Source organism: Salmo salar, chromosome ssa05, assembly GCF_905237065.1.
Source record: "Salmo salar chromosome ssa05, Ssal_v3.1, whole genome shotgun sequence".
Classification (NCBI taxonomy): domain Eukaryota; kingdom Metazoa; phylum Chordata; class Actinopteri; order Salmoniformes; family Salmonidae; genus Salmo; species Salmo salar.
The window spans coordinates 39,718,818-40,007,175 of record NC_059446.1 but is presented as its reverse complement, the minus strand read 5'-3'; the positions used below and the strand labels follow the sequence as shown (position 1 = coordinate 40,007,175).

Sequence of the window (288,358 nt, the reverse complement as noted above, 5' to 3'; positions counted from 1 at the left end):
TAGCCACATAGCCATTTTCCGACCAACCACATGCATCACAAATAACCAAAAAACAGCTAAATGCAGCACTAACCTTTGACAATCTTCATCAGATGACACACCTAGGACATCATGTTACACAATACATGCTTTCTTTTGTTCGATAAAGTTCATATTTATATATAAAAACAGCATTTTACATCGGTGCGTAACGTTGACTAACTATTTTCCCTCAAATGCATCCGATGAAACAGCGCTACACTTTACTAAATTACTATTCGAAAACATTTTTAAAATGTAATATTGTCATTCTAAGATTTATAGATGAATATCTCTTGAAAGCACCTGTAATGCCAGATTTAAAAATAGCTTTACTGGGTAATCACACTTTGCGATAAAAGGGGATGCGATACTCAGAACAATAGGCTAGTAATAGCAATAGGCTAGCCATCTTGGAACAATCGCATATCAAATCTAGTCTTGTATACTATTGTCAATAATCCCTTACCTTTGATTATCTTCATCCTTAGGCACTTCCAGGAATCCCAGGTCCACAACAAATGTATTTTCGTTCGAAAAAGTTAATCCTTTATGTTCCATTAGCTTGTTGTTGTTAGCGCGTTCTGAAGGCTGCACCAAAAGTTCCGACGTGCGCGGGGCTACTCTTTCAACAAAATTCATTTTTTTCTTATTTAGGTTCGTTTAAACATGTCAAACGTTGTATAACATAAATTTTAGGGCCTTTTTCAACCATAGCTCCAATAAGATTCAAGGGGGACGATTGCATTGTCTTTATAAACGTTTCGAAAGGGGAGGGTAACCAGGGGGGCCGGCGTCATAATGGTGATGGCCCTCTCCGTGTGACCACGTTCCACAGCGTGTCATTCTGTCAGTTTTCACAGTAGGAGACTCAAATCACTTTGTAAAGACTGGGGACATCTAGTGGAAGCAATAGGAAGTGCTCAATGAACCATAGCTCACGGTGTGATTAATAGGCAACGTGATGAAGTTGAGTTTGCAATTCAGAATTCCACTTCCTGTTTCGATCTGTCTCGGGGTTTTGACTGCCATATGAGTTCTGTTATACTCACAGACACCATTCAAACAGTTTTAGAAACTTTAGGGTGTTTTCTATCCACAAGTATTAATTATATGCATATCCTAGCTTCTGTAGGCCGTTTTAAATGGGCACCATTTTTCCCCAATTTTTTTTCAAAATGCGCTTTGGCGCCCCCTATCCTAGGCGACCGTCAAGAGGTTAAATACATTAACTTGTACAACTGACTAGCTATCTCCCTTTCTCAAAAGTGACTTGAAATGAGCATTTAAAACCTGTATTTTTTGTGTGTCCCCCAATGTCAAAGTCGCTTCTACGCCCCTGCCTTTAAGGCATCTTGTTAGAGTCAGTGAAGGGCCAGGGGAGAGAACAAGAGGGAGAGGCAGCGCGGCGGAAAGAGTGACATTCAAAACAGGCTGGCGTTGTATTATGTGTGGGCTCTCATTGTACTTTATTACATTGACTTTCAGATGAATACACTGCCGTGGCCAATTAAACAAACCTCAAAGGTTAACACATTTACTGAAAATAGACACCATCTTAACTCAACCCCACGTTTATTTATTTTTATTTAACTTGGCGAGTCAGTGAATAATAAATTCTTATTTACAATGACAGCCTATACCAGCTAAACTGAGACAACGCTGGGCCAATTGTGCGCCGCTCTATGGGACTCACAATCACAGCCGGTTGTGATACAGTCTGGATTCGAACCAGGTTGTCTATAGTGATGCCCCTAGCACTGAGATGCAGTGTCTTAGACCACTGCACCACTTGGAAGCCTGTCACATACCTTGGTTGTCATGGAACATTCACATGCTGTCGGGCTTCCCACCTCTCATAATTTCCTTTCTGTACAAACAGAGGGGTTTCACATTATAATACATTGCACCAAATCCCCATCTCATATGATTGGCTTCTCTATACAGACCATGAGACTTATCTTGTATTGGTATGTGCTAGCATGCTGATCCTTCACAGTGAGAGAATGCCCAGCCATCACATGTTCACACTAATGGCTCACGACAGATTAAGATTAGCCTCACCTCCAGCCAAGCACATTAGTAATGGAATGTAAGCGCATTTAACAAGGCTTATTACAGCACACAGTACAGGCACAACTCTCGCTCATTTTAAACCCAAGGACCTTCATTATATAAGATAGAAACTAAATCAGGTGTGTTTAATAGACTTCCACGCGTTCTAGGTTAATAGTCACTCACCCAGTTCTACCCTGGCTGCATGGTATTGTTAATTAAGTCATCATATTGGGTCATCAGGTTTAGAGGGTGGATATCTAGATAGTAATACTATTTACATATTATATATTCATACTGTACAGCAACTGCACAACAAAAATGAACTCATCAAGACAATGTTTTCATGGCTTAACCTTAAAACCTCTTGAGGCTACAATCCCGCTAATGGGATTGGTTGGACAACAACCAGTGAGATAGCACGGTGCAATATTCAAAACAAAATAATCTCAAAATTAAAATTCAAGTATTATACGGCATTTTAAAGATACTCAACTCGTTAATCCAATCACATTGTCTTATTTCAAAAAGGCTTTACGGTGAAAGAAAAACATTAGATTATTTTAGCATAGCACCTCAGCAAAGAAAAAAAAAGCAATTTTCCAAGCACGATAGCCATCACAAAACCAGATATACAGCTAAAATTAAGCACTAACCTTTGACAATCTTCATCAGATGACACTCCTAGGACATCATGTTAGACAATACATGCATTTTTTGTTCGATCAAGTACATATTTATATCCAAAAACCCAATTTTTACATTGGCTCGTGGCGTTCAGAAAATGTTTTCTCCTCATAACTTCCGGTGAATAGGCACATTTAATTTACGGAAGAACTCATAAACGTTGAAAAGTTTTATAACAATTATTTAAAGAATTAGAGATAATCTACTCCTTTATGCAACCACTTTGTCAGATTTCAAAATAACGTTACAGAAAAAGCACATTGTTCAATATTTTGAGTACAGAACTTAGCCTTCAATGCTAAGCTATACAGTTAGCCTACAACCACGGCGTCGACAAATCTCTAACAATATGTTCGAAATATTTACTTACCTTTGCTGATCTTCGGCGGAATGCACTCGGATGGGCACCCACTTCCACAAGAAATGTTCATTTGTTCTGCAAAGTCCATCATTTATGTCCAAATACGTCCGTTTTGTTGACCCATCCAGAACACTTTACAATGCCATGTGGCGTGGACGCAAATCCATAGACGAAATGTTCAAGTTCCATTACCATTTCTAGAAACACGTCAAACGATGTTTACAATCAATCCTTTAGGGTATTTTTTAACGTAAAATTGCGATAATTTTACAACCAGGCAAAAGCTATTCATCCCAGAGGAAAAACAAAAAGACGATGACGTCACGTGTACGCGCATCATAAGACACCTCTCCTCAGACTGGCCAATGATTGACTGAGCCAAAATGATCTGCCCGGTAACAGATGACGGTTGAAACCTGTTCATAAAGATTGTTGACAGCCAATGGAAGAGTTAGGAGGTGTAACGTAAATTCTATGTCACTGTAGTTTTCCAAGGGATTCTAAACAAAAACTACATTTCTAAATTCTCCCACTTCCTGATACAATTTTTCTCAGGTTTTTTTGCCCGCCATATGAGTTCTGTTATACTCACAGACACCATTCAAACAGTTTTAGAAACTTCAGAGTGTTTTCTATTCAAATCTACTAATAATATGCATATTCAATTTTCTGGGCCAGAGTAGTAACCTGTTTAAATTGGGTACGTTTTTCATCCGGCCGTGAAAATACTGCCCCCTAGCCCCTAGAGGTTATTAAGTGCAGAGATATTGTTGTTTCAGCTATATTTATTCTCAAGGTACTTTATTGAAAAATATTTCATTCTGCTTTTGAGATCAAAGTAAGTGTCTTAAAATGACTAAAGGTCTCTCGTAGATTATTGCTGTACAGGCAATTTATTTGTGAGAAGAAATGTCATGGTAGCAGAAATGAACAGGTTTAAAAACTATTTTACACCATTTTAAAGACAAGACTCTCCTTTATCTAACCACACTGTCCGATTTCAAAAAGGCTTTACAACAAAAGCAAAACATTAGATTATGTCAGCAGAGTACCCAGCCAGAAATAATCAGACACCCATTTTTCAAGCTAGCATATAATGTCACATAAACCCAAACCACAGCTAAATGCAGCACTAACCTTTGATGATCTTCATCAGATGACAACCCTAGGACATTATGTTATACAATGCATGCATGTTTTGTTCAATCAAGTTCATATTTATATCAAAAAACAGCTTTTTACATTAGCATGTGATGTTCAGAACTAGCAAACTTCCGGGGAATTTACTAACAATTTACTAAATTACTCACGATAAACGTTCACAAAAAGCATAACAATTATTTTAAGAATTATAGATACAGAACTCCTCTATGCACTCGATATGTCCGATTTTAAATAGCTTTTTGGTGAAAGCACATTTTGCAATATTCTAAGTACATAGCCCAGCCATCACGGGCTAGCTATTTAGACACCCAGCAAGTTTAGCCTTCACCAAAATCAGATTTACTATAACAAAAATGTTATTACCTTTGCTGTTCTTCGTCAGAATGCACTCCCAGGACTTCTACTTCAATAACAAATGTTGGTTTGGTCCCAAATAATCCATCGTTATATCCAAACAGCGGTGTTTTGTTCGTGCGTTCTAGACACTATCCGAAATGGTAAATCAGGGTTACGAGCATGGCGCATTTCGTGACAAAAAATGTCTAAATATTCCATTACCGTACTTCGAAGCATGTCAACCGCTGTTTAAAATCAATTTTTATGCAATTTATCTCGTAAAAAAGCGATAATATTCCGACCGGGAATCTGCGTTTCAGTAAATAGAGGAAAGAAAAGAAAGACGGGGGCGACCAGTGCACACACCTAAGTCCACTGTCCCCTGATCGGCCACTTGACAAAGGCGATAATGTGTTTCAGCCTGAGGCTGGAATGACGACATTCAGCTTTTTCCCGGGCTCTGAGAGCCTATGGGAGCCGTGGGAAGTGTCACGTTACCGCAGAGATCCTTTGTTTTGGAAAGAGATGTCAAAGAAAGCCAATAAATGGTCAGACAGGCCACTTCCTGTAAAGGAATCTCTCAGGTTTTTGCCTGCCATATGAGTTCTGTTATACTCACAGACACCATTCAAACAGTTTTAGAAACTTTAGGGTGTTTTCTATCCATATCTAATAAGTATATGCATATTCTAGTTACTGGGTAGGAGTAGTAACCAATTAAATCGGGTACGTTTTTTATCCGGCGGTGTAAATACTGCCCCCTAGCCCTAAGAGGTTAAAATTAGGGACAGACGTAAATGAATCACTAATCAGATGAAATAAATAATGTCAAAGCAACAAAATAACTAGGGCTTTACAATGATGGTGAAACTTGTAAAAATCTTGGGATTAAGTAAGAGTGGGACACTAATCCGGACGCTTATAAGAAATCCCACTTTGCCGTCAGAGGAACCGTCAAACATTTACGTCATTTAGCAGACGCTCTTATCCAGAGCGACTTACAGTAGTGAATGCATACATTTCATACATTGTTTTTTTTTTTTTTCTGTGCTGGCCCCCCCGTAGGAATCGAACCCACAACCCTGGTGTTGCAAACACCATGCTCTACCAACTGAGCTACAGGGAAGGCATCAATACAAGACTAAGACTGAATCCTACTACACCAGCTCTGATGCTCGTTGGATGTGGCAGGGCTTGCAAACTATTACAGACTACAAAGGGAAACCCAGCTGCTAGCTGCCTAGTGATGCGAGCCTATCAGATGAGCTAAATGCCTTTGATGCTCGCTTCGAGGCAAGCAACACTGAAGCATACATGAGAGCACCAGCTGTTCCGGATGACTGTGTGATCACGCTCTCCGTAGCCGATGTGAGCAAGACCTTTTAACAGGTCGACATTCACAAGGCCGCGGGGCCAGACGGATTACCAGAACGTGTAGTCAAAGCATGCGTGGACCAACTGGCAAGTGACTTCACTGACACACCCGCCCCGTAGCACTCACGTCGGTAGCCATGAAGTGCTTTTTTATTTTCTTTATTTTCTTTAACCTTTATTTAACTAGGCAAATCAGTTAAGAACAAATTCTTATTTACAATGATGGCCTACCAAAAGGCAAAAGGCCTCCTGGTGGCTGGGATTAAAAATAGAAATAAATCAAATAAAAAATATAGGACAAAACACACATTATGGCGAGAGACACCACAACACTACATAAAGAGAGTCCTAAGACAACAACATAGCAATAAAGGCAGCAACACATGACAACACATGACAATACAGCATGGTAGAAGCACAACATGACAACAACATGGTAGCAACACAACATGGTACCATCACAACATGGTAGCAGCACAAAACATAGCACAAACATTATTGGGCACAGACAACTGTAAGAGTGTCCATGACTGAAGAGATGGAGATAAGAGATGGAGATAAAACTGTCCAGTTTGAGTGTTTGTTGCAACTCGTTCCCGTCGCTAGCTGCAGCGAACTGAAAAGATGAGCAACCCAAGGATGTGTGTGCTTTGGGGACATTTAACAGAATGTGACTGGCAGAACAGGTGTTGTATGTGGAGGATGAGGGCTGCAGTAGATATCTCAGATAGGGGGAGTGAGGCCTAAAAGGGTTTCATAAATAAGCATCAACCAGTTCGTCTTGTGACGGGTATACAGAGATGACCAGTTTACAGAAGAGTAAAAAGTGCAGTGATGTGTCCTATAAGGAGCATTGGTGGCAAATCTGATGGCTGAATGGTAAAGAACATCTAGCCGCTCGAGAGCACCCTTACCTGCCGATATAAAAATTATGTCTCCGTAATCTAGCATGGGTAGGATTGTCATCTGAATCAGGGTTAGTTTGGCAGCTGGGGTGAAAGAGGAGCGATTACGATAGAGGAAACAAAGTCTAGATTTAACTTTAGCCTGCAGCATTGATATGTGCTGAGAGAAGGACAGTGTACCGCCTAGCCATACTCCCAAGTATTTGAATGAGGTGACTACCTCAAGCTCTAAACCCTCAGAAGTAGTAATCACACCTGTGGGGAGAGGGACATTCTTCTTACCAAACCACATTACCTTTGTTTTGGAGGTGTTCAGAACAAGGTTAAGGGTAGAGAAAGCTTGTTGGACACTAAGAAATCATTGTTGTAGAGAGTTTAACACAAAATCCGGGGAGGGGCCAGCTGAGTATAAGACTGTATCATCTGCATATAAATAGGTGAGAGAACTTCCTACTGCCTGAGCTATGTTGTTGATGTAAGTTGAGAAGAGTGTGGGGCCTAGGATCAAGCCTTGGCGTACTCCCTTGGTGACAGGCAATGGCTGAGACAGCAGATGTTCTGAATTTATACACTGCACTCTTTGAGAGAGGTAGTTAGCAAACTAGGCCAAAGACCCCTCAGAGACACAAATACTCCTTAGCCAGCCCACAAGAATGGAATGGTCTACCGTGTCAAAAGCTCAAGTCAATAAAAATAGCAGCACATTGCTTAGAATCAAGGGCAATGGTGACATCATTGAGGACATTTAAGGTTGCAGTGACACATACATAACCTGAGCGGAAACCAGATTGCATACCAGAGAGAATACTATAGACATCAAGAAAGCCAGTCAGTTGATTATTAATATTTCCCAACACTTTTGATAAACAGGGCAAAATAGAAATAGGCCTATAACAGTTAGGATCAGCTTGATCTCCCCCTTTAAATAAAGGCAGAACTGTGGCTGCCTTCTAAGCAATGGGAACCTCCCCAGAAAGGAGAGACAGTTTAAAAAGGTTGAAGGCTTGGTGATAATAGAGGCAGCAACCTTAAAGAAGAAAGGGTCTAAACCATCTGACCCAGATGTTTTTTTGGGGTCAAGTTTCAGGAGCTCCTTTAGCACCTCGGACTCAGTAACCGCCTGCAGGGAGAAACTTTGTAGCGGGACTGGGGAAAAGAGGGAGAAGTGTTCGGGCTAGTCGCATTAGAAGTGGTGGGAAATAAGGAAATGTTGGAAGGGCAAGGCTGAGTCAAATAGGAATCATGACTTAATGAAATGGTGATTAAAGAGCTCAGCCATGTGCTTCTTGTCAGTAACAACCACATCATCAACATGAATGGACGTGGGCAACTGTGAGGAGGAGGGTTTATTCTCCAGGTCTTTAACCATTTTCCAGAACTTCTTGGGCTTAGACCCACAGAGAGAGAACTGCTCCTTAAAGTAACTAACTTTGGCCTTCTGGATAGCCTGAGTGCACTTATTTCTCATTTGCCTGAACGAAAGCCAGTCAGCCTGAGTATGCGTGTGCCGAGCCTTTCGCCAAATGCAATTCTTGAGGTGAAGTAACTCTGCAAGATCCCTGTCAAACAAGGGGCTGAACCTGTTTTTAATTCTCATTTTCTTTATGGGGGCGTGTTTGTTAACAATACCACTGAAAATATAAAAAAATAAGGTCTGTAAAATAGTGATCACCAAGGTCATTACAGAAAACACCAGACTGATACCTATCAGGATTATTTGTGAGGATAACATTGAGGAGAGTAGCCTTTTCTGGGTGTTTGGAGTCATACCGTGTGGGATTGGTAATAAACTGAGAAAGATTTAGGGAGTCCCATTGCTTTAGGACTTGGTCAGGTGGTTTACGCATGTCCCAGTTCAGGTCACCTAGCAGGACAAATTCAGTCTTTTTGTAAGGGGCCAGGAGAGAGCTTAGGGCAGGTAGGTTACAGGCCGGTGCTAATGGAGGACAATAGCACCCAGCAACAGTCAACAAAGAACTATTTGAAAGTTTAATGCTTAAAACCAGTAAATAAAATGGTTTGGGGACAGACTTGGTAGAGACATCCGAGCACTGAAGGTGATCCTTGGTAAAGATTGCCACTCCTCACTTTCAATTGATCTATTTTAGGTAATAAGCTTCTAGTGTTAACGTGCAAAAAATCCAGGCTTTATGAGAGCAGAAATCAGTGAAGCAGATATCAGAGCACAAGTCAGAATTGATGCTTGTACAGTAGATGGGCCAGGGTGTACATACTTTGAAAGGCTGGTCATGGCTCACATCAACACCATCATCCCGGAAACCCTAGACCCACTCCAATTCGCATACCGTCCCAACAGATCCATAGATGATGCAATCTCAATCGCACTCCACACTGCCTTTTCCCACCTGGACAAAAGGAACATGTGAGAATGCTGTTAATTGACTGCAGCTCAGCATTCCAACACCATAGTGCCCACAAAGCTATTCACTAAGCTAAGGATCCTGGGACTAAACACCTACCTCTGCAACTTGAAAATTGTCAAAGACCCCAGTCACCTACGTCAGAGACTGTTCTCTCTGCTACCGCACGGCAAGCGATACCGGAGCGCCAAGTCTAGGACCAAAAGGCTCCTTAACTGCTTCTACTCCCAAGCCATAAGACTGCTGAACAATAAATCAAATGCCCACCCGGACTATTTACATTGACACCCACCCCTGTTGATACTCGCTGTTCATTATCTATGCGTAATCACTTAACCCCTACCTACTTGTACAAATTACCTTGACTAACCTGTACCCCCACACATTGACTCGGTACCGGTACCCCCTGTATATAGCCTCGTTATTGTTATTTTATTGTGTTACTTTTATCATTTTTTTACTTTAGTTTTTTGGTAAATATTTTCTTAACTCCATCTTGAACTGCATTGTTGGTTAAGGGCTTGTAAGTAAGCATTTCACGGTAAGGTCTACACCTGTTGTATTCGGCGCATGTGACAAATAAAGTTTGATTTGATTTGATCTGCCACGCTGATCCTCAACACGGGGGGCCCTCAGGGATGCCTGCTTAGTCCCCTCCAATACTCCCTGTTCACCCATGACTGTGTGGCCAAGCACGACTCCAAAACCATCATTAAGTTAGTCTGATGACACAACGGTGGTAGGGATGATCACCGACAACAATGAGACAGCCTATAGGGAGGTCAGAGACCTGGCTGTGTGGTGCTAGGACAACAACCTCTCCCTCAATCTGAGCAAGACAAAAGATCTGATCGTGGACTACAGGAAAAGGTTATTATTTAATTTTTTACTTTAGTTTATTTAAATCTATTTCTTGAACTGCATTGTTGATTAAGAGCTTGTACTGTAAGTTAGCGTTTCGCGGTAAGGTCTACACCTGTGCATGTGACAAATACAATTTAATTTTATTTTATTTGATATGAACATGTTCTTAGAAATGACACAGGGCTGTCATAGGGACATGTCAAAATGCAGAATCTTTGCACTTTTGCTCTTTTTTTGCACAGATTTATTGAATTCTTCATGTGGTCCATACTACATGGCGCTTCATTTAATATAACAGGCATTTAAAAGTCAATATTGGTGTACAATGTCTACTTAAAATACCAAAAGGCACTCATTTAGTGGAACGACATCCATACGAAGCTATTCTTGTTCATTTTTTACCATTTTAATTGAAAACAATCACAGTAAGGTATAAAATTGTTACCCAGAAATGATTTGATATTGAGATCAAAACGGCTGCAATTAAAATATAACCTCAGCAAAAAAAGAAACGTCCCTTTTTCAGGACCCTGTCTTTCAAAGATAATTCGTAAAAATCCAAATAACTTCACAGATCTTCATTGTAAAGGGTTTAAACACTGTTTCCCATGGTTGTTCAATGAACCATAAACAATTAATGAACATGCACCTGTGGAACGGTCGTTAAGACACTAACAGCTTACAGACGGTTGGCAATTAAGGTCACAGTTATGAAAACTTAGGACACTAAAGAGGCCTTTCTACTGACTCTGAAAAACACCAAAAGGAAGATTCCCAGGGTCCCTGCTCATCTGCGTGAATGTGCCTTAGACATGCTGCAAGGAGGCATGAGAACTGCAGATGTGGCCAGGGCAATAAATTGCAATGTCCGCACTGTGAGACGCCTAAGACAGAGCTACAGGGAGACAGGACAGACAGCTGATCGTCCTCGCAGTGGCAGACCACATGTAACAACACCTGCAAAGGATCGGTACATCTGAACAACACACCTGCGGGACAGGTACAGGATGGCAACAACAACTGCCCGAGTTACACCAGGAACGCACAATCCCTCCATCAGTGCTCAGACTGTCCGCAATAGGCTGAGAGAGGCTGGACTGAGGGCTTGTAGGCCTGTTGTAAGGCAGGTCCTCATCAGACATCACCGGCAGCAACGTCGCCTATTGGCACAAACCCACTGTCGCTGGACCAGACAGGACTGGCAAAAAGTGCTCTTCACTAACAAGTCGCGGTTTTGCCTCACCAGGGGTGATGGTACCTGTACTCTGGAGCGGGATCGATTTGGAGGTGGAGGGTCCGTCATGGTCTGGGGCGGTGTGTTACAGCATCATCAGACTGAGCTTGTTGTCATTTCAGGCAATGTCAACGCTTTGCATTACAGGGAAGACATCCTCCTCCCTCATGTGGTACCCTTCCTGCAGGCTCATCCTGACATGACCCTCCAGCATGACAATGCCACCAGCCATTCTGCTCGTTCTGTGCGTGATTTCCTGCAAGACAGGAATATCAGTGTTCTAACCATGGCCAGCGAAGAGCCCGGATCTCAATCCCATTGAGCATGTCTGGGACCTGCTGGATCGGAGGGCTAGGGCCATTCCCCTCAGAAATGTCCGGGAACTTGCAGGTGCCTTCGTGGAAGAATGGGGTAACATCTCACAACAAGAACTGGCAAATCTGGTGCAGTCCATGAGGAGGAGATGCACTGCAGTACTTAATACACCTGGTAGCCACACCAGATACTGACTGTTACTTTTGATTTTAACCCCCCCTCCCCTCCCCTTTGTTCAGGGACACACATTATTCAATTTATGTTAGCCACATGTCTGCAGAACTTGTTTAGTTTATGTCTCAGTTGTTGAATCTTGTTATGTTCATACAAATATTTACACGTTAAGTTTGCTGAAAATAAACGCTGTTGACAGTGAGAGGACGTTTCTTTTTTTTGCTGAGTTTGTATATATATTTTAAGTGTGTAGAGTGCAGTCACTCCTTGTGCATAAACTGATTTTGAAGCAAGGAAACCGTCATTCATGTGACAAACAGGAAAGTCCTTTTTGTATAATGTTAGTGATTTGCATTCACGTACTGCTTTTCTCTAACTCAAATTAGCTTTATATTGTATAGACTAACTCCATTCTCAGAAATTGCATTGATGTGCTCATTTAGAGGGCCCATGCACATTTCCACTGACACACTACATCTAACCAGGGACTTTCCCTAACTACCAATACCATTTGGATTGCAAATTCACTGGACAAAAAGGCAGCTTTTCAAAGTACGATACTTCCTCAACCAGATAAGATGCCTGTTACTCAGAGTCAGTCGACTGGTCAGTTTGCTAGAAATGGAGCGACTTAACATCTCCACTTTCAACTCCTCCACCTCTAATGCCTCCTTCCTCAGTCCTCCACTCTTCTCTTGGGACCGTGAAAATCTAGCCCCTAGCATCTTCATGTCTCTGTGCTTCCTAATAGGCTTTCCCGGGAACATCGCAGTGATATTCATCCTTCACCGAAACCAAGATCTATCCAGTTTGAGCCGGAGACTGATGTTGAACTTGGCTATATCTGACTTGCTCTGCCTCATCTCCCTACCTATATGGATCCACAGCTTTCTCTACAACTGGGTGCTGGGCCGGGTTGCTTGTAAGTTCTTTACCTACCTGGTCTACAGTAGCATCTACAACAGCCTGCTGACTGTCAGTCTACTGAGCATCCAGCGCTACCTGCAGGTCTTCTATCCACAGACTTGGGGCAGTCTAGGAGTGACAAAGGAGAGGGGGATTCAGGCTGTCTTGTGGGGGGTAGCAGGGGCTCTGGCTATCCCTAATGCGATGGTGTTTCGCGATTTGATGCAGGATGAGAGTGGACGGGTGCAGTGCTATTTTGGTTTCAAATCAGATGCTGAGCAGGTGGCCGTGTTGCTCCTGGGAACTCTAGTGGGATTTGTAGTTCCATTCTCAATCACTGCCACTGCGTATTTCTGCCTCCATAGGAGGGTGAACCAAACAGCTTTCTCCAGAAGACCCAGGATGACCAAGCTAGTGAGCAGAATTGTTGTGACTTTCCTTGTCCTATGGACTCCTCTCCACGTCATTATCCTGCTGGGAGTGGCGGCCATCATGGCCAACGATAAGACTCTACTAGAGTTTTGTGATGCCAGTTTGAACTTTGTTGGAGCTCTGACCTTTGTCAACAGCTGTGTGGATCCATTCCTGTATGCCTTCGCCTCAAGAAACACCAGACAGCCAGAGACCAGTCACAATCCAGTGTGACTCACTAGTCACCACTGATCCCAAGGCACAATCTTGTAATTTCTCAGCCACTCATTGATCATTTTAACAGTGTAATTATTGTTTTACTTACTGTGACAGTCTTCAGTTCAAAAGCATGATTATTTGAGTTTTTGTATTTGAAATACATATTTTCTGTGTATTTGAGTATTGGATGGAAAACATTAATAGGTTGCTTCGTTATCCAAGATTATCCAGATCATTTAAGATATACATCTTGTCATCTGTGGTTTCACATGACGAATACAGTACATTCAAACAGCCAAGGCAAATTCTTACTGAAACAAAACATTTAACCAAGATGTTTCCATAACTACCAACTCAGACTCATTTGGATAGCAAATTCACTGGACAGAAAAACAGCTATTCAGAGTATTGTGCTTCCTGTTTCAGATGAAAACTGTACTTCTTCTGACAGCCTGTTACTCCAGCCATACGACCGGTCAGTCAGTCTCACCGCTAGAAATGGAGAAACTTAACTCCTCCACCTCTAATGCCTCCTTCCTCAGTCCTCCAGATTTCTCCTGTGACAGCGGATATATAGCCCCTAGCGTAGTCTTGACTTTCTGCTTCCTAATCGGCATTCCCGGGAACATCGCAGTGATGGTCAACCTTCACCAAAACCAAGATCTATCCAGTTTGAGCCAGATGTTGAACCTGGCTGTTTCTGATATACTATGCCTCATCACCCTACCTATATAGATCCACAGCTTTCTCTTCAACTGGGTGTTGGGCCGGGTTGCTTGTAAGTTCCTTGCCTATCTAGTCTACTGTAGTATCTACACCAGCTTGCAGACTGTCACACTACTGAGTATCCAGCCCTACCTCCAGGTCCTGTATCTACAGACTTGGGACCGGCTGGGAAGGGCAAAAGAGAGGGAGCTGGTGGCTGTCTTAAGGGGGGTAGCCAGTGTCCTGTCTATCCCTAAAGGAGTGGTGGTGAGGGATTTGAAGCACGATGAAAGTGAACAGGTCCAGTGTCAGTATGTTTTCACATCAGATGCTCAGAAAGTGGCGGTGCTGCTTCTAGAGAATGTCCAGGGATTTGTGGTTCCCTTCACTATCATGGCTACAGCCTACAGTTGAAGTCGGAAGTTTACATACACTTAGGTTGGAGTCATTAAAACTCGTTTTTCAACCAGTCCACAAATGTCTTGTTAACAGACTATAGTTTTGGCAAGTCGGTTAGGACATCTACTGAGTGCATGACACAAGTAATTTAACCAACAATTGTTTACAGACAGATTATTTCACTTAAAATTCAATGTATCACAATTCCAGTGGATCAGAAGTTCACATACACTAAGTTGACTGTGCCTTCAAACAGTTTGGAAAATTCCAGAAAATTATGTCATGGCTTTTGAAGCTTCTGATAGGCTAATTGACATCATTTGAGTCAATTGGAGGTGTACCTGTGGACGTATTTCAAGGCCTACCTTCAAAATCAGTGCCTCTTTGCTTGAAATCATTGGAATATCAAAAGAAATCAGCCAAGACCTCAGAAAAAAAATTGTAGATCTCCACAAGTCTGCTTCATGCGTGGGAGTAATTTCCAAATGCCTGAAGGTACCACGTTCATGTGTACAAACAATAGTAGGCAAGTATAAACACCATGGGTCCACGCAGCCGTCATACCGCTCAGGAAGGAGACGCGTTCTGTCTCCTAGAGATGAACATACTTTGGTGTGAAAAGTGCAAATCAATCCCAGAACAACAGCAAAGGACCTTGTGAAGATGCTGGAGGAAACAGGTACAAAGTATCTATATCCACAGTTAAACGAGTCCTTTATCGACATGACCTTAAAGGCCGCTCAGCAATGAAGAAGCCACTGCTCCAAAACTGCCATAAAAAAGCCAGACTTTGGTTTGCAACTGCACATGGGGACAAAGATTGTACTTTTTGGAGAAATATCCTCTGGTCTGATGAAACAAAAATAGAACTGTTTGGCCATAATGACCATCGTTATGTTGGTGGAAAAAGGGGGAGGCTTGCATGCCGAAGATCACCATCCCAGCCGTGAAGCACGGGGGTGGCAGCATCATGTTGTAAGGTTGCTTTGCTGCAGGAGGGACTGGTGCACTTCACAAAATAGATGGCGTCATGAGGAGGACAATTATGTGGATATATTGAAGCAACATCTCAAGACGTCAGTCAGGAAGTTAAAGCTTGGTCGCAAATGGGTCTTCCAAATGGACAATGACCCAAAGCATACTTCCAAAATGGTGGCAAAATGATCAAGATTTTGCAGTGGCCATCACAAAGCCCTGACCTCAATCCCATAGAACATTTATGGGCAGAACTGAAAAAGCTTGTGTGAGCAAGGAGGTCTCCAAACCTGACTCAGTTACACCAGCTCTGTCAGGTGGAATGGGCCAAAATTCACCCAAATTATTGTGGGAAGCTTGTGGAAGGCTACCCGAAACGTTTGACCCAAGTGAAACAATTTAAAGGCAATGCTACCAAATACTAATTGATTATATGTAAACTTCTGACCCACTTGGAATGTGATGAAAGAAATACAAGTTGAAATAAATCATTCTCTCTACTATTATTCTGACATTTCACATTCTTAACATAAAGTGGTGAACCTAACTGACCTAAGACAGGGAATTTTTACTAGAATTAAATGTCAGGAATTGTGAAAAACTGAGTTTAAATGTATTTGGCTAAGGTGTATGTAAACTTCCGACTTCAACTGTATATCCGCCTCCACTGAAAAGTGAACAAAACAGCTTTCTTCAGGAGCCCCAGGATGACCAGATTAGTGACCAGCATCATTGTGATCTTCTTCATACTATGGACTCCTGTCAATGGCATCAATGTGCTGGAAGTGGCAGCTATATTGGCGAAAGATAAGGCTCTGATAAAGTTTTGTAAGGTCAGTTTCAGCATTGTTGGAGCTCTGATCAACAGCTGTGTGAATCCATTCCTCCATGCCTTCGCCTCCAGAAACACCAGACAGCCAGAGAACAATGTGACTCCGGAGTGACACAGTAGTCTCTCATCCACTGTAGATTTCCAGCCACTGTCTTATATGTACTAATAAAACATACTCCTTGATTTTAGATTGTTTTATACTTACTGTCACATCCTATACTGTGAAAAGGGTCATTTGCCATATTAGAATGGTCAGGGCGTGGCAGGGGGCTTGTTTTGTGTGTTTTGGGGTTTGTTTGTTTCCAGGGGAATGTGTTCTAGTTTTCATTTTCTATGTTTCATTTTCCAGGTTTGGCCGAGTATGGTTTCCAATCAGAGGCAGGTGTCTTTCGTTGTCTCTGATTGGAAGCCATACTTAGGCAGCCTGTGGGTGGTTGTTTGTGGGTGGTTGTTTTTCGTATAGTCGTTGTCCTTACAGAACTGTTGTTTGGCGTTTGTTTATTTTGTTTAAGTGTTCTTTCATAATAAAAGAAGATGAGCACTCACCACGCTGCGCCTTGGTCCAATCCTTTCGACGCATGTGACAGAACCACCCACCACTGAAGGACCAAGCAGCATGGAAGGGAGCAACAGGAGAAGTACTTGGAGTTGTGGATGTGGGAGGAGATATTAGATGGGAAAGGACCCTGGAGGCAGGCAGGGGAGTTATGCCGACCGAAGGAGGAACTTGAGGCAGCAAAGGCAGAGCGGCGTTACTATGAGGCACTGTATAAGCCAAGAGGCAAGTGCGAGATGTAGCCCCCAAATTTTTTTGGGGGGGGGCACACGGGGAGTTGGGTAGAGTCAGGGTGGAGTCCTGAGCCAACTCCCCGTGGGGAGCGGATGACGAGGAAAGCACCGAGCTATGTGGAAATGCGCACCGTATCGCCCATATGCACGCATAGTCCGGTGCGGTCAGTACGTGCTCCTCAGCGTTGCCGTGCGAGAGTTGGCCGGCAGCCAGGGAGAAGTACGCCGGCACAACGTATCTGGTCTCCAGTGCGTCTCTTCGGCCCAGCTTACCCTGCGCCTGCTCTACACACGGCAGCCCTTATTCTCCAGCACAGCTCAGTTCGCCCTGTGCCAGCGCTCCGCCCGTGCCGGGCTACAGTGACCATTCAGCCAGGACGGGGTGTGCCAGCCCTGAGCTCCAGACCTCCGGTGCGCCTCCACGGCACAGTGTGCCCCGTGCCTGCTCTGCGCACCCAGTCTCCTGTAAGTCTCCCCAGTCTGGGGAGACCGGTCCCAGCTCCACGCAGGAGGCCTCCAGTGATGCTCCTCAGCCCGGAGCTGCCAGAGGCGCTCCTCAGCCCGGAGCCTCCAGTGACGCTCCTCAGCCTGGGGCCTCCAGCGACGCCTCTCAGCCCGGGGCCTCCAGCGACCCCGCTCAGCCCGGGGCCTCCAGCAACACCGATCAGCCCGGGGCCTCCAACGACGGTCTGCAGTCCAGAGCCTCCAGCGGGGGTCGGCAGCGCAGAATAGGGTCTACGCCCGGAGCCAGAGCCACCTCCATGGCTGATTGGAAGCCATACTTAGGCAGCCTGTTTTCCTTTGGGTTTTGTGGGTGGTTGTTTTTCGTATAGTTGTTGTCCTTACGGAACTGTTTGGCGTTTGTTTATTTTGTTTAAGTGTTCTCTCATAATAAAAGAAGATGAGCACTCACCACGCTGCGCCTTGGTCCAATCCTTTCGACGCATGTGACACTTACAGTGTACATACCTCATTGATATTAGCATTTCTTACCTGATAATCAAACAATTATGGATCTATTAATCCATTGTTTTTGTAAATATTCAAACCATTTTTCAAATGAAGATGCAAAGTTTAACTCTGACTTTATCAAACTACGTGATCTGGATTTTACTAGGCAAGTCAGTTAAGAACAAATTCTTATTTTCAATGACATCCTAAGAACAGTGGGTAACTGCCTTGTTCAGGGGTAGAATAACAGATTTTTACCTTGTCAGCTCAGGGATTCAATCTTGCGACCTTCCGGTTACTAGTCCAATGCTCTAACCACTAGGCTACCTGTCGGCCCAGATGCCAAGTGGGTCAGTGTTTATCTGATTGTACTTGCAAGTGTTTGCCTGCTGTCTTTCTTTATAGCCATGCTATCTCACAAACTACAGGGGTTTTAGTCTGGACCAGCATGTGAGCAATGAGATAAAATGAGAATGTATGACTCTGTATGAGTTAATTGATTGTGTTTGTATATATTTCAGGTATACAGTACATCAGTGTTCTTTCTGTGAATAGATGCAACATTTCATAAACACCCCTCTCTATTCGTTATTATTCTGTCTATGATATTGATAATCAATCATTACAGAAAATCTTTGAAAATCTTGGTATTTTAGCCCATATTTATTGTTACTCGTGCATGGAATCGAGTAGGTAGATGTCTTTCCTAGCCAGAAGTCCCTCACCTATAAAGAGAGAGCTGCTCTGGACAATGAAGGTCATCCCTGATCCCACGAACATGGCCAGGTAGCCCGTAGGCCAAATTGCACGGCAAGTCTACAGGGAGAAGAGTTAGAACAAGATTGTGATTAGGTGTCTTTCTGTCTGTCTGTCTGTCTTGTCTGTCTGAAAATCTTGCCAGTGGAGTTCATATTTAGTATCAAGATTTTGCAATCTATCTCCAGCGGGCACCCACCTGTGTTGATGACCTTCTAGATGACATTTGCCTCTTGACCTTGATCAGCTTGAACAGGAGCACCAAGCAGGAACAGAGCAGGGCCAGGGAGCAGGCCAGGAGGACCAGCCCCACTGCCAGGTCTGACAGCTGCGCATTAGCAAACAGATGCCTTCCTGTTGGGAAACAGACACAATGTTTTCGCTATACAGTTATTATTCTGCAATGAAACTGAACTCTAAATAACCCGAATCTAAAAGACAATCGAAATATCTGCAAAATAAATAACAATGAAAATAAACCGTAAATATATTTGAGTTATTAGTGTAATGTCAAAAATGTTTGATTAACTTAGGTATAGGCGTTCCGTCAACGGGACAGTTGTAAATCATGCAGCACCTTGTGTCACAATCACAGATTTTACAGAAACAACAAATGTCGGTACATATAAGTGTCTTATATCAGCTGCAAACTTAAATTCTTGTTAATATAACTGCACTGTCCAATTGACAGTAGCTATTACCGCGAAAAAATGCCATGCTATTGTTTGAGGAGCGCTCCTAACAACAAAACACCTTTTCACCGCGATAGGTTTGATAAATTCACCTCTGAAGGTGAAATGTGTACATACAATCTGAATTCTTGCTCTGATTTATTATCCAAAGGGTCCCAGAGATAACATGAAGTGTCGTTTTGTTAAATAAAATCCTTTTTCATATCCTTAAAAGGTCCATATAGCATGCACGATCGATTTTGTATTTCCACTCGTTCAATTTGCAAAGAAAGGAATCTGTGAAAATCTAACCCTAAACTTTGTTTCAACCAGTCAAATCACGTTTGTATGTATTCCTCAGAGATCCTAAAACATAACCAGACTTCACTATATCATTAGGGGTGTAGTATATTCTATAGGACACCAAATTTGGTCAGAGAGCGACGCCTTCATGGCACGCTGATGACACGGACGGTCTTCACCTGATCGATTCTAACTTTGTGTCATGCCCTGACCTTAGAGAGACGTTTTATTTGCTCTAGTTTGGTTAGGTCAGGGTGTGATGTGGGGTGAGCAATCTAGTTTTTGTATTTCTTTGTGTTTGGCCGAGTATGGTTCCTAATCAAAGGCAGCTGTCTATCGTTGTCTCTGATTGGGAATCATACTTAGGCAGCTCTTTTTCCCTCCTTCAGTTGTGGGATCTTGTTTTTGTACAGCTCAGTGAAAGCCAGCAGAATGTGATGGTCGTTTTCAATTTGTTTGTTATTTTGTTTAGTTTTAATAGTCTAAATAAAATGTAATCATGAGCACTTACCACGCTGCAACTTGGTCTCCTCTCTACGACGGTCGTCACACTTTGTCAAATAAGCACCAATCGGGGTCAAACAAAGCTAGCTAGATAGCCAAAGAGCTGGGCTTTACGGGAGTATCTGGAAACCCTGTATCCGTCGCAAAATGTAGCTGCTAATCTTTTGCAACAGCATGCCTTTTCCTTTTGGACAAAAATTATAAGAATATTCAGAGTTATGAAGTTATGAAAACTGCTTGTTTTGCAAATGTTGAACTTATAATACGGCTACTAATACTGGAAAAGCTAAATCAAAGTCCAAGTATACAGATTTGACGATATTCTTGCAGAAAAATGTCATATGAATGCACGATTTGCCCAAATGTACCTGGGTGACTTCACACTAAATGTCATATAGTTCGCACACACCTCAAGTTATTCCTCTGAAACTTTGCACATACACTGCTGCCATCTTTTGGACACCATCGGAATTACAACCAGAGTGATGGCTAGAAGTGGGACCTTTCTGTTGCATTTCAAAGATGGTGGTAGAAAGAAAATGTTGTTTTTTTTCTTTGTATTTTCTTCTACCAGATCTATTGTGTTATATTTTCCTACATTCAATTCACATTTCCACAAACTTCAAAGTGTTTCCTTTCAAATGGTACCATTGTTGAGACCATGACGTGGTTAGACAGATGATCTGGGGGTGACAATGATGACAGCGATGACAGTGGGGAGGCGACAGTGTTGAGACAGTGATGGTGTTGACAGAGGTCAGTACCGTAACTAGATTGGTGTGGCACCAGTGTTTCACCAGGCTCCTGTTCCTCATGCTCTCATCTCCCATGCTATCCAACTGACGGAGAGAGGGGAGAGAATGGATGTTTATGACAGGTATTCATTAGGTATTTGTATTGCTGGTGACCACAATGTGGGCCAAGTGGGTCATCAGCCCTGTAGCCACCTCCATCGGCAGCAGCACCAGCACAGACAGACAGTTGAAACAGTAGTGGATGGTAGCCCCAGCAAACACCCTGAACACAGAGACATAGCCTAGTTGTTTGTTGTATGTTTGATCTCTTTTAATCCATCTAATCCCTTGTTATGGGTACTTGTACTGATTCCTTTTGTTAAGCTACCCTTTTGGTTAATTTTAATGTTGGAATGTGTAATCTATCCTTATACTGTATATTCCTTGTTATGCAATGTACTTATGTGACTGAGTTATGTGTGTAATGAAAGTGTCCATTTCACCCTAAATAGACAATAAAGTGTTTTGAACTTTGAGCTCTGAGCATAAAGGTAATTGTCATGACATGGGCACAGGTAATGCCATCTGTATAGTGCTTAATGTGAAAAGGTTAGTGATATGGGTTCAGTGACTTGAGAAAATGTCATTGCTGCTGTTTATAGGCTTATATATGATTAGATGATGTTATACATTAAGTATGACAGCATATAGACTAAATAGCAGAGTAGTACAGTATTCCTCTCCCCTCCTCCTTCCTCTCCACTCTCCCCCCCTCTCCTCCACTTTCCCCTCCTTCCCTCCATCCCCTCTCCTCTGCTCTCCCCTTCCCTCGTACAGTTTGAACTCATTCCTCTCCCCCGCCTGCATCATGGCTACGATGGTGTTGGTGACTGACATCCTGATGTTGGACCTCATGATGATAGGAACAGTAGACCGCACCTCCAAGCACTGTGAGAAAGGAAACACATGCTTGCTCGCATGTACACACACACACACACACACACACACACACACACACACACACACACACACACACACACACACACACACACACACACACACACACACACACACACACACACACACACACACACACACACACAGAGAGAGAGAGAGACACACATACACAGACACACACAAACAATAATGACTTACTCCTCAAAGTTCCATGATTATGGTAACGCATGGTCTTCAATATTATCAAACCTGACCCTTCATATTTCAAAGTGGTTTCATACTTTTAATGCAGAAAAATTGATGGCAATTTGCAAGTGAGTGGAGGCATCTCAGGTTTTTAACTGAAGAGCTGGTTTTATTTTTGCTGGGCCCTCCCAAGATAACGACAAACTGATTCGTATGTAGCTGACCCTTTGAGCACACACACACACACACACACACACACACACACACACACACACACACACACACACACATACACACATACACACATACACACTCACAGCTCCTACAGCTCCCACAGACTGCTGGGCGGTAATAGGGTTATTCCATGAAATGAGTGCCTTTTGCATCCCTTTGATATTTTATGTAGAAATTGTGCACGAATATTGCATTAAACCAAGCTTACATTCCCCCTCTCACAAGTGGATTCATGATTTAAGAGGAAATCGTCAACCCTGTTACTTTACTTGTCACTTAGGCCTACTATTGTCATTTTTTTTATTTAACCTATTGAGATGGGAAATCATGCTTGAGATGTTGAACATGTGCTCTTCATGACCGAATGTTACAATTTGGTGAAACAAACGTGTTTTTTTTCTACCAGGTTACGCTACTCAAAAGGCACCCAGTTGGTAGAATGACCCAGTAATTGCCCATAATTCCCCTCTCGTGTCCTCTCTGAGATTAGCTGCTGAGACAGAGACAGTCCTGGCATACTGATATGCCATGCCCACTGGTCACATACACACAGTGAATGAGAGGTGTCTGTGGATAACCCCTATTAGCAGCAGACAGTTCATACGCCTGAGACTCACTGTTATAAAGTGGTGTTGGAGGGCCAGTAGGAGTCACCCTTTCCTCTGCTCTAAAAAAAACCACCCCAGTGCCCCAGGGCAGTGATTGGGGACATTGCCCTGTGTAGGGTGCCGTCTTTCAGATGAGATGATAAACAGGTGTCCCGACTCTCTGTGGTCACTAAAGATTAAAAAATATGTGTTATTATTTATTTAACCTTTATTTAACTAGGCAAGAACAAATTCGTATTTACAATGATGGCCTACCCCGGTGTCCAGGCTAAATTCCCAATCTGGCCCTCATACCATCACGGTCACCAATTCTCCCCAGCTTGCAATTGGCTCATTCATCCCCCCTCCTCTCCCCTGTAACTCTTCCCCAGGTCATTGGTGTAAATGAGAATGTGAACTCAATCAACTTACCTGGTAAAATAAATAAAATAATAATAATAATAACTAATCACTGACAATGAGAGAGGAGAATAGGTCAACCACTTTGTTTCAAATTCAAAAGCATACTGTTGTCGCTTGTCCCTTTGATGCTATTCAGTCAATTGTTCAGATTTACAAGCCATGTTTTCACTCTCATTCAGACACCAAGAAGAAGAGAACCACTCACACACACAATGATGGAGGTGGATGTGGAGGAGCTCTGAACCGGTACTGTGACCAGTATCTGCACCACCAGCCCGGCTAATGGGTTAGGCAGCACCATATTGTCCTTGAAGATGTCCCCTCGCTATCTTACCTTCAGTAACACACATACAGGACATATTACCCCAGGTCAATAGACAGAGTTTCCACCTAGTTCAGAGTACTTACAGCATTTGACTTACAGTACAGTATCCAAAAAGTCATAAATCAGTTTGTCATTACCTTGGGAATATCAGGTTCTATCTGTGCAAAGCATAGTTATGAGATATTGAGCATCAACGTTTTCACATCCCAGATCTCAGAACTGTTTTGTAGTGAATTCATATTTCGTAACCGATTAAGGTCATCGCCTTAAAAAGTACCTAAAGTGTATATCCGTATATCCGTATTTTTTAGAGGGTGTGCAATCACAGATACAGTTGAACCTTATGGCTCTGAAATGTCAATCTGGGTTCAACCATAAGGTTCTATCTGACACTTCTGAATTGTGCATTTTTAAGAAAACCTTAGCTTTTTCAATACTGGTCCCCATTAAAGTCCCGTAGATCACTTCACCATTCCCTTTTTGCTTAAAAATATCTACGACACAAGATTCCGACTTAACTGAATTTGTTAAATGAAAATTGCATTTGTTTTGATTAAATGTATACATTTATTGTGGTGTTGAAATTGTAGTTTTTGATATTGTAAACTGTAGTTTGTATTTATTTTTTATTGGAATGTTCGTAGATAGTCAGAACACATACAAACTACTGTTACCACTGAAGAATGATGTGACAAAATCATTTAGTTTAAGATTTCTGACAGTGTTGTTTTTTTCTTGAGTGTCATTATTGTTGGCTAGACTAGCCTAGACCATACTTGGAAGGAAATGGCAAAGATGTGTTCTGATTAGCCCATCTGTATTTGTTCAGGCTTGTGATTGGATTGCAGATTAAAATGGGTTTGGGGCCAGCTTTTCCCAAATTCGGTCCTCGGGATCCCAAGGGGTGCACGTTTCGGTTTTTGCCCAAACACTACACAGCTGACTGAAATTATCAAAGCTTGATGATTAGTTTATTATTTTAATCAGCTGTGTAGTGCTAGGGAAAAAAACTAAATGTGCACCCCTTGGAGTCCCTAGGACCGAGTTGGGGAAACCCTGGTTTATACCGATTGAGCTTTGAAAAAAAATAACTTAAAATGTACTTTAAAATCTAACTTCGCAGACATATGAAGAATCATATAAAGACCAATTATATGTAACTAACTTATTTTTGACAAATTTAAGATAGAACCTTAGAGTCCCAAGGTCTCGTTGCTCTAATAGTATATATCAGTTTAGTTACGTCTAGTTTATACTATGTTTATATTATGTGTGGTATTATACAACAACATTAGTCAAAGTCAAATACTGTAGGCAACAGGTTTCAACTGGTTTCCTCCTCATAGTTATCAAAATGGACGAGTCAGTTCATCTGACTAGACACGTCCAGAGAGGACAGACAGTGTAACCCATCCACTAGTTATGGTGGGACAGAGAATCAGTCATTACCTAATGAATAACTCATTAATAACCCCCTGGAGGGACAGCTGAGTGTAATCTACTCACCGCCAGCCAGCTGGAACACTGAACTCAGTGTCTCTAAAGAACAGACGAGGAGGAGAAGGATGAGGAGGAGAGGGATCTTGGACAAGTTGATGAAGAGTTCTCTCATTCTGCTAGGAATAAGCTCTATGTCCGGTCCTATAGTGGTGGCTGATCAAAACAAGCAGAGAGTAACACTACAGAGTCAGAGAACAAAAGAAAAAGAAAGAAAAAGATAGAAAGAACACATTATTATAATGAACAAACCAAAATGTGACGTAGTTAATAAATGATTTCATTTTCACCAGATAAGGAACTATCTAGGACATCAGAAGGCTCTCCCTCACATTCAATCTACTACATGTTCCCTTGTACGAGAGTACTACATGTTCTCTTGTTGGACCTAAATATAGTATCATCGCATGCAGGGTGAAAATGTATCATAAAATTCTGTACCTTCCTCTTTGGGGGGCTCTTCCCCTCCCTGGGTTTGGGGGAGGAGGTAGGAGAGGGAGTGTCGTCCTTCTGGTGCCCCTCGCTGCTGCTGTTGAGGTCCAGAACGGACCAAAGGAATGACTACCTGTCCTCCTTCCGGAGGTATTTGGGATGCAGAGAGGGGGGAGTGTCATGGGTCCGTACCCCTTATATTTCACTCAATTCAAACAATTATGTCTGAATTCGATGTTCAAGCCAAAGCCAAAGTTGTATTTATTTACAGAGTACCTTGAATCCACCGGGCAAACTTTTTGATATGACAAAAAATCACTGCTGGAATTGGTTAACGTTGTAGTTTCATAAAGAACCAAAAAGGTCCACACGCTATAATACCATATGAGTTCTAAGTTAATTGTGAGGTGCATATGCCAATGTTAATCTCTAGCATCAAGATAAAAAAAATGACCACCAACTTTAATTCCAGACATTAAACTGCAGTACTGGCCACCTATCAGACAGTCATGGAACAGGGACAAACACTGGCCTTTACATAACCCTATCTGCTTTCACTGTGTGCATCCTTTCACCAGCTAGCAAGAGAGACAGACGTGATGGCGGCTAATTAAATGTGAACAAAGGCCGGCTGCGTTTTATTAATTGACTGCTGTCCTTGATGTAAGGGGTCAAAAGTCCTCTGCTCCCTGGCAGCACTGGAGATACACTTGTTTTGTAGACATCATGCCTGTGTCACGGTTGTTGTCGGTGAAGGAGGACCAATACGCAGCAGGTACGTGTATGCTCATCTTGAGAATTTATTAACTTCAAAAAATGAACGTACAAAATCACAAAACAAAAAGAACGAACGAACAACTACAAACAGTCTGGCTAGCATAGGCTCAACACAGAACAATCACCCACCCAACCCAAACACAAACACACCCTAATATATGGGACTCTCAATCAAAGGCAGATAGACAACACCTGCCTTCAACTGAGAGTCCCAACCCCAATTAACCAAACATAGACATACACTCACTAGACTCCACATAGAACTACCTAGACATAAACCAAAACCCGGAAATACTAAACCAAACACCCTTTTAACAAACACACCACCCCGAACCACATAAAACAAATACCCTCTGCCACGCCCTGACCAAACTACAAAACAATTAACTTTATATACTGGCCAGGATGTGACAGTACCCCCCCCTTAAAGGTGCTACCCCGGAAGCACCTTAACAAAAAAAAATAACCCCAAACAATACCCAAAAGAAAAATTCCCCCTTACTAAAGGGAGGGAAGGGAGGGTGGCTGCCGTCAACGACGGCACTGTGCTACACCCCCCCCTCCCCAACCCACCTATTTTTTGGAGGTGGCTCCGGCTCAGGCCGTTCCAGGCTGTCTGGGCAGTCTGGCAGCTCGGGACAGTCTGGGCAGTCTGGCAGCTCGGGACAGTCTGGGCAGTCTGGCAGCTCGGGACAGTCTGGGCAGTCTGGCAGCTCGGGACAGTCTGGGCAGTCTGGCAGCTCGGGACAGTCTGGGCAGTCTGGCAGCTCGGGACAGTCTGGGCAGTCTGGGCAGTCTGGCAACTCGGGACAGTCTGGGCAGTCTGGCAACTCGGGACAGTCTGGCAACTCGGGACCGTCTGGGCAGTCTGGCCACTCCGGCAGTTCAGGGCAGTCTGGCCACTCCGGCAGTTCAGGGCAGTCTGGCCACTCCGGCAGTTCAGGGCAGTCTGGCCACTCCGGCAGTTCAGCGCAGTCTGGCCACTCCGGCAGTTCAGCGCAGTCTGGCCACTCCGGCAGTTCAGCGCAGTCTGGCCACTCCGGCAGTTCAGCGCAGTCTGGCCACTCCGGCAGTTCAGCGCAGTCTGGCCACTCCGGTAGTTCAGCGCAGTCTGGCCACTCCGGCAGTTCAGCGCAGTCTGACCACTCCGGCGACTGTTGACTGACGGGCAGCTCCGACGACTGTTGACTGACGGGCAGCTCCGACGACTGTTGACTGACGGGCAGCTCCGACGACTGTTGACTGACGGGCAGCTCCGACGACTGTTGACTGACGGGCAGCTCCGACGACTGTTGACTGACGGGCAGCTCCGACGACTGTTGACTGACGGGCAGCTCCGACGACTGTTGACTGGCGGGCAGCTCCGACGACTGTTGACTGGCGGGCAGCTCCGACGACTGTTGACTGGCGGGCAGCTCCGACGACTGTTGACTGGCGGGCAGCTCTGATGATGACTGTTGACTGGCGGGCAGCTCTGATGATGACTGTTGACTGGCGAGGCTGGGTTTACGCACTTGCAGTTTAGTGCGGGGAGCGGGAACAGGACGAGTCGGACTGGGTGGACGCACTTCCGGGTCCGCACGAGAGACAGGAGCTGGAAACCCAGGGCTATGGAGGCGCACAGCCGGTCTAGATCTTACCTCCTGCACAACCCGCCTTGGCTGGATGGAACTAGTAGCCCTGTACGAGCGGGGTGCTCGTACAGGGCAGACTGGGCTGTGCAGGGGCCTGATGGTAGCCGTGCGTAGAGCGGGAGTTGGGTAGCCTGGTCCTCGGAGGCGTACCGGCGACCAGATGCGCTGCGCAGGCATCCTCCTACCAGGCTGTATGCCTGCTCTAGCACGGCACCTGCGAGGGGCTGGAATAACGCGCACCGGACTGTGCGTGCGTATGGGTGAGATAGTGCGCTCCTCAGCGAAACATAGCGCTCTCCACCCCATACGCTCCTCCATATAACCACGGGTAGCTGGCTTCCTGCTCTTCTTACGCCTAGCCAAACTACCCGTGTGCCCCCCCAAAACATTTTCTTGGGGGTGCCTCTCGTGCTTCTCCTTCAGCGCGTACTTGGCCTCGTACCACCGCCTCTCTGCCTTGGCTGCCTCAATTTCCCACTGCGGGCGTCGATAATCCCAGCCTGGTGCCAAGGTCCGGCCCCGTCCAGAACTTCCTCCCAGGTCCATTTCTCCCGCCAGTCCAACTCGAATTCCCTCTGCTCCTTCTTCTGCTGCTTGGTCCTTGAGTGGTGGGTGATTCTGTCACAAGTATCTTCGTCTTCTGACGATAATGCGAAATCGTCATCGGTGAAGGAGGACCAATACGCAGCAGGTACGTGTATGCTCATCTTGAGAATTTATTAACTTAAAAAAATGAACGTACAAAATCACAAAACAAAAAGAACGAACGAACAACTACAAACAGTCTGGCTAGCATAGGCTCAACACAGAACAATCACCCACCCAACCCAAACACAAACACACCCTAATATATGGGACTCTCAATCAAAGGCAGATAGACAACACCTGCCTTCAACTGAGAGTCCCAACCCCAATTAACCAAACATAGACATACACTCACTAGACTCCACATAGAACTACCTAGACATAAACCAAAACCCGGAAATACTAAACCAAACACCCTTTTAACAAACACACCACCCCGAACCACATAAAACAAATACCCTCTGCCACGCCCTGACCAAACTACAAAACAATTAACTTTATATGCTGGCCAGGACGTGACAGCCTGTCAGTCAGATGAAGATAACATCAATGTCCTCAGAAATATCACTGTCCTCAGTTTCCCACTCTAAACTCCTGCAGGAACAAAAAAAATAAAAATCCTGTACTAATGGTTGTCAAACAGTCTATCGCCTTTCTTCAAAGGTGTCTCGTTCTCTCTGTAGGTGAATGCTTTTTTTCATGTCTAAGCTGATGCTTTAGAGGGTTTTCAGACTGGGGACACCTGCGAAGGCCACTAATGCGTTCTTAAAAGCCTAGTAATTGTTTTAGTGATGGTAGCACTCTGATGTTCTGTGTCGTCTTTCTGGTTGGAATGTGCAAAATCGAGCTGTTATCTGAGTGTGGTAATTTGTTCCAACAGAGCTGAAAGTAAGAGTAGGCTAATACTGTATATAGATCTACAGATGTAACTGAGTGTAACGCTGAAATACTTCATGTGTTTATGTGTGTTGTGTGTGTGTGTTGTGTGTATGTGTTCTGGTTGATGTCTTTTCAGAGAGATTGGTCAAAATTGTATGATGGATTGATTGCTTATCAGGTGGGATAATTCCTGTGTCCAGTCGTTACATAGATATTTCGGAATATGAATGAATCCGGGTGTGATGTGCATTTTTTTCTAGAAGAGTGCAAAGCAATGTTTATTTAGGTTGGGGTTGAGTTTCAGTTTTTCCATGGATAAAAAAGACAGTCTTCTTTGGTTTAACTGAGAACTTGTAAGCAAGCCTCCTGTGTGTAAAGACACACAGATTTTATCTCTTCGATATTATTCTAAAGACCCGTGCAAACACCTAAGTCTTGTTTCTGCTAGACGGTTACTCCGCTTTATTTTGTATCATGTATTCATGTACACTGTATTTGTTTGAGTGCTAGTTTGTGACTAATAAATCTATTAGTTGATTGGAGTAAATGCATTCCTTGTTTAAAGAGCAACTATTTCACTGACTATGTGTTCATAATTGAATATTTGTCAATTCTAAATTGTTGACTTATTTATACTGCACATAGCATATTCTTGGGTTCCACCTTGACATCCCTGATCGACTTGACTCAATACATTTATGCTAGAACATTGGATTGCCAGCATTTGTACCTAGCGTCTTAATAATTGCTTAATTAACTGTGCAAGAGAGACACGTGTTCATTATAGTCATACTGAGTCAGTGATGCAATGATTCGCTATCTTGCTAGATCCTCCTGAGACTCACAGGGCCTGTTGCACTTTTTCACATGATAATGGAGTCAGATTGATGAATCCAGTTTTTCATGATTTAACACAATTCTTCCTGAACTGTATGTGTACCTCTATGAGAAATATATATATATAGGTTTTCTTGAAGCACAGAAAAAGCCCTTGAGCCAAATATGAATCATCAATCATTAAGCAACTGTCACCAACTTCATGTTGGATGACATGTTAATGTAGCCTTATTTATGAATGGATGCAGTGCATCGTCATTTAAAATCTGTGCCAAGCATGTCATGTAGGATGAAGGTTAGATAGCTTCAAAATGCAGGGGTTACATGCGTGGTCAGTAATCTGATGACCGTTATCCTCAGTATATAGACTTACTTTAGGGTTTATCATAATATGATACTATCATATCACCACATCAATCTTACCTTATTTTGTCCCTTAGCTTTACTGTTCCTTTGATGAAGTGTACACAAAGAAGATACTCTATATAAGGAAAACTTGATACCAGACATATTATTTAACAACTGACTGAGTTTAAAGTTTGAAAAGGGACACCGCATTTCTTATTGATTAACAGCTCACGTCATTTGGGCTCACATTGTTAACGAAAAACAACATTTGAGAACATTAATATCACATAAACATAAACCCATAAACACATAAACTGACATATTCAGGATAGTAGTTTCTATTAAATTGACCCATCTAAGTTTCTATCATGGTTAGGCTGAGGTGTTTGTTCAAAGGGTCATTATTTCATTTAGCCTCTCTGAGTGTAGAGTAGAAACTGAGTGAGATGAAGGTGTTTGTATTTGATTAACAACTCATGTTATTTGCTTCTTAAAAGCAGCAGGGGAAATATGACATCTAGTGGTTAGAAAACTGGAATAGTATTCTCCAGTACTGCTTGTCCTCAGTGTAATTCAAGGTCATGTTTTCTCCACATTATGAATATAGGAGGCACAATGCCCATCATGTATTTCTCACAACAGTATTGTTGACCAGAGAAGACTGAGCTTTAATCAGAAATGGAATAGGTAGGCCTACTGAAGATGCTCTGAACACCCACGCACACGGTGTCCCACACAAACAGTGAGTGAGTGAGTGAGCGAATGAGCGAGTGAGTGAGTGAGTGAGTGAGAGCGAGCGAGCGAGCGAGAAAACACTCAGGACTTTCCGTAAGTCTCCTTGGGTAAAAGCCTTGAGACAGAGAGTAGTCGAAAGTTAATTATTGCTCTTTGCACAGGACTTTCGTATCAGCGATATTTTCACCCAGATCTGTTGAACCCAGACAAATAATGCCTGACAAACAAGAGAGCAATGTTCGCATTCCTCCTCAGGGATGGACCACCTGGGAAGATGCAGGAATAGATACAGTATTTGTAATTCTTCAACTGGTGTTGAAAAGGGATTAACATGGCAGGTAATAGCAGGTGAGGCGTCACTACAGACCTGGGTTCGATCCCAGGCTGTGTCACAACTGGGTGTTCCATCCGGCTGCGCACAATAGGCCCTGCGTCATCCGGGTTAGGGGAGGGTTTGGCCGGGGTGCTTTACTTGGCTCATCGCGCTGTAGCAACTCCTTGTGGCGGGCCGAGCGCCTGCAGGCTGACTTTGGTCGTCAGTGTTTCCTCCGACACATTGGTGCAGCTGGCTTCTGGGTTAAGTGGGCAGGTGTTAAGAAGCGTGGTTTGGCAGGTCATGTTTCGTAGGACGCATGACTTGACCTTTTCCTCTCCTGAGCCCGTTGTGGAGATGCAGCAATGAGACAAGATTGCAACTGGATATCATGATATGGGGAGAAAAAAAAAATATATATATATATATACTTCTCAAAAAAATAAAGGGAACACTTAAATAACACAATGTAACTCCAAGTCAATCACACTTCTGTGAAATCAAACTGTCCACTTATGAAGCAACACTGATTGACAATAAATTTCACATGCTGTTGTGCAAATGGAATAAACAACAGGTGGAAGTTATAGGCAATTAGCAAGACACCCCCAATAAAGGAGTGGTTCTGCAGGTGGTGACCACAGACCACTTCTCAGTTCCTATGCTTCCTGGCTGATGTTTTGGTCACTTTTGAATGCTGGCGGTGCTTTCACTCTAGTGGTAGCATGAGACGGAGTCTAAAACCCACACAAGTGGCTCAGGTAGTGCAGCTCATCCAGGATGGCACATCAATGCGAGCTGTGGCAAGAAGGTTTGCTGTGTCTGTCAGCGTAGTGTCCAGAGCATGGAGGCGCTACCAGGAGACAGGCCAGTACATCAGGAGACGTGGAGGAGGCCGAAGGAGGGCAACAACCCAGCAGCAGGACCGCTACCTCCGCCTTTGTGCAAGGAGGAGCAGGAGAAGCACTGCCAGAGCCCTGCAAAATGACCTCCAGCAGGCCACAAATGTGCATGTGTCTGCTCAAACGGTCAGAAACAGACTCCATGAGGGTGGTATGAGGGCCCGACATCCACAGGTGGAGGTTGTGCTTACAGCCCAACACCGTGCAGGACGTTTGGCATTTGCCAGAGAACACCAAGGTTGGCATATTCGCCACTGGCGCCCTGTGCTCTTCACAGATGAAAGCAGGTTTACACTGAGCACATGTGACAGACGTGACAGAGTCTGGAGATGCCGTGGAGAACGTTCTGCTGCCTGCAACATCCTCCAGCATGACCGGTTTGGTGGTGGGTCAGTCATGGTGTGGGGTGGCATTTCTTTGGGGGGCCGCACAGCCCTCCATGTGCTCGCCAGAGGTAGCCTGACTGCCATTAGGTACCGAGATGAGATCCTCAGACACCTTGTGAGACCATATGCTGGTGCGGTTGGACTTGGGTTCCTCCTAATGCAAGACAATGCTAGACCTCATGTGGCTGGAGTGTGTCAGCAAGAGGAAGGCATTGATGCTATGGACTGGCCCGCACCTGAATCCAATTGAGCACATCTGGGACATCATGTCTCGCTCCATCCACCAACGCCACGTTGCACCACAGACTGTCCAGGAGTTGGCGGATGCTTTAGTCCAGGTCTGGGAGGAGATCCCTCAGGAGACCATCCGCCACCTCATCAGGAGCATGCCCAGGCGTTGTAGGGAGGTCATACAGGCACGTGGAGGCCACACACACTACTGAGCCTCATTTTGACTTGTTTTAAGGACATTACATCAAAGTTGGATCAGCCTATAGTGTGGTTTTCCACTTTAATTTTGAGTGACTCCAAATCCAGACCTCCATGGGTTGATAAATTGGATTTCCATTGATTATTTTTGTGTGATTTTGTTGTCAGCACATTCAACTATGTAAAGAAAAATGTATTTAATAAGATTATTTCATTCATTCAGATCTAGAATGTGTTATTTTAGTGTTCCCTTTATTTTTTTGAGCAGTGTATATTCTGTACCACAAACACATTGATGAATTACACTTTCCCCTTTTGAACTTTCCCTCCCTCCTCATAAACCATGATGTTGACTACCACATATTCTCCCTCAGAAATGTCCATGTCCCAGTTCCTACTGTAAAATCACATCAACATTTGAACGGTACATGTTCTCAGCATTTTGACAAATTCTAAGGGAAAATGTAGAGATGGGTCCACTCAACAGCACTGCTTTATTGTGAAGAATGCACATTCAGTTTGGTATGTACAGATAACTCACAGTACAATGATACAGCATCATCACGTGCCCATTTCTTGTATTCCTCTTGTTGTCATTGTGTGTGTGTGTGTGTGTGTGTGTGTGTGTGTGTGTGTGTGTGTGTGTGTGTGTGTGTGTGTGTGTGTGTGTGTGTGTGTGTGTGTGTGCGTGTGCGTGTGCGTGTGCGTGTGTAGGCAGATCGCTCAAGATTGACTTGAAAATTGGACATCTGTCCATGAGCACTATGCCACATGTTATCTCCCAGTGGTAGAAACACATTTTACATTTTTTGTTTTAACCCTATCCCAAACCCTAACCCTTAACTTAACCATTCAGAATTAATGTCTAACGTTAATATTTTAGCCCTATCCAAAACGTTAACCCTTACCTTAAATTTGATGTTTGGAGAAACTGAATGATGCTGAACAGGAGTCAACACATGGTGTCAAAAACACTTCGAAATTTGACGTTTGGCGCAACGTCTAAATGTTAAGCTTGGAGAAACATGGATAAACGTCTGAATTTGAAGTCAAATTGGTAAAATCATGAGATCTTGTTGGTGTGTGCGTGTGTGTTTCTCGCTAACTGATCACATGACTTTCCACCAACTCAGTTTATCAATTCAGTGTTTGCATTTAAACAAACGTATAAGTGTGTGTAGGTATGTGACTGTGTGTGTGTATGTGAGTCTATGTGTGTGTACAGTATGTGTTCATGTTTAATGAGCAGATGGAAGGTTCATGGCCTTGTTTCCCTTAGGGACCCCAGCCGTCATCACTTCAGCTCCTCTGTGGAGGACGAGGGCGTCTCAGAACCTTCTGGGCCCTCCTGAAAGGTGCAAACACAGTTTGTGACATCACATTGAAAAGCAATTTACACACACAAAATGAACTGTGTATTAGCTACTATTAATTCTGATAATCCCATTAGTGGAAATAAGGAGTCCAAAGCACGCACACATGCCCACGCACAAACACACACACACACCTTGACTTTGTCCAGGTCCGGCCCACCGGGAAGGGATTTCTGTGATGAAAGCTGTGAGGAGAAATTTGGAATGGAGAGATTAGGCTAGAGATGAGTCACAGGAAGAAGTACAGAATGATGAAAAAGTGAATAGAGGTCATGTAAGGCAGAGCGAGGTGGCTGCTCACCCTCTTGGTGTGCTGGATCTCATCGGTGGATTTGGACCTGCTCTTCATATGTTTCTGGGGGGAGGTGGTGGTGGGGCACTAGACACAAAACACAGAGAGATGGTGTCAATCACAGTTACACCAGACAGCATACCCTAGGGGCAATGGTTCTTCGGGAATGTGGATTTGGATGGTATGTTCAAATCCTGGATGGTTTGTGCTTGTACTGCTGTTTTGTCACCACTAGCTAAGATGCTACAGATGGGACTCACTTCATTGATTTTCTGATCCATGGTTGGGCTGTCTTTACTGAGGTTCACAGTTATGACAAAGCTGGAGTTGAGGTTGCAGCTGTACACAAATGATCACACTCTTTTTGTCAATCTGAGGAGGATAAGAGAAGAGTAGCTCATTAGTTCATAGTTCATGCAGTGATCGTCAAAGTCCAGCTGGTGGCGACACTGACCATGGGAGAGCATTACTCCTTTGCACTTTATTTATTTGGATCTGATTGCTTGTTAGGTTGACAAGTGATTGGCCCCATTGTAGTATAAAAAACTATATACCAAAATTATTTTATGAAAAATTAGATTTGTCCCTACTGCTTTTAGCCAATACAAATGCATTGAATAAAATATTCACTACATGGAACAACAGATAATCCCCCTCAAAAACTCTAAAGGAAGCTTGTTCTGAAGTGTCTGTCCTATATCTGAGAGATATAAGAAAGATGAGGAAACGTTTGCTATTTTTTTCTATGTATTTAACCCCTTATTTTTGGCACTAAACAGTCTCCATTACATGAATGGAAGTACATACAGTACTTCCATTCATTTTTCTCAACTGGTACCGCAGAACCTTCAGACGAGTCTTGTGAGGCCTGTGGGCGTCCAAGAGAAACCCACATGTACGTGTTCGTGAGAGTCACACCTTTCCACAGAGGGGTCATATTAGTGTGTAGCTCAAACTGTTCGGACACTACAGACATAAAATGGCAAATCGGCTGTACCTACTTCAGACGAGTCCCAAGGGTCATAGAGCAAAACGGAGAACACCATCGTTTTCGTGAGAGTCTCAACTTTCCTTAGAGGGGTCATAATAGCCATACCGTTCAGACACTACAGACGATTTTATGAGATAATCGATTTTCGGGATGTGTCATGGTCTGACAAACACCGCTCTAGCTCTGTCACCTTTCACCTCAGATGCAGAAGTGCGACATGCAGTGGATTGAGATGCATCCAATGCGTCTAGCTTCAACTCTATGGGAATTTTTGTATTATGCTAATTAGACATCGACTCTAGGTTGTTTAATAGACCCTGAGATTTAAAAGTAATCCAGAACACTGAATATAAATGTCCTCCAAAAGAGGAACAATGTATATTAACAGCATACATCATATTGTATGTACAGTACATGCAATCTCTGCCACACCAGGACTGAGTGTTCTGTGGTAGTCTGTCAGTCTCTCTGAGGGAAATGACCTAGATGTGGTTGATTTGAGGCCTGGCTGACTGGACTCTCCCTCTCCTCTCCTCCTTATCCCTCCATTCCAGGGCCTATCTCTCTATGAGGGAATAATTTGTTCCCTGTGTTATAGAAGTGCTATTATAAACAAGGGCCTGTAGAATAAGAGTCTGTAGACTGGAGTGTCTCATGTGTGAGTTGCCCCAGTGGAACACCCTGTGGCTCAGAGAAAACACTTCCCATCGATTAGTCCACATGACTGACTCAACAACAGCCAAGGTGACACATCCGAATAGGACGCTTGTGTTTATTGTGTTTATTACCCTCACACAAAATCATGGACACATATACACACACACACATATATGGCAGGCCACATACACACATATCATAACTCACATAAGCACGGACAAACACACAGCAAGAGGAATGTCTCCTTACACAGACTTCTGCAATGGTAGGAAAAATCACGCTGGCTGCAACTCTCTTTTTCTCTCCTTTCACTATCCTTGTTTCATCCCTCCATCATAATGATTTAGAGACGGGAAGAAAGGGTAGCTCTCACAGAATAGGGTTAAAAAGCGGTAGAAATTTGGATGAATAATGCCTGGGTGAGTTATGATGTGAACTGGTGTGTTATGTAATGTATTAGTCTCCCAGTAACAGACCAACCCCTAATTTGGCTGGGTGACCGAGTTTTGCAGGCTTAAAATGTAGGGTCTTCATATGTAATTAACTTTCTCACTGAGAGTAGAACGTGATGAGCAAGACAGGGAGAGAAATCCAGAGAGAGAGAGAGAGAGAGAGACAGAAAGAGAGAATGCATTCATAGATCCGAAGACTGTTCCCTCAATCTGGAACGGCTGTACAGTATGTCACCACCTGCTGTTCTAACTGATGACATCATTAACATGCTGCTAACTATTTAACACAGAGATGATGTCACAGACACTGAGCAGATACCTTTAGTGCAGTGAGCTGACCTAATCCCAAAACGATTGTAATAATCATATGGTCTTTTCAAACTCATTAGTCGACCACACATCCTTCCAATAGCAACACTGGGCACCCATCCTCCATCAGTAAGCACCTGTCAGAGGCACATAATCACTTGAGATCATTTTTGCCCAAGCCAACCTCCTATGGGGTGCCATTTGCTTACAGTGTTAGAGTGGCCAGAAAGCCCCACAGTTCTGTCTCCAACTGTCACTCATGTGGTTCCAAACCCCTATTAAGTTTTCCCCCCATTAAATGGACAACACATACCCTATAAACAGGCAGAAACTTGGAGGGCAAAGTAAAGCCTAGCCACCTAACTAGCATATGTGCTAGTGACAATTATATCAGAGATGAGAGGTAGGAAACACATACACCAGTGGCGGTCAATGGCGTTTAATATTTATTTTTTATGAGCATGGCCTTATTTCTATTACAACATATTGGATGACTGTCATTTATAGTCCATTCACCCAGCTCAACGTAACATCGATAGGTTTAGGCTACTACATGATACTACAATTTTCCCAATACTCATCATGAGGTTGCTACAACCTAGCCTATGAATGAAACTTTACAATGTAGGTGCTCAGGTCTACAACATTTTTTTTGTAGTCAATGTGACAGACAGTGACACATTCAATACACTCTTGCCTGCATCGAGCTGATCTAGGTTCTAATCATTATTCCAACAGTTGCAAACGAGAGTTTATATTGGACACATTCAGATATGTTTATCCCCATTTTGTTCCTTTTGCTTCCGTTTAAAACACATTTTTCAACAGAATCGGCGGAATGAATATCACACGCAAACACAGTTCACTTTATTAGCAGCCACATACAAACAGCATGATCACTTTGCTTGTTGTATAATTCCTTCTCGCATCTACGAGCTCTTTTCCTCTCACCTTTTCCCTTTGCTTGTGGTCTTAAGCGCACAACACGTCAGCTGTCTGTGACCAGGCAAAAAAAATATACATATTTGCAGTGGTGTAAAGTACTAAAGTTAAAATACTTGACAGTACTACTTAAGTAGTTTTTTTGGGTATCTGTACTTTACTTATATTTTTGACAACTTTTACTTTTACCTAACTACATTGCTAAAGAAAATGATGTACTTTTTACTCCATACATTTTCCCTAACACCCAAAAGTACTCGTTAAATGTTGAATGGTTACCATGACAGGAAAAGTGTCTAATTCACACCGGACTCACTAAACATGCTTCATTTGTAAATTATGTTTGAATGTTGGAGCGTGCCCCTGGCTATCCGTACATTTATAAAACAAGAATATGGTGAAATGATTTATACTTTTACATTTGATACTTAAGTATATTTCAGCAATTACATTTACTTTTGATACTTAAGTATATTTAATACCAAATACTTTTAGACTTTTACTCAAGTACTATTTTACTGGGTGACTTTTACTTGAGTAATTTTCTATTAATTAAGGTATCTTTACTTTTACTCAAGTATGACAATTGGGTACTTTTTCCACCGCTGCATATTTGGTGACGAGGATGGCTATTATGGATGACCGCGTTGGATTTGTTTGCCACGAATTCAGCGGAGTGTCTGGCGTGCAGCGCTGGACATGTGAGACTCGAGTGAGCGGTGGAAGAAACTGAATGATTGATTCCCTGGATACGTGTAGGACAAATTAATGACTCTGTGAAGGAAGAGAGAATCGTAAAAGATGGCTTTGGCAACAATATGCTCACTGCCACCATTTGATCCTAAAAATCAGAAACATTTCTTTGCCGCTAATAAAATAACTGATGCCGCTATACACAAATCCATACTCATAAACGTTGCCGGTGCACAAACATACAGTTTGATGAGAAACCTGTTGAGCCCAGATACAACAGGAGACAAGTAATTTATAAATATGGTCGATCTATTAAAAGATCACTTCAACCCCAAACCCAGTGAAATAGTGCAACGATTCAAGTTTGATTCAGGCATGAGAAAACCTACCGAATCGATGCGGAAATATATGGCTGAGTTGAGAAAACTAGCACTGGACCGTAACTATGGGAATACATAATCGCAAATGCTACACGATCAGCTGGTGTGTGGGATTAATGATGACATGATACAAATACGCGTGTTATCAGAGCAATCTCACGTTTGAGAATGCACTCAAACTGGCCCAGGACATGGAGTCCACGAATATAAATGCACTGGATTTGCTGGGAAGGGGCGCGACTGCGTGCCATACAGTAAAAGAGAGCAGCTCTGAGCGCGCTGAGTTTCAAAGAAGGGAATGCCTCGGGGTAGCAGCCAATAGAGATTGTTATCGTTGCAAAGGCAAACACGCAGCGTTTGACTGTAAATGAAAACATGAAAAGTGTTACGCATGTGAAATAATAGGACACATTGGGAGGGAGGACCGCAATAAAAAAAAGCAACGGGCTACAGAAAAGAAAACAGACAGAAGAAAATCGAATACCTCGCGATGCTCTAATTACGGCTCAAATCAACTAACAGAAAGTGAAAGTGGGTGTCAGACGCAGAGCAAGCGTTCTCAGTGTACAGTGTCTGGAGGCGAATACAGTATGAAAAAGTTAAAGCCTTTCATTGTGGAAATGGGAATAAATGGATTTAAGGTACTGTTTGAAATAGACACATGATGTAGCATCACATTGATGAACAGGTCCCAATTAAATGAGAAGTGGAAAAAAGGTTAAGTGCCTAAACTGAGAGACACCCCCATTAAACTCAAAACGTACACAGGGGAGGAAATCACTGTGATTGGAGTTGCTGATGTTCAAGTGGAATATCAAGGGAAAAATTAAAGTCTGCCTCTCTTAGTAGTGGAAGATACTGGCCCCAGCTTACTAGGCAGAGGGTGGTTGGAGGAAATAAATTGAACTGGGCTGAAATCACACATCTCCACAGAGACATTGACACTGCAGCAGTTGCTACTCCCAGATTCTATAGGCCAAGATCAGTTCCATATGACATGAAGCCTAAAGTGGATGTGGAAATTGACAGACTTAGCTGAGGATATAATTATTCCTGCCAAGTTCTCTGATTGGGCAGCACCAGTTGTTCCCATACTCAAACCAGATGGTTCAATCAGATTATGCGGTGACTACAAGATGACTGTAAATAGAGTTTCGTTACTGGAGCAGTACCCCATACCCAAAGTGGAGGATTTTCTTTCAACGTTAACCGGAGGCAGTGGCAGATTTAGGTATAGGCGACATGGGTATAGGTATAGGCGACATGGGTATAGGTATAGGCGACATGGGCCAGGGGCGGCACGGGGCGCCTCCACAAAAAAAAATCTGAATTGTGACATTTGCGCGATTGGTTTTCTATTGCTGATTTGCACGTCACGTCAATGATATCATGTCACCGTGTGGGACTGTGGGTCAATTAACCTTGTCGGAGTGGGCGCCCTGATTCTAGTTTGTGAGCAAGGCATGCTACTACCTGGGAAGGTCTCCCACTCAGAAGTATGAGATGGGGAGGGGGGCGGGGTTAGGTTGGCGTCAGGTCTCCCCACTGGAAGCCCGAGGTAGGGGGTGCGGGGGAATCTATCAAATAGCGCACCGTTACTTTGTACAGTACTAATGCAATTAGTTAAATCAGTCACACTACGAAATACTACCAAATAAACCATAATGCATTTATAATACTGTGAACATATAGTTTCACAGACAATATTGCTGTATTTTATTCTGGTTTGTGCGAAATCGTTAAGAATAATATAAAACCAGTCTGCACACCACCAAGGTGAATTGGTTTAGTCTTGACTCTTGGTTGACAGTGTTGGGGGATGGGTAATGTATTGGTGCTCGAGTGCCAAATCAACACAAATTTGTTTCTATTTATCTTTGTTACTTCTTTTTAATATTTATGAGACTTATTTTTTGTATATATTTGTATATTTATATAGTTTTAAATGTTCTAATTATTTATTTGTGTTGTTCCAAATGTCTGAATAAAAATGAACGGTTTTTTGTTTGGGGGGGGGCTGACGAAGGGGTTCGCCCAGGGAGCCATACAAGCTAAAACCGCCACTGACCGGAGGGCAACAGTTCACCTGGGTCACAAAGTGGATGCCAAGTGGTTACACACTGTCAAAGCTAAAGTGAGGGCTGCTGTGGAAGCTCCAGCTCTGACAAGCATTACAGAGCTGAACTAGTACAATCGCTTCCTCCGTAACCTCTCTACTCTCTTAGCTCCACTGCATCAACTGTTAAGGAAGGATGTGGCCTGGAAATAGTCAGAAAGACAGGAAGGAGCTTTTGCAAAAAGGAGCTGTTTTGTCAAAGGAGTTACTGCAATCAGCAGAAGTGCTGGTGCACTACTTAGCAGACAGAGACCTCATCTTATCGTGTAATCGTATGGTGTGGGGGCGGTTCTATCACACCGGATGGAGTATGGGCAGAGAAACCAATCGGGTTCATGTCAAGAACATTGTCGCCAGCAGAAAAAAGTACTACCAGCTGGAAAGGAAGGACTGGCTGTCATATTCAGAATACATAGATTCCACAAGTGTTTATACTGGAAAACATTCACTATTGTGACCGACCATAAGCCTCTGATCTCTCTGTTCCATGAACAAAAGCCAGTACCACAAACGGTCTCTCCAAGAGTTCAACATTGGTCTGTGTGACTCAGGGCCTACGAGTACAGAATAATCTACAAGCCAGGTAGATACCATAGGAATGCTGATGCACTGAGTAGGCTGCCCGTTCCAGAAATCATCGCTCAGGAAGGAGAAAATGACCAAGTCTTGATGATCGATATGTTGGATGATGCACCGGTGAACACAGCACAAATCAGACAAAGGATGTGACGCTATCACAAGTGCATGAATTTATCCTTGAAGGATGGCTTACTACACTCGCTGCTTGGCCTTGAGTGTTCGAGATGGGTACATTCTGTGGGGTTCAAGAGTAGTTATCCCAACACAAGGGCGGGGTATACTACTGAAGTTATTTCACCAGTCGCATTCAGGTACGTCGAGAATAGAGGTCGACCGATTAATCGGAATGGCCGATTAATTAGGGCCGATTTCAAGTTTTTATAACAATCGTTAATCGGTATTTTTGGCCACCGATTTGCCAATTATTATATATATATTTTTTAACCTTTATTTAACTAGGCAAGTCAGTTAAAGAACACATTCTTATTTTCATTGACGGCCTAGGAACGGTGGGTTAACTGCCTTGTTCAGGGGCAGAACGACAGATTTTTACCTTGTCAGCTTGGGGATGCAACCTTACGTTAACTAGCCCAACGCTCTCACCACCTGCTTTACGTTGCCAAGGTAAGTTGCTAGCTAGCATTAAACGTATGTTATAAAAAAAACAATCAATCAATCAATCATAAACACTAGTGAACTACACATGGTTGATAATATTACTAGTTTATCTAGCCTGTCCTGCTTTGCATATAATCGATGTGGTGCGCATTCGCGAAAAAGGACTGTCTTTGCTCCGACGTGTACCTAACCATAAACATCAATGTCTTTCTTAAAATCAATACACAAGTATATATTTTTAAACCTGCATATTTAGTTAATATTGCCTGCTAACATGAATTTCTTTTAACTAGGGAAAATGTGTCACTTCTCTTGCAAACAGAGTCAGGGTATATGCAGCAGTTTGGGCCGCCTGGCTTGTTGCGAACTGTGAAGACTTTTTCTTCCTAACAAAGACAGCAGACTTCGCCAAACGGGGATGATTTAACAAAAGCGCATTTGCAAAAAAAAGCACAATCGTTGCACGACTGTACCTAACCATAAACATCAATGCCTTTCTTAAAATCAATACACAGAAGTATATATTTTTAAACCTGCATATTTAGATAAAATAAATCCAGGTTAGCAGGCAATATTAACCAGGTGAAATTGTGTCAGTTCTCTTGCGTTCGTTGCACGCAGAATCAGGGTATACAGAATCTGGCTCGTTGCGAACTAATTTGCCAGAATTTTACAGAACTATTAAATAACATTGTAGGTTGTGCGATGTAACAGGAATATTTAGACTTATGGATGCCACCCATTAGATAAAATACGGAACAGTTCCGTATGTCACTGAAAGAATAATGTTTTCGAGATGATAGTTTCCGGATTTGACCATATTAATGACCTAAGGTTTATTATATTATAGTTAAGTCTATGATTTGATATTTGATAGAGCAGTCTGACTGAGCGGTGGTAGGCAGCAGCAGGCTCGTAATAGTCAAAGGTATATGGTTTAGAGAGAAATAGTCGACACGTCATAATTCCTGTAATAACTTGCGGCTGAACTTGAAAGGGGTTCCTTCGTTATTTTACCGTTCATGTCTTCCATAGAGAATGTCTTGATCTACTTCAAATAAGGTCTGTGTTTTGTGCTTAAACCGCCTCGGCGTTGTGATACCTGTGTAAATCTCACTAGGTAACGTTTGTCAACATATTTTCATAAATCCACTCTACAAAAAAAATTATCTTCGCTTATATTGATCAGAGTTATATCCTATGGATATCTACACAGTTATAAAATTGGCAAGGTGGAGTAAGCCTAAACCAAACACAGACATAGACACATGATGTAGCATCACATTGATGAACAGGTCCCAATTAAATGAGAAGTGGAAAAAAGGTTAAGTGCCTAAACTGAGAGACACCCCCATTAAACTCAAAACGTACACAGGGGAGGAAATCACTGTGATTGGAGTTGCTGATGTTCAAGTGGATTAACAAGGGAAAAATTAAAGTCTGCCTCTCTTAGTAGTGGAAGATACTGGCCCCAGCTTACTAGGGAGAGGGTGGTTGGAGGAAATAAATTGAACTGGGCTGACGTTTGTCAGGTAATGTTTGTCAACATATTTTCATAAATCTACTCTACAAAATTTTTTATCTTCGCTTATATTGATCAGAGTTATATCCTATGGATATCTACACAGTTATAAAATTGGCAAGGTGGTGTAAGCCTAAACCAAACACAGACCTTATTTTAAGTTAATCTAAAAATATCCTATGGAATAAATGAAGGAACCGCTTTTCAGATTTTGCTAGGTGTCATGGGAATTATGACTCGCACTTTGGTAGTCAATTCTTACCATGCCCATTATTAAAATAGGATTTCCTGCATATAGAAATTACAGTTTTTGTTTTCAGCATTCATCACTGGTAACTTAAACTCTATTTTCATTATTCAAACAGTTGAGAGTATTTGTCTCCTAAGCAGACTCTTCAGTATCGTTGTCACTTCAGAGCTGTGTGTGTGTGTGTGTGTGTGTGTGATATATACATATTTTTAAAAAATCATAACAATAATCGGCTGATTAATCGGTATCGGTATCGGCGTTGAAAAATCATAATCGGTCGACCTCTAGTCGAGAATGAAAGGCCTAGCGAGGTCATACATCTGGTGGCCAAAGATGGACCAGGATATGTTAAATGAGGTTAGCCTGTGTGCAGATTGTTAGAGTAACAGGACGTCACCCCCTACCGCGCCATTACATCCATGAGAATGGGGGGGGGATGAGGGGATGAGGAAGATTCAAGGGGACGGCATTGAAACAAAAGTGTCAATATTCTTGTTTAGCTACAGGATCACTACTCAAGCTACAACTGGGTTGTCACCTGCAGAAATGCTGATATCAAGGAGGTTAAAGTCAACCTTGGATCTCATCAAGACAGACCTGATAGTGAAAATACAACAAAAGCAATGGAATCAAAAACAGAATCATGACAACAGAGCCAAACTCAGAACTTTCTCACCTGGAGATGATGTCTACACAATAAACTATGGATTTAGTCTCAAATGGATTCCAGCTACAATTGAGGATTGCTCATGATCAGTGTCATATACTGTGATCATTGGAATTGGACAGACTGAGGAGACACATGGATCAGATCTGAGCTCGAATTCCAGTTTGATCCGTGGACTTGGATCAATGCTTAAACAAGCAGGACAGGACATTGGAATGTTCGCCAGAGTTGCAGTTGGACAAACTACCTGAGACCAACAAGGCTCAAATTCCTGAGACCACCAGTCCGCGACGACCACCTGTAAAGTCTCCACAAAAGGACTTTGTTTCACCATCAGGTGGTGAAGTGCTGGTGGCACCAGCTACACTGCTTTGAGACGCTCTATTAGAGAGAGATGTCCGCCAGACTATTTCAGATCCTAAGGGAGATTATCTTCGTAGATGTCCCGAAAAAAGAGAAAAAAATGGCGTGATTATGAAAAAATCATAAATGTTTAGTTGGCAGCTTAGCTCAGAAAGGAATTAAGTTGGGTTATTAAATCAAATCCAAGTTTATTTGTCACATGCGCCGAATACAACAGCTGTAGACCTTACAGTGAAATGCTTACTTACAGGCTCTAACCAATAGTGCAAAAAAGGTATTAGGTGAACAATAGGTAAGTAAAGAAATTAAACAACAGTAAAAAGACAGGCTATATAGAGTAGCGAGGCTATAAAAGTAGCGAGGCTACATACAGACACCGGTTAGTCAGGCTGATTGAGGTAGTATGTACATGTAGATATGGTTAACGTGACTATGCATATATGATGAACAGAGAGTAGCAGTAGCGTAAAAGAGGGTGGGTGGTGGGTGGCGGGACACAATGCAGATAGCCCGGTTAGCCAATGTGCGGGAGCGCTGGTTGGTCGGCCCAATTGAGATAGTATGTACATGAATGTATAGTTAAAGTGACTATGCATATATGATAAACAGAGAGTAGCAGCAGCATATTAGCCTTAAAGGGGGAATCTACAGTAGTGACCTGGTATATTTATGTTAAGTATTATGTTTACCAAGATGGCAGTATTGACTCAAAACAGGGTTTGCTTTCCGCTCTCCGTAGCCTGTTAAATGTCTGCCATATAACCATGCTCGGAAAAGCCTCAGGTATTTTAAGCCTGGTACATTCCGGTAATGTTATTCTAAGTTACAATTAAATACTAAAACGTACTTACATGTCCGGTGTCATCAATCTAAGAAGCATCCAAAGATACTACACTAACATAGCATCCCTCTCTGTTTGAGCTGGGTGTTTGAGTAGGCTAAACTAGCTAGCTGCATTCCCTAGCTAAGTAAGCAAAAGTAAAAATACAACAAAATCTCTCTCTCGCTCTCTCTCTCCTCTTTCATTTTTTAATACATATTTTTTTCCTAAACTGTTCAACTATTGTCTTTCTCTTTCAGTGGACTACTCACCACATTTAATGCGCTAGCTAGCTGTAGCGTATGCTTTCAGTACTATATTCATTCTCTGATCCTTTGTTTGGGTGGACAACATGTCAGTTAATGCTGCAAGTGCTCTGATAGGTTGGAGGACATCCTCCGGAAATTGTCATTATTACTGTGTAAGTCTATGAAAGGGGGGGGAGAAACATGAGCCTCCTAGGTTTTGTATTGAAGTCTGTACCCAGAGGACGGAAACTACCTATGTACTCAGAGGATGACGGAAACTATCTGTCCTCTGCCTACAACATGGTGCTACCATACAGAGTGCTGTTGAGGCTACTGTAGACCTTCATTGCAAAACAATGTGTTTTAATCAATTATTTGGTGATCTGAACATATCTAGCATAGTTTTATCAAAAAGGATACATTTTTTAGTGTTTCACTATTTTAATGAACTTCACTAAGGCAGATGGTCCTCCCCTTCCTCCTCTGATGAGCCTCCACTGTCATACGTACACACAAAATAGATGAAGCCAAGAAAGATACAGGTGAACATGAGATGACAAGAATAGAATAATCACACAACGTCACACTGAATAACACACCGATTCCAAAGACGTGTCCTATACAGTACACAATCACTGGCCATCAGCTTTACCACACTCAGCCATATCCACTGTCTCTACCCTCTCCTAATCCTGAAACAGGTGCCAGTGCTGCCTCACTCTCCCTGGCATTGTCACAGCTCAGCCAAGCACATCTCATCTCATCTGAGCCTGAATCAGTTCCTTACATCATGCTTCCCCACCATCTTGCTCATTTCAGGTTTACCATACTGAACATATCCTCTTTGCCCTTCACTGGCTAAGCACACTCCCTGCTGCTGTGTTGACCCTATAGTGATTCACTGACCAAGGATTTTACAAGCACTTGTTATCTAATGGATGGGTCTAGTTTTACACAACCCATGCATTCAAATGCATAGCCTAATGCCTGCTGGCACAATGAGTATCTCAGCACAGATTAACAAAGGATCGAGTTCGGAAGATATAGAACAAATGTGCCACACAATGCAAACTTAGTGATATTCTACCCCCATACATATAGGCAGGGATAATGTACCTTAAGAGCTTGAATTTGGATCACATTTTAACCACCGTTGGTATTGTTTTCAAATGACTAAACCTCTCACATGCACACACAGTAAGCTTACCTTTTCACCTGCCTCGTTCTATGGCGCTACCTGGATATTACATATATGTGGGTCTGTTTGAGGAGATAAGACAATTTGGTCTAGAACCTCAATAGCTCACAGCATTAAATACAGCTAAGCGTTTCATCCCAAAGAGTGAGAGGTAGAGAGAAATGGACAGAGTGAGAATGAAAATGAGAGGTAGAAAGAGAGAGGAGGGTACATGTAGACCTCAGAACACATGCAGAAATCAAAAGAAAATTACAGATTATTGCAAAACCGAGGGACAAAAGGATACACACCTTTCTCCTTATTTCTCCTTCCCTTATTCTCTCTCTCTCTCTCTCTCTCTCTCTCTCTCACTCAGTGGAAATGTGCTGGTAGGGAGATAGTGCTCCTCATTTCACTGGTGTACTGCTGCCTCTGACAGTGCACACCCCTCTCAGCCCATTCATTGTTCCACTGACGTGCCAGGCATGCATGGACGCACACACACCACACCACACCACACCACACCATAAATAACACTTTATTACTGAAATAGTTTTTCAAGCATTTTTGCAAACATACATGATTGATAACAAAGGACTACATTTTGTGTGCAGTCGAAGCATGACAGTCCTTTAGTACCAGGAATGTCAGAGTTTATTGTTTACCGATCCTTTATTTATATTACACACACACACACACACACACACCAGACTACCCACTGCATCATTTAATCAATCAGTCTGGGTAGTTTGGCATTGACATTCCTTTCACTGTATATAAATACTTGCAAAACTATTTCAGTAGAGTGTAAAGGTGTTATGATGCAGGTGGTTTGCAGCTTACCAGCCATAGACTGCCTCGCAATTTAATGTCAGCTTGCCGGAGTAGTCTAGTGAAAGATTCTATCATAATAATTTCATCTCTGATTCACAGACACGCAATCCCCAATACCTGCCTCCATCCGAGAGAAGCATCTTTAAAGAGGGAGCACCTTCCAGCAGCAAGTTTATGGAGGTGAAGGACGGTCAGAGTCAATCAGAGCGCAGCCCCAGTGACATGTTCATTTCGGATGACAACACTGCTATTAATCTCAGAGACCATTAACTAAAATCTTGCGTAACAGCATCAGATGCTCGATTACCGTTTATGTTACGTAGTCTGTCCACAAGAACTTACTCTGCGGTGGAAGTGAGAGAGTAAACAGTCAGCTACAGAGGTAAATTAGATCAATACCACATAATTTATTCATGCACTGTACAATGCATGAGAGCATTATAGGTTAATACTGAAGTTTGACCCTGAGTAGCACTCTGATAACACAGTGAGAAAAGGATTGGCCGTCACAGGAGACCTGGCATTCAAAGTGCAAACACAGCAAAGAAACAAAAATGTGCTCATAAGTATTAAATGCCAATGAATCAATTAAATTAAATATCAAACTTTCACAAGAGAGAAAAGTTCTCAAAATGCAAAATACCAAACACCTTCATTAAATATCAAATCACACACTAGAGAAAATGTACTAAAAGTACTATTAGTTCAACTTAAATATTGTGATAAGTAAAATACCCCAAAATATGAAAGACTCTTTTGAAAGTAATTCCTTCATCGAAAAACAAAACAGTGTTTTTTTTAATCAGACTTCAAGGGAGGAATTGGAAGCTAGAATAGATCCTTCATATCATGACATATTGTACCTTTGACATTGAGGATTAAAACAAACAATAGAGTTAATGCAGTTTCGTAGCAGAGACAGTGATAACACATTGGACACTGACCTTATTCAGACAATCATAAGCAAAAGTGCTTGACTAGGTCTCTTAATAGTTGTGGACTTCCTGTGCACAACTTATAATCTTTGATAAACAATCTTTAAACAGGATGAATTGCTACATGTGTCAACATCCCTTGACCAAACCTGACCTCAGCATGTTCACACACACACACACACACACACACACACACACACACACACACACACACACACACACACACACACACACACACACACACACACACACACACACACACACACACACACACACACACACACACACACACACACACAGTAAAATGGGTCCTATACACACACTCACACTTACACCAGGTACAAAAAGTAAAAGTGACACTTATAAAAACATTCTCTCTCAGACACTTGTTTATTTTGAACCTATGTGTTTGGAACCTGATGAGTCTGTTACACACTCTCCTGACTCTGCTGCCCCAACAGGGGTGGGAGTGGAGGAGGTGGTGGGTTGGTTATGTGACTCCTCTTTAATGTCTGTGGGGGCTCCATCCCCCTGTCCCAATGCAACCTCTCCATCCTCCCCCTGTTGTGTCTCCTGGTCCTGGGTAGGGGGTTTCAAGAGGAACTGGGGCAGCTCTAGGTGTTCCTTGGTCAGCAGGCCTCTCTGGTCATCCACCCGACAGGCCTGAGCTCTGGACAACAGCTCTATCATCGCTGACAGAGAGACACAGGGATGGGAAAAGTGGAGAAAGGAAGAATAGAGAAATATAAACAGTTTGTCTCAAATTAGGGCTAAGGTGAGACTAAAAGGTTATTGTTACAGCTATTAGGAAGTCTGCAGGGTTTAGTCCTAGAGAGGCGCAGTAAATAAGCCATGACCCAATTGTTCTGACTCGTACCATCCATCTCTTGGTTCTTCCTGACCCTGGGCTTGGGGTTGGCTGCCTGAGGGGACACACGGACCTCTGGGCCTACTGGAGATGTAGCTTGATCCTGGAAATGGTTCAGAAGAACAGACAAATACTTCACATGCTAAGCTCTGGACACATGAGTAGGGCCAGAACTTTTTCCTTACCATGCGAACTGGCCATCACTATGCAGGACTCACCTGTGTGACTGGAGTTGAGCCACTGCTAACTGTAAAGACAACACAACAACAATAGTCAGTTATAGGCAGGCTACTGTACATGTTATGGAGTTTGACATAAGGCAAAACCCTGACATCAGTCACTTAAAAGGCGCTTTTTCCAGAAGAAGCTAGAATAAACCCCCCCTTCCCCAGTCCCTTTCTCCTCAGTATCTCCTAGTCTCTCTTTCTCATGAGTAATGAGTAGGCCTCAGCGAGTGACCACATATCCAAAGTGAAGGCAGTTCTGGTCCCAGAGCAGTAGAGAGAGGAGGTGAGTGAACTCACAGTGACACAGCACTCAACAAGCCAAATGTACTCAGACATCTAAGAGAGAGAGAGAGAGAGAGCGAGAGAGAGGAAAGAGAGAGAGAGAGAGAGAGAAAGAAAGAAAGAAAGAAAGAAAGAAAGAAAGAAAGAAAGAAAGAAAGAAAGAAAGAAAGAAAGAAAGAAAGAAAGAAAGAAAGAAAGAAAGAAAGAAAGAAAGAAAGAAAGAAAGAAAGAAAGAAAGAAAGAAAGAAAAAAGAAATAGTGTACGGGCAGGCGGAATAGAAAGAGCCAGAGAAGGAATTGATGCCAGTGTCTTCTCCATTACAAAAACAGAGAAGGAAATAAAACACTGTACATAGCTGATAATATAACTGAGTTTAAATGGACTGGAAAACAAGTGAGGTTACACAACCCCAGCACTACAATGCCCTGAATCCTGTCCATTATTATTTGCATCATGGGACAAAGAACTAGTTAACATGTGTGGGCTAATCAGTATGTATTCACCTTTGACCTTGTAGAGCTGTAGCGTCTTATTGGCCAGTTTGAACACATTGGTGCTCATGCTCAGTGGCACATCACTCCCACTCTGCAAAACAGGACATATGATCACACACAGACACTTTCTCTCACACACACACTTTCTCAGTAATAAACTGGTCCTGAACATCTCTAAAACTAAGAGCATTGCATTTGGTAGAAATCATTCCTTAAGTGCTAGACCTCAGATGAATTTGGTAAGGAATGTTGTGGCTGTTGAACAAGTTGAGAAAACTACATTACTTGGCGTTACCTTAGATTGTAAACTGCCATGGTCAAAACATATAGATTCAATGGTTGTAAAGATGGGGAGAGGTCTAGCCGTAATAAAGAGATGCTCTGCTTTTTTGACACCACACTCCAAAAAGCAAGTTCTGCAGGCTCTAGTTTTGTCTAATCTTGATTATTGTTCAGTCTTGTGGTCCAGTGCTGCAAGGAAAGACCTAGTTAAGCTGCAGCTGGCCCAGAACAGAGCAGCACGTTTTGCTCTTAATTGTAATCAGAGGGCTGATATAAATACTATGCATGCCAGTCTCTCTTGGCTAAGAGTTGAGGAGAGACTGACTGAATCACTTCTTGTTTTTATAAGAAACATTGTGTTGAAAATCCCAAATTGTTTGCATTGTCAACTTACACACAGATCTGACACACACACTTATCCCACCAGACATGCCACCAGGGGTCTTTTCACAGACCCCAAATCCAGAACAAATTCAAGAAAGCATACAGTATTATATAGAGCCCTTATTGCATGGAACTTCCTTCCATCTCATATTGCTCAAATAAACAGCCAACTTGGTTTAAAAAAACAGATAAAGCAACACCTCGCGCCACAACGCCTCTCCCCTATTTGACCTAGATAGTTTGTGTGTATGCTACGTGTGCCTATTGTAGGCTAAGTGTGCCTTTTTTTTAAATGTATGTAGTTCTGTCCTTGAGCTGTTCTTGTCTATTGATGTTCTGTATTATGTCATTCTGTATTATGTTTCATGTTTTGTGTGGACCCCAGGAAGAGTAGCTGCTGCTTTTAGCAACAGCCAATGGGGATCCTAATAAAATACCAAATACCAATACATATTCACTCAAGACATTCTATAACACACACACACGCACACACACACACAGTCCTCACCATGGTGACCATGGCCTCGTGTGTTCTGAGTTGGTGTTTCTGTAGTACCATAGAAAGGGCATCCAGCAGAGTCTTACTGGACTTCACCATGATGTTGAATGTCTTACCAGTGAAAACCACCTCCAACCTGAAACACACACACACAGCAATATACAATACATATTCAGAAACAGTACACAAATCAAATAAAATGTTATTGGTGGCATACATACATTTAGCAGAAGTTATTGCAGATGTAGCAAAATGCTTGTGTTCCTAGCTCCAGCAGGCAGTAATATCTAACAATTCACAACAATGCACACAGATCTAAAATAAAAATAATGGAATTAACAAATACATAACTGTCACGTCCTGACCAGTATAAGGGTTATTTGTTATTGTAGTTTGGTCAGGACGTGGCAGAGGGTATTTTGTTTATGTGGTTTGGGGTGGTGTTTTATGTAGTAGGGTGTTTGATTTATTATTTCCGGGTTTTTGGGGTTATGTTCTAGGTTTGTATTTCTATGTGGTCTCTAGTCTTTTGTATTTCTTTGTCTAGTTTATTGGGGTTGGACTCTCAATTGGAGGCAGGTGTTTTCTAGTTGCCTCTGATTGAGAGTCCTATATATGGGTATGTGTTTGGTTAAGTGTTTGTGGGAGATTGTTTCTTGTTTTGCTGAGTGTGCCTGACAAGACTGTTTTGTTGTTCGTGAGTTCTTCATTTTGTTATTTTGGTGTTCTCTTGCTTTAAAATAAATACAAGATGAGCATCCACATTCCTGCTGCGTTTTGGTCCTCCATTCCCGCCGACAACCGTTACGATAACTATTAGGATGAGCAATGTTGGAATCCAGAGTATAAAAAGATTTACGGTACCATTCAAAAGTTTGGACACACCTACTCATTCTAGGGTTTTTCTTTATTTTTACTATTTTCTACATTGTAGAATAATAGTGAAGACATCAAAACTATGAAATATCACATATGGAATCATGTAGTAACCAAAAAAGTGTTAAACAAATCAAAACATATTTTAGATTTGAGATTCTTCAAAGTAGCCAACCTTTGCCTTGATGACAGCTTTGCACACTTGGCATTTTCTCAACCAGCTTCACCTGGAATGCTTTTCCAACAGTCTTGAAGGAGTTCCCACATATGCTGAGCACTTGTTGGCTGCTTTCCTTCACTCTGCGCTCCAACTCATCTCAATTGGATTGAGGTCGGTTGATTGTGGAGGCATTGACTGACCTTCTTGTCTTAAAGTAATGATGGACTGTGTTTCTCTTTGCTTATTTGAGCTGTTCTTGCCATAATATGGACTTTGTCTTTTGCCAAATCTTCTGTATACCACCCCTACCTTGTCACAACACAACTGATTGGCTCAAACGCATAAAGACATTTAAATTGTGTTTTTTCATTGGATAAAAGCAGAGACACAGAGCTACAAAATTGTATATCATACACTGCATTTGAGGAACAATGGGAAAGTAATTCTGCTTTAAATCAAAATGCATTTTTTGTCAGAAATCCCTTGTGGAACATGTGAAGTTGCATGTGCCTTAATAACAAACTTTTATGCAATCTGTAAATTTGAATAAAATTGTTAAATTAGGAGCCCAGTTTGTTTTGCCACAGAAAAAGTTAGCAACCTTCCCGCTAGCCATGATTGGCTGAGATAATGAGTGGGCAGGACATGCCGAGAAATGAGTTTGAATTGGTCTGCCATAAAGCATGCTTCTGTCTATTTGAGCTGGTCAGTATGTGTAGGTAATCCTGTCTAACGCTGCATTTAAAAAAATGTATCCCGTAGTAGAACTGCATAAGTGTTGCTCTCCACTTTCTGGAGGACCGAGTTTTGATATCAGTGGAATTAGAGTATGATAGCTAAGGTGATGGAGAAAACACGTCTCTGGATTACATCTTAAAACTAAGGGCAACCATGGCATCCGTGACAGGGAGAGGTGTCCATCCATGATGTATACGGGTAAAGATAGTCTATCTAGCTACATTTTCAGATATTACGCTTTCGAATTTTGGCAGAAAGTCATTTTCATTTCAAGTAAAGTCTACTGTTAGCTAGCTAATGTTAGCTGGCTAGCTAGCTAGCTAGCTAATGTTAGTTTGCTGGCTCACTAGCTAATGTTACATGTATGGTCTTATTATTCGTATCTCAGAGCCATTTGCTTTACTAGTTATAGCCTAATGTTAGCTAGCTAACATTGAATCTGGTTGGTTAGCTCCCTGCAGATTCATGCAGGGTAGTAACAGCATGAGTTGTGATTGTGGTTCATTGTTTAGCAAGCTAGCTAGATACATGTCTTAACAAAAGACTCCACTATGGACTATTAACCATTTCAATAGAATGTTACTGTGACGACTGTTGATAGACATAGCTGGTAAATTAGCTCTGGCTATATGCTCCGATTTCAGAGCACAGTTAAGATAGTCTAGCTAGCTACATTTTCAGATATTACACGTTTCTAATTTTGACAGGAAGTTGTTTTCATTTCGAGTTAAAGTGTACTGTTAGATAGTTAGCTAACATTAGCTGGCTGGCTCGCTAGCTAACGTTACGTGTATGATCGTATTATTTGTATCTCAGAGACACTTGCTTTGCTAGTTATAGCCTAATGTTAGCAAGCTAACATTGAACCTGGTTGGTTAGCTACCTGCAGATTCATGCAGGGTAGTAACGTCATGAGTTGGGATTTTGGTTAATTGTTTACCTAGCTAGCTAGCTAGCTAGCTACATGTCTTAACAGAAGACTCCATTATGCAAGTAACCATTTCAATAGAATGTCACTGTGACAACAGTGGATAGACATAGCTGGTAAATTTGCTCTGGCTATCCGCTCGTCTGAGTGTGCCAGAGAGCAGAATAACTGATGAATTTATGAATGCTCAACACCCATTGAATATGTCAGTAAAGGTTGGCAAAAAAGCATCAACTGTTACTAGAAGCCCAGTTGCAGTCACCAACGCTCTGGATAACATAAAAACAGTCTAACCAGCTCTGCTAGGGCGAGTAAAATGGTCAGTGAGCAGTCCTCTCATTTGTGTCTGAAAGAAGCTAGCAAGCTAGCCAACATTAGCCTGGGTGCTTGGGTGCTTGATCATTGTTGTTAGGACAGAGCGCTAAGAACAACCATTAAAGAGACGGGTGGGGCTAAAGCCCTTTTTGGGTTAGGTGGGGCGCTAGTGACCCACCTCGCCAACATCCGGTGAAATTGCAGAGCGCGAAATTCAAAATACAAAAATTATAATATTAAACATTCATGAAAATACAAGTGTCATACATCGTTTAATAGCTTAACTTCTTGTTAATCCAGCCGCTTTGTCAGATTTCAAAAAGGCTTTACGGCAAAAGCATACCAAGCGATGATCTGAGGACAGCGCCACGCATACAAAATCATTAAAAACATTTTCCAAACCAGCAGAGGTGTCACAAAAGTCAGAAATAGCGATAAAATAAATCACTTACCTTTGAAGATCTTCCTCTGTTTGCAATCCCAATGGTCCCAGCTACACAACAAATGGTCGTTTTGTTCGATAAAGTCCTTCTTTATATCCCAAAAAAGTCAGTTTAGTTGGCGCGTTTGATTCAGTAATCCACCCGTTCTAGTCGTTCACTAATATGTAAATAAACAATACAATTTAAGACGGAGAATAGTATGTTCAATACCGGAGATAAATAACGAAGTGCGCGCCCTCATCCACGCGCGCCATAAGACTACAGTCCAAATGAAACTACAAATTCTAGCTCATTTTTCAAAAAACAAGCCTGAAACCCTTTCTAAAGACTGTTGACATCTAGTGGAAGCCATATGAACTGCAATCTGGGTGGATTTCCTTTGAATTTCCCATAGACAAGCATTTTCAATGGGTGGTGACCTCAACAACAAAAAACATTCTGGATGGATTCTACTCGGGTTTTCGCCTGCCATATCAGTTCTGTTGTGCTCACAGACATTATTTTAACCGTTTTAGAAACTTCAGAGTGTTTTCTATCCAATACTACCAATTACATGCATATCCTAGCTTCTGGGCCTGAGTAACAGGCAGTTTACTTAGTGCATGTCAGTCATCCGAACTTCCGAATACTGCCCCCTAGCCCTCTACAGGATCGGTGTGTCCCCCGCGGGATGGTTGAGCTAACGTAGGTTAATGTGATTAGCATGAGGTTGTAAGTAACAAGAACATTTCCCAGGACATAGACATATCAGATATTGGCAGAAAGCTTAAATTCTTGTTAATCTAACTGCATTGTCCAATTTACAGTAGCTATTACAGTGAAAGAATACCATGCTATTGTTTGAGGAGAGTGCACAGTTATGAAAATGTATTAATAAACCAATTAGGCACATTTGGGCAGTCTTGATACAACATTTTGAACAGAAATCTAATGGTTAGTTGGATCAGTCTAAAACTTTGCACATACAGTGCTGCCAACTAGTGACCAAAATCTAAATTGTGCCTTGGCTGGAATAATACATTATGGCCTTCCTCTTGCATTTCAAAGATGATGGTACAAAAAATACAAAAAAACGCATGTTTTTTTCTTTGTATTGTCTTTTACCAGATCTAATGTGTTATATTCTCCTACATTAATTTAGCATTTCCACAAACTTTAAAGTTCTTCCTTTCAAATGGTATCAAGAATATGCATCTCCTTGCTTCAGGTCCTGAGCTACAGGCAGTTAGATTTGGGTATGTCATTTAAGTGAAAATTGAACAAAAGGGGCAGATCCTTAATAGGTTCATGAAACATACACCACATTTTTTCTTCCCGGAGAGTTCTTTATTAATCCTGTCTGCACGCTGTACTGAGAACCCATCTGGCTTTATGGATGGGGACAGTATATCCTGAGAGAGCCATGATTCCATGAAACAGAGTATGTTACAGTCCCTGATGTCTCTCTGGAAGGAGATCCTCGCCCTGAGCTCATCTATTTTATTGTCCAAGGACAAAATATTAGCGAGTAATATACTCAGGAGAGGTGGATGGTGTGCACACCTCCTGAGTCAGACTTGAAGTTCACTCCGAATACTTCCACTCCACAAGGGGCGTCTTGGAGCAGCCTCTGGGATAAGTTCAATTGCCTTGTACAAACAAAGGACCCCAATTCGGGAAAGTTGTATTTCTTGTCAGAATGCTACCAACTCTCTGATATCCTAAAGTTATTTCCGGCTGTATGTAATAACACAAAACATTTTCTGGGCTATAGAAATACTGCAAAGTTGCTTAGGAGCTAGAAGCAGAGCACCATCTTACTTATTCATCACACACACACACACACACTAACACATAAACCCACAAATACATTGATGGTGAGTGAGACAGGAAGAGGCACTGACTTACGCAAACGTCACCCTCAGCTCCAGGGAGACCTGCTGGTCCCTCAGTACTGAACAGTCCTGCTCCAGAGATAGTGGCTGCTGTAGGGAGAGCATATACACAAACAATAGATACCGTCACTATAGAATAGAATAGAATAGAACTTCAATAACAAAAAACTCTCGCCCCAGAGCTCAGTCCCTGAAAAGGGGTGATAAAGTGAGACTTGAGCTGAGGGTGCGGGCCTGGGCTCACCCTGTCCTTGCTGTGGAGGTAGATGAGGATGTCTTTGAGGGGGAAACCTCTCTTCTCACAGAGGCCTGAAAGCATTTCCCTTAGGGGGAGGCCGGGCCGTGTAGGTGCGAGGGAGGCACTGCCGTCAGGCAGGTAGACACAGCAGTAACCTCCCTGCACACTACCACCACCTCCATCACCCTGCCCCTGGTCTGAGGGACGGGGACTGGAGCGACCATTCTGGATCAGAGAGGGAGGGAGAGAGGGTAGAGAGAGTAGGAGTGGGGGAAAGCGAAAGAGGGAGAGAGGGAAGAAGAGAGAGATGGGAGCAGGAGGAGAGAGGAGAGGAAGAAAGGGAGGGAATGAATACACTTAATCATTCAAGTCTATATTTTTCTACATATGGTATGTCACCCTAATCTCCTCCCACAGCCCAGATGACAGAGTCAAGCCCAGTATGATGCATTTATCAGTGTTATCAGAAAGCACAGGATTTATTTTTATTGCTACGAAGCCGATACACATCTTTACATTTCTGTGTCACCAGAGGATTTTAGCTCCACGGATAAATTATTAGACTGTATTAGTGATTAAAATACTTGGATGGCTCACAACTTCCTCCTACTCAATCAAAATAAGACTGAGGCACTTATTGTTGGAGCCAAAACACAGAGGGAGAATCTGGCCTCTGAGATACCCAAAGTATCTGATGATAAGCTGTATACCACACTTACTACTGTACCTAGAGAGTTTTCATCTGTATGTTTCGTAGCTGTCTACATACCACCACAGACCGATGCTGGCACTAAGACCACAGTCAATGAGCTGTATTCCGCCATAAGCAAACAGGAAAAACGCTCATCCAGAGGCTGCGCTCCTAGTGGCCAATGACTTTAATGCAGGGAAACTTTATTCAGTGTTACCAAATTTCTATCAGCATGTTAAATGTGCAACTAAAGGGGAAAAAACTCTAAACCACCTTAACTCCACACACATAGATGTGTACAAAGCTCTTCCTCACAATCCATTTGGCAAATCTGACCATAATTTTATCCTCCTGATTCCTGCTTACAAGCTAAAATTAAAGCAGGAAGCAGAAGTCTATTAATTTCCACCCTTTCTTCCTCTCCTCTCTCCTCCTGCTCCCATCTCTCTCTTCTTCCCTCTCTCCCTTTTTTGCTTTCCCCCCCTCCCACTCTCTCTACCTTCTCTCTCTCCCTCCCTCTCTGATCCAGAACGGTCGCTCCAGTCCCCGTCCCTCAGACCAGGGGCAGGGTGATGGAGGTGGTGGTAGTGTGGAGGGGGATTACTGCTGTGTCTACCTGCCTGACGGCAGTGCCTCCCTGGCTCCTACACGGCCCGGGCTCCGCCATGAAGTGCTTTGAAAGGCTGCTCATGGCTCACATCAACACCATTATTCCAGAAACCCTAGGCCCACTCCAATTTGCATGCCGCGCTAACAGATCCACACATGATGCAATCTCTATTGAACTCCACACTGCCCTATCTCGCATGGACAAAATAAATACCTATGTGAGAATGCTATTCATTGAATACAGCTCAGCGTTCAACACCATAGTGCCCTCAAACTCATCAATAAGCTAAGGACCCTGGGACTAAACACCTCCCTCTGCAACTGGATCCTGGACTTCCTGACAGGCAGCCCCCAGGTGGTAAGGGGAGGTAACAACAAATCCGCCACACTCAGTGTTCTCCTGTACTCCCTGTTCACTCATGACTGCGCGGCCAGGCACGACTCCAACACCACCATTAAGTTTGCCAATGACACAACAGTGGTAGGCCTGATTACCGACAATGACGAGACAGCCTATAGGAAGGAGGTCTGAGACCTGGCGGTGTGTGGCCAGGACAACAACTGCTCCCTCAACGTGATCAAGACAAAGGAAGTGATTGTGGACTACAGGAAGAGGAGGACCGAGCACGCCCACATTCTCATCGATGGGGCTGTTGTCGAGCAGGTTGAGAGCTTCAAGTTCCTTGGTGTCCACATCACCAACAAACTAACATGGTCCAAACACACCATGGCAGTCATGAAGAGGGCATTACAAAACCTATTCCCCCTCAGGAGACATGTGCCATTGGTCCTCAGATCCTCAAAAGGTTCTACAGCTGCACCATCGAGAGCATCCTGACTGGTTGCATCACTAAGTGGTATGGCAACTGCTCAGCCTCTGACCGCAAGGCACAATAGAAGGTAGTGCATACAGCCCAGTACATCACTGGGGCCAAGCTTCCTTCCATCCAAGACCTCTATACCAGGCGGTGTCAGAGGAAGGCCCTAAAAAGTGTCAAATACTCCAGCCACCCTAGTCATAGACTGTTCTCTCTGCTACCGCATGGCAAGCGGTACCGGAGCGCCAAGTCTAGGTCCAAGAGGCTTCTAAACAGCTTCTACCCCCAAGCCATAAGAGTCCTGAACATCTAATCAAATGGCTACCCAGACTATTTGCATTGCCCCCCCCCCTTTTACGCCCGCTGCTACTCTCTGTTATTATCTATGCATAGTCACTTTAATAACTCTACGTACATATACATATTATCTCAATTACCTTGACTAACTGGTGCCCCCTCACATTGACTCTGTACCGGTACCCCCTGTGTACCCCCTGTATATAGTCTCGCTATTGTTATTTTACTGCTGCTCTTTAACCTGTTAGGGCTAGGGGGCAGTATTGACACGGCCGGATGAAAAACGTACCGATTTCATCTGGTTACTACTCCTGCCCAGTAACTAGAATATGCATATCATTATTGGCTTTGGATAGAAAACACCCTAAAGTTTCTAAACCTGTTTGAATGGTGTCTGTGAGTATAACAGAACTCATGTGGCAGGCAAAAACCTGAGAAGATTCCAAACAGGAAGCGCCCTCTCTGACAAGTTGTTGTTCATCTTGGCTCTTTTTATTGAAGACTGAGGATCTTTGCCGTAACGTGACACTTCCTACGGTTCCCATAGGCTCTCAGAACCCGGGAAAAAGCTGAATGATATCGAGGCAGCCTCTGGCTGAAACACATTATCGCGTTTGGATAGTGGCTGGTCAGAGTACTCTGAGACTCACGCTCGTGCACGAGGGCACGAGATGTATTTATTTTCTCTCTCTTTGTACGTGTACAGGCTTTCCCGGTCGGAATATTATCGCTTTTTTACGAAAAAAATGGCATAAAAATGTATTTTAAACAGCGCTTGACATGCTTCGAAGTACGGTAATGGAATATTTAGACATTTTTTGTCCGGATCAGCCAGAGTGGCCTGACTGCCCGGATCAGCCAGAGTGGCGAGGTCCATGTCCCGCACCTGAGCCACCTCCAGGATAGGTGGGTTGGGGAGGGAGGGTGTAGCACAGTGCCGTCGTTGACGGCAGCCACCCTCCCTTCCCTCCCTTATTGTTTAGGGGGTATTGTTTATTGGTTTTGTTGGGGTATTGGGGATTTTTTTGTGTTTTCTTTTTTTAAGGTGCATTCCGGGGCCTGCACCTTGGGGGGGGGGGGGGGGTACTGTTACGTCCTGACCAGCAGAGGGAGCAATTGTATTAGTTTTGGTCAGGACGTTGCAGAGTTGTTTGTGTTACGTGTGAGTTGGATGTTGGACTCCCAATTGAAGGCAGGTATGTTGAGTTGCCTTTGATTGGGAGTCCTATATAGTAGTGTGTGTTTTTCCTTGTGGTAGTGGGTAATTGTTTCTGTTTCTGTTTAGTGTGTTTCACCTGACAGGACTGTTTGGCTGTCAGTTTTCTTGTTATTGGGGATTTTTTTGTGTTTTCTTTTTTTAAGGTGCATTCCGGGGCCTGCACCTTGGGGGGGGGGGTACTGTTACGTCCTGACCAGCAGAGGGAGCAAGTCGCCAGAGCTGCCCGCCAGTCAGGAAACGCCAGAGCTGCCCGCCAGTCAGGAGTCGCCAGAGCTGCCCGCCAGTCAGGAGTCGCCAGAGCTGCCCGCCAGTCAGGAGTCGCCAGAGCTGCCCGCCAGTCAGGAGCTGCCAGAGCTGCCCGCTAGTCAGGAGCTGCCAGAGCGGCCCGTCTGCCCGGAGATGCCAGAGTGGCCCGACTGCCCGGATCAGCCAGAGTGGCCCGACTGCCCGGATCAGCCAGAGTGGCCCGACTGCCCGGGTCTGCCAGAGTGGCCCGACTGCCCGGGTCTGCCAGAGTGGCCCGTCTGCCCGGGTCTGCCAGAGTGGCCCGTCTGCCCGGGTCTGCCAGAGTGGCCCGTCTGCCCGGGTCTGCCAGAGTGGCCCGTCTGCCCGGGTCTGCCAGAGTGGCCCGCCTGCCCGGGTCTGCCAGATTGGCCCGCCTGCCCGGGTCTGCCAGATTGTCCCGCCTGCCCGGGTCTGCCAGAGTGGCCCGTCTGCCCGGATCTGCCAGAGTGGCCCGTCTGCTCGGATCTGCCAGGGTTCCCCACCTGCCCTCCGGTCCAGCCCGAGTGGCCCGCCTGTCCTCCGGTCCAGCCCGAGTGGCCCGCCTGTCCTCCGGCCCAGCCCGAGTGGCCCGCCTGTCCTCCGGCCCAGCCAGAGTGGTCCGTCTGCCAGGGTCAGCCCGAGTGGCCCGTCTGCCCGGCGCAGCTATCGGCGCCACCGAAGTGGGCGACGCCGAAGGTGGAGCGAGGTCCATGTCCCGCACCTGAGCCACCTCCAGGATAGGTGGGTTGGGGAGGGAGGGTGTAGCACAGTGCCGTCGTTGACGGCAGCCACCCTCCCTTCCCTCCCTTATTGTTTAGGGGGTATTGTTTATTGGTTTTGTTGGGGTATTGGGGATTTTTTTGTGTTTTCTTTTTTTAAGGTGCATTCCGGGGCCTGCACCTTGGGGGGGGGGGTACTGTTACGTCCTGACCAGCAGAGGGAGCAATTGTATTAGTTTTGGTCAGGACGTGGCAGAGTTGTTTGTGTTACGTGTGAGTTGGATGTTGGACTCCCAATTGAAGGCAGGTAAGTTGAGTTGCCTTTGATTGGGAGTCCTATATAGTAGTGTGTGTTTTTCCTTGTGGTGGTGGGTAATTGTTTCTGTTTCTGTTTAGTGTGTTTCACCTGACAGGACTGTTTGGCTGTCAGTTTTCTTGTTTTGTAAATTGTATAGTGTTCGTTCTTTATTAAATGCTGATGAACACTAACTCTGCTCCATTTTGGTCCACTTCCTCAGACAGCCCTTACACTATGTTGATATTTTATATATGAATGCTTCCGCTCAGTGTTTGAGATCAATTGACACCATTTACCATGGCGCTTTGAGATATATTTAAATTGCAAAAGCCTTACACACCACTGCACTTTGTATACCAGGGTTGGCTGGCCTTCTCTAGTCACTCATAGGCTCAGTCACTGGTATACCTTTATTTACAAACCCATTTTGGGTTTACTACCATTTTATTTGGTCATTTTTATTGTTCAGAAATGTGGTGGGTGCTCTCTTTGTTTGCAGGACTATATCCTGCTAACTGTTCCAAATGTCCGAACTGAATTTGGTAAAAGGGCTTTTATGTACTCTACGCCATCGTCTTGGAACGCCTTACAAAAATACTTTTAAAATGGAAGAACTTGTCCTGATTGGTGTTTTTAAATCACTGATGAAGGATTTTGAGACTGATTCCCTGACCTGTCAATGTTTTTAATTTGCTGTTTTATGATTTTGTTATACTCTTGTGAATTCTATGGTTTTTACTAGATTACTTGTAGTTTTTCATGTTGTCTGTAATTGTGTAATGACTTGGTGCTGCCTATCATGGCCTGGACGCTCTTGAAAAATAGATTTCAAATCTCAAGGAGCCCTTCCTGGTTAAATAAAGGTTAAAGAATTTTTGTTTTGTTTTATAGTAAGCATTTCACTGTTGTACACCTGTAGAGAGACTCATCCATTATTTTATTACAAGCAGGATTGACTACTGTAATGCTCTCCTGTCTGGTCTACCCAACAAAGCCATTGGTCAACTGCATAACATACAGAATGCTGCAACAAGGCTACTGACCAAGACCAGACAGAGAGCACACATTACACCGGTTTTAAGGTCTCTGTCCTGGCTGCCTGATTGGTCTTTAAATCAATGCATGATTGTGCACTCCAATACATGTCATAAATGCTTTTAAGTTATGCGCCCAGTAGATCCCTCAGGTCCTCTGGCACTGGCCTTTTAACTATCCCAAAGCCTAGGACCAAGAGGCATGGCGAGGCAGCCTTTAGTTTTTATGCCGCCAGCCTCTGGATTAGCCTGCCAGAGAATCTGAGGGGGGACAAAACTGTGGACATATTTATAATACATTTTAAAACACACCTTTTTAGCTTAGCTTTCGATAGGGTGCTTTTTAGTTGTTCAGTTTTTATTGTTATTCTTTTGTTTTTTATCCAATTATGTTTATTCTGTAGTAAATATTTCAGTTTTTATTTTCATTGTTTTCTTTTAGTTTTTTTCTGTAAAGCACATTGCGTTGCACTTTACCTCTATCTGCCTGTAGAAGGAGCCCAACTCCACACTGCTGTTGGACATCTGAGACTCCGTACGAGACACATTCACCTTGAGGTACGACACCTCTACTGAGAAAGGAGGGGAGGAGAGAGAAAGGGAGGGAGAAAGGATGAGGGAGAAACAGACAAGTGTGTGGAGTGGTAACAATTTACCAGAGAATACCATGGGAAGAGAAGAGATATTATAGATGAGCGGAAGCCTACCTCCCCATGATCCCCTCTTCTCCCGTTGCTTGTCCTTCTTCTGCTGAACACAGGTTACAAGCTATTACTCATACCCATGCAATGGATTACATCAGAGAAACTGGATATAATGACGAGATGCTTTTGTCTCCACCCTAACAATGGGATTCATTTTCCACAGAGCGGAACGGCGGGCTGTCAAGCTCCTGCCTATTCCTCTCTTTGGATTGTTGGATACATCTCGTTATTTGAATACTTTTTGGAATATTCGATGAGGGGTGTTGAATTTAACCACCTGTATTCAATGGAGAATGAGATGCTATGCTAGCCTCATGAATATGTATAGACCGTCTCAAATTTCAACAGGGACAAGTGTTTTTTCTCAAATTTGCTGGGATGTCATGTGCATCACACTTATATCAGTACACTCATAACAACCTAAGCATTGTGAAACTTCTATTAGATCAAATAAGCCTCACGTATCAAAATACAGTAGCAATTCATTTTTATCTTGCCTAAATTCGACAATCTCTCATTGCCCCCAATGCCAGAATGATTAACTTGCTTAATAATGAATGATCTGCTTAATGTGGACAGATTTTGGGGTGGAGTAAACCCTGTCGCTTTGCCTTCCTCTCTGATTACACACATCCAAATAGAATCATTTCAACATTCTTCAACAATGATCAAAACATTGCTTCCATAGTTATTGTTAAAACACATCCATCCATCCCACCTTCTTGCTGTCGTTGAGGGAGGGGCTGGCAGTGGCCATGTTCTCCCATGATCCTGTGCTGGTGGGCTCAGGGGGGATTCTGGGTAGTGGCGTGCCCTCCACGCTGGCCAGGGTACATTTCTGGTAGAGAGGGGAGCGGACGAAACGCCTGTAGCTGTCCATCTTCATCAGCTTAAAGATCTGACACAGGGGAGGGACGGGGACAAACAGACACAGACATGTAGACACACCAGTTCAGGTCATGGCACTGCATACACCACACTTTTACACTTTTGTTGCTAATAAGTTTGAGTTGCTCTACTTTCTTGCTTTAAAGATACAGTTTACCACTGCTCTTTCACTGTATATGTCCATTAATATGTTATTAATATATAATATGCGCAAATACAAGCATTTCTGCATCTCTCCGGACGAAACAGGCCATCTACATTCCATGGTTGTAATCAAACCACAATATCCGGAATTCGTAGTGATTTCAGGATGTAGTACTACCCCGGGTGAGGTGGATTCAGTTGAGAATTGCGAATAACTATTTCTTTTTCTTTTTGTGTCAACAACAACTGTAAAGTTTAGTCATGGTGCAGTGCTCAGTACCTGGATGTGCAAACTACAAGAAAGCACAGGCTGCTGGGGTAACATTTCAATGGTTACCTAACAGAGATATTCCTCAGAGCCAACAGTGCCTGGCGGCAATAAAGAATGCTGCCTATGATGTGAATACTCCCGTGGAGAAATATCCAAAAGTCTGTGGTTGTAGCCAGCACTTTCAGCCAGAGGATTTCGAAACGGACCTGAAGTCTCAACTTATGGGGTTGCCAGGTTGTCGAAAGTTGAAAAGTTATGTTATTCCAAGGATTTTCCCCTTCATTTCAAAGAAGAAAACATCCGATCAGCGAACATCAGCGCAGAAAATAAGCAGAGGTAACGTAGCTAACTTAGTTAACTAGCTAGCAAACTATATTTGTTTATCTAAACCAACATCGAGTTTGTTAGCTTTCATAATACGCTGGCTAGACATTCCAAAGCAAATCAATGTTATTAGCCAGGTGCTATCTTTTTGTCATTTAGCAGATGCTCTTATCCAGAGCAACTAGAGTTAAGTGTTTTTCTCAAGGGCACATTGACAGATTTTTCACCTAGTCAGTTCAGGGATTCATACCAGCAACCTGTCAGTTACTGGCACAACCTCTTAACTGCTAGGCTACCTGCCGCCCTAATGTGACTGGCCTATGTGTTCTATTTACATAGTCCGATACCATCAACATCTGCAGCCCCATCAACATAAAGCTCAGCACCAGGAACTAGTGTAAGTCACCTTTGATAAATATTTCCATGACAAGATGAGCAAATAAATATACAGGAGCTAGCCATAAACTTGGTCCGTGTCTTGTTGTCATAGTTGGTATGTTTATAAGTAGGCTACAAATTCTTCTGTAGTTTTTTCTCTGTAATCTGAAGGCTTAGTTGATTGCTTATGCAAAGCTTGAAGTCTAAACTGGAGAAAAGCAATTGGATATCACGAAATTTGGGAGAAAAAGGGTGTAAAATACAACAACAACAGAAATTCACACCCTTATAGTCAGTTTGTGTTGTGTTTGTTGGCATGGGGGAGAGGGGCTGTTAGTATCCTATTCACTATTATTGGCAGTGCTTGTCTACTCAACAGCACAACTGAAGGTGCTCACACACAACAGTACATGACTAGACTGTGTACAAGTCAAGCCACCCCTCAAACCTTTCACACCTTTGCTAACAGACAATTTCAATGTCTCATTAATGAGTGTAACAAAACGCGTACCAGTCTACCATACCCTTTTTTGTTTACAGATGAACATGGTTTATTGTAAGATTACACATCCTCATGATCTGTCTTCATGTCTTACACATCCTCATGATCAGTCTTCAAATCTTTCCAGAAGACTTGCAGTACAACCAAATCTTCTGCAAGAGGTTGAAGCAGTCAGTGGTGAAGAAAGTGTACTAGCCCAGAACCTACTACTTCAGCGAGAAGCTTGTCCACCTAGCTGTGGAGCGCAGAAAGGACAAGACAGTGGTCTACAAGTAGCCAGAGTCACAGCTCCCCAAACCCAACATCCCTGCCAACATCGCCTAAGCCTGCTAAACAAGCTGGAATTGCCCAGCATAAGACGATGTTCACCAGCTGAAGAACATTCAGGACCCTGCCTGGAACATTCAGCCAACACAGCATCCATATTCAGTTAAACAGATTTTTCAATATCAAATAGAATACCTGGTATTCTCACAACTGCATTGTGGTATAAATATTGCTGGAATTTGATCAAATGTTTTATATAATATTTTTTTAAAGTGTACTGACAAGTGACTAAATAATTCCAGCTGCATCAGAAACCAAAACTTCTGGAACAATTTATAGTGACATTCATGAAATGTATTTGGAAGTAACTAGCTACAATCTTACTACTAAAACAAATTATGCAGGGAGTTGGTGTATCATTTCAACTTTCATTTGTTGGCAAGTAAACATATTTCAATAAAACAGTAAATTAGTCTATTGCTCTGGAGACCGAGGTGAGTTTACACAACAGTATGCAGGAACAGTTATGGCAATGTATGACATACAGTTGAAGTCGGAAGTTTATAAACATCTTAGCCAAATACATTTAAACTCAGTTTTTCACAATTCCTGACAATTAATCGAGTAAAAAATCCATGTATTAGGTCAGTTAGGATCACCATTTTATTTTAAGAATGTGAAATGTCAGAATAATAGTAGAGAGAATGATTTATTTCAGCTTTTATGTCTTTCATCACTTTCCCAGTGGGTCAGAAGTTTGCAAACACTCAATTAGTATTTGGTAGCATTTTCTTTAAATTGTTTCACTTGGGTCAAACGTTTTGGGTAGTGTTGGGTTCACCTTGGGGTCATGATAGGGGCTGTACCAAATGTTTGATGTATTAGTGTATTATAATAATTGATTACGCTTATGGTGTATTAATAGAAGGGGAGGGGTTATAAAACCCCTCCCTCCTTACATTTATAGAGTCCTAGACTACAGATTAACAATTTATATATTCATTATAAGGTTTAATATTGTTCCACAGTCTTTTCTAGTCTCTGCCTCTTATAAAGAAACGGTCTGAGAGATGTGTGACTGAGAAAGAACCCTGCAGGGGAGTGAAAGAGATAAGAGACTAGTCAGACATTCCACTATAAATCAACTTGGGGAGTGGACATTTACTGCTGAGCCTTTAGATAAAACTGAAACTCTTGTTTGTATAGCTGTGTAGGCATGGGCTTGGTCTCATGAGTAGACGGTAATGACATAGGCAGTGACATCACTAAGGCTGGACTTCGGGCTTAATAAAATAACTTGGACCCTTTACTATTTTGCAGAACTTACTCGGAAACATGCGTGCCATGTTCCTGTTGTCAACTTCTGTCTGCAATTGCATTAATACATGAATGATTGATTTACTTAAAGATATTGTCTGAATGCTAATTTCACCAATGAGCCAATGATTGACGAGGAACAAGGAACGAACCCCAACAGTAGCCTTCCACAAGCTTCCCACAATAAGTTGGGTGAATTTTGGCCCATTCCTCCTGACAGAGTTGGTGTAACTGAGGCAGGTTTTTCAGTTCTGCCCACAAATTTTCAATGGGATTGAGGTCAGGGCTTTGTGATGGCCACTCCAATACTGTGACTTTGTTGTCCTTAAGCCATTTTGCCACAACTTTGGAAGTATGCTTGGGGTCATTGTTCATTTGGAAGACCCATTTGCGACCAAGCTTTAACTTCCTGACTGATGTCATGAGATGTTGCTTCAATATATCCACATAATGTTCCTCCCACATGATGCCTTCTATTTTGTGAAGTTCACCAGTCCCTCCTGCAGCAAAGCACCCCCACAACATGGATGGTGTTCTTCGGCTTGCAAGCCTCCCCCTTTTTCATCCAAACAAAACAATGGTCATTATGGCCAAACAGTTCTATTTTTTTTCATCAGACCAGATGACATGTCTCCAAAAATACGATCTTTGTCCCCATGTGCAGTTGCAAACAATAGTCTGGCTTTTAATGGCGGTTTTGGAGCAGTGGCTTCTTCCTTGATGAACGGCAATTGACTCAAATTATGTCAATTAGCCTATCAGAAGCTTCTAAAGCCATGACATATTTTGGGGGAATTTTCCAACCTGTTTAAAGGCACAGTCAACTTAGTGTATGTAAACTTCTGACCCACTGGAATTGTGATACAGTGAATTATAAGTGAAATAATCTGTCTGTAAAGAATTGTTGGAAAAATGACTTGCGTCATGCACAAAGTAGGTGTCCTAACCGACTTGCCAAAACTATAGTTTGTTAACAAGACATTTGTGGAGTGGTTGAAAAACGAGTTTTAATGACTCTAACCTAAGTGTATGTAAACTTCCAACTTCAACTGTATATACAGTAGAATAGAAATATACTACTAACTCCTAAAATAAATACTACAGTTCTACAAAGTCAATACTTAAGATAAGTGTAGTGTTTTGAGTCCCTTTGATACAAGGGGAGATTGTTGTCATGGGACCTTTCACATATCCTCTTGAGAGGTTTCAACATACTCTCCATCGTGTCAGGGATAAATTGCTCGAATGGCCCCAATAATACACGCAGACAAGGGGATTCGGTTTCCTGTGTCTAGCTTCTCCCCACATATAACAAACTCCAAAAATAATCTGCAGGCCTCCAAGCGGTATTGTCTGTAAGAGAATGACAAAAATGCTATTCAATTTTCATGAGCAATTATTGTGTACTGTCTGTATTCCTACTGTAGCAGCAGGGTGCAGAATATTACACATCTCACAGACACACATTAGCTAGCTTCAACACACAGGTATAGTTACTCAAAGACTATTAGCAATATGAGTCATGAAGCCAAAGTAATTCCTTTACTCTTCGTCATCATCGAAACATTTCTCTAGTTTTGCTCCTATTGACATACACTGAGCTAGCTATAACGATAGGCTACAGTACATTTTGGGTTTAGCAAAAAAATATAGCTAGCTGAACTTAGTGGTACTAGCATGCCCCGTTATGGCCAAATCGATCATGTAATTGTACAGTACTGTACTAAAAAACACTGTCTTGTGTAAAAATATAGCTTATATTGCTAGCTATCTACCAACAGCAAAACCAAAAATGTCTCCAGCAACCCTCAATCCCGTGAACCTGTAGAAACTAGTACCGCCCCCATTTTGAAAAGCTCGCCTTCGAGGGTGGGAGCGCAGTTGGACAAGGAAGTAGATCTCCTGTCAGGCTGTATGGTTACAAAGCCAGGGAAAATCAGTCAACCTAGATATCCTGCAATGTTGTGGCGGATAGGACCATTGTTGAGACCAATGGCTCTATTGAACAAGGACAACAATATCTACTCACTGCTAGCATGATCATGCAATCGGCGAAACACAAAGGCCACAATAATTGCTATCTGATGTCTGATCGAATAACTTCATTATTAGATCAGACAGCAGGCTCAATCAACCGATGACATCAATAGTTGAACTCTCCCGGCGCAAAAGTTCCAAAATACTGCTATGATGTATGGTTTGAAACACCTCTCATCACTCATAAATATGTAGGGAGAATGGAAAAACACCCCCAATAGTGTCTAGAAATGAAGTTTCCCTTTATAACAGGAATTGGGCAATTCCAGACCTCATGGGCCTGATTGGTGTCACACTTTTGCCCCAGCCCCAACTACAGTGCCTTGCAAAAGTATTCATCGCCCATGGTGTTTTTCCTATTTTGTTGCATTACAACCTGTAATTTAAATTGATTTTAATTTGGATTTCATGTAATAGACATACACAAAATAGTCCAAATTGGTGAAGTGAAATGAAAAAAATTACTTGTTTAAAAAAAAAAAAAATGTATATACGGAAAAGTGGTACGTGCATATGTATTCACCCCCTTTGCTATGAAGCCACTAAATAAGATCTAGTGCAACCAATTACCTTCAGAAGTCACATAATTAGTTAAAAAAAGTCTACCTGTGTGTAATCTAAGTGTCACATGATCTGTCACATGATCTCAGTATATATACACCTGTTCTAAAAGGCCCCAGAGTCTGCAACACTACTAAGCAAGGGGCACCACCAAGCAAGCGGCAACATGAAGACCAAGGAGCTCTCCAAACAGGTCAGAGACAAAGTTGTGGAAAAGTACAGATCAGGGTTGGGTTATAAAAAAATAACCGAAACTTTGAACATCCCACGAAGCACCATTTCATCTATTATTGAAAAATGGAAAGATTATAGCACCACAACAAACCTGCCAAGAGATGGCAGCCCACCAAAACTCACGGACCAGGCAAGGTGGGCATTAATCAGAGAGGCAACAAAGAGACCAAAGATAACCCTGAAGGAGCTGCAAAGCTCCACAGCGGAGGTTGGAGTATCTGTCCATAGGACCACTTTAAGCCGTACATTCCACAGAGCTGGGCTTTACGGAAGAGTGGCCAGAGAAAACGCAATGCTTAAAGAAAAAATTAAGCAAACACGTTTGGTGTTTGCCAAAAGGCATATGGGAGAAGGGACTCTGGTCAAATGAGACTAAAATGTAGCTTTTTGGACATCAAGGAAAACGCTATGTCTGGCGCAAACCCAACACCTCTCATCATCCCGAGAACAGTGAAGCATGGTGGTGGCAGTATCATGCTGTGGAGATGGTTTTCATCGGCAGGGACTGGGAAACTGGTCAGAACTGAAGGAATGATGGATGGTGATATATACAGGGAAATTCTTGAGGCAAACCTGTTTCAGACTTCCAGAGATTTAATACTGGGACGGAGGTTCATCTTCCAGCAGGACAATGACCCTAAGCATACTGCTAAAGCAACACTTGAGTGGTTTAAGGGGAAACATTTAAATGTCTTGGAATGGGCTAATCAAAGCCCAGACCTCAATCCAATTGAGAATCTGTGGTATGACTTAAAAATTGCTGTACACCAGCGGAACCCATCCAACTTGAAAGAGCTGGAGCAGTTTTGCCTTGAAGAATGGGCAAAAATCCCAGTGGCTAGATGTGCCAAGTTTATAGAGACATACCCCAAGAGACTTGCAGGTGTATTTGCTGCTTAAGGTATTGACTTTGGGGGGTGAATAGTTATGCACACTCAAGTTTTCAGTTTTTTTGTCTTATTTCTTGTTTGTTTCACGGACTGGAGTTGCCCATCCCTGCTTTAAATGTATCTCCATCAAACAGAGAACTGAATTCCAAGTGTTAATTTAAATTTAATTTGAAATTCCAATAAAATTCTTGAATTCACTCGTAAATTGGAGAATTATGTTGAACTAAATTCAAATTGAAAAAATCTTCAAGTTTTGGAATTGAAATTGAATGAGACTGTTTGGACTTTTTGAATTGGAATTGTAAAAACATGTAATATTTGGAATTTAATTGAATTAGAATTCAGTATTTTTACATTTCCAAGTTAATTAAATTAATGCACATAGTATAACAAATTGACTGTAGGTGTCACGTTTACCCCACTCCCCCTCTCTGGCGCTCGACATCACCATTTGTCTCATGATTACGCACACCTGCCACCATCGATAAACGCACCAGCACCCAATTATACTCAACCGGACTCCATCACCTTCCTGATTACCTCCTTTATATCTGTCACTCCCGTTGGTTCTTTCCTTAGGCGTATTGACTCTGTTTCTGTTTCATGTCTGTACGCTTTTCGTGTTTCTTGTTTTGTACTATGTTCCCATGCCTCAGCCGGCTCGTCATGGTTCCAGTGCCTCAGCCAGCTCATCAGGCTCCCGCGCCTCAGCCGGCTCTACAGGTTCCTATGCCTCAGCCGACTCTACAGGTTCCCGTGCCTCAGCAGAAGCGACGGGCCGCTCCTGGTCCTCAGGACCGTCCCTCTGGTTGGCGTCGTCCGGCGGCTGGAGCCACGCGTCAGGGAGGGGATACTGTCACGTTTACACCCGCTCCCCCTCACCAGCACCCGACGTTGCCACCTGCACCCCATGACACTCACCTGGACTCCATCTCTGTCCATGCCCGTACGCTTTTCGTGTTTCTTGTTTTGTACTATGTTCTTATTATTACATTTGCACTCCCTGTACTTGCTTCCCGACTCCCAGCATACACGTTACAGTAGGATTTGTTTTAATAATGTCAACCTGTATTTCCATATTTTCAGTATAGCTAGGCTGTCTGAACAGTGACATGAACAGCCTGAAAGCCTAAGCGAATTGAATTTGAATTTGTGTAATTGTTAGGCATAATATTGAATTCAAAATGGAATTCTTGGAGTTTACCTAACATGGAAATTCAGAGGAATTGAATTATCTTTGAATTCAATGACTGACCTGGAATATTAATTGAATTAAATGGAATTTACAGGGAGAGGTATTATAAGGTACAGTAGCCTTGTGTAGCTGGTCTGTGTGAGATGTGTGTGTATGCGGCCGCCAAGTGACAGTAGAGCAGACCTGTGCCTGGGCCTTGTCGAACATTTCAACTTTAGGTTTCTGCAGGTCCTTCTCCTCCACGCGAGCTGTGTCATCGATGTTCACAGAGTAGGGAGCATGGTCAGACAGGTACGTCTGGAAGATGGAGCGAGCCTCCTCAGCAAACTACAGGACCAAAATCAAACACAGTCATCAGGCCACCTGTAACCTCAGCTCCATCAACCTACCTTAACTCCACACACTCATTCATCCCATGTAGTTAGATGTTGTCCCATAGCACATACATAATAGTCAACATGGAAAATTAATACCACAAATACAGTCAAACACATACAGTGAGTGAAAAAGGTATTTGATCCCCTGCTGATTTTGTACGTTTGCCCAGTGACAAAGAAATTATCAGTCTATAATTTTAATGGTAGGTTTATTTGAACAGTGAGAGACAGAATAACAACAAAAAATCCAGAAAAACGCATGTCAAAAATGTTATAAAATGATTTGCATTTTAATGAGTGAAATAAGTATTTGACCCCTCTGCAAAACATGACTTAGTATTTGGAGGCAAAACACTTCTTGGCAATCACAGAGTGGCTCACTGTGGCTCAGTTGGTAGAGCATGGTGTTTGCAAAGCCAAGGTTGTGAGTTCGATTCCCACAGGGTGCCAGCACAAAAAAAAAATGCCTGGAAATGTATGCATTCACTACTGTAAGTCGCTCTGGATAAGAGTGTCTGCTAAATTACTTAAATGTCAGAGGTTTCTTGTAGTTGGCCACCAGGTTTGCACACATCTCAGGAGGGATTTTGTCCCACTCCTCTTTGCAGATCTTCTCCAAGTCATTAAGTTTTTGAGGCTGACGTTTGGCAACTCCAACCTTCAGCTCCCTCCACAGATTTTCTATGGGATTAAGGTCTGGAGACTGGCTAGGCCACTCCAGGACCTTAATATGTTTCTTCTTGAGCCACTCCTTTGTTGCCTTGGCCGTGTGTTTTGGGTCATTGTCATGCTGGACCCATTTTCAATGCCCTGACAGGGAAGGAGGTTCTCACCCAAGATTTGACGGTACATGGCCCCGTCCATCGTCCCTTTGATGCGGTGAAGTTGTCCTGTCCCCTTAGCAGAAGAACACCTCCAAAACATAATGTTTCCACCTCCATGTTTGACGGTGGGGATGGTGTTCTTGGGGTCATAGACAGCATTCCTCCTCCTCCAAACACGGTGAGTTGAGTTGATGCCAAAGAGATCCATTTTGGTCTCATCTGACCACAACACCTTCACCCAGTTGTCCTTTCACCCAGTTGTCATTCAGATGTTCATTGGCAAACTTCAGACGGGCATGTATATGTGCTTTCTTGAGCAGGGGGACCTTGCGGGCGCTGCAGGATTTCAGTCCTTCACGGCATAGTGTTACCAATTGTTTTCTTGGTGACTATGGTCCCAGCTGCCTTGAGATCATTGACAAGATCCTCCAGTGTAGTTCTGGGCTGATTCCTCACCGTTCTCATGATCATTGCAACTCCACGAGGTGAGATCTTGCATGGAGCCCCAGGCCGACGGAGATTGACAGTTCTTTTGTGTTTCTTCCATTTGCGAATAAACGCACCAACTGTTGTCACCTTCTCACCAAGCTGCTTGGCGATGGTCTTGTAGCCCATTCCAGCCTTGTGTAAGTCTACAATCTTGTCCCTGACATTCTTGGAGAGCTCTTTGGTCTTGGCCATGGTGGAGAGTTTGGAATCTGATTGACTGATTGCTTCTGTGGACAGGTGTCTTTTATACAGGTAACAAGCTGAGATTAGGAGCACTCCCTTTAAGAGTGTGCTCCTAATCTCAGCTCGTTACCTGTATAAAAGACACCTGGGAGCCAGAAATCTTTCTGATTGAGAGGGGGTCAAATACTTATTTCCTTCATTAAAATGCAAATCAATTTATAACATTTTTGACATGTGTTTTTCTTGTTGTTATTCTGTGTCTCACTGTTCAAATAAACTTACCATTAAAATTATAGACTGATAATTTCTTTGTCAGTGGGCAAACGTACAAAATCAGCAGGGGATCAAATACTTTTTTTCCCTCACCGTAGCTAGGATTCATTAAAGAGATGACAGAGAAATCCCACCATACCTCTTTCATCCTACTGGGAGGAATCTTCCGAAACTTCTCACAGGCCTGATAGAACAGGATGTTCTCCGCACTCACCTCTGACCTCAGGAAGGCCTTGCATGGCACAAGAAAGAGCATACCTGATAAACAGATCCCCTACAATACAGCTCCCATCAGATCTGATCAGCAGAGTGTGTGTGTGTGTGTGTGTGTGTGTGTGTGTGTGTGTGTGTGTGTGTGTGTGTGTGTGTGTGTGTGTGTGTGTGTGTGTGTGTATGTGTGTGTGTGTGTGTGTTTACGTATGCATCTATGGCTCACTGTGAAGTAGCGTATTCCCGTGGGATCTTCCAGCAGCTTCTCAAAGCACACGGCCCAGCTGACGACACCACTGGCCTGGGCATCTCCCCCCTGGACCCCTGGTAGACTTGTACGACTGCCCCCACAGCCACGACCAGACATGTTCAACTCTGATAAATCACACACACGTTAACTATTAACACCCCATGTACCCCAATTACACTAAAGCCTCAGAGTATCAGACTAGCGTTACTGCTCACAGACATGTTCAGCTCTGAGAAATAGCCTTCAGACAGACACACACGTGCGAGTGAGTGAGCGAGCGAGTGAACACACACACACACACACACACCATCAATTACTTACCTCCATCTGACACTGCCTGGCTCTGCAGAGACAAGTAAGGGGAATGTCTCAGTTAGGTACAATATAACATGATGCATACCATACAGATCACAGTTATACAGACATTCAAATACATTCAAATCTAAAGTCAGAAACAAACATTAGTGGAGACCAACTTTATGGAACAGGAATACAAACCAACTTTACCGATCAGAATACCATACAAAACATGAAAAATCATACAATCACCCAACCAGATCTCTCAGGCAATGAGTGAATGAAGGATGGCTTCAAAAACACGACACAGCATCAGGAAGTGGAGAGTAAAGAGAACAGCTCCATGGCTTTGTTGTTCTGATAGTTCCCCTCTATGGTAAAGCACTCAAGCAGGCAAGGCCCAAACTCACACAGGAAGAGGGTGTCACTCTACTGCTCTCGTTCTCTCTCTCATTCAGCTTTCAGGACAGAGAATGTTGTTTTTTCAGCTCTAGTTAATCTTAGCCTTCACCTCTGTTGTGCGAGTAATAATATGCAAACACAAAGACAGGCAGACACACACACATTTTCTTGTTTTTAGAGCACACATTAGACAGACCCAAGGAAAGCCTGTGGCCTCACACATACAGTGCATGCTAACAGTGCATGCCAACATATGCGTGTATTCATTTGAGCATTGGGGACTCCACTCACACAACAGGAGACACCTTGGGAATCCAGTCACCATGACAACCATGGGGAGGAGGGGCAGAACTTTTACTCCATCCGTGGTTCATTCCTCGTATCCACACTGACTCACTTTAAAGCTTTCTCAACATCCTCCTCTGAAGATAAGAGGCACATCACCCAACACACACTGTAATATGACTCAATGCACCACATACAAGATGGGACATCAACACATGATGCTACAGACTAGTGACAGGATGTAGCAACTTACCAAGGGATGGTGGAGGGGATCTGTAGGCCCATACTGAGAACATCTGCATACTAACATTCAAACCTCACCGGCCACATTGTGTACACGAGCGTTGCAAAATAAATTTGCACATACATTTTATTCACATGTCTCGTAACGTTGCACCTCACTGAATTCAACCCAAATCTACAGAGAAACCGATAACTCACCATGTGACCAACACCAGGAACACGCAGAGTCTTCGTATTCTTTGACATGGCCGAAGCACCGGTGGGAATGCGAAACGATGCTGACACACTGGGGGGTCACAGCAAAGTGATCCGCCCTGCACTGACACACACACTTGGGTCCTCCTCATTTAGGACTTCCTGTCTGAAAGGGAAGTGTCGCTGTGGCAACAGGCCACAAAAGGGGAAGTGTGGTTACAGTGATCACACTGCTCTTGTGTTACCTCCAGAGAAACTCTCTGATGTGGATAGTTGGGTGGTGTGTTTCTACCCTACTGTACTTCTTGCACGGACTAGGCAGTGCAGGCTGTAAGGTTTATGAGGATGAAAACACACACCTGTACTGAGCAAATAAGGCTACTGTACTTGAGATATAGTAGCACCAACCACAAGAGCTGTGGTTCGGCTTCCCATCCCATCAGAGATAGGGCTGGTGAAAACACTGTAGGCCTATGTATGATTTGAAATGTTTCATAGGCTACTCAAGTTAGACAAACATTTCTGAAATTAATTAATTCATTTCTGAAAATGTTGTTTTTTGTTTTTTTAACATTAATTTGAGTTGGTGGGCAGGTATGGTTGTAGGTGCTCAGTTTCCCAAACGTATTCTGAGCGGCCCCCTTCGCCAGGCGGGAGAAGCATTGGCAGAGCCCGCTGAAAGCCCCCATTCTCTGGGAAAAAAGCTTTTGGGATGGATTTAAATGTTGTTTTTACATAGTGCTAGAGGAGAGAGAAGAGAAGAGTTTGATAACAAAGCAGCAGTTTAAAGTGAACGCTAAGCTACTCCTTGAAGAGTTAGCGAATTTTGAAGATACAAAATGCATTTGAAGACATGCGATTTGGAAATGCAAGCATAACAATAAACTGTATAATTGAAACTTAGGCCTATATCTACAATTACATTTTGGCGATTTTAAAACTGTTTGTATCCCCAAATTCTTTCACTATTGGGAAAAGTGGCAATTCAAATCAAATCACATTATATTTGTCACATGCACCAAACACAACAATGCTTACTTATAGTGAGGGAAAAAAGTATTTGATCCCCTGCTGATTTTGTACGTTTGCCCACTGACAAAGAAATGATCAGTCTATAATTTTAATGGTAGGTTTATTTGAACAGTGAGAGACAGAATAACAACAAAAAAATCCAGAAGAATGCATGTCAAAAATATTATAAATTGATTTGCATTTTAATGAGGGAAATAAATATTTGACCCCCTCTCAATCAGAAAGATTTCTGTCTCCCAGGTGTCTTTTATACAGGTAACGAGCTGAGGTGGTATACTCTTCAATGCTATTGGATGAATCCTGGAACATATTCCAGTCTGCGCAAGCAAAACAGTCCTGTAGCGTTGCATTTGCGTCATCTGAGCACTTCCATATTGAGCGAGTCACTGGAACTTCCTGCTTTAGTTTTTGCTTGTAAGCAGGAATCAGGAGGATAGAATTATGGTCAGATTTGCCAAATGGAGGGCGAGGGAGAGCTTTGTATGCATCTCTGTGTGTGGAGTAAAGGTGGTCAAGAATTTTGTTTTCCTTTGGTTGCACATGTGACATGCTGGTAGAAATTAGGCAAAACTGATTTAAGTTTGCCTGCATTAATGTCCCCGGCCACTAGGTGCGCCACTTCTAGATGAGCATTTTCTTGCTTGCTTATGGCAAAACCCAGCCAGCTCTATTTTATCCTTGTTGTCGTTCAGCCACGACTCAGTGAAACATAAGATATTACAGTTTTTATGTCCCGTTGGTAGGATAGTCTTGATCGTAGATCATCCAGTTTATTTTCCAATGATTGCACGTTGGCCAATAGTACGAATGGTAGTGGCGGTTTACCCACTCACTGACAAATTCTCACAAGGCACCCCGACCATGCTGCCCCCTTTTTCTCTGTCTTTTCTTCACACGAATGACAGGGATTCTGGCCTGGTCTCGGGAAAGCAGTATATCCTTCGCGTCGGACTCATTAAATAAAGAATATTCGTCCAGTTTTAGATGAGTAATTTCTGTTCTGATGCCCAGAAGCTCTTTCCGGTCATAAGAGAAGGTAGCAGCAACATTATGTACAAAATAAGTTACAAACAATGCGAAAAAACTAACAAAATAGCACAGTTGGTTCGTAGCCTGTAAAACGACAGCCATCCCCTAGGGCGACATTATTAGGTCCTATTGCATGCTCAAAGCAAAGGATATAGACATGGTCATTTGTGCCAGTTTGTCTTTTTACTTACCAAACCAAAGTTTACAGAACAAATACAATTTTTTCAATGAGGCAGTATTTTGCCCTTATACGGTATCAAACACCAGTGCCGTAATCTCTCAGGCCAGTGAATTCCATCAGCAGAGGAGAGCAGAGCAGAGAGGCTGTCACAGGATATCTGCCTCAGACGACCTTTCCTCAGTAGCGGTGCATGGGTAAAATAAACATTTAAAAGCCATATTAAAACCTATGTGTTGTGATAATTGCATTGTTTCCTCTATAACCTGTTAGCTCATACTGTATTCCTTGCAATCAAATGTTATTGGTCACATACGCATGGTTAGCAGATGTTAATGGGAGTGTAGCGAAATGCTTGTGCTTCTAGTTCCGACAATCCAGTAATATCTAACAAGTAATCTAACAATTCCCTAACAACTACCTACTACACACAAATTTAAAGGGGTGAATGAGAATATGTACATATAAGTATATGGATGAGTGATGGTCAAGCGGCATAGGCAAGGTGCAGTAGATGGTATAAAATACAGTATATACATGTGATATGAGTAATCTAAGATATGTAAACATGATTAAAGTGGCATTATTTAAAGTGCAGTGATAAGTTTATTAAAGTGTCCAGTGATTGGGTCTCAATGTAGGCAGCAGCCTCTCTGAGTTAGTGATTGCAGTTTAGCAGTCTGATGGCCTTGAGATGTTTTTCAATCTCTCGGTCCCAGCTTTGATAAACCTGTACTGACCTCGCCTTCTGGATGATAGCGGGGTGAACAGGCAGTGGCTCGGGTGGTTGTTGTCCTTGATGATCTTTTTGGCCTTCCTGTGACATCGGGTGCTGTAGGTGTCATGGAGGGCAGGTAGTTTTCCCCCAGTGATGCGTTGTGCAGACCGCAACACCCTCTGGAGAGCCTTGTAATTGAGGGTGGTGCAGTTGCCGTACCAGGCTGTGATACAGCCCGACAGGATGCTCTCGATTGTGCATCTGTAAAGGTTTGTCAGGGTTTTGGGTGACAAGCCAAATTTCTTCAGCCTCCTGAGGTTGAAGAGGAGCTGTTGCGCCTTTTTCACCACACTGTCTGTGTGGGTGGACCACGACGGTGGCACTGTATTATCCTCAACGCGGGCAAAGGTGTTTAGTTTGTCTGGAAGCGTGACGTCAGTGTCCGTGACGTGGCTGTTTTTGTAGTCCGTGATTTCCTCTAGACCCTGCCACATACGTCTCGTGTCTGAGCCGTTGAATTGCGACTCCACCTTGTCACTGTACTGGCATTTTGTTTGTTTGATTTCCATGGTTAAATGCAGTGGATCGCATTTTGCGCGAATGTCGCCATCCATCCACGGTTTATGGTTAGGGTAGGTTTTAATAGTCACAGTGGGTACAACATCTCCAATGCACTTCTTCACTGAGTTAGCGTATAGGTCAATGTTGTTCTCTGAGGCTGACCTGAACATATTCCAGTCCGCGTGATCAAAACAATCTTGAAGCGTGGCTTCCGATTGGTCAGACCAGCATTGAATGGTTCTAGTCACTGGTACATCCTGTTTGAGTTTTTGCCTATAAGACGGAACGAGCAAGATGGTGTCGTGGTCGGATGTGCCGAAGGGAGGGCGGGGGAGGGCTTTTTATGCATCGCGGAAGTTAGAGTAGCAGTGGCCGAGAGTATTAGCCCTGCGTGTCATGCAATCAATATGCTGATAGAATTTAGGTAGCCAAACCTGCTTTGATAAAATCCCCAGCTAAATAAATGCAGCCTCCAGATATATAGTTTCCAGTTTACATAGAGTCCAGTGAAGTTTCTTGAGGGCCATCTTGGTGTTCGCTTGAGGGGGAATGTACACAGCTGTGACTATAACTGACGAGAATTCTCTTGGTAGGTAAAATGGCCGGCATTTGATTGTAAGGAATTCTAGGTCGGGTGAGAAGAAGGACTTGAGTTCCTGAATGTTGTTATGATTACACTGTGAGTTATTAATCATAAAGAATACACCTCCGCCGCTCCTCTTCCAGGAGAGGTGTTTATCTCTGTCGGTGCGATGCATGGAAAAGTCCGGTGGCTGATGGGATTCCGACAACATATCCCGAGAGAGCCACGTTTCCGTGAAACAGAGACTGTTACAATCTCTGATGTCTCTCTGGAAGGCAACCCTTGCTCGAATTTCGTCTACCTTGTTGTCAAGAGACTGGACATTGGCGAGTAGTAAACTCGGGAGTGGTGAGCAATGTGCACGTCTACGAAGCCTGACCAGAAGGCCGCTCTGTCTGCCAATTCTGCTACGCCGTTGTTTTGGGTCGGCTACTAGGATTAGATCCATTGTCCTGGGTGGAGGTCCGAACAGAGGATCCGCTTCGGGAAAGTTGTATTCCTGGTAGTAATGTTGGTAAGTTGATGTTGCCCTTACATCCAATAGTTATTCCTGGCTGTATGTAATAAGACTTAAGATTTCCTGGGGTAACAATGTAAGAAATAATACATAAAAAAACAAAATACTGTTTAGTTTCCTAAGAACGTGAGGCGAGGCGAGGCGACCATCTCTGTCGGCGCCATTGAGGGCCTAAGGCCAAGACAACATGAAGACACAGTAATAAATTCAACCACACCTTTGTTTCATCACAAAGCTAGAGAGCAACCTCTGTCTAGTGAAGTCCACAAAGCATATTGCATGTAACTGTCACGACTTCCGCCAAAGTCGGCTCCTCTCCTTGTTCAGGCGGCATTCGGCGGTCGACGTCACCGGCTTTCTAGCCATCGCCACTCCATTTTCATGTATCCATTTGTTTTGTCTTGTTCCCTGCACACCTGGTTTTCATTCCCCAATTAATCTACATGTATTTATTCCTCTGTTCCCCATCATGTCTTTGTGAAAGATTGTTTGTGTTATGTGTTATTTGTTGACGCGCCAGACTGGTTTGTTTTTTCCGTGGTATTTCACGAAGATGTTTATTGTTAAACATAATGCTTGTGACTGTTTTGCGCCTTTTGCACTTTTGCCTCAATAAAGTGTGCGCCTGTTCACAAATCTCTGCTCTCCTGCACCTGACTTCGCTACCAGTATACACACACTTGACAGTAACAAACAGTTACATGACCTACAGCATGGTCAAGCAAGGTAATGTTTCCGACATTTTCGGACTACTAGACAACTATTGATTTAGAACACTGGAGAGTTACCGCAAGTTGCAAAGAACGTAAGCTAAATATGATGTGGCTGTTCATGTTTCTGATCTCTCTGTGTGTGTGTGTGTGTGTGTGTGTGTGTGTGTGTGTGTGTGTGTGTGTGTGTGTGTGTGTGTGTGTGTGTGTGTGTGTGTGTGTGTGTGTGTGCGTGTGCATATGTGCGTTCGTGCAAGTAGAAAAAACATGTTGACACCCGACTTGTATAGAAATGCCAACGCCATCCTTCTCGCTTTCATGTTTATGAAACTGTCTATGACTCTGGACTACAGTACACACTTAAATTTTTTGTTGACCTAGGCTACCTGGCTAAAATGCTTGCTCACTAGCCTAACTTCCTTTAGGTAGTTAACATTAGCCTTCTACATCTGGCTACATATTGAACTGCCATACTCTTACGTCAGGGGCACAATGTATGAATGTATGGTTGGATCAGAATCACCATTATAATTATTGTCCAAATACGGAGAATTAATTAAAACCACAAGTCCAAATCCCTATCTCTATCCATGGCTAATTTAGGAAAGGGACAATTTTAGCTAGCTAGCTAGCTAGTCACTGGATGACAACAACACGACGAGATGCAACAATTCAAGTTGTTTCTGTCAATGATGTATTTATCTTAATGCGATGTGATAGGAGTGAAGCCAAATCCAAACTGACTTCCCTTGAAACTTTATTTTTGTGTGCCAGGACCATTCACAGTTGAGCTGACTCAGTTTAGCTCAATGCTGATTGGGTATTATTTTATACTTTTTTTCAATAAGGGAGGCCAAATGCTTCTCTGGCTTCCCTTGCATTAAATGTTATGGGCAGCAACAATGTCATACTCCTTATGACCAGACAGCATCAGATAGATGGCCTACACATACAGAGACAGAGGGAAACTGTTTCACTAGCTCACACGCTTTCTCCAGTGAGATACATTCAGCCTCTTGCGAATTCAAGGAAAATTATGAAAACACAGAGAGATTAAAAAAAAATGTATTTTGTATGTTTTTCTTTTTTCTAGGTAAATGTTTTGGGGAAGCCTGACTTCCCTTGGCATCCATGAATACACTCCACTGCTTTTCCTTCTCATGCACAGAGACTAATAGGAATTGATTTGTTTGAGCTCTCTGAGAGGAGGAAATTACAGTTTATCCTCATTTAGGCATCAATGACTGGAAAAAACTGCAAGCTAATTGGCAAGAGAGGAAGAAAGTAGTTAAAGAAGCCCGAGAGAGAGGAAAAAAAAGTGTGGTACTTTGTCAGTGTATCTGTTTGATCAACAGCACTCTCTGGTGGCCATAGAGGAAGTGAATCTGAAGACCTCAAGAGAACAGACCTTTATGGCTTCAGAGCAAGACTGGCATGTATGTAGTGGGGAAAGATTAACTTCATATCCCATGATGCAGTGTACTGTACTTTTGTACTGCTCCTCATGTTTTAAATGTGCTGACTGTGGAAAAAGGTCTCTTGATACTTTGGAAGTCAACACAGAATTTGCAAGGGTCAGCTATAATGTCTGCAATTCATTCTGATAACAGGTGCATGTGCACAAATATGTTTGAGGTTGATATGATGCCAAAATATTAAATATTCTAGCCAAGTCCAGGTTTGACCATTTGATCACTGGCATTTTGTTCTGACCAACTCAGTGGCCTTGTTGTTTGAGTGTCCACCCTGAGATTGGAAGGTTGGGAGTTTGATTCCCTGCTGAGTCATACCAAAGATGGGACCCAATGCGGCTCTGCTTGGCACACAGCATTGAGGAGATTGGGGGTAAGGCTCTGTGATAGATTACATTTACATTTACATTTAAGTCATTTAGCAGACGCTCTTATCCAGAGCGACTTACAAAATGGTGCATTCACCTTATGATATCCAGTGGAACAACCACTTTACAATAGTGCATCTAAATCTTTTAAGGGGGGGGGTAGAAGGATTACTTTATCCTATCCTAGGTATTCCTTAAAGAGGTGGGGTTTCAGGTGTCTCCGGAAGGTGGTGATTGACTCCGCTGTCCTGGCGTCGTGAGGGAGCTTGTTCCACCATTGGGGTGCCAGAGAAGCGAACAGTTTTGACTGGGCTGAGTGGGAACTGTGCTTCCTCAGAGGTAGAGGGGCCAGCAGGCCAGTGGTGGATGAACGCAGTGCCCTTGTTTGGGTGTAGGGCCTGATCAGAGCCTGAAGGTATGGAGGTGCCGTTCCCTTCACAGCTCCGTAGGCAATCACCATGGTCTTGTAGCGGATGCGAGCTTCAACTGGAAGCCAGTGGAGAGAGCGGAGGAGCGGGGTGACGTGAGAGAACTTGGGAAGGTTGAACACCAGACGGGCTGCGGCGTTCTGGATGAGTTGTAGGGGTTTAATGGCACAGGCAGGGAGCCCAGCCAACAGCGAGTTGCAGTAATCCAGACGGGAGATGACAAGAGCCTGGATTAGGACCTGCGCCGCTTCCTGTGTGAGGCAGGGTCGTACTCTGCGAATGTTGTAGAGCATGAACCTACAGGATCGGGTCACCGCCTTGATGTTAGTGGAGAACGACAGGGTGTTGTCCAGGATCACGCCAAGGTTCTTAGCACTCTGGGAGGAGGACATAAGGGAGTTGTCAACCGTGATGGCGAGATCATGGAACGGGCAGTCCTTCCCCGGGAGGAAGAGCAGCTCCGTCTTGCCGAGGTTCAGCTTGAGCTGGTGATCCGTCATCCACACTGATATGTCTGACAGACATGCAGAGATGCGATTCGCCGCCTGGTTATCAGAAGGGGGAAATGAGAAGATTAATTGTGTGTCGTCTGCATAGCAATGATAGGAGAGACCATGTGAGGATATGACAGAGCCAAGTGACTTGGTGTATAGCGAGAATAGGAGAGGGCCTAGAACAGAGCCCTGGGGGACACCAGTGGTGAGAGCGCATGGTGCGGAGACAGATTCTCGCCACGCCACCTGGTAGGAGCGACCTGTCAGGTAGGACGCAATCCAAGCGTGGGCCGCGCCGGAGATGCCCAACTCGGAGAGGGTGGAGAGGAGGATCTGATGGTTCACAGTATCAAAGGCAGCAGATAGGTCTAGAAGGATGAGAGCGGAGGAGAGAGAGTTAGCTTTAGCAGTGCGGAGAGCCTCCGTGACACAGAGAAGAGCAGTCTCAGTTGAATGCCCAGTCTTGAAACCTGACTGATTAGGATCAAGAAGGTCATTCTGAGAGAGATAGCAGGAGAGCTGGCCAAGGATGGCACGTTCAAGAGTTTTGGAGAGAAAAGAAAGAAGGGATACTGGTCTGTAGTTGTTGACATCGGAGGGATCGAGTGTAGGTTTTTTCAGAAGGGGTGCAACTCTCGCTCTCTTGAAGACGGAAGGGACGTAGCCAGCGGTCAAGGATGAGTTGATGAGCGAGGTGAGGAAGGGGAGAAGGTCTCCGGAAATGGTCTGGAGAAGAGAGGAGGGGATAGGGTCAAGTGGGCAGGTTGTTGGGCGGCCGGCCGTCACAAGACGCGAGATTTCATCTGGAGAGAGAGGGGAGAAAGAGGTCAAAGCACAGGGTAGGGCAGTGTGAGCAGGACCAGCGGTGTCGTTTGACTTAGCAAACGAGGATCGGATATCGTCAACCTTCTTTTCAAAATGGTTGACGAAGTCATCCGCAGAGAGGGAGGAGGGGGGGAGGGGGAGGAGGATTCAGGAGGGAGGAGAAGGTAGCAAAGAGCTTCCTAGGGTTAGAGGCAGATGCTTGGAATTTAGAGTGGTAGAAAGTGGCTTTAGCAGCAGAGACAGAAGAGGAGAATGTAGAGAGGAGTGAGTGAAAGGATGCCAGGTCCGCAGGGAGGCGAGTTTTCCTCCATTTCCGCTCGGCTGCCCGGAGCCTTGTTCTGTGAGCTCGTAGTGAGTCGTCGAGCCACGGAGCAGGAGGGGAGGACCGAGCCGGCCTGGAGGATAGGGGACAGAGAAAATCAAAGGATGCAGAAAGGGAAGAGAGGAGGGTTGAGGAGGCAGAATCAGGAGATAGGTTGGAGAAGGTTTGAGCAGAGGGAAGAGATGATAGGATGGAAGAGGAGAGAGTAGCGGGAGAGAGAGAGCGAAGGTTGGGACGGCGCAATACCATCCGAGTAGGGGCAGAGTGAGAAGTGTTGGATGAGAGCAAGAGGGAAAAGGATACAAGGTAGTGGTCGGAGATTTGGAGGGGAGTTGCAATGAGATTAGTGGAAGAACAGCATCTAGTAAAGATGAGATCAAGCGTATTGCCTGCCTTGTGAGTAGGGGGGGAAGGTGAGAGGGTGAGGTCAAAAGAGGAGAGGAGTGGAAAGAAGGAGGCAGAGAGGAATGAGTCAAAGGTAGACGTGGGGAGGTTAAAGTCACCCAGAACTGTGAGAGGTGAGCCATCCTCAGGAAAGGAACTTATCAAGGCGTCAAGCTCATTGATGAACTCTCCAAGGGAACCTGGAGGGCGATAAATGATAAGGATGTTAAGCTTGAAAGGGCTGGTAACTGTGACAGCATGGAATTCAAATGAGGAGATAGACAGATGAGTCAGGGGAGAAAGAGAGAATGTCCACTTGGGAGAGATGAGGATTCCAGTGCCACCACCCCGCTGGCTCGATGCTCTAGGGGTATGCGAGAACACGTGGGCAGACGAAGAGAGAGCAGTAGGAGTAGCAGTGTTATCTGTGGTAATCCATGTTTCCGTCAGCGCCAGGAAGTCTAGGGACTGGAGGGTAGCATAGGCTGAGATGAACTCAGCCTTGTTGGCTGCAGACCGGCAGTTCCAGAGGCTGCCGGAGACCTGGAACTCCACGTGGGTCGTGCGCGCTGGGACCACCAGGTTAGAGTGGCAGCGGCCACGCGGTGTGAAGCGTTTGTATGGCCTGTGCAGAGAGGAGAGAACAGGGATAGACAGACACATAGTTGACAAGCTACAGAAGTGTTGTTTCTTGTATTATTGTCTCCTGTGTCTTTAGAGAACTGTTTCACTTTGATATCCTTTTTCTTCTGTCCTGATTTTCTCTTTCTTTTCTTCTGTTAACTAGATATTCTTTGTTGTTCTTCGTTAGCTAGCTAGCTTCTTCCAAAAGAGTCCCTAGCAACTGCTTAGCAACTGGTAAACAATTCAGCTTGCTAAGATAACTACAATTTTATGAAAAATTGTTATTTTTCAAAAGCCTATCTTCTTTGTTTGTTGCTTGTTTTTTCTCCTATTCAGTCTTGCAGTTTTCTTTTGCTTTTTTCCGATGTACTTCACTCTAAAAACCATGTAAATTTCAATATTTGTAGGAGCTCATTTTTCAGCTGCTGCTGCTCAAATTGGAGTTCCGGAAGATTAGCGTCCAGGGGGTCCATCAAGCTGCCTCATGCTACAGAAACAGGAGATAGGCTCCTGTTCCTATGAGCCGTTCCAGCTTGCACACTCCAAGGCTCGTGCAAGGTTAATGACTAATTACTTACTAATTGTGTTCTGAATCCTGTTAAATAGTCCAATAGCACCAAGGACAGTCTTAGTGCACCAATCCAACAACAAACTCCAGGCACCAAGTAGGGCGCAAACACAGTCTTGTGTTACTTGCGTATTGTTTGTGTTATTGTCTAGGAACTGTGGGTGATGAGGTGATTTGCATTGATATCAGTCACATTGTAGATGACCTTCTCCAGAAACAAAGGTAATTCTGTATGTTAGGCAAAGTAAAGACGGTCACTCACTCCTCGCCAGTGGAACTCAGTGCATGACCAGAGAGACTCAGCACAAGAGGTAAAATACTTTATTCAATTCAATACTGTAATGTATTTAATTATACTATCAAAAGGTTAAACAAATGTTATTCAATTCTTTGAGTAAAGTTTTCTAGGTTTTTGACATTATTGAGAATGCCCTGAAGTAAATATTGTTTTTAGGTTTAATTTACATTTGAACCCGTTTCTATTTTGATTAACTTTTTCGATTAATAGAAACTGAATGACGTCTCCTGTCTGTCAGATGGTACCTATGAAAACGATGACAGGGACAGGCCTCTATTCACTCGCTTGCCTTCTCATGATAAGTAAGGAACAATCCTATTACCATTTTTAAAAATCAAGTTGTTTGTTATTACCTTGTGAATATTATGGATTCTTCTTCCTCCCCCTATCAAATGCTCTATGTATACCTCTCTCTCTTTCCCTTTATCCTGGTTCTCAATCTTCCATCCCTCTTTCCCTCCTCACCCTCCACACTCCCTCTCCCTTTCCCTCTATCCGCCTCACTATTCTCTCTCTATCTCTCTTACCTTGCTCTCTCTCTCACTGAAGGTAGTGTCCGTTCTACCTGTGTTCCTTTGGAGTGTCTGAGGTGTGACATAATCCCCTCACCTGAAGTGTCTGGGAATCACAAAGCAGATGAGGGTAAAGCCTTCACTTTACATATTACCCTGTTATCTTTCAAATCAGACCATTATAGTATTCTAGCTTAGTGCTCCTGTGTTAACTTGATCTTTCTTGAAACTCCGACAAAGTCTAACTATGGCTGCTCTGAAAATATAATTTTTTTGTGAAAATTTTCAGCCATCTGTGAACACCTGTGCTCTAACACCACCCAATGTCTCAATACCACTGGTCAGTATTAATTTCATATCAGTCAGTATACTCACTACCTCCAATACATAGTTGAGTTCTCCATTTTGATATGGTGGTTGTATAAATGTTAATTAAATATGAATGTATACAGTAGCAGTCAAAAGTTTGGACACACCTACTCATTCAAGGGTTTTTCTTTATTTTTACTATTTTCTGCATTGTAGAATAATAGTGTAGACCTCAGAACTATGAAATAACACACATGGAATCATGTAGTAACCAAAAAAGTATTAAACAAATGAAAATATATTATATATTTCAGATTCTTCAAAGTAGCCACCCTTTTTGCCTTGATGACAGCTTTGTACACTCTTGGCATTCTCTCAACCAGCTTCATGAGGAATGCTTTTCCAACAGTCTTGAAGGAGTTCCCACATATGCTGAGCACTTGTTGGCTGCTTTTCCTTCACTCTGCAGTCCAACTCATCCCAAACCATCTAAATTGGGTTGAGGTCAGGTGATTGTGGAGGCCAGGTCATCTGATGCAACACTCCATCAATCTCCTTCTTGGTTACAGCCTGGAGGTGTGTTGGGTCATTGTCCTGTTGAAAAATAAATCATAGTCTCTCTAAGCGCAAACCAGATGGGATGGTGTATCGCTGCAGAATGCTGTTAAGTGTGTCTTGAATTCTAAATAAATCACAGACAGTGTCAACAGCAAAGCACCCCCACACCATCACACCTCCTCCATGCTTCACGGTGAGAACCACACAGGTGGAGATCATCCGTTCATCTACTCTGCATCTCACAAAGACACGGAGGTTGGAACCAAAAATCTCAAATTTGGACAGATTTCCACCGGTCTAATGTCCATTGCTCGTGTTTATTGGTGTCTTTTAGTAGTGGTTTCTTTGCATCAATTCGACCATGAAAGCCTGATTCCCGCAGTCTCTTCTGAACAGTTGATGTTGAGATGTGTCTGTTACTTGAACTCTATGAAGCATTTATTTGGTCTGCAATTTCTGAGGCTGGTAACTCTAATGAACATATCCTCTGAAGCAGAGGTAACTCTGGGTTTTCCTTTCTTGTGGCGGTCCTCATGAGAACCAATTTCATCATAACACTTGATGGCTTTTGCGACTGCACTTGAAGAAACTTTCAAAGTTCTTGAAATTTTCAACATTGACTGACATTCATGTCTTAAATGAATGATGGACTGTTATTTCACTTTGCTTATTTGAGCTGTTCTTGCCATAATATGGACTTGGACTTTTACCAAATAGGGCTATCTTCTGTATACCACCCCTACCTTGTCACAACACAACTGATTGGCTCAAACGCATTAAGAAGGAAAGAAATTCCACAAATTAACTTTTAACCTCTCTAGGGAAGGTGGGACGAAATCGTCCCACCTACGTAACAGCCAGTGGAATCCTGTGGCGCGTTATTCAAATACCTTAGAAATGCTATTACTTCAATTTCTCAAACATATGACTATTTTACACCATTTTAAAGACAAGACTCTCGTTAATCTAAACACACTGTCCGATTTCAAAAAGACTTTACAACGAAAGCAAAACATTAGATTATGTCAGGAGAGTACCCAGCCAGAAATAATCAGACACCCATTTTTCAAGCTAGCATATAGTGTCACATAAACCCAAACCACAGCTAAATGCAGCACTAACCTTTGATGATCTTCATCAGATGACACACCTAGGACATTATGTTATACAATACATGCATGTTTTGTTCAATCAAGTTCATATTTATATCAAAAACCAGCTTTTTACATTAGCATGTGACGTTCAGAACTAGCATACCCCCCGCAAACTTCCGGTGAATTTACTAAATTACTCACGATAAACGTTCACAAAAAACATAACAATTATTTTAAGAATTATAGATACAGAACTCCTCTATGCACTCACTATGTCCGATTTTAAAATAGCTTTTCGGGGAAAGCACATTTTGCAATATTCTAAGTAGATAGCCCGGCATCAGAGGGCTAGCTATTTAGACACCCACCAAGTTTAGCCCTCACCAAAGTCAGATTTACTATAAGAAAAATGTTATTACCTTTGCTGTTCTTCGTCAGAATGCACTCCCAGGACTTCTACTTCAATAACAAATGTTGGTTTGGTTCAAAATAATCCATAGTTATGTTCAAATATCCTCTGTTTTGTTCGTGCGTTCAAGACACTATCCGAAGTGTAAAGAAGGGTGACGCGCACGACGCGTTTCGTGACAAAAAAATTCTAAATATTCCATTACCGTACTTCGAAGCATGTCAACCGCTGTTTAAAATCAATTTTTATGCCATTTTTCTCGTAAAAAAGCGATAATATTCCGACCGGGAATCTGTGTTTTAGTACAAAGAGAGAGAAAATAAAAGAGAATGTCAAGAGCGTGCAAAGCTGTCATCAAGGCAAAGGGTGGCTACTTTAAAGAATCTGATATATAAAATATATTTTGATTTATTTAAAACTTTTTTGGTTACTACATGATTCCATATGTGTTATTTCATAGTTCTGATGTCTTCACTATTATTCTACAATGTAGGAAATAGTCAAAATAAAGATTAACCCTGGAATGAGTAGGTGTGTCTAAACTTTTGACTGGTACTGTATATATCTGTCTCTCTCTCTCTGACAAAATGTCTCTGAGATAACCAGAGACAGGGACTCTGTGCTGTCCTAATTTGTTTCTCTCTGATATTCTCTCCTTCCTATTTCAGATGTAGAGAATTGCATAAAAGGTATTGTAAAGAAAGTGACCTAGTGGAATGTGACAACCAAAAAAATCACAAAACTCTGGCCCCTATCTATGACATACAATATATGTATTTTGTACAACTCTTTTTAACCCCTCTTTAACCACTCTTCGACTCAACAGATTTTGAAGTGTTTCTGAACACCAGTTATGGGTTTGAAGTGGAGGAGGGTGATGACCTCACAATGGAGTGTGCCCACGACCTACCGGTGAGAGATCATGACCTGCTGGTGTTTGTCTGGCTGAAGGATGGGCTTCCCCTGAAGGGCGAGAACAATAGCACGGTCACCTTGGAGAGGATAGGAATAGATACCCCTGCTGAGGGGAAATACACCTGCACCATCCAGAGTCCCTGTGGCAACTTCACCTCAGATCCAGAAGAACTTGAATTTAAAGGTAGACACACTCGCCAGTCATATTTGGGACTTGAAAAGTCTGTTTCGACTCATAATCAAATCAAATCAAATTTTATAGTCACATGCGCCAAATACATCAGGTGTAGACCTTACAGTGAAATGCTTACTTATGAGCCCCTAACCAACAGTGCAGTTTAAAAAAATACAGATAAGAATAAGCGATAAAAGTAACAAGTAATTAAAGAGCAGCAGTAAAAAAATAACAATATATACAGGGGGGTGCCGGTACAGAGTCAATGTGCGGGGGCACTGGTTAGTTGAGGTAGTATGTACATGTAGGTAGAGTTAATTAAAGTGACTATGCATAGAGAGTGGCAGTGGTGTGGAGGGCGGGGGGGGGGGCAATGCAAGTAGTCTGGGTAGCCATTTGATTAGATGTTCAGGAGTCTTATGGCTTGGGGGTAGAAGCTGTTTAGAAGCCTCTTGGACCTAGACTTGGCACTCCGGTACCGCTTGCCGTGTGGTAGCAGAGAGAACAGTCTATGACTAGGGTGCCTAGAGTCTTTGACAATTTGTAGGGCCTTCCTCTGACACCGCCTGGTATAGAGGTTCTGGATGGCAGGAAGCTTGGCCCCAGTGATGTACTGGGCCATTTGCAGTACCCTCTGTAGTGCCTTGCGGTCGGAGGCCAAGCAGTTGCTATACCACGCAGTGGTGCAACCAGTCAGGATGCTCTCGATGGTGCCGCTGTAGAACCTTTTGAAGATCTGAGGACCCATGTCAAATCTTTTCAGTCTCCTGAGGGGAAATAGGTTTTGTCGTGCCCTCTTCACGACTGTCATGGTGTGCTTGGACCATGTTAGTTTGTTGGTGATGTGGACACCAAGGAACTTGAAGCTCTCAACCTGCTCCGCTGCAGCCCCATCATTGAGAATGGGGGTATGCTCGGTCCTCTTTTTCCTGTAGTCCACAATCTTCTCCTTTGTCTTGATCACGTTGAGGAAGAGGTTGTTGTCCTGGCATCACACGGCCACCTCCTCCCTATAGACTGTGTCATTGTTGTTGTGATCAAGCCTACCACTGTTGTGTCATCAGCAAATTTAATGATGGTGTTGGAGTCGTGCCTGGCCGTGCAGTCATGAGTGAACAGGGAGTACAGGAGGGGGCTGAGCACGCACCCCTGAGGGGGCCCTGTGTTGAGGATCAGCGTGGCGGATGTGTTATTACCTACCCTTACCACCTGGGGGCGGCCCGTCAGGATGTCCAGAATCCAGTTGCAGAGGGAGGTGTTTCGTCCCAGGGTCCTTAGCTTATTGATGAGCTTTGAGAGCACTATGGTGTTGAATGCTGAGCTGTAGTCAACAAATAGTATTCTCAAATAGGTGTTCCTTTTGTCCAGGTGGGAAAGGTCAGTGTGGAGTGCAATAGAGACTACATCATCTGTGGATCTGTTAGGGCGGCATGCAAATTGGAGTGGGTCTGGGGTTTCTAGGATGATGGTGTTGATGTGAGCCATGACCAGCCTTTCAAAGCACTTCATGGCTACAGACGTGAGTGCTACGGGTTGGTAGTCATTTAGGCAGGTTACATTCGTGTTCTTGGGCACAGGCACTATGGTGGTCTGCTTAAAACATGTTGGTATTACAGACTCGGACAGGGAGAGGTTGAAAATGTCAGTGAAGACACTTGCTAGTTGGACAGCGCATGCTCGCAGTGCTCGTCCTGGTAATCCGTCTGACCCTGCGGCTTTGTGAATGTTGACCTGTCTAAAGGTCTTACTCACATCAGCTGCGGAGAGGGTGATCACACAGTCTTCCGGTACAGCTGGTGCTCTCATGCATTTTTCAGTGTTATTTGCCTCGAAGCGAGCATAGAAGTAGTTCAGCTCGTCCGGTTGGCTTGTGTCACTGGGCAGCTCTCGGCTGTGCTTCCCTTTGTAGTCTGTAATGGCTTGCAGGCCCTGCCACATCCGACGAGTGACAGAGCCAGTGTAGTACGACTCGATCTTTGTCCTATATTGATGCTTTGCCTGTTTTATGGTTCATCGGAGGGCATAGCGGGATTTCTTATAAGCTTCCAGGTTAGAGTCCCGGTCCTTGAAAGCGGCAGCTCTAGGCTTTAGCTCAGTGTGGATGTTGCCTGTAATCCATGGCTTCTCGTTGGGGTATGTACGTACGGTCACTGTGGGGACAACGCCATCAGTGAACTTATTGATGAAGCCAATGACAGATGTGGTGTACTCCTCAATGCCATTGGAGGAATCCCGGAACATATTCCAGTCTGTGCTAGCAAAACAGATCATAACTGGATCAGTCGATGTCAAGGTATTTATTTTTAGTTACTATTCACAAAATGAGCCTGGTGTGAAAGGGACAAAAAAAATGACATGTTCAATAGAATTCCTGAATTGCAATAACACCCTGTGTTAATTCCTCTGTCTCCCACTGGGCTGTCGCTCTGTCGCTCTGTCTGTCCCTCTGTGCTGTCCCTCTGTCTGTCAGACCTGACAGCGGTGATCATTGTGATCTGTGGTGTGTCTGCGGTGGTGCTGGTCCTGGCCCTGGGCATGGGCATCAAGCTCATGCTGCAGAAGGACTTTGGTGAGTGATTCACAACAAGAGAAACAATGAATAAAACAACCGTAAATGTGTAACTTTGCATGTGACGAAAGCTCTTTCGCTCTCTCTCCATCGCTGTCTCTCTCTATATATATATATATTTATCTTTTGTCTCTCTACAGCGAAGACCAAGACCAGGATGCAGCAGAATACTCAGAACCTACAGAACACCGCCAACACAACAGAGTAGGGTTTCCTTTTTTCCAAAAACCTACCCATTTTCTTCCTGAGAAAATTGCAAGCTTTTCCCGGGCATCCATGTATTCCCGTTAAAACAGGAAAGGCTTTTTAAAAGAATATAATGTGAGCAAAAAAAATCTGATTCACTGTAAATGGAGAAACATACACACGTGTCTAACTGTTTCTTGCTCTATTTGTTGCAATTTAAAGGTCCAGTGCAGACGTTTTTATCTCAATATCAAATCATTTCTGGGTAACAATTAAGTACCTTACTGTGATTACTTTAAATTAAAATGGTAAAAAGATTTTAAAAAAATGTGCTTCTTACCAAAGAGCATTTTGCTAGGACTGTCTGGGACTGGCCTGAGTGGTGAGGGGAAACTGAACATGTTCTGTTATTGGCAGAGAGGTTTGGAACTCTCTTTCTTATTGGTCTATTAACTAATTTACCGCCTCCAAAACTTTCAAAACTTTTCACAAATTCACAGTATTATTCCAAACTCTAGGAAATCACGTTTTTCACTGCACTAGGCCTTAAATCAACATAAAGTTCCCTCAAAATCACCACACTATTTCGTTGATGTTGCCTAGTTTTAATGTAGGTCTATGAAGCACTGTTGGCCAACTGATAAAATATTGTTACAGCCTAGTGAAAATTACGGTCATAACCATGTCATAATATGTCATAACAGCTGACATAACTTGTCGTTACCTGTTATAATATGGTCATAACACTGTCGTGACACTTATATTTCGGCCTGTTGTGACATATATTGCGTTATTTTATGGCTGGTTATTATGACACCTAGATAAGAGTGTCAAAACCCACAAAACCGACCACACAAGGCAAAACATTCCATTACACCATAGCCTACATGTCTACAATATGTTTATGTTATATTTCTTTGTTGAAATTGACCATATTAAATGAGCATTGTAATGGAGCACACGTTGATGTCAGACATACACCTACCTCAATGCTCTCTTGCTGATGACTGGGATGAATGCAGGAGCAGATTTCAGGAACAGGACAAGACACCCTGTTTTTGACTGATGAAATAAGGGCCTATCTGTCTTGTATTTGATATTTGATATTTGTTAGCATTCCCATTAGCCGCTGCAAAAGCATCAGCTACTCTTCTTGGGATCCACATGAAACATGACATAATACATAGTATTATTACATTATTAGTCAAGGACTGAACTACATACATATAAAATGTAACACATAGCCTACATTCCAGTACATACACACAATATCTAGGACTAATACATACTACAGTGCAAATTACAATTCAATATATGTAAAATGTCTGTGTCTCTTCACAGTCCCCTTTGTGCAGTAAGGTGATCTATTAATCTGGTTCTATTGTGAGCTTGAGCTATATGATTAAGATGGTCATAATGCTTCTTGACAGTGTCATAAAGTGTATTTTGTTAGTCCATGTAAAGTGACTCAGGGAGGTCATAAGGCTTCATGACAGTGAGTATAAAGTGTATTTTCTTTAAGTTATTTAAAATATGATAAAAAAGACATGACTGTAAAGAATTCATTACAACGACAACAACAAACAACGAACAAACTTTTTTTTAAAAAGGAAACATCTTGGCAGGGAAAAAACGAATAAATGTACGTTTTAACACCCTTATGTAGGTGTCATAACCAGCCATAAAATAACGCAATATATGTCACAATATATGTCACAACAGCTGTAAATATATGGGTCATGACAGTGTTATGATCAGTGTTATGACAGGTTATGACAAGTTATGTCAGCCGTTATGACATATTATGACATGGTTATGACCGAGTCATGACGTGTTATGACACTGGGTGTCAAGTGTTACCAAAATTACATTAGTCTTAGTCTACCTTTGACTGAAAGATGTCAGCCAGCTTTTTGGTCCTTTTCTCTCTCCTTACACCTGGCTATCAGAGGAATTTGTGACATTTGGGCTGTTTGCACTTTATGATACCTTTGGCACAACATATCCAATTCACAGCGAAACAAACAAATAAGCAAATAGTAGCGGAGATTCAGAACCGTTGATCACAAACAACATGGAACAAATGTTGCAAATGTCCATTTCCTTGAGCACTTGTGTGGACACAATGTAGGGTTGTCAGCTGTTTTGTTAACAGTGAGTAGCCACAATTGATATTTCCAGCCTCTGCCAGTGCAGCTTGGTCGGGAAATCTCATAACACCAGTTACAGGTATTAAACACTACACAACAGAAGTATTTGGCTACTGACCTGGCCAAGAGAAACATACATACCCATTCAGTTTTCACTTGTTTATGCATCTGTATCTGTGCATGTAGTAGACTTTACTTTGAGTCAGAAAACAAAAGTTAAGTCCTCAAACAAACCTGGATATTTCTGTCTGTCTCATTCCAGACTTTCAAAGTACTTTAAAAAAGGAATAACAATGTTTATTTTCTTGTAAATATATTAAATTCCAGCCTAGATTATTTTCACCCGCCACAACTATTTCTAATATGTGTGTTTGTTCCATCACTTGTGAGAAATTGCATTCCATTTAATAAACAAGTAAAGAATTGAAAATATGGCTATCAGAGTTTTCTAACTAAGTGTGTATATGTGTCTGTGTGTCTGTGCGTGTGTGTGTGCGTGTGTGCGTGTGTGTAAGAGGTCTGGCCAGGCCAGGGCGGCTCTATTGTGTAACCAGGCGACGGGCTCTTAGCAACCAGATTAGCCACTCCTACTGCACAGCGTCTCCATTCAGTGGAGTAAAAGCACCAAGAAATGCTGTAATCCTCTCTCGGGCCTATTCCATGTAATCCTACTGCCTGCATATAGGGACACTGTGTGTGCTCTCTTTATTTATATGGGTTTTGGTGTGAGTGTGAATACTGTATGTGTTTGTGCGCGGGAAGAGAGAACAGTGGGTATGTGTTTGCAGTACCATATGGTAGTCAGGCTTAATTTTGTGTGTGTGTGTGTGTGTGTGTGTGTGTGTGTGTGTGTGTGTGTGTGTGTGTGTGTGTGTGTGTGTGTGTGTGTGTGTGTGTGTGTGTGTGTGTGTGTGTGTGTGTGTGCGTGTGCGTGTGCGTGTGCGTGTGTGCGTGTGCGTGCGTGCGTGCGTGGTGGAGTGTCAGTAAGTCTGTTTCTTCAGTTTCCTCACTAGCAGGTGGCTCAGAGATAATCCAAGTAAAGCTCCAAGTGGGGATGGAGGGATGGAGGGAGGGAGGGAGAGGGGGTTGAGGGTGACTGTGGACAGAAGACGAGGGCTAATTCCGGTCTCCTAATCCTAGTCCCAAACCCCCCTCCCCCTCTTTGACTTTTCTTCTTCGCCTACCCAACAGTGCTGAGCAAGCTAATGTAGGGAGACAACTCGCCGACCGTCACACACACACTTAGTCATACACACAGGGTTTTTAAAGAGGAAGAGGCAAAAGCAGGTGCCTTGTTTTCACCCTAACTAACAGGTGACCTATCCTGGATAGCAGTTAGCGTACCTGTTGGGTTTAGCAGAGAATGTAGCTGCAGCCTATCGGCTACACCACACAACACACACCATCATGGGAGAAGCTACAAAGGTACGTGGCCTAATATGGAGGCTTCTATGGCTCGTCGTTTGTGTGACCGATGGGAAATAATTGGAGTGTTCTCTTGATATGAGTGAGCTCCACAAGAGTGTTAGCAAATTATTTTGTAATGAATGTTTTATCTCATCTGTATATATAACTCAACAAATTGGGTTCTGGTTGGTAAAAATGTTCACTGGTTGAATAAGTGGAACAGGCCTTAACTGAACATTTCATTGTATATGTAATGTTACAAGTAAAAGTGCTCATTGTCAGGAAAGAGTCTCTTACTAGTAATGTTGGTAAATGTTCTTTGTGTGTGGTTGTCCTTGTTGGGTGTGTTTTATGTGTGTGTGTTTGTGGTATTCTTTTCAGTAGTCAGAGAGTGTGTTTGTGCAACAAGCATTAATCTGATTATATCAGTCAGTAGGCTATTACATTAATGGGGCCGAAATAAACGCTACTGCTTTTCTAAATGAAGTGGCAGATTAAAGCTTACACAGGAGAGATAGGGAAAGAGAGGAAGAGAGAGAGAGAGAGAGACATTGTGAGAGCGAGCAAGAGGGATAGATAGAAAGGGAGGGCGAGAAAAGGAGTCGTCGTGCTGTAAGTCAACTGTTTCAAAGAGACGAGGCTTTGACAACATGCCCTCATTTCTTAGGTCAGGGGCTTACTGAGGTTCTAAACATACAGTGTGTGTCATAACAAGGTGTTTATTGTACTGAACCCTACTGGGGGGAAAAAATGCAATTTGGTTTCTGTAGATTGTCTCATAAACCTCACAGCATGTCATTAAGTGAATGGAAATGATCTGAATGGGAATGTTGCCAGTCATTCCCGAGTGGCGCAGTGGTCTAAGGCATTGCATCTCAGTGCAAGAGGCGTCACTACAGTCCCTGGTTTGATTCCAGGGTGTGTCACATCTGGCCGTGATTGGGGGTCCCATAGGGCGGCGCACAATTGGCCCAGCGTCGTCCAGGTTTGGCCAGGGTAGGCCATCATTGTAAATAAGAATTTGTTCTTAACTGACTTGCCTAGTTAAACAAAGGTTAAATCATTTAAAAATCCCTCCATCCGTGTACTTCCTGTTTTCTCCCTCTGATGATTATGTAAATGATGTGGGGCATGCTCTACTTGTGGCCAACAGAAAGGGAGCTACTAGGGCCTACTCATGCAATCAGAATATACAAAACCTGAAGTTATTTTGTCATCAGCTACAAATCGGATGGATGGATGAATGGATGCATGCATACATTTCATTCAACACCTTGAAATTGATATGATCACATTATAATAAATTGTACATTTTCCATAGTCAAGTGTGTTGGGATTGTTATGTTATGGTAAATGAACTATAGTGTCAAGCAGTAATAAAATTAACAGAATTTTACTCAATTGTACTATTTTCTTCCTCAGGGCTTGCTCTCGGTCCTTCAGAAGTTGAAAGGGACCACAGAGAGTGTGGAGCTGAGGATAGTTCTACTGGGTCTGGATAATGCAGGCAAGACCACCCTACTGAAGAGCCTCGCCTCAGAAGACATCAACACTATCACACCCACACAGGTCAGAGGCCATCACACACAGACATACACACAGACATACACACAGACATACAATGCACACACACACACACACACACACACACACACACACACACACACACACACACACACACACACACACACACACACACACACACACACACACACACACACACACACACACACACACACACAACTATGTCTTACTATACTTGTGAGGACTTTCTGGGGACCAACAGTTGATTCCCATTCCAAATCCTATTTTCCCTAAACCTAAACTTAACCCCTAACCCTAAACCTAACCTTAACCCTAATTCTAAACCTAACCCCTAAGCCTAAAATAGCATTTTTACAGGTGAGGACCAGCAAAACTTTTCTTGTGAGGACTTCTGGTACTCACAAGTATAGTAAATTCAAAAGGCACTCGCACATCTGAGCAATCTTTTTGCAGGTGCATTGGCAACAGTTGAACAAGATGAAGGAAAAAGGAAACTGTACACTGCTCTTGATAGTATCACTGATATTTAATAAGCTTACGTATCGGCCTCACGGCCTTCGTCAGAGCTAGTAAAATGCGTACACACACCGATACACACTCTCTCTCTCCCCCCACTCTCTCTCCCTCTCTCTCTCGCTCTCTCTTGCTCTCCCAGCATGTAAGACACCATCACATTCACACATATACACAGCTATAGCATTACACCACACTTGCACTTGTCTTTTCCTACCACCACTGATTTTGCTGATAGCAGCTTTACTGAGAAGAAATGCACTTACCATGACTGTGATATTTGGTTGTCTCACCTAGCTATCTTAAGGTAAATATACTGCCTGTAAGTCGCTCTGGATAAAAGTGTCTGCTAAATTACTCAAATGTGATGTAAATGTACTATCACATCACCCTGAACAAAACATCACATCACCCTGACACAGACAAAAGAGAATGACTCCAATGTTGCCGTAGCCTCTGGGACCAGGGTTAGAAATAAGGTAAAGGAAAGGTGAAAGAGCAGGGTGGACTTCAGTGAGAAAGCAGGACGGTAAGGATTGGCTCAGCAGGTAGCATGCAGGTAGCATGAGGCTGAGGCCTGTCTCTACTAAGGGATCATGTTGTTACACAACCTCTCACTGCTGAGCCAGATAGAGGCAGTGTTATGAAAAAGGCTGCGGCCCATGTCAGGACAACACTTCCTCTTAGACATGAAAAGCACAACCCTGGTTGAGCAAAGTTGTTGTTGTCCTTTGTTCACGGGTCTATGTTTAACTGTCTGGTTACTTGAGATCACAGTGATGAATGGTGGGCTTGACTTGACTTTATTTAATCATTTTAGCTGCTAGCTGGGTAGAGGTCCTCAACAACAGCTCTCTAATGAAATGCCCTGTCATACAGTACTAACCCATGGTTTGTGTTTGATACAAGGGCTTTAACATTAAGAGTGTGGCCTCACATGGCATGAAGCTGAACGTATGGGATATCGGAGGACAGAGGAAGATCCGTCCCTTCTGGAAAAAATACCTTGAAAACACAGACTTACTGGTGAGCACCTAACAGGGTCATTCAGATCTACTGCATTCTGTCTCATGATCCTCATGTTGTGATCAATGGTAGCTCATTAAGGTAAGGAGAACAACTATGCCCAACAATCCCATGATATGAATGCTGTGGGTCTAGAGGATTGCACGTAGTAAATATGTAATGGCTATGGCGAAATGATACTTTTGATCACTATGTGTATCCTGGATCTTTTAGATGTTGATAGTTAATTATTTTCGACTTCCAGATCTATGTCATAGACAGCGCAGACAAGAAGCGGTTTGAGGAGACGGGACTGGTAAGCATGGCACACCTCATAGCTGTAATAGCTGTCTGTAATAGCTATCTAGCTGATGTGATTACATTCACAGCCTTATCTCATTGATTACAGCCCCATCTCATTGTCTGATTATGTCTCTTTACATAATTGTCACTGATCTGTATCTGTGCGTTGAGTTGTCTTTCTTGCTCTCTCTCCTGCTCTCTCTCTCTTGCTCCCTCTCTCTCTCTCTCTCTCTCTCTCTCTTAGGAGCTGGAAGAGCTGATCGATGAGGAGAACTTAAAGGGTGTGCCAGTGCTCATCTTTGCCAATAAGCAGGACCTGGCCACAGCCTCACCCGCCAGTGAGATCGCTGAGGGACTCAACCTGCACACGTACCGGGACCGCCAGTGGCAGATCCAGGCCTGCTCAGCAGTATCCGGGGAGGGAGTACAGGTCAGTACTGTTAAAGTGGAATTAGACCAAACGATTGACTGGTTGAGGTGCATAATAGTTAGAATCAGGAAATCAATATATTCTTCCTGAAGGTTTGTGTAGCACTAATCAGAATGACCGAAAACACCTGAACATGTACCAAAATGTCCCTGCTGATGAGATTTGAATTTAACCATATTTTCCTCCTCACTCTGCTCTGTTTTCGATCACCACAGGATGGCATGAACTGGATTTGCAACAACATTGTAAATAAGAAGAAATAAACTACCAGCCCTACTGTATCAATCCTCATTTTCACCAGAGAGAAACATACCCAAATATTGTATTTTTACACTGTCTGGTTATTTTATTACTGCAATGTGTGTGTGTGAGATATTATTTTAAATGGGGCTCCAATGAAAGAAGAATATTTGCCCTAGAATTTTAAGGAATGTTTTTTTTATATATTTACAAATATGCCCTATGTGAATATGCTGTAATAAAATGATCAAATCTACTTAAATTAGCATTATGTCCATATCCTGTAATTTCTGTTTTACCACGTCTGGAAGCTTCAAGTGAAGCTCTCCAAGTGGAGAGTCTCTGTGTTTTCTTATTTATAACATTACACAATGAGAGAATTGACATAAAGATGTAATCATTTTGTTTGAGTCAGTCAGTTCGGTAAACACCAGAGTAGCGTATGTGTAAAGTATGTGTGTGATGTACAAGTATTTGTGTTTTGAGATTGAGATTTTTTACATTAAAAGCGTTAGTCATATTTGCTTCTCAGTCTATTTGGTTTCAAACCCTTGGTCAAGTGGTACAGTATAAGCATCAAAATCATATTCAATCACTCCTGCGCATGGAACACCTCAGAGTTTTTAAAGGCCCAGTGCAGTCAAAAACATGATTTGCCTATGTCTAATATATACAGTTGAAGTCGGAAGTTTACATACATCTTAGCCAAATACATTTAAACTCAGTTTTTCACAATTCCTGACATTTAATCCTAGTAAAAATTCCCTGTCTTAGGTCAGTTAGGATCAACACTTTATTTTAAGAATGTGAAATGTCAGAATAATAGTTGAGAGAATGATTTATTTCAGCTTTTATTTCTTTCATTACATTCCCAGAGGGTCAGAAGTTTACATACACTAAATTAGCATTTGGTAGCATTGCCTTTAAATTGTTTCACTTGGGTCAAACGTTTCCAGTTGCGTTCCACAAGCTTCTCACAATAAGTTGGGTAGATTGTGGCCCATTCCTCCTGACAGAGCTGGTGTAACTGAGTCAGGTTTGTAGGCCTCCTTGCTCACACACTCTTTTTCAGTTCTGCCCACAAATTTTCTATAGGAATTGAGGTCAGGGCTTTGTGATGGCCACTCCAATACCTCGACTTTGTTGTCCTTAAGCCATTTTGCCACAACTTTGGAAGTATGCTTGGGGTCATTGTCCATTTGGAAGACTAATTTACGACCAAGCTTTAACTTCCTGACTGTTGTCTTGAGATGTTGCTTCAATATATCAACATAATTTTCCGACCTCATGATGCCATCTATTTTGTGAAGTGCACCAGTCCCTTCTGCAGCAAAGCACCCCCACAACATGATGCTGCCACCCCCGTGCTTTACGGTTGGGATGGTGTTCTTCGGCTTGCAAGCCTCCCCCTTTTTCCTCCAAACATAACAATGGTCATTATTGCCAAACAGTTTTATTTTTGTTTCATCAAACCAGAGGACATTTCTCCAAAAAGTACGATCTTTGTCCCCATGTGCAGTTGCAAATTGTAGTCTGGCTTTTTTATGGCAGTTTTGGAGCAGTGGCTTCTTCCTTGCTGAGCGGCCTTTCAGGTTCTGTCGATATAGGACTCGTTTTACTGTGGATACAGATACTTTTTTAGCTGTTTCCTCCAGCATCCTCACAAGGTCCTTTGCTGTTGTTCTGGAATTGATTTGCCCTTTTCGCACCTATGTACATTTATCTCTAAGAGACAGAACACGTCTCCTTCCTGAGCGGTATGATGGCTGCGTGGTCCCATGGTGTTTATACTTGCGTACTATTGTTTGTACAGATGAACGTGGTACCTTCAGGCACTTGAAAATTGCTCCCAAGGATGACCCAGACTTGTGGAGGTCTACAATTTTTTTTCTGAGGTCTTGGCTGATTTCTTTTGATTTTCCCATGATGTCAAGCAAAGAGGCACTAAGTTTGAATGTAGGCCTTGAAATACATCCACAGGTACACCTCCAATTGACTCAAATGATGTCAATTAGCCTATCAGACACTTCTAAAGCCATGACATAATTTTCTGGAATTTTCTAAGCTGTTTAAAGGCACAGTCAACTTCGTGTATGTAAACTTCTGATCCACTGGCATTGTGATACAGTGAATTACAAGTGAAATAATCCGTCTGTAAATAATTGTTGGAAAAATTACTTGTATCATGCACAAAGTAGATGTCCTAACCGACTTGCCAAACCTATTATTTGTTAACAAGAAATTTGTGGAGTGGTTGAAAAACGAGTTTTAATGACTCCAACCTAAGTGTATGTAAACTTCCGACTTCAACTGTATTTCCACACTATGAGGTTGGAATAATACTGTGAAATTGATAAAATTATCATAATGCCATTTTAATGTAACAGCTGCATGAAAATACCACCTGAAATATCAGCTTGTTTTGGTGGGATGTAGTTTTGGCCTGCCTGGTGACATCGACATCGCCATTTTAATTGAAATCAATCAAAGTACGGTATTTAGTTGTTCCCCTTAATTTATTTGATATTGAGATAAAACGGCTGCATCGGCCCTTTAAAGAAAGATATTTTGAAGGCAGGAAAGCCCATCCACTGCCTCCTGATATAGGGGTTCAGTATATGGATGGAGATTGTCACACACCCCTCTCGCGGAGGTACTTGGCCATGTCACACACCTTCTTGTTGACTATCCCGCCATGCACCCCTCGTTTTCCCATCACAAACACCAGAGCCTTGGTCGTCAGGGCAACCGTGAGAGCCAAACTCTCGCTGCCTTTGGTCCGGATGTCAATGAATAGGATCTCTGTCTCAGGACCTGTCATATGGTCTCGTATCACTGCCATCTTCCGACCTCCAACGCTGACCCCCTCCTGCAGGAGACTTCCTCTGTCTTTGCCCACCAGAGCCTCCACTTCTGGTGGGCAGATGGCAGCCAGAACACCTCCAGGCTTGGAGGCCCACACGGCCTTGTTGTCGTACAGGCCAACGATGGCTACGTCCTCCACAAACTTCTCCTTCAGAGTGGCTTTGATATAGTCCCTCCACTCTGCCATCTTTGTTCAATCAAGCAGCAGACAGATGGGTTGTTTGTTGACAGTTGTTTTGACTGTTCAGCTGTATCTGGCTTGACAGTGTTGACAGTTCAAAGCAAAGCTTGATTGCTAGCAAAATGTCTAATTCTGTGTTACCATAGCAATGGAATCTTTTGATAAAGGAATTTCCATAGCAACTTGTATGCAGATCAAAGCCTACAGCTAATGAAAGATGCTGTGGCTGACTAATATCTATTTTTGCAACAACATCATCCTTGGCCACATGGTGCTGAAGCCAACCTGTGTGGCCAACAGATGGCAGTATTGGAGAGGATGAAAATAAAGTCATGCTTCTGTGATTTGAACCATTGATATGCAGGGAGAGACTTTGGTTGTGACACATAATCAGAAGCTGAACCATCACAAGATTAGCCTCTTAAATCATGTGTGAAGCCTGGCAAGCCTTCATGGTGATGACTCCGTAGGAGATGCAAAAATACCTCATCACCTGTTCCCTACCCTACACAGTCCTCTAGTCTAAGCTTCATCCCACATCAATTTATTGAACAGTCCATTCTACTATGTGAAAGTGGGTTTTACTTAATTTGAAGGGAGATGGGTAGAACTATATTTCCAGTCTGCCTTCTCCAAATTGTGGTGATTGTGTTGTGTACAGAAGAGAGACAGGTTTTGATTTGAACGTTTCGGCCTACTGTTGGTGACTCGGCATGATTATTTTCCCCAATATGTGTTCGAATGGTGGATGATGTCAAGCCTCTTAGCAAGGAATGGTTGTCATGATAACCTTCCCTGTTGGCCCCTTCACTTCATCCATGTCCTTCTTTCTCAACATGCTGAAGCCAAGACTGTCTAACTGTTAAGATGTTTGAAGCCACAGATGCATGTAGAATAACAAACACTCTCCCAACTGAGCTGCCACCAACGCGAAGGAGGCAAAACTTTAACTTTGCGGGAGTATTGAAACACATCATAATGAGATGTTTTGAAACATTACATGGTGTGTTGTAACACCACTTAATCAAGTGTTGTGCAACACCTTGCCAGGGACTGGGAGCACTACCGGAAAGGTTGAAAACATTATTTTAGTGTTTCGAGTTCTGTTTACGGCAGAATTAGATACCTTCACTTTTGGAGTCGTTTCCTCTTTCTAAAGCTTCTTAACACTATAATGGTGTTTCAAATCCTGTCCAGTGCAGAATTAGATCACTTCTTCAGGAGTATTTTCATATTTAACACTGATTTATGTATCTGATCACTTGCCAGTTTAACCCGTTTTGGCAGGCATTGTTGAGTACAGTGCTCAATCCACCATCAGAGATGTTATAGCCAGCACTGCAGGATACTGTATTTGCCTCTACCATTAAAAGCTGGATATGTAGGAATGGGTCATCTCATCATTGAACGTCATTTTGCCTGATTGTTTTGATATCCATTCAACATGATCCATTACACCTCATAATAACCCACTGGGCACATGACGTCATTTCAACGTGGATAATTGGGTAATATTTGGTTGAGACGTTGATCAATGAGATTACAACTTAAATTCACCAAGTCAAAAAGAGTTTATTTTCCATGTAGATTCCATGCCACAATACATTGACAAATGACATAGAAAAATTGTTGATTCAACAAGTGTGTGCCCAGTGGGAAGCTGCTTAATACTAATATATAATAAAAGTATACTTTTCTTTTTTTAAACAACATTGTGTAAAAGTCTAAAAATGTGAATTACCCACAATCCTCTAAAAAACAGAGCCACGTGGCAAAATAGGAAGTGCAAGAAGCTTAAAACCAGACTTCCAATGAGTTCAAGCACAACATTTTCTCAATCTTTGGTTATCCTTATTAAAGATACTTACATTTTGAGCAACATATTATGTCAGATTTCATCTGAATTGTTTGGGTAAAATGAAATGAGCAAATCATTGAAACGGCTTGCATTCATTTTTATTAAGTATATTTTGGTTGTTTATTTTTTGGGTCAATTTCAATTCACCCCAGAATAATTATTTTAGAATGTGGCTGTGTGGTTGAGTGTGTAAAATTACAATTAAATTCCAATGAAATGTAGCATCTTACTGCCCACTTCCGCCTGTCCCACTTTAACTTCCTCTCTGTCTCCTCCTGTTTCTAATCCGTCTTAATAAAGCATTGAAAAAAATCAAGGTGTAATTCCACTCCAAAAGAATATTCTCCATAGGCCCTTACCATCAATCAATATTTAAGCTATAAATCATTTGCATTTCTTAACCATTTGATTGTGAGAATGTTTTTTGTGTTTTGATGTTGCCTTTTACATGCACTGAAACCCCAAAAGGTATTCACACAAGACTCTCTTTAAAAACCCATCATTGAGATTGAAGCACCACTTTTTCAGAGTACTTCTATTCTGTTTTAAAACACTTTCTGTGTATCATAATAATTATATTGGGTTAACATTCAAACACCCTCCAAACGCCTGGTCTCTGGTTAAGTGCACTACTGTTCATGGATTCATTACAAAATCATGGTTTTCTTTGTCTTTCTATTTTGTCAGTGCAACAAACCGAACAATCAGCCATGACAGCAGTCCCCTACCTCACTTCCAGCGATCCTCTGCCACCTGCCATGACCTCTAACCCCGTCTTGACCCCGGCCTCTGGTTGGAGGAGGAGCACATGCAGGTGAACACCATCCTGATCGTCATCATCTTCTGCGTGGTCCGCTTCCTGCTCCTGGTAGCCTTTTTCTACACTTTCTGCTTCAGCTGCGGCCTGGAGCCGTCCCCGAAGGACTCCCGGCCTGCACACGGCTGCAGTCTGGATCGCAAGGACGCCACCTTCCGCGGCAGCTCCATCCGACTGCCAGTCTGTTGGGAACGTGGTCTGAAGGGCATGAGAGAACTAGAGAGGCATGCAGACAGGAGAGGAAGGCAACAAGTCCTCTCTGGACAATGATGCTTGCTATTATTTTCAGACTTTGTATGATGTTTTCATGCTTCTATATTAATTTCTCGTGTTATGCCACCCAGCATGCAACAGTGTTCAGGAAGTATGGAAGGCGTGTCAAGGAGGAGCAGTAGGATGTTACACTACATAACTTTTGAGTGCATGCGCACAGTACTCCCTAACGTGAATAAATGAATATACAGTATATACCATACGCATTGTATTGCCCTTTTCTGGAAATCTGTCAGTCATGTGTTGTGTGTTCTGTATGTCACCATTTCATGAATAATATAATGCAGAACAAATGTACTGCTTATGTATATTGACTTGTCTGTTCTGTGCGTTCCATTTCCATGTATTATGAAACAGTTTCCACTAAAGCACAAACACACACACACACACACACACACACACACACACACACACACACACACACACACACACACACACACACACACACACACACACACACACACACACACACACACACACACACACAGATGCACACACATACTCAGTGTATGTTTTGACCTTTAGTGACTTGCCTCTAAGTGGTCTCTATTGTAACCCAAATGCAAATGCAGTATATGTGCGCGGGTCAATGAAAATAAGCTCCATTAGACTTGCTCTAGCTATGCTGTCACCTTGTTTTATTTCCACAGTGGTGACATGTTGTTCTGTTCTGTTGTGCAGTAGGCTATGCGTGAGAAAGGCTAACACAGCGGAGTGAACTCACGCAGTGCAGCTAACAGTCACAGGCAGAATACATGTAGTATGTGTTACAAAGTAACTATATGTGCTCTATTCAATATGTAGGAATCATATACATTCTCTTTTATGTCAGGTAAACAGGATATTATTAAACATATATGACTAACCTTTATACAGATAAAACATTTCTGGCGTTATCACAAATTAGCCTGGACTACTTTAATCGCACATACTGTAGATTGCCATAACATGGACACATTGGACAAATAAGGCACAACAGCTCTCTGCAACAAAACAATGTCCATGGTTAAATGTTACCCGAGCCTTCAGCGTTTTGTAACAAATGAAACAACTATATAAAAGCATCATTTTTTTCAAGAAAGTTATAGTATAACTATCATTATTTATACACAGCCACAGCTTGAGCCTTCGCCGTAAGTGGCCTATATCGCCATGGTGACTAAGGGTTCACGACACGGAGCACATGGCGCTCTTCTCTGAGCAGTGGGAGTCAATGGAGCCGTCTGGAGATGCCATGATGGAATTATGCACGTCAAACTCTGGAGAGTCTAGCTCAATGTGACTGTCCTGTAGACCGTTGTTATGGTGGAGGGCATCCTTATAGTGAGACTGGGAGAGAGGGGGGAGAGGGAGAAAAGAGAGAGGTAGAAAAAGAGGGGCAAGAGAAAGGAGGACAGAACGAAAGAGGGGAGTGAGAGGGGAGAGGGCAGAAATAAAGGAATAGGTGGAAAAAGCGGAGAGAGAGGGAGAGAAAATGTGTCAGAGTAAAATCTGAACTCTATCCTTCAGTCTAAGTGAACTCCATAGGTAACAATCCAGCAGTGTGAGTCTCACCCTTCTCACCTTGCTGACAGACATCTCCTCAGCACGGCATTCCTCCAGAGACTCCACCAGGGAGTGATGGCCCGAGATATCCATCTTGATACGGTGGGAACGTATGGACTTCACATCATCCTCATCCTCCCTTGCCACCGACGGGAACACCTGGATCAAGGAGAGAGGGATAGAGCCATGACACCAGGGATAGATCGATGATATGAAAACAAAGATTCTCACGATTTAGCAAGGTATTTGATGTAACAGTTAAGCTACGCCATGTGCAGTCCAGGCACAAAGCTAATTTCATAAGATTTTGATATGGGCTGGGAGTGGAAATATTATTATATTGACTATCTGCTAAGAGCAGTTGTGATGTTTCATTTGATTTCTTCACAACATAAATGTTCCCATTTAAAATCAAATGAAGTCATATGTGCTCTCAGGGCAGCCAATCACAATATATTTCCTTATCTCTTTCCTTAGAGCAGAGTTATTGACAGAAAGCACCAGACCATAGATACAGTAGGCTACATTTACCAGTCTGTCTTGGTCTCCGCTGGTTTCAGGGGCTGAGATAGTAGCCTTACTGATGGCCTTGCTGATGGTCTGGGTCTCAAACTGGGGACAGGCAGCCTGGGCATTCCCATCCTTATCCCTCTTTCCCTTCAGCCAGTATGTCTCTATCTCTACATTACCCTGGGAGGGAGGTTTCAGTTAAGATTTCAATTAAGAAAGAGGACGACAAATCACACAAATACAGGCACAGCTCATATACACACAGGATGCATTAGCAAGCATACAGACACACAGGCAGATACAGACGCACAGGCAGACACACACACACACACACACACACACACACACACACACACACACACACACACACACACACCCACACGCTGTGTGAGTAAGTGATAAGAGTTCGGTTTAATGGACAGCTGTGATGTTGATCATTAAAGTTGCAGGGAACAGAGAGCCTTTGTTGAGGAAGTGAGTCACTGCTGCCTCCTGATAATCAGCTGTCTGGCTCACAAACCTTTAGCAGTCATTTACTTTAGCATTTCCTTTGGACTCAAAGACAGACCCAGTGATGACATTTAGACCCCCCACCACCAAGCTATGGTTTGCGAATACCAGTATAGGGTAATGTTGATTGTTTAAAATAGTTTACACAGAAATTATAAGACAGTTGGTCTCTCGTTCTCAGGTTCTCCCAGAATGCTTTAAAAACAGCTTGGAGCAACAGCAGGGAGAAGGATGTTACACAAACATCTGATTACAGAACAACTGTTTCCTTGGGCGAAAATTAGAATGTTTTGATTACATCGATTGGGAAATAATAGCATACATTTCAGTAATTATGGTCTTAGCCCTCCAGCTGTGTTGTAAGTGGGAGGGCCATGACATAGAAATATAGTCACTCTAATTATATGCGTCATATAATGACTTCGATTCTTGAATGGGAAAACTGAGAGTCCGTGTTGGCTTCAAATTTCAAATGACCTCACACTGCGGACATGAATACCAGTTGGTCGCTAATAGTTACAGGGGTCGGTAAGGTTGCCATTGTGACATTGGTGACCCCTGACCTTGATGGTGATAGTGCCTCTCCTTTCAAAGATGAAGTGACTTCCCTTCAGGTGCTCATAGGTAGCGCTGCTGAGCTGGATGTGCATCTCCTGAACGGGACAGAGAGACAGAGCGAGCGAGAGAGAGAGAGAGAGAGAGAGAGAGAGAGAGAAGAGTCAGATCAGTCATATCATGATCAGTCATATCAGTCATAGAACACCTGGATCAATAGAAGATGTTACAAATTCATCTTCATTTATCTTCTCCTCTCCCACTCCTTTTCTTTGACTGTCTTGTGTTCTCTCTCTCTCTCTCTCTCTCTCTCTCTCTCTCTCTCTCTCTCTCTCTCTCTCTCTCTCTCTCTCTCTCTCTCTCTCTCTCTCTCTCTCTCTCTCTCTCTCTCTCTCTCTCTCTCTCTCCTCTCTCTCTTCTTTCTTTCTTACCTTGCCGTTGCTCTCCATGGCTGATGCGGTGTGGACTGTGTCGCCATGAAGACCGTAGCGTGGCATCTTATGGCCCACCACCCCGGCCACCACCATGCCAGAGTGGATCCCTGCAACGCATACCTTCTGTTACTGACCCAACTAAACACACATCTGCTTCACCAACATGTGTATACGCAGAGCACACAGCCACTGAGATTCAGGATGAGAGTGGTTCCCCATTGCGTCTCCACTCACCCACTCTGATCTGTATGTTGTTGCCATTGGAGGGGTCTTTGAGGTGGTCTATGGAGCGCACCATGTCCAGGGCCATGTCGCAGATGTTGTGGGCGTGGTATTTAGTCTTCTCTGGAGCCCCCGCCACCACCATGTATGCATCACCTATGGTCTCAACCTAGGAGGAGAGAATAGGGATAACATATTACACACACACGCCAAGGGATCAGTCGTCACACACACACACACACACACACACACACACACACACACACACACACACACACACACACACACACACACACACACACACACACACACACACCTTGAAGACACGGTGCTTCTCGCTGAGTGTGTCGAAGAGTGTGTACATGGTGTTGAGCATGGAGACCACCTGCATGGGTGTGATGTGGCTGCAGATACGGGTGAAGCCCACCACATCACTGAACAGGATGGTCACGTCTGGAAACACCTGCAGGTGAGACGGAGACAGGGAGACAGGTGAGACAGGGAGACAGGGAGACAGGTGGGACAGGTTGGACAGGTGGGCCAGGGAGACAGGTAGACAGGCGGGACACACACACACCACCCCACCCTTGGCCATGCTAACAGTCCGTCCTGACCTCACAGGTGTTGACGGCAGGCTCTCCCTTGCGTAGTCTCTTGGCCACGGGTTTAGGGATCATCCTGTAGAGCAGATCATCTGTCTTCTTCATCTCATAGTCTAGCATCTTCATACTCTCCTCCAGTTTACTGGACTTCTTCTGTTCCTGCACTCACCACAGAGCGGCGATAGAGAGGCGTCACAGCACTGAGTCAACCTGACCATAGACATATGTCGTATCCAAAATAGCAACCTATTCCCTTTATAGTGCACTCTGGTTAAAGGTAGTGCACAATATAGGTAATAGGATATTATTAGGGATGCTTCAGTACAAATTAGTAACTACAGTACAAACAGTATCATATGATACATACCTGTATGAGAGCTCTCTTGAGTTCCTCTGACTGCTGGGTTCCTGCCAGTACCAGGTCTCTACTGGAGTCATGCATACTCAGGTCGTTGATATAGAGACCGGTTTTAAACATGGCGCTCAGACTCTCCATCCTGTAGAAACACACACAAGCACACACATAATGCTATTCAACAGAACAGAACAAACCACCAATGAGTGTGTGTGTGTGTGTGTGTGTGTGTGTGTGTGTGTGTGTGTGTGTGTGTGTGTGTGTGTGTGTGCGTGCGTGCGTGCGTGTGTGTCTTACACAGGGGTTCCCAGAAAGATGATGGACTCCCACTCAGGCATGTATCTCATCTGTCCCTTCAGTTTCAGACAGCGACTGCCATCACCCCAGCTCTCCATAGCATTAGCACTGTTGCCATCTGAGAGGGGAGAAGAACAGCGTCAAACCCACACACACACGCACGCACACAATCATGCGCACACACACACACACACACACACACACACACACACACACACACACACACACACACACACACACACACACACACACACACACACACACACACACAGGGGTCAGGTCAGTGTTGGTGTGAGGGTTCTAAAGCAGTGTTTCTCAATACTGGTGCCGGGGACCCAAAGGGGTGCACATTTTTGTTTTTGCCCTAGCACTAACACAGTCGATTCAACTAATCAACTCATCATCAGGCATTTGATTTGAATCATGTGTGTAGTGCTAGGGCAAAAACAAAAATGTGCACCCCTTTGGATCCCTGGGACCAGGATTGAGAAACACCGTTCTAAAGGATCGTGACCTTTGTAGTCATCGCCGATGATGGACTGGAAGGCCATGAGCTCCACGTCTACGTCAGCTGTACGGTTAGCATTCTCATAGTCCGAATCTGAGAGAGAGAGAACATACAGAACTGTCAACCTTCAAAAACCCTACGAGATGGAGGGGATAGAAGGTACTATCAGAAAAAAAAAGAACAAAGTCATCAATTTAACATTTTTCGCACACACAGTTATGTGTTGCCCCTTTTAAATGGGTTCCTCTCTTACTTTGGACTCTGTTATGAAGGTTCCTCTCTCTCTTCACTGGCTCCTTGGACATTATCTCAAACAGGTTGTTGGGGTGGGAGATGATCTGTGTGGATTTAAACCAGATAATACGTTCAATGTCAGTACATGACATTGAGAAGAAGAAGAGAAGAGTAAATGTGTGTGATGTTTTAAGAGGTAGGAACTAGAATTGTGTGGGAACAGAAGAGGTATCACCATGTTCCAGGTAAACTCCACCAGGGGGCGCGCCAGCAGGAAGGCATCATTGATCTTTTTCCCATCCAGGTCAGGGAAGACTGTGGCCAGGCCAGAGCCCACGTTGTGCACCACCATGTCCTACATAGAGCACACAGAGAAGATTCATGAAATATGGTATGTCTAAGCATGGATAGCTACGTTTTGAGTGTGGATTTAGCACGGTACAGCTACACATGTTCCGTTCGCAAAGAGGCAATGCTGATGTTAATGAATATCCAGATGATATCAGAGTGGTCTTCATGGGAGGAGGAGAAGAGGAGAGACTGATGGCTTACCTGTCTGAAAACGATGTTGAAGGGGAAGACTTCGAAGAAGAAGTCACTGGTGATGGGCAGAATCTCCTGCTCCTCCTCGTCCTCCTTCATGATGTAACGGTAGGCGGAGTTGTCAAAGTTCAGCCTGCAGAAAACAGAAAACACAGGCAACACAGACAACTAACTTACACCACTTACTCATGCAATGTATACATGACATCTACACGGTGGAGGAGATTACCCCCCCCCTTCCCAAATCATGTAAACAATGAGACTTTATGAAAAGCTGTACATAGATACACTCCATGGTTATCCATTGTATCATGACTTCAGTGCTACTAAGCAGAGGTTTCTGAGTCTAATGCGCATGATACAAATGGAGGTTGATTTGTTTAGAGAGTGCCTGAGTCCCAAATGTCGTCCTTTTTTTACTGCAGCACTTTTGACCAGAGCACTATAGGGTGCCATTTGGGACACCGGTGAGTGTTTGTGTCGCCTGACTCTGACCTCATGGTGACGTGTGAGTAGTCTCCCACCAGTTGTTCAGACAGCACCTCCACGTGGATATCTGTGTCATAGAACTGTTTCCCCATCTGTCTCAGCTGGCCCATGGCGTAGTGGAGGTAACCCTTGCGCTTACTCCTACAGGACAGAGGGGAGGGGAGGGGTGAGATTATCTTTGGTGTATGGGTTTTGGAGTTATTCATCTCTCTCTCTATTTCTCTCTCTCTCATCCTCGCCTCTCAGACCTGTAGTGGAGGGTGACTCCGGTAGCTGATTCCTCCTGACAGAAGAAGGTAGGGGGCTGGACCTTGGGGTAGCTGAAGCGCAGGTACTCGTGGAGATTATCCAGCCCGTTCACAAAGTCACGCACGTGACGACCCAACACCTGGGACATGCAGACACAGAAACAAGAGCTCAACACAGAGATATAAAACCCTTATCAACAAAAGAAAATGCAACCACTCAACACAGACACAACACAGGTAAATACAATACAGATAAATAATGTTGAAAAGCAATAATCAAACCATCAATCAAAAACACAATAACATTTTTTTTGACAGTTCCAGGATAAGCGCTAGTCCCACCTTGAGGATCCTGTCGTAACCGTACTTCCCTACGAAGCCCAGGAAATAGACCCCCCAGGAGTTCATGAGCTCGTTGTAGGGGGTTCCTGTCACTCCGCTGGCTGCCTTAGCAATACGCGGGATGACACTTTCACTGTACACCTGCAAACACACACAGGTATTCGAAGACAGAACTTTGGTCACTTTCACTGTACACCTTCAGAGAGACACAGATGCTGGCGGAGATCATCAACAGCAACAGACAGAACTACAGACACTTTCACTTTAGACCTGCAGAGAGACATTTCTACTCATGGCAATCTATAGAGCTCAAACTAGAAACTAGAAACTAGAACTAGAACTACGTATAGAGTGCTCCCGGACATAAATACTGTATCAATTGGCATATCAGGACCCCTCGAAACATAAATACATACCGGTTTTATTTTGTGAGCAAAATGTCAAAAATCTACCTGGTGGGTGACAAAGGAGTGTAGCCTGACATCGGCCCTCTCTCTGACCAGTTTCCACACATCATCTCCATACGACTCCTTGATGAAGTCATGCAGAGACTCACACAGCAGTCCATACATCATTCACCCTGCTTCAGTCTGCACTGGGACCAAGACCTAGGAACAGAACAGGCTCAGCCCACAGAAACACAGTAGGGGAAAAAGAGATTCAGTGATCCAAGCACCTGCGACACGAGCGAATGAGATGTAGGTTAGCCAAAGCCGAGCTCAAAGCCTGTGTTCTTCATACGGTTTGGTCCATTTGACTGATGACTTATTCAAACTAAAACTTAGTTGAATCCTTGTTACCAAGGTCTAAAAGCCTCAGTGTGTGTGTGTGTGACGCTGCTTTGTATGGCTTCCTACCTCATTTGCCAGCACTTTCCTACGGCACTGTCTAATTCTCTTTTGAATTATCCTATAAGACTACCTTGTGTTGAGGACAGCTAGATTCCTTCCTTCCCTCCTTCCAGCCACTGTTTTATCTGCAGATCCTCTAGACAATCAGTTTTAAAGGAACCTTCATTACACAAACCCTTAGCTTCAATGGGCTCGTATTGTCCTGTTGTCAGCTGTCACTACCTGGTGGTCCTGCAGCCCACTCCACATGACAGCAACACACTGTATAGGGGGCCAGAGGGGCAGCACTCACTAGCAGATGACACCAGTCAAGTGGGTTTCACCCTCCCCCTCTATGTTCTGTGCTAAAGAGTTTGATACCAAATGGTGTCTTGCTGTCCTATTTTTCAAGAAAGATGATAGTTGAAAAACATACACTAATCAAAAAGTGTCACTATTTACATTCAGTGGTGCTACATTAGCAGGTACAGGGTAACTACACTGAGCAAAAATATAAACGCAACATGCAACAATTTTAAAGATTTTACTGAGTTACAGTTAATATAAAGAAATCAGTCAACTGAAATAAATTAATTAGGCCCCAGTCTATGGATTTCACATGACTGGGAACACAGACATGCACCTGTTGGTCACAGATACCTTTTTTAAAAAGGTAGGGGTGTGGACCAGAAAACCAGTCAGTATCTGGTGTGACCACCATTTGCCTCATGCAGAGCGACACGTCTCCTACATATAGAGTTGATCAAGCTGTTGATTGTGGCCTGTGGAATGTTGTCCCACTCCTTTTCAATGGCTGCGTGAAGTTATCGAACATGCTGTCGAACACAGAGCATCCCAAACATGCTCAATGGGAGACATGTCTGGTGAGTATGGAGGCCATGGAAGAACTGGGACATTTACAGCTTCCAGGAATTGTGCACAGATCCTTGCAACATGTGGCCATGCATTATCATGCTGAAAAATTAGGTAATGGTGGCGGATGAATGGCACAACAATGGGCCTCAGGATCTTGTCACGGTATCTCTGTGCATTCAAATTGCCATCGATAAAATGCAATTGTGTTTGTTGTCCGTAGCTTATGTCATACCATAACCGCACAGCCAACATGGGGCACTGTGTTCACAACGCTGACATCAGCACACCGCCTGCCCACACGGCACCATCTGCCCGGTACAGTTGAAACCAGAATTCATCCGTTAAGACCAGACTTCTCCAGCATGCCAGTGGCCATTGAATGTGAGCATTTGCCCACTGACGTCAGTTACAATGCCAAACTGCAGTCAAGTCAAGACCCTGGTGAGGATGACGAGCAACGCAGATGAGCTTCCCTAAGAAGGTTTCTGACAGTTTGTGCAGAAATTCTTCTGTTGTGCAAACCCACAGTTTCATCAGCTTTCCGGGTGGCTGGTTTCAGATGATCCTGCAGGTGAAGAACCCGAATGTGGAGGTCCTGGGCTTGCGTGGGTACACGGGGTCTGCGGTTGTGAGGCCGGTTGGACGTACTGCCAAATTCTCTAAAATGACATTGGAGGCGGCTTATGGTTGAGAAATGAACATTCAATTCTCTGGCAACAGCTCTGGTGGACATTCCAGCAGTCAGCATGCCAATTGCACGCTCCCTCAAAACATAAGACATCTGTGGCATTGTGTTGTGTGACAAAGCTGCACATTTTAGAGTGGCCTTTTATTTTCCCCAGCACAAGGTGCACCTGTGTTATGATCATGCTGTTTAATCAGCTTCTTGGTATGCCACACCTGTCAGGTGGATGGATTATCTTTTCAAAGGAAAAATGGTTACTAACAGGATATAAACAAATGTGTGCACAAAATTTGAGAGAAATAAGCTTTTTGTGCATATGGAACATTTCTGGGATCTTTTATTTCAGCTCATGAAACATGGGACCAACACTTTACATGTTGTGTTTATATTTTTGTTTTACATTGTTACATAGTTACATAAATGCGAGATTTTGTATGATTTATTAGGACAGGCCGTCAGGATGACTGGGCTGTTTTCTGACAGGACAGAGAGGGGACTTTAGAGCCATTCGAATGATGAGAAAATCGATAAGCAATCTCAAATGTGATGAGAAAACATCCTTATCAGAGAAAAACTCTGGTATTGATCAGTCTCAAAACAGCCTTTGGATTACATAGTAGTTTATGGCTTTAAAAAAGAAAATGGGATAAAATAATGAGTAAAAAAAAAAAGCTTTTGTTTTTTAAAACAATAAGCAAGCACTTCGCAGTTACCTCAAGCGGTGGTAATCAGCTAGACAAGAAAAAATGAAATTGATGCCTGAGCAATTATTGCTCACGCCAGTGAATGGAAAAACACTAGAAAGTAAATCAATATGAAGCACAATCTCTACAATGCCTCAATGGTCTTCTGTAAATGTAAAGTGGGGCCTTAGAAAGCAAGAGCAGCACAGTGAATGTGTCCGGGCAAATCTCACAGGTGTAAAAATAGAACTCTGCCAGGCACTAACCTCTAACCCTTGAACCCGCCTACGCCCTCTCCACGCCAATGACCTCCTCTTTGACTGGCACGTCACGAATTCTGTGATGCACAGGTGGGCATCCTGATGACGTCATCCTGTGTGTGTGTGTGTGTACGTGTGTATCCGTTCATCATGCCAAGGAGCAGTTAAATGCTTGGTCTCTGAGGGCTCACTGTCACTGTCTGGACGGAGTCAACAGCTGTTCCGTCAGAACACACACACACACACACACACACACACACACACACACACACACACACACACACACACACACACACACACACACACACACACACACACACACACACACACACACACACAGAGGGGTTCAGATTTTTATTATCAGGGACACAGGAGGGCAGGGTTGTAAATCCTTACACCCTTACACCCCCCTCCCAACCAGCCCTCTCAACTTACCCCCTTGCCCCCTCATCCCCTGGCTCTCTCACTCCTCGCCTCTGTTAAAATAACCCTGTGAGGTTAGCACCCGGAGCATCCAGGGATCACTGGTATACAAACTGTTCCCTCACAGATGAGAAGCATCAGAGTGGGATAGGGAGGCATCCCAGATTCAGAGACGATAAATCACACGGCGATATACTCACCTCACATCACCTCATTTCACCTCACGTCACCTCTACTGCTGAACCTGTGAGAAGAGAGACAGGTAAGATGGAATCATACGCTGGATCGGGTTGATCTAGGAAACCTGCAAGATTTTACTCCAACTTGGCTATCGTCCAGCACAGTGCAGTGTGAATATGTCAACAGATGTGTGTGAAAATGTAATCTACATGTCTTACAGGAGGAAATACAGATGTAACTTTCTGTTTATACATGCTATTGGTTATCCATCTGCCAGCCATGCTGATGGGCAGTGGTGGAAAAAGTAACCAACTGTCATACTTGAGTAAAAGTAAAGATACCTTAATAGAAAATGGCTCAAGTAAAAGTGAAAGTCACCCAGTAAAATACTACTTAAGTAAAAGGAAAAAAAATCAGACGACACCATTTTCTAGTTTTTTTTAATTTACAGATATCCAGGGGCACATTCCAACATATAATTTACAAACCAAGCATTTGTGTTTAGTGAGTATGCCAGATCAGAGGCAGTAGGGATGACAAGGTATGTTCTCTTGATAAGTGTGTGAATTGGACCATTTTCCTGTCCTGCCAAGCATTCAAAATATAACTAGTACTTTTGGGTGTCAGAGAAAAATCTATGGAATAAAAAGTACATTATTTTCTTTAGGAATGTAGTGAAGCAAAAGTAAAAGTTTCCAAAATATAAATAGTAAAGTACAGATACCCCAAAAAACGACTTATGTAGTACATTAAAGTATTTTTACTTGTGTACTTTACACCACCGCTGATGGGGATCAGTCATGCAGCTACAGCGTATGTTTGGAGCACTCATCTTATTGTGGTGTTCATGGTAGTTAATGATAGCTTCCAGAAAAAAGCTAATCTCTAAGGGACTTTCTATATTAGATCTAGAGAATATATTACGCTCAAACAACATATTCATGAGTTATATTCATGTTTCCATACACAAAAGATGATTTGTTTATAACTGTTAAAATGATGCTATGATTAATTCATATCTATGTGCATGTTTATTTTTTTGGGGGGGGGGGGGTCTTTGAGTGACACACTGTAGCCAACTACTGTGATCTTGTAAAAGATCTAAAATATGTATTTGAGCTTGTATTCCCAAACCAGAGCCTAACGTGTCCTCTGTTCATCCGTTCATCTAATCCATCCCCCACCAGAGGAAGATGATGCAATCAGTGTATGATGACCTGTCCAAGCAGAGGATACAGCAAGCCAAGGCTCTGTGTACAGAGGCCAGGGGTGGTAAGACTATATTCAATTACTATTCCCATTCAATTCTATGGTTACATTCAACTGAATGTACTTTATTGATCTCCCGAGGGGGAAATCAGCTCTGAGAACAGCAGAGTTCAAATGTCTGTCAGCCTAGACATGGAATTGAATAAACTTGACTAAACTCCAAAGCGGGGACATTAGGTTTGACTTAGACAGCAGTAGCAAACAGTTCATACACACAGGCATAGGCTACAGAGTATAGTTATTAATCACACACCGCAACACATTAGTACTCACAAACTTATACAGTATGTTAACGGATTAAAGGTTAAAGGTAGTGCACAATATAGGTAATAGGCTGCCATTTGGGACGTATCAGTACAAATCAGTATGATATGATACATACCTGTATGAGAGCTCTCTTGAGTTCCTCTGATTGCTGGGTTCCTGCCAGTACCAGGTCTCTACTGGAGTCATGCATACTCGTTGATATAGAGACCGGTTTTAAACATGGCCCTCAGACTCTCCATCCTGTAGATGGGGGAGGGAGGGAGCCCTAAACCCTAAACCCAAGAGACTCTACAGTAGAACTCTGGAGTTAGAACCCTCAGTGGGCCGAACAATACTCAGGAGGCATTCCGTGTGGTTTTGTTTGTCTGTTTTCCGATGGTCTTAGCCAGCAGCAGGTGCTGGCATCAGGCCCATCTGACTCAGCAAAATGTGATTCCCCGGTTGGTGGGTTTTAAACAGGCACTTCAAAAGGCAAGTCCTGTCGACAATGCAGCTGGCATAAGGCAGGAATTCAAATAAACTTTACTGAGAGTGAGTGAGAGAGAGAGAAAGAGAGAGATTAAGAGAGAGAGAAAGAAAAAGAAAAAGACAGAGTTCCTATAAGAGATACTTCTTCCAAACATCCTATTTATATACCCAGTTACCCATGCAACACTGCACCACAACAAACATTACACATCCTCAGCCTGCATCTCTCAGGGCTATTCCAAAGTTATAGTGTAATGCTACAACCTGGTGACAATGCATGGGGCCAAATAGTAAACTCAACACTAGGCTTTGTGGATTAGTGATATGATATGAGGTTATGGGTCGGGTCAGTTGATCTTCAATAAATAGTTTGGAGCTGAGTGGAGCCAGAGACCTTAATCTCCTACGTACTGAAAAAGAACACTTCAGGGAGCATGAGTCATGAGGAAACCCCTGTTGCTGGGGGAAGCCAGGTTCTCTCTTTGTGATTCATCATTCACAGGGTTTCTCTGACTGACACAGGCCAGCAGATAGAGATGCTACTGTGCAAGTCAAAGACAGATATAGTAAATCAGATTCTATCCTCAGATCTGAGTCCCTGTACCTGTCTTATTCTCTGTAAGTATCTGTCTGTTTGTGTCTCCAGTTCATGCCTTTCCCTGCTTACTTGTCTTACTTATTAAAATGGTTTAATTACTTTGACTTAGTGGTAAATTGAGTCTTACCCCCATACAATGCAAAGCACTTTGAGACCTAGTGAAAGACAAATATAATACTTTATCTTTCTTCTGTGCTTTTGTTTGTGTGTGCCAGGAGGTATGAACTTGGGGAAGAAGATCAGTGTTCCCAAGGATGTGATGATGGAGGAATTAAACCTTCCGTCCAACCGCGGCTCCCGCATGTTCCAGGAGAGACTGAGACGGGTGGAGAGATTCACACTGGAGAACCAAGTCCATGACCATTACAGCAATGTAAGAACACACACACATGCATGTATGCACGGACGAATTCACGCACACACACAGACATTCTCATACATACACATTATCACATTTCAAACACACACACCCTGCCTCTCTCCGCTAGAGATGCCATGACATTTCAATGTAGAACAGAATGCTCAATGTTCAAAGACATTTTATTTCTATGGAAACAGAATAAGGCAATACTGTACATATACAGACATATCCACTGAGCTAGACCCACGGACTGTTAGACCCACGGACTTGTCATCCTGATGTGCAGTATTGTGCAAGCAGCTTGTTAGCCTGGTAGATTTATGGCAGAGCTGTTTGATGAGGCAGTGAAACCTAGGCCGTCCCCTCTCACTTTCTGCTTTGCTGTACTCTGTTCTCTCGGAGCACGAGAACTGGGTCAAGGTTATTGGTAGAAATAAGAGGGCCACGCTTTCGAAAAAAGGGTTCCAAATGGGTTCTTCGGCTGTCCCAATAAGAGAACCCTTTTTGGTTCCAGGTATAACTTTTTGTGGTTCCATGTATAACCCTCTGTGGAAAGGGTTCTACATGGAACGCAAAGAGGTAGAACTCTTTTGTGTTTCATGTATAACCCTCTGTGGAAGGTGTTCTACCTGGAACCCAAAAGGATTCTTCTATGGGGACAGCCAAATAACTATTTTAGGTTCTATATAGCACCTGTCAGGTGGTAACATAGAAATTCTAGGCGAAATCTACTGTAATGAGTGGATATCATTGGCTGTATGATGGAGAGATTGAGGCAGTGGACCTGTCCCCAAAATTGGTTGTTATTCCATTGTGGTTATTTTCCCATGATAATGCACACAACTGAGTTTGAATGAAGCTAATCCAGAATGTTGTGTCCCTGCCCAGGGCCTTCCAGAGCCCATGCCCCCCCAGACCATACAGGAGTCCCAGAGGGGGAAAGAGAACCAGGCATATCTGATGCCTGACAACCACAACCTGATCACCACTCTACAGAAGACTGTGGCCATGAAGGGCAGCCCCAACGTCATTGCCCCAGGTAGCTGGTAACGCGAGAGGGATTAGAACCACATGGCTTAAAGGGATAGGTCACCCCTACATTCAGAGGTTGGCTCAGCTTTACTTCAGATTACTTTTGAGCTATGGAAATGACAAACTTTGATTTTGGGATGAACTATCCATTTGAGTGTGCTGTTATGACAAAGGGGGTTTTACCACCCATTTTGGACACGTTACATTTTGGAAGGAAAAGGTGAAACAAAACACTATTGACTGACAGTTTGTTTTTAAGGCTGTGCTTGAGAATATCAGATAACACTCTGGATGCTAGTGTGTTGAGTGTATCAGTGTATCAGTGTCCTGACCTAACAGTAGGTTGGTTTTGAGTCTGAGTGACAGCCAGCTAAGCCTTGTTTATTGTGCTGGATTTACACCAAGTTTAACACTTACTATTGTAGCCAGGACCAATATCAGATCAAAACAACCTGCTTTAAATGTGTAAACCGTAAGAGCTTTCAGGGACTGAGTCTGGGACTTAACTGACCTTAGGCTACGTGGGCCCCCTGAAGGAGATCCCCCGTGAGAAGTTTAACCTGACAACCAGGTCCTACTGTTCCCCCTGGAGGGAAGCCCTGGGTGACAGTGAGGACCTCCTGTCCTCCCTCAGCACCCAGTTCCCACAGAGGGCCACACTACAGCCTGCCAACTACAGGTGTTTCAACAGGTGAGTCTCACTACCTCACTAACCCACAGGGGATCACACTACAGCCCGCCAAGTACAGGTGCTTCAACAGGTGAGGGAACTGAGATCACATGGAACCCTGACAGGTGTAGCCAAGTCACAAACATAGAGGCCGTCTAACTAGAGGACCTCTGAGGACTTCACACTTCACAGTACAAAGGCAGGACAATACTATGCATGTATTCTTTGGAAAGACAAATTCAAGACCCCACTCATCAAAGTAGAGAACATGGCTCGGGTTGAGGCTTAATGCACGTTTAGCACAGGATTAGCGATCGCCCATCATCAAATAGAGCCGCAGATGACCAAAGCATGCTATCAAATGAATATCACAAATATCTCTTAAATTAGCTTCCCTCGGCACCCGTCCATGTTTCCACGGTTTGAAAAGCAATCCCGCCTCTGGCTCGCACCTCCTTGGACTGTGGCTGTCAGGCAGCCGGGCGGCTATTTTAGCATGGGCTCTTGAAAAATGATCCTCCAGGGGGTCTGCATGCCTTTCAGCCCCTTAAAGACTGATGGCGCACAAAGGGGCTCATTTTAACCTGGCACACGTCACACCGATGAGGCAACTGCCAGAACAAAGGCTAAACTTGGTCTGAGACTCTTCCTCTCCACAACTTTATTAGTCCACTGTCAGTCATTTTGGTACCAATCATTCAGTATCTGAAGCACACATGGATGCATTGGTTTACTCCTTTAATTAACAAGGTATGTGGGGTTAATTAAGTCTAAGTTTAAAGTGAGGCATACAAACTGTGTGGGACAACTGGGAAGAAGCTCCATCTATAGTTGGATGATTCCTTAAGGTTTCTTCCTGAATTCCCAACAGATGTTGATTATTTCTGACCTAAAAGGTCAATAAACCAGGCCAGCCAGGGTCATTAGTGGAGCTCTGTGTGGATGACTGGGTATCACATAACATCTAAAAGCTTCTTTCTGCCCACCTGTTGAGTGAGAAAGATCTGATACTCAGAGAACGTCTTTGGTGTTATGTAAGCTTGGATATACTGAGTCATTCTCTTCCTCAAATATACACTTCTAACATAAGCATCCCTCTCCCTCAGAGCGGCCATGCCATTCGGAGGTGCACAGCAGAAGAGTAAGAGGGTGATCCCAGTGATTGGGTTTGAGCTGTTGGACTCCCAGCGCCTCCCTGGTACGACCCTGGACCGCATGTGTAAACGGCCCAACTTCAACAGAGCACCACAGGGATGGGGTCACGACTACTCCCCTGAATCCATCGACCTGTGAGAGGACCACCACTCACCTATTACCTTCAAACTTCCTGTGACCTTTGTGAAATCACAGGCTAAAAGACTTAAGCATCGATTTGTTCTTATTACCCTTCCTTGTCCCTCTCAATTCAAAGATGACCCCCTCTAGAGTAGGTAGCCCCAAACTACTTTTACATTAAAATGCTTTCATCTATTTAATGGTTATATTAAGATAAGGGTCTGTGATTAGGGGCAACTTCTACCTCGATCCCTCTGGTATTCAGTCAGTGCCATAAGGAAAAGACTTGTGAATGATAAGATTGTTTCCTGATGAGAGCTCTGTGGATAGGCTTGTGTGGAAAAACAACTTAAGACTTCTGAATCAATCAACAGCTCATTATGAGAGCTGAGCCCAGGCAAAAGAAGGCCAGTTGAGGGGAGAGGTGATTTGTCACTCTTCTTTCCGTCTCTTTTTTAATCAAAACGCCCTCTTCCTTAGCCCAACTCCCCCATTTCCCTCACCACTTGCCTCCCTTCTCTGCCACTCCCATCCCTACATAACCTTTCCTTTGGCTCCCTTCCCTCTCTCCTACCATCACACTTTCCTCCCTCTGACTTCTCCTCTGTTCATAAAGGATTGATATTGATTGCGTTAAATGTAAATGATAGAGAACTTGTTTTAATGGCAGAAGTGGACAACAAAACATTACAATAATAAACTGAATCATTTTGTGGAAAATAAACATTGTATCAAAAATCAAATCCATAATATGAATGAAAATCAACAGGTCTAAAAATTGTCCTTTCAAGAGGCTGCTCTGCAGGATGCTTTGTACATTTCAACAATTCCTCCATTCTGATGTTGTAAGTCTCAATACACTGATCCATGATATTTTCTAACACCCTGGTGAACCTCAAAGTAAGATGACATTGCCACTGGATGCTGATCTAAGGTCAGTTTTGCATTTCACCCCCTAATTACGATGGTGAGGATTTGGGGAGGGTAAGCTGATCCTAGAACTGTGCCTAAGAGAAACTTCTGCCCAGGGCAATTATCTCAACCAGAGATGTTTGGCATAGCGAAGTATCGCCATGGCAACTAGTCGCCATGGCGGGCAGCATGGGCACCCATGCGCTGGGGGTCCTGGGACGGGTAGTGGATGTGTCCTGGGGGTCTCATGCCCATGGGAGGAGGGGGACCCATCGAACCCATGTGGAACATAGGAGCGCCAAAACCTGAAGGTAAAAAAACACAACATAAATAATGAACGAGGCACACATTAGGTGTCACATTGTCTGAGCGCTAGCTCAGCGACATACTAAACTAAGCAAAAAAAGAAAAATGTCCTCTCACTCTCAACTACGTTTATATTCAGCAAATTTAACTGGTGTAAATATTTGGATGTCTTTCCTGTAACGCACAGCGTTGAGATTGCCTGCAATGACAAACTCAGTCCGATGATGCTGTGACACACCGCCCCAGACATTGACGGACACTCCACCTCGATCCCACTCCAGAGTACAGGCCTCGGTGTAACGCTCATTCCTTCGACGATAAACGCAAATCCGACCATCATCCCCGGTGAGACAAAACCGCGACTCGTCAAAGAGCACTTTTTGCCAGTCCTGTCTGGCCCAGCGATGGTGGGTTTGTGCCCATAGGTGACGTTGTTGCCGGTGATGTCTGGTGAGGACCTGCCTTACAACAGGCCTACAAGCCCTCAGTCCAGCCTCTCTCAGCCTATTGCGGACAGTCTGAGCACTGATTATTTGTTCCTGATTGTGCGTTCCTGGTGTAACTCAGGCAGTTGTTGTTGCCATCCTGTACCTGTCCACCAGGTGTGATGTTCAGATGTACCGATCCTGTGCAGGTGTTGTTACACGTGGTCTGCCACTGCGAAGACGATCAGCTGTCTGTCCTGTAGCACCGTCTTAGGCGTCTCACAGTACGGACATTGCAATTTATTGCCCTGGCCACATCTGCAGTCCTCATGCCTCCTTGCAGCATGCCTAAGGCACGTTCATGCAGATGCGCAGGGACCATGGGCATCTTTCTTTTGGTGTTGTTCAGAGTCAGTAGAAAGGCCTCTTTAGTGTCCTAAGTTTTCATAACTGTGACCTTAATTGCCTACCGTCTGTAAGCTGTTAGTGTCTTAACCTGTTAGGGCTAGGGGGCAGTATTGACACAGCCGGATAAAAAAAACGTACCCGATTTAATCTGGTTACTACTCCTGCCCAGTAACTAGAATATGCATATAATTATTGGCTTTGGATAGAAAACACCCTAAAGTTTCTAAAACTGTTTGAATGGTGTCTGTGAGTATAACAGAACTCAAATGGCAGGCCAAAACCTGAAGATTCCATGCAGGAAGTGGCCTGTCTGACAAGGTGTGTTTTATCTTGGCTCTTTTTATTGAAGACTGAGGATCTTTGCAATAACGTGACACTTCCTAAGGCTCCCATAGGCTCTCAGAGCCCGGGAAAAAGCTGAAGGATATCGAGGCAAGCTCTGGCTGAAACACTTTATCGCTTTTGGCAAGTGGCCAAACAGAGTACTATGGGCTTAGGCACGTGCCCGAGTCGACCGAATGCTTTCTTTTCTTTTGTCTGTTTACCTAAAACGCAGATTCCCGGTCGGAATATTATCGCTTTTTTATGAGAAAAATGGCATAAAAATTGATTTTAAACAGCGGTTGACATGCTTCGATGTACGGTAATGGAATATTTAGAAATCTTTTGTCACAAATTGCGCTATGCTCGTAACCCTTATTTACCCTTTCGGATAGTGTCTTGAACGCACGAACAAAACGCCGCTGTTTGCATATAACGATGGATTATTTTGGACCAAACCAACATTTGTTATTGAAGTAGAAGTCCTGGGAGTGCATTCTGACGAAGACAGCAAAGGTAATAACATTTTTCTTATAGTAAATCTGACTTTGATGAGTGCTAAACTTGCTGGGTGTCTAAATAGCTAGCCCTGTGATGCCGGGCCATCTACTGAGAATATTGCAAAATGTGCTTTCACCGAAAAGCTATTTTAAAATCGGACATATCGAGTGCATAGAGGAGTTCTGTATCTATAATTCTTAAAATAATTGTTATGCTTTTTGTGAACGTTTATCGTGAGTAATTTAGTAAATTCACCAGCAGTGTTCGGTCGGAATGCTAGTCACATGCTAGTGTAAAAAGCTGGTTTTTGATATAAATATGAACTTGATTGAACAAAACATGCATGTATTGTATAACAATGTCATAGGGTTGTCATCTGATGAAGATCAAAGGTTAGTGCTACATTTAGCTGTGGTTTGGGTTTATGTGACATTATATGCTAGCTTGAAAAATGGGTGTCTGATTATTTCTGGCTGGGTACTCTGCTGACATAATCTAATGTTTTGCTTTCGTTGTAAAGCCTTTTTGAAATCGGACAGTGTGGTTAGATTAACGAGAGTCTTATCTTTAAAATGGTGTAAAATAGTCATATGTTTGAAAAATTGAAGTTTTTGCATTTCTAAGGCATTTGAATAACGCGCCACGGGATTACACTGGCTGTTGAGTAGGTGGGACGCAAGCGTCCCACCTAGCCCATAGAGGTTAATGACAGTTCCACAGGTGCATGTTCATTGTTTATGGTTCATTGAACAAGCATGGGAAACAGTGTTTAAACCCGTTACAACGAAGATCTGTCAAGTTATTTTGATTTTTACAAATTATCTTTGAAAGACGGGGTCCTGAAAAAGGGACATTTCTTTTTTTGCCAGCATTTTTCCAAGGCGACAAAGGTGTGACTGGTACCTGGAGGTGGTGGGTTGATGCCGGGCGGCGGGGGCAGAGAGATGTTCATGACATTAGGAGATGCACCAGGGTCCAGATTGAAGTAGTTAGTGGAAGCGTCTTCTTCCAGAGCAGGGGGTGGGGGGAGAGCTGTGGGAGAGAGAAGACAGTCAGAACACGAACACAGATAGGCTCAGGCTCACACAGTCTTTCAAAGCCTCCCAGACATCAAACAGACTTACCTCCAGGCAGTCCTGGCACAGGGTCTAATCTGGTTCCCATCTCACTGACCCCATCCTGGAAGGCCTCCTTCCCTCTGGCTGCCTGAGACCTGGACAGTCACAACACATTAGGGTACACAGTGAGTAGGGTGCACAGTTGCATGGAGACCAAATATAAAGCCTCCCAAATATGTTTGCCCTGCCCTTTCTACAAGGTTGTCACCATCTGGCTAGAAAGGAAGGACTTACAATACATTCTCCTCCTTTCCTCACAACTGGTAAGCTTTGACCTCTTACCTGCCCCACTTGACGGTGAGCCTGCGTCCGTTGATGATGAGCTTGTTGAAGGACTTCTCTGCAGCAAGCTCAGCTGCCTGCCGTGTGGCAAACTGGATGAAGGCACACTGCTGCCTCTGGACAATGGTGGTGGTCCGGATCTCCCCAAACTGATAGAAATGATTCCTGTAGAAACAGACAGACAACGATTGAGGGCACAAGTTCCCAACTGCGTCACAGATCATTCAAACTGACTAAAATAATTAGCAATCCTGGTATGATATTTTGGAAAAGCAAAAAAAACTGTTCAAATCAACTGACACTATAACCAGAACCCTACCTCAGCTCTGCGTCTGAGATGGTATCTCCCATCCCCCCTACATAGAGTGTGGTGATGGTCTTGTCCTCAGGCGTGTCCAGTCTAGGCATGGTGGAAGCCCGTTTCAGCAGCTTGTCAGCCACAGGGTCATTGATACCATAGTAACGGTCCTTAATGTTCTGGTCTGCCAGGGGATCGTCTGGGTCTGTGGGCTTCTCGTGCCTGATGGTGCGGAGAGAGTGTGCATGAGAAGGAATAGAGTTCTCCCCAGTCAATGTAGGTTGATTTCTTGCTCAACAGCACCACCAAGTGAAATGTCAATACAAATCACACAGACAGGAGGAGCTGTATCTATATAGTCATTGGACTGTACACACACGACCCAACTGTAGCCCTTATAAAGAGATAGCTCTATCTTTTAGATTGCGCTCTCACCTATAAGGACACTCCTCTCCTCTCTTGCACTCTCCCTTCACCCAGAAGGAGCAGATGTGGGGTCTGTTCCTCTTGTAGTAGGGTGTAGTACGGGCCAGCTTCAGCAGCATCTCACTGGAGCTGGGGGCCTTACCCAGCAGACCCACTGGCCGTGTCCCATCCGAGTTCCCTATCTGAGGACAAAGGGAGTCAGGGAGATAGAGGGGTTAACAGGGGTAAAACACTGGAAGTTGAATTTGTGAACACAGAAATACCAGGGATGCAGCTCTCTCCACACATACCTCTCTCTCAGCGTTCTGTGTGTAGTACTCCTTGTTCACGTCTGACTTTGGCACGTCATCCTTGATGTCCAGCCCGGTGTCTCTGACCTGGATTGGCAAACCTGTCGATCACAGACGTGTAAATGTCTTGGATTCGGTACTGAACTGGAACTTTTATAAGGGGTTTCAACCTGGGTACTTTTTATGGGTTCGGTTCTGTTCTGATTTGGCACGCTTTGGTTTTCCATTTCAAAATGTAACCGATGTAGGTTTGAACATTGTTACTGAACGCTGCTGTAGCAATGTTAGACAAATTTAAAGACTTACTATGCAGAAATGGCTCCGCCATTACCTGGTTGCTAAAATTCTAATAGTTCGCCTAATTTCAGTTTGTGTGACAAAACAAAAAAGTATATTGTAGAGAATCATTGTACCATCTAAACCGCTGTGAAACAGTATCTATCACAATCAAAAACATTGTATTTTCAGCTGTTTGAAGCTGGTGTACAAAACCGAAACTTAAAAACGGGAAACACAGAAATAGCACACATAAAACAAAACGACCATTTCTTAGACTTGCTTTCAATGAGAATGACAGCTCTATAACTCACACTTCGATGTGAACATTGTCAGGTCGCCCAAAACAGTACATATTGCAGCATTAAGAGAACGTTCGTGCACATTCTCAAACTCATTCATGCACAAAACTGGTTTCCTGATGCGATTTCCTCATCAAAAGAATGTTAATAATATTTACAGAAGAATTGTTTTGGCTTACATTAATCCAGCCTTTTTTACACTATGGGCGAAGGTGCAATACCCCGCTCCTCGGTATGCTTTAGGTTTAACCAAAACTCAATTACATGTGGCTTTAGTAAAGTCAAGGTCCCCATGACTTGAACAGGTGGTAAGCAGTGTTTTCCATTAGCGCTGGCAGTCGGCTAATCAGCGGGCTATATTTTCCACTTTCTATGGGCTTACAGTGAGGGAAAAAAGTATTTGATCCCCTGCTGATTTTGTACGTTTTCCCACGGACAAAGAAATTATCAGTCTATCATTTTAATGGTAGGTTTATTTGAACAGTGAGAGACAGAAAAACAAAACAATCCAGGAAACATGTAAAAAATGTTATAAATTGATTTGCATTTTAATGAGGGAAATAAGTATTTGACACCCTCTCAATCAGAAAGATTTCTGGCTCCCAGGTGTCTTTTATACAGGTAACGAGCTGAGATTAGGGGCACACTCTTAAAGGGAGTGCTCCTAATCTCAGCTTGTTACCTGTATAAAAGACACCTGTCCACAGAAGCAATCAATCAGATTCCAAACTCTCCACCATGGCCAAGACCAAAGAGCTCTCCAAGGATATCAGGGACAAGATTGTAGACCTACACAAGGCTGGAATGGGCTACAAGACCATCGCCAAGCAGCTCGGTGAGAAGGTGACAACAGTTGGTGTGATTATTCGCAAATGGAAGAAACACAAAGGAACTGTCAATCACCCTCGGCCTGGGGCTCCATGCAAGATCTCACCTCGTGGAGCTGCAATTATCATGAGAACGGTGAGGAATCAGCCCAGAACTACACGGGAGGATCTTGTCAATGATCTCAAGGCAGCTGGGACCATAGTCACCAAGAAAACAATTGGTAACACATTACGCCGTGAAGGACTGAAATCCTGCAGCGCCCGCAAGGTCACCCTGCTCAAGAAAGCACATATACATGCCCGTCTGAAGTTTGCCAATGAACATCTGAATGATTCAGAGGACAACTGGGTGAGTGTTGTGGTCAGACGAGACCAAAATGGAGCTCTTTGGCATCAACTCAACTCGCCGTGTTTTAGGAGGAGGACTGCTGCCTATGACCCCAAGAACACCATCCCCACCGTCAAACATGGAGGTGGAAACATTATGCTTTGGGGGTGTTTTTCTGCTAAGGGGACAGGACAACTTCACCGCATCAAAGGGACGATGGACGGGGCCATGTATCGTCAAATCTAGGGTGAGAACCTCCTTCCCTCAGCCAGGGCATTGAAAATGGGTCGTGGTTGGATATTCCAGCATGACAATGACCCAAAACACACGGCCAAGGCAACAAAGGAGTGGCTCAAGAAGAAGCACATTAAAGTCCTGGAGTGGCCTAGCCAGTCTCCAGACCTTAATCCCATAGAAAATCTGTGGAGGGAGCTGAAGGTTCAAGTTGCCAAACGTCAGCCTCGAAACCTTAATGACTTGGAGAAGATCTGCAAAGAGGAGTGGGACAAAATCCCTCCTGAGAACCTGGTGGCCAACTACAAGAAACTTCTGACCTCTGTGATTGCCAACAAGGGTTTTGCCACCAAGTACTAAGTCATGTTTTGCAGAGGGGGTCAAATACTTATTTCCCTCATTAAAATGCTAATCGTTTTATAATTTTTTTGACATGCGTTTTTCTGGAATTTGTTGTTATTCCATCTCTCACTGTTCAAATAAACCTACCATTAAAATTATAGACTGATCATTTCTTTGTCAGTGGGCAAACGTACAAAATCAGCAGGGGATCAAATTATTTTTTCCCTCTATATTTTGGACCTAAGCTTGTCACCGGCCTTCCCAAACACAACCACATTTTTTGGGTTTGCATACAGATTTTGCAGATGTTTCTAGCACCAACAGTGCAGTAATAACTAACAATAGAAAAAAATATACATCCAAATTAAGTATTCCGAGAGTATTCCGGCCCCTTCTCTTTTTCTACATTTTGTTACGTTACAGCTTTATTCTAAAACGGATTAAAAATAAATTTGAAAAAACATAAGTATTCAGACCCTTTGCTATCAGACTCAAAATTGAGCTCAGGTGCATCCTGTTTCCATTGATCATCCTTGAGATGTTTCTATAAGTTGGAGTCCACCTGTGGTGAATTCAAATGACTGGAGATGATTTGGAAAGGCACGCCTGTCTATATAAGGACCCGTAGTTGATAGTAGAGGTCGACCGATTAATCGGCAGGGCCAATTTCAAGTTCATAACAATCGGTAATCCTTATTTTTGGGCGACGATTATGGCCTATTACATTGCAATCCACGAGGAAACTGCATGGCAGGCTGACCACCTGTTACGCGAGGGCAGCAAGAAGCCAAGGTAAGTTGCTAGCTCACATTAAACTTCTTGTTAAAAAAACAACAAAAAAAACAAAACAAATCTAAACATAATCACTCGTTAACCTAGTAATATCATCAACCATGTGTAGTTAACTAGCTTGTCCTGTGTTGCATATAATCAATGCGGTGCCTGTAATTTATCGTCGAATCACAGCCGACTTCAACTTCGCCAAACGGGTGATGATTTAACAAAAGCGCATTCGTGAAAAAAGCACTATCGCTGCACAAATGTACATAACCATAAACATCAATGTCTTTCTTAAAATGAATACACAGAAGTGTGTGTGTTTATACCTGCATATTTAGTTACAAGAAATTCATGTTCGCAGGCAATATTAACTAGGGAAATTGGGTCACTTCTCTTGCATTCAGTGCAAGCAGAGTCCAGGTATATGCAACAGTTTGGGCCGCTTGGCTCATTGCTAACTGTGAACTATTTTTCCAGAATTTTACATAATTATGACATAACATTGAAGGTTGTGCAATGTAAGAGCAATATTTAGACTTAGGGTTGCCACCCGTTCGATAAAATACATAACGGTTCCGTATTTCACTGAAAGAATAAACGTTTTGTTTTCGAAATTATAGTTTCCAGATTTGACCATATTAATGACCAAAGGCTCGTATTTCTGTGTTTATTATATTATAATTAAGTCTCTGATTTGATAGAGCAGTCTGACTGAGCGGTTGGTGGTAGGCAGCAGCAGGCTCGTAAGCACTCATTCAAACTTTACTGTGTTTGCAGCAGCTCTTAGCAATGTTTGATGCACAGCGCTGTTTATGACTTCAAGCCCATCAACTCCTGAGAATAGGCTGACAATACTGAAGTGTCTATTTGAACATCCAATAGTCAAAGGTATATGAAATACAAAATGGTAGAGAAATAGTTGACGTGTCATAATTCCTATAATAACTACAACCTAAAACTTATTAACTGGGAATATTGAACCAACAGCTTTCATATGTTCTGAGCAAGGAACTTAAACGTTAGCTTTTTTACATGGCACATATTGCACTTTTCTCCAACACTTTTTGCATTATTTAAACATAATTGAGCATGTTTTATTATTTCAGACTTAATAGATTTTATTTGTGTATTATATTAAGTTAAAATAAAGTGTTCATTGTTCATTCAGTATTGTAGTAATTGTCATTATTACAAATATTTTGATAAAAAAAAAAAAAATGGTCTAATTAAATCGGTATCGACTTTTTGGTCCTCCAATAGTCAGATGAAAATCATAAAATCGGTCGACCTCTAGTTGACAGTACATGTCAGAGCAAAAACCAAGCAATGAGGTCAAAGGAATTGTCCGTAAAGCTCAGAGACAGAATTGTGCACAGATCTGGGGAAGGGTACCAAAAAAATTGTACAGCATTGAAGGTCCCCAAGAACACAGTGGCCTCCATCATTCTAAATCGGAAGATTGGAACCACCAAGACTTTTCCAAGAGTTGGCCGCACAGCCAAACTGAGCAATTGGGGGAGAAGGGCCTTGGTGAGGGAGGTGACCAAGAACCCGATGGTCACCATGACAGAGCTCCAGAGTTCCTCTGTGGAGATGGGAGAACCTCCCAGAAGGACATCTCTGCAGCACTCCACCAATCAGGCTTTTATGGTAGTGGCCAGACGGAAGCCACTCCTCAGTAAAAGGCACATGACAAAAGGCACCTAGGGAAACAAGATTCTGGGGGCAAAGGTTCACCTTCCAACAGAACAACGACCCTAAGCACACAGCCAAGACAACACAGGAGTGGCTTTGGGACAGGTCTCTGAATTTCCTTGAGTGGCCCAGCTAGAGCCCAGACTTGAACCCTATCGACCATCTCCGGAGAGACCTGAAAATAGCTTTGCAGCGATGCTCCCCATCCAACCAGCAGAAACAAATGGGAGAAACTCCCCAAATACATGTGCCAAGCTTGACGCGTCATACCGAAGAAGTCTCATGGCTGTAAACGCTGCCAAAGGTGCTTCAACAAAGTACTGAGTAAAGGGTCTGAATACTTATGCAAATATGATTTCAGTTTTTTATTTTTAATAAAGCTGCAAATATTTCAAAAAATCTGTTTTTGTGTGTGTGGATTGATGAGGTGGAAAACAACTGATCAATTTCAGAATAAGGCTGTAACATAACAAAATCTGGAAAAAGCCAAGGGTTCTGAATACTTTCCAAATACACTATGTATATGATGGTGTGTATAATAGACATTATGGACAGTATATGAACAGAAAAGGTGTGTATGGCAGTAGTTATATAAGATGAGTCTTAACTAGAATATAGTATATACATATGGTGTGTAAAACGGTATGTAAATATTACTTAAGTGACCAGTGTTTAATTATTATGTACATAGGGCATCAGTCATTAAGGTGAAGGGTTGAGTACCAGGTGGAAGCTGGCTAGTAACAGACTAAAGTTCAGGGCAAGGTACTGGGCGAAACAATTCGCCTTTGGGACAACGACTCCCATTGTCAGGACAGAGACATATACAGATCTCTGGCTGCAGTCAAATTTCTTTACACGGACGAGGGAGAGAGCATGATGCTCGTGAAATTGCACGTCCCATGTTATGTACACAGAGTGTACGAAACATTAAGAACACCTTCCTAATATTGGAGTTACACACCCCCCCACTTTTCACCCTCAGAACAGCATCAATTTGTCAGGCATGTACTCTACAAGGTGTCAAAAGCGTTCTACAGGGATGCTGGCCCATGTTGATGCCAATGCTTCCCACAGTTGTGTTATGTTGGCTGGAAGTCCTTTGGGTGGTGGACCATTCTTGATACACACAAGAAAAATAGTTCAGTGTGAAAAATCCAGCAGCGTTGCAGTTCTTGACACAAACCGGTACACCTGGCACTTACTACCATACCCTGTTCAAATGCACTTAAATATTTTGTCTGGCCCAGTCACCCTCTCCATGTCTCAAGGCTTAAAAATCCTTCTTTAAACTTGTCTCCTCTCCATCTACGCTGATTGAAGTGGATTCAACAAGTGACATCAATAAGGGATCATAGCTTTCACCTAGACTCACCTGGTCAGTCTATGCCATGGAAAGAGCAGGTGTTCGTAATGTTTCACAGTGTAAGTGGTAACGATGAGTTGAAATCCACAACTTAGGCTGACAGTTAATATTATTTTGAGTGTTTCACATAGCCAGCCACGTGGAGTCATGGGGCATAGAAGGCTATTTACTGTGCGTTGATTGATTACTTATATCTCCCTCTCTAACTTTATGCAACAGCTGTCAGAGCAGCTTACTGATCACTGTACATAGCAACTCTAAATAGCACACCCAACTACCTCATCCCCATATAGTTTTTTTTGCCCTTTTGCACCCCAGTATCTCTACTTGCACATCATCATCTGCACATCTATCATTCCAGTGTTGATGCTAAATTGTAATTATTTTGCCTTTATGGCCTATTTATTGCCTTACCTCCCTAATCTAACTACATTTGCACACACTGTACATAGATTTTTCTATTGTGTTATTGACTGTACGTTTGTCTATCCCATGTGTAACTCTGTTGTTGTTTTTGCCGCACTGCTTTGCTTTATCTTGGCCAGGTCGCAATTGTAAATGAGAACTTGTTCTCAACTGGCCTACCTGGTTAAATAAAGGTAACATAAAATAAAAAACTGAACGGTGAGTGTTGACCAGTTTAAAAACAGGTGTTGAACTGACTGAATAAAATCAACCTCCTATATCCCTTTGCCATTCATAAATCATGCAACGTGGTTATATGTCCATGGTATCGCATCGGGACAAGTAAACCAAAGGATTTCCTAGGTTTCCTTTCCTAGGGTGTCGGGGCTTGCCAGGCAGTGACACAAAAGTGAGTGACTAGTCAGTCAGTGTACCTTACCGAATCGGTGAGAGCCATTCATTTGGCTCTTTAATTTGCATAGGCTACTGGTAGGCCTAGGCTTTTTGGTGATTATCTGCAGATAACATTTGATGAAGAATCATCACTGCAGGAACAATGGGTAGTGGAGCGCCTCATTCTGGTCCAAATATGAAAATTAGGGAATCACCTTTCCGAAGAGACAACGAGAATGCCCATCTGTGTGTGTGGTGCGCACATCTGCCACTTTGTGTAGGCGTTAGCGATGATGCTAATGAAAACAGTCTTCTGTTAGAAGAAAAAGCTTTCCCAAAAACCTTCTCAATTAAACATTAACTACAAAGTAGCCTATGCTTACATGGCAGAATGATATGATTATATTCATCAATCCAGTGGGTATATATACACGTTTTGCAAACGCTACCATCACGTGCGCTACAAAAACACTGCTAAAACACCTAGGTGCCCACTTGAATTAAAAGGGTAACTACACCCAAATCAAAAATTCTCCGGTTTTTCCCAGACCTCAAAAGTGGTCTCCTGATGTGGTTTAAGCATTGTTGTAGACTTATACAAAATTAGGTGTTCTATATATTTAAAACATTTTATTTTGAGATCTAAAAAACAAAACCATTAATTTATTTTTCAAGATAATGTGCAGACCACATTTTAAATAAGACTAGGCAAGTCAGTTAAGAACAAATTCTTATTTTCAATGATGGCCTAGGAACAGTGGGTTAACAGATTTGTACCTTGTCAGCTCGGGGATTTGAACTTGCAACCTTTCGGTTACTAGTCCAACGCTCTAACCACAGGCTACGCTGCCGCCCCTAGACAATATCCAAAACGAAGTAACAATAGCCTACACCAGGGATCATCAACTAGATTCAGTTGTGTGCCAATTTTTCTTGAGCGGATGGTCAGGGGGGGCCACATAATAAAAATATATGGAAATATATTATTTTAGACTGCAAATTGACTGCAAGAAGCCTGAAACAGATAATATTTGACTAAAACAGAATAATTTCAAACCTTAATTACTTCTGGGAACACTGTACTGCGTAGGGCGCAGTCTTTCGGATGGGACTTTAAAAACGGGTGTGCTGAATCTTTGTGGTCATTCAAAATCCCATGGCACTTATTGTATGAGTAGTGGTGTTCACTCCGGTGTCATGGCTAAATTCCAAACCTGGCCACATTCCATCATGGCCACCTAATCATCACCCTCATTCCTAATTGGCATATATCACTCCACACCTCTCCACCCGGTAGCTGATATGTGGTGAGAGTTCTGGGGCAAAAGTGGTCACCATGTGTCACTGAGTTGGGTGCTAGACATTGATGGTGGATGAGGTGAATTTTCCCTCAACTATGTAAGGTGCTTTGATTACCTCCGTTGGTAGAGAAGTGCTATATAAATCCAATCAATTATTAGTTTACAATCATCTCTATTATGCATGGGAATACTTGGGAACAGATTTCCGAAACTAAATTCACTTAGAGCTGATTTCCTGTTCCTGTTGTTTTAGTTTTTAATGTCCCCCCCCCCAAAATATATACAGCTCTGGAAAAAATTAAGAGACCACTGCAAAATTATCACTTTCTCTGGTTTTACTATTTATAGGTATGTGTTTGGGTAAAATTAAATTGTTTGTTTTATTCTATAAACTACTGACAACATTTCTCCCAAATTCCCAAGTTATCATTTAGAGCATTTATTTGCAGAAAATGGCAACTGGTCAAAATAACAAAAAAAGATGCAGTGTTGTCAGACCTCAAATAATGCAAATAAAAGAAGTTCATATTCATTTTTAAACTACACAACACTGTTTTAACTTAGGAAGAGTTCAGAAATCAATATTTGGTGGAATAACCCTGATTTTCAATCACAGTTTTCATGAGTCTTGGCATGCCCTCCACCAGTCTTTCACATTGATGTTGGGTGAATTTATGCCACTCCTAGTGCAAATATTCAAGCAGCTCGGCATTGTTTGATGGCATGTGACCATCCATCTTCCTCTTGATCACATTCCAGAGGTTTTCAATGGGGTTCTGGTCTGGAGATTGGGTTGGCTATGACAGGGTCTTTATTTTGACCAGTTGTCATTTTCTGCAAATAAATGCTTTATATAACAATATTTGTATTTGGAATTTGGGAGAAATGTTGTCAGTAGTTTATAGAATAAAACCAAAATGTTAATTTACCGCAAAATATACCTATAAATTGTAAAACCAGAGAAACGGATAATATTGCAGTGGTCTCAATTTTTTTCCAGAGCTCTATGTATGTGTGTATATGTACATACACTGCTCAAAAAAACAAAGGGAACACTAAAATATCACATCCTAGATCTGAATGAATGAAATAATCTTATTATTAAATACTTTTTTCTTTACATAGTTGAATGTGCTGACAACAAAATCACACAGAAATAAATCAATGGAAATCCAATTTATCAACCCATGGAGGTCTGGATTTGGAGTCACACTCAAAATTAAAGTGGAAAACCACACTACAGGCTGATTCAACTTTGATGTAATGTCCTTAAAACAAGTCAAAATGAGGCTCAGTAGTGTGTGTGGCCTCCACGTGCCTGTATGACCTCCCTACAATGTCTGGGCATGCTCCTGATGAGGTGGCGGATGGTCTCCTGAGGGATCTCCTCCCAGACCTGGACTAAAGCATACGCCAACTCCTGGACAGTCTGTGGTGCAACGTGGCGTTGGTGGATGGAGCGAGACATGATGTCCCAGATGTGCTCAATTGGATTCAGGTCTGGGGAACGGGCGGGCCAGTCCATAGCATCAATGCCTTCCTCTTGCAGGAACTGCTGACACACTCCAGCCACATGAGGTCTAGCATTGTCTTGCATTAGGAGGAACCCAGGGCCAACCGCACCAGCATATGGTCTCACAAGGGGTCTGAGGATCTCATCTCGGTACCTAATGGCAGTCAGGCTACCTCTGGCGAGCACATGGAGAGCTGTGCGGCCCCCCAAAAAAATGCCACCCCACACCATGACTGACCCACCTCCAAACCGGTCATGCTGGAGGATGTTGCAGGCAGCAGAACGTTCTCCACGGCGTCTCCAGACTCTGTCACGTCTGTCACATGTGCTCAGTGTGAACCTGCTTTCATCTGTGAAGAGCACAGGGCGCCAGTGGCGAATTTGCCAATCTTGGTGTTCTCTGGCAAATGCCAAACGTCCTGCACGGTGTTGGGCTGTAAGCACAACCCCCACCTGTGGACGTCGGGCCCTCATACCACCCTCATGGAGTCTGTTTCTGACCGTTTGAGCAGACACATGCACATTTGTGGCCTGCTGGAGGTCATTTTGCAGGGCTCTGGCAGTGCTCCTCCTGCTCCTCCTTGCACAAAGGCGGAGGTAGCGGTCCTGCTGCTGGGTTGTTGCCCTCCTACGGCCTCCTCCACGTCTCCTGCTGTACTGGCCTGTCTCCTGGTAGCGCCTCCATGCTCTGGACACTACGCTGACAGACACAGCAAACCTTCTTGCCACAGCTGCACTACCTGAGCCACTTGTGTGGGTTGTAGACTCGGTCTCATGCTACCACTAGAGTGAAAGCACCGCCAGCATTCAAAAGTGAACCCTGCCCTACACTAATTCATACATTGTCAGTAATTTAAAGAGTAAAAAGTAGTCTTCCACCACAACACACTTTTCCAATCCTGGGAGGTAAACTCAATAAAGTATTCAATAATGTTGCTGTCCATTTCAGATGGAATCAAGGCATCACAATGTACCAGAGGCCACTAAAATAGAGGTCCTTTGGCAAAGAATTTCAAACCCAGGGGGCCCAGCTGGCTACTCTACGTACTTGTGGAAAACACTGAGTAAGGTGGTACAGGTAAGGAATCTCTGAATTATATGACGTACCGTACTCCAGGTCAAGCAGACAGGTCTGACAGACGTTCTTCATCTTGCTGCAGGTCTGACACACCTCTGTTTTCTTGAAGCGCATCCTTGTTCCTGGACACCAGCGGAACACAGTGAAAGGACGAGCACAGATCTGAGGGGAGGAGAAGTGGAGAGCACAGAGTTCAGTGTTTCTGCTGCTGTCATTTAGCTGTGGTGCTACGCTTCTTACAACTGCAAACAGCTAGTTTGTATTTTCTTAGCAAGTTGGGCCTAAATCTTGTTAGCCGCTAGGGTTGCACATTTTTGGGGAATATTCAGAGGTGGAAGCTTTCCGTGGGAATGAATGGGAATATATGGAAATTAGCGGAAATATATGCAAATTACTATTAATACCATTTAAAATGTAGATATTGGCATTGGATATACACTGCTCAAAAAAATAAAGGGAACACTTAAACAACACAATGTAACTCCAAGTCAATCACACTTCTGTGAAATCAAACTGTCCACTTAGGAAGCAACACTGATTGACAATACATTTCACATGCTGTTGTGCAAATGGAATAGACAACAGGTGGAAATTATAGGCAATTAGCAAGACACCCCCAATAAAGGAGTGGTTCTGCAGGTGGGGACCACAGACCACTTCTCAGTTCCTATGCTTCCTGGCTGATGTTTTGGTCACTTTTGAATGCTGGCGGTGCTTTCACTCTAGTGGTAGCATGAGACGGAGTCTACAACCCACACAAGTGGCTCAGGTAGTGCAGCTCATCCAGGATGGCACATCAATGCGAGCTGTGGCAAGAAGGTTTGCTGTGTCTGTCAGCGTAGTGTCCAGAGCATGGAGGCGCTACCAGGAGACAGGGCAGTACATCAGGAGACGTGGAGTCCGTAGGAGGGCAACAACCCAGCAGCAGGACTGCTACCTCCGCCTTTGTGCAAGGAGGAGCAGGAGAAGCACTGCCAGAGCCCTGCAAAATGACCTCCAGCAGGCCACAAATGTGCATGTGTCTGCTCAAACGGTCAGAAACAGACTCCATGAGGGTGGTATGAGGGCCCGACGTCCACAGGTGGGGGTTGTGCTTACAGCCCAACACCGTGCAGGACGTTTGGCATTTGCCAGAGATCACCAAGATTGGCAAATTCGCCACTGGCGCCCTGTGCTCTTCACAGATGAAAGCAGGTTCACACTGAGCACGTGACAAGAGTCTGGAGACGCCGTGGAGAACGTTCTGCTGCCTGCAACATCCTCCAGCATGACCGGTTTGGCGGTGGGTCAGTCATGGTGTGGGGTGGCATTTCCTTTGGGGGCCGCACAGCCCTCCATGTGCTCGCCAGAGGTAGCCTGACTGCCATTAGGTACCGAGATGAGATCCTCAGACCCCTTGTGAGACCATATGCTGGTGCGGTTGGCCCTGGGTTCCTCCTAATGCAAGACAATGCTAGACCTCATGTGGCTGGAGTGTGTCAGCAGTTCCTGCAAGAGGAAGGCATTGATGCTATGGACTGGCCCGCCCGTTCCCCAGACCTGAATCCAATTGAGCACATCTGGGACATCATGTCTCGCTCCATCCACCAACGCCACGTTGCACCAGACTGTCCAGGAGTTGGCGGATGCTTTAGTCCAGGTCTGGGAGGAGATCCCTTTAGGAGATCATCCGCCACCTCATCAGGAGCATGCCCAGGCGTTGTAGGGAGGTCATACAGGCACGTGGAGGCCACACACACTACTGAGCCTCATTTTGACTTGTTTTAAGGACATTACATCAAAGTTAGATCAGCAAGTAGTGTGGTTTCCCACTTTAATTTTGAGTGTGACTCCAAATCCAGACCTCCATGGGTTGATAAATTGGATTTCCATTTATTATTTGTGTGTGATTGTTGTCAGCACATTCAACTATGTAAAGAAAAAAAGTATTTAATACGATTATTTCATTCATTCAGATCTAGGATGTGTTGTTTAAGTGTTCCCTTTATTTTTTTGAGCAGTATATTTACCATATCATATGGAGACAGAAACATAAACCTTTAACCTTATGAGTAGACATAATTGCAAATGATTAAATCCTTCCAATAAAAAATAACTACGAATTGAACTTTTATTAAATGAGTTGACTCTTCACATGGGATGATTTCACTGAACAACAAAAGAAAGGGAATATTGAATGATCCTTCACATCTCCCAAAAACATTTTCAACATACAGTTGAAGGTGGAAGTTTACATACACTTAGGTTGGAGTCATTAAAACTCGTTTTTCAACCACTATAAATTTATTGTGAACAAACTATAGTTTTGGCAAGTCAGTTAGGACAACTTTGTGCATGACAAGTACTTTTTCCAACAATTGTTTACAGACAGATTATATCACTTATAATTCACTGTATCACAATGCCAGTGGGTCAGAAGTTTACATTCACTAAGTTGACTGTGCCTTTGAACAGCTTGGGAAATTCCAGAAAATTATGTTATGGCTTTAGAAGCTTCTGATAGGCTACTTGACATCATGTGAGTCAATTGGAGGTGTACCTGTGGATGCATTTCAAGGCCTACCTTCAAACTCAGTGCCTCTTTGCTTGACATCAAAATCCAAAGAAATCAAACAAGACCTCAGAAAAAAAATTGTAGACCTCCACAAGTCTGGTTCATCCTTGGGAGCCATTTCCAAACGTCTGAAGGTACCACGTTCATCTGTACAAACAATAGTACGCAAGTATAAACACCATGGGACCACGCAGCCATCATACCGCTCAGGAAGGAGATGCATTCTGTCTCCTAGAGATGAACATACTTTGGTGTGAAAAGTGCAAATCAATCCCAGAATAACAGCAAAGTACCATGTGAAGATGCTGGAGGAAAAACAGGTACAAAAGTATCTATAGCCACAGTAAAACGAGTCCTATATCAACATAACCTGAAAGGCCACTCAGCAAGGAAGAAGCCACTGCTCCAAAACTGCCATAAAAAAGCCAGACCACAGTTTGCAACTGCACATGGGGACAAAGATCGTACTTTTTGGAGAAATGTCCTCTGGTCTGATGAAACAAAAATAGAACTGTTGGGCCATAATGACCATCGTTATGTTTGGAGGAAAAAGGGGAGGCTTGCAAGCCGAAGAACACCATACCAACCGTGAAGCACGGGGGTGGCAGCATCGTGTTGTGGGGGTGCTTTGCTGCAGGAGGGAGTGGTGCACTTAAAACAGATGGCATCATGAGGACGGAAAATTATGTTAACATATTGAAGCAACATCTCAAGACATCAGTCAGGAAGTTAAAGCTTGGTCGCAAATGGGTCTTCCAAATGGACAATGACCCCAAGCATACTTCCAAAGTTGTGGCAAAATGGCTTAAGGACAAAGTCAAGGTATTGGAGTGACCATCACAAAGCCCTGACCTCAATCCCATAGAAAATGTGTGGGCAGAACTGAGAAAGCGTGTGCGAGCAAGGAGGCCTACAAACCTGACTCAGTTACACCAGCTCTGTCAGGAGGAATGGGCCAACATTCACCCAACTTCTTGTGGGAAGTTTGTGGAAGGCTACCCGAAACGTTTGACCCAAGTGAAACAATTTAAAGGCAATGCTACCAAATACTAATTGAGTGTATGTAAACTTCTGACCGACTGGGAATGTGATTTAAGAAATTAAAGCTGAAATAAATAATTCTCTCTACTAGTATTCTGACATTTCACATTCTTACAATAAAGTGGTGATCCTAACTGACCTAAGACAAGGAATTTTTTTATTGGATTAAATGTCAGGAATTGTGAAACATTTAGTAAATGTATTTGGCTAAGGTGTATGTAAACTTCTGACTTCAACTGTACATCTCTAAAATGAGAGTCTATAAACTTTAGCTTTGGTTGTCTTCCCCAGGCTTCCATGTCTTCTCCCTGGACCTCCTCAATGTCCACCTTTTGAACATCAGACTGAGGCCTCCTCTTCACTGTCCAACCTTGTTGAGGATGGCTCATTGCCAGGCCACCAATTTTTCAACCCTTGTATTGGTCAGCCTGTTGCGTGCTTTGGTGTGTGTGTTCCCAAACAAGGACTAGTTGCGCTCTGAGGCAGCTGATATTAGTGGGATTTGGAGGATGATGGCGGAAACAGGGGAAAGAGCCTCAGATCCACAAAGTCCCTTCCACCAGGTGGCTGATGATAGGTTGGCACGACTGCCATATTGTACCTCCATCCCAAAACCCTTGCTTAGAGGTTTACTTCACCAGACGGCCAAGAACCTTGCCCTCATCCAGACACCATAGGCCTTGTTGATCTCTGCACCAGACAGGATGCTCTTGCCAGCATACTTAGAGGTCCAACATGTACGCTGCGGCGTGTATGGGCTTCAGACAGAAGTCTTCAAGCTTGTTGATGCATTTCAGAACTGCAGTTTCCTCTGCTTGGAGCAACAGTGAAGTAGGCAGGGCAGTACAGATTTCTTCTCTTACATCTGCAAGCAGAGTCTGAACATCAGACAGGATGGCATGGTCTCCCTCAATCCATGCAATGGCTACTGCTATAGGTTTCAGGAGTTTCAGGCAGCTTACCACTCTCTCCCAAAATACATCATCCAGGAGGATCCTCTTAATGGGGCTGTTCATATCGGCAGACTGTGATATGGCCATTTCTTGGAGAAACTCCTTCCCCTCCAGGAGACTGTCAAACATGACAACACCACCCCAAAGGGTGTTGCTGGGCAGCTTCAATGTGGTGCTCTTATTCTTCTTACTTTGCTTGGTGAGGTAGATTGCCGCTATAACTTGATGACCCTTCACATACCTAACCATTTCCTTGGATCACTTACAGAGTGTATCCATTGTTTTCAGTGCCATGATGTCCTTGAGGAGCAGATTCAATGCATGAGCAGCACAGCCAATGGGTGTGATGTGAGGGTAGGACTCCTCCACTTTAGACCAAGCAGCCTTCATGTTAGCAGCATTGTCTGTCACCAGTGCAAATACCTTCTGTGGTCCAACATATGATTTGGCACAGTATTTGCAAATGTACACAGCTTTTCCTTCTACATTAGCTGCAGTGAAATGTCTCCACACATCAGAGAGTTAGCGCCTGTGGCATTTTCCTGTAAAGATTAGAGAAAAAATAAAATACAATTCCATGTACAGATATAGTTAAGCAGTTAGATTAAAACAACTCCTTTGTAAGATAAATGTTTAAAAATGATACACTCCTCAGTTAGCAGGCTCAAGCAAGCTGAAATCCACACGGTAGCAAAAACTAACTAGCAGAAATTGTTAACAGTTAGAAATGATTTAAACACACTTTACTGTAGGCTACTATTTACTAGTTGACAAAAAATTGTCATGAAATATATTCACCCCACCCAGTATTGTAATTAAAACTTACCAGAAAGCATGTAGTCATTGGCTCAGACAGTGTAGTAGTGTGGGCTCAACAGCATCTCATTGTGCAAGAGCTTGAGAATCAGCTGTTCATGTGATGGAAGACTGCACTGTACATGTGATGGAAGAATGCACTGTACATGTGATGGAAGAATGCACTGTGCATGCAGAGGGTTGCAATTCCATTTAATTGGGGACAGTTTAACCAAAATATGCCACAAGACCTAGAATTGCCATGTGTATCCCACAAAAAAGTTTCACTGTTATAAGCTAACTTTTTTGATGAATTTAAGCAAAATTTCCAAAATTCCCAGGCTTAACTTCCCATGGAAAATTTCCTGACCCTTCGCAACCTTATTAGCTGCTAATGCTAATCGCTAGCTAATAATTGTACTGAGAGCAAATGTAATTAACTATACAGTCTGATAATACCTGCGATGGTTTATACCTAAATCAGTATGTTTGTGCATCCGTATCTTCTAAATCAAAGAGGAATACACAAAGCATGAATACGTTAGCTATATGAAGTAAGAGAAAACATTCAACGTAGCCAAAAGATTATAGGGTCCCCTAGTAAACGCAACACTGGTTCCTACCCTGTCACAGTAACTCCTCCCTGACATTTTCATTCGTTGTCAGGCCAAACACTGTATTCGAAGTGCCCACTATTATATTGTAACTATAGAATTAGAATCATCATTCTATTTCCATGATTCCAACAGTTCGATTGAGACGCATCCAATGCAATTTTGTTTTATTAAACTGACAGATTTTTATGGGTATTTTTTATTATTATGCTAATTAGATTTCCTCTAGCTGTAGAGAGACTCTAGGGGGTTAAACATGGCCATTGAACATAGTGGCAGGGCCCCATGCAATATTTCCAGATATGCAGAACACTTTATTCACTGAATACTGCGCTTCCTATTTTGCATAAGAGGAGTAAACTGGAATAATGAGTTATATTACCTTGCATTCTTTCCCATACTTCTCTTTGCTCTGTTAAAGAAAACATGAGTATAAAATTGAGGATTCTGCAGCAAAAGTTTACATTTCAAATAAGTGCAAATACAAACTGGAAAGAAAAACTCACCATTCGGATATATGGATTTTCCCCCAAACATGTCTGACACAGAATTGGGAAATCCTGGAAGAAAATACAAAAAGGTTAATTAAAACATAAGTGCATCCAACACAGAGCAATCCCGGTCTATTGTAACAACCCTTCGTGGTTTCTCTGGTCACAAGCTACACATTCTCACATTTCTTGCTTGACCCAGTGTGTACTCTGGCCATATGCTACAAGTGCTGGACCCAGTAGCACCTACTTTACCATCTGTTGGAAGATGTGGTTTCAGTCAAACTTCTAACCTTTCAGGTCTTCAATATCAACCACCTCATCAGAAAGCCTAAATATAAGCCTATCCTGAGAGCACAAACTTCCTGTGTGAAGGTTTGGGTTGCAGGGTTCACACCCAAGAGAGAGAGTAAGGTGAGTGTTTGTTTACTTTTTTAAATGTATTTATTTCACCTTTAGGTAGGCAAGTTGAGAACAAGTTCTCATTTACAATTGCGACCTGGCCAAGATAAAGCAAAGCAGTTCGACACATACAACAACACAGAGCTACACATGGAGTAAAACAAACATACAGTCAATAATACAGTAGAAAAATAAGTCTATATACAATGTGAGCAAATGAGGTGAGATGAGGTACAGGGAAAAAAGGCCATGGTGGAAAAGTAAATACAATATAGCAAGTAAAACACTGTAATGGTAGATTTGTAGTGGAAGAAAGTGCAAAGTAAAAATAGAAATAACAGGGTGCAAAATAAATAAACAATTAAATACAGTAGGGGAAGGGGTAGTTGTTTGGGCTAAATTATAGATGGGCTATGTACAGGTGCAGTGATCTGTGAGCTGCTGACAGTTTACAAGTGTGTTTTGAGTTAGAATCAAAATACTAACGTAATAGGCTAATATTTCTGGAGGCTCTACAATGACAAGAGATAACATACAAAATTAAGTCTGATGTATGCAGGCCAGACCTATTAGGCCTATATGGGAACTGGAGGCATATAGAGAGAAGTTGGCAAAAGAGAGGATTGTCCTCTAAAGTCAACCCGGAATACCATCTGTGCAACCTGACAGTACTTCTCATGGCTGGTTGATGTGTCAGGTCGCTTTCGCGTAACCGGTTGTAACTGAACCCCTAAAAGATAGGGCTCAACATCCTTACAATTCATACACTGCCAGTTCACATGAGCCTGTCCTATTCTATGTGATGGTTATTGAGGGACCCCTTTTCCTCTGACTGTCCAAGTCGTGTGTACATATTAGTCAATATAACTATATCTCCCCTGTCTCTAAGCTGATGTGCCCAATGGGACAAACAAGCACAGCTGAATTTATAAAGAATTGACGTGTGGCAGCCTAGGGAAACCCTTCAGTGTCAAATTGTGGTGATTTTTTATATAGTTCTGAAAATTACAAAATGTCCAAAATTCAGATATTTTTAAATCACTGAGATATCTTTAACAGAGGCCATGCTGAGCTTTTAAATATGACTTCAGCCAAAAAGTACAAACTGAGAAAACATTCAAATATTGCACGACATTGGTTTTCATATTTCACTTAAAAAGCACCAAAACTCAGCTTGACTGTTTCAAAAGAGATTGTCACTAAATTTATAATTTTTTTAAAACTGCATTTGCTGGCATTGTTTGCATTAAATAATCATTACTATAACTAATTATTCTACTTTACAATAATAGACAAATATTTGAATTGAAGCCAAATATGTAAATTAGAGGTCGACCGATTATGATTTTTCAATGCCGGTACCGATTATCGGAGGACCCCAAAAAAAACCGCTGCCGATTAAATCGGCCGATTTTTTTGTATTTATTTGTAATAATAACAATTACAACAATACTGAATGAACACTTTATGTATTATATTAAGTTAAAATAATACATAAATAAAGTCAATTTAGCCTCAAATAATGAAACATTTTCAATTTGGTTTAAATAATGCAAAAACAAAGTGTTGGAGAAGAAAGTAAAAGTGCAATATGTGCCATGAAAGAAAGCTAAGGTTTAAGTGCCTTGCTCAGAACATGGGAACATATGAAAGCTGGTGGTTCCTTTTAACATGAGTCTTCAATATTCCCAGGTAAGAAGTTTTAGGTTGTAGTTATTATAGGACTATTTCTCTCTATACGATTTGTATTTCATATACCTTTGACTTTTAGATGTTCTTATAGGCACTTTAGTATTGCCAGTGTAACAGTATAGCTTCCGTCCCTCTCCTCGCTCCTACCTGGGCTCGAACCAGGAGCACATCGACAACAGCCACCCTCGAAGCAGCGTTACCCATGGAGTAGTTGTTCCCCTTGCTCTACAAGTCTCAGAGCGAGTGACGTTTGAAACGCTATTAGCGCGCACCCGCTAACTAGCTAGCCATTTCACATCGGTTACACCTGCCTAATCTTGGGAGTTGACAGGCTTGAAATCATAAACAGCGCAATGCATTGCGAAGAGCTGCTTGCAAAACGCACGAAAGTGCTGTTTGAATGAATGCTTACGAGCCTGCTGGTGCCTACCACCGCTCAGTCAGACTGCTCTATCAAATCATAGACTTAATTATAATATAATAAACACACAGAAATACGAGCCTTAGGTCATTAATATGGTCGAATCTGGAAACTATCATCGCGTTTTTTCTTTCAGTGAAATACGGAACCGTTCCGTATTTTATCTAATGGGTGGCATCCCTAAGTCTAAATATTCCTGTTACATTGCACAACCTTCAATGTTATGTCATAATTACGTAAAATTCTGGCAAATTAGTTCGCAACGAGCCACGCAATGAACGCAAGAGCAGTGACACAATTTCATGTTAGCAGGCAATATTAACTAAATATGCAGGTTTAAAAATATATACTTGTGTATTGATTTTAAAGAAAGGCATTGATGTTTATGGTTAGGTACATTGGTGCAATGACAGTGCTTTTTTCACAAATGCGCTTGTTAAATCATCACCCGTTTGTCGAAGTAGGCTGTGATTCGATGACAAATTAACAGGCACCGCATCGATTATATGCAACGCAGGACACGTTAGATAAACTAGTAATATCAACCATGTGTAGTTAACTGGTGATTATGTTAAGATTGATAGTTTTTTATAAGATAAGTTTAATGCTAGCTAGCAACTTACCTTGGCTTGTTGCTGCCCTCGCGTAACAGGTAGTCAGCCTGCCATGCAGGCTCCTCGTGGAGTGCAGGTGGTTAGAGCGTTGGACTAGTAACCAGAAGGTTGCAAAAACGAATCCCCCCTGAACAAGGCAGTTAACCCCCGTTCCTAGGCCGTCATTGAAAATAAAAATGTGTTCTTAATCTGACTTGCCTAGTTAAATAAAAGGTGTAAAAATTAAAAAATATATATTTTTAAATTTAAAATAAATAAAATTTAAAAAATTACCAATGAATTTAAAAAAAGTACATTTTTTTAAAGAAAATCAGCGGCCAAAAATACCGATTACCGATTGTTATGAAAACCTTGTTTTTTTATTTAAAAAATAATTCGGCCCAAATTAATCTGCCATTCTGATTAATCGTTCAACCTCTGATGTAAATGTTATATTTCAGTTATTATATTTTTTTTTATACATTTGCACACACAAAAACTTTTTTCTTTCTCATTATGGGGTTTTGTATGTAGAATGAGGAAAGAAACTTCAATCCATTTTACATTTACATTACATTTAAGTCATTTAGCAGAATAAGAATAATGCATTTTAGAATAAGGTTGTAACGTAACAAAATGTGGAAAAAGTCAAGGAGTCTGAATACTTCCCAAAAACATTATCCACCAGCTTCTTTGGCATTATCACTTAACCCCCCCCCAGAGGTTTGTGATACATGGTCAATATACTACGGTTAAGGGCTGTGTCCAGGCACTCTGTGTTGCGCATAAGAACATCCCTTAGCCGTGGTATATTAGCCAGATACTACACCCCCCCTCGGACCTTATTGCTTAAATATACCACAGCTTTCAGACAATAAGCAGTCAGGGCTTAAAACACCCAGTTTAGAGTGGCTTGTATTTATGGATGCCATGTGAAGTCAGGATTCCCAAAAAATTAATAAAAACCATTTATCCTGCATAAATGTCATACTTTCAACCTCTTGCGAATTGTATCTCACAGGAGAAAGCATCCGAGAGAGCAAAACAGCACCCCTCTGTCTTTCTACGTGTAGGCCATTTATCTGACGCTGTCTGGTCCAAACGAGTAGGACATTGCTGTAGGACATTTGGTCCTGGCACACCAAAAAAAAAAGTGTAAAGGGAAGCCAGCTTGGATTTGGCGTCACTCCTTTCAAATCCCATTGAGCGCATGTCATTGACAGAAAAACTGGAATTGTTGCACCTTGTTGTGTTAAATTAGCCATGGATAGAGATAGTGATTTAGACTGTTAGGCAGGTAGCCTAGGACAACAAAAAATAAATGTAGTGTATGTCAGAGTGATAGACCGTTTTGTCAACATGAGGATGGCGGCATTGGCGTTTCTCTACATGTAGGGTGAGTGAACATGCGTTCTGAACCATGGACAGCCACATCATATTTAGCTTACTTTGTTTGGACTAAATTGTTTTTGCTATATTTTAGTTGTCACTGTATTAGACTAAGCAGAGCTGATTTGATTATGTTCAAATATTGAAGGTGAAATGGTGCTGGAATAGTGGAGGCAGCGGCAGTTCTTTGCGACTTGCTGTAACTCTGTGGTTCTAAATCAAATCCAATGTTATCGTCACATGCACTGAAAACAACAGGTGTAGACCTTACAGTGAAATGCTTACATTACAAGCCCTTAACCAACAATGCATTTAAGAAAAAAAAAAAAGTGTTAAGTATTTACTCAAATAAACTGAAGTAAAAAAATAAACAATTAAGGAACAACAATAAAATAACAGTAGAGGGGCTATATAGAGGGGTTACCGTAGAGTCAATGTGCGGGGTCACAGGTTAGTCGAGCTAATATGTACATGATAAAGTGAGATAAAGTGACTATGCATGGATAACAAACAGTCTATGACTAGGGTGGCTGGAGTCTTTGGTAATTTGTAGGGCCTTCCTCTGACGCCGCCTGGTATAGAGGTCCTGGATGGCAAGAAACTTGACCCCAGTGATGTACTGGGTCGTACGCACTGCCCTCTGTAGCGGCTTGAGGTCGGAGGCCGAGTAGTTGCCAAATCAATTAGTTGTCTTATCGTCTCGGCCTTTTTTAGTCATATATATAACGGTCGCAAGCATATAAATTAACAGGGGGTGGCTACCCCGGTGGTTTTACCCACGCACCACTACTGCCAGTTTATAATAAATTTAAACAACTAAACCAAATACTATTAATTACCCCTTTCACCTGTGGCAAACGGCTTCTAGTTGGCTAGTTATCTAGCTAACTTCCGACACAGCCATGCTTGCGCTACTAACGTTCGCTAGTTGACGTTAGCCTTTGGTAGAAAATCATGATTCACATACTGAAGTGTTGGCAAAGTGAAATTAATTACGGCCTTAGTTTACGGTTTCATATAGCCTCATTTTCCAGGTTATAATATACACATTGTTTCTACGATGTAATACTTACCGCGTCTTCCCAATTCTGTCTGTTGTATGTGTTAGCTCCTAGGGACGTCGCCATTTTTGCTTGTGGTAGTAAAACACAACCCTACCGCGCATGTACCGCCCCGACAATGAATTCACATCCCATAATGCAACACGGCGCATGCTTCTTTTCATGACATTAACCTCCTATTTTATTTAAATAAAAAAATTATAAATATGAAAAATAAATTCATTAATCATTATGCAACTATATTAATGAATATCTGGAATTAATTGAAGATTGTGTGTGTGTGTCTATTTATTCTGATCAACTCTCTTACCAAGTATGTAATGGTTTACTCTGCATGCTATTTGCAGCAGGCCCTGTGCGCCTGGTTTTGGAAAACCTCAATTAGCACATTGGAGCTGTAGTTGGGGGATGTTTCAGATTAGAGATGAACACTAATGGAGTCATAACACCCTAACGTTTATATAAGGTCGTGGAAGAGGCTCTCTGCTGAGACACCACATACAGGGATAAGAATAAATCTACAAGCCTAGAGGCTGGAGTATTCTGCTTGGCAGTGCTAAGCACAACAGGCAGGAGGTTGGGCTGAGACAGAGATGGGGTCAACTCTGTGCAATCCCAGACTGTCAATTCAGAAAATATGTTGTTTGAAGTTCATGAAATGGTGATTTTTTTTCGTAAGAGATTATGGGTCATTATTTTGATGAATTTAAATTCATTTCCTGAACTGACTTGAGTAGTTGACCTCTAGGTTGAAGACCTTGGTTGATCTAAACTCTGGACTTGGATGTTGTTCAGATAAAGGCAGTCATGTCCTCTCCTGCCGTGAACTGGCTCACCTATCACTGGGTACAGCAGTCTCCTGTGTTTTCACATGGCACAGGACAGCCACTGTCCCTCCCTCAGAACACATCAATATAGTTTTTAATTATGTACTCATCCGACTACCTCGGTTAATTTATCGATTGCCCCTGTGGCCAGGGTGGATTTTAAATGCCTGATATACTCCCTCATTTAGCCACAGGACACACATAGTATTGACTGAGGACTGCGTCTGCTTCATTTTGGGGAAGACAAAGACAATAAAGTTAACTCTCAGTGTTGACCTCCTTGCCTGTCTTGGACGCCAAATTAGTTGTGTGGTGTTACCCCCCTTGCCCCCCGTCATGAGGTCTGGGTGAGACAGGCAAATCTGTTTGAAGGACGGCTTCGTCCCGGGTTTAGCCCCTCCAAAATCAAATTACAGGCCGCATGTGTCTCAAGGTCAGAGGACATACATGTGTGGTGACTTTATTCCTGTGAAAACTGATCCTGAATCAGTTTTACATTATTTGCTTGTTCAGGGGGATAAAGAGTTTGGAATGAGACATCGGCGTTCAGACAGACACTTATTGTTAGCCCCTCTCTGTTTTAGAGAGAAAGAAGAAAGGTCAAGCCATGGAAACATACAGTGTTTCCAGCTATTTATTTGCTTAACCTTCAACTTCAAGTCTACAGTTGATGTGATCCTCATTAAATCTCGTATACAAGCAGTATGTTTGTTTTTTGGTCTAGTCTGTCAATATGTTGTCAGCAACCTTGACAGAAATAAGCAATACATGTCCACATAAAACGTGATAAAAATGGCAGACTACTTATACTTATTATTACAGATTACATGTTAATCATAGGTCTGCCATGATTAATATTGAATAATGTTTGCATGAATGCCTCTTCGGTTGGGGTCTTCAATGGTCTGGAGAGCCTCTTGAAATAGTGGGGTGACAATGGTTTGAATTGTGTGATTACTATTTCATTGCAGCCATAATCTCAGTACTTACTTGGCAAGCAGTACTTTAATGAATTTACAGTATATCACACATTTTCAACCAATGTATAAATTAATGAACAGTTAGGAACTATTTCTGAACAATTTTTCATCCGTATTACTAAATAAACAAATTAAAATATTGGGTGGACTACTGGACAGATTGTCCAGAAGATGAGCTAAATATGTAATTTAACTATTCATTTAATGAGATAACGCTGTAACCTGATTAGGGACAATTGATGCCGTGCTGCTGCCCCCTGTCGAACATTGTGGGGCAGTGTTGTATAGCTCTGCAGAAAGAGGGACATTCTGACATTTCTCTCATCAGACAAGTCTGCAAAAACGGGAGAACGGAGCCCGGGTACAGGGAAAGCGAGATGAGGCGTCGTGTTTGCTTTGGTTGAATCCAAGTATTAATTCTACCAGATGCCGATTGAGAAGGTGAGTGTGACAAAGTACATCGTTTTCTGGTGCAAATGTTTTGGTCAAGACGAGCTGATCGCTGTTCAATCGTTCAACTACAAGCCTCGACTGGCTTGCTATCATCCACTCGCCTTGGCGCAGACTGAAAATGCAGCCACAGTTTTGGCCTGAATTTCCCATGAATTGAAAACGAAGCCCGGGTACAGAGTTGAATCTCACAGCAGTTTTTGGCTATTCAATAGTGGTACCAATGAAGGCCATTTGTATGAATTCTAGTCGAAGTTTTCCGCCTGGAATTGTGTCCGGTTGTTTGAATATCTGCATCAAGCAAGTGAAGCCCCGTGATACAACTTCACACAGCAAGAAATTAACTTATTATTGTAACTTTGTGGCCTGTGAGTATCGTTAGGATTGATTGTAACTGTTCAGTAAGTCTACTTACCATTCTGAATGAGTGTAGAGACAGAATCTGAAAACACTGTCGAAATGGGAAAACAACCTGCCGTTGTCTTCATCTTTTGCAATGTTGCCGATTGGAATTATGCGAGAAAAAGTGTACATATATTTCCTTATTTGTATACCTAAAGATGGAGCACTTTGGAGCACCGTTTTTTCTGACTGCACCCAACAATTCATTTTTAATTCAATAACGTTTCACGTGACAGTGGAAAGTTGGTTAAGTAGGCTATGTCCCGCTAGGACTGAGTGATGTGGAGGGAAGGCAGTAGTGATTAGGCTGCTACATCGTTTGTCTAGAAGAGCCTTCCTTCAAAGTAGCCAACTTCAGTATCCACCCTACATAGAATTTGAGAAACTGTAGGCTACATAACATCATTATGGTGATGATATACATGCACATGACTAAGAAGTACAAAGATATATATCATACGTTTACACATGTTGTTATACACACATTTTTCTATTGAGTCAAATGCAGACAGTTTCCACATAGAGAAGTGCCAGTGCATTTTTTTACGGCTGCTGCTGCTATGTGATCAAATCTCAGCAGAACTTCATCCTAATGTGCTGTTATAAAGGCTATGTGAGGCTGTTATAAGCATGTTATAAACATGCTGCTGTGTTGACTAGAATGTAATGTTATTCATGGCTAGTTTAGGCTGATGGGAACCACAGTAGCCCCACAACATACCAGTTCTTGTATTTTTCCATGTCAGTGCCCCTCAAAGCCGTGCTCAGTAGTGATGGGTCGTTCGCGAACGAGTCGGCTCTAAGAGCCGGCTCTTGTAGGTGAACGTTGGGAGCCGGCTTGCATATCAGAAGAGCCGAATCTATTTTTAAAAATATTTTAAAAATTAAGATATGAATAATCAAAATATTTAAATGAATAGAATTAACTAATTCAAAGAATGAAAAAATAAATAAAGTAATATAGGCCTAAATGCTCAAGCGCACACATTGGTTCTGACTGTCTGCTCAGACTAACAGCTTCACCTGTTGTTCCTGTCAATCAGACACGCAGTGTCAACCAATGAACCAAAGATGCGTGAGGAAGGGCCGAGCCAACTCACTCACAGTCACACACTTAGCAGCCGAGGAGAGAGAGGAAGGACAACTGTGAAAACAACAGCTGGAAAATGAGTCGGAAGCACAGTAGCATTTAGATGCATTTTAGTAATGTAGACTATGTTAGAGCACAGTGTAGAATTTGCCAAAACAAAATCTCATATAAAGCCGGTTCTATGCACAACCTACACCGGCATATGCGAACTGTGCACCCAACTCTGAAGCTAGCTTTAGCGGAGCTTCGAGAAACTAGCGGGCCTGCTAGTGATAGTGGTGGAGCCTGCACCTCCACATGTGGAGATGTATCCACTCAGTCACGTAGGCCTACTCCGCGACCCACAGCAACGCAGTCTTCTATGGACCAGTGTATGCCAAAGTCTATGTCTGTAGCAAAACAAGGCCAAATTCATATTGCATTGGCTAAAATGATTGCCACCGATTTCCAGCCATTTTCGATCGTGGAGGACAGAGGTTTTAGAAATTATAGCAATAGTCTAAATCCAATGTACACAATTCCAAGCAGGAAAACCCTTTCAAAATCACTTATTCCACAACTGTACGAGAGCACACAGGCTTCAGTGTGGGAAAGAGTCCAAAAAGCTACTGCAGTTTGCCTTACCACTGACTGCTGGAGAGTCCAAGGGAACCACTTCTTACATATCAGTTACATGTCACTTCATTGAAGATTTTTCGATGTCTAGCTGTCTTCTGGACTGCTTTGAGTTCAGCGACAGACACACCTCAGAGAACTTGGCAGAAGAACTGTTGAGAGTGGTCAGAGAATGGCAAGTAGATGGAAAAGTGGTCTGTTGTGTTAGCGACAATGCAGCTAACATAACCAAAGCCATGAAAATGTTTAAATGGACCTATCATCCATGTCTTGCCCACACAATCAACCTGATTGTAAGAGATGCTCTGAAGGTGATGAAGTCCACTCTGGACAAAGTGAAAGCAGCTGTGGAATACATCCACTGGAGCACAGTAGGTGCTGAACAACTAAAGTCTACACAATGCCAGATGGGGCTGCCTGAGCTGAGGCCTGAACAAGACTGCACTACCAGGTGGAATTCAACATTTTATATGTTGAAGTGGTTTCTTGAATCAAAGGATGCCATCGTCTCTACCCTGGCCATTGTCAATGCACCTGTTGATGCTCTGACCCAAGAGGAATGGGAGGTGGTGGAGGGAGGTGTGCAGAGTCCTGGAACCCTTTGAGCAGGTCACTGTGGAGATCAGTGGAGAGAGGTACAGTAAGCAGTTATTACTACATCATTATTTAATCCAGTATTATATATGAGCAGTAGATGCGAATGTAGTATCAGTAGACAAAACATAAACCTGAACTAATAAGTTACTGTTCTCTCTTTTCAGCTGTGTGACAGCCTCAAAAATGATACTCCTGTGTAAGGGTCTGCAGCGAATCACAGCTAGCCTCCAGAGAGAAGCAAATGTGACCACAGGACATGTGACAGAGTTGATGGACACCATATGTTCATCAATGGACAGAAAGTTCCACAGAATGGAATATAACATGTGCTATCAGAAACTGCTGCACTTGACCCCAGGTTTAAGAAGTTAGCCTTCAGCGATGCCAGAGCGATTGATGAGGCTCTTCAAAGAATAACCTCAGCAGCAGGGAGGGATATCCCCAGCAGTCAGCTGGCTCAGGCACCAGGGCAACAGAAAGAAGAGGGATCAGATGGAGCAGAAGCACCAGCAGTAGTGCCACAAATGTCTGCTGTTTGGATGCTGTTTGACGAGAGAGCAACTGGGGATGCAGCACGAAGGAATCCCTCAGCAGATGCCATAATGGAGGTCCAATCCTATTTGGAGGATCTGCAGATCCTCTGAGCTGGTGGAAGAACAAGGCCTCTGTCTACCCACGGCTTACTAAAGTCATGACAGGGAGACTGCATAGTGGCCACATCCATTCCCTCTAAGAGGGTCTTCTCGAAAATGGGACAAATAATTACTGAGAGAAGAAACCGCATCAGCCCCTCAAAAGTGAGGCAGCTTGCATTTCTGAATGCAAATCTACCATAAAAGCAAAATATGGTCAGCATTGCTGTGTGCTGCTGGTTATAACATGGCAATAAAGAAGAGAGAGAAAAGAGGGACCAGTTTAATGTTTTAAGTGGGATGCTGCCGTTTTGCACATTGTTATTTATTTTTCTTTGATATGGTGCAATATTCCATTATTATGTTGTTCAGATTGTATTTGTTTTGAATTGTTACATTTATATGCACTTTGTTTATATACATTAAAAAAGTTATACTTTAAATGCACATGTGTAATAGCATCCTTCATTTTTACATTTATTTCAATTTGTAGGATGCTGCAGTTTTGCAAATTGTTATTTATTTTTCTTTGATATGGTGCAATATTCTATTATGCTGTTCAGATTGTATTCATTTTGAATGGTTAGATTTATATGCACTTTGTTAAATTCAAATGTTTAATTGCATTCTTTTTCATAACAAACCAATGCATTTTTAAATACATTGTGGTTAAGGTAGAGTATGATTTCATTTAATAATTGAATTGTTTTAACACCAATCATAGTCAAACTATCACAAACTGTTTGACTTGAAAAAATACAAAACATATATTTTTTAGCCAAAAGAGCCATCCCTTTTTGGTGAGCTGAGCCGAACGAGCCGGCTCACTGAAAAGAGCCGGAATGCCCATCACTAGTGCTCAGTTTGTGTGGGGGGCCAACCCAGAACCCAGTCTATAGAATAAGAGTGGAACCAGGCAAACTTCCAATATATTAGGTCCACTGACCCTATCCTTCTGCCCCAGCACAAGATTGCTGGCGGCACCCATAGACATGCAGTGGCTGTTCCATAGTACTTCATCCTTTGACTTCTCCCTCTCCATTAGTTTGTCCGCTGTATGCTCTTTGGCCAATTGATTGTAAGGGATGCATTCATTAGATGTTTATATAGGATATTTATTCAGATTAGCCTAATGCTGACAATGTCCAATATGTTGAAATTGGATTCTTGGAAAAGATCAACGGAGTGGCATTCGGTACTGACTGGGAGAATGTCGTAGAAGTAAACACATTTGGACAGTACAATTACAGCACAACCCAGTATTAGTGATTCACCAGATCATATCAGTAAAACCTAGAGGAAAACCTTGAGAGTTGTTTGAATATGAAAAGGCAGAGGTGGGACCAAGTCACTTATTCGAGTCACTAGTAAGTCTAAAGTCACAAGGTCAGAGTCTCAAGTCGAGTCCCAAGTAGAACGGGTCGAGTCAAGTCCAAGTCGTGCATTCTAAGAGCAAGTCAAGTCACAAGTTCAAATCAAGTAAAATAAAAATCTGTATGTGCAATGTCTTGTTCAACTACAAATCTTTGAATATTTATTGAGGGTACCAGACAGCCTTTTTCATTATTTTGTCTAGAACACTTTTTGATTATGTAATAATACATTTTAACAACAAATTCCAAATGCATGCTTCATAAGTAAACTATCAATTTCAAGAAATTTTGACATACCAAAAGACCAGTAGGTCTATGCTAATAATTGTTGCTTGCCCCATTGCTGGTGGGCATGCAAAGTAAACTGTTAATATTCTTGATCACCCCAAAAAATGTAAGCGGCATATTTATTGATGGCAATCCTCTCTCCCTAGAATTTGACGCTTGCACTGCACCCGATACCATTTTTATGCCTCTGTGTCCAGTATGAAGGAAGTTAGATGTAGTTTTGTGAGCCAATGCTAACTAGCATGAGCGCTAACACTAGTTAGCGATTGCACTAGTGCTAGTTAGCAACTTCCTTCAAACTGCATGCAGAGACATACAAATGGTATCCATGAGTTCATCTGACTCTGGGGTAGTAGATAAAGGGCATCATTGCCAACATTACGAAGTATCCCTTTAAGGTTCTTAGGAGATCTGTTACCCGATAAACAACCTTTGAGTTGAGTGTGGGGTTGACATCTACGGTTCTTCAGAATTCTAAAAGACACTTGAAATGTATGGAAGCCTGCAGATGTGTCCCTTTCATAGCACACAGCAAATTGGCCAGTGTTTACTTGTTGATTTGTTTGTGTGTAATATTTCTAGTGTTGATTCAAGAGTTAAATGATCACTCAGTGGTTTATTAAAAGAACCCCAGTGTTGGTGTTAATATCCAGTTGAAACAAAACCACGCCCATCGTTATCATATTTCCCAGCATACTCTATTGCAGGTCGATTTCTAGAATTGTTTGTTTCAATATCTGTGTTTTCCCATTTACATACATTGATTGATTAATTAATCTTATGCTACTCAAATATAAATAACAACTTTTTCTAAACTATTCCAATCTGCTACTTGGACTTATTGCACATGCTACTGAAATGGTTGTTCCAGTTTAAATGTTTTAGGTAGCCTCATATCTTAGTCTTCCTAACCCTGGCAGTCATTCTGAATGCAGGTTGCGGATTAATAAAAATTGGATATCCCCACTCTGGCTGGATTCCAATAGGAATTACACATCACTTTGCAAGCCAGCATATACTGTATGTGACTTGCAGGCCTGATGTGGCCTGTAAAACTATGAGTTTCGGGCTATTGTATTAGTAGCAATGGTAATCGAAATTGTTACATTTTTAAAAACAATTTTAAGAAATGCAACAGTTGGACAATTGATGAAAATACTCAAAACTTTTAGAATTTTTATATTTCATCAGAAATTGAATGAATTATAGCACATACAACTTTTCACTGGCACAGACATGGAGTTCAGGGATTCAATCTATTGTCAAATGTAAAAAAAAATGTTTCCTTAGAATGCACACATGTTCTTATTGTATCAGGTTTCTAAAATAATATTTTGTGTTAAAATAAAGAAAATGATGTGCCTAATTTTCTTAAACACACTGGTTGTATTTTCATATATTAATACATTTACATAAAGGGGTGGGACAAGGCTGCAACCACTGCAAAAACATGCTCTGTCTACCCTACCTGCACCGTCTAGACTGCCTCAATAATTAAGCATTTCGCTACACCCGCAATAACATCTACTAAATATGTGTATGTGACCAATACATTTGATTTGAATTACTGTTGTTGTCACATTCCTCTTGCATAATTCAATGTTAATCAAAAGCAGGATAACCTCGGATTAAAAATCAACACGCTGGCTCTAGATTACACCTAATATAAACATACTTTACATTGTTTGTGAGATCAGATATAATATCACTATAATCTGAGTGTTCATTTTTGGAAGTTGCTTTCATTTCAGCGCATCTAATTTGTAAACATTTCAACTCCTATTAAATTATAACTTTTTTAAATTCCACAAAATGAACACCCATCAAATGAAAGTTCCCTTTCTCCTCTTTCTTGTAATGTAAGTGTTGATAAGGTGCGTTAAATCCCAGACTAAGCTTTAGCGTTCTTATAGGTTCAACGGAAGTACAATGTATTGCATTGAACCCATTTCAACCGTTACCGGGGTGTGCTTGACTGGTTATTACAAACATTCCCACAGTCGTAACGTTAACGGGGAAAAAACGACAGGCACAAGCAAGAGTATGAAAGAGTCGCAGGAGTAAAATGAAAGCAATCAATCCAGAGAGATTTAAGTGACAAGTGGATTTTACACCTCTCAAACACAGGAAATAAATGGCTGAAAAAGAAAGTCCTTGGGTGGGCGAGGCATGCACATTGATAGTATTAGGGTAAAACTAGAAGGCCTTATAAAATATATGTATTGTCTTAAAGAATTTAATTTGAATGACAATCAATTCACTTAGGATCTCACTTGGTGAAGGCCACAGGATGGAAAATGAATGAATGCAACAACATGTCTCTGTCACTAGCAAACACAGTCACGGGTGGTAACTCTAAAATTCACTTAATAGGCACCCTGGGATATATGCAAATAAGGGGGCTTTGACACCAAATTGGTTTGAAGTGTCTTTCTGAACTCTGGTGCATTTACCCCCTTAGTTCAGTACGTTTGGTATGGTGTGAACACATTAGCCACACTCGGGAGCGCACTAAACAATGCACTGTGGTTCGCTCAAAAAGGGTGGTCTCGGTCCGATTCAATTCGTACATGGTGCAGTCAGATCTCTGCAGGTGAGAACGCAGTCCGGACCAAACACAGCAAAAGAACCAGTGTCGCACAGTATTATTGGTTGATTGATTACGAGCATTTGATGAAATGCACGCAGCATCATAATTTGATATCTCTGAAACATTCTGTGAGTAGCAGCTCATTTCTGAATGCATCGGATGCAGATTAGAGGACTATACCAGGGGTAATAGGCTACTGAATATACCCTATTCACATTGCATTTAGAGCGGCTATTGCATTGTTTCATCCCACATGTTGTTTGAAGGTCAAAGCGAAAGTAATATGAAGATTGGGACACGCATTTTTGTCCAATAAACAAATTACTTGCATGGATACCTGGTTTTGTTTAGGGATTTTAATTTGTTTGACGTTTGGCAATGTGTAAACAAACGGACCCCCCAAAAATAAATAACACTATGTAACAAATGATCTAACTCTGAATCGAACAATAGCTCAAAAATATGTGTGAAAACGCCATAAGGCTTAAAACCCTACAGCAGGGCTATTCAATTGCAGGGCTGTAGGGCTGAAACATTCCTGGTTTGGGATTTTTTTATGGTTCTTCAAAGAACCATCCCATTTATGGTTCATTGGTTCCCCTATTGCATTGCTCTCAAGAACCTCATTTGGTTCCAACTTGCACCTTTATTTTTAAGAGTGTAGCTGTAGGCCTACAGCAAATCAGAAATCTGTTCGCGAGCTCAATTGTTTTCAAACCTTTTGACCTGTGACCCCTAAAAAGGAGGGATTCAAAGCTTGTGACCCTCGCGCACGCGCACAGGGCTAACGCCCGCACGATGGCTGCGCCATGTAGCCTGTCATTACAGCCATAAAGCATGATGCATTTTCAAAATGCAAGACAGATTTTGCGCTGAAAGTCATTCATGTTAGCAGTCAATATCAACTAGGGATATCATGTCACATTGTCACTTCTCTGGAGTCCAGAGCAAGCAGGATCATACGGCCTGGGTTGCAGGATCGAATGGAAAGCATGATATGTGCAGCATTTTTCTTCCTCACAAATATGGTAATTCATTTGCCAGAATATGTTACATCTTCATCCCATAAGTATTGAAGGTAGTGTGATCTTAACGGCTATCTTTAGTGGCTTAGCCAGTACCACCACTGAGGTACAGTGAGGGAAAAAAGTATTTGATCCCCTGCTGATTTTGTACGTTTGCCCACTGACAAAGAAATCATCAGTCTATAATTTTAATGGTAGGTTTATTTGAACAGTGAGAGACAGAATAACAACAAAAAAATCCAGAAAAACGCATGTAAAAAATTTTAGGAAATGATTAGCATTTTAATGAGGGAAATAAGTATTTGACCCCTCTGCAAAACATGACTTAGTACTTGGTGGCAAAACCCTTGTTGGCAATCACAGAGGTCAGAAGTTTCTTGTAGTTGGCCACCAGGTTTGCACACATCTCAGGAGGGATTTTGTCCCACTCCTCTTTGCAGATCTTCTCCAAGTCATTAAGGTTTCGAGGCTGACGTTTGGCAACTCAAACCTTCAGCTCCCTCCACAGATTTTCTATGGGATTAAGGTCTGGAGACTGGCTAGGCCACTCCAGGACCTTAATGTGCTTCTTCTTGAGCCACTCCTTTGTTGCCTTGGTCGTGTGTTTTGGGTCATTGTCATGCTGGAATACCCATCCACGACCCATTTTCAATGCCCTGGCTGACGGAAGGAGGTTCTCACCCAAGATTTGACGATACATGGCCCCGTCCATTGTCCCTTTGATGCGGAGAAGTTGTCCTGTCCCCTTAGCAGAAAAACACCCCCAAAGCATAATGTTTCCACCTCCATGTTTGACATTGGGGATGGTGTTCTTGGGGTCATAGGCAACATTCCTCCTCCTCTAAACACGGCGAGTTGAGTTGATGCCAAAGAGCTCCATTTTGGTCTCATCTGACCACAACACTTTCACCCAGTTGTCCTCTGAATCGTTCAGATGTTCATTGGCAAACTTCAGACGGGCATCTCCCAGGCCGAGGGAGATTGACAGTTCTTTTGTGTTTCTTCCATTTGCGAATAATCGCACCAACTGTTGTCACCTTCTCACCAAGCTGCTTGGGGATGGTCTTGTAGCCCATTCCAGCCTTCTGTAGGTCTACAATCATGTCCCTGACATCCTTGGAGAGCTCTTTGGTCTTGGCCATGGTGGAGAGTTTGGAATCTGATTGATTGATTGCTTCTGTGGACAGGTGTCTTTTATACAGGTAACAAACTGAGATTAGGAGCACCCCCTTTAAGAGTGTGCCCCTAATCTCAGCTCGTTACCTGTATAAAAGACACCTGTGAGCCAGAAATCTTTCTGATTGAGAGGGGGTCAAATACTTTCTTCCCTCAATAAAATGCAAATCAATTTATAACATTTTTGACCTGCGTTTTTCAGGATTTGTTGTTGTTTTTCTGTCTCTCACCGTTCAAATAAACCTACCATTAAAATTATAGACTGATCATGTCTTTGTCAGTGGGCAAATGTACAAAATCAGCAGGGGATCAAATACTTTTTTCCCTCACTGTATATCATTTTAACCCACCCAAAGTAGGCCTATGTGAAATAGGAAAATTATCAATGAAATCACCAGGTAGCCTATTATTCTAGCAAAGATCTGTCCATAGTAGATTGCTAAACTGTATTTAAATGGATAATATTAATGTAGTTAGGCTTCTCTGTTTTTGTCAGGCAAACCCGGACAAAATTAAACAAGCGCTTTTTGGTCACAATTAAGTCTGGTAATGTGCGCCTGCCTTTGCATGCCAATTAGAGCGTTGGACCAGTAACCAAAAGGTTGCCTGATCGAATCCCTGAGCTGACAAGGTAAAAATCTGTCGTTCTGACCCTGAGCAAGACAGTTAACCCACTGTTCCCCGGGCGCCAAAGACGTGGATGTTGATTTTGGCAGACCCCCGCACCTCTCTGATTCCTAGAGGTTGGGTTAAATGCAGAAGACACATTTCAGTTGAATGCATTCAGTTGTACAACTGACTAGGTATCCCCTTTTCCAATGCTGATGACTGATCATTGGTAAACAGTCAAGCGGTACAGTTTTTTGGTTCTGAAGCACAGATTAGTTGTTGTTGAAACAAGAATTTGGTGCTGTGCCGTAGGCCGATGTTAGTGACCAGATCGAATAAGCAAAGGTATAAATATAAAATGTATTAAATTGAGATTTTGTGTCACTAACCCACACAGGTTATTTTGGAATTTTGTTTATAGAAATGTCTTGAAATGAATGAATATGTAAATAAGTATTCAACTCCTTTGTTATGGCAAGCCTAAATAAGTTCAGGAGTAAAAATGTGCTTAACAAATCGATTTAATAAGTTGCATGTACTCATTCAGTGTTCAATAATAGTGGTTAACATTATTTTTTTAATAACTACCCCATCTCTGTACCCCACCCATACAATTATCTGTAAGGTCCCTCAATTGAGTAGTGACTTTCAAGCACAGATTCAAGCACAAACATTTTTCAATGCCTCGCAAAGAAGGACACCGATTGTTTAGATGTGTAAAAAACAAAAAACAGACACTGAATATCCCTTCTGAGCACGGTGAAGTCATTAATTAGGCTTTGGATGGTGTATCATTACACCCAGTCACTACAAAGATACAGGCATTCTTTCTAACTCAGTTGCCGGAGAGGAAGGAAACTGCTCATGGATTTCACGCTGAAGTCAATGGTGATTTTAAAACAGAGTTTTTAATGGTTGTGATATGAGAACTGAGGATAGATCAACAACAGTGTAGTTACTCCACAATACTAACCTAAATGACAGAGTGAAAAGAAGGAAGCCTGTATAGAATAAAAAAAATATTCCAAAACATGCATCCTGTTTGCAACAAGGCACTTAAGTAATACTGTGAAAAATGTGGCAAAGAAATTTACTTTTTGTTCTGAAAAGATAGTATTATGTTTGTGGCAAACACAACACGTTACTGAGTACCACTCTTCATATTTTCAAGTATGGTAGTGGCTGTATCATGTTATGGGTATGCTTGTCATCGCCAAGGACAAGGGAGTTTTTTTAGGATAAAAATAAATGACAAAATCCTAGAGGAAAACCTGGTTGAGGCTGCTCTCCAACACACTGGGAGAAGAATTCACCTTTCAGCAGGACAATAACCTAAAACACAAGGCCACATCTACACTGGAGTTGCTTACCAAGATGACATTGAATGTTCCTGAGTGGCCTAGTTACAGTTTTGACTTAAATCAGCTTGAAAATCTATGGCAAGACAGAATGTTGGCAGTCACAGGGGGTGTCTGTGTGTGTGTGTGTGTGTGTGTGTGTGTGTGTGTGTGTGTGTGTGTGTGTGTGTGTGTGTGTGTGTGTGTGTGTGTGTGTGTGTGTGTGTGTGGCTATGTGTGTGTGGCTGTGTGCGTATGGCTGCCTATGTTTGTGTCTGAACGCTCCAGTATGCGGTGGTGGTGGTGGTGGATCAGATTACTGAACGATTAGCCACGGCCTCCTCTCCCTCAGCAGCCCAGGGAAATTATTTTCCACTGTCATAATTCCCCCACTGAATTATCCTGTCCAGTAACTCATACACGCATCATATAGGCCTAGTTAGTAGTTACTGTGGGGATGACACTCACTCAGGAGAAGGAAGATAGATGAGATGAGGTAAGCCCATGGTGATGGTGATGGTCATGACTCATGCTCGGAAGGACGCAATTGACTAAATTGTCAGAATTCCTGAGCACAGTACAAGTAATGTATTCTTAATCAAGGGTTAAAGTAATAGCTTCATTCCCAGGATGGCTGGTGTGTTAGGAACTAGTGGCAATGTTAGGCCTAGGTTTAGTGGTAAAACATTTGATTTGTGGTCAGCAAGTTCCGTACTTTGGTTTCTCATATAGCTAGGAGACAAGCCCCCTGATGAGGTGTTGATGACCCAGTATGATGTCCTCTCAGGCTGGGGCTGATTTGGGGTGTGGGAGACTGGGAGTGGAAGTGAATGTGGCTGAAGTGAAGTGACGTTAAGTTCCAGAAACAGAATAGCTTTGAAACCCAACCCAGCCGTTGTGTCCACATCTCGTCATCACTCCGCCGCCAGGGACACATGTCACAGGCCGTCCACGGAGCCTCTGGAGGAATTTCCGCTCGTTGGAAAGTTAGGAGGGGGGCTCAGGCGGGCAGGGGAGAGATAGAGATAGGGGAGAGGCGGAGGTGAGTTTCCAAGGTGTTGCTCCTCTGGGCTGGGATCGGGTACATTCTAGAGACTCCTCTAGCCTGCGATAATGGAGGTATGGGGTGTAGCGTTACACCACATCGCACATGATTGGATGGTGAGGGCTGGGAAAGTAAAAGGAGAGCAATTTCATCCTTGTAGTTCTATGTAGCTCCAGTTTCCTGTAAGGGACGAGGAGACCTTCCAAATTGACAGTAGGCTCACCTATATGTTGCGTTCCCCTGTTTCTGATTCACCTTGCTTTACAGTTTATACTAAAATCTTTCCACTGTCATAGAGTAGGCAAATTTAAATAGTTTGAGAAGTATAAGATACATTTTATGTGTAACCGAATAACATTCTGATTCATTATACCGGTGTCAATATCGCTAAGATTACATGTTCATGTTTGTGTCTGTTTTGCCTGTATAGGCTACATGACCTCTATATCTAAGGCTGGGGTTAGCTGAGGTCCTATACGTTTATTCCGTGACAAACAGGCTGTGTAAAAGCACTTTTGAAATGAAGAAGAGCTGAATAATAGATAGATAAAGAACTTAAAGCCATGTAGACTGGCCTATATTATCGGTGTTCAAACCCTCAGCGGCCTGCTGTTTCTTCCCTAGCCCCCCCTTTCTCTCTGCTATGAAAGGTTATTATATGCAAGATGTAAAATGTTGGCTGTTTTATTTAGTGGTTTAAAAACAAGCTGGCTGGATGTTAATGGGCTTCACCTTAGTGTTTGGCGCTTGCCCTGGGGGCATGGTTACATTCACACAGCATGGGAGCAGCACTCCAGAGCTAGCAGCGCTACAATAGCTGTTAGTGAAGGTATTTCAGAGTACGAGAGAGTCTGGTAATGGCAATGAGCCACTTCACCGCTGGATGCTATGATTGTGTCCTCAAGTGCTGTCGGTTACCAGATCGGATGAGTTATGGTTTGTGGATACATTTTGCCATTAATTGTGTGTGTGTTGTGTACCTCGTCGGTGTGTGTGTCTGTAGGTACGGGGATTTGAGCCTCAGGGTTTGAGATATAGGCTAATGGTTAGTGTGGGTATGTAGGGGGACAGGTGGAGGGTAGAGGGTACTCCTTGGCTCTCCTTTGTTTACCCAGTTGGCCCCTGCACATTGATACTTCACACACACACAGATAGGCCTCACAATCTGAGCTGTAGAACTGTCCACGTGCAAACCACCATGGCCTTAAAACACCTTCCTGTCTGAATGTTCTTCTCTCTGTCTCTTTCCCTTCTTCGGTATCTGCTCTGTGAGTGTATAGGTTAAACGGTTTCAGAGTGACTGCTTCATAAGGAAGTGCATCAGCGATGTTGTCCCCACAGTGAAAGTTTGCTGCTTTCCCAACCAAAACCCCTAGATTAACAGAGTTACGTGCCAAGTTAAAGGACAGGGTCGACGCACATAAGGCTATAGTAGCTAACCCTGAAGCCATGAACACGTACAAGAAGTCCTATACAACCTCTGCAGAGCCACCAAACATGCGAAAAGACAATACAGGAATAAGGTGGGATCCTACTACACCAGCTCTGACACTAGTCGCATGTGGCAAGGACTACAGTCTTTTACGGATTATAAAAGAGGTCCTAGCCGTGAGCTACATGATGCCTCTCTACCAGACAATTTGAATGTTTTTCATGCACGCTTAGACAAAAACAACAGAGAGCCTTGCATGAGGGCTCCGCTGATCTGGAGGTCTGGGTGATCCTGCCTTCTGAGGCTGACATTTAAAAAAAAAAATGTATTTCACCTTTATTTAACCAGGTAGGCCAGTTGAGAACAAGTTCTCATTTACAACCGCGACCTGGCCAAGATAAAGCAAAGCAGTGCGACAAAACAACAACACAGTTACACATGGGATAGACAAACTTACAGTCAATAACACAATAGAAAAATCTGATACAGTGTGAGCAAATGAAGTAAGGAGGTGAGGCAATAAATAGGCCAATAGTGGCAAAGTAATTACAATTTAGCAATTTACACTGGAGTGATATACAGTGGGGCAAAAAAGTATTTAGTCAGCCACCAATTGTGCAAGTTCTCCCACTTAAAAAGATGAGAGGCCTGTAATTTTCATCATAGGTACACTTCAACTATGACAGACAGAATGAGAAAAAAAATCCAGAAAATCACATTGTAGGATTTTTAATGAATTTATTTGCAAATTACGGTGGAAAATAAGTATTTGGTCAATAACTAAAAGTTTCTCAATACTTTGTTATATACCCTTTGTTGGCAATGACACAGGTGAAACGTTTTCTGTAAGTCTTCACAAGGTTTTCACACACTGTTGCTGGTATTTTGGCCCATTCCTCCATGCAGATCTCCTCTAGAGCAGTGATGTTTTGGGGCTGTCGCTGGGCAACACGGACTTTCAACTCCCTCCAAAGATTTTCTATGGGGTTGAGATCTGGAGACTGGCTAGGCCACTCCAGGACCTTGAAATGCTTCTTACGAAGCCACTCCTTCGTTGCCTGGGCGGTGTGTTTGGGATCATTGTCATGCTGAAAGACCCAGCCACATTTCATCTTCAATGCCCTTGCTGATGGAAGGAGGTTTTCACTCAAAATCTCACGATACATGGCCCCATTCATTATTTCCTTTACACGGATCAGTCGTCCTGGTCCCTTTGCAGAAAAACAGCCCCAAAGCATGATGTTTCCACCCCCATGCTTCACAGTTGGTATGGTGTTCTTTGGATGCAACTCAGCATTCTTTGTCCTCCAAACACGATGAATTGGGTTTTTACCAAAAAGTTCTATTTTGGTTTCATCTGACCATATGACATTCTCCCAATCCTCTTCTGGATCATCCAAATGCTCTCTAGCAAACTTCAGACAGGCCTGGACATGTACTGGCTTAAGCAGGGGGGACACGTCTGGCACTGCAGGATTTGAGTCCCTGGCGGCGTAGTGTGTTACTGATGGTAGGCTTTGTTACTTTGGTCCCAGGTCTCTGCAGGTCATTCACTAGGTCCCCCCGTGTGGTTCTGGGATTTTTGCTCACCGTTCTTGTGATCATTTTGACCCCACGGGGTGAGAGCTTGCGTGGAGCCCCAGATTGAGGGAGATTATCAGTGGTCTTGTATGTCTTCCATTTCCTAATAATTGCTCCCACAGTTGATTTCTTCAAACCAAGCTGCTTACCTATTGCAGATTCAGTCTTCCCAGCCTGGTGCAGGTCTACAATTTTGTTTCTGGTGTCCTTTGACAGCTCTTTGGTCTTGGCCATAGTGGAGTTTGGAGTGTGACTGTTTGAGGTTGTGGACAGGTGTCTTTTATACTGATAACAAGTTCAAACAGGTGCCATTAATACAGGTAACGAGTGGAGGACAAAGGAGCCTCTTAAAGAAGAAGTTACAGGTCTGTGAGAGCCAGAAATCTTGCTTGTTTGTAGGTGACCAAATACTTATTTTCCACCATAATTTGCAAATAAATTCATTAAAAATCCTACAATGTGATTTTCTGGATTTCTTTTCCTCATTTTGTCTGTCATAGTTGAAGTGTACCTATGATGAAAATTACAGACCTCTCTCATCTTTTTAAGTTGGAGAACTTGCACAATTGGTGGCTGACTAAATACTTTTTTGCCCCACTGTATGTGCAGATGAGGATGTGCAAGTAAAAATACTGGTGTGCAAAAGAGCAGAAAAACAAATATGGGGATGAGGTAGGTAGTTGGTTGGATGGGCTATTTACAGATGGGTTGTGTACAGCTGCAGCGATCAGTAAGCTGCTCTGACAGCTGACGCTGAAAGTTAGTGTGGGAGATATAAGTCTCCAACTTCAGTGATTTTTGCAATTCGTTCCAGTCATTGGCAGCAGAGAACTAGAAGCAAAGGCGGCCAAAGGAGGTGATGGCTTTGGGGATGACCACTGAAATATACCTTCTGGAGCGCATGCTACGGCTGGGAGTTGCTATGGTGACCAGTGAGCTGAAAAAGGTGGAGCTTTACCTAGCAAAGACTTATAGATGACCTGGAGCCAGTGGGTTTGGCGACGAATGTGTAGCGAGGACCAGCCAACGAGAGCATACAGGTCGCAGTGGTGGGTGGTATATGGGGCTTTGGTGACAAAACTGATGGCACTGTGATAGACTGCATTCAATTTGCTGAGTAGAGTGTTGGAGGCTATTTTGTAAATGACATCGCCGAAGTCAAGGATCGGTAGGATGGTCAGTTTTACGAGGGTATGTTTGGCAGCATGAGTGAAGGAGGCTTTGTTGCGAAATAGGAAGCCAATTCTAGATTTAACTTTGGATTGGAGATGCTTAATGTGCGTCTGGAAGGAGAGTTTACAGTCTAGCCTGACACCTAGGTATTTTTAGCTGTCCACATATTCTAAGTCAGAACCGTCCAGAGTAGTGATGCTAGTCGGGCGGGCAGGTGCTGGCAGCGATCGGTTGAAGAGCATGCATTTCGTTTTACTAGCATTTAACCTCTCTGGGATATGTGGGACGCTAGCGTTTTGTTCGATAAAGTTCATATTTATATCCCAAAATCTCAGTTTACATTGGCGCGTTATGTTCAGTAATGTTTTGCCTCCAAAACACCCAGTGATTTTGCAGGGAGTCACATCAATTTACAGAAATACTCATCATAAACGTTGATACAAGTGTTTTACATAGAATTAAAAATACACTTCTCCTTAATGCAACCGCTGTGTCAGATTTCAAAAAAGCTTTACGGCAAAAGCACACCATGCGATAATCTGAGTACAGCGCTCAGGCACCAAAACAAGCCATACAGATACCCATGTTGGAGTCAACAAAAGTCAGAAATAGTATTATAAATATTCACTTACCTTTGATGATCTTCATTGGAATGCACTCCCAGGAATCCCAGTTCCACAATAAATGTTAGTTTTGTTTCGATAAAGTCCATATTTATGTCCAAATACCTCCTTTTTGTTTGCACGTTCAGTTCACTATTCCAAATGCAGTCCAGACAAAAAGTCAAAAAAGTTGCATTACAGTTTGTAGAAACATGTCAAACGATGTATAGAATCAATCTTTAGGATGTTTTTATCATAAATCTTCAATAATATTCCAACCGGACAATTCCTTTGTCTTTAGAAATGTAAAGGAACTCAGCTTGCTCTCATGGCCGCGCGCGTGACTGAGCTCATGCCATTTTTGCAGACACCTGATTCCAATAGCTCTTATTCTCTCCCCATTCACAGTAGAAGCATGAAACAAGGTTCTAAAGACTGTTGACATCTAACATCTAGTGGAAGCCTTAGGAAGTGCAATATGACCCGACAGACACTGTATATTGGATAGGCAATCACTTGAAAAATTACAAACCTCAGATTTCCCACTTCCTGGTTGGATTTTTCTCAGGTTTTTGCCTGACATATGAGTTCTGTTATACTCACAGACATCATTCAAACTGTTTTAGAAACTTCAGAGTGTTTTCTATCCAGATCTACTAATAATATGCATATCCTAGCTTCTGGGCCTGAGTAGCAGGCAGTTTACCCTGGGCACCTTATTCATCCAAGCTACTCAATACTGCCCCCAGATCCCAAAGAAGTTAAGAGCAGTTGGAGGCCACGGAATGAGTGTTGTATAGCGCTGAAGTTCGTTTGGAGGTTTGTTAACACAGTGTCCAAAGAAGGGCCAGATGTATACAGAATGGTGTCATCTGCGTGGATCAGAGAATCACCCGCAGCAAGAGCGACATCATTGATGTATACAGAGAAAAGAGTCCGCCCAAGAATTGAACCCTGTGGCACCCCCATAGAGACTGCCAGAGGTCCGGACAACAGGCCCTCCGATTTGACACACTGAACTCTATCTGAGAAGTAGTTAGTGAAACAGGCGAGGCAGTCATTAGAGAAACCAAGGCTGTTTAGTCTGCCGATAAGAATACGGTGATTGACAGAGTTGAAAGCCTTGGCCAGGTTGATGAATACGGCTGCATAGTACTGTCTTTTATCAATGGCGGTTATGATATCGTTTAGGAGCTTGAGCGTGGCTGAGGTGCACCCGTGACCAGCTCGGACACCAGATTGCATAGCGGAGAAGGTACGGTGAGATTCGAAATGGTCGGTGATCTGTTTTTTCACTTGGCTTTCGAAGACTTTAGAAACGCAGGGCAGGATGGATATAGGTCTGTAAAAGTTAGGGTCAAGACTGTTTCCCCCTTTGAAGAGGGAGATGACCGCGGCCGCTTTCCTATCTTTAGGAATCTCAGACAATATGAAAGAGAGGTTGAACAGGCTAGTAATAGGGGTTGCAACAATGGCGGCGGGTAATTTTAGGAAGAGAAAGTCCAGATTGTCTAGTCCAGCTGATTTGTAGGGATCCAGATTTTGCAGCTCTTTCAGAACATCATCTGTCTGGATTTGGGTGAAGGAGAAGCGGGGTGGGGGGGGGGGGCTTGGGCCAGTTGCTGCGGGGTGTGCAGAGCTGTTGGCCATGGTTGGGGTAGCCAGGTGGAAAGCATGGTCAGCCGTAGAGAAATGCTTATTGAAATTTTCGATTATCATGGATTTATCAGTGATGACAGTGTTTCCTAGTCTCAGTGCAGTGGACAGCTGGGAGAAGGTACTCTTATTCTCCATAGACTTTACAGTGTCCCAAAACTTTTTGGAATTAGTGCTGCAGGATGCAAATTTCTGTTTGATAAAGATAGCCTTTGCTTTCCTAACTGACTGTGTGTATTGGTTCCTGGCTTCCCTGAAAAGTTGCATATCGTGGGGGACTATTCGAAGCTAGTGCAGTACGCCACAGGGTGTTTTTGTGCTGGTCAAGGGCAGTCAAGTCTGGAGTGAACCAAGGGCTACATCTGTCCTTAGTTCTACATTTTTGAAAGGGCATGCTTATTTAAGATGGTGAGGAAAGCACTTTTAAAGAACAACCAGGCATCCTCTACTGACGGGATAAGGTCAATATCCTTCCAGGATACCCGGGCCAGGTCGATTAGAAAGGCCTGCTCGCAAAAGTGTTTTAGGGAGCGTTTGACAGTGATGAGGAGTGGTCGTTTGACCGCGGACCCATAACGGACGCAGTCAATGAGGCAGTGATCGCTGAGATCCTGGTTGAAAACAGCAGGTATATTTAGAGGGCAGGTTGGTCAGGATGGTATCTATGAGGGTGCCCATGTTTACGGATTTGGGGTTGTACCTGGTAGGTTGCTTGATAATTTGTGTGAGATTGAGGGCATCTAGCTTAGATTGTAGGACGGCCAGGGTGTTAAAATTAAGCATATCCCAATTTAGGTCACCTAGCAGTACAAACTCTGACGAAAGATGGGGGGCAATCAATTCACATATGGTGTCCAGGGCATAGCTGGGAGCTGAGGGGGGTCTATAACAAGATCTTTAAAAGTAGAAGCTCGAACTGTTTGGGCATAGACCTGGATAGTATGACAGAACTCTGCAGGCTATCTCTACAGTAGATTGCAATTCCGCCCCCTTTACGCAGTTCTGTCTTGACGGAAGATGTTGCAATTGGGGATGGAAATTTCAGAATTTTTGGATTAATATATATATATACACATTAGTAAGGCTTTTAAATGGGTCAACACTTGTAAGGTTGCAGGGCCAGACGCTATTCCAGGTTGCGTCCTCAGGGCATGTGCAGACCAGCTGGCAGGCCTCTTCACAAACATTTTCAACCTCTCCTTGTCCCAGTCTGTAATCCCCACATGTTTCAAGCTGACTACCATCATTCCTGTTCCCAAAAACTCTAAGGCACCCTGCCACTATGCCTACCGCCTTGTAGCACTCACATCTGTAATCATGAAGTGGTTAGAAAGGCTGATTATGGCACACATCAACTCCATCATCCCAGACCCTCTGGACCCGCTCCAATTTGCATACCGTCCCAACAGATCCATAGATGGATCCACTGCCCTCATCCACGTAGAACAGAGGGATACTTTTGTGAGAATGCTGTTCATCAACTACAGCTCAACATTCAACACCATAGTGCCCTCCAAGCTCGTCACCTAGCTTAGGACCCTGGGACTGAACACCTCCATCAGCAACTGGATCCTGGACTTCCTGACGGGCCTCCGCCACACTGACCCTCAACACGTCGACCCTCCAGGGTTGTTTGCTTAGTAGGGTTGAATATTTTCCTGGTATTTTACAATGTTCCATCCCAAGAATAAATTACTTTTCTCAAACTGGAAGTGTCATTCAAAAGCGTATAAATATGTCTGGATTTGATTAGAGCTTTGATCAGCATGAAAATTCAAACCTGATGCTACCTAGGCCTGATGAGCCACATTAAATAAATGTTATGAGCCCTATATTGACATTTAATGATCCCAAACCCAAAAAAGCCCAAATGATTGTACTGTTATCCAATACAGTGCATTTTCACTTTTTCCACATTTTGTTACGTTACAGCCTTATTCTAAAATTGATGAGGAAAAAAACAATTTAATCCATCTACACACAATACCCCATAATGACAAAGTGAAAAAAGGTTTTTAGAGTATTTTGCAAATGTATTAAAAATAAAAAACAGACACCTTATTTACATTTGCATTCAGACCCTTTGCTATGAGACTTGAGCTCAGACTTGAGCTCAGGTGCATCCTGTTTCCATTGATCATCCTTGAGATGTCTCTACAACTTGATTCGAATCCACCTCTGATAAATTCAATTGACTGGACATGATTTGGAAAGGCACACACCTGTCTATATAAGGTCCCATGTAAACTTGCTCCAGAGCACTCAGGATCTCAGACTGGGGGGGATGGTTCACCATCCAACAGGATAACCACCCTAAGCACACTGTCACGCCCTGACCATAGAGAGCCCTCAGGGTTCTCTATGGGTGTTTTAGGTCAGGGTGTGACTAGGGGGGTTTCTAGGTGTTATATTTCTATGTTGGTGTGTGTGTATGGTTCCCAATTAGAGGCAACTGATAATCGTTACCTCTAATTGGGATCATACTTAGTGTGTCCTTTCCCACCTGCTAGGTGGGATATTGTTTTGTATGAGTGCCTATGTGCACTATGTATTTCACGATCGTTATATCTTTGTTGTTTTGGAAGTTTCACTATCATTAAAATGTGGAAGTCTACTCACGCTGCGCCTTGGTCCAATTATTCATACAACGGTCGTGACACACACAGCCAAGACAACGCAGGAGTGGCTTCGGGACAAGTCTCTAAATGTCCTTGAGTGGCCCAGCCAGAGCCCGAACTTGAGCCCGGAATAGCTAGCTATCTGCTCCGTTCGGTAAATAAATGAAACTAGCTCTAGTAGACTAATCATTTTGAGTGTGAACTGTATTACTGTATTGTATTATACTGTATTATATGGACTACTATGGAATATGGAATTACTCACATCGTATAAAGCAGAAGAGAACATGCGGTTCTGGTGCAGCACATGCGGCCTACAAAGGCTAGCGAATTTGATTTTAATTTTGAAATATAATAGGGCTTATTTGTTTCATTCGTAGGCTGACGCATATATACCTATCATAATATTTCCCCTAATGTTATTACCCTGCCTCTTTCTCTTTCCATTGTTGCTTGATTCCTTCCTCGCAGTTAAATGAAATACGTTTTGTTGTCCTTATCTTTATCATTCTAATGACATCCTTGAATAATAAAGGACTAGATTTAGATGCAGAAGGCTTACAATTCTCTTCATGAAGATGATTGAATGGTTATGGGTCTGAATAAATAACTGCTATAGCCTACCGTCATTGTGTGTTCGCTCGGCTTTTAAACTACCCGTGAGTTCTATTGGCTGCTGTATTTAGCATTCTGCAAAAAAGAGCTTGCATCCTTCTTCGAATAGTCTATTGGTATAAAAAATGCAAAAAAATAATGTCCAGCAAGCCTTTCTAGTCTAGCTTTTGCTGCATGTTGACTCCAAGAGCTAAGGAGCGTTTTTTAAGGAGAGAGGCCAGCAGAGCAGAAGTGCTTTCGTATTGCGCAAGAGACAGAGGCTATAAGTTAGAAGCTTATTACGCATAACCCATCATTAATTAGCTAAATATGAGGCTAACACTGCATTGAATGTATTACCTGAAAGAGGTTGGCTAGGACATCTATATATAGGGATATATATACTGCTCAAAAAAATAAAGGGAACACTTAAACAACACATCCTAGATCTGAATGAAAGAAATAATCTTAATAAATACTTTTTTCTTTACATAGTTGAATGTGCTGACAACAAAATCACACAAAAATAATCAATGGAAATCCAATTTATCAACCCATGGAGGTCTGGATTTGGAGTCACACTCAAAATTAAAGTGGAAAACCACACTACAGGCTGATCCAACTTTGATGTAATGTCCTTAAAACAAGTCAAAATGAGGCTCAGTAGTGTGTGTGGCCTCCACGTGCCTGTATGACCTCCCTACAATGCCTGGGCATGCTCCTGATGAGGTGGCGGATGGTCTCCTGAGGGATCTCCTCCCAGACCTGGACTAAAGCATCCGCCAACTCCAGGACAGTCTGTGGTGCAACGTGGCGTTGGTGGATGGAGCGAGACATGATGTCCCAGATGTGCTCAATTGGATTCAGGTCTGGGGAACGGGCGGGCCAGTCCATAGCATCAATGCCTTCCTCTTGCAGGAACTGCTGACACACTCCAGCCACATGAGGTCTAGCATTGTCTTGCATTAGGAGGAACCCAGGGCCAACCGCACCAGCATATGGTCTCACAAGGGGTCTGAGGATCTCATCTCGGTACCTAATGGCAGTCAAGCTACCTCTGGCAAGCACATGGAGGGCTGTGCGGCCCCCCAAAGAAATGCCACCCCACACCATGACTGACCCACCGCCAAACCGGTCATGCTGGAGGATGTTGCAGGCAGCAGAACGTTCTCCATGGCGTATCAGTGTGAACCAGCTTTCATCTGTGAAGAGCACAGTGCGCCAGTGGCGGATTTGCCAATCTTGGTGTTCTCTGGCAAATGCCAAACGTCCTGCACGGTGTTGGGCTGTAAGCACAACCCCCACCTGTGGACGTCGGGCCCTCATACCACCCTCATGGAGTCTGTTTCTGACCGTTTGAGCAGACACATGCACATTTGCGACCTGCTGGAGGTAATTTTGCAGGGCTCTGGCAGTGCTTCTCCTGCTCCTCCTTGCACAAAGGCGGAGGTAGCGGTCCTGCTGCTGGGTTGTTGCCCTCCTACGGCCTCCTCCACGTCTCCTGATGTACTGGCCTGTCTCCTGGTAGCGCCTCCATGCTCTGGACACTACGCTGACAGACACAGCAAACCTTCTTGCCATAGCTCGCATTGATGTGCCATCCTGGATGAGCTGCACTACCTGAGCCACTTGTGTGTCTCATGCTACCACTAGAGTGAAAGCACCGCCAGCATTCAAAAGTGACCAAAACATCAGCCAGGAATCATAGGAACTGAGAAGTGGTCTGTGGTCCCCACCCGCAGAACCACTCCTTTATTGGGGGTGTCTTGCTAATTGCCTATCATTTCCACCTGTTGTCTATTCCATTTGCACAACAGCATGTGAAATTTATTGTCAATCAGTGTTGCTTCCTAAGTGGACAGTTTGATTTCACAGAAGTGTGATTGACTTGGAGTTACATTGTGTTGTTTAAGTGTTCTCTTTATTTTTTTGAGCAGTGTATCAACCAAATCCTATTTTGTTTGTCACATGCAGATGCTATTGCAGGTGTAGCGAAATGCTTGTGTTTCTAGCTCCAACAGTGCAGTAATATCTAACAATTTCACAACAATACACACATCTAAAGGAATGGAATTAAGAATATCTAAATATTTGAGCGGGCAGTGTCAGAGCGTCATAGACTTAGATACAGTAGTATAGGACATAATACAATATATACATATGAGATGAGTAATGCAAAATATGTAAACATTATTAAAGTGACTAGTATTCCATTATTAAATCTAGAACAGGATTATCTATTTTGGATGCAATTTGAATGGAGTTCATGGAGAGAGCGAGTCTGTGAGAGAGTGCTTGCGCGTGCACTGATTTAAAGCAATGACATTTGACTGATGGGCTGTTTTAAATCTACAGCAGCAATTAAAACAAGTATAATCTTTACAATTAAAGAACAAGGTGACCCCCGAAAGCCAGATGGAAATGATTAAATTTGATGCGCATTCGGTCTTTATTATTGTAGCATAGGCTATAGGGCAGCAAATGCAGGCCTAACTGTCACAAGAAAAAAGTGACCATGATGAGAGGATAAGTCTACATCCATTGTGAACTGCACTCCATACTGAGATGGGCTGTCTGTCCCCACCCTGAGTGTTGATTCATCCATAGAGAAGCAAGCAAGAGACCGTAGAGAAGCAAGATTTAGACATTTCATATAATTTAACAGTTCCATTTCACACCATGCTGTTCATATAAATAATTTACTGGTGTCTCGCAGTTATTTATCCCTGGAAAAGGAAGTGGTTTTAGGTGGTAAATCTCGGTAACCGAGTTTCTGCCATTCAACCCTAGTGCTTAGCCCCCTCCTGTACTCCCTGTTTGCCCCATGACTCCAACTCCACCATCAAGTGCTTGTGACAAAATGGTGGTTGGCCTGATCACTGACGGCGATGAAACGGCCTACTTTTGTAAAAATGTAAATATGAATAAAATTGTTAAATTACGTGCCTAGTTGGTTTAGCTACAAATACATACAGAAACCTTCCCACTAGCGATGATTGGCTGAGATAATGAGTGGGCTGGACATGACGAGAGATGAGTTCGGATTGGTCTGCCATGTAGCATGCTTATGTCTATAATATGAGCTGGTCAGCATGTGTTGGTAATCCTTCCAAACGTGGCTTTTTTTAAAGGTATCACCTAGTATAACTGCATCATTTTGCTTTCCACTTTCTGGAGGACTGAGTTTTGAAGTCAGTGGAATTAGAGTATGATAGCTAAGGAGATGGAGAAAATTTGTGTGTTTGATAGCAAATATGCAGACTGATTCAAAAAGGTAACGCACAGAAGGCTCTTGTATAAAACACCTGTCTCTGGATTACATCTTCAAACTAAGGGCAACCATGGCATCTGTGACAGAGGGAGAAGTGTACATCCATTTATACGGGTAAGAGAGTCTAGCTAGCTACATTTTCAGATATTACACGTTTCAAATTTAGTCAGAGAGCCGTTTTCATTTCAAGTTAAAGTGTACTGTTAGCTAGCTAGCTAACATTAGCTGGCTAGCTAGCTAATGTTACCTGTATGATCTGTGTAGTAATGTTATTTGTATCTCAGAGCCATTTGCTTTGCTAGTTATAGTCTAATGTTAGCTAGCTAACATTGAACCTGGTTGGTTAGCTAATTGCAGATTCATGCAGGGTTGTAACGCTATGAGTTGTGATTATGGTTCATTGTTTAGCTAGCTAGCTACATGTCTTATCAAAATACTCCACTATGCAAGTAACTATTTCACTAGAATGTTTATGATGTCACTGCGACAACTGTCAATAGACGTAGCTGGTAAATTCGCTCTGGCTATCTACTCTGATTTCAGAGCACTCTCGTCTGATTGTGCTAGAGTGCAGAATAACTGACACATTTACAAATGCTCAACACCCATTGAATATGGCCAGTGTCGGTAAACGTTGGCAAAAAGGCGTCATTAAATTGTTGCCAGCAGCACAGTTGCAGTCACCAATGCTCTGGATAACATAAAAACAGCCTAACCAGCTCTGCTATGGCGAGTAAAATGGTCAGAGTGAGCTGTTCTCTCATTTGTGTCTGGAAGTAGCTAGCCAACGTTAGCTTGGGTGCTTGACTGCTGTTAGGTCAGAATGCTAACCCTACTTTTCGGAGAGCGAAACGCTCTGAATTTAGAAACGGACAATCTGACAATGCTCTCAGTTTACGAACGCCCAGAACACACTCTGGCATTCCAGATTAAATTTACGAACACACCCGTAGTATAAGCCAGCCTTTAGTCTTGAAATCTTTGGTTGTTTAGTACATAGCCTCACATGTGGATCCTTAAAGAGATGGGTGGGGCTAAAGCTTAAGAGGGTGTGAACGACACTGAATGGTTGTAGACAAAGAAGAGCTCTCCAGTAGGTGTCCCAAAATATTCAAGGGCCATTTTCTCAAAAGTGAGGTTATAAGTTTCAAAGCAGAATTACTTTCCAATTGTTCCTCAACTGCAGTGTATGATATACTATTTTCTAGCTCTACTTTTATCCAATGTGAAAAACACAATTTCAAATTTTGCTTAATAAGACCAAATCGAGCCGGTCGGTCACATATGATGCTGCCCAGACTCCCAGTGCAGGCTAGCAGTCAGTAAGTGGACCAGGCGCGGTGCATGCTATAATAAGGGGTTGGCTGTGCTGATAGACAGGCTTAATCCGTGAGACACATTTGACAGAAGTACCGAAAGTAACACAAATTTTAGTACCCAACCATTTCAATGTTCTAATATTGAAAAAGTAACGAAATTTCAGTATACCGTGCAACACTAGCAAACGGCACATACACTGCTGCAAGAATTGATTGATTATAGTGATTAATATTACCATTCGATGCTGCTATATTGTTTATTACTATTTTTATTACCATAAGTATTCTGCTACCAGCTAGAGCTGGGCGATATGGACAAAAATCCAGGTCGCGATAAATTGCCTGAATTGATGGAATAACGATAAATAGAACGATATGTTTATAACATTAATGTGCACCACTTTTTAATTATCCTTTACTACTTTGATGGTTGTAGACATCAATTGTCCCATTAACAATCACACATATTAGCTAACTTATTTAATTTAAAACTTCACATTTCTCTAGTACAGGCTACTTATCTTGATGAACGATATCAGCAAAATGCCTGCGATAAGTGATCAGTGTGGTCGGTGTCGATCATTTATCGTCCCAGCTCCACTACCAGCCACTTTAATCCCTGTTTACATGTACATTCCTTCAATCAGTCCAGTACCCCTGCACATTGTAATAACGGTATTGTCACTGCACTGACCTGCATACTGTATAAGATCGGTATATAACTGCATTCTCGTTTCTTTTCTTTTTTTTTCTCTGGGATTTCACGTTTTATTTGTTATCTTTGTTACTACCTTTATTGTGCATTGTTGAGAAAGAGCTTGCAAGTTAAGCATCTGACTGTACTGTTTTACACCTGCTGTATCCTGTGCATGTGACAATAAAACTTGAAACTTGCTACTCTCTTAGCTGTGTCTCTGCTCTGTGTTTACAACCAGGCCAGGTGACTGAGGAATGACTGGCCACACAGGGTCAATGGGAGCCTGTCAGCCAGTGTGTTAGCCAGCCAGAGCAACATGGTAACCTAGTTACAATCTAACCACAACACTAAACCATCTGCAGCATCTGTTACTCCCCAAAAGCTCCTCTTCTCCTCCCTGTGTGAGAGCAGAGCAGCAGACCACCTTTTCAGACCCCAGCCATTAGCAGGGCATCTGGTGTCCAAGCGGCTCCATCTGCAGAGGCATGTGGCCCCACTGTCAACAACACAGTGCTATGTGTGTATGCTAACGGCCCACATCTAAACAGGTCAGCCTCGTAGTCTGTGGAGAGATACTGTGCACGGATAGGTAGAGTGTGTGTTGGGTTGGAGAGTTGTCAAGAGTTGTGTATCGGCCGCTGGAAGATTTACCAGAGCCAATTTCCCTCAGCAAATAGCAGATTTGGAGTGAATGAAATGGCTTTGACCCCCATCTCCTCTGCCAGCATGGACTCTGCCACTTCACTGATCCGCGCCAGTGCCGCATCTGTTCGCCTGCTGTCCATCTGTGTCTGCCCATCCTGAGTGACACGGGACGGGTCTGTGGGACAGGTGTTGGCATGCCCAGGGGTCAGTACCCAAACACAGCTGTGGCACCTCTACACGCCACAGATCCCACGGGCTGCAAACGATATCACAATGGTTGTGTTTGGGGGGGGGGGGGGTTGTTTATTCACGGGGTCTTGATTAGAACGGGATATCTTGTTTGAAACAACATCAGGTGCAACCAGGCCTCTCAATTCACATTTTTCATTGGTAGCACTGGAACCACATGAAATTTAGGAGCACCAAAACATAAGATATTTTTAAATTTATTGATATACAGCCTATATTGGACCTATATGAATTAAATGTTGTGCCCTAGAAACGAATATGTAACACAGTAAAGACATAGTTTATTATAAAAGCTAAAAGGTTGATGCGAATACCTGTCATTGAAATGAGTCATTTTTGGAATATTAGGTTTCTACAGAGTGTAAAAGCATTATTTTCCCATTGAGATGCATTACATCAAATATTCTACACTGTCTCTTTAACAATGTATTGTGATGACAACATAGAAGAGATCTGTCATTCATTCATTGCTATGATCATTGATCCCTTTTCCTTTTTTTCTGTGCCCACAAATGTTTGGATATACTGGCAAAGTTACCAGGTTGTTAGCTAGATAGACAATGGGGTAACACGACTGAACAAAGTGTAAACAAATGGTTAACAACGTGCAAGTAGTTTTGGAACAGCTTACAACGTAGTTTATGAATGGAAAATTCGGTCCTGGTGACCCGCTATAGGAAGATGAAATGTTGAGCCAGTAATATGGGTCTGATCTTTTGACCTGGTCAGACTAAAAGCAATCTGTTTTCGCTGTAGTAATGCTGCAATTATGACTCTTATCTAATCACTTTTTTATCTAGGGCACTCGGAAACAATTGTACAGCGCGAAACCTTATGGCAACAATTATTATCTGGGAGATATTTACATTTTTTATCTGGTCGCACGGCAAAATGTTTTGTGGCATATGCAACCAAATTGGTCGCACTTTAGAGCCCTGGGACCAATACGGCTGACTCGATGGGTTTTTGGGTCGCCGCTGTGTTCAATTCGTAATTCAATTTGTAAGTCGCTCTGGATAAGAGCGTCTGCTAAATGACTTAAATGTAATAATAATAATAATAAATGTAATTCGGCCTACACCATTTAGGTTCCGGGTCAATTTGACCCATACAGGCCCAAGTACATCAGATCATAAATATATGATTTTAACCTTCCAAAATGTGCACTTTCATATGCTTTTTCCCCCTGAGTTGATAGACCCAACTGTTCAAAATTTAGAGCCAAATATTTGATAAGGAATTTTTGGGATTTTCTTTTGCCAAACTTCATATCACTGTCCCTTGGCCTCTGAACTAGAGTTTGACATGGGAACATTCCGGCAGGAATCCTGCGATCCTGCTGGATTCCGGCAGGAATGGGAGTCAAGTTCTAGAGTCAAGTTTGGGACAGGACAGGCTCGACAGTCTACAGGAACAGGCAGTAAAGGAGTTTTGGTGGTGGGTGTAGAAATATATAATGTGTGGAGCATAATTTCTTTTCTCACAAATATAAAAGCAACATGCAACAATTTCCATTTTCTTTACTGAGTTATAGTTTATATACGGAAATCGGTCAATTTAAATAAATTCATTAGGCACAAATCTGTGGATTTCACATGACTGGGCAGGGGCGCAACCACTGACTGGGGAGCCAGGCCAAGCCAATCAGAATGAGTGTTTCCCCACAAAAGGGCTTTATTACAGACATAAATACTCCTCAGTTGCATCAGTTGTCTGCGTGGCTGGTCTCAGACGATCCCACAGAGGAAGAAGCCGGATGTGGAGGTCCTGGGCTGGTGTGGTCTGCGGTTGTGAGGCCGGTTGGACATACTGCCAAATTCTCTAAAACAACGTTAGAAAGGGCTTATGGTAGAGACATGAACATTCAATTATCTGACAACAGCTCTTTTGGACATTCCCGCCGTCAGCACGCTAATTGCATGCTCCCTCTAAATTGCACATTTTAGAGTGGCCTTTTATTTTCCCCAGCACAAGGTGTACATGTGTAAGGATCATGCTGTTTAATCAGCTTCTTGATATGCCACACCTGTCAGGTTGATGGATTATCTTGGCAAAGGAGAAATACTCACTAAAGGATGTAAACAAATTTGTGCACAACATTTGATAGAAATAAGCTTTTTGTGCGTGTGGAACATTTCTGGGACCTTTTATTTCAGCTCATGAAACATGGGACCAACACTTTACATGTTGCGTTTATATTTTTGTTCAGTATAGTTTACTTAATAAAAATCTAAAATAAATAAATGGTAATTTCCTCCTTCCTTAGGCTCACTCGCTCGCCTCGCTCCAGTTGTAGCCAGTCACTACTTTACCTCAGATTCGTGCGGAGACATACACAATTGCACATGTCGTGAGTTCATCCGACACTGGGTAAATAGAAGGGCTGCCTTCATTGCCAAAATCTCGTAATGTGGTTGTTATCAGCTGTGTGTGCACTGTGCAGGCAAATGTCTCATTAGCGCTGAGCCTGCCAATCTGGGCAGTTGCTATGGCTACTCACACAGAGAGCGCACTATAGCATTTAGTGGATACTCACACTGCTCTCAGGACAGGTCTGCCGGTTTTGATTAACTGAAGTACCTTTTCATAACAGGTTAGGAGAATTTACGCAGCAGATTAGGATAATTAACGTGGCAGGTTAGGAGAATTAGGTTAGGCTTAGCTAAAAGGCAAAAATGGTCCATTACGCGACTCAAACATATCTAGCTACCACCAGGCCTACCCTGAGAACAGTCTTGGTTTCCACTAATGTGATTCTGTACGCAGAGCGCGGTACAGACAGACCAGCAGTTAAAGGAGGAAGTTAATTTCTGAGCCTAAAAATGAGCACTGGACAGGCGGGAGTGATTTTTTTTTATCAAGATGGGACAGGAATGTTCTGTGGTTATAGAACTATTGCATGATCAGGAAAGTACAGGAGATGGGGGGCAGGGAGCCTAGCTGTTAAGACTGTTGGGCCAGAAACCGAAAGGTTGCTGTTTCGAAGCCTTGAGACAAGTAGTTGAAAAATCTGTTCCGTCCTTGAGCAAAGCACTAAACCCCAATTGCTCATGTAAGTCGCTCTGGAGAAGAGCATCTGCTAAATTACTAAAATGTAAAATGAATGAATTTTCACTCCTGTGTCAACCTCTATTCTGAACATCCCAGGGAAAATAGAGAACGTGTTTCCAGAGTCCAATGTCGGCAAACTTTACACCACTCCAGACAACACTTGGCATTGCAAAGTTGTACTCTTGTTTTTTTCTCGTTTTTTTCAGTTGTACGCAGAGGCTAGAGGCTAAGGCAGAGATGGGGAGGTTGCCCTCCTTTCCTCCGCCCGCCCTTCGCCAGAGCGAGAGGCCATAGTTGAAATACAAGTAGGTTTAAGTTTATGGGGACCAAGTCGAAAATATCTCTGACGTCGAGCAATCTCATCATGAATCCGCCTCTGAAAACGGAGTCATGTTGGTTGTCAACCTGTGTTTTTCACATTTTGTTATGTTATTGCCTTATTATAAAATAGATTAAATAGTTTTTTCCCTCAACAATACCCCATAATGACAAAACAAAAAGAGGTTTTTAGAAATTTTTGAAAATGTATTAAAAATATATTTTTTTAAATCACATTCACATAAGTATTCAGACTCTTTACTCAGTACTTTGTTGATGAACTTTTGGCAGCGATTACAGCCTTGAGTCTTCTTGGGTGACGCTACAAGCTTGGCACACCTGTATTTGGGGAGTTTCTCCCATTCTTTTCTGCAGAAGAAGGGGAGGTTGGATGGGGAGTGTTGCTGCACAGCTATTTTCAGGTCTCCAGAGATATTAGATCGGGTTCAATTCTGAGCTCTGGCTGGGCCACTCAAGGACATTCAGAGACTTGTCCCGAAGCCACTCTGGCGTTGTCTTGGCTGTGTGCGTAGGGTCGTTGTCCTGTTGGAAGGTGAACCTTAGCCCCAGTCTGAGGTCATGAGCGCTCTGGAGCAGGTTTTCATCAAGGATCTCTCTGTACTTTGCTCCCTTCATCTTTCCCTCGATCCTGACTAGTCTCCCAGTCCCTGCCGCTGAACATCCTGCCACAACCGTAGGGATGGTGCCAGGTTTCCTCCAGACGTGACGCTTGGCATTCAGGCCAAAGAGTTCAATCTTGGTTGCATCAGATCAGAGAATCTTGTTTCTCATGGTTAGAGTCCTTCAGGTGCCTTTTGGCAAAGTCTAAGCGGGCTGTCATGTGCCTTTTACTGAGGAGTGGCTTCCGTCTTGCCACTCTACCATAAAGGATTAATTGGTGGAGTGCTGCAGAGATGGTTGTCCTTCTGGAAGGTTCTCCGATCTCCACATAGGAACTCTGGAGCTCTGTCAGAGTGACCATCGGGTTCTTGATCACCTCCCTGATGACAGCCCTTCTCCCCCGATTGCTCAGTTTGGCTGGGCGGCCAGCACCAGAAAGAGTCTTGGTGGTTCCAATTTTCTTCCATTTAAGAATGATGAAGGCCACTGTGTTCTTGGACCTTCAGTGCTTCAGAAATGTTTTGGTACCCTTCCCCAGACCTGTGCCTCAACACAATCCTGTCTCTGAGCTTTACAGACAATTCCTTTGACCTCATGGTTAAGTTTTTGCTCTGACATGCACTATCAACTGTTGGACCTTATATAGACAAGTGGAATTTACTACAGGTGGACTCCAATCAAGTTGTAGAAACATCTCAAGGATGATCAATGGAACAGGATGCACCTTAGCTCAATTTTGAGTCTCATAGCAAAGGGTCTGAATGCTTATGTAAATAAGGTGTTTCTGTTATTTATTTTTTGTTTGCAAAAATGTCTAAACATGTTTTGTAAATTTTTTTCTTTAATCCATTTTAGAATAAGGCTGTAACGAAACCAAAATGTGAAAAAAAGTCAAGTGGTCTGAATACTCTTCAAATCAAAATCTAATATTTAGCAGATGTAATTGCGGGTGTAGCGAAATGCGCACTCACACACACACACACACACACACACACACACACACACACACACACACACACACACACACACACACACACACACACACACACACACACACACACACACACACACACACACACGTGTTTACAAGTTTGAGACCCATACTTAGGAAAGTAAATGAAGGTTCATGGTGGAAAAATAGAAAAATAGTTTTTTTAGTGATTTTAAACTCTTTTATGGGTCAAGTTGACCCGGAACATAAGGGAAGGGTTAAGGCCCCAGGTTGCCCGTAACAGTTGGACAGTGTTCAGGGGTTATTTCGGTGTTGGGACTGACTGACAGGGAATCTGGTCTGGTCCACAAACAAAAACAACCTACTTTCCCCCCTCTGGAGTGTTAAGTGGATGGATGTTTTTCCTGAATGGGACACAGGTGTTGGGCCAGGGTGTGTGTGTGTGTGTGTGTGTGTGTGTGTGTGTGTGTGTGTGTGTGTGTGTGTGTGTGTGTGTGTGTGTGTGTGTGTGTGTGTGTGTGTGTGTGCTAAACCCAGGGTGTGATTGTTTTCTCCCCTTAATGACCTGCAGAGGCCTGCTCGGTGACTCTCAATGGGCGTGATGGGTGGAGAAGGGCTTGGCAAATGAGAAAGAATTAGTGGTTTTTAAAGCATACTTAAACATGTTCCAAAGAGGTCTCTGGATTCTTCAGTCATGATGAATCCAGAGACTTCCCTCTCCTCTCGCTCCCATCCCCTCTTCCCCTCCACCTTCCCTTCCTCCGTTCCTTTGAAGGCCTACTGTATACCGGTCTGTGTTTGGAGAAGTGCTTCTCAAACGTGTTGTGTCACGCCTAAAGCCATTCAGACATTCCAGCGTTGAGATTTTCTTATGACCCACCTACAAAGAACATGCTTCTAGCCTCAACCCAGCCGTATTGCCCAAGAGGGACTGGCCACAACCCACCACCACCATATGGGAAACACTGCTGTAAAAGTCTTGTGTGGTGAGAAGAGTAGGGCTGTTGTAATGTGACTCTTGGTGTCTTCTCCGTCCCCCTATCACCCTCCTCTAGCCCCCTGTCCAAAGAGCAAGAGGTCATCCAGTGTTTTCCATTAGCGCCTAATCAGCCGGTTACAGACTCATTTTCCACTTCATATGTAAGTAAGACTTTAATCTCAAGAGAACACCGGTTAAATGTAAAAAAAGGTTTGTTATCTTATTAAGAAAATAGGCCTGATCATAGACCTAGGCTTCATTTCATTTTAAAAGTTCAAATTCGCTAGTCCGTCAAGCCCTCTCCCGCTATAAGGAACGATGTGTATCTTCTGGTGATCTATTGATAGGATAGGCGCCTGTCAGTCACAAGACAAGCGATGACAGGGAAACGCAGCAGAGCGGAAGAGGCGAAGCGAGCTGTTTCACTCTCGCCAAAATCTGTCCAAAATGAGCCCAATGTGTTTCTATCAGCTTATTTTGGACCTAAGCTTTTCGCTTGCCTTCCTGGCTTTGGGACAATGACTTCCATTGTTAGGGCGGAGACATGAGCATCTCGTCAATATATTTGTAGTCAAATTTCTTTATACTGAGGAGAGAGAGAGAGAGAGCATAATGCTCGTGAATTTGCACGTTCCATGTAATGTAAGTGGTAACGATGAGTAGAAATCCATTACTTTTCTGACACATTCATTTATTTTCTTTTGCGTGTTTCACACGCAGAGTCGTGGCTATTTACTGTGAGTTGATTGACAACTGAACAGCGAGTGTTGACTAGTTTATAAAAGGTGTCGAACTGACTGAATGAAGTCGATTTCGTATATCCCTTTGCCATTCATAAATCATGCAACGTGGATAGATGTCCAAGGTATCGCAATGGGACAAGTAACCAAAGGATTTTTAGGTTTCCTTTCCTAGCATGTCTGGGCTTGCCAGACAGTGACGCTGAAGTGATTAAGCTTACCGAATCACATCAGTAAAAGAGTTGTTCATTTGGCTCCATGATTTGCATATGCTTCTGGTAGGCCTAGGCTTTATTATGAAATTATTATTATAAATTATGAAAACATTCGATAAAGAATCATCACTGCAGGAACAATAGGTAGTGAAAAGCCTCCTTCTGTTCTAAATATGATAATTAGGCCCCTCGCGGAATGCAGGCATTAACACAGAATTCAACAATATAAAAACATGTAGAGAATCAACTAAATTATTTGAAAATGAATTCATTTGGCCAAGTTTATCATAAGCCATGAACAGAATGCATCAGGGATTTGTATTTCCAGCAACTTTCTGAAGAGGCAACGAGAATGGCCCTGTCTGTGTGTGCGGTGCGTGTGTTTACCACTTTGTGTAGCCGTTAGCAATGATGCTAATAGAAACATTCCTCTGTTAGATGGAAAGGCTTTCCCAAAGACCTTCTCAATTATATGGTAACTACAAAGTAGCCTAAGCTTACCTGGCAGAATGATATCATGATTATTTGAATCAATCCAGTGGGTATTTGTTTTGCAAACTCTACTTTCACATGTGCACTACAAAAACACCACTAAACAACAGCCTTTTGCTAGGGGCGCACTTGAAATAAAGAGGAACTACACCCCAAAATAAAAATATCTTCGATTTTTTTTCTTAGACCTCAAAAGTGGATTCCTGACGTGGTTTAAGTATTGTTGTGGACTAAGTGTGATTTTGAGAGCGAAAACCTGGAAAGAACAAAACCTTTAATTTATTTTTCAAGATAATGTGGGCTATTTACTTCTTTTTTATGTTTTAATAAAATGCATAATTTGATGAACAAACATTGTGGCAATTCATATATTGCAGTAAAACTGTAAGTTAGACTTTAATCTCAAGAGAACACCGGTTAAATGTAAAAAAAGGTTTGTTATCTTATTAAGAAAATAGGCCTGATCATAGACCTAGGCCTCGACCTACACAATATCCAAAACAACTAACAATACAATGAATTCATACATGTTCAGTAATAAAAATGGTAAAGTCATGTCTTTATTAAACAACATTTGTTGTGATACTGTGTAACTCGATAAAGTATTAAATAATTCCGCTGTGTTTTTCAGATGGAATCAAGGCATTAGAATGTACCAGAGGCCACCAAAATAGAGCTCTTCCTACAAAAAATGTAGAACCCAGGCAAGACCCCACCGGCCCAGGGACGCCTGGCTGGCTACTTTTTCTATTTGGCTGGCTACTCTGATGTACTTGTGGGAAGAAATTTTCATCTTGTCTCTGGTGACGTCACCATCCTTCCGGTGTTGAGTAACGACATGTAGGTGTGCTCTGGGGACGCACGCACACACACACACATCCTGAAAACTCTTATCTCCTTTTGGAGAGGGGCTGTAGGGTGAGGTAATGGATCGTTGAACCCCGGTAACCCTCCATGTTTGGGTGTCTCTCTGTTAGTAGTAGCTGCTATCTCCCTTCTGATCTTATCGTGTGTGTTTAACCCTGTGAACTCTATAGATGTTGAAGCTCCTGGCCTGTATATTAAAACCATACAGTAGATCTAGACAGCCTATGTAACCCCCCAGCCCCAAAGCACTGCTCTCATTTCTCTCTACCTCACCCTTTGCTTTTGTCTCCAGCACCTTCTCCTGGTCTCACTCTCTCCTTTTTTATTTATTTAAGGCATCTTTTTAAATTCCAGAATCCATTTATTCTGCCTCTTGGCGCTCTCTGGCAATGGCTGGAGAAGGTGTGTGAAATGAAATTTGGTCTCCCGCTCTCTCTCCCAGTACTCACATGGGCTAGCCGGGAACGGCTGGATAAGGGAGAGAGAAATAGCGTGGCGGTTAAGACCATTTGGCCAGTAACCGAAAGGTCGCTGGTTCGAATCCCCGAGCCGACTAGGTGGCGAGTGTCTGCTGGATACTAGCATCTGTTAAATGACAAAAATGTAAATGAAAAAGGCAATTTATCCTCCATGACCGTCTCTATCCTCGGGGCTTTTAATGGAGTAACACCCTCCCTCCCTCTCTTCCTTGTTCTTACTATCACAGTCTTGATCTAGCCTATAAGTAACTAAGCTGCTGCTGCTACTACTAGTTAGTCCTTTATTGGGTCGGATACCCGAAGTTCCCCACAGTTGATCCACAAAGAAATCAGCTGGCGGGTGGAATGAAAACGTTCTTTAAAGCCAAGGCTCGGCTCGCAGTTCAGAACAATTATATTGCGGGTCGGAAACGTTTTAAATCATGATTGTTTTTGGTTTGTTTTACAAACCCAGGAGCTTGTTGTGTTGTGAAATCCATTCTGTGAGTGGTGAGGCAGACATACGCTACCAGCCACCCATGCAGTGGATCAGGGAACTGTCCATTATTTGTGTGGTGCTGAAAGATATGTTTTATCCCCCCACGTGACAATATGTTTACATTCCCTGGCTAGCCTAGGTCCTGAAAATGGCTAATGTAACCGGAGAAATAAAAATAAAGGTTATCAAGTGTAATATAGTATACAAATAAAGTCAACTAGATGGAATATGGGGAAATCGGCACCAAATGAATGTTTAATCTTCAACATAGAAATGCTACTAAAAATAGTTTACAGAATACTTTAATCATTTGTTTTCATTTCCAGTGTCCTCCATCTCCAGTAACTGAAGTTAATTGTATGTTTTTTTCTTCTTCTAATAATAGTGTAAAATTAACAGCCTTACAGAAAGACTCATGTGAAGGCCAAATTACAGAGGAGCAACTTCTTGATGAAATGAAAGCCTTTAAGTCCGGAAATACTCCAGGGCTCAAACCTTTTTTCGATGTACTCAGAGGTCTGTTATTAGTATGTTTTAACCACTCCTATCAAAATGGTAGTTTATCAGATACTCAGCAAGGTCTGATTTCACAATTACTGAAACAGGACACAGGTGAGACAGGTTTTTTACATGGATGATACATTGGAGATAATATAAGACAAGTACTGGGAACAATAGAACACTATGAAAAATCTGGGAAATTGATTTTGAAAAGGCCTTTGATAAAGTAGGACTAGAATTTATTTTATTTTTGGAAAATCTTTTATTCAATGGGTTAAAGTTATTTATAGTAACCCCAGGTGTAAAATAATAAATAATCCGTACTTCTCAAAGTATTAAACTGTCAGACTAAAACAAGGTTGTCCACTTTTGGCATATCTATTCATTATGGCCATCAAAATGTTAGCTATTAAAATCCGATCCAACAATAATATCATGGGATTGGGCTAGATATTCATAGCTCCACAGTACAGTAAATTGTAATCAAAAGAGGAAAACCCCCCAAAAATAAAAACATCCATAGCGTAAAAACAAAGGTCTCGTTGTACGCTGATGACTCATGTTTTCCTTTAAATCCGCAATCTGGATCCCTGCACAGCCTCATAGAGGATCTAGATGATTTCTCGAACCTCTCTGGATTATAAGTGTGCCATATTACGTGTGCAAAATATAACTTTTACATTACCGTGTAGTTTACCAATAAAATGGTCTTACGGTGAAGTGGACATACTCGGTATTCATGTCCCAAAATAAATAAATAATCTCACTACAATACATTTTTATAGAAAGTTAGAAAAAATAGACAAGATATTGCTACCGTGGAAAGGTAAATACCTGTCTATTTGTAGGAAAATCACCCTGATTTAAATTATTTAGTCATATCCCAGTTTATCTTTTAACTTATGGCCCTGCCTACACCGAATGACATGTTTTTTAAATGATATGAGAAAGCCAGTCAAAATTAAACAGACCTATTTATATAACGAATATGAATTAGGAGAGTTAAAATTATGAAATATTAAAGCATTCAACCTCTCACTAAAGGCTTTGACTTTGTTGTCCTTAAGCCATTTTGCCAGAACTTTGGCAGTATGCTTGGGGTCAATGTCCATTTGGAAGACCTATTTGTAACCAAGCTTTAACTGCCTGACTGATGTCTTGAGATGTTGCTTCAATATATCCACATAATTTTCCTGCCTCATGATGCCATCTACTTTGTGAAGTGCACTAGTCCCTCCTGCAGCTAAGCACCCCCACAACATGATGCTGCCACCCCCATGCTTCACGGTTGGGATGGTATTATGGCCAAACAGTTCTATTTTTGTTTCATCAGACAAGAGGACATTTCTCCAAAAAGTACGATCTTTGTCCCCATGTGCAGTTGCAAACCGTAGTCTGGCTTTTTTATGGCGGTTTTGGAGCAGTGGCTGCTTCCTTGCTGAGCGGCCTTTCAGGTTATGTCGATATAGGACTCGTTTTACTGTGGATATAGATACTTTTGTACCTGTTTTCTCCAGCATCTTCACAAGGTCCTTTGCTGTTGTTCTGGGATTGATTTGCACTTTTCGCACCAAAGTACATTTATCTCTAGGAGACAGAACACGTCTCCTTCCTGAGCGGTATGACAGCTGCGTGGTCCCATGGTGTTTATACTTGCATACTATTGTTTGTACAGATGAAAGTGGTACCTTCAGGCATTTGGAATTGATGATCCAGACTTGTGGAGGTCTACAATTTTTTCTGAGGTCTTGGCTGATTTCTTTTCATTTTCCCATGATGTCAAGACAGTGTGGCTAGCTCAAATGCTGACTGCGTCAATCCAAACTGGATGTTCTAATCAAACCGGTTTGAGCATACGCTCCAGAGACCACTCTAGAATGATCACACCCATTTGTTGGTACATGTGAAAAGGTTAAAAGTTAATTTGTTAAATTTCTTTCCTTAATGCGTTTGAGCCAATCAGTTGTGTTGTGACAAGGTAGGGGTGGTATACAGAACATAGCCCTATTTGGTGAAAGACCATGTCCATATTATGGCAAGAACAGCTCAAATAAGCAAAGAGAAATGACAGTCCATCATTACTTGAAGACATGAGGGTCAGTCAATCCGGAAAATGTCTAAAACTTTGAAAGTTTCTTCAAGTGCAGTCGCAAAAACCATCAAGCACTATGATGAAACTGTCTCTCATGAGGACTGCCACAGGAAAGGAAGACCCAGAGTTACCTCTGCTGCAGAGGATAAGTTCACTAGAGTTACCAGCCTCAGAAATTACAGACCAAATAAATACTTCACAGAGTTAAAGTAACAGACACGTCTCAACATCAACTGTTCAGAGGAGACTGCGTGAATTTTTTCTATATTTTTTTTATTTCACCTTTATTTAACCAGGTAGGCAAGTTGAGAACAAGTTCTCATTTACAATTGCGACCTGGCCAAGATAAAGCAAAGCAGTTCGACACATACAACAACACAGAGTTACACATGGAGTAAAACAAACATACAGTCAATAATACAGTAGAAAAATAAGTCTACATACAATGTGAGCAAATGAGGTGAGATAAGGGAGGTAAAGCCAAAAAAGGCCATGGTGGCAAAGGAAATACAATATAGCAAGTAAAACACTGGAATTGTAGATTTGTAGTGGAAGAAAGTGCAAAGTAGAAATATAAATAATGGGGTGCCAAGGAGCTAAATAAATAAATAAATACAGTAGGGGAGGAGGTAGTTGTTTGGGCTAAATTATAGATGGGCTATATACAGGTGCAGTGATCTGTGAGCTGCTCTGACAGCTGGTGCTTAAAGCTAGTGAGGGAGATAAGTGTTTCCAGTTTCAGAGATTTTTGTAGTTCGTTCCAGTCATTGGCAGCAGAGAACTGGAAGGAGAGACGGCCAAAGGAGGAATTGGCTTTGGAGGTGACCAGAGAGATATACCTGCTGGAGCGCGTGCTACAATTGGGTGCTGCTATGGTGACCAGTGAGCGGAGATAAGGAGGGACTTTACTAGCAGGGTCTTGTAGATGACCTGGAACCAGTGGGTTTGGCGACGAGTATGAAGCGAGGGCCAGCCAACGAGAGCGTACAGGTCGCAGTGGTGGGTAGTATATGGGGCTTTGGTGACAAAACGGATGGCACAGTGATAGACTGCATCCAGTTTATTGAGTAGGGTACTGGAGGCTATTTTGTAAATGACATCGCCGAAGTCGAGGATCGGTAGGATGGTCAGTTTTAAGAGGGTATGTTTGGCAGCATGAGTGAAGGATGCTTTGTTGTGAAATAGGAAGCCAATTCTAGATTTAACTTCGGATTGGAGATGTTTGATGTGAGTCTGGAAGGAGAATTTACAGTCTAACCAGACACCTAGGTATTAGGTGAATCAGGCCTTCATGGTCGAATTTCTGCAAAGAAACCACTTTTAAAGGACACCAATAAGAAGAAGATATTTGCTTGGGCCAGGAAACATGAGCTATGGACATTAGTCTGGCGGAAATCTGTCCTTTAGTCTGATAAGTCCAAATTTGAGATTTTTGGTTCCAACCGCAGTGTCTTTGTGAGACGCAGAGTAGGTGAACGAATGATCTCTGCATATGGGGTTCCCACGGTGAAGCATGGAGGTGTGATGGTGTGGGGGTGCTTTGCTGATGACACTGTCAGTGATTTATTTAGAATTCAAGGCACACTTAACCAGCATGTCTACCACAGCATTCTGCAGCGATATGCAACCCCATCTGGTGTGCGCTGAGTTCCACTATCAGTTGTTCTTCAACAGGACAACGACCCAACACCCCTCCAGGCTATGTAAGGGCTATTTCACCAAAAAGGAGAGTGATGGAGTGCTGCATCAGATGACCTGGTCTCCACAACCCAATTGAGATGGTTTGGGATGAGTTGGACCGCAGAGTGAAGGAAAAGCAGCCAACAAGTAATAAGCATATGTGGGAACTCCTTCAAGACTATTGGAAAAGCATTACAAGTGAAGCTGGATGAGAGAATCCGAAGAGTGTGCAAAGCTGTCATCAAGGCAAAGGGTGGCTTCTTTTTTGGTTACTACATGATTCCATATGTGTTATTTCATAGTTTTGATGTCTTCACTATTATTCTACAATGTAGAAAATTGTCAAAATTAAGAAAAACACTTGAATGATTAGTTGTTCAAACTTTTAGACTGGTACTATATATATTTTGTATTATTATTAAATAAATAAATAATATTTTTGTTGGTTTAATGAATGATACTGTATAAATAGGACTGGTGGAGTTAGGCTAATTTAGAAGGCCCTTTTTTCAAAGCAATTTGAGTTGTCAATGTGCTGCATCTCAAATGTTGAATAGACAAACTCATTAATGCATGCAGGGAGGGGAATGATAGCCAACTACTCTGGAGTCATAAAAACAAGTCATGGATCTGCTCTCGGAACAATTACATGCAGGTGGGTCAGGATGTGGAGAAAAATCTGTCCAGATGTCGGGCATCAGATGGAGCTCGGAAATGATGTGGGCGGTTCCAAAAAACTGACCCATGCAGAACTCTACTACTAGGCCTCTGTTGGATCATTAATATGGGGGACATCTAGCTGGCTTTACCATATTGACTCCTTTTGACATTGGTTGTCAGTGTCTCCCTGTGTTGCTGTACATCAGCGGTCTCCCTTATACATTACTTTATTGAGCATGTCTTGTTCTGCACGTTCATTGTTAATCAGACGAAGCATCTCAGGAAGAGCCCCAGCCCTCCGCACTGTAATATGTAATTATGTCAGTGCACTGAATGCAAATTAGTCTACTGGGATGGCAGGAGCTGAATAGCTATGGTTTAGGGATGGGGAGGGAAGAGAGGGATAGTGGTGGCAGATGAGTGTGAGGGGGAGGAGAGTAGGAGGGGGGGTGTAAGTCCTAGTCATCGCCTGAGCCCATTCATCATGCAATGCCTGCTGGGATGCGCGGGGGTTAGCTGCACACAATCACAGCCTGTTCTGCTCTGTTCTGGCTGTGACTGTTCTCATGTGCTCTGCTCTATTGTGTTCTGTGGTCCTCTGTTCTCTTGTTTTCTCCTCTTGTTCTCGTGTTTTCTTCTTGTCTTCATCCGTATTTCTTGTGGTGCTCTGTTGTTGATGTTTACCCCTATCCCTCCTCTGTCTGTCTGACAGCTCTCTACCAGAACAAATATGTTCTCCAGAAAAAAACATAATTGCATTGTTTGTATGTCAGTGTTGTAATGAACAAACATCAAGGTCGGGCCTGCTGTGATGCTATGTTATGAGAGCAGAATACTGTTGGTATCAGTCTGTCCGTCCAAGTGTCCATCCTCCATACAGGCCTTGGCCTAGTGCTGTCAAGTAAAAACCACCTAAACGGACTTCAAAGGGCAAAATGCCTTCACATAAGTTTAGGACGAGTCCTATTCCTAGCTCGAACTCTAGCATCATTATAATGCATGTCTCACACATGTGTTTTAATCAGCGGAGGAGGTATCACCAAGTCATCTGCTGTTTTTTCTAATGAAGTTGGGGAGATTTGACGACATGTCATGCATCTAATTTCCTGCTTAATTGTGTTGATGTTGGGGCTGATGCGCTGGCTCCTATTGGTGTTGCTGTGGTTAATCTCCCACTGTGACAGGAAACCGTGGAGTCACTGGGGGATACGGGGGGATATGGCATCAATAATTAGATTTGTCTATGCTACCTTCCCTGTGTGAGCAGAGGGACGGGGGATAGCGATAGATTGAGACGGGGAGATGGAGGGAGGGAGAGCTGAGTGATTTAAGTTTTTGTTTTTCTATTGATTGACGTACAGATATCTTGAGAAGTTCTGGATGTTCTGCAAAGTTACTTTGTTTTGCACAACAACTAATGTCTCTCAAACTTTGTCATGCAACTAATAAAAACAAACATTATTCCTGTACAGCAAAACATCATGTTTGAATGAATATGCGGTGGAGTTTATTTTCTTTTATGTCACTCTGTAAACACTTCTGAGTACATTAACTTACATGAATCGCAACATGCGCAGGGATTTTTATGCCTTTGTAATCTTTGGGCGGGCTGCATAAGCGTTTAAGGGTCCAAAACAGTGTAAAAAAACATTTTTATAATAAACGCTTTCAGTGTAAACTTAAATTACTAAAACTAGATGTGAAGTATGTATAAAAAATAATAGACCTATATATTTTTTTCAATATTGTAATCTTTGAGTACTAACAATGACCATAAAAGCTAGACAGTCAGGGACAATTTTAAATGTCCAAAATAATGAATTTAGCAGTATACACTTTGTTATTATGTTTGAGCAAAGAACACAGCATTAGCCATGGAAAAATGCATAGAATTGCAGGAAACCAGCTTTAAAACTGCAAGAAAAGAAAATCTCCATGGCAGAATATGTAAAATTGCAGAAATGTACCTTTACAACTGCAGCATTTTCTAGCCACTGCATTGCAACATGTGTAGAATTGCAGGAAATTAGCTTAAAAATTCTACGATTTCTCTACAATGCAAAGATGGGGGCCTCTAAAATGTTCTCTACAATTTAGCTGAATCGACAGGCTGACCGAGCATATTGCCACGCCCACGACCTAAACCCTTTTTTATTCATAAAAAACCCTGCATGCATAAGCCTGTTTTCGGCAGAAGAACAATGTTTGTGACTAGCCTATTTTTCCTGTAGACCCAGATCCGGGGCTTGATTGATTAGGACCTTAAGCCTACTTTCTGTTAATTATGGGGAAGATAAAGCTGCACTGTAACGTTGCTGCCTGCCTGGGAAATAAGTAATGAATTAGTGATAAGGCTCTCAGGCACAGAGACAACACCATTACAATGGCATCTGTTTACTTTAGATGGACCGGTTGGATCTTGCCATTTGCAGAGTGGGTGATCTGAGCTTTTCTGGTGTAAAGAGAAGGGATAGGCTAGTGTATCGAACACTCTTGCCTTTCAGTTTTTTCTCTTTTCCAGACCGTCTGTTTCTCGTTCTCTTTGTGTCACCCCATCTTTCTCTTTCTATTGCTTCTATCGTTCTCTCTCTCGCTCGCTCTCTCCCTCTCTCTCTCTCTCTCTCTCTGTGTTTCTCACTCTCTATCACCCCATATATCTTTCTTTCTATCACCTCATCCCTCTCGCCTTCCATCTCCCAGCAGAGTCATTCCATGTCATTTTAGCAAGCCAGGACACCCACCATCTTAGATTGTTCTGAAATCTTTTCTGTAGTTAAAAACAGATAAGATTAGCATTCCTGCAACATTATTTTGTTGACATTTAATTTGATCTCTGAGAAATTAAGCTAATTGATTGCACCCACATTGGCCGTTTACATTTTTAGGATTCACATAATTTTCTATAAATATAGTACCCAACATCCGATTTGAACCAAACTTTTTCCTACCATTGATTTAAGAGATGAGCAATCCAATAAAACACAAATCCCACCTCACGAAGCAGTATACAGTTTTCGTTCTCTATGCCTTGCGGCTTGGAATATTGCTTCTTCATCCTATGTAGTGTATTCCCTGGAAATCTGGTATTCCCTGTGACTTTTTCCCCCTCCTGTTCAGAGAAACTTGTCATTCATATCATATCACCCCTCATAGCCTGGTTCCTCTCTAGGTTTCTTCCTAGGTTCTGGCCTTTCTAGGGAGTTTTTCCTAGCCACGGTGCTTCTACACCTGCATTGCTTGCTGTTTGGGGTTTTAGGCTGGGTTTCTGTACAGCACTTTGAGATATCAGCTGATGTAAGAAGGGCTTTATAAATAAATTTGATTTGATTCAGTGGAATGTGTTGTCTTACAGGTTCAGTCATAGTAGTAAGGTGCCCCTGGAGCAAATAGGGTTTTAAGTGCCTTGCTCAAGGGCACATATTTTCACCTTGTCAGCTCAGGTATTCAAATCAGCGACCTTTCAGTTAATGGCCCAACACTCTAACCACTAGGCTACCTGCCACCCTGGCGATTACTATTCACTCATACATTTCTGGACTTTCACCTTAGTTCAGCACCTCTATTGACAACCTCTCTGGCCCAGTATCCCCACCACACTACTTGGATAACCTCATTCCGTTCCACTCCTCTAACCCTCACTTTTTCTAACCATCATGGGATAGGGGAAAGGGCTAAGGGGGTGAGTTGTCACCTGATGATGGGTGAGTTGTCACTCCCCCCCCCCTCCCCCCACGCACATACACACTAGGGTTCGGCGATATTACGATATTATTATCTATCGGCGGTGATTGACAGCTATCGCTGATGGTGACGACATTGTGATGTGACAGACGATGGTTTAGCCTATTTGAACTTGACTGGCGCAGCGCGGTCTAGAAGGGAGTCGGGCAGCACATGAGTGATGTTTTAGTAATTTGCCTCTTCCTGTTTGCTATAGCCTATTTCAATAAATGTGTTGTATACAGAACACAAGAGAGGGATGTAGGCTAGACCGAGGGGATAATTCTACCACTGCAGCGCAAAATGTTCCATGCAGAAGCTCCACCAGAAAGGAGTATTAGAAATTATTTGCCTGCACTTACCCTCTGCCCAGGGTTTCAACAACATTATCTTTCATCATGATTAGACCAGTTGTAGCATGCGATTTCGTGCTGTAGCCCAACGGTAGGCCAATAGGGGGGGGCGATACCATCATATACTGTATCACAATGTTCTATGAGTTCATAATCACGATAGTACAGAGGTTGACATCGCTCAACCGTAACACACACACGCACATTCCCTAGTAACTACCTCCCTTTACAAACTCCTGTTATGCTATTGAGCAGGATTCAGTCCAAGGTTTAGTCTCTCAGTGAGAGATCAGAGTGTGACAGAACTATAATTAACATCACCCGCCATGTCTCCTAGAGGTCATCATCATTCCAGAGCTCTACTCTTCCTCTCCTCAACCCCTCCCCTCCCCTCCTTACCTCTGACCCATTCACTTCATACACAGCATCTCGGGTTACATCACCCTTTCATAATGACTTCCTCTCACCAATCTTCCCTTTCCTCCTTCTGTCCTTCCTTTCCTTCCTCTCGTCAATCGCTCCGGCTAAGTAAATTAGGGTGATTTCAATAAAGCTACCGTCGTCCACCTCACTCCGTTAGTTTGATTAACACCCAGTGGTTCCTGGTTCCTCTATGTCCCGGAGTCGTCATCCGTCTCTCCTCTCCTTCTCCTGGTCTCACTAGACAAGGAGGTAATTCTGCCTTTCATGAATCCTTGTAACCTAGTTACTGGTGCTCAGCAGGGGAGAGCAAATAATTTAAGGAAGTGGCTTGCTGAGGCAGTGCAGGTACTACTACGAAACCCAGGAACCCTCGCAACCAAGGTTTTCACTCATAACATTTTTCATCTGATGGATGTATTCTCTTTGTTTGGGTGTTTTTCCTCTCTAGAAGTGAAATTATAAGGAGGCCTGTTTTTGGGTTAGTCTGCTACCTGTTGGGAGCCATTGGAGGACATTTGGCAGCCATCTTGTTTTGGGTTGGTATGACCTCTGCCTCCTTAAGTACAGATCTAGGGTCATCTTACGCTCTAAAAATCCAAACCTTAACCATACATAGGGAAACGTAGAACTGACCTCGGATCAGTGTCGAGAGGCTCTTTCGTTCCCAAGAGGCCTAGGACCAGTCATTGTCAGGATTTTCAGATTGACTAGAATAGAATAAGGTCATTCTGAGAACTAATGCATTTTTATGTGGTCAGAGGTTAAGCATCCATACACTGCTGACACCTGACACCTGAGAATGGGCTAACAGCTGTGGTTTACCTTACCTTCTTTCCCACCCGCTCTCCACTCTTCAATTTCCCCGTTTTTTCTCTTTCATTCCTCTCTCATATTTCAGGGTTTTGCATCAGTTTCTCTCACCCCTCTCTTTTTATTGGAATTAGCCCTCTCTCTCCTATCATTATTCTCATCTTTCAATCTGTCCATTAATTCGCCTTTTGATGCTAGCCTGTCTCTTTTTTCATCATCTCTCTCTATCGTATGCTCTCTCTCATCCCTTTCTCTCTATCGTCCATTCATTCCTCACTCTTACTCTCCTTCCCCTCCTCTCATTTTCGCTCTCTTTTGCTCTCTCTGTCCCTCCAACCTCCCCCCACCCCACCCTTTCTCTCCTTGGCTGTTGTTAGGGCCTGTTGAATAATGAAAGCCTGGAAGGGCCATAGGCCAGAGTACCAGTTAACCCTTTGATCTCTGATCACACATGACAGATTGACAAGGGCATCCGCCACATCCTCCCTACCTCTACCTAAATGTACCCACAATACATCCTGTCTTATTGATGGGGGTTTGAACCAGCAGGAAGTTGCTCTAGTGCCATAGCCTTTGTTATCTTAACGTTGATGTTTTATTGAGGCCCCTGAAAAGGCTGTGATTAATTATTAATTTGGGTGCAAGACGTCTGGGCTGCACGATATGTGTAAAAATTTAATTGTTATTCCTTTTACCAAATATTACAATTTTAATTTGACTTGGGAGAACTGTTGGAATCATAGTAATAGAATGCGTTATATGAAGAAGCAAACTGTTCCAAACAAGAACGATGCTGCTTTACAATCTGTTGACTGCATTTGACCCAACAGAACAGCAGGGAGGAGGAACTGTGCTGCTTGAGTGACAGGGTGTGAGGTTTGTGTGTGTGTGGGAAGCAGCCGAGAGAGGGAAAGAGACGACAGAGTAAACTATAAAAATGGGCGTTACATGCGGCTGGGTGATGTTTCAAACTATTGCAATATGGAGATCTTTTGCGAAATGGATATTGCACATGTCAATATTGCGATTTCGGTGTGAATTTGATTAACTGTGCAGCCCTACAATAGGTGTCATGACATTCTCAGCCCCTATTCTCTACCAAGGTTTTCCAGCACATAGCTTTGACCTACTACAGTGGCTATGTTGGACTATTGTACCTCAAACAATGTGTATGTAGGTTGGTTAGGATTCAAACCTTCTCAAACAGCCTAATTCATACTCCTAGAGGAGGGCCTCCCACATTAATGTTATTTGTACTGCATTCAAGTTAAAGTATTGGATTCTTCACACTAATCCAATTCCACTACCGTTTCACGCTTTTTTTTATTATATGAAAACAAGCTTTGTTTTTATACTTACAAGACCATCATGCTTGATTGAGCAAGCCATTCTGTCTTGTAGGAATGTGGTGCCTGCCTGTATTTCCTTTAAAAAAAATGTATTTAGCAATACATGTCATTGAGAAAAAATTAATATTTAATCAAATATTTTTGGGGTCAGTAGGTGGTGGTGTGTTGGACACAGACACTTATATATAGAGGTCTATAGAGCCAGTCTGCATTCCTGAAACCGTTAGCTTGCCTTGTAATATTGACATAAGCGCAGAAATACTTGTTTTGCAAGCATGGTCAGGTGTTATCAATTGCTGTGCTGATCAATGGGCAATACCGGCACTGAACACAAGGGGCGCTATTTTGAAACCCCACAGAGCATCTGTAATCCTAAAGTTAGCAACGCTAATAAGTATATATAGAATCCCATAAAGAATGCTAACTAAATGCTAACGAGCGCATTGCGAACATTTTATACAGTCTCTGACCTAAACTATTTTCAGGACAGACATCCCAGCTCATAAAGTTATGCAAGTAACAAAAATATGCTCCTCACAGTTTGCTGCATGCACAAAACAAATATTAGACAGTAAAGCTCTTAATCCAGGAGGGGATTCTCTGCTGTTACCAGGCAAAGCTTGATTTTGGAAGAAGCTAACCATTTAGGTAGATAGCTAACTAGATACTAAATTAATTGCCTCTACCCTTCCTACTAAATTAGCTAACCAGCTCTAAATTAGCTAACCAAATCCACAACTACAGAGCATTTAGGACATTTTAAACAGTTCATTTAATAGTTATAAAAGATCTAACTGGCAAATATTTAGCTGTTAATTCCATACTGTAACTAGATCACCTGGCTCATGCTGCACAACAGTGAGTGACTCACAAGGCTCCGGTCTCTTGTAGTTGTGTGCTTGTAAACAAACACCACTTGACTGTGGACTACTGGTGACCTTCATAATGAAAAGGTGACCGGTGATATGAAGAATGCGGCCTTCTTTATATCCTAACGTATTGCACAAGTTCACTGGAGGTATGTACTTAATAAGTAGCTACAAATATTCACATTTCTAATTTAAAAAGAATTCAAAGAAATAGTTTTGACGGTATTGAAAAACCATTCAGTCGCTAATTCCAAATACCCTGGTATACGGTATACCGCTTGAGCCTACAAACTAATGCATTCTGCTCCAGCAGCGGAGGAGCTGGATGTTTCAGTGGGACCAGAAGATAAACAAGTGTATAGATAGGGCCTGGCGCTCCGTCAATCAGCTGGGGTACGCATTTCAGGGAGCACAATCCGCACCGCTGCCATTAAGGAGTGTTTCCTTGGGATGTACCATAGGGATGGGGGGCATAGGTAGACAGTGTCTTTCGCCCCTGCCTGTTGGGTACTCTTTTCCCACAGTTTTGTTAGAGACGGCGAGGGCAGGTGTTCGTCAGGCTTTAGGGAAGGACTCTGGGTGTTAGCTAACTAGGACTCCGGTACACAGTAGACGGGATAGGTAGCTAGCTAACGATAGCTAGGACACAGGTACACTGTGTCCATCAACCCCGCCTGTCGTGCATTGTTTTCCCGCAGTTCTATTAACGATGCAGGAACCAATGGGATGCTTGATCCCACATTATTGGCAAGACGCACACAGTAGTAGACACACCACAGTCCCTGTCCATTGCCACTCAATGATGCTCTTTTAAGAGCCACCTAATAATTGAAAATAAGCACACACCGTGCGTACGTGTGCTGGCCGGTGTGTGTGTGTCTCAGGACTGGAATATACATTAGCATTTTTAAGTTATTGTTTTCTGCTTGTCTGATTGGTCTTGATATCTTATTAGGGAAGGCAGAGGCAATTAAGCCTGTAAACATGCACCATCACATCCATTTGCATGTATTATTCAGTGAATAAATCTCTTTTTTTTGCTTACTGTACATCTGACACGTGTATCAATTAATCAATCATGTAATACATAACCCAATCACCCAATGTTAGGCACTCTGCCGAGTCTTATTAACCCTTGATAATCAATATTCACTCCCTTTCTTCTTAAGTGCTAGTCGTAAGCTTTAGAGACCCAGCTACAGAGGCCCAGAGGCCAGGACGTATTGATCGTTTGCTCTGATTGGATGCTTCCCATCAGGAGTGGGGGAAGAGTGGGGGAGGTGGTAGTTAGAGTCACAGACTGGGTAAATCATCTTACCTTTCTCATCTCTTTCTCCCTCTCTGTGCTGTTACCACAGCTGTCCCAGGCAGCAGGAGAGAAAACATGGCGCCGCCTCTGCCTGTGTGTGTTTGAAGGCCGTGTGGCGGAACGAATGGGAAATATTACATTGGGTTTACAGTGACTGTTTGTGACTGAATTTACTTTGGCAGCTGGTGAAATGTTGTGCATGGGATGCCAGAGACAGGTTTTACATTTTACACAGCCAACACACCGCTCTGCTGCAGTGTGTGTTTGTGTGATTTGATGCCCATAACTCCCCCTCCTAACACACACACACATCCACACACATCCACGCTCCATTAAACTGTCAAACGGGTGTGTATACGCTGCTGCACACTGGCATTTAATCCATAACGGACAGTGAAAAGCACAGCAACCTACACACACACACACACACACACACACACACACACACACACACACACACACACACACACACACACACACACACACACACACACACACACACACACACACCACACACACACACACACAGACAGACAGTGAGCTGGGGGGGGGGTAGAAATGGAGGAAGGCAGGGTAACAGACAGAGCCCAGATAGACCTGTCCATCTCCCTGACATCCCGCATGTCTCACCTGATGCTGGCTGGGGATGGCAGGGCTGGCTGGGCGGGGGACTGGGCGGGTGGAGTGTTATGGAACAGCAGCTGTAACTGGGGCTGGGAAGGTAGGAGAGCTGGCTGAAGCTGTGGGGGAGTGGCAGGGCTAGGTATGTTTGTATTCCATGAAGTAGTGAGTAAAATCATATCAGTCACTGTCATGAGGGCACAGTGTTCTGTCTTTTGTTTGTTTAAGCAAACCGTGACTGTCTATATGGATTGTTATTCTGCATCCAGGCAGGCCTATCTGCTGTTGTTGATTAAACTGTGAAAGCACGCTGATGATGATGATGATGATTCTGAATACAACCCGCTCCCCATCCTCACCAGCCAGTGAAAAATGCTATCTGTTTCATCTGGCTGAGCCAAAATATGGGCAGCACAGCACAACATAATGTCTCCCTCTCTTTTGTCAGCTATTCTTCCTTACCGCGGTATTCCCATGGGAACCCCTCTTCGTTGCCGGAATCACAGGCAAATCTGTACGGGCTGCTCGGCTTTCTCTTTTCTGGACATGAAAGAGGGAGAGAGGGGGGAGAGAAAGGGGATGGAGGGAGAGAGAAGGGGACAGGGAAAGAAATAGGGAAGAGTCGTGTTCCATTGAGAGTGATAATGTTCTGGTACCTGACACGTAGCCAGGTAGGCTCTTAAATCCAGCCCATCATCGTTTCATGAGGTATTGTAGTGCTGCTTATCACTGTCTGATCAGCCGTCAGAGCCGGTGTTTTCCCCCTCGGCCCACAGATTGATTGGGCCAGATTTGAGGAGGTCGGGAGGGAAATGGTGGCTGTTTGTCCTGCTGATCTGAGCTTGTGTTTCAGAAGCCTTGTTTTGGGTTTGGCACACCCTTTATGTGGTTTGTATTGTGTTTCTGGCATGTAGGCATGTGTATTTGTTGTTATTTCATCGTATATATTATATATGGGTTATATACAGTGGCGGACAAATATATTGGCACTCTTGCACTTTTCTTAAATAATTCCCTATTTCTTAGAAACTAAGCTGCAATTGAAAAAAACTTTTGGTCTCCCACGTAGTTATTGGATTGCCAACATTGCAGAACCCATTTGAGAAAAAAAAATTGGTTCTGCAATGTTGGCAATCCAATAACTACGCGTGGAGACGAACATTTTTCAATTGTAACTTATTTTTTAAGAAATAGGGAATTATTTGTTACATTATATTGTGTCTGTGCACAGTCATGTTGAGTTGGTTTGTATTGTGTTGTGTATTGTCTATTATGCCACGTCTCCTATAAGAGTTCACCTATATTGTTTCTGCACAGTAGTGTTTTGCTACTGTGAATCTATATGATCTGTAGTCCATAGGAGAGATTTATCACTTGGTCTTGTTCAGCAAATCCATAACATATGTTCAGCAAAAGAATAGCTACATAACCCACGTTTGTCTTTGAGTCAGATGCAAGAGGTCACAGATAAAAGATGAAATCCTAGCAGATGTTTTATGTAGATATTGTTTCTTCTTCTTAGAGATATCAAGCTATTTGGCTGGCTTCTCTGACTGTCAGTGTGATAAGAAAAGACCCCGCAGCATATTACAGTTGTGTGTGCACTAAGCTCGTACTTCTCTTTGACCTATCAACAGTCTGACTTTCACCTCTGAAAGACCTCTTCTTTATTGCAAACACAAGGAGAGCACATTAACAATGCTCTCTCTTTCTCTCTCTCCCAATGGAGATGCTTTGTGCTGCTGCTGGCCCAGTGTCCTTCAGTGTTGTGTCCTGAGGTGGCAGTGGATAAACAATCTGAACAAACACTCCTCCCACTCACATTGATCCCAAGGTCTCTCTCTCTCTCGCTCTCTCTCTCTTTCTCTTTCTCCCTTTCCCTTTCCCCCCAGCCAGACAAATTCACCTGCCCTGAATTCATATGAAAGCCACCCCTCACCCCTTCTCCCCCTCCAACCCTGTCAAAAAATGATAAACGACCACCATTGCTCCAACCATTGTGAGTTTGTCTCAGGGACTACAATCTCATTTCTCTCCTTAGAAAATCTAAGTAAACCACCACTCGTCTGTACGTGTGTGTTTGTATCTTATTCACTGCCCCAGGCCCTCTTGATTTCCACACAGAAACCCGTCGGCCATCTTATTCCAGCACTGCAGGACATCCATATGCATGACATAAAGTGGAGGAATGGAGCGATTTAATCCATATACAATATACACCGTAGGATGCAGCCTCCTGTGGCCCCTAACTAATAGCCACCGCTGTCACTCAACTTACTGAGAAAATGGCTGGAAATATTGGAAATCATTCCAAGTGCAGTAAATTATACTTTCTCCTTGATTGCTTAATCATAACTCAATATCCAACCTACTGGAATGAATTTGAAATGAGTTCGAGCCGACATTGAGTTAGAAGGGTGAGATTGGCTATGAAGCAGCTCAGAACACATTTGGTCCCTTCATCAGATGTTGTGATCTTTAAGTGGTTTCACTACCTTCCTTAATGGATTCTTGTCTTGACTGGCAAATATACAGTGGGGTCCATAATTTTTTAATTTCACCTTTATTTAACCAGGTAGGCAAGTTGAGAACAAGTTCTCGTTTACAATTGCGACCTGGCCAAGATAAAGCAAAGCAGTTCGACACATACAACAACACAGAGTTACACATGGAGTAAAACAAACATACAGTCAATAATACAGTAGAAAAATAAGTCTATACACAATGTGAGCAAATGAAGTGAGATAAGGGAGGTAAAGGCAAAAAAAAGCCATGGTGGCAAAGTAAATACATATATATAATTATTGGCACCCTTGATAAAGATGACAAAAAAAGAGTGTTCTGGTGTGCTTGGCCAAAGAGCTCTATTTTCATGTCGTCTAACCATAGCACCACCTGGAGTTTGATAAACAGCATTGGCACTTACATTTAACATTTACATTTAAGTCATTTAGCAGACGCTCTTATCCAGAGCGACTTACAAATTGGTGCATTCACCTTATGATATCCAGTGGAACAACCACTTTACAATAGTGCATCTAAATCTTTTAGGGGGGGGGGGGGGTTAGAAGGATTACTTTATCCTATCCTAGGTATTCCTTAAAGAGGTGGGGTTTCAGGTGTCTCCGGAAGGTGGTGATTGACTCCGCTGATATACACAACAATGACTAGAAGTACACACACTTATAACCAGCAGAAGTTCACAAAAATCTCCCAAAAGTGCCACAGTGCTGTTAATTCTGAAATTAAAAATGTGTCTGGTTTCTCCATATCTTACATAAGATGTCTGACTCAGTAAGAGGCCTGAGTTTGAAACAGACTGTGAGCTTGGGTAGTGAGGTCACATGAGACCAGTGGCAACGAACCATATAGATTCTTCAAAGTAGCCACCCCTTGCACTTGGATGGGAACCGGTGCTATGTTCAGATAACATGAACATGGAGCTCGTTGGCCACGCACACCAGTGGTGGGTTTGGCGTTGAAAAACAGAAGCATATGCAGAAAAGTATCTCATACCTACTGTAAAATATGGTGGTGGATCTGATGTTATGGGGCTATTTTGTTTCCACTGGTCCTGGTGCCCTTAAGGTCAACGGCATCATGAACTTGACTAAGTACCAGGACATTTTAGCCAAAAACCTGGTTGCCTCTGCCAGGAGGCTGACACTTGGCTGCAAATGGATTTTCCAGCAAGACAATAACCCCAAGCACTAATCAAAATCCACAAAGAAATGGTTAATTGACCGCAAAAATCAACATTTTGCAATGGTCATCAGTCTCTGGACTTGATCCCCATTGAAAACCTGTGGTTTGATTTGAAGAAGTGCAGACAAAGGATATCAAGGATCTGGAAAGATTATGTATGAAGAAATGGTCTAAAATCCCTCGTTCTTCAATTTCATATTTTTTTTGGGGGGGAAAGGCTCAGTGTCTTTATCCTCACAAGGGGAGAAGGGTGCTAAAGTATTGAAAACAGGGGTGCCAATAATTTTGACCCCTACCTTTTAAAAATACAAAATAATAATACTTGTTAAACAAAATATCTTTCTCTGAACAATTGTATTATTCTAAAATAATATAGTTTCCACATTGTTTTGCATGCAATGTAGCTCAGTATTTGTATTGTTTATTTTATAAAAGTATTTTGTTGCTCATCTTTATCAGAGTGTCAATCATTATGGACCACACTGTTTTTACACAACTGTTACTGCTACTGTTATCTCTTTGTCCTGTACCAGCCAATTTAAAGATGGGACCTGGTGCGTCTCTGCTTGGCACTCAGCATTAAGAATATAGATTCGGAGTAAGGCCCTGTGATAGACTTGTTGTTTGAGTGAAAGGCATTCATTTCCCTCCGTTTTTGGGAGGGATAGTGTGTGTGTGTGTGTGTGTGTGTGTGTGTGTGTGTGTGTGTGTGTGTGTGTGTGTGTGTGTTGAGATGTCTCTTATGTATTCATTCATGTCTATAATGGGGGAAGGGGTGTGTTGAGTTGAAGTTGTATGTTCCTCTCTCTACTGTGCAGGGGGAGAATACTATGGACAGATACCTCTACTTTACTGCTACACTATCCGCTAATGAACGTGTGTGTGTTTGCATGTGTGTGTGTTTGCGAGTGCACAGGCATGTGCACTGGCGTGTGCGTGTGTCTGACCGGATGTGTGCATCTGTTGGTACCAGTGGAGGCTCCTCAGAAGAGGAAGGAGAGGACCATCCTCCTCAGTGGATTTCTTCATCTTAAAAATTGTAAAACATTGAAAAACTAGACTAAATATATTCGTATGTCACCAAATAATTGATTAAAACCCACTGTTTTGCAATGAAGGTCTACAGTAGCCTAAACAGCACTCTGTAGGGTAGCACCATGGTGTAGCCGGAGGACAGCTAGCTTCCCCCCTCCTCTTGGTACATTGACTTCAATACAAAACCTAGGAGGCTCTTGTTTCTCACCCCCTTCCATAGCCTTACACAGTAATTATGACAACTTCTGGATGACGTCCTCCAACCTATCAGAGCTCTTGCAGCATGAACTGACATGTTGGCCACCCAATCAAAGGATCAGAGAATGAATTTAGTACTGAAAGCTTAAGCTACAGCTAGCTAGCACTGCAGTACATAACATGTGGTGAGTAGTTGACTGAAAGAGAAAGACAATAGTTGAACAGCTTTGAACAAATACATTTCTTCACAAATGAAGGAGAAGCAAGAGAGAGAGATTTCATAATTTTTTTTCAGTTTCACTTACTTAGCTTGCAAATGCAGCTGGCTAGTTTAGTTACTCAAACACCAGGCTCAAACAGAGGGATGCTATGTTAGCTAGCTGTCTATGACTATCCAACACAACACTGGAACTCTTCCAAGTCAAGGTAAGCTTTTGGTTATATTAAATTATTTCCACTGGGGCCCGCCGGTCTAACCGCTTACTGACTATACACTGTAACGTTACTGGTTGTAGTGGGTTTACTAGCGCATTAGTTCTATTAGCTATGTTGACTAGGACGTTACTTTAGCTAATATGGGGACAACGATGTAGGCTGTGTGTAGCGGTTATGACATGGTTTTGCTTGGAAAGGTTTTTTCGCCTGGCCACATACAGCTGATGTGTTGTTCATTGAAGTCCACAAACGAAGTGAAAAGGTGAGAGGAGGAGAGCGCATAGAGGCTAGAATGAATATAACATGGCTGCTATGATCATGGGTGCATTCAATCCGCTGATTCTGTAGAAAAATATTTCTTAAACGGAAGCAAACGAAACAGGGATGAAAATACCTGAATTTGTCCAATAGAAACTCTCATTTGCAACTGTTGGACTAATGATTACACCTAGATTACACCATTACAGCTTGATGCAGGCAAGAGTGTGCAAGGCGGTATTGAATGTGTCACTGTCTGTCCATGTGTCACTGTGTGTCATCTCAAATTTTTCTCTCGACCTGTGTGCAACTACGTTGTAAACTTTCATTCATAGGCTAGGTTGTAGGGAACATTTTTGTATCATGTAGTAGCCTAAACCTATCGATGTTACATTGAGCTGGATGAATGGAATATGAATGACAGTCATCCAACATGCTGTAATAGAAATAAGGCCATGCTCATGAAAAAAAAAAATCCTCCCTCATCATAAACGGCGCTGACCGCCACTGATTGGTACCGTCTGTGTCTGTGTCTCCCTGCCTGTACCATAGTATTCCCATGGAGTCGCTATTTCAAATACCATCCCGGCTGCTTTCCCCAGAGTGTGGTAATTCATTTCACACGTTTTCCAATCCCCTCAGCTCCTCCGTATCTCCAGTGAGGTGCGGCTGTATCAGAGATCTCAGATTCTCAGTGTGGAGAAGCTGCTTTTAGAGGCCATCTGAGTGGAGAAGACCCATACATATTTAATCTTATCTCCCCATGTTTTTATTCATCTCAGCCCTAATCGGCTCTCCACATTCTGAATGTATAATCATGCTATTATACTGTGCCTGCTGCAGTTAGCTTCAAGCTGGGGATCTCTGGGCTAGATAACATCAGATATAATCACATCAGATGAGCTAATGTGGTTACATTATCAGGGCTACAAACTAGCTCTGTCCACCACTGAATATGCAGGTAGGCTACCGAAATAGCCACAATTGGTCTCATTTCTGTCCTAAAACATCCCTTTTTACTGTCTTCTTCTCAGAATTGCTCTTAAGAATGTTGTGGGCTCAGGGCTCCAGGAGTTAACTTTCAAATCAGCCCATGCACTCTGTCCGATTACGTGTCGCTGAATAACAACACAATTAGGGAACGGCCGATATAGAACTTGTTTTAGGGTTGATGGCAATTTTTTGGAGGACAAAGCCGATATTTGATGGCGATATTCAACCTCATTACATTTTAAAATGTTGTTGGCAAAATTTCCCAGAGACAGCAATGTGTTAATTAATGAATACATTTTAAAATCAAATAATAAATGTGACTTTGGTAAAAACAATCTTACTAGCTAGTGTGTGCTAGCTAGCTGGTGTGTGCTAGCTAGCTAATGTGCGTGTAGTGACATAATGCTTGTAGTAATGTAATGCTAGTGGGCGTGGCATGTAGTGATTTAAGCTAATCAGCGTCGTACTGTTACAAGTACCCTAAATGGCAGTGGGCGCGGTGTGTTATGGCTAGTTAACTAGTTAGCTAGCTACCGGTATCTTGTTTTGTAAAGTGCTGTAGCCTGTTATGTACTTTGTTTTGTCGAGCAGTAAATTAATAAATACTTTCAATTAGGGATGTTACAATTTACCGATACGCATCGGTCCCCGATTGTAATATTTTTAAGATAAAAGTGCATCGGTCCACGGACCCCAAACTGATCCAAATGTAGCATGCATCGGTCAGAAAATTATTCAAACGTGACAAATCGCCAGTTCACTCATGTTTTCCTCATATTACGTTCTTTATACCTTCTGAAAATACTTATTTTACAATACATATTTTGTGACAACTGATGGATCCTCTCCTTCAGTGTCGAACTGCATGACAGTCATTGATCTACAAGTCATTTTGCATGCCGAATAACCCCAGGCAATATCAGCAGCCTAGTCAAACTGTACACTGTGCCCAGCTTCGCGCCTGTTCCTGATCTTGCACATCTGCGTGGAACCTTAAGCAAAGTTTCAAACTGTCAAAACTTTTTGATTTTGAGATGGGGTGAAATCCAGACTTGTGCTATACAGTACCAGTCAAAGGTTTGGACACGCCTACTCATTCAAAGGTTTTTCTTTAGGTAGGCGTGGTACACAGAAGATACCCCTATTTGGTAAAAGACCAAGTCCATATTATGGCAAGAACAGCTCAAATAAGTAAAGAGATATGACAGTCCATCATTACTTTAAGACAGGGGTGTCAAACTCAAATACCCAGTGGGCCAAAATGTAAAACCTGAACAAAGTCGCGGGCCAACATTGAACAAATGAACCTTTTAATATGGACCCAAACAAGTTTTGCTTTAACATTGAATATGGAACAAGCATCGCTTATTACCATACAATATATAATTTAATAGTGGAGACATGCAAAATCGAATTTCAAATGAAAAAACACATCAATGGCATTCATTTATTAAATAAATAAAATTTAAATAAAAATCGTATGCCTCTTTTCTATTTGCAGCCTTCTGATTTATATACCAAAATAAACTTTTTCCACTGGCTAATAATTTTACAAATAAAATGATAATAAATCAATCAACCATTCAAGCCCATGCCTTGTAGCAAGAAAAAGTGCACTAAGAAAACGTTAATTATTGCACACTGATCTAATCTGATGTGCCCAAGCCAGATACCTGGCATCTCTTCTTGGATGCTAGTTCATCAATGTCTGGGCTCAGGCTCTGAGCTGAAGAAATCCTCAGTATCGAGCGAAGGTGTTCATCAGTCAGACGCCTCCTGTGAGTTGTTTTGGTCATCTTCATCGAGGAGAAAAGTTGCTCGCATAGATAAGTGCTGCTGAACATGGAGAGCATCTGAGCAGCTTGGGTGCGGAGCTGAGGCATTGTGTCAGGGATGAACCGTGGAAACTGTGCGGCGCCCACAGCATCATACTTTGACTTCAGCGTGTCGTTGCACTGGAGTTCAATCAGCTCCATTTGGATGTTGGTTGGTGCATTTTCCACATCAACTGCGAAGGGATTACTAAGCAGTTCAAACCTACATTTCTGGACATCGAAGTCGGCAAATCGCCGGCTAAACTCAGCGGCGAGAACACTGAGTTTTTCAGCAAACTGTGCGCATGGGAACACGGCGGTAGAGATCTGCGCTTTTATGGTTTGGCAGCAGGGAAAATGGCAAGGGTTTCCTTGCAGCATCTGATTCTCCCACAGGCACAGTTTAGTTTTAAAGGCCCTCACTGCATCGTACATGTCTGTGATGATGCGCCCCCGCCCCTGAAGCTGCAGGTTCAGCGCATCGAGATGGCTCGAGATGTCACAGAGAAAGGCCAGCTCACACAGAAACTTTTGCTCCCGGAGCTCTGCTGTATCTTTCCCTTTGGTTTCCAGGAATTGACATAGTTCCTCACGCAGCTCGAAACATCTGTTCAGTACTTTTCCTCTGCTTAGCCATCTCACCTCTGTGTGATACGGCACGTCTGCGTATTCCGAACCACACTCCTCTAGAAAAAATTTAAACTGGCGGTGATTCAGACCTTTGGCTCTTATAAAGTTAACTACCTGTGTTACTGTGGTCATAACATGTTCCATCTTTAGGGCTTTGGCACACAGTGATTCCTGATGCATGATGCAGTGGTAAACAGTTAGCTCACCTGCACAGTTCTCTTCCCGCATCTTCTCCCGAACCATGCCCACCAGTCCACTCTTTTTACCGCACATCGCTGGCGCACCATCTGTCGTTAATCCAACGAGTTTATCCCACGGCAGCTTTATTTCAGTTAGACATTTGGAAACCTCCTCAAAGATTTCCTTTCCTGTGGTTGTGCCATGCATTGATTTGAATCCCAATAGCTCCTCCGTAACACACAGATTTGAGTCCACTCCACGGATGAAGACTGACAGCTGAGCAGTATCAGATGCGTCGCAGCTCTCATCCACAGCGAGGGAGAACGCAACAAAATCTTTTCCCTTTTCCATCAGCTGGTCATACAGATTGGTGGCAAGATCACATGTGCGATCAGCTACTGTGTTCCTGCTCAGGCTCACGTTTGAAAATGCTTGCTTTTTTCTCTGGGCATACGAGGTCACAAACTTTCATCATGCACTTTTTCACGAACTCTCCCTCATTAAAGGGCCGGGCTGATTTTGCGATCTCTGCTGCCACTATATAACTAGCCTTTACAGCAGCCTCACTTTGTGATGTGGCTTTTTTGAACATATTCTGTTGTGAAACCAAACTTCTTTTCATCTCCTCTACTTTCTGGCTCCTTTGAGTCATGTCCAGGTCCTTGTATTTGTCATGGTGTTTCGTTTCATAGTGTCGTCTAATGTTGTACTCCTTACTTACAGCCACGTTGACTCCACAAACAAGACAAACAGGTTTGTCTTTTACATATGTAAACAGATATTCTGCCTCCCACTTGTCCAGAAAGCTCCTGTTTTCTGCCTTTCTTTTCGCCATTTTTGGGAAGGGATAGTGCGCTGACAGTTGTAGCGTCTATGTTGCTATGACTACTGTCACAGAGGAGAGGGCGTTTCTGGGTCCTGTCCTGATTGGCGCGCGAAAACAACAGCAGAGCATTATGGGATTCGTAGTATAATACCGGCGGGCCAACTCTAGTAGTAATTTGGTATTGTCTCGCGGGTCAAATATAATTACCCCGCGGGCCAAATTTTGACACCCATGCTTTAAGACATGAAGGTCAGTCAATCCGAAAAAATGTCAAGAACTTTGAAAGTTTCTTCAAGTGCAGTCGCAAAAACCATCAAGCGCTATGATGTAACTGGCTCTCATGAGGACCGCCACGGGAAAGGAAGACCCAGAGTTGCCACTGCTGCAGAGGATAAGTTCACTAGAGTTACCAGCCTCAGAAATGACAGACCAAATAAATACTTCACAGAGTTAAAGTAACAGACACGTCTCAACATCAACTGTTCAGAGGAGACTGCGTGAATTCTTTATATATTTTTTTTATTTCACCTTTATTTAACCAGGTAGGCAAGTTGAGAACAAGTTCTCATTTACAATTACGGTTATCAGCCTCAGAAATTGCAGCCCAAATAAATGCTTCACAGAGTTCAAGTTACAGACACATCTCAACATCAACTGTTCAGAGGAGACTGCGTGAATCAGGCCTTCATGGTCGAAACCACTACTAAAGGACACCAATAAGGAGAGATTTGCTTGGGCCAAGAAACACAAGCAATGGACATTAGACCGGTGGAAATCTGTCCTTTGGTCTGATGAGTCCAAATTTGAGATTTTTGATTCCAACCGTCGTGTCTTTGTGAGACTCAGAGTATGTGAGCGGATGATCTCCGTATGTGTGGTTCTCATTGTCGGTAATTTATTTATAATTCAAGGCACACTTAACCAGCATGGCTACCACAGTATTCTGCAGAGAAATGCCATCCCATCTGGTTTGCTCTTTGTGGGACTGTCATTTGTTTTTCAACAGGACAATGACCAAACACACCTCCAGGCTGTATAAGGGCAATTTGACCAAAAAGGAGAGTGATGAAATGCTGCATCAGATGACTTGTCCGCCACAATCACCCGACCTCAACCCAATTGAGATGGTTTGGGATGAGTTAGACCGCAGAGTAAAGGAAAAGCAGCCAACAAGTGCTCAGCATATGTGGGAACTCCTTCAAGACTGTTGGAAAAGCATTCCAGGTGAAGCTGGTTGAAAGAATGCCAAGAGTGTGCAAAGCTGTCATCAAGGCAAAGGGTGGTTACTTTGAAGAATCTAAAATATGTTTTGATTTGTTTAACACTTTTATGGTTACTACATGATTCCATATGTCTTATTTCATTGTTTTGATGCCCACTATTATTTTACAATGTGGAAAATAGTCAAAATAAAGAAACTCTTGAATGACTAGGTGTGTCCAAACTTTTGACTGGTACTGTATTTTTATTGACTATGTCATGGCTCATTTGTAAGCCTGTAAATAAAGATACATTACTAACTCAAACACTTCTTCTGCAAAAATTACTATTTAATTAGTGGGTGATGGTGATTTCAGAACAAACAAACATACAAGCTACATTGACCCCCCTAATCTGATAGTGGTAATTGGGTGGTAGATGCCGAGTATCCCTTATGGCTCAGCTCAGGTGCCTACATAGTACATACACCATAGCCATACATAATTTACACACACACATACAGTTGAAGTCGGAAGTTTACATACACCTTAGCCAAATACATATAAACTCAGTTTTTCACCATTCCTGACATGTAATCCTAGTAAGAATTCCCTGTTTTAGGTCAGTTAGGATGACCACTTTATTATAATAATATGAAATGTCTGAATAATAGTTGAGAGAATGATTTATTTCAGCTTTTATTTCTTTCATCACATTCCCAGTGGGTCAGAAGTTAACATACACTCAATTAGTATTTGGTAGCATTGCCTTTAAATTGTTTCACTTGGGTCAAACATTCCGGGTAGCCTTCCACAAGCTTTCCACAATAAGTTGGGTGAATTTTGGCCTATTCCTCCTGACAAGAGCTGCTGTAACTGAGTCAGGTTTGTAAGGCCTCCTTGCTCGCACACGCTTTTTCAGTTCTGCCAACACATTTTCTATAGGATTGAGGTCAGGGCTTTGTGATGGCCACTCCAATACCTTGACTTTGTTGTCCTTAAGCCATTTTGCCACAACTTTGGAAGTATGCTTGGGGTCATTGTCCATTTGGAAGACCCATTTGCGACCAAGCTTTAACTTCCTGACTGATGTCTTGAGATGTTGCTTCAATATTTCCACATACTTTTCCTTCCTCGTGGTGCCATCTATTTTGTGAAGTGCGCTAGTCCCTCCTACAGCAAAGCACCCCCACAACATGATGCTGCCACCCCAGTGCTTCACAGTTGGGATGGTGTTCTTCAGCTTGCAAGCCTCCCCCTTTTTCCTCCAAACATAACGATGGTCATTATGGCCAAACAGTTCTATTTTTGTTTCATCAAACCAGAGGACATTTCTCCAAAAAGTACGATCTTTGTCCCCATGTGCAGTTGCAAACTGTAGTCTGGCTTTTTTATGGCGGTTTTGGAGCAGTGGCTTCTTCCTTGCTGAGCGGCCTTTCAGGTTATGTCGATATAGGACTAGTTTTACTGTGGACATAGATATGTTTGAACCTGTTTCTTCCAGCATCTTCACAAGGTTCCTTTGCTGTTCTGGGATTGATTTGCACTTTTCGCACCAAAGTACGTTCATCTCTAGGAGACAGAACACGTCTCCTTCCTGAGCGGTATGACGGCTGCGTGGTCCCATGGTGTTTATACTTGCGTACTATTGTTTGTACAGATGAACGTGGTACCTTCAGGCACTTAGAAATTGCTCCCAAGGATGACCCAGACTTGTGGAGGTCTACAACTTTTTTTCTGAGGTCTTGGCTAATTTCTTTTAATTTTCCCATGATGTCAAGCAAAGATACACTGAGTTTGAAGGTAGGCCTTGTAATACATCCACAGGTATACCTCCAATTGACTCAAATGATGTCAATTAGCCTATCAGAAGCTTCTATAGACATGACATCATTTTCTGGAATTTTCCAAGCTGTTTAAAAGGCACAGTCAACTTAGTGTATGTAACTTCTGACCCACTGGAATTGTGATAGTGAAATAATCTGTCTGTAAAGAATTGTTGGAAAAATTACTTTTGTCATGCACAAAGTAGATGTCCTAACCGACTTGCTAAAACTATAGTTTGTTAACAAGAAATTTGTGGACTGGTTGAAAACAAGTTTTAACGACTCCAACCTAGTGTATGTAAACTTCCTACTTCAACTGTACATGAGTCAGCTCAGACAGATCCTGCTCAGAGAGGCCCAGCTCAAGAGCCCCATCAGCAGCAGATTTTAATTTAGAATGGAAAATGAATGTGGTTATGCAACAAATGTTAGCTCATCGAATCGTTTCACATCCAGCCGAATCATATCAATTCGTTCTCTAATCAAACTGAATCGCACCGATTTGTTTCAAACTAAAACGTATCCTTCCTGTGTTATATCGGGGCCCATGTATCTAGATACCTATTGAATAGTCTTGAAAGGGAAAGATGAACATCCCTTCTTTCAGTATGTCTACATGCTGTGTGTCTTTATTCAAGTGTACTTGAAACTATATGCACGATAAGTGGGTAGCTAACAAGATGAAGTCCAACCAGAAGTTCCTCGCCGGCTTGCGAAAGTTAACATAAGTGCACTCGCGCTACATAGGGGACATCGGCTGCACCTATACTCAAGGGCCGATACACTAGGAAAGGCTCGATCAATTATTGGCTGTTCACTAAAAGCAATCATTTCAATCTCCATTTGGCCAGAGTCGTAATTGGAGGCCCACGAACCATTTGAGGAATTTCTTTATAAAAATAATCCTTGGTGAAATCAACTCAGTCTTGGGTACATAAATTGAGGTGCTGAACATTTTTCATAATTCAGCAGCTGTTCAATTCGTATGAGGTGTAGAAAGAGGAGAAACAGTCAAAGTCACTTTCCTCGAGAATTAGAACCACGGTACCAAACTAGATTTTGTTTCTATTCCAGCTTTGTCACCTCCGTCCTTCACTTTAATTCAGAAGTAAAGTCTTGCGTAATTGGTCAGATGCTCGATTAAGTTATGGGTCCATACGTGTTAAGAGAAGAGATAAAACGAGGATCGGAACCGGAACGAAGAGCTCCACCCTTTTCTGTTTGCAAGTTACGAGCAAGTGTCTGGGCCAAATGTCCCCTTCCGAAATTCGAAAGATGCTAACACCTGCGAAATCATGATTTTTCCAAATAATCAGTGATGGAAAACCGAAGCACCGGAACAATGCTGCTGATCTCACGCATCCGTGTTGTATCATGACAGATCTACATTACCATTTATGTTTACGTAGTCTGTCCACAAAAGATTAGTCCTTCACAGGCATGAAATGAATTGATTTAAGAGGGAAGTCAGTGTAAATGTTGGCACTGCGGCAAAAAGGGATGCTGCCCGCTTTGTACATTCAGATGGGCAAAAAAAGAGAGAAGAGCCGGAGAGAGAGAGAGAAACTTTCACTGAGCTTATTCTTCACGCTTTTTCACATCCCAAACTTTTAATCGCGACAGCCACAATGGATGCATGAAATGGATTTTGAATTTCAGATCTGATTTGATTCTTTATTGATGGATGCCAAGTGTGACTTAGACCCGACGGAGGGAACTGCCTTTGAAATACAACCTGTCAAAAAACTATTGTTTTCGCTTGCATTTCCATGTGTGCATGTTTGTAGCTTTAAATGCAGCACAGCAAAAGGGAATTTTCCATTTCTTTTGAAGTCCTTAATCTCCAACAGGATAGAAAGGACAGGATGAATGCAAATGCTGAGATTTCGTTCAGCTGTAGAAAGTACCACTACATTCTTTATGATTGAAAAATCCAAAGCTGCACACTTTCAAAAGCCATTATTATCATACGAAGTGTAGCCTTCCTACAGCCTCTGTGAAGAACTCTGCATGGACTTTAATGGTGCAGGTCGTAGTGTGCTCTACCCATAACTGCAGAGTCCCTGGTTCAAGTCCTGGTCCGGCTGTTCCCCCTTCACTTGCTATAAGTAGGCTGGTAGTCTTCATGGAAGGAGTCAATAGTGAACCACTACCAGTCATTAACACGTGCTGCTGTCCTAATGTCAAACAATGTCCAGATTAGGGTTGCAACACTGCTGATAAATTTACCAAAGTTACTAGAATCTTCAATAATTTAGGTAATTAACAGAAAATGTACGGCAATCAATTGTAACTTTGGTCATTTATACTTGAATAACTTTAAGTTATTCAAGTATAAGTTACACTATGCAGAAATTGCACCGCCATTTCCTGGTTGCTACAGCTAATAGTTTGCCTAATTTCAAATAAGATAGTATAGTGTAGGAAATCATTGTACCATCCAAGCCTTTGTGAAATATATTTTTCATAACCAAAAATAGTTGTTAAAGCTGTTTGAAGCCGAAAGTAAAAGATGCAGAAACAAAACTTGGTTGCCTGTTTTGCATGTTTTTTTGCAATTAATACGTGTCACATATCAGTTAGCAAACAATGTAAAAAAATAAATAATAATCATTGAGTTGATAAAGCCGCATACAAACCTGGTCTCTTTTTTGCTTTCTTGAGTAAGGCAGCTCCAAAATGCAGGTGCTTCAGCCTAGCTCAGTGCTTTCTGTGATGGTGGGGCAGACAGCGGAAAATACGGAGCGTAGGGGTTGGTAATGTTCTCTAGTTGAGCAGTGATTTGCTCAGTGTTCTGTCACTCATGGGGACACTACGTCACCGCCAAATCTAAGGGTAGAGCTCGAAAATTCAAGCCCCTTGCGTGCTGCCATAGAGTTACATTAGAAGTGCTGATCCAAAAAGGCTCAAGGTCATTGGCCACAGATAAAATTACATCAAATCACGTTGTATCTACAGTAGCTTTGATTGGACAATGAGAGAACAATGTAAGAATGGTCCATGTTCTGAATTCTGTCGCTGTACAGTTCAAAAGGGCTGAACAAATAGTTATATTGACTACATCCGTCCTAGCTCGCTCATGACTGTCATAATCGAAATTACGGATTGCCCCTTATCCGCTTGTTGTCCACTTATGCCATAGTTTGTACATCTCAATTGTCAATAGAAACCACATTTGTTTAAGCAAGTCAGCCATATCAGCTATGTTGTTTTTAAAGGCAGTAAATTAGTCTGAATGAAATTTTTCGCAGCCAGACAAGGCTCCGCTGATAGCCAGGTGTAGCAGTGGTAAGGCGTTGGGACTGCTGTTGGGACAGCTTTATGTAGGCCCTAATAGTTTGTGGGCACCGTTTGTCACCGTTATAGTGCAATTAATTTATTGTTTAGTGTTGTGTAGTGGCTTTGATGGCGTGCATCCCCCCCAAAACATTTTTGCCCCACCAAGATTTACATGCTCATATCGCCATTGACATAGTAAAATAAATACAATTATGTAATTTTGGGGGGGGGGGGGATATTTCATGCTGAAACCCAGCTATTAAACACCAATGGTTTACATTCAGGATGTTTCACTGCTTTGTCATTCAAGTTTTTATTTTAAAATCTTCTTATTTAATTATTTCAAATATTTTACATGTGATAAAGCCAGAAGAGAGGGCCAGATAATTAGACACGTGACACTCTGAAGTACCCAAAAAGGCCACTACACGTCTTGTGATAGACCACATACAATTCTTGAAAGATATCAAAATTCTGGTAGTTTACTTGTAAATTTAGAAAGTTTCCAGTAATATACCCTCCCTTTGCAACCCTAGTCCAAATTAACTGGATTACACATTAGGGATTACACCACCCTGACCTTGACCCCGACCCCTTGGCTCCGACCCTGGCACTGACCTGTCCAGCTGGATGGACGTACAGTACTGCTGTTCTGCTTTTTTTTATTCTTCAATTTGGTTATTGATCATTGCTAGAGAGACATTTTCCTGCCATAGATTTTCAAGCTGAGTTAAGTCAAAACTGTAACTAGGCCACTCAGGAACATTCATTGTCATCTTGGTAAAGATACTCCAGTATTTTTTTGGAGTTGTTTTAGGTTATTGTCCAGCTGAAAGTTTTTTCTCCCAGTGTCTGTTGGAAAGCAGACTGAACCAGGTTTTCCTCTATGGTTTTCCCTTCCTTTTCCCCCCCCCCAAAATCCCAAGTCCTTGCTGATGACAAACATACCGATAACATGATGCAGCCACCACCTTGCTTGAAAATATGAAGAGTGGTACTCAGTGATGTGTTGTGTTGGATTTGCCCCAAACATAATGCTTTGCATTCAGGACATAAAGTTAATTTCTTTGCCACATTTTTTGCAGGATGTATGTTTTGGAATATTTTTATGCTGTACAGGCTTCCTTATAGTCACTCTATAATTTAGGTTAGTATTGTGAAGTAACTACGATGTTTTTGATCCATCCTCAGTTTTCTCCTATCACAGCCATTATCTCTGTCTGTAACTGTTTTAAAGTCGTCATTGGCCTTGTGGTGAAATCCCTGAACGGTTTTCTTCCTCTCCGGCAACTGAGTTAGGAAGGATGCCTGTATCTTTGTAGTGACTGGGTGTATTGACACACCATCCAAAGTGTATTTAGTAGCTTCACCATGCTCAAAGGGATATTCAGTGTCTGCTTTTTTCATTTTTACCCATATACCAATAGGTTCCCTTCTTTGAGAGGCATTGGAAAACCTCCCTGGTTGTTGTGGTTGAATCTGTGTTTGAAATTCACTGCTCAACTGAAGGTCCTTACATATAATTGTATGTGTGGGGTACGAAGATGAGGTAGTCATTCAGAATCATGTTAAACACTATTATTGCATACAGAGTGCGTCCATGCAACTTGTTATGTGACTTGTTAAGCAACTTATTATGTGACTTGTTAAGCAACTTGTTATGTGTCTTGTTAAGCACATTTTTACTCCTGAACTTATTTAGGCTTGCCATAACAAAAGGGGTTGAACACTTATTGACTCAAGACATTTCAGCTTTTCATTTTGAATTAATTTGTAAAAACGTTAAAAAAAACATAATTCCACTTTGACTTTAAGGTGTATTGTGTGTAGGCCAGTAACGCAAAATCTCAAATTCAGGCTGTACCACAACAGCATTTGGAGAAGTTCAAGGTGTGTGAATACTTTCTGAAGGCACTGTACTTACTGTATGTGTGTGTTTTTGCCGAAAATGACTCTGCATGTGTATCATTTAACAGTGCCTTCCAGATGCAGTAGTTTACACTGTTTGAAACAACAACATTATTGAAATGGCATGGGTGACCAAGAATAAAAAACGAATTGATACAATTTAAGGACAAGTGGCAAACAATAATTCAGGCACTAGGTATGGGGGTGTGAGCATGCAGTTCTGGGCAGATGATATGCAGTCATTGTTTGTGTGCATCTGTAAGTTGTTGTTCGTATGTATACGTTTGTATATGGAGTGAATTATTATTATTATTTATTGAGAACAGAGGGAATGCTGCCGCCACAGAAGGAGAACACTGCCGTACTCTGGCGTTACCATGGAGAGTGTGCGGTTGCCAAGGCACATGGAGACGGAACAGGGAGGGTCATAATTTATTCCTGTCAGCGGCACCGCGGGTGGTGAGGGGTGTAAGGAGGGGGAGATCAGGGGCATTAAGGTCCTAAGGGGCAGAGAGCAGAGGGACAATTTTATTTATCAAAAAGGGGCACCTCTGGCTAGTTCACCCCACGCTGCTACTGTACTGCACTGGCCTCAGGGGGGAGAGAGGGAGAGAGCCGACCTTAGTGTTGTTTATCGAAGGAGTTGCTTTGCTAGAGCTGACGTCCAGAGGAGGCCCCCGTCTCCCTCTCCTTTGTTAGGTCTGACTGACCACCTACCCAGAGGCTAAAGACTACTCAGTCTCACACAAATGTAGGAAAACATGTATACACAGATTTGTTTTCGTGAATTTTCAGGACTTTTTGGGGAGATACAGTGGCTTGCGAAAGTATTCACCCCCTTGGCATTATTTTGTTGCCTTACAACCTGGAATTAAAATAGATTTTTGGGGGGTTTGTATCATTTGATTTACACAACATGCCTACCACTTTGAAGATGCAAAATAGTTTTTATTGTGAAACAAACAGGAAATAATACAAAAAAAACAGAACTTGAGCATGCATGAATATTCATCCCCCTAAAGTCAGTACTTTGTAGAGCCACCTTTTGCAGCAATTACAGCTGCAAGTATATTGGGGTATGTCTCTATAAGCTTGGCACATCTAGCCACTGGGATTTTTGCCCATTCTTCAGGGTAAAACTCCTACAGCTCCTTCAAGTTGGATGGGTTCCACTGGTGTAAAGCAATCTTTAAGTCATACCACAGATATTCAATTGGATTGAGGTCTGGGCTTTGACTAGGCCATTCCAAGACATTTAAATGTTTCCCCTTAAACCACCCGAGTGTTGCTTTAGCAGTATGGTTAGGGTCATTGTCCTGCTGGAAGGTGAACCTCCATCCCAGTCTCAAATCTCTGGAAGACTGAAACAGGTTTCCCTCAAGAATTTCCCTGTATTTAGCACCATACATCATTCCTTCATTTCTGACCAGTTTCCCAGTCCCTGCCGATGGAAAAACATCCCCACAGCATGATGCTGCCACCACCATGCTTCACTGTGGTGATGGTATTCTCGGGGTGATGAGAGGTGTAGGGTTTGCACCAGACATAGTGTTTTCCTTGATTGCCAAAAAGCTAAATTTTAGTCTCATCTGACCAGAGTACCTTCTTCCATATGTTTAGGGAGTCTCCCGCATGCCTTTTTGTGAACACCAAATGTGTTTGCTTCTTTTTTTCTTTAAGCAATGGCTTTTTTCTGACCACTCTTCCATAAAGCCCAGCTCTGTGGAGTGTATGGCTTAAAGTGGTCCTATGGACAGATACTCCAATCTCTGCTGTGGAGCTTTGCAGCTTCTTCCGGGTTACCTTTGGTCTCTTTGTTGCCTCTCTGATTATTGCTTTCCTTGCCTGGTCCATGAGTTTTGGTGGGCAGCCCTCTCTTGGCAGGAGGTTTGTTGTGGCGCCAAATTCTTTCCAATTTTTAATAATTGATTTAATGGTGCTCAGTGGGATGTTCAAAGTTTCTGATATTTTTTTATAACCCAACCCTGTTCTGTACTTTTCCACAACTTTGTCCCTGACCTGTTTGGAGAGCTCCTTGGTCTTTGTGGTGCTGCTTGCTTGGTGGTGCCCCTTGCTTAGTACTGTTGCAGACTCTGGGGCCTTTCAGAACAGGTGTATATATACTAGAGGCCGACCGATTAATCTGTATTTTTGGCCACCGATTTGCCGATTATATATATTTTTTTACACCTTTATTTAACTAGGCAAGTCAGATTAAGAACACATTCTTATTTTCAATGACGGCCTAGGAACGGGGGTTAACTGCCTTGTTCAGGGGGGATTCGGGGATTCGTTTTTGCAACCTTCCGGTTACTAGTCCAACACTCTAACCACCTGCCTTACATTGCACTCCACGAGGAGCCTGCATGGCAGGCTGACTACCTGTTACGCGAGGGCAGCAAGAAGCCAACGTAAGTTGCTAGCTAGCATTAAACGTATCTTAACATAATCACTAGTTAACTACACATGGTTGATGATATTACTAGTTTATCTAACGTGTCCTGCTTTGCATATAATCGATGCGGTGCCTGTTAATTTCTCATCGAATCACAGCCTACTTCGACAAACGGGTGTTGATTTAACAAGCGCATTTGCGAAAAAGCACTGTCGTTGCACCAATGTACCTAACCATAAACATCAATGCCTTTCTTTAAAATCAATACACAAGTATATATTTTTAAACCTGCATATTTAGTTAATATTGCCTGCTAACATGAAATTGTGTCACTTCTCTTGCGTTCATTGCACGCAGTCAGGGTATATGCAACAGTTTGGGCCGCCTGGCTCGTTGTGAACTAATTTGCCAGAATTTTACGTAATTATGACATAACATTGAAGGTTGTGCAATGTAACAGGAATATTTAGACTTAGGGATGCCACCCGTTAGATAAAATACAGAACGGTTCCGTATTTCACTGAAAGAAAAAACGCGATGATAGTTTCCAGATTCGACCATATTAATGACCTAAGGCTCGTATTTCTGTGTGTTTATTATATTATAATTAAGTCTATGATTTGATAGAGCAGTCTGACTGAGCGGTGGTAGACACCAGCAGGCTCGTAAGCGTTCATTCAAACAGCACTTTTGTGCGTTTTTCCAGCAGCTCTTCTCTGTGCTTCAAGCATTGCGCTGTTTATGACTTCAAGCCTATCAACTATAATTTAATATAATTTGTGGGACGTTCCAACAGGAATCTATTCCAAAAACTTAGTAAATAACAAGGCTGCCAAAAAACAACGCATACAAAGTTGTATAGCGGCAGAATAAGATACTGGGTAGGGAGTGGTCTATTTCATTGCGTTTTTCACTCATCACGTTTATTCCGAAAAATGTCTGTCCTCACTCTGGTTGCCTATGGACAAACATTAAGAATAAGCTACGTGGTGAGTTGATGCCTATTCAGCAGCTAGTTAGCTAGGTTTGTATGCGTTGCTACTTTGTATGCGTTGTTGGTTGGCAACCTTTTACTTTACGTTTTTTGGAACAGATTCCTGTTGGAACATTCCACAAACTATACCCACCCCTTCAAGCCTATCAACTCCCAAGATTAGGCTGGTGTAACCGATGTGAAATGTCTAGCTAGTTAGCGGGGTGCGCGCTAATAGCGTTTCAAACGTCACTCGCTCTGAGACTTGGAGTAGTTGTTCCCCTTGCTCTGCATGGGTAACGCTGCTTCGAGGGTGGCTGTTGTCGATGTGTTCCTGGTTCGAGCCCAGGTAGGAGCAAGGAGAGGGACGGAAGCTATACTGTTACACTGGCAATACTAAAGTGACTATAAGAACATCCAATAGTCAAAGGTATATGAAATACAAATCGTAGAGAGAGAAATAGTCCTATAATTCCTATAATAACTACAACCTAAAACTTCTTACCTGGGAATATTGAAGACTCATGTTAAAAAGGAACCACCAGCTTTCATATGTTCCCATGTTCTGAGCAAGGCACTTAAACGTTAGCTTTCTTACATGGCACATATTGCACTTTTACTTTCTTCTCCAACACTTTGTTTTGCATTATTTAAACCAAATTGAACATGTTTCATTATTTATTTGAGGCTAAAATGATTTATTGATGTATTATATTAAGTTAAAATAAATGTTCATTCAGTATTGTTGTAATTGTCATTATTACAAATTTGTATGTATTTTTTAAAATCGCCCGATTAATCGGTATCGGCTTTTTTGGTCCTCCAATAATCGGTATCGGCGTTGAAAAATCATAATCGGTCCACCTCTAATATATACTGAGATCATGTGACAGATCATGTGACACTTAGATTGCACACAGGTAGACTTTATTTAACTAATTATGTGACTTCTGAAGGTAATTGGTTGCACCAGATCTTATTTAGGGGCTTCATAGCAAAGGGGTGAATACATATGCACGTACCACTTTTCCGTATTTTTTGTTTTGAATTTTTGGAAACTAGTAATTTTTTTTAATTTCACTTCACTAATTTGGACTATTTTTTGTATGTCCATTACATGAAATCCAAATAAAAATCCATTTTAATTACAGGTTTTAATGCAACAAAATAGAAAAAGCGCCAAGAGGGATGAATACATTTGCAAGACACTAAAATGTATTCCCATTCAAAATCCTATTTATCTCAACTCTAACCTTTTAATAAATGCAGGACATGGGAAATAAAGTACTGACTTTTCAAAAGTGTTGTTTTCCTATATTGTCAGGACATTCTAGTGACTTGTCAAGACATTGTGGTCCTGATAATGTATTAAACTATGTGTACACACACACACTACTCAACGCTGCTGTCATCTGCTATTGTTTATATACATGCACCCACTGTCCTTACAATTAATCCCACGCTAATAATGGGGTAAATATGTTAATTGCTGTTTTGAACACTTCGTAAATTCCTGATTGATTGCTGCATCGGTCAATTTTGTTGCTAATTTCTCTCGCTCTGTCCTCCCTATTTTCTCTCTCTTTTTATTGCCTCGTCTTTCTTTCCCTCTTCCCACTTTTTTCTCTCCCTCTCTCTTTCCCCATCTGTCTGTGTCTGTTGCCTCGTTTAGTAACTCTTCCATCCACACAGGCAATTACAGCCCTCATATTCACTGTGAGCTCTTCCCGTCAGAGAGCTTGGAAAGGTTAGCTATTAAATTCACATTAGTCTCAGTCTGTCTACCTCTCTACCTCTGCTCTCTATGCATGAGTAAGGGACTGATTCCTTCTTTACTGTGTTCTGTTCAGCAGCAGACTGGGATGGATGGAGAGAGAGCCTCTCTCCACCGCTCTCTACCTTGCTGATACGTCGGCCCCACGTTCCATCAGGTTACTCAGGACATAAAATATTCATGCTTCTTCTCTCTTCTTTCTTTTTGCCACTATTTTCCATTTATTTCATTATTTGTCGGGGGAAGGGTTGAGGGATGCTTAGAGTCTCCTTTGAAGGCCGAGAGATTGAGTAAGAGATAGAGAGGGTTAGATCTGAACATCCATTAGCCTGCGTTTTCCACTCAGTGTAAATGCATCTCAAGTGTACCTAGCTACCTATCTATTCCCACTACATTACAGTCTAATGCTCTCTTCTCTGCTCTCCCCTGGCGCACCTGACCTTGCTACAAGGCCTAGGCTCATACCCAAGGCCTCCAGCTCTCCTTGCGCTCCCCATCTCCATCTCTCTCTTGCTCACGCGCCCCCCCCCCCCTTTCTCTCTCTCCCCCACTCTCCCTCACCCCTCTCTCTGATCTTGTGTAATTGTAGTCCTTTGTGGCCCAGGCTAAAGGTCAACATTAGGGACCAGTCATAAGTGGTGAGACTTGGTCAAGGCCTACCGCAGATAGATGGCTTTCTTCCCTTCTCTTCCCTCCTCTCCTCTGCTTATCCTGCTGTTAACTGGTGCCCGCCAACCCCTGTCACCATTAATGCCAGTGTCACGGTAGCCTTTTGTCCCCTCAGACCTTTGGCTTCCGATAGCATTCTGTCATTAGTGTGATTATCAAGACAAAATTACTTTTAACCTCTCTGGGCTAGGTGGGACGTTTCCGTCCCACCCTAGTCAACAGCCAGTGGAATCCCGTGGCGCGATATTCAAATACCTTAGAAATGCTATTACTTCAATTTCTCAAACATATGACTATTTTACACCATTTGAAAGATAAGACTCTCCTTTATCTAACCACACTGTCCGATTTCAAAAAGGCTTTACAACGAAAGCAAAACATTAGATTATGTCAGCAGAGTACCCAGCCAGAAATAATCAGACACCCATTTTTCAAGCTAGCATATAATGTCACAAAAACCAAAACCACAGCTAAATGCAGCACTAACCTTTGATGATCTTCATCAGATGACCTTCATCAGATGACACTCCTAGGACATTATGTTATACAATACATGCATGTTTTGTTCAATCAAGTTCATATTTATATCAAAAACCAGCTTTTTACATTAGCATGTGACTAGCATGTGACTAGCATTCCCACCGAACACTTCTGGTGAATTTACTAAATTACTCACGATAAACGTTCACAAAAAACACAACAATTATTTTAAGAATTATAGATACAGAACTCCTTTATGCAATCACGGTGTCCGATTTTAAAATAGCTTTTCGGTGAAAGCACATTTTGCAATATTCTGAGTAGATAGCCCGGCCATCACAGGCTAGCTATTTTGACACCCACCAAGTTTGGTACTCACCAAACTCAGATTTACTATAAGAAAAATTGGATTACCTTTGCTGTTCTTCGTCAGAATGCACTCCCAGGACTTACTTACAAATATTGGTTTGGTTCCAAATAATCCATAGTTATATCCAAATAGCGGCGTTTTGTTCGTGCGTTCAAGACACTATCCGAAGGGTAACGAAGGGTGACGCGCCCGGCGCGTATCGTGACAAAAAATTTCTCAATATTCCATTACCGTACTTCGAAGCATGTCAAACGCTGTTTAAAATCTATTTTTATGCGATTTTTCTCGTAAAATAGCAATAATATTCCGACCGGGAAACCCTGTTTTTGTTCAAAGACTCAAAGTTGAAAATGGTGTCGTCTCATGCATGCGCACGCCCGTCTCATTGTTCTCAGATCGACCACTTACCAAATTTTTCAGCCAGTAACTGCAGAGTCATGATTCAACGTTCTGGCGCCTTCTGAGAGCCTATGGGAGCCGTAGAAAATGTCACGTTACAGCAGAGATCCTTTGTTTTGGATAGAGATAACAAAGAAGGCCAAGAAATGGTCAGAGAGGGCGCTTCCTGTTTGGAATCTTCTCAGGTTTTGGCCTGCCAAATGAGTTCTGTTATACTCAGACACCATTCAAACAGTTTTAGAAACTTTAGGGTGTTTTCTATCCAAAGCAAACAATTATATGCATATTATAGTTACTGGGCAGGAGTAGTAACCAGATTAAATCGGGTACGTTTTTTATCCGGCTGTGCAAATACTGCCCCCTATCCCCAACAGGTTAAAGTCCTATTTCAGGAAAAATAAGAGGACTTGACTACTCAAAGCCACCACTGTGGTTGAGTAATATCCGGAACCTTCTCTCAAAGCAGAGTAACCACCCACCTGAGAAAACGTTACTACTACTGATAAAGAAGTTTCTCTCTCTCGGCGCAAGTCGTCCTCTGCCCTCTTACGCGACCTCTGCGCTGTGCCGTAGCGGCTAATCTTATTTTGATATGCCGTGGCACGGACCTGGCTCCTCACAGAAGGAATGGGTAATCTTGAGCGTACCAGGGCTGTGTGTTTTGGTCTGCTCTAGAGAGATACTTCTGCACACCCACGTCCTTTTCACAGCCTCTCTTTACGTTGAAAAACTCTGGTCCTCCAGAAGGGAAATCTGGAAGCGGCTCAGTGAAAGTGTGATATATTTTTCTCTGCCGCAGCAGCACGGCTCAGGAGGGCGATTTGGGCGTCTTTCAAGATTGTGACTGACGCAGGAAGACTGGTGGGACTTCGCTATTGCCAAAATGTACAGTTCTCACACAGTTGATTGTTTTGTATGGTGAGATCTTTGGCTTTTCTCCATGGTATTCCACAAGGAATGCTATATAGAATGATATTGAGCTCTCCTTCATGGAATACCTTGAGGAATTCTATATGGAACCATGGAATGATATCAGGTTTTTCCCTCATCAAGCTACTCTAGTCAGAAATCAATAACTCATTAAATGCAGTCCATGTCCGAGAACTACTGTTTTGTAAAGTGTCAGGCTTTGGTGGGCCCACACAGAGCACTCTGCTCTCTCTCCCTGTACGGTAATAAACCTTTGATAATGCCCTCCCTTTAAGAAGACCTTTTTGATTGCGTTAGGTAATCAATTTTTGATTAGATCCAAGGTCTTAATGAATCCTTATGGGTAGAATGGTGGTCATTAATGAATGGTTGAGATTGAGAGGGTGGTGGTCTGTGTTGCTCTCATGTGTGGGGGTGTGTGGTTGGATAACAGAAGAGAAAAAAACTCTATACTTAATAATACAGTTGTCTCATTTCTCAAGTAGTTCTCTTTAATGAGAGATGAGAATGAGGCTAGTGGCCATGGCTTCACTTTACATGCAGTCACAGAGCCCTGCCTGGACAGACTGCCTCAACTACTCGCCTCTAGGCTTTGATCTTTCTTTCTTTCTTTCTTTCTTTCTTTCTTTCTTTCTTTCTTTCTTTCTTTCTTTCTTTCTTTCTTTCTTTCTTTCTTTCTTTCTGTCTGTCTTCTTTCTTTCTGTCTGTCTGTCTGTCTGTCTGTCTGTCTGTCTGTCTGTCTGTGTCTGTCTGTCTGTCTGTGAGGGCCAAGGGTAAAGCTCTGATGGCATATGTGTAGGTGAAGGCAAGAACTACTTTTAAAATGACCTTTAAGAGGAGCTGGCACCGGCACTGTAGCCTACACCTCTCCCACACAAGTAAACAAACAAAAGAAATATGGCTTTGAGTTACGTAGAGGCAATATTCTCTCTGTGGATTTTTAATGTTCTATTTCTTTCTTGCGTTTCTTTCCAGGTCATCACTAGATATCGTCCAGGAGGATGCCGCTATTGGGATGACCTTTGTGACCTCACCTTTGCCCTCCCCTGGAAAGATCAACCACCAATCAAGAACCCTGAACAACGGCCTACATGGATGTGGTTGGCTGGTTCCAGTGATGGACAGGTGACCAGCCAGCCCTCTAGCCGCCCTCTTCTACTTTGACTCCCCTCCCTCCCAGACGTGCAGCGTGCACCCCCGGTCGGAGACCCCCCACATCTCTGCCATGGTGACATAATCAGCAGCACATCATGTGGGAGATCCAACATCATGAGACCGTCTCGTTCCTATCTCCAGTAGCTGCTGCTGAAGCTGCTGCTGCTTCTCTAGCCTGTGGATTACCGACTAGACCACTTGAAATAACAAGACGGACTTCGGACTGATTTACTTTAACTCTCCACCAAGTAGCCCTCGAGAGACTGTTTTCTGGGTGTTACGGTTGGACGGTCGGTGTTGTCAGTCGGTCAGGCGTTGTGCGTGACGATGCTGGGATGCGTGTCCCGCCTGCGTCGGCTGGTCCGTCTCGTCCACCACCTCCCCCTCCAGACCTCCCTGCTCCTCCTCTTCCTCTTCTGCACCGTCAGTGTCTTTGTCTCTGCCTACTTCCTGTACGGCGTCAAACGGGAGCTCGAGCCCTCAGGAGGGGGCGTGGCTGGCAGCGAGGGGGCGTCGGCCATCTACGATGACCTGCGGGCGAGCCCGTCGCGACTGCTCCCGGTGCGGGCGGTGTCGGGAGGGCTTGCTGGGGGCGAGGGGGGCAGAGGAGGGGTGAGGACAAACCCCCTGGTGCTGGTGTTTGTAGAGAGCCAGTACTCTCAGCTGGGCCAGGAGATAGTCGCCATCCTGGAGTCTGGACGTTTCCACTACCGGACAGAGATCTCTCCAGGTAAAGGGGACATGCCCACATTAACAGATAAAGAGCGTGGGCGCTTCACGCTAGTCATCTATGAGAACATTCTGAAATATGTAAACCTGGATGCCTGGAACCGAGAGCTGCTGGACAAGTACTGTGTGGAGTATGGAGTGGGCATCATCGGCTTCTTTAAGGTTAGAAACACCCTACTGTCTGTCTTTCACTCTATCTCCACCTCTCCAGCTGTCCTTCTCTCTTTATCTTTCTGTTGTCCCTAAGGAAATAGATCTCACTGTGCTGGAGAGAATGTGAAAGAGCAGAGGTGACGTGAGGAGTGGTACATGTACAGTACCAGTCAAAAGTTTGGACACACCTACTCATTCAAGGGTTTTTCTTTATTTTAACTATTTTCTACATTGGAGAATAATAGTGAAGACATCAAAACTATGAAATAACACATATGGAATCGTGTAGTAACCAAAAAAGTGTTAAACAAATCAAAATGTATTTTATATTTGAGATTCTTCAAAGTAGCCACTCTTTGCCTTGATGACAGCTTTTCACACTCTTGGCTTTCTCTCAACCAGCTTCATGTGGTAGTCACATGGAATGCTATTGGGGAGAGAATGAGAGTTCATCTCAATGAAATCTCATCTGAAGAGATAGTCAGCTCCATCATCAATGTTGAACAGGAATGTGTGTTAATACCTCATCAAGCATTGCTGTAATATTTTTTTTTGTGTGAGCACATCCTTAGTATGTGTGGGTGAGTGTTAACTTAATTATTTTTTGTGTGTGTGTTTTTTCATTTAACCTTTATTTAATTAGGCAATATAATAACATTGCATTTTCTCAGACACCCACATGAGGAAGGGAGAGAGAGGGCTAACAAGATTCTATGCCACATGATTGGAAGTTTTGCCTATTCAATGCAATACAAGATTTCTATCTGCAACGTTCTGAATAGAATTGACTGGAATGGAACTGAAGTTGTAACGCTGTCCCCTGTTGATGTTGTCATTGATTTCCCTCCTGTAGGCCAATGAGAACAGCCTGCTGAGTGCCCAGCTCAAAGGATTCCCCCTCTTCCTCCATTCCAACCTGGGCCTGAAGGACTGCACGGTCAATCCCAAGTCCCCCCTCCTCTTCATCACACGCTCTGGCCAGCCCCTCCCCGGCCCCCTGCCCGGGGACGACTGGACCGTCTTCCAGTCCAACCACTCCACCTACGAGCCCGTGCTACTGACCAAGACCCAGTCCGCCGAGAGTGTCCCCTCGCTCGGTACGACGGCCACGCTGCTCCCCTCCGTTGTGCAGGACCTGGGTCTCCACGACGGCATCCAGAGGGTTCTGTTTGGGAACAACCTCAACTTCTGGCTGCACAAGCTGGTGTTTGTGGATGCGGTGGGCTTCCTGTCGGGGAAGAGGCTGTCTCTCTCCCTGGAGCGACACCTACTGGTCGATATAGATGACATATTTGTGGGGAAGGAGGGGACCAGGATGAAGGTGAAGGATGTCAAGGTGATACATACTTGGAAAACAGAAAATGTCAATTTCCAATGTTTTGGTCTCTGAGACCTTGTAATTATGTTGCATAATATGTTTGTAATGAAACATAATTAGCTAGGCAGGTGGGCTGGCTGGTACAGGACATGAAAGGCATCGTGCCATTCCTAGTATTATATTAAACTTCTCAGTATGCTGACTCAGATGACAGATAATTGGTTAAAATAAACGGATAATAGCATGATCGATGGAATTGTGTTGTTAGATTTCAGTGCAGCCTTTGATGTTTTTTATCCAATAGAACCCAGTGTTCTTCAATGGAAGCTTTTCTAACATCAGATACAGGGCATTGTCCCTCAGTGCAGTTGCCTTCGGTCGTTACTCTCCTCTATTTTTACAAATGATTTGCCACAGGTCTTACACAAAGCTAGAATGACTATGTATGCTGATGATTCCACACTCTACATGTCAGCACCCAAAGCCAGTGAGCTCATAGAAATTCTAAATAAGGAGTTACAGTCAGTATCAAAATACACAAATGGCACAAATCAACTGTACTAGTTGTTCAGGCTCTGGTCTTGTCCCATCTTGATTACTGTCCAGTAATATGGTCAAGTGCAGCAAAGAAAGACCTAGCAAAGCTGCAGCTTGCTCAAAACAGAGCAGCACGCCTTGCTCTTAACTGCACATACAGAACGAACATCAACAATATGCATGCCAGTTTTTCCTGGTTGAGGATTGGTGAGATGAACTGTTTCTCTTCTAGTTTTCATGAGAAGCATTACATGCTGACCAGACCACTCGCGCATGTGCGTCCGCCGTCACGCGCATGTTGATTTTGTCCCCCCCACACCAGACACGATCAAGAAACGCAGGTTGAATTATCAAAACGAACTCTGAACCAACTATATTTATTTTGGGGCAGGTCTATAAGCAAACATTTATAGCAATTTAGCTATAAACATTGGGTTGTTATTTTACCTGAAATGTACAAGGTCCTCTAATCCGACAATTAATCCACGGAAAAAAGGGTAATCCAAGTTTGTTTCTAGTAATCTCTCCTCCTTCAGGATTCTTCTTCTTTTGACTTTATATGGCGGTTGGCAACCAAGTTTAAGGTGCATTACCACCACCAACTGGACTGGAGTGTGGACCTCAATTCATCTTTCAATCACCCACGTGGGTATAGGCTCCGAAAAACCAATGAGGAGATGGCACGTGCGTATATGATCCTAAAAACCAATGAGGAGATGGTAGAGGCGGGATTTGCAGTGCGTGAAGCGTCACAAATAGAACCAAGTTCTATTTTAGCGCCTGGCTATGCAGACTCGATTGAGCAGTGTGGGTGCAATGATTGAATAACATGTATGTGTACATTTATTTTGCAACACTCGGGCACACGACGCGAGCGGTTTGGTCAGCATGAAAATTCCAGATTGTCTGCATATAACATTCAGCTCCGACACCCATACATACTGCACAAGACATGCCACCAGGGATCTCTTCACAGTCCCCATATCCAAAACAAATTCACGGCAACGCACAGTATTATACAGAGCCATGATCATATGGCACTCCCTTCCATCTTCAATTACTCAAGCAAACATTAAACTTACCTTAAAAAAATGATTAAACAACACCTCATGGAACGGCGGGGACTGTGAGGCGACACAAACACATGCACATACACTAAGGACGTCGGTATGCTTCAGTTCGGCTGGCGCCTAGCCAAACTTTGCGAGCCCGACCGGAATGAGTGTGCTCGCATACTCCTTTAAAAGACCTTCACTTGGAAAACTGAGAAAAAAGCAGCAATAGTACTGTTTGTCCATTTTGAAATGCTATAGTTAGTATAAACTTCCTCAAAATAGTCAGAATTCATATTAATCTAAGATAACTCTGCGGAGCAGATCTTAGTCGCGCAATTTGACATCTAACTAAGCTGTTTGGTGTAGTACACTACATGACCAAAAGTATGTGGACACCTGCTCGTCGAACATCTCATTTCAAAATCATGCATTCGGGCAGGAAGCATTCTCTTAGCATCCGCCAAACCCAGATTCGTCCGTCGGACTGCCAGATGGTGAAGCGAGATTCATCATTCCAGAGAACGCATTTACACTGCTCCAGAGTCCAATGGCGGTGAGCTTTACACCACTCCAGCCGACACTTGGCATTGCGCATGGTGATCTTAGGATTGAAGTGGGATGCTCGGCCATGGAAATGAAGCTCCAGATGAACAGTTCTTGTGCTGACGTTGCTTCCAGAGGCAGTTTGGAAGTCGGTAATGATTGTTGTAACCGAGGACAGATGATTTCTATCCGCTAAACTCTTCAGCACTCAGCGGCCTCATTCTGTGAGCTTGTGTGACCTACCACTTCGCAGCTGAGCTGTTGTTGCTCCTAGACGTTTCCACTTCACAATAACAGCACTTACAGTTGACCGGGGAAGCTCTAGCAGGGCAGAAATTTGATGAACTGACTTATTGGAAAGGTAGCATCCTATGACGGTGTCACGTTGAAAGTCACTGAGCTCTTCAGGCCATTCTACTGTCAATGTTTGTCTATGGAGATTGCATGGCGGTGTGCTCGATTTTATAAACCTGTTAGCAATGTGTGTGGCTGAAATAGCCGAATCCACTCATTTGAAGGGGTGTCCACATACTTTTGTATATATAGTGTATTTCTCAATGAAAAAAATTGCACGAAAATTAGTTGTCTCCCGTTGAATGACAACAGACTTTATTGATTAATCTGTACTGTTGACCAATCACCGACAAAGGGGCATAGACTTTGGCTCTGAACTTTGACTTGCCTCCAGAAAAGATGTTGTGTGCCCGAACAGCGGAAATATTGTCACCGAAGTCCAAAACGAACTAAAAACGTCAGAAAATGTTGTCATAATATACAGTACCAGTCAAAAGTTTGGACAAAGCCTACTCATTCAAGGGTTTTTTGTAATTTTGACTATTTTCTACATTGTAGAACAATAGTGAAGACATCAAAACTAAAAAAATAACACATATGGAATCATATAGTAACCAAAAAAAGTGTTACACAAATCAAATGTATTTATATTTGAGATTCTTCAAAGTAGCCACCTTTGCCTTGATGACAGCTTTTCAGACTCTTGGCATTCTCTCAACCAGCTTCACCTGGAATGCTTTTCCAACAGTTTTGAAGGAGTTCCCACAGATGCTGAGCACTTGTTGGCTGGTTTTCCTTCACTCTGCGGTCCAACTCATCCCAAACCATCTCAAATAGATTGAGGTCGGGTGATTATGGAGGTCAAGTCATCTGATGCAGCACTTCATCACTCTCCTTCTTGGTCAAATAGCCTTTACACAGCCTGGAGGTGTGTTGGGTCATTGTCCTGTTGAAAAACAAATGATAGTCCCACTAAGCGCAAACCAGATGGGATGGCATATCGCTGCAGAATGCTGTGGTAGCCATGCTGGTTAAGTGAATTCTAAATAAATCACTGATAGTGTCACCAGCAAAGCACCATCACATCTCCTCCTCCATGCGTCACGGTGGGAACCACACATGTGGAGATCATCCGTTCACCTACTCTGCATCTCACAAAGACATGGCTGTTGGAACCAAAAATCTCAAATTTGGACTCATCAGACCAAAGGACAGATTTCCACCGGTCTAATGTCCATTGCTCATGTTTCTTGGCCCAAGCAAGTCTCTTCTTTCTTTCTTCTTATTGGTGTCCTTTCGTAGTTATTTCTTTGCAGAAATTTGACCATGAAGGCCTGATTCACGCAGTCTCCTCTGAACAGTTGATGTTGAGATGTGTCTGTTACTTCAACTCTGTGAAGCATTTATTTGGGCTGCAATTTCTGAGCCTGGTAACTCTAATGAACTTATCCTCTGCAGCAGAGGTAACTCTGGGTCTTCCTTTCCTGTGGTGGTCCTCATGAGAGCCAGTTTGATCATAGCTCTTGATGATTATAGCTACTACACTTGAAGAAACATTCAAAGTTCTTGACATTTTCCATGTTGACTCACCTTCATGTCTTAAAGTAATGATGGACTGTTGTTTCTCTTTGCTTATTTGAGCTGTTCTTGCCATAATATGGACTTATGGGGTATCTTCTCTACCTTGTCACAACACAACTGATTGGCTCAAATGCATTAAGAAGAACTTTTAACAAGGCACACCTGTTAATTCACACGCATTCCAGGTGACTGACTACCTCATGAAGGTGGTTGAGAAAATGCCAAGAGTGTGCAAGGCTGTCATCAAGGCAAAGGGTGGCGGCTTTAAATAATCTAAAATATATTTTTATTTGTTTAACCCTTTTTTGGTTTCTACATGATTCCATATGTGTTATTTCATAGTTTTGAAGCCTTCATTATTGTTCTACAATGTAGAAAATAGTATAAATAAAGAAAAACCCTGGAAAGAGTAGGTGTCCAAACTTTTGACTGGTACTGTTTACACAAACTCTTCCGAACTGTTACAGCTGGGAAGCATGCGAACGCCTTTACACACATCATTTTTTGGTTTTGTATTATTATTATATATTTTTTTAATTCTTGTTTGTACATCGTTGTATTTTGAATTTGTGTGGCTGTCCTCGTCTATCAGTGTTTTGTTACTTGCCATGTTTTGTGTTTTTTGTGGACCCCAAGAAGAGCAGCTGCTGCTTCTGCAAAAGCTAATGGGGATCCAAATAAACAAATAAATAGAGTTGACAGGCTAAGGCGTTACGATAGAGACACACACACACACACTCTTAAGAACCATAGCCATGAATATTTCAATACATACAGAATAGCAGAACCTTTTCAGTTATCTGTATCTTTCTGTGTGTCCCATCAGAGTTGGGCTGCTTCCTTACATGAGCTGGGGTAGAGAAGTATATCAAGGCTTCCTTCCTCTCTTGGAATCCGAACAGTGGGGTGTAAAGAATAAATCACACTGTCTCTCCTGACAAGGCAGGAGAGACAGAGGGAGACGGGGAGAAAGAGGGAGATGTGAGTGGATTCATATATAGTACGGAGATCAAATGAAACAAACACTCAAATCAGAGGAGAGAGAGAATGGAGGAGAGAAAAGAGTACAGGAAAAAGGCAGCCGGGGGTGGATGAGGGTGTGTACAGGGAGGGAGTTGCAGATTGACAAATTCAGCTGTGTGTGTGACTGTGTGTGTGTGCTTACATGCGGGTGTGTATTGCCCTGCTCACCTTCCCTCTCCTCTCTGAGTCAGGCCCTGTTGGAGACCCAGAGAGCACTGCGTAACAATGTTCCCAACTTCACCTTCAACCTGGGCTTCTCAGGGAAGTTCTTCCATGCAGGTAAGACTGGAGAACACAGCATCCCACTCATACAGTACCTGATCTGTGTACTGAAGCTTATTACTGATAGCATCACAGTTTATACTCCAGTACTCCTTGGTTTATCACCAGAAATCCTAGTTTTCTCTTGTCCTCCTCTCTCTGTGATTATCTTCCTCACCTTCTTTCTTACCATTGTCCGTTCCCTGACAACCTCCTTTCTTTGCCCTTTTCATTTTTCATATTCTCTCTGTGCTTCACTGTCCTCCTGTCCTCCCCTTCTTCCACTATTCCTCTTCTCACCTCCTATCCTCCTCTTCTCCCTCCCCCGTCCTCCCTTCGTGTCCAGGGTCAGATGAGGAGGACCTGGGGGATGACCTGCTCCTCTCCTACGTCAATGAGTTCTGGTGGTTCCCCCACATGTGGAGCCACATGCAGCCCCACCTCTTCCACAACCAGTCAGTGCTAGCCGAACAGATGCTTCTCAACAAGAGGTTCGCTATGGTGAGTCTCTGTCTGTCTGGAGGCTAGCAGTGGGATGCTAGCAATTAGCCCACCTCACTATGTTGCTCCTAATTAGAAATGCTAACTTTGCCTTAACACAGCTAGCACCACTGGGATTTTAATTGTTATTCCTTCTTTCTCCCTGCCTACCTTATATTCCTTTCTCTCTTGCTCTCTCTCTTGCTCTGTCCTCCTCTCTTCTTCACACCCACACCCACCCCCCTCCATCTCCCCCTCCCTCCCTCTCTCTCTAGGAGCACGGTATCCCCACTAACATGGGCTATGCGGTAGCCCCCCACCACTCGGGTGTGTACCCAGTTCACCTGCAGCTGTACGATGCCTGGAAGAAGGTGTGGGGCATCAGGGTGACCAGCACGGAGGAGTACCCCCACCTCAAACCTGCCCGCTTCAGACGGGGATTCATACACAGCGGTATCAGCGTGAGTCACAGAACCTTTACCGATGGTTGCACTCTCTCTCTCTCCCTTATTCTCCTCTTTACTCTTTCTTGCCTCTACCTCTTCTGTGTTTGCAGATCTAAAGGGATTGAATAGATGTAAACAATATGGTGATTGGTTATCCTCCTTTTCTACCTTTCTTCTGCCTCAGCATCTCTCCTCCACTTCTCTCTGTTCCTACCTCCATCAACATCTTTCATCTCTTCCCCCACTTGTCTCTATTTCCTCCCATGAGTGGTTGATATAACATTATTTATATCACCGTGGCAACAGTGGCCTTGGAATGGACAGTCTCATTATGCCTTCCCGTTGGTCAGTCAGTGTGTTTTGAGGATCCCTCTACAGCAGGTGGTGATACTGGACTGTAGCCACGCCAACCACTCTAACTGGCCCCCAAACACTACCTCCTGGATACACCTTTAACAATATAACAACACCATCCACGGCAATGACAGTAACACTGGCTTAATAACACAACAGCAGCAACAAGGTTACCCACCTCCATAACGTAAACACTAACCATACATCACCAGAACATAACTTAATCTTCTTCAAAATACATTCAAAAAAAAATCCAGCAGTCTATAGTGTCTACAGTATGTGGTGTTGCCAGTAGTTTTCCTCCCCTGCGCTCTGTATCTCTCTATTTTTGTCTGTCCTTGAGATGCAGCTCTGAGTGGTCCAGCCTTCTCTGCTCTGCTCATACAATACATTAGATGATTGATATTCAGATCCCCAGACACTCTCTCGCTGCGTGTGTATTTGAATGAATTTCCATATAGACTCAGAGTGAATGAGGTTTGCTTTCCCCAAACGAGAAGTATAATATGAAGATTATTGAACACAAAAGTGGTGATATTGCCTAATATGTTTTGCATTGACTAGACCAGTGGGCCTGGTGTGTGTGTGTGTGTGTGTGTGTGTGTGTGTGTGTGTGTGTGTGTGTGTGTGTGTGTGTGTGTGTGTGTGTGTGTGTGTGTGTGTGTGTGTGTGCTTGTGTGTGTCATTGACTTAGAAGTGTGTCTGTGTGTGTTTGCAGGTCTTGCCCAGACAGACGTGTGGTCTGTTCACACACACCATATTCTATAAGGAGTACCCAGGCGGTCCCAACGAGCTGGACAAACTCATCAACGGAGGAGAGCTGTTCCTCACTGTCCTACTCAACCCGGTGAGTTAACACGCACACACACGAACGCATGCACACACACACACACTCTTTCTTTCTCTCTATACATTCAATCACTACTCAGACTATCAGAGTGAATTTAAGTTCACCTTTCTGTCTTTCTCTCTCCATTTTCCTTCATCCATCTCTCCTCCTCCAGATCAGTATCTTCATGACCCACCTGTCTAACTACGGTAACGACCGGCTGGGCCTTTACACCTTCAAAAGCCTGGTGGCCTTCCTGCAGACGTGGACCAATCTGCGGCTACAGACCCTGCCTCCCGTCCAGCTGGCCCACAGATACTATAACCTCTTCCCTAACGAGAAAGACCCACTCTGGCAGGTCAGTCTGTGGGAGAGGGAGGGAGGGAGGGAGGGAGATAGAGAATTAACTAACTAATACTGGAATGTTAAAGGGGTGTTCCACTCAAAATACAACCTAACATGTTAACAGTCTTGGGGAAATGAGCTACATCCAAGGTAAGTAGGAATATTATGTTAGGTTGTCATTTTGCATGGATCCTCCCTTGATTAATTTATTCAGGTTAGATACATTTAGATCCTGGTTGGACCCTTGTCCTGTACACCACAATCTGTTGCCAAGAATTGTGTTTGTGTTCAAAGGGCCATCTCCATTGATAGTTCCAATATGTAGCCGCATGTCGTCAGGATGTTGTATGGATGGATTTGTTCAGGGTTCATTAAGCAACTGGATTTATGTAAGAATTTCTAATGATCTTCATAAACCCTGGTCCTACAGGATCCCTGCGAGGACAAAAGGCACAAGGACATCTGGTCAAAGGAGAAAACGTGTGACCGCTTCCCCAAGCTGCTTGTCATTGGGCCTCAGAAGACAGGTGAGAGAGACGGAACACCAGCACCCCCCAGTGGGCATCACCAGCAATGACTCTCGGTCCACAATCTTACTTTGCTTTATTTCACCTCGTTTCTGATTCATTTCCCTACCTCATGTAATTATTTACAATAGTTAGAGTTGAGACGTCTTTGGTCTGGTCTGTAGGAGGGAGGTTTCGAGACTTTGGGCTGAAGAGGTGTCGTTTTTCAGTGTTACACACTCTCAGTACGGAACAGAACAGACTAACAGGAACTGGCCTGTCACAGATGACCGACTGACTCTCTCTCCTCCACAGTGAAAGCAGAAGGAAGTTTATGAGGAACACACACTCACCGACACTAATGGGAATGGGACACTAACGAGACAATTTATTAGATTATTAATTGTTATGGCTGCGGCAAGGTGCTTCAAAGTCAATTTGTCAATGCCTCAAAATAGATTCTCCCTCTCGCTTCTCTCTCTCTCTCTCCTTCCTCCCCTCCCCCGCTGTCTTTCTCTTTCTCTCTCCCCTTCCTCCCCTCCCCCCTCTCTCTTTCTCTCTCTCCTTCCTCCCCACCCTCTCTCTCTTTCTCTCTCTCCCTCCCTCCTCTCCACAGGTTCTACAGCCCTCTATCTGTTCCTGGGCATGCACCCTGACCTGACCAGTAACTACCCCAACAAGGAGACCTTTGAGGAGATCCAGTTCTTCAATGGACACAACTACCACAGAGGCATCGACTGGTATGACTGCCACAGAGAAAGAGCTCTGGGCCCGTGTTCATAAAGCATCTCAGAGAAGGATCAGATCAGGTCCCCACAGTCCATGTAATGGTATTCATTATGATCTAAAAGGCTAAACTGATCCTAGATCAGCACTCCTGCTCTGAGACGCTTTATGCATATGGGCCGTGTTCTGTTCTAGCTGCACAGACAGAATTACAATAAGCAGGATTATCGCGAAGTGAATGATAACTTAGAGGCGTTTGCGCAGACCCAGACAATGTCTAGAGACTTTCCATTGAACATGCTTTCTAGTCCAGGAGTTGGCTTAATATGTGCTTCTGTCAGTGTATCATTTAGTTGGTGTATCTGTTTTCTCTTTTGGTGAACACACAGGTACATGGAGTACTTCCCCCTGCCCTCCAACACCAGCTCAGACTACTACTTTGAGAAAAGTGCCAGCTACTTTGACTCCGAGGTGGCAGCGGAGCGGGCGGCCACCCTCCTGCCCAAGGCCAAGATCATCACCATCCTCATCAACCCAGCCGACCGCGCTTACTCCTGGTACCAGGTTGGTTATAACTCTTTATAATGTATGAGTCATAACCATTCTTCCTTATTAACATGTGATATCCAATCCTGGTACCAAGTCTTAGAACTGCTTATAACTGTTAGAATGTATAGTAATATATGAGTAGTTAGGCCTATGTCATGCTCTTATTACTGAGTTATAACCACTCTTGTTACTAGGTCAGTTATACCTCATCAGGCATCATATTACTGAGGACCATATTAACACAACACCATTTCTTCTCTCTGCTTCCCCTTACAGCACCAGCGTGCCCATGATGACCCAGTGGCTCTAAAGTACTCCTTCCATGATGTCATCACGGCTACCCATGATTCCCCGGTAAAACTGCGTGTGCTCCAGAACCGCTGTCTGGTACCAGGCTGGTACGCCATCCACATGGAGCGCTGGCTCAACCACTACCACTCCAGCCAGGTCCTGGTTTTGGACGGGCAGCAGCTGAAGACTGAGCCGGCCTCAGTCATGGACAGGATCCAGAAGTTTCTGGGCCTGGTCAACACCGTCAACTACCACAATATCCTAGCGTGAGTTTTCAAGTTCTCTCCAGTAACACATAGCAGCTAACCTACCTAACCATTTATAAAGTTCATTCAGTAACTGATTCCAAGAGTCCCAGATGTACATTTAGGTACGTTTACAAAATGCTCTGATTTTCTTCAGGTTTGACCCCAAGAAAGGCTTCTGGTGTCAGCTGCTGGAGGGAGGGAAGACCAAGTGTCTGGGGAAGAGCAAGGGGCGTAGGTACCCTGACATGGACCCGGAGGTAAGAGTTCTCATTTGCCAATACAAGTTGTTCACTGATATTTGCTTAATTAAGATACATGTTTGTAGACTCCCTCTAGGATTATTCTGCTTGTAACTGATAAGGGGTGTTTATTGATTGAATCTTGGCTGTGGGGGTAATTATCATATTATCTCTCTCTAAATCACTCCTGTTGCTCTCTCTTTCTCTTTCCTCCAGTCCCAGTCGTTCCTCAGGGAGCACTACAGGGATCACAACATAGAGCTGTCTAAGCTGCTGTACAGAATGGGCCAGCCCCTGCCCAGCTGGCTCCGAGAGCAGCTGATCCATACCAGGTAGAAGTACCGGGGGGGCAGCTCATCGGATAGTACCACAGCTCAACCATCCCCCTGACAGAATACCATATGGAGAAGTATGATTCTATCCCCTTAGAGGATTATTTTAATCCCTTAAAGAATCCATAAGGGGTAAGTACTCACCCTTGACAAGGTTCAGAAGGGGTGTGTTTTCTGATCACCTGTCAAAGTGAAGATTAGGATGCACGAGCCTCCTTCTCAGGGTGCCCTTCGTAAGAGGGAAGGACATAGAGGAAGGGAGCGCAGGGATAGTGATTTACGAGTGGGCAGTGAGTCTACAATGGCCTGCCGCCTAAGTGCTCTCCCCTCACTCCCCAAGTTACACCTCCCCATGAAGCACCACCACCCTCACTTGGTACGGTCTAGGAACAGAGACCCCCAACAGGACTATACCACCTCTTACGGGGGTTTACCTGTGATACAGACAGGATGGGATAGAGACGGGGGTGGTCAACCCTTATCCGCTCTTCCTTTGACTATCCCTTGCCTTACTCACATGGACTCAGACCTTACTCTTGGGAGGAAGAGGAGGATGAAGAGGAAGAGTGAGACTTGGCTAGCCTGTACAGTACCAGTCGTTTAAGGCTGGGTGGAAATGAACAGTGTCAGCTCATGTCAGTCAACACTCTACTCCCATATACTGAAAGACACAACCAACTGCCATCCAAGAAATTGGAAGATGGATTAATAAAGTAGATGATGAAACAATAGGGCAGATATTACAAAAGAGTAGAGATCAATTAGCACTTGAATTAATAAAAAATGAATGGCATTAGTTGGAAATGCCTGTGGTCTCTGTCTAAAAACAAAGGGGGATATGTTGTGTATTGACTAGTAGTCTTATTCACTAGGCCTTTGTAGACACTTGACATTAACGCATTTACCAGTGCCAGGACAGAATCAGCACCACTACATTGCATGGCCTATTGACAGTTCTTATTTTTTTAAGATTGTGACAATGACATTTTTTTTTTACCCCTTTTTGTTTATTTTAACTTTGGAGACACGTTATTGTAGAATTGACCAGAAAGACGTTTTGCTTACTCTCCATTTCGGATTGAGTTGATTGCACAGCACAGGGGATGCCAGGCTGCACATGTTAAAAGCACAATATGCAAAGTGGTACATCTCTTAAATAGACTCTTCACAAATTCACACAGGTTGTCATTAACCCCTAGGAGCAAAACACGTTGAAAATAAGTATTTCTGGTTGAAAAGATGTTGAAATTACGTATTTTTAACGTCTTGTGCTCACTGGGACAGGTTGTCTGTATGTGAAGTTGGACATAAGCTATGTTTAAATGCACTCATGGAGATAGAAAATGAGAAAACAAAACAATATTTTTATTGAGGATGTCGTCAAAGCTGTGTATATTTTTGTCCTTTTGTTCTATTTTATTTGTTATTAGTAGGTGTTCATAGTATTTCTGCGTTGCATCAGGGAGGATATAAAAGATTCACATCTAACATAGTCAATATGAGCCTATACAGTTGAAGTCGGATGTTTACATAAACCTTAGTCAAATATACTGCTCAAAAAAATAAAGGGAACACTTAAACAACACATCCTAGATCTGAATGAAAGAAATAATCGTATTAAATTCTTTTTTCTTTACATAGTTGAATGTGCTGACAACAAAATCACACAAAAATAATCAATGGAAATCCAATTTATCAACCCATGGAGGTCTGGATTTGGAGTCACACTCAAAATTAAAGTGGAAAACCTCACTACAGGCTGATCCAACTTTGATGTAATGTCCTTAAAACAAGTCAAAATGAGGCTCAGTAGTGTGTGTGGCCTCCACGTGCCTGTATGACCTCCCTACAACGCCTGGGCATGCTCCTGATGAGGTGGCGGATGGTCTCCTGGGGGATCTCCTCCCAGACCTGGACTAAAGCATCCGCCAACTCCTGGACAGTCTGTGGTGTAACGTGGCGTTGGTGGATGGAGCGAGACATGATGTCCCAGATGTGCTCAATTGGATTCAGGTCTGGGGAACGGGCGGGCCAGTCCATAGCATCAATGCCTTCCTCTTGCAGGAACTGCTGACACACTCCAGCCACATGAGGTCTAGCATTGTCTTGCATTAGGAGGAACCCAGGGCCAACCGCACCAGCATATGGTCTCACAAGGGGTCTGAGGATCTCATCTCGGTACCTAATGGCAGTCAGGCTACCTCTGGCGAGCACATGGAGGGCTGTGCGGCCCCCCAAAGAAATGCCACCCCACACCATGAATGACCCACCGCCAAACCGGTCATGCTGGAGGATGTTGCAGGCAGCAGAACGTTCTCCACGGCGTCTCCAGACTCTGTCACGTCTGTCACGTGCTCAGTGTGAACCTGCTTTCATCTGTGAAGAGCACAGGGCGCCAGTGGCGAATTTGCCAATCTTGGTGTTCTCTGGCAAATGCCAAACGTCCTGCACGGTGTTGGGCTGTAAGCACAAACCCCACCTATGGACGTCGGGCCCTCATACCACCCTCATGGAGTCTGTTTCTGACCGTTTGAGCAGACACATGCACATTTGTGGCCTGCTGGAGGTCATTTTGCAGGGCTCTGGCAGTGCTCCTCCTTGCACAAAGTCGAAGGTAGCGGTCCTGCTGCTGGGTTGTTGCCCTCCTACGGCCTCCTCCACGTCTCCTGATGTACTGGCCTGTCTCCTGGTAGCGCCTCCATGCTCTGAACACTACGCTAACAGACACAGCAAACCTTCTTGCCACAGCTCGCATTGATGTGCCATCCTGGATGAGCTGCACTACCTGAGCCACTTGTGTGGGTTGTAGACTCTGTCTCATGCTACCACTAGAGTGAAAGCACCGCCAGCATTCAAAAGTGACCAAAACATCAGCCAGGAATCATAGGAACTGAGAAGTGGTCTGTGGTCCCCACCCGCAGAACCACTCCTTTATTGGGGGTGTCTTGCTAATTGCCTATAATTTCCACCTGTTGTCTATTCCATTTGCACAACAGCATGTGAAATGTATTGTCAATCAGTGTTGCTTCCTAAGTGGACAGTTTGATTTCACAGAAGTGTGATTGACTTGGAGTTACATTGTGTTGTTTAAGTGTTCCCTTTATTTTTTTGAGCAGTGTACATTTAAACTCAGTTTTTCATAATTCGCCTTGGTCCCGTTCTTACGACAACCGTGACAGTCATGCACAAAGTACATGTCTTAACCGACTTGCCAAAACTATAGTTTGTTTAAAACCTCTCTGGTACATGTGGGACGCTAGCGTCCCACCGGCGGGACACACTGCCAACAGCCAGTGAAATAGCAGGGTGGCAAATTCAAAACAACAAAAATCTCATAATTCAAATTTCTCAAACATACAACTATTATATCCCATTTTAAAGATAATCTTCTCGTTAATCCAACCACATTGTCCGATTTCAAAAAGGCTTTACGGCGAAAGCATAACATTAGATTATGTTAGGACAGCGCCTAAACAAGAAAAACCACACAGCCATTTTCCAAGCAAGGAGAGGCGTCACAAAAACCAGAAATACAGCTAAAATTAATCACTAACCTTTGATGATCTTCATCAGATGACAATCCCAGGACTCGATGTTACACAATACATGTATGTTTTGTTCGATAAAGTTCATATTTATATCCATAAACCCCATTTTACATTGGCCCGTGATGTTCAGAAATGTTTTGCCTCCCAAAACTTCTGGTGAATGAGCACATCAATTTACAAAAATACTCATCATAAATGTTGATAAAATTTACAACAGTTATTGAAAGAATTTTAGATACACTTCTCCTTAATGCAACCGCTGTGTCAGATTTCAAAATAGCTTTACGGCAAAAGCACATTGTTCAATATTCTGAGTACAGAGCTCAGCCATCAAAGCAAGCTATACAGTTACCCGCCAAGTTCTGGAGTCAACTAAACTCAGAAATAGTATTATAAATCTACACTTACCTTTGCTGATCTTCGTCGGAATACACTCCCAGGACTCCCACTTCCACAAGAAATGTTAGTTTTGTTCGATAAACTCCATATTTGTGTCCAAATACCTCTGTTTTGTTCACGTGTTCAGATCACTAATCCAAAGGCATAATGCGCGAGCGCAAAACCCGAGACAAAAAGTGAAATAGATCCATTACCGTTCGTAGAAACATGTCAAATGATGTTTACAATCAATCCTTAGGGTCTTTTTAACATAAATCTTCGATAATATTCCAACCGGACAACAGCGTATTCATTACAAAGGAAAAAGAAGGAACAGCGTGCCAGTGTGCCCGCGCAGTAAACAACTCTTTGGTCTCAGGCTTGAGACAGTTCTTATTCTCTATCCAGTAACATTAGAAGCATGAGCATGAACAAGGTTCTAAAGACTGTTGACATCTAGTGGAAGCCTTAGGAAGTGCAAAATGACCCCACAGACACTGTAGTTTGGAAAGGCAATCAGTTGAAAAACTACAAACCACTTCCTGGTTGGATTTTTTTCTCAGGTTTTTGCCTGCCATATGAGTTCTGTTATACTCACAGACATCATTCAAACTGTTTTAGAAACTTCAGAGTGTTTTCTATCCAAATCTACTAATAATATGCAAATATTTGACTCTGGTCCCGAGTAGCAGGCAGTTTATTCTGGGCACGTCATTCATCTGAATTTCCGAATACTGCCCCGTCACTAAAAAGTTAACAAGAAATTTGTGGAGTGGTTGAAAAACGAGTTTTAATGACTCCAACCTAAGTGTATGTAAACTTCAGACTTCAACTGTACAGTATAGTTCCTCATTTGTTGGTCACATGGTTTTACCACTGCAACCATAGATATCAAAAAGCTGCTCTTACTGTCTGCAATTGTTGTCAGTCGATATAACAATGCACATGCATTTCCTGACTATGTAATGTCATGTTATAGACATAAGTTATTGCATGTGATTGAGGTGACATTCTTTCAGCCCCCTCTCACAATGCAATGAGAGAGGTATTTAGTGGGAGAGAATCAGCCCGGTAGTATTGAAATGTCACTACAATGGGTCATATAATACAGTGCCATCTGCTGAAGTCCAAACAGATCTTTTTTTTTCTGTCTGTTCATACAATCCCCTCTCATCTATCTTCACGCAGCCCACTGTTGTACAGAGGTCCTTGATTTCTTAATATAAAGTATTATTGACATGATAATAACGCATATTAACAGCAATGATGGTACTAATCTCCCTGGACTGTACGATAAAGACTTGTAATTGTTGTCAATAATTTTTACAGTGTAACTAATATTGTTGGTGCTTTTTAATTTGCAAATAAACACCACTGTATTTTTGTCTCGTTGGTCAATTTGCTCTTCTTTCCCTTCTGAGTTTTCAGATAAGCACTCTATAATTTGGAAAGGAGAAACAGATTACTGCTCAAACAAAGTATGTTTTAGTATTAGAGAAGACCGAGATTAGAATAGTCTCACGAGGGAGGGCAAGTATGAGGAGATTAACAATGAGGAAACTCATTATTAGGGTCTGGTGTGTTCGCATTTTTTCCCTGCTTATTTTATAAGCATAATCTTAGAATGGTTTCAGAATGGTTTCAGTTTCACAGTATAGTATAGTATAGTATCAAAGTTTCAGTTTGAAGCTGTGTTATAAGATCAGTACAGATATCCATCTCCAGACTGACTAACTAGTCTAACTAGTCTAAACTGACTATGAGTAAATGTGTACTGTATTGAGACTTTTTTTGTCCTCACACAATGATCTGATTTATCTTGACAGCTTCTTCTTCTCGTCACCGCTTCCTTAAAACGAAAATCCCCAACATTCACTGCAGAATAAGGGGAATCCTGTTCAAGAACTAGGGAATGACCGATGATCCGTTTGCAGAAGTAGATAATAGCCTTCAAGACATCCAATGAGAATAGAACTTTATAATATGACAATGTTGTCTCTGGGGAGCAAGGTTTCAAACATCTTGCATCCTTATCAACTTTAATATCATACTAACCTTTCCTACTACCATACTGCAGCTTCAAAAGTAGCTGCATCCCATTTCAGAATAGAATTAAAGACAAAAGCCAAATGTTCTTTTTTTCTATCTATATATTATTATCGCCTGAAAATAAGACAATCAAAATATTGCACTGGTTCAAACCTCTATCCATAAGTATTATTTATATTCATTATTTGATCAAATAAATCTCATATAATTACTGGGACAGTTTAGGTACAGGGCTAGATAAACACTGGGGTATCCGTTTTAAATTTTGCACCCATTCCAGAATGAATTATGATCTGTATAGTAAAAGCGTTTCCTCTAAACCAATCAAATGGGATGTTAATTTTACATTTTAAATCTGAGGGATTTTCTAACAACTATTAATGCTATGAAAAGTTGAACTACTTTCTTTTCATCAGTTCAGATTTGTCTGCCTCCATCAACAAGTGATGCAGGACAGGTTGACCAATGACAGCTTAGAATAAACTCCTCGACAATGTAGTTGAACCTGCCCATTTTGACTGGGGACTTTCCATTTAATTCCAGGCAAGATCATCGTTCTATTCATTTCAACCCGATACTTTCTCCGAATAGATCCGTTCCTCATTTACTACACTGTTAAATCGTTGCGTTCGTCGGACCCAGACTAGTTTTGACTTGAGAGAACTTGGACGCGGAGAGAATGGAGGGGCAACAGCAACATGATGATGCGCTCCTCGAGCGCACAGGGAGCCAGGACGTGATCCTACCAATGACAGCTACAAGAGGGTGAGACACAATTACTGCAAAATCTATAAAGCATATTTAATTTGATTAGTATTACAAATTAAATATGTTTTATAGATGTTGCAGTTAAATCGGTAAACATTCATTTTGCCTATAGGGTCAGTGTTTCTTTATCTTCCAAATGAAGGTTCAAGTATGTATAAATTCAAATTATTGTATTATAATATCAAAAAGGATATATAAAATAATATTAGGAAAGTCCTTAAAAATTTGTAATATTTTATGTTAAAGGTTACAACTGGTAGGCCATGCAATTTTGAAATTACATCATTATTGAAAGTAGGCACAAATGATATTGAACATGCAATCATGACATTTGATTTCATGTATTTTTCTGAATTACATTCCCAACGTGTTGATTATAGTCATTGTTGAGGGAATATTCAAAAAAATTTGAGTTATCTGATTAGGGTGGCCTTCCCCATACTTTCGCTCTTTCCTGGTCAAAGCCTCTGCCTAGCAACTAGTGATGTCTCACAAACCTGCATTAATCATTGGCTCAGGAATGAGGAACAGAAAAAGGTTTCATATTTTAATTCTATAAGAACTGGTTTAGGATTAGCTTTTGACTCTGGACCAGGGCTTTAATTAGTTAGTTATTTTTTTGGAGGTGCACTGATCTCACATAAGAAACCAGGGCAAACCCCAAAATGTCAGAAATGCAATTATGGACATCCTCATACCAAAATGACATTGAAAATGTTTGATCCAGTCCCCATGAGTCAAGGTGTAATCTCTCTAAATCTCTCTTTCCCTCCCTCCTGTAGGGCTTCTAACAGCCGTCCGTTGAAGATAGCAGGGTTCACAGTGTTGGCCTGTCTTCTCCTGGCCGGCCAGGCCTTCACTGCCTACATGGTCTTCAACCAGAGGGGCCAGATCCACGACATGGAGAAGAGCAATGACAACATGCGCAAGCAGCTGAGAAACAGACCTCCAGGTAGGGGAGGAAGGGGAGGGAGGAGATGGAGGAACAAGGAGGGAAGGAGTGGTGTTGATGTAGATAGTGTTGGTGGTCAAAGGAGAGGGAAGTGAGATATACTTATTTAGGAAGAGAGACTGGGGGGACTTGATAGAAAAGAGGAATACAGGTACTGGGTTTATTCCTCTGAAGTTCAAAGTTCTGGAGGAGCTAGCTTTCTCCCAATTTGAAGTGTACACTCAATGGTCTCTGTCACCCCCCTTTTGCTCAAGCAGTAGCCCCTGTCCAGATGCACATGCCCATGCTCAACATGCCCCGGCTGATAGACTTCACTGATGAGGACAAAAAGACTCCCATGACGGTATGACTCCTGTTTCCCCATTGCTTCTTCATAAAGGCTTCTATAAACTGAGGAAAAGCGGTCACTAGATGGCAGCAACAAGCTCACTTCCCTCTGTCAACTTGTGTTTAACTCCAGTGAAATTGCATTGTACATCTACCCCCTTAGGACTAAGCTCCCTCTTCCTGCTCTTTTGAAATAAAAATTTGAGTGTGATGAGTATTTATTTTCTGTTTGTCTCTCTGCTCTCCCATCAGAAATTGGAGGCCACTGCCATTGTGAGCCTAGAGAAGCAGGTGAAGGATCTGCTGCAGGTAAATTAATAAATACATATTCGTTTATCCACTCTTTGCATTGAAGTCACCTCTACAAAAGACAGAGAAAGGTCAAATATTGACAATCGATTGATTGATTGATCAATCATTTGATTGTCTGTTTTTATTAGAACCCCCAGCTGCCCCAGTTCAACGAGACGTTCCTGGCCAACCTGCAGAGCCTGAAGAGACAGATGGAGGAGGCCGAGTGGAAGGTGAGACTGAATCTGTGTGTCCCAAATAGCAACCTATTCTCTCTTTAGTGCATGCCTTTTGACTAGGGCCATAAGGCTCCTGTTTACCGTTTGGCACTCACCCTGAGAACATACACTTATAATAGGCAGGACAAACATATTTCAACAATTTCACTTATATAATCAAAACCAATAAATGATAGCAAGTTTTTTTTGCCTCATTCAGTAGTTTGACCTAATTAAGTAGATTCACGTTGAAAAATAATGTGAAAATAATCATTTATATTCCTAAAGCATAAGTTGAAAATGATACTGTTGCTGCTTCCTGTTGTCATGGATTTTACATTTATAGCCCAGTATCAAGACATTGGTTTTAGATGTCCAAATTCATAATCAATATGCTGAAATAAGTTGAAGACAGTACAGAAAAATTACTCCCTACAGACACACTATTCACACTTGTGTTCAGAAAACTTGTATTCTGGTAAATTAGTACCTTTTAAACTTCTCAGGCACCAATATTTACCAGTTGGTCACTCTAGACTGGAATTGATTAGTACAAACCAAAGATATTTATCTGGTACAAGCAATTGAATTTCTAAGATGATGAATATAACCTTTCATACTAACACAACCAAACTGAGGTAAAAAGGATGTGTATTTCCTGTAATTCTTGTGTGGTGAAAACATTAGTTTGTTTAATGTACCGTAATTTCCGGACTATTGAGCGCACCTGAATATAAGCCGCACCCACTGAATTTTTAAAAAAGTATTATTTTGAACATAAATAAGCTGCACATGTCTCTAAGCCGCAGGTGCCTACCGGTACATTGAAACAAATGAACTTTACACAGGCTTTAACGAAACACGGCTTGTAACAAAAATAAATAGGCTTTAACGAAACACGACTTGTAACAACAACAACAAAAAAATTGCAGTAAGCTTTAGTTGTCTTTTTGCACTGAGTCAATTCCTAACGCTGCTGTTTCCAACGTCTTATCATCGACTCATTAAGACCAAGCTCCCGTGCAGCAGCTCTATTTCCTTTTCCAACAGCCAGATCAATCGCCTTCAACTTGAAAGCTGCATCATATGCATTTCTCCGTGTCTTTGCCATGATGAGGGTGACAAAATGACTACCGTAATCAGAATGATGGGAAGTTTGAGAGTTGCTCGATTTAATCTCGGCAATTTCATTGGTCTAATGAAAGCTTCATGCCGCCAATAAACTGAGCACGTCATTGAAAGTGGGAAAAATCCATATATTAGCTGCGTCATTGTTTAAGCCGCGAGGTTCAAAGCGTGGGAAAAAAGTTGCGGCTTATAGTCCGGAAATTACGGTACTAAGATGTTTTGTCTACCATAGGGAATTTAGGGTAATATAAAATATTTTGGTTTAAGATGATAGTTAATTAAGCATACTCATGGTTTTTTACATACATTTCTTACTACTTTAACCATAGAGAGAGTTGAACCACAATTTTTAACCACAATTTAATCAGGCGCTCTAGACTAGAGCTTACATAGTGACTGTGCAGCAGGCTGAATGTTTGGTCTCTCCTTATAATATCCCATGAATATACAGTATAGGACCCACACTTAGGCCTATCTTATTTGAACTTTAACCCCTGACTGTATTTTCTGCAGGGTTTTGAGGCTTGGACACGTAATTGGCTGCTCTTCCAGATGGCCCAGGAGAAGCCCCCTGCAACCACACCTCAGCCTGGTGAGTTTACCACAAACCCCCGCCATCACCACCACCCACCAACCTTCACACCACCTTATGAATGCACAACTTCCTCTGTCTTGTCTCTCTGTCTCTTATTTCATCCACGACCTGAACCAAGTATTGAATAAAAACTCACCTTTTCTCCTCTTTTCTTTCGTCTTTCCCTCTCTTCTGTCTGTTCCTCAGCCGCTGGCCTGCAGACCAAGTGTAACCTGGAGGCCTCCAAAGGCCGTAAGCTTGGTGCCTACCTCCCTCAGTGTGACGAGCAGGGCAACTACCTGCCCATGCAGTGCTGGCACGCCACTGGTTTCTGCTGGTGTGTGGACAAGGACGGCAAACCCATCGAGGGCACCAGCATCCGCGGCAGAGCCACCTGTGACAGATGTAGGAACTAGGCAGACAGTTATACAGCGTTAAGCGTTACTGACCTCCATGTCCATTCAATTGCTTTTCAGTGCATTCTGCAGTCTAAAACAAAGCCCATTTTCTCACTATTACACATGCCATGGTATATCTATGCAGTTGTATGTACATATAGATAGTGATGTGACTATTGTTGTCTCATGCTACTGTTTGTTCCCCGCAGTCCCCAGTCGGATGGCAGCTTTCCCCAGGATGATGCAGCTGAAGGAGTACAAGGGTGAGTGTTTTACAGCCAAACAGAAATAGAGGGAGAGAAATAAACTCAAAAACAGACAGAGAGGGATACAATACATAGACAACACTTTTGATTACATGGAATTAAAAGTGTTATCTGATTTTTGTTTTTACACTGTGTACTGTTCATCTGAATAAATTGCATGATGGTTTCGTACATATGGTTGATTCTATTCTCTATATTTTGCAGATGAGTAAAACCACAGCTCTAACAGGACACCAGATGGCCTGCTCTCTCCTCGTCTCAGTCAGATCGAAAAATGTTTTTTCCTTCTAATGACTATTTCACTCTTCCTCTATCATGATAAAGGTCAATTATCTGGAATACAAAACAATGAAGTACTCTCTTTTGATTTATGGATAATATTTTTCTTTGGACAGTATAAATGCTATGAACATTATTAATAGCCTTTTTTTTGCTTCTGAACTCAACATAGCTATGTAAAGCATTTGAGATATAAATATAAGATGTGTGTTACATTTTAAACCATGCACAACACCCAGACTTTTCCATCCCCAAACCCTGACCCCACTCCTGTCAACTTTGACCCCTAGTCCCTTAACCTGGCCCTCCAATCATATCCATCTGATGGGGGCTAGCCCCACCCCGTTTCCCTATTCTGTCTCTCCACATAGACTGCCATAGGGCTTATTTGATCAGCTTCTGTCTAGAGTTTCTAACATAGATGTAATGTTTAAACCTCTATAACCATGTCTTTGAAGCATGCTTTGACTTTTATGAATGTAGGGATAGGTGAACCGATAAAAATTAATAAAGTGCTATTTCCTACTAAAATGTGTTTTTTTGTGACTCTTATTGTACATTAACCTCTTTAGGACAGACTACTTAAACATACATGATACCATTTGACTATTTCTTATTTCTGGGATAACATAGATTAATTTAACATAGAATCTACCCACCACAAAATAACAACTAGTGTAAAATTAATGACCATAACAAGACTGCAGATTAAGGGTTATGATATTGGTTAGGAGTAGGCTACAGTAGGATGAAATTAACTGTTGACACATTATCAGTTTTACTTTTGGGGGAGGGTAAACTGATCCTAGATCTGTGTGCAGAACATCTATACTAAGATGTTGGTTACTGAAGAACATTACTTTTTAAAGCACAACATTTTGGTGTAGGGTGGCATGCCTCTATGTATGATGATGATGGTAATACAACATGCTCCTTGGCAGAGGGAGTATAATTTTTGGTAAATTACATACGCTACATGACCAAAAGTATGTGGACACCTGCTCGTCGAACATCTCATTCCAAAATCATGGGCATTAATATGGAGTTGGTCCCCCCTTTGCTGCTATAACAACCTCCACTCTTCTGGGAAGACTTTCCATTAGATGTTTGAACTTTGCTGTGGAGACTTGCTTCCATTCAGCTAAGAGCATTAGTGAGGTTGGGCACTGATGTTGGGTGATTAGGCCTGGCTCACAGTCAGCGCTCCAATTCATCCCAAAGGTGTTCGATGGGGTTGAGGTCAGGGGTCTGTGCAGGCCAGTCAAGTTCTTCCACACCAATATCGACAAACCATTTCTGTGTGCACCTCACTTTGTGCGGGGGGCATTGTCATGCTGAAACAGGAAAGAGCCATCCCCAATTTGTTGCCACAAAGTTATTCCTCCTCCACCAAACTTTACAGTTGGCACTATGCATCCAGGCAGGTAGCGTTCTCCTGACATCCACCAAACCCAGATTTGTCCGTCAGACTGCCAGATGGTGAAGCGTGATTCATCACTAGAGAACGCATTTTCAATACTCCAGAGTCCAATGGCGGCAAGCTTTACACCACTACAGCCGACGCTTGGCATTGTGCATGGTGACCTTAGGCTTGTGTGAGGCTGCTCGGCCATGGAAACCCATTTCATGAAGCTCCCGACGAACAGTTCTTGTGCTGATGTTGCTTCCAGAGGCAGTTTGGAACTCGGTAGTGTTGCAACCGCGGACAGACGATTTTAACTCGCTTCAGAACTCGGCGGTCCCGTTCTGTGATCTTGTGTGACCTACCACTTCGCGGCTGAGATGTTGTTGCTCCTAGACGTTTTCACTTCACAATAACAGCACTTACAGTTGACCGGGGCAGCTCTAGCAGGGTAGAAATTTGACGAACTGACTTGTTGAAAAAGTGACAAATGTCACTGAGCTCTTCAGTAAGGCCATTGTTTGTCTATGGAGATTGCATGACTGTGTGCTCGATTTTATACACCTGTCACCACCGGGTGTGGCTGAAATAGCCGAATCCAGTAATTTGAATGGGTGTCCACATACTTTTGTATAAATAGTGTATTGTCATTCAAGGTGCTTTATTCTATTCTCCAGTGCTGATGGGGCATAATATGGAAGGTGAATAGAGCTAGCTAACATTGGACCTTTTGGTTAGCTCCCAGCACTGTGGCATCGTTGGAACGTTGTACATTGTTGTTTAATAACTAGCTAACGTTAGCTGGCTGGCTCGTTAGCTAATGTTACGTGATGTGTGTACAACACCCATTGAATATGGCCGGTGTCTGCAGAAAAGCGTAATGAAATTGTTGCCAACAGAGCTGGTTAGGCTATTTTCATGTTATCCAGAGGTAAACAAATCATCGGCCAGAGCTTCTTGTGTGCACTTCAAGAGCGAAACGAGATGGGTGAGGCTAAAGCTTAAGAGGGTGTGAACGATGCTGAATGGGTGTAGACAAAGAGCTCTTCGTTAGATACCAAAACATTCAAAGGCGATTTTCTCAAAAGTGAGTTTACAAGTTGATCAACTTTCAAAGCAGAATTACTTTCCCATTGTTCCTCAAATGCAGTGTATCTATGATATACCATTTCGTAGCTCTGAGTCTCTACTTTTATGCAATGTATAAAAAAACACCATTTCACATTTTGCCACATAAGACCGAATCCAGGTGGTGAATCACATCCAGTGTTGCCAACTCCTCAGTAAGGAAAGTAGCTATTGGCTGTCCTAAAAGTCGCTAAATGACATCATCACCTAATTTGCATAATTGGCCATGTGCATGTAATTATGATGGACGCTGTAGGAGAGAGGAATAAAAAACACCCTAAATATGTTTAGATCTACAAATGAACTTTCTTCTGTCGATTCTTGTTTTTTAATGTCACAATTCCAACCCTCCTCCGTTATCCGGGCTTGGGACCGGCAAAAGTGACCAAAAAATACACTCTGGCGGAGTTACTTAGTTTTTTATTTTATTTGTTATTTTATTTTTTTGTTTAGTTTTCTTAATTTGGTTTGGTTTTTAACCTTAGGAGCCTACAACATGTCACAGTAAAACATGAAAATGTTTAACCATAACCATAAAATTAAATTTTTTAAAAAATGTATACAATCTACATTAACAATCCAAATTGACCAAAAAGAGATAATAGAAAAAAAACTGTCAATGTGAGAAAATTAGGGTAACTAGTCTGGCCCTAATTCAGGTTAATTGTTTTTTAAAAACGTAAGCCAGGGCGGGGTCAGCCCGCGGTGGCTTCCCGCATGCGCGATTAATTTGCAGTCTGGACGCGGAGGGGTGAACATCTCCTGCTCTGACTGCAGCTAGGAGGGACTGCTATGCGAGGACTGGGCTGCCTGTGAGTGCTTTTGGACGGGCCGCTGCTCGTTGAAAAGAGTAAGAACGATACATGCTTTCACGTCAGAGTCTCCAATAACAACAGAAAAAGTTGCTAGATTTGTCGCTAGTCGCTTTTTGAAAATGTGTCGCTAGACGGGTCTGAATACTCGCTAAATAAGTTGGCAACACTGACACATCCTTCATTTCTTATCTGCACCACTATTATCACTGTCATTCACATATTTGATTAGTTCCCATAAATTAAAAAGAGGACATTTTCCTGCATACCTTTGACATTTGTAGATTTCAGGTGAAAGCGGACCTTCAGTAAAATGGAAGTTTTACTATCCCTTTTACTAAAGCAGAATATGGAATGTTAAAGAGTGGGGTTGACTTTTCAAGATATTAAAATATGTTTCAGGACTTACTGCAGACATGCAACTACAACAATCAAGAGGGTGGGTAAAGAATTGAAAGATTTTGCCTTAAATTGGTCACTTATTTCTCTCACTTCAACATAAGGGATTCATTAACTAGTGACACAGTGACAGTAATGAAGTTCAATAGCCAACTATCACCTAATACCCCCATTTTATTATTATACCCATCTGCAATACACAGTTTTTTTCAGTGATTACAGTCATAATAAAATAAATCTAAACATTCAGTTCAGACTGCTATGAGTTTGTATTTTTACAGAGACAACCATACTAGGCTAGAGAATAGACAACTTCTTTATTGGAAAAGTCTATCTGAGGGTAACCTCTGTTTTGAACTCATACCCGCATCCTGAGTAACTGTACACCCCTTGACCAGTGAAAATGGAGTCTGGGACATAAATATTTCAGGCCAGTGTAATCAAACCCAAATGAACTCGCAACACTCTGGATGGCATGGCTTCAGACTGCTTTCTCTGAGGACATGAACACACCTGTAAGTACCTCACTACTTACTGTCCAATGTATGTGTGTCATGAGACTTGTTATAAAGGGTAAATTAGTGTTATTGATCAATCTCTTTCATAAATGTTGTGGTTAATGTGGACGATGGTGTCCTCAGGTAACCGAGCATGAGATCCGGGACAGTATTCAGGAGATTCGAACAAAAATTATGTCACAAGGGGACCATCGAGAGGAGGATGTCCATAGGCTGGCAGAACTAACCCAGAATCTAAAGGTGAGATACAGTCTATTTCCTGTAGAGAACAGCATATCTAGCTGTATCTGAAGCAACAAATAAACTATGCCTCAATCTCTGCAATGAGTATTTAGAGTTGTGTTGATTTGGCAGGGACTGCATTCACCACAGACCCTAATACATATTGGTAATAGTGACCATAACACTGACCACAACACGGACCACAGTGTGACCATAGAGAGAAGGAAAGACCTGCAGGACCAGCTGAGACAGGAGGTGGACGAACACATCCAAGGTAGTGTGTATGCAATGTGAGGACTGTAATAAGTACACAAGCATGCTGTAGGGAGCTGTAGTTGTAAATATACTAGGGTGAGCTATAGTTCTAAATATGACCACCAAAATACACTAGATGAAACCTGCATGATTAGTGTTCGAAATCCCGTTTTCCCTCATAAGTATTTGAAGTCGCTGTGATAGGACAACCACTACGCTAGTCTCAGTGGAGGCTGGTGGGAGGAGCTATAGGAGGACGGGCTCATTGTAATGGCTGGAATGAAATAAATGGAACGGAGTCAAACATGGTTTCCATATGTTTGATACCGTTCCATTAATTCCATTCCAACCATTACAATGAGCCTGTCCTCCTATAACTCCTCCCATCAGCCTCCACTGGCTAGTCTACATCATTCACCATCCATCTGGGGTCAAAGCACAAAAGGACCAATATACAATCAGTTTCCCTTTGTAAGCTATGCTTTTAATGAAAGTAATGAAATAATAACAATTAAAATAATAAGAGTGTGGGGTAGGTTCAGGGGTGTGTTGGGTAGATAGGGGTGGGGTATCAGGGGCTCTTGTTTGTGTTAAATTTAGGAGAGGTGTATGGTGGGATTGGGTAATAAGGGGGGTGGTTTAGGGGGCTTTTTTTATTTATAGGAGGGGTGTATAGGTATGGGGGGGGGGGGGTTTCCTCACTCTGTCCACTGTCTGTGTAATTTTCCCCATCTTAATCTTTTATTTTTATTGGCCAGTCTGAGATATGGCTTTTTCTTTGCAACTCTGCCTAGAAGGCCAGCATCCCGGAGTCGCATCTTCACTGTTGACGTTGAGACTGGTGTTTTGCGGGTACTATTTAATGAAGATGCCAGTTGAGGACTTGTGAGGCGTCTGTTTCTCAAACTAGACACTCTAATGTACTTGTCCTCTTGCTCAGTTGTGCACTGGGGCCTCCAACTCCTCTTTCTATTCTGGTTAGAGCCAATTTGCACTGTTCTGTGAAGGGAGTAGTACACATTGTTGTACGAGATCTTCAGATTCTTGGCAATTTCTCACATGGAATACCCTTCATTTCTCAGATCAAGAATAGACTGATGAGTTTCAGAAGAAAGTCTGTTTCTGGCCATTTTAAGCCTGTAATCGAACCCACAAATGCTGGTGCTCCAGATACTCGGGCCGACTCTTTTCTCTGTAAATATCAATGATGTCGCTCTTGCTGCTGGTGATTTTCTGATCCACCTCTACGCATTCTGTATACATCTGGCCCTTCTTTGGACACTGTGTTAACAAACCTCCAAACGAGCTTCAATGCCATACAACACTCCTTCCGTGGCCTCCAACTGCTTTTAAATGCTAGTAAAACTAAATGCATGCTCTTCAACCGATTGCTGCCCGCACCCGCCCACACGACTAGCATCACTACTCTGGACGGTTCTGACTAAGAATATGTGAACAACTACAAATACCTACTGTAGGTGTCTGGTTAGACTGTAAACTCTCCTTCCAGACTCACATTAAGCATCGCCAATCCAAAATTAAATCTAGAATCGGCTTCCTATTTCGCAACAAAGCCTCCTTAACTCATGCTGCCAAACATACCCTCGTAAAACTGACTTTCCTACCGATCCTTGACTTCGGCGACGTCATTTACAAAATAGCCTCCAACACGATATAACCATCCCACCTCTGCATATTTTACTGTGAAGAGACAGAATAATTAGATCAGGAATGGCTGACAAATTGCAACATTTACTTGGAACTCTGTAAATAGCACTGCTGGGTGATTTGAAAAGTCATAGTCAATTGATCAATAATATAATAATACTCTTAGAAAATGTGTTTCTTTTCATTTACAATCTCTAGAAACTCTGACAATAGAAAGCTCCAGAACTTTTGTGAAACATCACAGTACATTAGAAAAATACTGTATATGTCAGCTATAAATCAAAAGTAGATGGTCTTCAGAGATAGATGGGAGGGGTTGAGGGTAGCTGAAGGCTAGGACTAAAAACAAACAAAATATTACTAATATAAAATATACTGTCCTTCAAATGTATGTAATATAATAATGGAAAATATACATAATAAATCTAAATGTATTTTAGATTCTTCAAAGTAGCCACCCTTTGCCTTAATTACAGCTTTGCACGCTCTTGGCATTCTCTCATAATGAACAGCCATTGAACCTACACTATTCCAGCTTTGCTCAGGATTTGTACCCGATTCATCTAATCTTCTCAATTGATGATTGTGATCCATTATATCGGGTGTTAGGCCTACAGAATAGAATAGTGTAGAGATCAGAGGCCTATGTCGCTATGAACAGTGAATCCCAAGAACTGTGTGTCTTTCCTTTTTCACAGAGGGGAGAGTAAGTGTGGAGAGGATGCAGGAGAAAGTGGGTACGATCCAGCAGCTAAAGGAAGCCCTGAGAGAGGAGGAGAAACAGGAGAGCAGTGAGAAATCTGGCCACTCAGAACAGGTACCAGGAATACTCTACTGTTCTGTGAGGTTGAGAAGAACAAAGTGATCTGTCCCTAATGTAAAATATCTTCCTCCTTTGACAACTTGAGGACTGGTACCAGGTGGAGTACAACAGAGCACAGGAGCGGAGGAGGAAGATCAAAGAGGATCATGGGAGAATGATACAGGAGGAGGTGGAGAAGATGGAAAGAGAGCTGGGGCAGGAGCAGGTGACTAACACTTGAGATTGATTTAATCATGATATTCCTCACATCTTAGACACTCAAACTGTCAAATGTCCTGCCTCCATAAATCTATCCCTATGGTCAGACTGATGGCCCCCAGAGGGAGCTGTTGGTCCTGGGCAGAGAGAGACAGGTCCTGATTCTACAGATGGAGGCCCTGCACACTGAGGCCTTGGAGGCTGAGAGAGACCTGGAGACACAGTACCACAGACACCAGCATGAGCTGCACTCTCTTAGGGAGGAGAGTCTGCAGGTACGGCCCTTACCTGCACTGCCATTGTTTGAACCAACCCTGCCTATCTTACCCATTTTTTGCCAGTGTCACACCTTTCACCACCATACCAAGCTCTGTCTCCCCACCCTCAATCCCGTATCAGGTGTTCAGGGTTTTCCGCCAGGTGAGTGAGGAGCAGAGGAGGGTGTCAGAGGGCAGGTACAGGACTCTCCTGCTGGAGGCCATACAGGATGCAGTCTACCTGTCTTCTCAGAACCAACAGCTACAGGCAGACAACAAACAGCTCCGCAAAGGTGAGTTACACACCTGGATAACACTTGTATAATATTAACTATAACATATTTCTGTCTCAGTATAGGCAGTTAAGATCCTACTTTGAGAAAAACTGATTTTACATCACTTGAAATAATGGTGTATTTCATTGCTATTGCATACCTTGATTTATTGGTTTTAAACCTAGTTCATCAATAAATCAGATTCTCTCTTTCTCTTCTTCCTCCATAGCATTGGCAGAGCTAAAGGACATTCTGTGTGTGCAGGGTGACCTCAAGGGACAAAGAGTATCCCAGTAACAGTGAGAGGATGGGGAAATGTTTCTCATGAATTTATGGCATTTTATTACTGGTAAGAAATAAGAGAAACAAACATTGAAATATTTATCTTTAATATATAGTATTGCATAAACACTTTCTGTACTATACGTCTTGACATTGGTAGAGGTAATGACAAATGCTAATAAAATGATCATACTGACAATCATAGCACCACTCTTAAGAAGTGTTGGGTGACAATGTAGAAATAACGGAGACGTATTACTCAAATCCAACTACCCATGACATATTGAAGAAAAGGCTTGAATGAATATGGAGGAATTTGATTGACCTGGAAATCAAAGGCAAGTGAAAAGTAGGCGATACATTATGCATAACAGATAAAACAGTGACGGTGTGACGAAGGGCTCTGTAACTCTCAGCTGAAGTGCAGCTTCTATTACATAATCGACAATCAAATTAGAAACTTCAAATAACTCAAACTAAATGGACCATTTGGGACATGAGATGAAAAATACTGGATCTGAATCACTAAAATAAAAACGCATTTCAAAAGGGAAAAGAACACTCCAACCAAAAAAACATTCCAACCTTAATGTCAATCAATGTCAACGCATCATATGGTAAAAAGTGTTGCCAGAGATTGTGGTGGGGTGGTGGATTGGGAGTCAGTTAGCAGGGGTCCACTGTACCCAATACAGGTAGGTTTAGGCAGAGTTCTGCTAACTGTAGTACAGATAGGTTGCCAGGCCAATCATAGAGGTGGGTAACAGGAAGATGGGGGTGAGCTGCAGGCCCAGTAGGGCCCAGGAGAGCAGAGCATTGACCAGCATAGAGCAAGAGATGACAAACAGCCTGGTGATGCCGCTGCCATGCTTCAGCACTACTGACATCAGCAGCCCGTTTGCTGCCTGCCCAACCACAATGGCCCACACCACCCCTGAGTAACCCTCCAGGAAACCCTGTTCTCCCCCCATGCTTAAGAGGTAGGAGACCAAGTTGATGGCCAATCCGAACACGTACAGGTACAGGTTCTGCAGGCTTAGGGGTAGTCGCTGGCTCTTCAGCACCCGCTCTGTGTAGACGGCCGCCAGCCCTGAGATGAAGCAGTAAACCAGCACTAGAACAAGGCCCCAGGCTGTGATGTGAAGCCTGGAACTTGCCTGGTCCTCAGTTTGCCCTGGATACTCCAGATCCAGACTGCTGTAGCTGTGACACACCCCGGCCCCCATGAGGATCCCCAGGGCCAGCCACTGGGCGGACCGCAGCCTCTTCCCCAGGCAGGAGGAGTAGAGCAGGGCCGTGGAGGCGATCTTCAGGTTGCTGAGGACCTGGAAGGAGCTGGGGTCCATGTAGATCTGCATGAAGACCACCAGGTTGTTGTTGAAGGCATAGAGTGCAGCTGGGACTGCATAGGGGGCCACGAGGGCCAGGGACAGGGGGGCACGCAGGGCAGACAGGTCCCTAGTCAGGAGCAGAGTGGCTAGGGACACCAAAAGCTTGGTTATCTCTATCAGAAGCACACAGGAGGAGGAGCTAAAGGGAACCCGCCCACCCACCTTGGTGAGGGCTATTAGGGGGGCATGGGAGCCATAGATCAGGACCATCAGTCCTAGGAGTCCACCCCACTGGACCCTCTTCCTCCACCACGTCCTGTGACGGGATGGGGACTTGGACCCCACGGCATGGATCACAATCATTCTCAATACTGCATGTTATGAACCCCCCCGGGGAATAAAAGTACAAACACCCTCTAAATGGGCAACACAATTATTTTTTAAATCCCCTAAATTAGGCTAGATCTATTAAACCATAACATAATATTCTCAAGATATGTTCATATTCTAAGCTGATAAAAGTTGTTTGTGATTACAAAACATGAAAGCACCACTGTCTTGCTGTTAACAACCTTGATTCAAAATCAATTAGATGGCTACTGTACGAGGCAACTTTACTAAGGCAAGCAGTCAAATATCCCTGCAATGTAACCTTACACTCAAAGTACAGAACCTTATCACCTTTTACACACTTTATAATCTGATTCACAGTGATCAGCAGAGAGAATAGCAGATGTTCCCAGGGCACTGAATGTAGATTATATACCCTTTAAACAAAACCCAAAACAAACCCAGGCTTTCACACTGGACTCCCAACGGACACGTCAACACCCAGTTAAATCCAAACTTTCTTTGTGCTGTATACACAATAGAGGTTTGAGCCTCTGAAAAGGGAGCATCTACAGAAGTGGTGGTTGTGTCCTTGACCTTTGGCAGTTAGAAGATGAAGCCTAGACCTGGTTCTTCCCATTACTTTGGTCCTTTTCTAAACAAACTCATATAGTCTTTCAGAGTGCTTTCAATGTTGGGCACCTGATAGTTCTGAGCAGCATAGATGCCTGTGAATGTTCCTAGTAGCACTCCTATGATAGCTGAGGAGCGGAGCTTGGCCACCACGTACCCAGCCAGGAACCCCTTCAAAAAGGGAGATGCCAGCACAGAGCCCCCCTGGGAGAGAACAGGAAACACCAGTCAGGACAAAGCAGGCACACAATAAATAGAATATATGGCATGCTTTTATGACTCTCGTTTAAAAAGCAATCATTAGTTGATTCTTCTATTATACTATTACTGTTTCAGGACTGACTTGAGGTTCATGGTTTGTCTGCTGTCCTGTTTCATAAGGTGACATTTCACCTACTTTCTAACATTGGATAACAACATACTGTACCTGTGGAATTCCTGCTGCAAATTCGGTCTCCACACGTTTCTGGATATCTTCCAGTTGATTCTTGAGCTGGTTGAGATCCTTCATCTGCTTGAAAGGATCCTAGAACAAATGCAAGTAAGTTACACTGACTGGCAAACACTTCCTGAAGCGCCTGTCAATTTCTGTCATTGCCCGTCAGTTAATGCATTATATTGTCTATGCATTCTATTCAGTTTATGCATGCGTATGACAGTGACCAGGGCTGTGTTCATTATTCTGATTATGTTAGAAAACGTTTTGTAACAAACTGTTTACTCCAAATGGAAAACATTTTACAACAAAAACGAGAGCTTCTATTGGACAAATTCAGGTAGGTCCCTCCCTGTTTAGTTCCATTTGCTCCGTTTGGTTCTTAAACTTCTTCGATGGGGTTTAACGACAGGATTTCACCGATAGGAGTTCTTGCACGGCCTTGTCTATGAAATCACGAAGACCCAAAAAGCGTTCAGCTGCATTCACAATGATTACAATTTTCTTAGACTTCTTCTCCACTTGTGCTGTAGTTTATGACCATTGCAATAAATAATACAAAGTCCACCTTAACATGTAGCATTTCACTATTCCTCGATTGATGAGAAACCTTAACTGGTTGTTGTGTCTCTACTACCACAGTTTCTTCGCCCGCCACTCGTTCCTTCCAAATATTTTCACCGCCTCCAGATAGGAGACACGCTGGACACTCCTTACTGTTGCCACCTCATTCTCCTTCCCTCTGACAGGGTCACTCCAGCAGAGTCCTACTACTGGAGGTTTTTAATTGTAGGCGTGAAGATATTTCGACATCACGTCTCGACAATAATAGGCTACACTGATAACTCATGCTTGGCTCGCAAATGTATATATAGATCTCCCCATAATATTTAAATTGAGGAAGTGTGATCATAATCATTATTTTAGCGATCCAGCCATGGTAGACGTCCTTCCTAATAACAATGCCCCCCCGTTATGATGATAGGAACTGCTGAACCGTATTTGCAGATGACTGTTTATGGATGAGAAAGTTGAAACTTGCCATTTTCAAAAAGTTTAGCTGGGATGCTGCTTTGTGATCTATTACCTAAAACAGGACTTCCAACCATGTTCGTGGAGCGCTACCATCCTGTAGGTTTTCACTCCAACCCTAATCTAGCATATCTGATTCAATAATTAGCTGGTTGATAACCTGAATCAGGTTAGCTACAACTGGGGTTGGAACAAAAACCTACAGGAAGGAAGATAGCTCTCCAGGAACAAGGTTGGAGAGCCCTGACCTAGGACATCAACAGCCAGCCAGGGTTTCATTAAATACGCTATAGGCAATACTTGGTTTGCACATTTAGGCCTAATTAAACTAATGCATTTGGCTTTGTTCAACTTCAATTCACTGGTACTATGAAGACTAACTTAGCCATACTGTAGGTGAATTTACGAGGCATTGCTAGATACAGATTACCGGTTCTGACTGTCTCTCTGCCTGCCCCGATCCTCTTTCTCTTCACTATGAAAAACGCTAGTGTGTGTTTGGTCTTCGGTCTGTTGAGTGTAAAATAGCTCAGCCTACTCATTGATAGGCCCTAATTTTGTGAATTTACATAAGACATTGCAAGCCACGGAATTGCGAAATACAGCATTGCGATAGCCTATAGCCTACATTTTTTTATTACCGATGTACAGTTCTGACTGCCTTCCTGGTGGCCGACATTTTAATTTATTTAACCCTTATTTTACCAGGTAAATTAACTTAACACAGGATCATTTATAGCAACGACCTGGGGAATAGTTACAGGGAAGAAGAGGGGGGGACGAATGAGCCAATTTGACGCTGGGGATGATTAGGGGGCCATAATAGTATGAGGGCCGGATTGGGAATGTAGCCAGCGAGAGTGTGTTCTAGAAGTAGACTACGCAAAATAGTTTCCTCCCCTGCAAAAATACTGACGTTCATGAAGATTGACAACCAGAAATGGGAGTTGACGCGCCAATAGTCTACTCCCCACCACTACTTGATAGGCGCCCTGCTACGAAAATCCATACTGGAAACATTCCACCGGTATCTTTGAGTCTTAAAAACACGCTTCTTATGCTCCGCAGACACACACAAAATCTAAACACCACTTCTTGTGACTGTCACCCACATTTTCCTCGAGAGGTTAAACGGATTTCCAAAGTTAGCATTGATCCAAAACCCTCACTCCGACCTAAAAACAAGTCTAGTAGTTTACAGCACAGTTTTGCCACTGCAACCCATTCATTCTCACTTTCTGTACGATTAGTTTCATCCGACTCACTAGCTGCAGTCTCAAACAAAACCTGTTTTTCCGCCATCTTCTCCTTGCTTCTTAAACCGTTTCCGTAATGAATAACGTTACACGTCCCCAGACATAACTTACCAACACACCGTGCCTATCTGATTTTAAGTTAAAGCTAGTTGGTTTATGACTAGATCACGCTACTCTTAAATAGCTCGTTTTCTGACAAGACACTTAAAAAAGATTGAAGGCAAAAAACAGTACTCACCTTGTCACCCGCCATTTTTGTTTAAGTGAATGCTCTGTGATATACTCGTATGCCTAGGATGCACCGCCACTTCAGAACGATTACTTTTGCCTGGAACACTATTTGCTTGTGGGCAAAGTTGCACTGATCGCAAGTCAGCGAGCTGTTTCACCTCTCAACCATCGAGGCTGGATATGGTTAGGGGACACTGATCCTAGATCTGTGCGTATGGACATTTGAAAATTGTAGTTGCTGTCAATCCTCTGTAGTATGCTTGGAATAAATTCAGATATTGTTCCCGTGCTATCATTTCCTGGGTATGTGTCGTAAATGATTTTACCCCACATGCACTATCGGGGATAGATTGCTGTGTTATCTAGACTAGTGGAAACCGTAGTTTCTTCTTCTATGATGTAATGGCGGTCCGCAAACCAACGTTAAAGGTACATGCCGCCACCGACTGTGCTGAAGTGTGTGTGGTCAATCACGGTTTACAAGATTTCTAAATCCTCCTAACTCAGTACTTCTGAGAAAAAGAAAAAAAAGAGCCCTACTAACTTCTAATTGACCCTACCCCATCCACCAAATCCCTTCTAAACCCGTCCAACCTCAATAACCCCACACTTCAATCTTTCCCTCTCTTCAACATGCTCCACCGTTTCATCGACCATACACTCCAGACACAAACCATTAACATGCTTGCCAACCAGATGTTGTGACGAGTTCAATGTACAATGTCCTAAGTGCAATCGGGCAAACACCACCTCTTCCTTCCTAATCTGACCTTTGACTCTTGGTCCACCAACCTTTCTTTGGAAGGCATATAGATGCTGGCCCTTGGGCTCAGTCCCATCACTTCTGCCACACATCTATCAAAATGTCTCTGATCTTACATTTGGCCTCACCTCTACCCAGTGGAACATTAATATCAATTATATCTCATTTCAAAAATATTTTAGCTAACTGGTCTACAATTTCATTCCCTTCCACACCTGGATGTGCTTGGACCCAGCAGAATCTCATTAATACACCCATTCTCTCAATTCTCCATAACAACATTAATACCTTCAATAGTAGGTCACTCCTATTAGATTTACCAGATGATAAACTATTCAATACAGACAGAGAATCTGAGCATACTATAATTCTAACACGTTGTACGTACTCCACCTAGTGGAGGGCAACTATTATCGCCAACAGCTCCACTTGTGGCGGCAGGTAGCCTAGTGGTTAGAGCATTAGGCCAGTAGAATCATTCACCTGGTAACTCTAAAGAACTTATCCTCTGCAACAGAGGTAACTATGGGTCTTCCTTTCCTGTGGCGGTGCTCATGAGAGCCAGTTTCATCATAGCCCTTAATGGTTTTTGCGACTGCACTTGAAGAAACTTTCAAAGTTCTTGACATTTTCCGGATTGACTGCTCTTCATGTCTTAAAATAATGATTGACTGTCATTTCACTTTGCTTATTTGAGCTGTTCTTGCCATAATATGGACTTGGGTCTTTTACCAAATAGGGCTATCTTCTGAATACCACCCCTACCTTGTCACAACACAACTGATTGGCTCAAACACATTAAGAAGGAAAGAAATTCCACAAATTAACTTTTATCAAGGCACACCTGTTAATTGAAACGCATTCCATGACTACCTCATGAAGCTGGTTGAGAGAATGCCAAGAGTGTGCAAAGCTGTCATCAAGGCAAAGGGTGGCTACTTTGAAGAATCTCAAATATAAAATATATTTTGATTTGTTTAACACTTTTTTGGTTACTACACGATTCCATGTGTTATTTCATAGTTTTGATGTCTTTACTATTATTCTACAATGTAGAAAATAGTAAAAATAAAGAAATACCCTTGAATGAGTAGGTGTGTCCAAACTTTGGACTGGTACTGTAAGTATTCAGACCCTTTGCTATGAGACACGACGTTGAGTTCAAGTGCATTCTGTTTCCATTGAACATCCTTGGGATGTTTCTACAACTTGATTGGTAAATTCAATTGATTGGACATGATTTGGAAAGGCACACATCTGTATATATATATATATATAGGGTCCCACATTTGACAGTGCATGTCAGAGCTAAAACCAAGCCATGGGGTCGAAGTAATTGTTCATGGAGCGCCGTTTGGGTCTTTGCGTATCAAAAAAAGATACACGACAAATAACACAGTGCTATTATGGAATGTTGTGTTATGAATTTGTACGTGCAAGCCAAGCGCCACCACTACTATGAGTAGCACTGTCAAAGCTGTACAAAAAAGTCTGCAAACACCGGCCACGAACGATGTGTTTACAATACTGCGTTGGTAATAAAGCATTATTTGTTGGACCGCTTCTGGGGTAACGTTAGCCAGCTAGCTTTAGCTTGGTACCAATACAACCAGGCTGAAAACAATGGCCAGTAGAAACTGCAGTCATTTTCATTATTCTTAGCAATGATTTAGGAATCCTTGTCAGTAAGTATTAGCTAGGTAGCCACTTGTTGTTCGACTATTGAAATTGAACTAAAGTTCAGGAAAATAAATAGATAGCCAGCTACTTAAACCCTGTTGCCCAAAGCTAACGTTATAAGCAGCCGTCTAAGCTTCATCTGGTTAGTGAGACTCCACCGGACAGGGTTATGTGTTGTGAAGCTAGCCACAAAAAGGATTAGGCCCAATAGTTGAATTTCGGGTTGCCTTCAAAATAAAATAACCTCTTTGAAAGTGATACAGAAGGTTACGATTGGTGGAATCATGCCATATTTAGACTAGATAATGTTAAACAAGGTTGGAATGTGAAGCAAAGAAATGGGGTATCAGTCTACTCGGTGACACCCACAGAACACAACTGTGAAGAGTTTACACAAATATTAGCATTGTAGCTCTTATTGCGGGACTGTGACTGTGTGAAATCACCTCCCCAGTGAGCCTATTGTGTGTATTGACACTGGTATTGCGGTGTACAGCTTTACCTAAGGATTGGGGATCAATGAAATGCGGTTTCAGTCTACTCAATACCTAAGCTATTTTTTTCCCCCCAACGTCCTCCTCATTGTTATCAGACTCCAAAACATCCACGCAGTATTGTTTTTTCTCAGGAATAGTGTTCAATACACATAGGTTGACAATAAATGTGTCTCAATTCCCAGTTGTTTCAGAGTCCCGCAATAAGAGCTATGACGCTATTGTTCTCTGGGTGTCACTGAGTAGACTGATACCCCATGTCATTGATCCAATCCATAGGTAAAGCTGTACAGTGAAATAAGTATGCCCCCAATGCAATTCTAAAAAAAGAACTTCCTACAAAAAAACAACTTCCTACAAGAACTTCCTACAATACAACTGTTGAACATTTGAAAAGACAACATAGATGACATTTGACATACATCCAGTGTGATTTCAACAGATTTTTGTCAAATTAATAAATTATTTTCTTTTATTGATTTTATATAACAACATTCCAACCTCTTTTAGTATGATCTATTCAATTATGGCATAATTCTACTACTATTTGTATTCATTTGCATCAATGTCAATGACATACTTTTAATTTGAAGGCTAAACGCAAAGTCCACTATTGTGGCTAATCCTTATTGTGGCTAGCTTCACATAGATGGGTCTGACCACCATTAATCAAATAAGAACTGTCTTATAAATTAAGGTTATTTTAGATGATGACACCTAGCTATATAGTTAGCTAGCTACTGAAACAGATTATGTCGTTTTGCTATGTTTTTGGGGAAGAACATTGTTTGCATCCATGAGCTACCTAGCTTTTTTTTATGACCAGCACTGTAGGTGCGCGAGACAACTTTACCAGCATCATAGCATACGTATATTCAGGTTCTGATTGGTCAACAAGCTTATTTGACACATCAAATAGTGTTATTTGAAGTGTATCTTTTTTTGAAACGCAAAGACCCAAACGGCCTTCCATAATGAGACAGGATTGTGTTGCGGCACAGATCTGGGGAATTGTACGAAAACATGTCTGCAGCACTGAAGGTCCCCAAGAACACAGTGGCCTCCATCATTCTTAAATGGAAGAAGTTTGAAACTACCAAGACTCTTCCTAGAGCTGCCCGCATGGCCAAACTGAGCAATCTGGGGAGAAGGGCCTTGGTCAGGGAGGTGACCAAGAACCCGATGGTCACTCTGACAGAGCTCCTGAGTTCTTCTGTGGAGATGGGAGAACCTTCAAGAAGGACAACCATCTCTGCAGCACTCCACTAATCAGGCCTTTATGGTAGAGTGGCCAGACGGAAGCTACTCTTAAGTAAAAGGCACATGACAGCCCGCTTGGAGTTTGCCAAAAGGCACCTAAAGACTCTCAGACCATGAGAAACAAGATTCTTTGGTCTGATGAATCCAAGATTCAACTCTTTGACCTGAATGCCAAGCGTCACATCTGGAGGAAACCTGGCACCAACCCTACGGTGAAACATGGTGGTGGCAGCATCATGCTGTGGAGATGTTTTTCAGCGGCACGGACTAGGAGACTAGTCAGGTTTGAGGGAAAGATTAACGGAGCAAAGTACAGAGAGGTCCTTGATGAAAACCTGCTCCAAAGCGCTCAGGACCTCAGGCTGGGGCGAAGGTTCACCTTCCAACAGGACAACGACCCGAAGCACACAGCCAAGACAACGCAGGAGTTTCTGAATGTCCTTGAGTGGCCCAGCCAGAGCTCGGACATGAACCCGATCAAACATCTTTGGAGAGGCCTGAAAATAACTGTGCAGCAATGCTCCCAATCCAACCTAACAGAGCTTGAGAGCATCTGTAGAGAACAATGGGAGAATCTTCCCAAATGTAGGTGTGCCAAGCTTGTAACGTCATACCCAAGATGACTCGAGACTGTCATCACTGCCAAAGGTGCTTCAACAAAGTACTGAGTAAAGGGTATGAATATTTATGTAAATGGTTATATTTCAGTTTTTTATGTCTAAAAACCTGTTTTTGCTTTGTCATTATGGGGTTTTGTGTGTAGATTGATGAGGGAAAAAACTATTTAATACATTTTAGGATAAGGCTGTAACTTAACAAAATGTGGAAAAAGTCAAGTAGTCTGAGTACTTTCCGAAGGCACTGTATTTCTTAAACTTCTGACCGTTAGCAATACGGCTTCTGGCATTCCACTGAAGGATAACAAAAACCATAACTCTAATTATCATCATGCTGAGACAATCTATCATAAGTATTATTAGGAGTCACCATATCAACAATCATGGCAACAGTAACATCTGTTACTCCTAAAAACTCTGTTGCTACTTCCACAGTGATCTTCAACTTGTCAGTTCTTCTTTCCGCAAACGTAGTCAAGTTGATAACCTTTCCAATGAAGGCTATGAAGTCAATCTGATTAACTATTAAGGTGTCCTTTGAAACAACACATTTGTGAAAGCAAGATTTCTGAACGGTCTTGTGTCCGTGTCAGGACCAACATTAACAACATTTTCTACAGTAGGTCCACTTATTCCAGGAGTAACCCTGTTATCTCCATCATTCTGCCTAATAGTTCCCCCAATCTGCCTTGCAGCCTCTGCATAACATACATTATGAGTGATGTTACATCTTTGGTCCTTTCTAGCCTCTTTCTGCACCTGGCATCCACCAAATGCTGCACTGTGTTCCTCCCCACAGTTACAACATTTAACCTTGACATTGTTCCCACATTCACCATAATCATAACCTCCACACTTGGCACATATTTTCTTTCCTTTGCACAGAGCCTCTACCTTTCCCATTATTTGGCATTTAAAACACCATCGAGGTGGAACAAACTCTAACAGTGAAAGCCAAGAAGCCCATCTGTACTTTCTTAGGTACAACCTTCTCAAACATTAATACTGACAGGCTTTCACTTCTCTGCAGCTCTTTCTTACTGAACAGTATTTTGGCTTCAACCACTATGCCCCCCATTACTTTTGTTTTTCACTCTCTTCACGTTCTCAACACTAGAAGTGCCACTGCTGGCAGTAGCGCTTATAGCAGGGCAATTCTTTTTCCTTTTCCTTTTCACCCCAGACCATCCAGGTCCATGTCTTTCATCATCTCCACCCAGTGGCGGTTCTAGCTTGTATTGCGAACCCCCCCTTCAGCCCCCCCGATTAAATAGCATGATCATTACACAGGTGCACCTTGTGCTGGGGACAATAAAAGGACACTCTAAAATGTGCAGTTTTCTCTCACAACACAATGCTACATATGTCTCAAGTTTTGAGGGAGCAGTGCAATTGGCATGTTGACTGCAGGAATGTTTTTTATTTTTATTTAACCTTTATTTATCTAGGCAAGTCAGTTAAGAACAAATTGTTATTTACAATGGCGGCCTACCCCGGCCAAACACTAACCCGGACGACGCTGGGCCAATTGTGCGCCACCCTATGGGACTCCCAATCACGGCCGGTTGTAATATAGCCTGGAATCGAACCAGGGTCTGTAGTGACGCATCTAGTACTGAGATGCAGTGCCTTAGTCTAATGTCCGCCAGAGCTGTTGCCCGATAATTTAATGTTCATTTCTCTACCATGAGCCGCCTCCAACGTAGTTTTAGAGATTTTTGTCACACGTCCAACTGGCCTCACAACCGCAGACCACGTGTATGGCGTCATGTAGGCGAGCGGTTTGCTGATGTCAACGTTGTGATCAAATTGCCCCATGGTGGCGGTGGAGTTATGGTATGGGCAGGCATAAGCTACGGACAACAAACACAATTGCATTTTATCGATGGCAATTTGAATGCACAGTTATCGTGACGAGATCCTGAGGCCTATTGTCGTGCCATTCATCTGCCTCCAACACCTCATGTTTTAGCATGATAATGCACAGTCCCATATCGCAAGGATCTGTACACATTTCTTGGAAGCTGAAAATGTCCCAGTCCATATCTGTATTCACAGTCATTTGAAATCCATAGATTAGGGCATAATTCATTTATTTCATTTGACTGATTTCCTTATATGAACTGTAACTCAGTAAAATTTTGTTGCATGTTGTGTTTTATATTTTTATTCAGTATAGTTTGAAAATATATTTTATGGCTCAGCAGGGTGAGATCATGGAGAAACCCCAAAAGCCCAGGTAGTCTACTCTACTGCACCCAAACAGTCAATGCAGATGACATACTCACTATTTTCACACTGACTGAGTGCACCTGATTTGGATTGCTCGGGTAGACGGAGGAAGCTAAATCAAATGACCCAATCTTTGTGTTGAGTTGACTGCTGTATCAGTCAAGATAACAATTATTTACAATGTTTGACCTTTCACCTCCAGATCAGCCTACCTGCTGTACTACTTTGACGTGCACCAGACCATACAGCAGGAGTTCCCCAGCCTGCACCAGTCTGAGATCATCAAGAGGATCAGTGTGAGTTGGAAGAGGCTCAACGTGGCAGACAAGGGCTACTACCTGGAAAAGGCCAAGTTGGAGAAGGAAGGGACAGACACTGTATGTTTACCTCATATTTCTACCAGTGTGTCTTCTGTCTAAGATAGTGTGGTCAAGAAAAACTCCTGGCCCTATTATTAAAGATAACACCAGTCCTTCTTCTCTTTGTGTCCTTCGTAGACATCGCTGGGCCCTTCCAAGGAGCTCCCAGGCTTTGTAGGATCCTCCCCAGGGCCAACTACATCCTCCTGCCCAAGGGGGTCACAGACAGGTTCCCAACTGGAGGTATGTATGGAGAGTGAAGTGAAAATGACAATTTATTGGTAGGAAAATGATGAGTCATATACTTAAACAGTTCAGACTAGGTGTGACACAAATGTTCCATGTTTTATGTCTCAGGTGAAGAAGACTGCAATGAAAGGTGTAGCCCCTTCAAGACTTCTCCCCAGAAACAACCAACCAACCCTGGGGACACCCCTGAGACTGGTGTGCCTCCCTCTGATGACCAGACAGCCCCTCCCAGTAAAGTGCCTGGAGGGTGGAATGCAGGAAGAGGACCACTGGAGTCCGGAAGACCGATGCACTGTGCAGTTACAGCAGGGTCATCACTAGAGAGGGGCAGAGTCAACAGCCAGGGAGTCATACAGCCTACTGCAGTGGTGTCAGGGACTCAGACAACTACTATGATGTGAGCATTACCATGGATAATGTTATTTAATTCATCTTTTATTTTTTTTATTTTACCTAGGTGGTCACACTGAGAATCTATTTTTCAAACAAGCCCTGTGAGTATTTCTCTTAGTGGGCTTCAAGTTATAATTGTTAAAAGTTATTTTAAGTGTAAATTGTGGTGTATTTGAGCTGATCTTGGGCTGGAACACTTGTCACTGGTGCCAGGGTCAAAGTTCAGGAGAAGAACAGTGTGTATGGTCAGTCGCAATCTGTGAGAGCCATCCTCCCTGCCCCTTTCAACACAGGTGGGCACTACTGTGGACAGATGCGACAACCCTATTTCAATACTTTGACATGATTGGATTAATGCTTCTGTTTGTGGTGTAAACACACGTGCCTGAAACTGTGTTGTTATTTGTCTGAAACTAGGCCGGGCCTTAGTCCAGTGGATTACTCTCCCTCCTGACAAAGGCAAAGTTGAGAAGACAACAAAGCAGCCATAATATGGCTGTAGATATCCAGCTGTTTTTAAAATGATATTATGTACCTATAAAATAACAGAACTCTACCTCCACACTAGTTAGTGGGACCTTTTTAACTACATTTTGGGGAGCATAAGCCATCCACACTTTTCCTCTGTAGGGCTCAGTGTTGTCTGTTGGAGTGTGACAATGTTGACTTTTCTGTATTACTCCAACTCAATATTGGCTCATGGTATGACATGTGTCCTCTGTGTGACTGTCTCTTCCTCCTTTGTCAGGACCTAAGTCTGTCTTCGGCGCGGGGGCAGGGGTCGCTGTGAGAACCCGTCATATGACTACATATATAAGAACAGCCTACAGAGAGCCCCTGCTGTGGATGGGAACAGTGCAGGAAGAAAGGCAACGGAAACATGGCACAGGTCAGTCTGGAGGGCAGGTCCATGCACACATTTAAAAAAAAAAATACTTTCATAATTCATATCTCGAAATTCATAACATACCAACTGCCTTTAGTGAACATTTCATTTTTTTTTAGCAGAGGCCTATTTATTTCTGCAACAATACACTCACTTTTTACCAATTGTAAGCAAGCTAGATACAGTGCCTCCTAAAGACATGATTGACATCAGGAAAAGAGGGTGGTCTGTGGCTGATCATTGATGTTGATGTAAATCTACTACTTAGGCAGCTCTATTATTTTATTTAACTTTTTACCCGTTTTTCTCCCCAATTTCATGGTAGGTACAGTCTTCTCTCATCGCTGCCACTCCCCTATGCACTCGGGAGAGGAAATGGTCAAGAGCCATGCGTCTTCCGAAACAGGACCCTGCCAAGCCGCACTGTTTCTTGACACACTGCTCGCTTAACCCAGAAGCCAGCCACACCAATGTGTCGGAGGAAACACCGTCCAACTGACAACCACTGTCAGCTTGCAGGCACCCGGCCCGCCACAAGGAGTCGCTAGACCACGTTGAGACAAGGAAATCCCGGGCCAAACCCTCCCCTAACCCGGACATCGCCTCATGGGTTTCTCGGATCACGGCCGGCTGTGACACTGCCTGGGATCGAACTTCGAGGCTGTAATAATGCCTCAGCACTCAGTGTCTTAGACCGCTGTGACACTCGGGAGGCCCATTTTATTTATTTATTTTCTGTTTACTGATTTGTGATTTATCTTCAATGCTCTTAAATAATAACTTCATAAGATAATATTCAGAATCGTATAAGTCAAGATGTATGACTGGCTGGCTAGTGGCTTGTGTGGATATTTTATGTATTATATGTATATTGTGGTTAACAAGAGTTTAGACTATCTGTGTTGCTGCTACCGCCTGAGGAAGGGATGGAATTGAGTCGGAGCGAAGTTCATTGATGCCGCGGCCCCTCTCTGTCTTTCTGCCTCTCTGCTGCGCATATGAGCCAACCAGACCGAATATTGACGCTGATGTTCAGTAAATCAAAAATCAAGTGTTGTCAAGTGTTATGCTGCTGTGGCAGTACTGTTGCTAACTACACACACTCGACTGGCGACCGCATCTCAAGCCATGCATGTTTGGATACCGGGCGTTCGCAATCTAATATAAAATTGTATTTGTCACATGTGCCAAAAACAACAGATGTAGACTTTACAAATTTAGGCTACTTATGAGCCCTTTCCCAACAATTCAGAGTAAAAAAAAAAAAGCAGGAGGCAAAGCGTGAGGGCAAAGGGGCATGTGCTGGGCACAGGTTGACTCCTATCTGTGCATTGCTGGAGGGAATCACGCAATGTTTTGGTGTTGCTGTATGTCTCGCTGTTGGCATCTGATTTTTTCCTTACTCTTCTCTAACCTCATCTCTCTGTTCTCATCCTCTCTCACATTTTTTCCCTCTTTCCTCTTCTACTTCTCCATCCCCCTGTCTCATGTATCCCTATCTCTCCCTCTATCCCTCTCTTTCCCCCTCCCGCACTGTTTCTCTTACTCTCACTCTCTCCCTTCCATCCCCCTATCCTCTTTCCCTCCCTCCCTCCCTCCCTCCCTCCCTCCCTCCCTCCCTCCCTCCCTCCCTCCCTCCCTCCCTCCCTCCCTCCCTCAGGGTGGTTCAGTAGCTCTGTTAGACCCATACCAGACCCTGTCCTCAGCCCAGAGGGAGCTCCAGCGCAAGTCCACCCTGCAGCTGCTACACCATGCCCTGCAGATCCCCGAGAGTGAGGCTGAGCTCCACGACACCCTGGCCCACATGCAGGAGCTCAACTCCACCCAGGTGGTCCTCAATACCACCCAGGCTGGGGACCAGGAGTTGGAGGAGGACCAGGGAGGCCTGGGGGAGGTGCAGGTCCAGTCAGGCTGGTCACGGTTCTATGAGTCTGCAGCCACACACTGCGCTCTGTGTCACTATCCCTGTTTACGGGAGGACAGAGGTGAGAAGATTTGTTTGTGTAGTTTTGTTTTGTTTTTGTTTTAGCTCAATGGTTGGTCACTGTTTCACATGTCTGGTGTTTTGTACAATAGTTTGGTTTAAAGCTGGAATCCTTAATTATGAAACGGCCACGTCCGTTTGGGATATTACAACAACAAAGAAGTTACTGCAAACATCAAACACTGTTTTTTACCCTCTGATATCATCACACGTGTGATAGAAGAGCACAATATGTACGGCATAGTTTTTTTACCATGCTGGATGACGCTTCTCAGCTCTGCAACAAAAACAATAACAACTGTGGTGATTCTATCTTTATGGAAAGGTCTCTATCATGTGTCTCTGGTGTTTTGTCTCATATTTCTGTAGCAAGGCAAGAGGACTGCTGGCTGCTGACTGATACTCTGATCCAGACAGCCTATTTCCAGCTGAATGTGACCAATAACATTTGATTTGAAGGTGTGTCTCAACCCCCAGTGTCTGGCCCTACACAGCTTCACCGACCTCCACCCAGGCCTGTTTAACATTGGCAACAGGTTGTTGGTGAGTGTGGATCTATTCTTTAAGATCTGGAGCCAGCTCAGACTGGGCCAGCATCCTAACCAGGCAGTCAGGACCACCCTGGACCACATCCACAACCACCCTGGTTAGACTCGCTTGGAGCAAATGACAGTTCAGATGGTTTTGAGCTATTCCTTTTGTTCATGCTCTAACTTCATCTACTCTTTCTCTTTTCTTTCTCCTCTCTTCATCCAACCCTCTCTCTCGCTCGTATTTTTACTCATCCTCCATTCCTCTTTCCTCCTCTCACCCCACCATCTGCTTTTCTCCCCCCTCTCTCCAACTCCTTCTCCCTCTGTCGATCAGTCAAATCTCCGAGACCCGAGGAGTTGGCCAATGTCCAGGAGCTGCTAGTTAGTGGCTACTGGGCATTTGAGTGTCTGACGGTGAGGGACTACAATGACATGATCTGTGGTGTGTGTGTGTGTGGCATCGCCCCCAAGATGGAGATGTACTAGCGGTAATACACACACAACGTGCTGGAGCTCAGGAATGTGGAGGTGAGAGAGGATGGAGACTGTGAGGGCATGGAGAGACTGCAAAGAGACTTGCATATTTCTGTGTATTTTGGTGTATTTTAACATGTATTTATTAATGTGTACTGTAGTAGTAAATGTGTATATTGTATCTCAATGTGTATTGTGTACAAAGGGCTCACCTCGGTCTCAGTGTTGTTAAAAGAACCACAGATCCTACAGCCATAAAAATAGAGACATTTAGTAGTCCTTTTTTTGCATACATTTTTCACGTGGCCTCTGTGGTTTATTGAGTTTGTTTTAGCCTGGCCCGTTTTCAGGACTTTCAAGCTGTGTCTGCATGCATTGTGTTGTATTTATGTGGATACCAGTGTGTCTCCCTCTTCCCTCCCTCCTGTATTTTACGTGGCCAGATTTCGGGGTTCCAGATGAGGTGCATGTGGATGACTTCTGTGGATGTGGACTTCTGTGGAAGTCATGTGGATGACTTCACTCTCTTCCATGGAGAGTGAGGCCATTGAGCAGGCAGCGTTCCCCTGCAGCGTCGCCATCACGCAGGTTGACGCATCTATCATCGCCCCCCTTCATCCCCCCCACTGAGGAGGGGCTCCACCGTCATCAACACAGAGAAGGACAAGGCCCTCCTACTCACACAACACAGGTAAGTAGTCACGACAGCTCTCTGGCTGTAGATTTCTGATTTTTGATTCATTATCATTTGTGTTTATCCAAAAAGTAACTAAAAGGATGTGAATAAACAAGTAGAAAAAACACTGTTGCACAATATCAGGACACAAATAATGCCCACTACTTACTGATTACATGTTGTGTGGGTTCCGGCTGACCCGTCAGTTGTGGTGCGTCTGATCCACGAGGGCCAGCTCAGACCATACCGGTTGGACGAGCACAGTGCAGAGGAGCCCAAAGGCATACGGGACTGCTGTGGAGAGATGGCTGCAACCAGAGAGCAACAGGGTAGGGACCCTGTGTGGGTGTAAGTTATGTCTCGATGTATGTTTATTTCTGTTTTGATTGTGTGTGTTTAGGAGATTGATAGTTGTCTCTTTTATCTCTGACAGGATGAGTTGCTGGTCTCTCTGATCTCCCCGTGTATACGTGTTCAGAACGGCCTCTTCGCGACACCCTCACACCTCACCGCAGGCGAGCTGTCCCAGATCTGCCTCCATCAGTTAGCCGCATACAACTCACCAGTCAATCCATCCAATAGAATATCAATCAATCGATCAGTCAATCAGTCATCCACCATAATCCATTCAACTATTACTCAGTTAATCAACCTGTCAATCAACCATTCAGTCTGTCAGTCTATGAAAAAGGCTAGCTAGCCAACCATGCCTCAACAACATTTACTAAATCTATTGACATGACAAACAGACAAATTGTATTGGGAGGCCTTCAATGTAAGGTGCAAAAAGAGATGCTTGAGTGTTTTCAAAGAAGCAGAGGTGTTGCTGCTAACCAGAGTTATAGTCTGTAACTTATTTTCTCATCAGTCCAGCAGAGAATTTGCTGGCTTGAAATGAATCTAAATAAGGGCAATTCGTTTTCTATGTGAGAGAAGAGGAACTTATGAAGAGTCTAAACTTGAACGTTACTACGGTTACTGCTCTCTGCTTTACTTTGACTGAAGGAATGTTCACATAGTTTTAGAATAGAACATATTGTCCATGTTGACTAACTTCAATATTGGAGTGCTTAATGTTTTGTCTAGAAGTCTATTATGATTTAATAACTGTGTGTATTTAATGACCTCTCGTGCTTTCTCATTATCAGTGAGACTGTTTTGATATTTTATCCTCTGTTTTGAACTGACATGTTTTCAAAGATTCAAGTAGACAACCTTTCACATCTGCCTCATGGCAGATGTGAAAGCACTACAGGAGACTGTGGAGGACTACAGGAGGTCTACAGGAGACTGTGCCTAAACTCCAGTTGGAGGAGTGGCTCCAAATGTCAGGACTGTTCTATCTCAGCTGCTCAAATGGAATTTCAAGAGAACAATCAATGGATTCTATTAACACCCCGTAATGAGTAGGATTCTGTGTTTTCACATGCAAAAGGCATTACTTTTGATAAAAAAAACGCTTTATCTGCCTTCACAATGAAAAATTGTTTTATAACTCAAACATATTTTATGGAAAAGAGATGAATGTTTCTGAACAA

The 288,358-nt window shown here is 42.8% G+C and overlaps 14 protein-coding genes, 1 long non-coding RNA gene and 1 pseudogene across 20 annotated transcripts; 7 read left to right on the top strand and 9 right to left on the bottom strand.

Moving 5' to 3' along the window:
* The first annotated feature begins 12,468 nt into the window (after positions 1–12,468).
* Positions 12,469–14,571, top strand: LOC106604823 (type-2 angiotensin II receptor-like). The gene has a single exon (XM_014199870.2). The coding sequence runs from the start codon at positions 12,490–12,492 to the stop codon at positions 13,417–13,419; it is 930 nt and encodes a 309-aa protein (XP_014055345.2). The 5' UTR covers positions 12,469–12,489; the 3' UTR covers positions 13,420–14,571.
* A 4,153-nt stretch (positions 14,572–18,724) lies between these two features.
* LOC106604824 (sodium-dependent phosphate transport protein 2A) lies at positions 18,725–26,013 on the bottom strand. The gene is given in 9 exon segments (XM_045717725.1): positions 18,725–18,871; positions 19,011–19,165; positions 20,297–20,319; positions 20,917–21,306; positions 21,859–21,962; positions 23,592–23,739; positions 25,238–25,390; positions 25,675–25,858; positions 26,001–26,013. Coding segments are annotated over 9 exon segments (1,317 nt in total).
* Positions 26,014–33,740: 7,727 nt separating this feature from the next.
* Positions 33,741–48,212, bottom strand: LOC106604838 (uncharacterized). The gene is made up of 5 exons (XR_006769871.1): positions 47,969–48,212; positions 35,415–35,526; positions 35,164–35,241; positions 34,997–35,047; positions 33,741–34,837 (listed from the first exon to the last, which is right to left on the bottom strand). It is a non-coding gene; the product is annotated as an uncharacterized lncRNA (long non-coding RNA).
* Positions 48,213–49,159: 947 nt separating this feature from the next.
* Positions 49,160–78,145, bottom strand: LOC106604837 (regulator of G protein signaling 14). The gene is given in 16 exon segments (XM_045718242.1): positions 49,160–50,248; positions 50,251–50,399; positions 50,585–50,678; positions 50,794–50,822; positions 51,589–51,670; positions 52,754–52,880; positions 58,092–58,168; positions 58,323–58,541; positions 64,743–64,837; positions 64,973–65,015; positions 65,688–65,867; positions 74,161–74,304; positions 76,263–76,355; positions 76,560–76,708; positions 76,905–76,926; positions 78,009–78,145. Coding segments are annotated over 16 exon segments (1,587 nt in total). The 5' UTR covers positions 78,057–78,145; the 3' UTR covers positions 49,160–50,212.
* Positions 78,146–88,657: 10,512 nt separating this feature from the next.
* On the top strand, positions 88,658–96,511 carry LOC106604891 (uncharacterized). Its single transcript, XM_045719415.1, has 8 exons — positions 88,658–89,129; positions 89,327–89,418; positions 89,666–89,758; positions 89,918–89,968; positions 92,667–92,687; positions 92,825–93,097; positions 95,559–95,657; positions 95,798–96,511. Exons 2-8 carry the CDS (start codon positions 89,334–89,336, stop codon positions 95,863–95,865), a joined length of 690 nt encoding a protein of 229 aa, XP_045575371.1. The 5' UTR covers positions 88,658–89,129; positions 89,327–89,333; the 3' UTR covers positions 95,866–96,511.
* Positions 96,512–99,153: 2,642 nt separating this feature from the next.
* Positions 99,154–103,956, top strand: LOC106604892 (ADP-ribosylation factor-like protein 3). The gene is made up of 6 exons (XM_014200008.2): positions 99,154–99,418; positions 100,823–100,969; positions 102,368–102,484; positions 102,729–102,779; positions 103,011–103,196; positions 103,412–103,956. The coding sequence occupies exons 1-6, from the start codon at positions 99,401–99,403 to the stop codon at positions 103,457–103,459; spliced, it is 567 nt and encodes a 188-aa protein (XP_014055483.1). The 5' UTR covers positions 99,154–99,400; the 3' UTR covers positions 103,460–103,956.
* Positions 103,957–105,869: 1,913 nt separating this feature from the next.
* LOC106604893 (profilin-3) lies at positions 105,870–106,602 on the bottom strand. The gene has a single exon (XM_014200009.1). The coding sequence runs from the start codon at positions 106,486–106,488 to the stop codon at positions 106,069–106,071; it is 420 nt and encodes a 139-aa protein (XP_014055484.1). The 5' UTR covers positions 106,489–106,602; the 3' UTR covers positions 105,870–106,068.
* Positions 106,603–110,047: 3,445 nt separating this feature from the next.
* LOC106604839 (soluble guanylate cyclase 88E) lies at positions 110,048–120,671 on the bottom strand. Of its 4 annotated transcripts, XM_014199885.2 has the most exons (20): positions 120,594–120,671; positions 120,165–120,375; positions 117,277–117,432; positions 116,825–116,965; positions 116,483–116,622; positions 116,241–116,375; positions 115,755–115,878; positions 115,438–115,557; positions 115,222–115,306; positions 114,975–115,061; positions 114,461–114,578; positions 114,176–114,305; positions 113,821–113,967; positions 113,523–113,669; positions 113,219–113,375; positions 112,982–113,091; positions 112,559–112,648; positions 111,507–111,665; positions 110,985–111,134; positions 110,048–110,759 (listed from the first exon to the last, which is right to left on the bottom strand). In XM_014199885.2, exons 3-20 carry the CDS (start codon positions 117,397–117,399, stop codon positions 110,598–110,600), a joined length of 2,325 nt encoding a protein of 774 aa, XP_014055360.1. In that variant the 5' UTR covers positions 117,400–117,432; positions 120,165–120,375; positions 120,594–120,671; the 3' UTR covers positions 110,048–110,597. The 4 variants fall into 4 exon arrangements, with proteins under 4 accessions (XP_014055360.1, XP_014055364.1, XP_045574197.1 ...); XM_014199889.2 differs by lacking the exons at positions 120,165–120,375; positions 120,594–120,671 and adding an exon at positions 117,682–118,169; XM_045718241.1 differs by lacking the exons at positions 120,165–120,375; positions 120,594–120,671 and adding an exon at positions 117,746–118,167 and having other exon boundaries at positions 110,994–111,134.
* LOC106604841 (myozenin-2) lies at positions 120,605–127,425 on the top strand. The gene is made up of 6 exons (XM_014199893.2): positions 120,605–120,843; positions 121,949–122,033; positions 123,579–123,736; positions 124,613–124,763; positions 125,273–125,447; positions 126,533–127,425. The coding sequence occupies exons 2-6, from the start codon at positions 121,955–121,957 to the stop codon at positions 126,717–126,719; spliced, it is 750 nt and encodes a 249-aa protein (XP_014055368.1). The 5' UTR covers positions 120,605–120,843; positions 121,949–121,954; the 3' UTR covers positions 126,720–127,425.
* LOC106604840 (pre-mRNA-splicing factor RBM22) lies at positions 127,342–154,969 on the bottom strand. The gene is made up of 11 exons (XM_014199892.2): positions 154,847–154,969; positions 149,292–149,345; positions 149,168–149,197; positions 142,858–142,990; positions 131,989–132,089; positions 131,708–131,880; positions 131,294–131,494; positions 130,975–131,139; positions 130,699–130,787; positions 130,478–130,606; positions 127,342–127,918 (listed from the first exon to the last, which is right to left on the bottom strand). The coding sequence occupies exons 1-11, from the start codon at positions 154,898–154,900 to the stop codon at positions 127,782–127,784; spliced, it is 1,266 nt and encodes a 421-aa protein (XP_014055367.1). The 5' UTR covers positions 154,901–154,969; the 3' UTR covers positions 127,342–127,781.
* Positions 154,970–156,928: 1,959 nt separating this feature from the next.
* ndst1a (N-deacetylase/N-sulfotransferase (heparan glucosaminyl) 1a) lies at positions 156,929–251,239 on the top strand. Of its 2 annotated transcripts, XM_014199895.2 has the most exons (14): positions 156,929–157,082; positions 236,538–237,608; positions 238,453–238,935; positions 244,142–244,229; positions 244,558–244,712; positions 244,967–245,152; positions 246,210–246,338; positions 246,496–246,678; positions 247,096–247,192; positions 247,788–247,911; positions 248,287–248,461; positions 248,723–249,003; positions 249,140–249,242; positions 249,441–251,237. In XM_014199895.2, the coding sequence occupies exons 2-14, from the start codon at positions 237,045–237,047 to the stop codon at positions 249,558–249,560; spliced, it is 2,688 nt and encodes an 895-aa protein (XP_014055370.1). In that variant the 5' UTR covers positions 156,929–157,082; positions 236,538–237,044; the 3' UTR covers positions 249,561–251,237. The 2 variants fall into 2 exon arrangements, with proteins under 2 accessions (XP_014055370.1, XP_014055371.1); XM_014199896.2 differs by lacking the exon at positions 238,453–238,935 and having other exon boundaries at positions 249,441–251,239.
* LOC106604843 (general transcription factor II-I repeat domain-containing protein 2-like) lies at positions 217,507–219,369 on the bottom strand (annotated as a pseudogene).
* A 4,754-nt stretch (positions 251,240–255,993) lies between the features above and the next one.
* Positions 255,994–261,263, top strand: cd74a (CD74 molecule, major histocompatibility complex, class II invariant chain a). Of its 2 annotated transcripts, none has more exons than XM_014199898.2 (9): positions 255,994–256,296; positions 257,082–257,251; positions 257,509–257,594; positions 257,831–257,887; positions 258,019–258,102; positions 259,729–259,807; positions 259,997–260,194; positions 260,397–260,450; positions 260,658–261,263. In XM_014199898.2, exons 1-9 carry the CDS (start codon positions 256,211–256,213, stop codon positions 260,663–260,665), a joined length of 822 nt encoding a protein of 273 aa, XP_014055373.1. In that variant the 5' UTR covers positions 255,994–256,210; the 3' UTR covers positions 260,666–261,263. The 2 variants fall into 2 exon arrangements, with proteins under 2 accessions (XP_014055373.1, XP_014055372.1); XM_014199897.2 differs by having other exon boundaries at positions 257,506–257,594.
* A 4,088-nt stretch (positions 261,264–265,351) lies between these two features.
* On the top strand, positions 265,352–269,170 carry LOC106604845 (uncharacterized). The gene is made up of 5 exons (XM_045718239.1): positions 265,352–265,487; positions 267,835–267,953; positions 268,045–268,432; positions 268,557–268,707; positions 268,919–269,170. The coding sequence occupies exons 3-5, from the start codon at positions 268,328–268,330 to the stop codon at positions 268,984–268,986; spliced, it is 324 nt and encodes a 107-aa protein (XP_045574195.1). The 5' UTR covers positions 265,352–265,487; positions 267,835–267,953; positions 268,045–268,327; the 3' UTR covers positions 268,987–269,170.
* On the bottom strand, positions 269,062–271,793 carry slc35a4 (solute carrier family 35 member A4). The gene is given in 2 exon segments (NM_001140128.1): positions 269,062–271,469; positions 271,693–271,793. A coding segment is annotated over 1 exon segment (978 nt). The 5' UTR covers positions 270,666–271,469; positions 271,693–271,793; the 3' UTR covers positions 269,062–269,687.
* Positions 271,185–274,568, bottom strand: LOC123743108 (SLC35A4 upstream open reading frame protein-like). Its single transcript, XM_045718240.1, has 3 exons — positions 274,228–274,568; positions 271,693–271,791; positions 271,185–271,469 (listed from the first exon to the last, which is right to left on the bottom strand). The coding sequence occupies exons 1-3, from the start codon at positions 274,240–274,242 to the stop codon at positions 271,272–271,274; spliced, it is 312 nt and encodes a 103-aa protein (XP_045574196.1). The 5' UTR covers positions 274,243–274,568; the 3' UTR covers positions 271,185–271,271.
* Between the last annotated feature and the right edge of the window lie 13,790 nt (positions 274,569–288,358).

Coding starts and splice junctions, on each gene's coding strand:
- LOC106604845 (XM_045718239.1), top strand. CDS start 268,328: ATGGAGGCCCTGCACACTGAGGCCTTGGAGGCTGAGAGAGACCTGGAG. Junction 268,433..268,556: donor TTAGGGAGGAGAGTCTGCAG/GTACGGCCCTTA, acceptor ATCCCGTATCAG/GTGTTCAGGGTTTTCCGCCA. Junction 268,708..268,918: donor CAACAAACAGCTCCGCAAAG/GTGAGTTACACA, acceptor CTTCCTCCATAG/CATTGGCAGAGCTAAAGGAC.
- LOC106604839 (XM_014199885.2), bottom strand. CDS start 117,399: ATGATGTATGGACTGCTGTGTGAGTCTCTGCATGACTTCATCAAGGAG. Junction 115,307..115,437: donor TGGAGTTTACCTGGAACATG/GTGATACCTCTT, acceptor AAATCCACACAG/ATCATCTCCCACCCCAACAA. Junction 112,649..112,981: donor CCATGGAGAGCAACGGCAAG/GTAAGAAAGAAA, acceptor TGTCCCGTTCAG/GAGATGCACATCCAGCTCAG.
- LOC106604893 (XM_014200009.1), bottom strand. CDS start 106,488: ATGGCAGAGTGGAGGGACTATATCAAAGCCACTCTGAAGGAGAAGTTT.
- ndst1a (XM_014199895.2), top strand. CDS start 237,045: ATGCTGGGATGCGTGTCCCGCCTGCGTCGGCTGGTCCGTCTCGTCCAC. Junction 238,936..244,141: donor TGAAGGTGAAGGATGTCAAG/GTGATACATACT, acceptor TCTCTGAGTCAG/GCCCTGTTGGAGACCCAGAG. Junction 248,462..248,722: donor GCGCTTACTCCTGGTACCAG/GTTGGTTATAAC, acceptor TTCCCCTTACAG/CACCAGCGTGCCCATGATGA.
- LOC106604823 (XM_014199870.2), top strand. CDS start 12,490: ATGGAGCGACTTAACATCTCCACTTTCAACTCCTCCACCTCTAATGCC.
- LOC106604841 (XM_014199893.2), top strand. CDS start 121,955: ATGATGCAATCAGTGTATGATGACCTGTCCAAGCAGAGGATACAGCAA. Junction 122,034..123,578: donor GTGTACAGAGGCCAGGGGTG/GTAAGACTATAT, acceptor TGTGTGTGCCAG/GAGGTATGAACTTGGGGAAG. Junction 125,448..126,532: donor AACTACAGGTGTTTCAACAG/GTGAGTCTCACT, acceptor CCTCTCCCTCAG/AGCGGCCATGCCATTCGGAG.
- LOC106604840 (XM_014199892.2), bottom strand. CDS start 154,900: ATGGCGACGTCCCTAGGAGCTAACACATACAACAGACAGAATTGGGAA. Junction 149,346..154,846: donor GACAGAATTGGGAAGACGCG/GTAAGTATTACA, acceptor ATTTTCTTCCAG/GATTTCCCAATTCTGTGTCA. Junction 131,140..131,293: donor ATCTCAGACGCAGAGCTGAG/GTAGGGTTCTGG, acceptor CTGTTTCTACAG/GAATCATTTCTATCAGTTTG.
- LOC123743108 (XM_045718240.1), bottom strand. Junction 271,470..271,692: donor TTGCAGCAGGAATTCCACAG/GTACAGTATGTT, acceptor GTTCTCTCCCAG/GGGGGCTCTGTGCTGGCATC.
- cd74a (XM_014199897.2), top strand. CDS start 256,211: ATGGAGGGGCAACAGCAACATGATGATGCGCTCCTCGAGCGCACAGGG. Junction 258,103..259,728: donor TGGAGGAGGCCGAGTGGAAG/GTGAGACTGAAT, acceptor TATTTTCTGCAG/GGTTTTGAGGCTTGGACACG. Junction 260,195..260,396: donor CAGAGCCACCTGTGACAGAT/GTAGGAACTAGG, acceptor TGTTCCCCGCAG/TCCCCAGTCGGATGGCAGCT.
- LOC106604891 (XM_045719415.1), top strand. CDS start 89,334: ATGACGTCTCCTGTCTGTCAGATGGTACCTATGAAAACGATGACAGGG. Junction 93,098..95,558: donor AGAAGAACTTGAATTTAAAG/GTAGACACACTC, acceptor TCTGTCTGTCAG/ACCTGACAGCGGTGATCATT. Junction 95,658..95,797: donor CATGCTGCAGAAGGACTTTG/GTGAGTGATTCA, acceptor GTCTCTCTACAG/CGAAGACCAAGACCAGGATG.
- LOC106604892 (XM_014200008.2), top strand. Junction 100,970..102,367: donor ACACTATCACACCCACACAG/GTCAGAGGCCAT, acceptor GTTTGATACAAG/GGCTTTAACATTAAGAGTGT. Junction 102,485..102,728: donor TTGAAAACACAGACTTACTG/GTGAGCACCTAA, acceptor TTCGACTTCCAG/ATCTATGTCATAGACAGCGC.